Genomic DNA, 288358 nt, shown 5'->3' on the forward strand with positions numbered 1-288358 from the left:
CTGCTCATCGCACCGTACTTGGTGCTCGGCTTTTTGACAGCTTTTTTTGGTAACTTTGGAGAACGTATTCAGGTCCATGGCCGCGATGTTAGGCGATCTTAGGAGAGCGTATTGGTGCCGTCGAATGCAAGAAAGTCGACGGCTTGATAAGTAGATGTCCAAATGCTCATATGGCATAGTGTTTATTAGCAAAAATATAACATGTTATAAAAATATATAAACAATAGTACTTAAAGGGACACTGAACCCAAATTTTTTCTTTCGTGATTCAGATAGAGCATGAAATTTTAAGCAACTTTCTAATTTACTCCTATTATCAAATTTTCTTCATTCTTGGTATCTTTATTTGAAATGCAAGAATGTAAGTTTAGATGCCGGCCCATTTTTGGTGAACAACCTGGGTTGTTCTTGCTGATTGGTGGATAAATTAATCTACCAATGAAAAAGTGCTGTCCAGAGTTCTGAACCAATAAAAAAAGCTTAGATGCCTTCTTTTTCAAATAAAGATAGCAAGAGAATGAAGAAAAAATAATAAAAGGAGTAAATAAGAAAGTTGCTTTTTTGCCTGCTCTATCTGAATCACAAAAGACAAAATTTGGGTTCAGTGTCCCTTTAAAAGGGAAACTAATTAGTAAAAGTCCCCCGCAGTATAGTGTGATTTTCACTTTCATCATCCTGAGAAACGATGTTAGCAGTAATCAAACAACAGTCCAATCACATGTGATGTTCACATCAACCGGCTAAAAGTGGCCTAAATCAGTTGTTACTGCATATATCCTCTATGTAAGAACTTAAAGTGAAAGTTAACCATAGCGTTTTTGAAACGCTAGGGTTGACTGTTTCATGCAGAAAGTGCCTTTATTCGTTTCAACCGTTCGCCGTTCTTAGCTGCTACAGCAGCCCACGGCAAAAAAATATTTTGCTAAGAGGTGACGTTTTCACCTCTTAGCAAATAGCTGTGTGATAAATCCGGCTCCCATGGGCACCAAACCGGATCTACCGCACGGCTATTGGCTAAGAGGTGAAAACATCACCTCTTAGCAAGAAAATGTTTTGGCCGTGGGCTGAAATTCACTTTAATGTGCAGTAATAGTACTAGTCCATACCGAACATCTCATGCCGTGAAAGGATATCACTTTAAGTTAGTTCATTATAGCCAACGTCTCATAGCAGTAAGCACATTTAGCAGCACATCATTGTAAAATATCAATACAGCATGTGCAGGTTAGTTCATCTGTTAATAGCATGCACTTAAAGTGATGGTAAATCCTAGCGTTTCTGAAACACCCATTATAATTTGCTATTTTTGGTCGTCACTTTTACAATCATTGACCATGTTGGCAGTCTGTCTGTTTGGAAACTTAAAGTGATGATAAATCTTAGCACTTCAAAAGTGCTAGGATTTTCCATAATAAAGACAATCTTCATTCACGAGTTTACAAAAAAACGGTGTAAAAGGTACATTTATTTTGCCGCAGCTTCACTGCTACATTTTTGCACCTCCGGCTGCCCACAAGGACTTGTAACCTGAAACGTTGTTCCATTTTTCTGCTCTTAAATAAAACTTTTTCAGTGAAAAAAGGTGGTGCAACTGTATCGTCGCTTTTTACATGTTTACAAGCTTGGCACCGAGGTAGCCCTCCTTGATAGGACCTGAATGATGACTATCAAGAAAGGACTTGGAAATCATTATAAAATTAGGTTAATTTTTAAAATAAAAGGAGGAAATCATTATAATACATGTATATGGGTCAATTGGTATTCACATTTAACCCCTTAGTGACCAACGACGTATGGGGTACGTCCTGCAAAAAAATGCAGTTAATGACCAAGGACGTACCCCGTACGTCGTTGGTCTTTGAAAGCAGTGGAAGCGATCCTGATCACTTCCAACTGCTTTCATGTTATAGCAGTGATGCCTCGATATTGAGGCATCCTGCTATAACATTTTTTAGCCCACCGATGAAGAGAGAGCCACCCTGTGGCCCTCTCTGCATCGGCCATCAATGGCCATGTTCGTTGGTGGGTGGGAGCTGATCCAGGGAGGCGGGTGGGCGGCCATCGGTGGGGAAGGGGGCGAGATCGAGTGCGCGTGCACGTGCGCGAGTGCGCGCGCGCGCGTGCACGGGAGCGGGTGCGCGCGCGCGCGGGTGGGAACCCTACACTATGGAACAAAAGTTAAGTGTTACACGGTGGGAGAGAGGGTGGGAACAGAAATTAAGTAGTTATTTAACGATCTGGGAGGGTGGGAGGTTGGGGGTTGAGGGGGGGCAGCTACACTACAGAAAATATATTTTTTTAAATAATAAAATATAATAAAAAATATATTTGATTTCAAACTGGGTACTGGCAGACAGCTGCCAGTACCCAATATGGCGCATAATAAGGCAGAGAGGGGGGTTAGAGAGCTGTTTGGGGGGGATCAGGGAGGTTGGGGGCTAAGGGGGGATCCTACAGAGCAGAATTATCATTTTTATTTTTTTTTTAAATCCCCAAAAAAATCTTATTTTAGTACTGGCAGACTTACTGCCAGTACTTAAGATGGCGGGGACAATTGTGGGGTGGGGGAGGGAAGAGAGCTGTTTGGGAGGGATCAGGGGGTGTGATGTGTCATGTGGGAGGTTGATACCTACACTAAAGCTAAAATTAACCCTGCAAGCTCCCTACAAGCTCCCTAATTAACCCCTTCAATGCTGGGCATTATACACGTGTGGTGCGCAACGGCATTTAGCTGCCTTCTAATTACCAAAAAGCAAAGCCAAAGCCATATATGTCTGCTATTTCTGAACAAAGGGGATCCCAGAGAAGCATTTACAACCATTTGTGCCATAATTGCACAAGTTGTTTGTAAATAATTTCAGTGAGAAACCTAAAGTTTGTGAAACAATTTGTGAAAAAGTGAACAATTTTTTTTATTTGATCGCATTTGGTAGTGAAATGGTGGCATGAAATATACCAAAATTGGCCTAGATCAATACTTTGGGATGTCTTCTAAAAAAAAATATATGCATGTCAAGGAATATTCAGGGATTCCTGAAAGATATCAGTGTCCCAATGTAACTAGCGCTAATTTTGAAAAAAAGGGGTTTGGAAATAGCAAAGTGCTACTTGTATTTATGGCCCTATAACTTGCAAAAAAAGCAAAGCACATGTAAATATTGGGTATTTCTAAACTCAGGACAAAATTTAGAAACTATTTAGCATAGGTGTTTTTTGGTGGTTGTAGATATGTAACAGATTTTGGGGGTCAAAGTTAGAAAAAGTGTGTTTTTTTCCATTTTTTCCTCATATTTTATAATTTTTTTTTATAGTAAATTATAAGATATGATGAAAATAATGGTAGAAAGTCCATTTAGTGGCGAGAAAAACGGTATATAATATGTGTGGGTACAGTAAATGAGTAAGAGGAAAATTACAGCTAAACACAAACACTGCAGAAATGTAAAAATAGCCTTGGTCCCAAACGGACAGAAAATGGAAAAGTGCTGTGGTCCTTAAGGGGTTAATAGTTTACATTACTGCAATACAAATGTCTGGGTTTAGTGTCCCTTTATTGGCAGCTAAAATAGATCTTAATATATCATTTGGGTTTACATGTCTCTTATGGCTCTAGGGACATTATATTGCCACCTTTTTATATTTTCATTGTAGCTGCATTAATTGGTCAAGATATGGAATAAAGCATCTCCTTTCACTGTAAAAGCTTATTACTATTAGTAACCATACTCAGATCTAAAGTACAATATCTATTCTGCAAACAGGTAATTGGTTCTAAATGAAAGGGACAATAAACTGCAGGATACAGCTACTTTACATTGGTCACCATGCCTTGTTTTTGTTCTTGTACCTGTAGCTCCCTTCAAAGCTGTTCTCTTATTTTAACCCTTTGCTAGTGTTGATTAGTGAAGTTCTGCATCTCCACACTGGGTGCTGCCATCTTGGAGTATTCTTGTGGACTATGAGAGAAACAGGGCTCATTCACATATCAGATATATGGTTGTTTTTCTGACAAGCCTTATTGCACACTTCAGTTTGGCGTGCACTATAAAAATCTACCATAATGAGTCCAAACAAATCTAATTCTCTGAAGCGAGTGCTATTAACCTAATCCTGCACTGAGCAATTCACGGCTGCTTTTCTCGTGACCTCCATATCATCTGGAAACTGTGAAAGCCACAATAAAAAAGAGGGCGCCTCCTAGTTCAGGATATCATTGGACATCATGTACCAAATCACCCCAAGAAACTGAAAAGGTACTCACAATGATGGCAGCACTCAAGGGTGCTAATTTATACTCAACTGCTCCCATATCCAGGAAACTGTCTGATGCTGGGAACCTTCAGTTATTGTATAAATGACTTTAACTCATGTGTAAAGTTAATAACTTTAATAAAATCTTTAAAAAAACAAAGGTGGCTTCTGCTTCTCCACACACTGATCTGTGTAGCTGTTCCCTCTCCTAGGAAGATTTTATTACAGTTATTAACTTTACACACAAGTTGGAGTAATTTATACAAGAACTGAAGATTCCCAGCATCAGATTGTTTCCTGGATATGGAAACTGTTTTGTGAGAGCATTGGGCTGAGGCACTGGAATCACTCAGCACACCAGAACTAGCACATTTGAGTGCTGCCATCATTGTGAGTACTTTTACAGTTTCTTGGGCGCTTGGAATTTTGTGGCGCTAAACAAAGAAATGATAATAATAATAATAATGTAAATTTATATCCTGCACTAGGAGGTGCCCTCTTTTTTTTGTTGTTTTCAATGATTTTGAAGTGGCTGCATTGCTTTATATTATTCATAAGTGATTTTTATATAATTGTTATGCAATTTTAAATTGTGTAAAAGCAATGGAAATATGTAAAGATTCTGTTTTCTATTGTGCAAGCTAACCCATCTGTCAAAAAGCGAGTAACCTCACTACTCTGTGAAAGCACACTGCTTCTGTCACAAGATGCAACAATATGCGTATTACCAGACGGTGGTGCCCAGTATAAAGATCCAGAGCTTTACCAACTGGCTTCTGTAATGGGTTAGAATAAGAGAATAGCTTTAAAGAGAGCTGCAGATACAAGAGAAAAGCACTAGCACTTTAATATCCCTTTAAATACAAGCTGGTTTCTATTAACCTTTTTATTGGTTTTTACTGTTCAGCATCATCTGGATATAAACTAGATATCCAACTAGGATGACAAAGCCAGAAGCTATGCTGGCGATGACATACGATTCACTTTTAAGCTGACATTTACTTTTCTTTTATGGCTTTCACTTTTGCTATTTTCCTAAAATTAAACATTGCTAGGCATTCCCCTACACCACTGTAGCTAGTCATTTAAAGGGTTTTTGTACTCAAATTTCTCTGTTAAGTATATGACTTATATAAGAGCAGCCGTTAAATGTTTCTATATTTATATATATCATTACAAAGGAAAGACTTTTTAAATTTAAATAGGGATTGAAGTATTAAGTAAGATTAAATATTTTGATACAATGTCAGAACAGGCTGTAGAGCTACAAGATCAGGTAGAGACATTCCAGAAAGTGGGGATAATTCATGATCTACTATGGTCATGATGGGTTAACAGTATCTACTCACTTGGCGAAATATACTTGTAATAGGTATTGAATGGTAACCTAAGAGATACAGTTATGAGCTAGATTATGAGTGGCTAACAGTTGAATGCGAGCTATAAGGGGTTTATTAACGCTTTTTGAGAGTGTCGGAAGTAGCCGTTGTATAGCGAGTTTAAAGTAAACGGGTTTGCTTGAGCAGAAATTAATTTAACTTGCGTCGGGACAGCCTGACTTCAGAGCTCTGTTTAACTGTTACACGAGACAAAAAGTTGCACAAAACATATCAAAATTACATTTAAAAGTACAGTTACACTCATAACACTATCTAATACAAATTATAAAAAATTATAAGGGCTCAAAGATATGAGGTCTCAGGTGTTAGAAAAAAGGCTGCAAAGGGCTTTTGACATAGAGATATATACATCAACAAGTATGTGTGTGTATATATATATATATATATATATATATATATATATATATATATATATATATATATATATATATATATATATATATATATATATATATATATATATATGTGTGCAAACAAGTAGAATGTAACGGATCAGAAAACTGATCTGTAAACAAGCAGCACCAAAAGTTGCGCTGATTGGGGGGAGAATATTTAGCAGCTGTTAAAAAACAAGTACATTAGAGGGTGGTAGAAACTCACCAACAAATGTAAAAGTTAAAAATGGGTACAAGGGAAACAGTGCTCAAAAATGTTATATCTAAAACATATTATTATGTTTTATGTTTTAGATATAGAATTTTTGAGCGCTGTGTTCCCTTGTACCCATATACATACATAAATATATATATATATATATATTTCATGTAAGTGGCAAGAGTCCATGAGCTAGTGACGTATGGGATATACATTCCTACCAAAGGGGGGGGCAAAGTTTCCCAAACCTCAAAATACCTATAAATACTCCTCCCACCTCACTCATACCTTAGTTTTACAAACTTTGCCTCCTTATGGAGGTGGTGAAGCAAGTTGTGCTTGATTTTCTTCTGTGATAGGCGCTTCTAAGCATATTGAAGCCCAGTTCCTCTCTAAGTACAGTGTTTGTCTGAGGGATGTGAAGGGAGTATTGCCTGATGATACCATGTTTTCACCTATGGGAAATCTATTCATAAGGCTCTCTGTAAATCGGTCGCAGGGATTCATCTGCTGCCTCCCTTTATAGATTGATATTATACTCTTGTACCATTACCTCTGCTGATATGTTTCAGTACTTGTTTGGCTGTCTGCTATATGTGGATGGGTGTCTTCTGGTAAGTATATATAATTTTTTAAGACACTCTCAGCTATGTTTGGCACTTTATCTTATAAAGTTTTAAATGTATATTGTATATATTTGCCATGAGTCAAGTCTGTGTATTTCCCTTTGCAGTCTATACAGTTTCAGCTTGGGAATTATGTTTATGGGAGTTTTAGGCTTACCTGGGGTTCCAGTTAATTTTAACTTGAAGTCTTTTTTTTTTTTTTTTTTTAAATAAATTTGCGGGCTTAGGCTCGCGATGACGCAGAATGTTACTTTTTATTGCAACATTTTTGGCGCGAAGATTTTTGGCGCAAAGTCGCGTCTGCCATGATGCGAATCACGTCATTTCTTGCAACATTCTTGTCGCAAGGTTTTTTGGTGCAGAGTTTAGCTCAACAATTAATAGATCCTGAATTGTCTAGCATTGTTCTTTTACTTCAACATGCTAATGTTTTTATTTGTGATGCTATATTTGATGTCATTAAGATTGATATTAAATCTATGTCTTTAGCTATTCTTACTAGAAGAGTTTTATGGCTTACATCTTGGAATGCTGATATGGTGTCTAAATCTAGATTACTTTCTTTATCATTTCAGGGTAATAATTTATTTGGTTCTCAATTGGATTCTATTATCTCCACTATCACCGGGGGAAAGGGAATTTTTCTGCCCCAAGATAAGAAATCTAAGGGTAAATTTAAAGCTCCCAATTGTTTTCGTTCCTTTCATCAGAATAGAGAACAAAAAAGCCTTTCCTTCCCCTAAGTCCTCTGGTTCTAATTTGAGACCATCTCCGAATTGGAATAAATTCAAGCCTTTCAAAAAACCTAATCTAGCCCCTAAAACTGCATGAAGGTGCGGCCCTCAATCCAGTTCAACTGGTGGGGGGGGGGGCAGATTGAAATTATTTCAACACATTTGGACAGAATATTGTTTCTCAGGGGTATCGAATAGGTTTCAGAATAAAACCTCCCATGGGAAGATTCTTTCTTTCTCATGTTACAATAAACCCTGTGAAGGCTCAGGCTTTTCGCAAATGTGTTTCAGACCTGGAGCTTTCAGGGGTGATTGTTCCAGTTCCTCTGCAGGAACAGGGTTTGGGTTTTTATTCAAATCTATTCATTGTCCGAAAGAAAGAAGGTTAGTTCAGATCAATTCTGGATCTGAAATTTCTAAATCATTTTGTAAGAGTCCCAACTTTCAAGATGGTGACTATAAGGACTATTCTGAATTTTTGTTCAGCAAGGTCATTTCATGTCCACAATAGACTTACAGGATGCTTATCTTCCAATTCCGATTCATCCAGACCACTTTCGTTTTCTGAGATTCTCTTTTCTAGACAAGCATTACCAATTTGTCGCTCTTCCATTTGGCCTAGCGACAGCTCCGAGGATCTTTTCAAAAGTTCTCGGTGCCCTTCTATCTATAATCAAAGAGCAGGGTATTGCAGTGTTTCCTTATTTGGATGATATCTTGGTACTAGCTCAATATTTTCATTTAGCAGAATCTCACATGAAACAACTAGTGTGGTTTCTTCAAAGACATCGTTGGAGGATCAATTTACAAAAGAGTTTCTTGATTCCTCAGACAAGGGTCACCTTTTTAGGTTTCCATCGAGATAGATTCAGTGTCTATGACTCTTTCTCTGACAGTAGGAACAAAAAGAAAGACAAACTGGCACTACACTGTAATGATAGATGAGATAGGAATTATAAAATTCCGGTGCTACCCCTCAAATCTATATAAGGAACAAAGGGACAGGAAAGTAAGGGGTTACTGTAGCACTCACTCTCACTTTAATTGAAGATATAAAATAAGAACATTCATACTTTATTATTATTAAGTAAAACCAGGATAAACATCCCTAGTGGTTAAATTATGCTACCCACAACCACCTATTATACTAAAATAAAAGCAAAGTTGGCCCTCCTAACACTCCTCTGTTTCCTGGCCGATAACTGGAAGCGTCGGCATCAGGTGGCTGGAGTGATAGGGTGAGCCGGTAGAGAACGTGCTGTACAAACGCGTTTCGGCTATTAAAAAGCCTTTGTCAATGTTTCACATTCCAAGTCTAAAAATAGTAAGCCGAGGCTCCGATGTTCGGAGCTTAATATCTCCCCAGAACACCGGTCATTAGCCAATCCGGGATCTTTCCCAGGTTCCACCTTCATGTCCTCCAATCGGTTACGGGCTTAGTTCACGCCCATACAAAAGTATTCATCCGATTGGAGTAGAGCAATTCACCTTGACAGTGGTGGATTAACATGCATGATTCACGTCCGTAAGAAAGTCTCCATCTGATTGGAGCAATACCACACGCTTTGTCATTGGTGTAATATCGGACTCTGTGAAATCTGCATCCTATGGCTACTTAACCTTAGATACTTTAAACCCCAATGCATCCATGGAAAAATCCATCATCCAAGTCGATCGTAATAATGATGACTTTAAACTGTGTACAGATTTGTGGAGACATAGGAATGTTACCAATATTATCTCCCCGAAGTAGTTAGTTATGTATTTTGTGGGCTTGAAATACTCTGTGTTTAGATACGTAAAATCCATACAAAGATATGTATTCGTATCCGATAAGTACCAGCAGACCATAATATTACACTTAAACATATAATCCTATGCACATCTCTGTGTGTTTCACCTTCATATACTGGACTATACCTATATAGCATAAATTCTTTTTCAGTCTCTTATAGGCATAGGAAGGAGTAAAAACATTACCCCTTCGTATATGGGGACATTAATTGTTACAAAGTTCACTCCACAAACGACCATTCCGTGAAACAATCATCAATGTATACTAGATGGTGGAAATTGTTTAGGTCAAAATTAAATTTATTGACGAGGGAAAAACACAAATATCAGGATGTAAAGTAAAAGAAATTATAAAAATCCTAGACCCCCAACCTCGACCCTGTGGAAGCTCAAAATTAGCTCCCAAAATAGGACAGTTGATCAGGTTCATTATATCTGTTCTATTTTATAACTACATATCATCCTGGAGATATGTTCCATCCCTCCTCTACGATACTATACATAACCACTGTATATGAAATAGCCATAGATTCTAGAAGACTGTATATAACTGGCAGAATACCAAAGGTAATAGCTCTTAGTAGTTTAAAGCTTATCGTATTACTCCTTCTATCATGCCATACAAAATGTGGCTAATTTTATAGAATAGTATCACAAACATCATCAGTTATGATTTACAAAAAACTGAACCGATAGTCATGTGTAATATCACATCTCTATCCTAGAACAGAGATTATCAATCTGATGATTATAAATATTAAAGATGACCTATAGATGCTATTGGTTATTTCAGATATACACCCAGTAATTGTTGAATTCATTCATACCATTTGGTATGACCGTGTTCAGATTAAAGACCCATTTAGTTTCCATTTTAAGGAGTCTTTGTTCAGTCTCACCCCCTCTTATTCCTGGTTTTAGTTTTTCAAGACCCCAACATTTCATTACATTGGTATTCCCATTATGAGACTGTAGGAAGTGTTTAGCCACACTAGTGATTTGTTTTTTCTTTTCTACATCTCTCTGGGCTGTCCTTATATTGCTTAGATGTTCGGTCATACGTGTGCCCAAGCAGCGTGTAGTCATACCAACGTAAAATAAATTGCAACTGCATGATAAGCAGTAAATCACGTTGGTACTCTGACAATTGATGTATTCTTTAATAGGCCACGTTTTACCAAATCTATCCACTATTGATTGTTTTTTTACCATATGTTGGCACACTTTGCAGTGCCCGCACGCATAGGACCCTTTATTACTAGGATTTCTTTTGGCATTTCTATCATAGTGACTGTTCACCAACTTGTCACGAAGATTATTAGCTCTCCTATATGTTATCAAGGGCCTATTGGGTAACAATGGTTTTAATAGGGTGTCCTGAGTAAGGACATGCCAATGTGTTTGCAAAATGTTTGTGATCTCATTACTTACTGGTGAGTAGGTGGTAATAAACCTCAGGGGGTGTCATTTGTCTTAACTTTGGGAGTTAATAACTCCTTACGGTCTTTGCGTAAAGCATTATTATATGCCTTGGCCAATAATTTCCTCGAATACCCACGTTCAAGTAGTCTCTGTCTCAGGTCTCTTGCTGACTCTTTGAAATTCTCAATAGTACTACAATTGCGTCTCAAACGTATATACTCCCCCATAGGTAATCCCCTAATAGTATTCGGGTGATGGTAACTACTAGCATGTAGGATGTTGTTTGTTGATGTGGGTTTTCTATATGCGTTTGTTATAATTGCATTATCAGACTTTTGGATGTACAGATCTAAAAATTCCACTTTAGATTTTTCTACAGTTGAGGTCAGATACAATCCAAACGGATTAATATTGAGAATCCTTATGAATTCTGTCAGGAGGTCTTCCGGGCCATTCCATACAAAAAATATGTCATCTATATATCTGGACCAGTGGGATATGTAACGGGTAAGATGTTGGTGGTTCTCATGGAATACCACCGTTTCCTCCCACCAGCCCAGATATATGTTGGCGTATGTTGGGGCACAACAAGTGCCCATGGCCGTACCACAGGTTTGTAAATAGAATTTGTCGTCAAAGACGAAAAAATTGTGTGTTAAAACAAATTCCAATAATGTTAGGATAAACTCCTTGACCTCCTGACTCATTTTGGTATTTTTCTCAAGATAGTAAGAGACCGCTCTACATCCCCATTCAGTTTTAATACTCGTGTAGAGCGACTCCACATCACATGTTACCAACAATGAAGAATTCATATCTAATTTTAGATCATTTATTTTATTTAAAAGATGCATTGTGTCCCTTGTATATGATGGAAGGGATTCCACAATGTATCTGAGTCTAGCATCAATATATCTACTTGCTTTCTCTGTTAAGGAGCCTATCCCGGAGACTATTGGTCTTCCGGGTGGCTTGGAAACATCTTTGTGTATTTTCGGTAATAAATACAGTGTGGCAATTATGGGTTTTTTGGTCTCAAGGAAATTAAATTCTTTCTGATCAATTAGGCCTTCAGTTAGAGCTGAATTTATCAGTTTATTATAGCTGTTTAAGAACATGTCCATAGGATTACACAACAGAGTCTTGTAATTCATAGGATTGTTTAGTTGGCGTAATGCTTCCTCTCGGTACATAGTGTCAGGCCAAATAACAATATTGCCTCCCTTATCACTACCCTTAATCTGCACATTTTTCATTTCAGTTAATTGTTTTAGTGCCTGACTTTCTTCTCTACTTAGGTTGTAATTAGAATTTATTACGTGTTCCTGAATCTGAAGAATGTCTTGGCACACTAAATTAAGAAAAGTTAGTGCACTATGTGATGTGTTATTTGGAGGTACAAATTTTGATTTAGCCTTCAAAATAGAACGCCAACTGTTGTTCTTTTCAATTTCCACATCACTGATAGATTCCTCTAACAGTGATATTAAATCACTGATGGCTAATCGGTCAGCATCATTTAGTTGGTCATACTCAGAGTTACTAAAATATTTTTTCAACAAAACCTTTCTAGTGAAAAGGTGTAGATCTTTTATTGCCTCAAATTTATTAAATGGTGGTGTGGGTATGAAAGATAGGCCTTTTTTAAGGACTGATATTTGTTCTGGAGTCAGAGTTAAATTGGAGAGATTAATGATATTTAATTCAGTGGTGTTTGTTTCTTGTGATATGATGGTTTTTGTGTGAATTTCACTTGCCTCCTGGTTCTGGGTTTTGCTTTTACGCCCCCTTCTATTTTGAAGGCTAAATCAAAATTTGTACCTCCAAATAACACATCACATAGTGCACTAACTTTTCTTAATTTAGTGTGCCAAGACATTCTTCAGATTCAGGAACACGTAATAAATTCTAATTACAACCTAAGTAGAGAAGAAAGTCAGGCACTAAAACAATTAACTGAAATGAAAAATGTGCAGATTAAGGGTAGTGATAAGGGAGGCAATATTGTTATTTGGCCTGACACTATGTACCGAGAGGAAGCATTACGCCAACTAAACAATCCTATGAATTACAAGACTCTGTTGTGTAATCCTATGGACATGTTCTTAAACAGCTATAATAAACTGATAAATTCAGCTCTAACTGAAGGCCTAATTGATCAGAAAGAATTTAATTTCCTTGAGACCAAAAAACCCATAATTGCCACACTGTATTTATTACCGAAAATACACAAAGATGTTTCCAAGCCACCCGGAAGACCAATAGTCTCCGGGATAGGCTCCTTAACAGAGAAAGCAAGTAGATATATTGATGCTAGACTCAGATACATTGTGGAATCCCTTCCATCATATACAAGGGACACAATGCATCTTTTAAATAAAATAAATGATCTAAAATTAGATATGAATTCTTCATTGTTGGTAACATGTGATGTGGAGTCGCTCTACACGAGTATTAAAACTGAATGGGGATGTAGAGCGGTCTCTTACTATCTTGAGAAAAATACCAAAATGAGTCAGGAGGTCAAGGAGTTTATCCTAACATTATTGGAATTTGTTTTAACACACAATTTTTTCGTCTTTGACGACAAATTCTATTTACAAACCTGTGGTACGGCCATGGGCACTTGTTGTGCCCCAACATACGCCAACATATATCTGGGCTGGTGGGAGGAAACGGTGGTATTCCATGAGAACCACCAACATCTTACCCGTTACATATCCCACTGGTCCAGATATATAGATGACATATTTTTTGTATGGAATGGCCCGGAAGACCTCCTGACAGAATTCATAAGGATTCTCAATATTAATCCGTTTGGATTGTATCTGACCTCAACTGTAGAAAAATCTAAAGTGGAATTTTTAGATCTGTACATCCAAAAGTCTGATAATGCAATTATAACAAACGCATATAGAAAACCCACATCAACAAACAACATCCTACATGCTAGTAGTTACCATCACCCGAATACTATTAGGGGATTACCTATGGGGGAGTATATACGTTTGAGACGCAATTGTAGTACTATTGAGAATTTCAAAGAGTCAGCAAGAGACCTGAGACAGAGACTACTTGAACGTGGGTATTCGAGGAAATTATTGGCCAAGGCATATAATAATGCTTTACGCAAAGACCGTAAGGAGTTATTAACTCCCAAAGTTAAGACAAATGACACCCCCCTGAGGTTTATTACCACCTACTCACCAGTAAGTAATGAGATCACAAACATTTTGCAAACACATTGGCATGTCCTTACTCAGGACACCCTATTAAAACCATTGTTACTGCTCTTGGGTGGACACTAAGCGCCTAATGCTAAAGGGACCCTTGGCTCTAATAAATTGACCCCTAGCGGTCAGGGAAGTGGATAATCAAAGAGAAAATTATTAAAGCGCCAAAAGGACAAAGGCTGGGTCTAAGTGAAAATATATCATTTATTACAATAAATATAGAAAACAATTAAAATATGTCTGGAGTACATAAAAATATATAAATTATATATATATCCTGGATCCAAGATTTAACAATAAGTAAAACAATAAATAAAAGCAATAAGTAAAAACAGATGTATCAAAAACTTGATTTGATCAGTACTTCGAATGGTTTGGAAATCTGATTTGTTGTGAGCAATGGTACAAGCTGTGTATCTTAATGAGTGGCTGTCTAATTATGTCGACAGTGCTAAGGAGGGTAGATTGAATGTTGTTTGATAGAGTGTGAGTGCTCTTGTAACAAATTGGTGTGAAAAAAATAATAATAAATTGGGGTGAAAAAAGTTGAAAAGATGGTGCTAACAAAGGTTAACAAAGAATAGTGTAAACCAACGATGTAAACACAACCAGCAATCCTTAAATTGAAGTGTAAGTGCGCAATTTGGTGATTCAAGTGTTAGAACATAATGGCAAACTCCAAAAAAGCCATATAAAAATATAATTTATATAAAATACAAAAAATCCAAAAATCCAAAATGGTCCTGAGAAAAGTGAACAGTCAAACAACAATGGAGAATGTCAGATTAGAAAAATTAAAATTAAAAAATGAAAAAATGAAGAAATGTACTTGTATGTCCCAAATAGATGTGGTGGTATTCCTCCCAGTGTTTTTTTCAAGTGTGAGATGTAGAAAGGACTCCTAAGTGATGACCCAATCGGTCAGTTCAGTGTTCTGCCATATTGATCCTTTCTGTCAAAGAAACAAGAACAATAATAGTGCAGACGTTTTACAAAATAGCTCCCTATCAGAGTATCACTTACCAGTCGACGCGTTTCGGTCAGGCATTGACCTTTATCAGTCTTGATAAAGGTCAATGCCTGACCGAAAAGCGTCGACTGGTAAGTGATACTCTGATAGGGAGCTATTTTGTAAAACGTCTGCACTATTATTGTTCTTGTTTCTTTGACAGAAAGGATCAATATGGCAGAACACTGAACTGACCGATTGGGTCATCACTTAGGAGTCCTATCTACATCTCACACTTGAAAAAAACACTGGGAGGAATACCACCACATCTATTTGGGACATACAAGTACATTTCTTCATTTTTTCATTTTTTAATTTTAATTTTTCTAATCTGACATTCTCCATTGTTGTTTGACTGTTCACTTTTCTCAGGACCATTTTGGATTTTTGGATTTTTTGTATTTTATATAAATTATATTTTTATATGGCTTTTTTGGAGTTTGCCATTATGTTCTAACACTTGAATCACCAAATTGCACACTTACACTTCAATTTAAGGATTGCTGGTTGTGTTTACATCGTTGGTTTACACTATTCTTTGTTAACCTTTGTTAGCACCATCTTTTCAACTTTTTTCACCCCAATTTATTATTATTTTTTTCACACCAATTTGTTACAAGAGCACTCACACTCTATCAAACAACATTCAATCTACCCTCCTTAGCACTGTCGACATAATTAGACAGCCACTCATTAAGATACACAGCTTGTACCATTGCTCACAACAAATCAGATTTCCAAACCATTCGAAGTACTGATCAAATCAAGTTTTTGATACATCTGTTTTTACTTATTGCTTTTATTTATTGTTTTACTTATTGTTAAATCTTGGATCCAGGATATATATATAATTTATATATTTTTATGTACTCCAGACATATTTTAATTGTTTTCTATATTTATTGTAATAAATGATATATTTTCACTTAGACCCAGCCTTTGTCCTTTTGGCGCTTTAATAATTTTCTCTTTAAAACCATTGTTACCCAATAGGCCCTTGATAACATATAGGAGAGCTAATAATCTTCGTGACAAGTTGGTGAACAGTCACTATGATAGAAATGCCAAAAGAAATCCTAGTAACAAAGGGTCCTATGCGTGCGGGCACTGCAAAGTGTGCCAACATATGGTAAAAAAACAATCAATAGTGGATAGATTTGGTAAAACGTGGCCTATTAAAGAATACATCAATTGTCAGAGTACCAACGTGATTTACTGCTTATCATGCAGTTGCAATTTATTTTACGTTGGTATGACTACACGCTGCTTGGGCACACGTATGACCGAACATTTAAGCAATATAAGGACAGCCCAGAGAGATGTAGAAAAGAAAAAACAAATCACTAGTGTGGCTAAACACTTCCTACAGTCTCATAATGGGAATACCAATGTAATGAAATGTTGGGGTCTTGAAAAACTAAAACCAGGAATAAGAGGGGGTGAGACTGAACAAAGACTCCTTAAAATGGAAACTAAATGGGTCTTTAATCTGAACACGGTCATACCAAATGGTATGAATGAATTCAACAATTACTGGGTGTATATCTGAAATAACCAATAGCATCTATAGGTCATCTTTAATATTTATAATCATCAGATTGATAATCTCTGTTCTAGGATAGAGATGTGATATTACACATGACTATCGGTTCAGTTTTTTGTAAATCATAACTGATGATGTTTGTGATACTATTCTATAAAATTAGCCACATTTTGTATGGCATGATAGAAGGAGTAATACGATAAGCTTTAAACTACTAAGAGCTATTACCTTTGGTATTCTGCCAGTTATATACAGTCTTCTAGAATCTATGGCTATTTCATATACAGTGGTTATGTATAGTATCGTAGAGGAGGGATGGAACATATCTCCAGGATGATATGTAGTTATAAAATAGAACAGATATAATGAACCTGATCAACTGTCCTATTTTGGGAGCTAATTTTGAGCTTCCACAGGGTCGAGGTTGGGGGTCTAGGATTTTTATAATTTCTTTTACTTTACATCCTGATATTTGTGTTTTTCCCTCGTCAATAAATTTAATTTTGACCTAAACAATTTCCACCATCTAGTATACATTGATGATTGTTTCACGGAATGGTCGTTTGTGGAGTGAACTTTGTAACAATTAATGTCCCCATATACGAAGGGGTAATGTTTTTACTCCTTCCTATGCCTATAAGAGACTGAAAAAGAATTTATGCTATATAGGTATAGTCCAGTATATGAAGGTGAAACACACAGAGATGTGCATAGGATTATATGTTTAAGTGTAATATTATGGTCTGCTGGTACTTATAGGATACGAATACATATCTTTGTATGGATTTTACGTATCTAAACACAGAGTATTTCAAGCCCACAAAATACATAACTAACTACTTCGGGGAGATAATATTGGTAACATTCCTATGTCTCCACAAATCTGTACACAGTTTAAAGTCATCATTATTACGATCGACTTGGATGATGGATTTTTCCATGGATGCATTGGGGTTTAAAGTATCTAAGGTTAAGTAGCCATAGGATGCAGATTTCACAGAGTCCGATATTACACCAATGACAAAGCGTGTGGTATTGCTCCAATCAGATGGAGACTTTCTTACGGACGTGAATCATGCATGTTAATCCTCCACTGTCAAGGTGAATTGCTCTACTCCAATCGGATGAATACTTTTGTATGGGCGTGAACTAAGCCCGTAACCGATTGGAGGACATGAAGGTGGAACCTGGGAAAGATCCCGGATTGGCTAATGACCGGTGTTCTGGGGAGATATTAAGCTCCGAACATCGGAGCCTCGGCTTACTATTTTTAGACTTGGAATGTGAAACATTGACAAAGGCTTTTTAATAGCCGAAACGCGTTTGTACAGCACGTTCTCTACCGGCTCACCCTATCACTCCAGCCACCTGATGCCGACGCTTCCAGTTATCGGCCAGGAAACAGAGGAGTGTTAGGAGGGCCAACTTTGCTTTTATTTTAGTATAATAGGTGGTTGTGGGTAGCATAATTTAACCACTAGGGATGTTTATCCTGGTTTTACTTAATAATAATAAAGTATGAATGTTCTTATTTTATATCTTCAATTAAAGTGAGAGTGAGTGCTACAGTAACCCCTTACTTTCCTGTCCCTTTGTTCTTTCTCTGACAGACAAGAGATGAATGAAGTTAGTTTTAGCTTGTCTAAACCTTCAGTCTCTATCATTTCCTTCAGTGGTTATGTGCATGGAAGTTTTAGGTCTCATGACTGCAGCATTGGACACAATCCCCTTTGCTCCTTTTCATATGAGGCCTCATTGGTACAACAGACTTTGCATGTTGTACCAATGGTGCAGGGATTATACTCAGATATCAGATCTGATATACTTAAATCCCAGCACTCAACTCTCTCTGACTTGGTGGTTGAACCATCACCTTATTCTTCAATGAGCCTTATTTGTTCATCCTACCTGGACTGTGATCACAACAGATGCAAGTCTTACAGGTTGGGGAGCTGTCTCGGGGTCTCTGACAGCACAAGGGGTTTGGGAACCTCAAGAGTTGAGGTAACCAATCAATATTTAAGAACTCTGTGCTATTTTCTGAGCTCTTCAGGTGGGCCTTTATTAAAGAGAGAACTTTACATTAATTTTCAAACAGACAATATTACAACAGTGGCATATGTCAATCATCAAGGAGGGACACGCAGTCCTTCAGCAATGAAAGAAGTATCTTGGATACTTTCTTGGGAAGAATCCAACTCTTGTCAAATATCTGCAATTCATATCCTAGGTGTAGACATTTGGGAAGCGGATTATCTCAGCCGTCAGACTTTACATCCGGGGGAGTGGTCTCACCATCCAGATGTGTTTTTTTATCTTGTACAGATGTGGGGTCTTCCAGAAATAGATCTGATAGCCTCTCATCTAAACAAGAAGTTTCCGAGATAACTTTCCAGGTCCAGGGATCCTCAGGCGGAGATGGTGGATACCTTAGCAGTTTCTTGGTTTTACCAATCTGCTTATATTTTCCGCCTCTGGTTCTTCTTTCAAGGGTGATCTCCAAGATCATAATGGAACAATCTCATGTGTTTCTGAAAGCACCAGCATGGCCTCAAAGGTTTTGGTATGCGGATGTTGTTCAGATGTACAGTTGCCAGCCTTGGCCACTTCCTTTAAGACCAGACCTTCTGTCTCAAGGGCCGTTTTTCCATCAGGATCTCAAATCTCTAAATTTGAAGGCATGGAAATTGAAAAGCTTAGTGCTTAGTCATAGAGGTTTCTCTGACTCAGTGATTAGCACTGTGAATCAGGCTTGTAAGTCTGTTTCAAGGAAAATTTATCATCGGTTTGGAAAACCTATATTTCATGGTGTTCCACTCATAATTATTCCTGGCATTCTTTCAGAATTCCTAGGATTTTACAGTTTCTTCAGGATGGTTTAGATAAGGGTTTGTCTGAAAATACTTTGAAAGGACAATTTTATGCTCTTTCTGTCTTATTTCATAGAAAGATTGCTAAACTTCCTGACATTCAATGTTTTGTTAAGGCTTTAATTTGTGTCAAACCTGTTAAATATATTTCTTCTCCTTGAAGTATCAATTTGGTTTTAAAGATTTTGCAGGCTCCTCCTTTTGAACCTATGCATTCTTTGGATGTTAAACTACTTTCTTGGAAAGTGTTATTTCTTTTGGCTATCTCTTCTGCTAGAAGAGTTTCCGAATTGTCTGCTCTCTCTTGTATGTCTCCTTATTTGATTTTCCATCAATATAAAGCTGTTTTGCAGACTTCATTTACATTTTTACCCAAAGTTGTGAATTCTAACAAACATCAATAGGGAAATTGTTCCTTCCGTGTGTCCTAATCCTAAGAATACTCTTGGATTTTCTTTGGATGTGGTAAGAGCTTTGAAATATGTTGAATCTACTAAAGATTTCAGAAAAACTTCTAGTCTATTTGTTATTTTGTCTGGTTCAGGGAAAGGTCAGAAATCCTCTGCCATTTCTTAATCATCTTGTTTGAAACTTTTGATTTACAAAGCTTATTTGGAGGCGGGGCAGTCTAATTCTACTAAATCAGTTGCCACTTCTTGGGCTTTTAAGAATGAAGCTTCAGTTGATCAAATTTGCAAAACACCAACTTGGTCTTTTTTGCATACTTTTACTAAATTTTACAATTTTGATGTGTTTGCTTCCTCAGAAGCAGCCTTTGGTAGAAAGGTTCTTCAGGCAGTTGTCCCAGTTTTATTCTAATGCCTTTTGATTTGAGTTTTTTTTTAAGAAAACTTAATTATTTTGGATTTAATTTCTCGGCAGATTTAGCTGTTGTTATTTTATCCCTCCCTCTCTAGTGACTCATGGTTTTACACATCTTGGGTATTATATCCCATACATCCCTAGCTCATGGACTCTTGCCACTTACATGAAATAAAACTTAACTTACCTGATAAATTCATTTCTTTCATAGTGGCAAGAGTCCATGAGACCCACCCTATTTTTTTGTGGTTATGATTTTTTGTATAAAGCACTTTATTTTTTCCAGTTTTTCCTCTTTTTGTATGCTTTTTACTCCTTCTTTTACACCTCACTTCTCGGCTACACGTTAAACTAAGGTATGAGTGAGGTGGGAGGTGTATTTATAGGCATTTTGAGGTTTGGGAAACTTTGCCCCCTCCTGGTAGGAATGTATATCCCATACATCATTAGCTCATGGACTCTTGCCACTGTGAAAGAAATTAATTTATCAGGTAAGTTCTTACATAAATGTTGTTATATGTGTGTGTGTGTGTACATATGTATTTATGTATTTACAGAGTTAAATATACACATATAAACACATAAATACATTTGTATACATATATATATATATATATATATATATATATATATATATATATATATATATATATATATATATATATATATATATATATATATATATATATATATATATATAATCAATGTAATCCTCGATTCACTGACAATATACCACTCTGGCGTTGCTATATAGATCATGTAATTTTCCTATTGGATGGTTAAACTGATTGATAAATTCCTAACAACTTTTTTTTTTTCTTTTTTCTTCAAAGAACAATAGTACAATAATATACATTTAAGTATAAATCCACAGACTTCACAGACAAGGAATCACATACTTCTCTTAAGAAAACAATACTGAAATGTATGACACATTAGTACACCATACTTAATACCCTATGGTGTTGAACCGGGTAATTAGAGGTGGGGGAATTAGGGATAACTCGCAACAGGGGATTAGGAAAAAAGAGGGAAAAGGGGGGGTTATCTTCAGAGATCAGCATTAGGGAGCCAATTGGTATTAAACATAGATTTCCAATCGACCCAAATCATTTCGAAGAGATCTGATTTTTCAAGAGTAGAAAACACTTTTTTCCAAGGAATTGATGTAAGCCATGATATTGATTATTGTGGGCCAGGTGGAGGGAGTTGCTTTCTTCCATGATCTGGCAATGGACAATTCCTAACAACTTTTAATAGCAAATAACCTAAACATCAAATTGACTTACGAAGCTAGTCAGGAGTAAATAACTTTGTTCGGATCTGACAATCTATAAAAATCCAGATGGTACAGTAAACACAGATATGTATAGAAAAAGTACAGCTACCAATAAATAGCATCCTTCACAGTTCCAGGGCATATGCCCTGCATACAATTATGGCTCTCCCTATAGGAGAATTTTTAAGAATGAGACGGAACTGTTCTACTGATCAAAACTTTGCAGTTAGATCTAAAGAATTGGAGAATAGATTGAGTGAAAGAGGATACAGCAAGATCCATTAAAAAAGCACAACATAGAGCAAAAAGTGCCACACACAAGGACTTATTAAAGAAAAAAGAAAGACCTGCAAATGACCAGACTCACTGTAATGTATAGTAGATTTTAAAATTTGACCCCATCCTTGGAGAAATAATTGGTGATAGAATTCAAATGGGTTACAGAAGGGCATCAAACCTTAAAGATCTTATCAGCCCAAGTAATTTTTAAGGTCCCAAGACAAACACCAAATTCACCAAAAGGTCATTTTGTTGTGGAACATGCAGTATCTGCAATAATATGATTAACACAAAAACAGTTACAGACAGATTTGGTAAAACACATTAGATTAATGCTCATATTAATTGCAATACAGAAGAGATCATTTACACACTACAGTGTAAATCTAACCAATTCTATGTGGGCATGACTACCAGAAGGATGAGAAAGAGAATACAAGAACATCTTAGAAATATTAGAAATGCAGCAAGAGATGTTCAGAAGGGATAAATATTACCTTGGTTGCAAGTCACTTTTTGAAATATCATTTTAGACAATCTGACTTAAGATACATGGGTGTACAGACAATTCAGCTAGGCATAAGGGGTGGTAATCTGGAAAACAAATTACTCCAAGCAGAATGTAGATGGATTTATCTGTTAAATTCAGTCCAACTATTTGGACTTAATGAACATAATAACTTCAAGCCTTTTCTGTGAGACATGAGAAGTATAATAAGAGAAATTCAATAATATGCAAGCAGGATTGAACTAAAACTCTAGTTCCCACTATAAATATCATCTTAACCTAATGTAATTATCATGTTATGGAAGGCTCTATATTCAGAAAATATATTTATATCAAACTCACAAGGACACCAATCACATACAGTCCAATTAATCACTGAGTCCAATGCAAATATGATTGACACTGTCATTACCACATTTATCTCACTGATATGTTCACTACTGGTAGATCTATTATCTCTAAAATGTCATAATATTTTTCACTACATCTATTTATATTTTTGTTCAACAAAGAGACAGATGTATTCTCATTTGCACAATCAATAAAAACACTATTTTATCAATGTAAAAATTGTTTTCTTCTATTACACTCTTACTATTAAGACCAATTTACCAGTACTCTGTTTTCGATATCTGTACAAAATACAATCAGCATTTCATAAGATTATTACTTACAATGTGTATATTTTGTATTGTATTATTGTGATATCTCCTGTCAATATCAAAATTATTTAGAGCTAAGAGCTAAGTTCCCACTATAAATGTCATCTTAACCTAATGTAATTATCATGTTATGGAAGACTCTATATTCAGAAAATATATTTATATCAAACTCACAAGGACAACAATCACACACAGTCCAATTAATCACTGAGTCCAACGCAAATATGATTGACACTGTCATTACCACATATCTCACTGATATGTTTACTACTAGTAGATCTATTATCTCTAAAATGTCATAATATTTTTCACTCCATCCATTTATATTTTTGTTCAACAGAGACAGATGTATTCTCATTTGCACAATCAATAACAGCACTATTTTATTACTTTTATATAAGTAAAAAAATTGTTTTCTTCTATTACACTCTTACTATTAAGATCAATTTACCAGTACCCTGTTTTCCAAATCTGTACAAAATACAATCAGCATTTCATAAGATTATTACTTACAATATGTATATTTTGTATTGTATTATTGTGATATCTCCTGTCAATATCAAAATCATTTAGAGCTAAGAACCTAAGAATATCACCCCTTTGTCTATTTCTTTAATTCCATCTGGGATACCTGAGATGCAGAACTGATTAACTGCTGATGTGTTAGCCGCAGACTACGTGATAAAGAGACGCTGGAGCGGTGCCCCTTTTTTCTTTTTATTTATGGCACTCAGCCCTATGGTATAATTATATCATTTATTCTACCCTATGGGATAAATTACTTACCCCTTATAGGAGTTTGATAATATTACAGCCATAGGCAGTGTGTTTTACTATTTTAAAGGGACATCCCAATGTTACTGTTTAATTATAAGAAACAAACAAAACACTCATGGCTAGATTACAAGTTTTGCGGTATGAGAGAAAAAGCAGTGTTATGGCTCTTTTTTCACTACCGCTGGTATTACGAGTCTTGCAGATATATCTGTACCGCACACTTTTTTGGCCGTAACGCAACGTAACTACCACAGCTTTCCAAAAGTCCTTTTTCAATGGGACTTCCTTTGCGCCGGTACTACGAGTTTGCCTGTCCAGTCAAAAAGTGAGCGGTACAGCCTATACCATCAAGATCCATTCTGTAAACTTAAAAAAATGTTAGCGTAGTTGCGCCTATAATGTTTGCCTAAAATAGGTAAACACAAGTCTAAAAATGGATAATGCAAATAATAAATTAAACTAATATAACTAGATTAAAGTTTAAAAATCTTTATTTAATACATTCTATATGAAAATTAATAATAATTAATAATAATGAATTGATTTAAACCCTCTGTAGTACCTATATAAACTAATCAATTTAAAATGACTGGCCAGTCAGTTAAAAAAATACGATTATCTCTTTTATAAAACTAGACAATAGATTTAAAATAAAAGTACTAAACTATAGCAAAAAAATGTAATAAGGATCCCAATATTTATGTATGTTCAATTTATAAGGTGCACAAAGTGTACTTCTTTATAAAGTGCAAAAAAATGAAAAAATTGTACTTCTTTTCTCTTGTAAGGTGTATCCAGTCCACGGATCATCCATTACTTGTGGGATAGTCTCCTTCCCAACAGGAAGCTGCAAGAGGATCACCCACAGCAGAGCTGTCTATATAGCTCCTCCCCTAACTGCCACCTCCAGTCATTCTCTTGCAGCTCTCGACAAGCATGGAAGCAGTTAGAGAGATGTGGTGTAATTTAGTTGTTTTTCTTCAATTCAAAAGTTTGTTATTTTCAAATGGTACCGGAGTTGTACTATTTTGGTCTCAGGCAGAAAATAGAAGAAGAATCTGCCTGTGGTCTCTAATGATCTTAGCAGGTTGTAACTAAGATCCATTGCTGTTCTCACACATAACTGAAGAGAGAGGTAACTTCAGCTTGGGGAATGGCGTGCAGGGTATCCTGCTATGAGGTATGTGCAGTCTAAATTTTTCTAGAGAAATGTATATGCTAGAAAATGCTGTTGATACCGGATTTATTTAAGGTAAGCCTGATTACAGTGATTTAATAATGACTGGTATCATGCTTACTATTAGAGGTAACACTCTTATTATTTTTTCAAATTACTGAAATATTAAACGTTTGCTGGGAGTGCTTAAACGTTTTTTATATGCTTTTTGGTGATAAACTTTATTGGGGCCCAGTTTTTTCCACATGGCTGGCTTAAATTTGCCTAGAGATAGTTTGTTAGGCCTCTCACTGTGTAGACAGGAAGTGGGAGGGGCCTAATTTCGAGCCTAATTGCGCATTAGCTTTTGCAGACTGAGACATCCAGTTTCCTTGAAGGAGTTCCCTGAATGCTATAGGACCTCTCTGAAGGGTTTTGGTGCTTTCTAAAGTCGTTTGTATGGCAAGGTAGGGCCACAGCAGAGCTGTGGCAGTTTGTTGTGACTGTTAAAAAACGTCTATTTCGTTTTTTTGATCCGTTTTTGAAACTAAGGGGTTAATCATCCATTTGCAAGTGGGTGCAATGCTCTGTTAGCCTATTATACACACTGTAAAAATTTTGTTTGATTTACTGCTTTTTTTCACTGTTTTTTATATTCTGAACCTGATTCTGATATGGCAACATTTAAATTTAAGCTTGAACACCTCCGCGTGTTGCTCAGGGAGGTTTTAGCTACTCTGAATGACTGTGACACCATTGCAGTGCCAGAGAAATTGTGCAGATTGGATAAATACTATGCAGTGCCTGTTTACACTGATGTTTTTCCAATACCTAAAAGTGATGGGTATATATGTGTGTATATATATATATATATATATATATATATATATATATATATATATATATATATATATATATATATATATATATATATGTGTATATATATATTATGTTAGATGGGTAATTTGAATCTCACATATTAAGCATATTGAGGGTAACTTTAAATCTTGTATCAAATGTTTATAATGCAGCATTCCACAAGTTTCTTTCTGTATAAGTTGTAACATATGGTTCTAATATAAGTTCCTCTCTACAAATGGTTATGTGGGCATATTCTGTTATGTGCTATAACAACATTCTTATTTCCTTTGGGCCCCTTATGCAGATGTGAAGTTAACTACATTTTTGATATATTTCCTGTGACCTCATGTATGACGTATACATCACTATAAATTCTTTGTGTGTTCTTCAAATAAACGGGACTTTTGTAAAAACACTCAGTTGCATGTGTGTGTGATTTCAGTGGTCACCCCAGGGCCCTGAAGAAAACGTGTGCCGCACCCTTATCAGCCAAAGCAGAGCTAAGGAACAAAAGAAGTAACCCTACAAAACTGGCGTCAGAAGTGGGATGAAACAGGGAACTCTCGGAAGGTAAGCTGAACAAAGAGTCCTTTTTATTCTGACCTTTTTTCTCTTACCACGAGACCCCTTAAGTTTCATTTTACATAGGAATAGTTGGGGAATATATATATGTGAATCTTTGGTAGATTCTAAAAGAGGAATAGTAGATTTTTTTGGTAAAAATCAGGTTAAATATATATATGAATCTTTGGTAGATTCTAATCAAATCTTTGATAAAAAAAAATAAAAAATAAAAAGGGAATAAAAGATTTCTTTGGTTGAAATCAGATTATATAAGTCTGGCTGAAGGGTTAAACCACACATTTTCTTGCTGCTTGCTTTTGAAATATTGCTGTAGGCTAACATTGCTTTAAAGTTATAAGATAAATACTGCATTGTTTATATGAATTCTTATGCTGCTTGTTTTTAAATATGCTGTATGGCAAAATACTGTTTATTTGTATAAAGTGTTAAGGAAGTAAAATACTGCTTATTGTTTAAAGTATTAAGAAAGTAAACTGTTGTTAATATGTATTGCTGTTTCTGAATGTTAGTTAAAACGCTACATTTTTTTCTGGTGAAGGGTGACCTTTGACCTAGAGATAATTAATGCCAGAAACTACTGAAAGGATCAGCATAGTGATATTTTTTTTTTTCTTTCTCTTGTTGTAAACTTAAGCATTAAGCACAATAACTGGTAACGGAGTACAACCATTCTAGTTAATGTGTTTTTTGCAAAAAGATTCAATAATAATAATAATAATAATTGCTCTTAAAGGTAAAGGTATTGTATTTTTTTATTTTTATTATTTTTTATTATTTTTTTATTTTTTTATTTTTTTTGTATTGTATTATATTTTGTTGTAAACGTTTTTTTTTTTTTTTTTTTCAAAATAGTTTTATTTTGCAGATAGAAAGTTATACATCGTATATGTACTTTTGTTAGAGTTACAATTCAATATGGCTTAACAGCTGTGTGGGTTGTGCACACAAGATGCTGTGAACAAATAAACATATAATAATAAAGGTAAAAAACAATAAATCATATGGTAACACATAAAACGAAAAAACAACACATTGTGCTCCCTGTTGTCCCTCATGTTTTCCCCCTCTAATACCTCAAAGTCAATTTCCACCTCCTCTACCAATATCTAAGGTCATATGTTTTGGCGTTTTATATCCTACTGGTATCAAACTTATTCCTCAAGTATTCTTCCCATAGAATCTTAATCTGTATGTACTTGTCTAACCTTCGTTGTTTAAGGTAGTGGTATTCCTCTAGCTGTATGGTGCGATTGCACTCCTGAACCCATAGCGCAATGGTCGGAATTATAGGACTTTTCCAGTTCTTGGCTATTAGTTTCTTGATGCTGTTACTTGCTATGTTAAATAATTTAGTTTGTTCTGAGGTGAATTTTTTGGGGACGATGTGAAACAGCCACAAGAGTGGATCTACTGGTAGGGCTTTATCTAATAACCTTGACGTTTCCTTTGTGATTTCATCCCACATTGGGGTTATTTTAGGGCATAGCCACCAGATATGTGCCATATGGCCGATTTGATCATGGCACCTCCAGCAAAGGTTGGAGGCATCTCTGAATATTTTCTGGCATCTTGATGGAGTAAGATACCATCTATGGAGAAGTTTCAGGTTTAACTCAATAAGGTTACTAGATGTGGCAGATCTCTTAATGGCTATAAATATCTTAGATGCGTCAATGTGTGATATCTGAATTCCCAATTCCTCCCCCCATCTATTGATGAAGTGAGGGGTGTGACCTGGTGAATTTTGTTTCAGTAGTGCATAAATCATTGATAGAGTGTGTTTTGTAGGAGATTCTTTATGGCACAAGGACTCGAATGTCGTCAGTGGCCTCAGCATATTCCTTTTATGCGGATGTCCTGACAGGTAATTGTAACACTGCATATAAAAATACCAATCTCTGAAACAATTAAAGCCTTTTTCGGTTAGGGCCGTTCTAGAGAACAACTGAGTTTCAGTCCCTAGGTGACACATCATCAACTCCCTGTCCGGTTGTGTGTCATTTTTTATCTTTGCTACTAGGCCAGGGGCAAATTCTTTATTAGAGATGAATGAGGTAAGGGGAGAGTAAGTGGACGAGATGTTAGGATGCTCCACTAGTATCCTTTCCCATATCAACATGGTCTCCTGTACTGTGTGTGCGACATATATCTGGGGTGATCTATTAATTGATGGTGTCCAGCATCGTGTGCCTAAGTGTAATGTACCAGCTATGTCGTGTTCGAGGCGAACCCAGATTTTAAAGTTGAAGTTAGTATACCAGTCCACTATTCTCTGTAAGTGTGTGGCCTTCCAGTATGCGACGAGGTCAGGTACCCCCAGTCCCCCGTTATCTAGTGTCTGATACATGTCTTTCCTATTGATCCGTGCGTGGCATTTGTTCCATATAAATTCAAATATTTTAGTTTGCAGGGACGTAAGAAAAGTGCGTGGAAGGGCTATGGGTAGTGTCTGTATGATATATAATATTTTTGGTAGGATACTCATCTTAATGGCGCTGATCCTGCCTATCCAGGATAGGGGTTTTCTACGCCAGGAAGACAGGGTGGATACTATAGACGATTGAAGTGGTAGGAAATTTGTCTCGAATATTTGGGTAATCTTTGGGGTTAGAAATATCCCTAAATATTTCAATTTGCTTTTTTGCCACTTAAATGTACATACACGTGTGATAGGTGTTAGATCCCCTTCTGGTATGTTTATATTTAGGATTTCTGATTTACTCTGGTTAATAAGGAAGTTTGAAATCTTTCCAAATTCATCTAGCTGTTTCAATAAACCTGGTATAGATTGTCTAGGGTTCGTCAAGAAAAAGAGCACGTCATCTGCATACAGAAGCATCTTATGTTGATGTCCCCTAACCTCAACTCCTTCAATGTCTACCGTGTATCTAACCTTAAGCGCCAGCATTTCTATTACACAGGCAAACAGAAGCGGGGACAGCGGACATCCCTGCCTGGTTCCGTTAGATATCCCGAATGGGGCTGATAAAGATCCGTTTACCCGGATTCTAGCTGTCGGACAATGGTACATTGCAAATACCCTATCTACAAATGTCTCGCCAAGGCCCATTCTCATAAGGACCACCCGGAGGAACTGCCAGCTGACCCGGTCGAACGCCTTTTCAGCATCCGTGGATATTACCACTGTCGGTACACCGCACTGGTTAACATAATTAAATTAAGGGCTCGTACTGTGTTGTCTTTAGCTTCTCTTGTGGGAACAAAGCCCACTTGGTCAGCGTGGATTAAATTTGGGAGTAAGGCGTTCAACCGGGCCGCCAGCAGCTTGGCATATATCTTCACGTCGGTGTTCAGTAGTGATATCGGTCTATAGTTCTCGACTCTCGAGTGGTCCTTACCTTCCTTTGGGATAAGTGTTATGTGCGCAGCCAGGGAATTGCTAAGGAATGGTTCTTTACTGGAGATGGAGTTAAAGAGGGTCAGCATGTGTGGGGCTAGGATCTTACTGTATTTTTTATAGTAGTAGTTAGTGAAGCCGTCTGGGCCAGGGGCTTTTCCGGTCGGTAGGTCTTTTATGGCCAATTGGAGTTCTCTCATAGTGAAGGGGGAGTTAAGGGATTCTTTTTGTTCCTGGGTGATCTGTGGTATGTCTAAGTCCTTGAGGAAGGATTCTATGAGGTTAATATTAGTTGTGTCAGTAGTGGTAGCAGTTGGCAAGTTGTAGAGGGACTCATAGTATGTGCGAAATGTCTCTGATATGCTAGAGGTGGAGTAAACCATGCGTTTCCCTGGTCCACTGATAGACATAATATATGAGCGGTGAGTCCGCCGTTTCAATTTGCGAGCTAACAGTCTACTACATCTGTTATCACTGTCATAATAAGTTTGTTGTAGTTTGAGTGCAAGTAGTTTGCAATCTTTGTCTAAGAGGGTGTTAACCATTTCCCTCTGCGTCTGTAGATCCTTTTTCAGTGTTGTGTCCGTCGGTGTTTTTTTAAGTTTCTCCTCAGTCATAGTGATCTTATTCAATGCGGTCTGTAGTGTGGTGCACTGTTGTTTATGGTTATGGGACTGTATGCTGATAAGATCCCCTCTAAGTGTGCTTTTATGTGCTTCCCAGATAAGTCTAAAGTCATCTATGGATGCTACATTTAGTTGAAAATATTCCTGTAGGCGATTCTCTATCTTTTCTTGGTATAATGGGTGGTCTAATAAGTTATTGTCTAATTTCCAAATAAATGTGGAGTGTGGTGCTGAAGGCCATTCAATAGAACAGGTCACCATAGAGTGATCCGTCCAACCTGTGGGGGTTATCGCCGACCTTATTGCCATGGACAAGCAGGACACATCTAAAAGGATGTAGTCTATGCGGGAGAAACGGGAGTGTGGAAAGGAGAAGAAGGTATATTGGCGGTCTACCGGGTGATGTATCCTCCAGGTGTCATGTACTGCTAGGTCTCTGATATGTTGTTTGATTCTATAAAGAACCCGATTCGGTGTTGAGGAGAGCCCAGTTGATGTGTCTAATGCTGTGTTGAGGGAGACATTAAGATCCCCTCCTAGTATCAACAAACTCCTTTTAATCTCTAGTATGGCATCCGAAAGGCGTTTAAAAAAGATGTCTTGTTGGGTGTTAGGGGCATATACACAGGCCATTGTGACTATTGTGTTATAAAGTTTGCCAACCAAGATTAAATATCTGCCCTCTCGGTCTCGTGTTAAGCTAAATAGAGTAAAAGGTATACCCTGTTTGATTAAGATTCCCACCCCATTAGTTTTACTATGGTTCGATGCGAAATATGCCTCTCCAAATTTATAACTAAATGTTTTGGGTTCTTTCTTGTGAAGGAAGTGGGTTTCCTGCAGCATTATGATATCCCCTTTGTTATCTTTAAAATCCTTAATAGCTATACTTCTTTTGTTTGGGGAATTAAGACCCTTAGCATTAACTGTTATGATGTGCAACTGCGCGTTATTGGGAACCATCATATGTCAGTATAATCACGATCTGTCGTTTGGTAGTGGGGCTAATGTCCAACTGTTGAGAGTGAAAAGTAGTTATCAGAGTAAGAAGCAATACAGGATATGTCAGTATGCAGGCATTAGAAGGTGTATGTGTGATTATGCAAGCACAATGTGTAAAACAATAATAAACATCAAAGGTAACAACAACAAAAACAAAAGTTAACGAGTGAACATTAGAACATGTAAAAACATCACCGGAGAGACTGAGGGATAGTCCCTCCGGCAAAACAATTATCCTAATAGTATATGGGGTCAGCCGGGTACTTGGACCCAGGCAGATGTGGAATTATTTAACATCCATTGAAAGGATGGTATAAACGGGTAATAATAACATGGATTGTATATTTTTTGCACAATGGTAATAGCCTGGTTGTGACAAGTTAGAACTATGCATATTACACAACTACTTCATACAGTCACTAGGATTGTCCATGTGGGCGGTTCAGGCAAATGAATGCCTACAGTTATCATTGTAGTAAGACCACATGTTAAGGTTTTTTTCTAGGCAATGTGCTCGCCTCATGTTAGATGCAGTTGCTGGTACCTACAATTTATGTAAAATAAACAACAACAAATAATAAAAGGCATGACAATTAACTTTTACACCAATCTCACCCAACCATGGAACTTGGAAGACAATTAAGTCCTTCAATAGTACATCATGAATTCAGTCTGTCTTTCCTCTTCTTATAAGCAACTTTGTGCCATTGTGTCCCTGCCAAGGTATGTGGTGGTGAAGCTGTTTTGTCAGGAGGCTTCTCAGATAGTTGAGGCGGCTGGATTGACAGGCCCAAGCCCTTAGAGAAGGACTCCAGGTCTTGAGGCCCTCTGTAGGTGTGAGTCTGGCCTTCCTTAGATACCATCAAACTAAAGGGAAACCCCCAGCAATACTTGATATCTTTCTCTTGTAGTGCGGTGGTGATAAATCGGACGTCTCTTCTGCGTTGTAGTGTGCTTGGACATAGGTCTGGGTAAATTTGTAGGGTGTGATCCAGATACATTATTTTCCTCAGTTATCTCGATTTGGTCCAGATTTCCTCCCTGTCAGTGAATCTCAGAAATTTAAGGATAACATCCCTAGGGGGTGCACCAGTTGGTGGAGGTGGGCGCAAAGCCCGATGTACTCTTTCCAGTTCCATTTCAGGTATATCTGGGTCCCCTATTAGATGTTGAAAAAGGTTCTGCATATATTCTCTAAGTTCAGAGCTTTTTATTGACTCTGGTATACCCCGCACTCTTAAGTTAGACCGCCGACTGCGGTTTTCGAGATCCTCAATTCTTTCTTGCATTGTCTCTATTTGTGAGGATTGAACATTAGCATGCGTGTCTAGGCCCCCCACCATTTCAGAGATGGTAGTTTGCATGTCTTCTACTTCCTCTACTCTGCACCCTAAGGCGTTTATGTCTGTTCTCATGGAGGTAAGCTCTTTGGTTATTAATGCCTTTAGGGAGGCAAAGTCCTCTTTTGATGGCAGGTTGGCAATATCTTGTTTTAGTTGTGTAATGTAAGAAGTAGCTATCTGTAATTCTGCGGCACTTGTTAAATCATTGGGGATCTCAGTGGTAGTTGCAGTCTGATGTGCAGTGTTGGCTGCTGTGTCTGGCAGTTGAAAAAATGTGCTCACAGAAACTGGCACGTTGGTCTGGCTTTTCGTGAGTTTCTCCCCTTTAGGCAAGCGTTTAGTCGTCATGTTTTACTTAAGTAATAAAGTGTTCAGCTGACCTGTGTGCCCTTTCCCAGGGTTATTGTTTGAGGAGGAGATAATAATGATTCAAGCTGTTAGTGATGCCCCATTAAAAGTTTACAATCAGATGTGGTGTGCATCTATGATGATTTACTGAGAGCAGGTTGTACGCTCCACACCATGTTATGTTGATGCTATTCAGGGTCTCATTTCTCCGGATCGGTGCTTTACGCCCCCCTCTCCCATCATAGAGAGGCCCATTTAATCATGCGTGTGTTCGAGGTAGCTTTTAAGTTTGTGGCGGGTGTTTTATTTCTCTTTCTGATGGTGCTGATATATAACATTAATGGCCCTTTGTACCACTGTGCGGTCGTTATATGATGTGGTTCATATGTTTCAGCTTACCTCCATATTTGAACTGAGTCTGAGAGGAGCCCCGTTATCTGCGTCCGCATGGCTCACACACGGCCCTTTCCAATATGGCGGCGGTCGTTTTTTCTTGCGGCTAAGTAACGGTCCGTTTTTAGCTTAATCACGGCTCAAATCGCCTTCGTGCCATAGCGGTTAGTGTCCCCGCATATTTAGTCGCTTGTGTACCACTGTATAAGGCGATTCTTGCAGGTATATAGTCCTGGGTCTTTTTTCCCAGCACAGAGCTGATTCACACTGCGGCCATTTGCCTGCACGGCCGAGCTCCGCCCCCTTGTTGTAAAAGTTTTTAAAGATAAGTTAGGAGTTGAGAATGGGCAAATCCCAGTCTAAACAATTTCCATCACCTAGACCAGGTGAAAATTGTAAAGATTATGTGGGAAGGGTGTCGCCCGATGGGTTTATGTATATTATTCCTTGGGTTCAGAATATGGCAGATTGGACAGAAGCTATGAGAAGCTCTGATCCATTCCCCAGAGAGGGGGATAATGTTACATTTCATATGAATATGGTAAAAGGGTTGTGTCTAGGTGATGAAGAGGCATTTCCATGGTATAATGGTGATCCAAGATGGAATATGGATTATATGAAAAAGGGTGGGGAAAATTGGCTGACTGTTGCTCCATACTGGCGATATATTGATATAGATGGGAATAAAAAGAAGGGTAAAAGTGAGAAGCAAAAACAGAAAGCATATTCACCCCCCCCCCTGCCCCATATAATGCCCCTCACCTACTTTGCCATCATATAACAGACTATATCCTAGCCTCCCATCCCCTAGTGACATAGATCTAGAGACTATTGCTATTGCCTCTGCTCAGGTACCCCAGGAATGGACCTTGCCAGGACCTTCTGTAACTCCCCGATACCAGGTCACTAAACCCCCAATTATGCCCAAACCCCCAATTAAGGTTTAACCAGTAACACCTTCCTACCCCCCTACAATAACCCCACAATATAAAAGAGGGAATGAAGAAGTAGAGGAGGAGGAGGCAGCTGTACCAGAAGCTAGTATGCCATTTCTTACTGTGGGAGACCAATTAATTATTAAACCTTTGTCCCCGGGTGAATTAAGGGAAATTACTAAGGGAGCCCCAAACCCCCGTCAACATCCATCAGCTTGTATTATGTATTTAAAAATAATGTTACAAGGACAAAACATGACACAGACAGATATAAGAATTATTATTGATGCACTTCTAGACTTTTACCCTGAATCAGGTTGGGAGTGGGGTAATGTAAAAAGTATTAGTAAATTGAGTCGAGATCCAACAATTAACTATGCCCTAAACACACGTGAAGGACTTGATGAAATGTGGACAGAATTAAGTATAGAAATGCATAGAATATGGAAGGATAAACAAAGTATGTCAATTGCACTAGCGTGCAAACAGAATACAAAGGAAACAGTAGTAGAATTTGTTAAGCGTTTTTATAAATGCTGGAAGGAAGAGGCTGGAATGGAATCAGGAGATGCAATGGGCTCTCTGAAGGTCCAGACTTGCATTAGTAATATGCAACCTCAGCTTTCTTTGTTGGTGAAACAACTTGTCTCTGATTGGCCAGAGTTGACTCCAGCAGAATTCTTGAAAAGAATTCATGAAAAAGAAGGGGCAGGTTGTTTTGACATCAGGAAATTAGAAGGAAAAAACGCTGTTTTTTATCAAAAGCAGAGTTTACAACATTGTGATCCATTCCAGGCCAGGGAAAGGGATAATACAGGGAGTAATAGAATGTATGTGAGAGGTAGAGGGAGAGCTAGAGGAAGAGCTAGAGGGAATTATACTTCAAACAGAACACATTGTTTTAACTGTGGGGAACAGGGACATTGGAAAAATGAATGCCCAAAACCGCCTAATAATTCTGGCCCCCCTTACAATCCCCAACAGTATAACAGACAGCCTTACATAGCCCCTGCACCCATGGAGGCACCCAAACACAACATACAATGGCCATAGGAGTGCCTAGAAGGTAGCACTCCAATTTTTCCAGTGGTGTCAACAAGTTATCATGAGCAACCGTACTTAGTCCTAGAAGTAGAGGGAGAACCCCTACCATTTCTAGTAGACACAGGAGCTACGTGCTCTGCCTTATGCTCAGATATGTATGATGGCATTACTGAAAAATCTGAACCTTCTCTAGGGATTAATGTAGTGCTGACTCAGACTCGCATCACACCGCCACTCGAAGTTAGGGTACCCTGTACTGGCCAACAACTTTTGCACCCATTTCGTATTATAACTGGGTGTCCCCTTAACCTTTTGGGTCGTGATCTTATGGGTCCCCTTGGTTTGAAAGTAGCTGTCACTAGACAGGGTGGGTTAGACGTGAGTCTAGGGTCCACTAACCTGTGTTTTTTTAATGACATATTGACAGATGTCCCATCCTCTGTATGGGCATCTTCAAAACTTGACGTTGGTTTAGTTCAGTGTACCCCATATAAAGCCAGATTAAAACCTAATACTACTCCAGTGTTTATTAAACAATATCCATTGTCTAGAGAAAAGAAAGAAGGGATAAGACCCATGATAGAGGAATTCCTTAAACAAGGAATCCTCCGTCCAGTAGTTTCTACCTATAATACCCCCATAAATCCGATCCCAAAGAAAGACAATGAATATAGGTTAGTACAAGACCTAAGGGCAATTAATGAAATAGTAATTCCAATTGCCCCAATAGTCCCAGATGTTACAACCTTACTCACAGCCATTCCACATGATGCCTGTATATTTACAGTCATTGATTTAGCTAACGCATTTTTTTCAGTCCGATTGAACCCTGAGACACAGCTACTTATGGCTTTTTATTATGATGGGCGTCAGCTTACCTGGACACGCCCCCCTCAAGGCTATGTGGCCTCACCTGCGGTCTACTCGCTGGTGCTCCAACGTACCTTGCGGTCAAGGACTCCCAGCCAAGGTTCCGTCCTCCTTCAGTACGTCGATGACCTACTGTTGTGTAGTCCTAACCAGGAGGCTAATACAGTAGATACAATAAGTCTGTTAAAACACCTTGCTGCTGAAGGTCATAAAATAGCAAAACATAAGCTACAAGTAGGAGTGACAAAAGTGGATTCCCTTGGTTTTGTGCTTTCCCAAGGCCACCGGTCCATTAGTCCCAAACGAATCCAAGCGATTCAACAGATCCCAAAGCCAGTTACTACAAAGGACATGCTCACCTTTCTAGGTATGATTAATTATTGCAGACAATGGATTCCTGAGTGCTCCCATCATGATTCCATTCTAAGGCAAGCCACAAAAGGGGATAGCCCTGAACATATACAATGGACCACAGACATGACTAAATCCTACATAGCTCTGAAGACTAGCATTATTAGTGCCCCTGCTTTAGGACTACCTGATTATTGTAAACCATTTCACTTGTATGCGAGGGACAATTGTAAAACCATGGCTGCTGTCTGTGCCCAAGAGCATGGTGGAGGCAATATGCGTCCCGTAGCTTTCTTTTCCAAAGTAGTTCCAATACCGGTACAAGGGATGCCGGCGTGTCTCCGAGCATTGGCGGCTTGCGCCATGGCTGTAGAGATGGTTGAAACAATCACATTAGGCCATCCAATAGTACTACACACTAGTCACCAAGTTTTACATCTTGTAAAAAATGTCACTACCCAACACATGACTTCTCAAAGACTTTCTGGTTATGAATGTATATTACTGAATAATACAAATCTGACTATTAAATATAGTAGTGTATCCTCAGGGCCAACTCAAATACTTAGTGCCTTACTTACAGGATCACCAGACTTTCCAACAGATCATGATTGTATAGAGGTAATACACCACATTACCACACCAAGACCTGACTTGATGGATATACCTTTTGACCATGCTGATAATGTGTTTGTTGATGGTTCTTGTTCCCAACCTAGTGATGGTATTTATAAGACAGGCTATGCCGTTGTGCAACTACCAGACATTGTTCTAGATGCAGGCCCCATTCCTTATCCTTCTGCACAAGCTGCAGAATTAATAGCACTTACAAAAGCATGTAAATTTTTTGAAAATAAATCTGTTAACATTTACACTGACTCTCGCTATGCTTTTGGGGTTGTGCACGATTTTGGTATGATATGGAAACAACGTGGTTTTGTTTCAGCAGATGGCAAGACCATCTCTCATACAGACCTGATTAATGAACTTTTAGAGGCCATACAACTCCCAAAGGACATAGCGATCATACATTGCCGTGCACATACATACAAGTCTGACCCTATTTCCTTGGGTAATGCACTTGCAGATAAAATTGCTAAAGAGGCTGCTTATGTTTCTCATACACCCAGATCCACCATCCGTATGTATGCTGTTTTAGCCCCACCTTCATGTCCTACAGACCATATGCTTCTTGAACTCCAGGGACATGCCACTCCTAGTGACATATCTTTCTGGACTACTAATGGGTTAACTTTAGATGAGAATGGTTTGTTTTCTAAAGAGGGGAAGGTGGGCATACCGGAAAGCAGTGCACCACTCTTTATAGCACAAGCCCATGGTGTTGGACACCTAGGTATAAAACCAACAACTAACTTGTTGAAGCAATCTTTCTACATTAGAGGTATAGGTGATCATTGCAAGGCATATATTAATAGATGTGTATATTGCTTACAGACCAATGCAACCATTCCCAATAAAGCCCAGCATGACCACTTACCCCCACCTACAGCCCCATTCACACATCTACAAATTGATTTTACACATATTCCAAAAACTGGCACTAAACAATTATATCTGCTTGTAATAGTTGACCAATTTTCTAAGTGGCCAGAAGCTTTTGTTACCCAGAGGGAAGATGCAAAAACAGTCGCTAAAATTTTAGCCACTGAAATAATTCCCAGATTTGGTTGTCCGCTTCAGATTAATTCTGATAACGGTCCAGCGTTCATTAGTAAAATCACACATGAGTTAGTAGAATGGTTACAGATTAATTGGAACTTTCACATTCCCTACCATCCTCAAAGCTCAGGGATTGTAGAAAGAATGAATCGCAATATCAAGGAAAAACTTTTAAAGGCAACAGCAGGTACATGGGTTAAATGGCAAAACTATTTACCTGCGATTTTAGCAGAAATCAGAATGACCCCAAATAGGACAACCAGGTTGTCTCCATTTGAGGTCCTAATGGGTAGACCATTCCCGACTCCATGGGTAAAAGGCCCACTTATCATTAAAAATGGTGATTTAGATTGTATTAAGGAACAATATGTAAAACAATTGATTGATAAATTGAATGGCATCTATGGTGATGTGTCTTCCCGTTTACCTCTTCCCTCACAGGAACCAACTCATCCTTTCAAGCCTGGAGATCTGGTCTGCATTCGCCAGCTGAATAAAGCAAAGAAAGGAGGTTTCCCGTTCAGCAAGCCAGTCACTGTGATCGCTGTAACCAGGACTGCCGTACTGACTGACGACAAGGACATCTGGATACACGCTTCACGAGTGAAACTCTGTCCAAAGAGAGGAGAAGCGGGTGACAAGCTACCGGTCACCCCTCACAAAGGAGAAGTGGGTGATAAGGTATCGATCACTCCTCACAAAGACCAGGATGACGATCTCAATCATGGATCCAAGACATTCCTGCAAGATCTTCCTTTTCCTAATGGGGATATTGATATTTGTGTATATCCCAATAGTATTAATAATGGCATGTTATTACTCACCTGAAGATGCTGAACACTTTACACCTATTTGTTTACTATTATTAACATTGTTTAACTGTTACATGTCTTGTACTTTAAGAAAGAAAATATCAGGTATGATACAAGATGCAGAAAAAGTTCAACTGCAAAATTTAATTAGAGGTAGACCCAGATAGTTTATATTGTAGGAACATTACAGGTTATGTGATCACGATGTGATCAAAGAGGGGAATGATGGGTATATATGTGTGTATGTATGTGTATGTATGTATATATATATATATATATATATATATATATGTATATATATATATATATATATATATATATATGTATATATATATATATATATATATATGTGTATATATGTGTGTGTATGTGTATATATATATTATATATATTATGTTAGATGGGTAATTTGAATCTCACATATTAAGCATATTGAGGGTAACTTTAAATCTTGTATCAAATGTTTATAATGCAGCATTCCACAAGTTTCTTTCTGTATAAGTTGTAACATATGGTTCTAATATAAGTTCCTCTCTACAAATGGTTATATGGGCATATTCTGTTATGTGCTATAACAACATTCTTATTTCCTGTGGGCCCCTTATGCAGATGTGAAGTTAACTACGTTTTTTATATATTTCCTGTGACCTCATGTATGACGTATACATCACTATAAATTCTTTGTGTGTTCTTCAAATAAACGGGACTTTTGTGAAAACACTCAGTTGCATGTGTGTGTGATTTCAGTGGTCACCCCAGGGCCCTGAAGAAAACGTGTGCCGCACCCTTATCAGCCAGAGCAGAGATAAGGAACAAAAGAAGTAACCCTACAAAAAGGTTTTCAGAAATTATTACAAAGGAATGGGATAGACCAGGTGTACCATTCTCTCCCCCTCCTATTTTTAAGACATTGTTTCCAATAGATGCCGCCACACGGGACTTATGGCAAACGGTCCCTAAGGTGGAGGGAGCAGTTTCTACCTTAGCTAAGCATACTACTATCCCCGTCGAGGACAGTTGTGCTTTCTTAGATCCAATGGATAAAAAGTTAGAGGGTTACCTTAAGAAAATGTTTATTCATCAAGGTTTTATTCTACAGCCTCTTGCATGCATTGCCTCAGTCACTGCTGTGGCGGCCTTCTGGTTTAAGTCTCTGGAAGAGGCTTTACAGGTAGAGACCCCATTGGACCATTGGACCATTTGACAAGCTTAGAGCACTTAAGATAGCCAATTCATTTGTTTCTGATGCCATTGTTCATTTGACTAAACTAACGGCTAAGAATTCTGGTTTTTCTATTCAGGCGCGTAGGGCGCTATGGCTTAAATCATGGTCAGCTGACGTTACTTCAAAGTCTAAGCTTCTTAATATTCACTTCAAGGGGCAGACCCTATTCGGGCCTGGTTTGAAGGAGATCATTTCTGATATCACGGGAGGAAAAGGTCATGCCCTCCCTCAGGACAGGTCTAATAAATCAAGTGCCAAGCAGATGAATTTCCGTGCCTTTTGAAACTTTAAGACGAACGCGGCATCAACTTCCTCTAATTCAAAACAAGAGGGAACTTTTGCCCAGTCCAAGTCGGTCTGGAGAACTAACCAGGCTTGGAACAAAGGTAAGCAGGCCAAAAAGCCTGCTGCTGCCTCTAAGACAGCATGAAGGATTGGCCCCCGATCTGGTAACAGATCTAGTAGGGGGCAGACTTTCTCTCTTCGCCCAGGCTTGGGCAAGAGATGTCCAGGATCCCTGGGCGTTGGAAATTGTATCCCAGGGATATCTTCTGGACTTCAAAGCTTCCCCTCCAAAAAGGGAGATTTCATCTTTCACAATTATCTGCAAACCAGATAAAGAGAGAGGCATTCTTACATTGTGTTCAAGACCTCCAAGTTATGGGAGTGATCCACCCAGTTCCAAAGGAGGAACAGGGACAAGGCTTCTATTCAAATCTGTTTGTGGTTCCCAAGAAAGAGGGAACCTTCAGACCAATCTTAGATCTCAAGATCCTAAACAAATTTCTCAGGGTTCCATCATTCAAGATGGAGACTATTCATACCATCCTACCTATGATCCAGGAGGGTCAATACATGACTACAGTGGATTTAAAGGATGCTTATCTTCACATTCCGATACACAAAGATCATCATCGGTTTCTCAGGTTTGCCTTCCTGGACAGGCATTACCAGTTTGTGGCTCTTCCCTTTTGGTTAGCTACAGCTCCAAGAATCTTTACGAAGGTTCTGAGGTCACATCTGGCGGTCCTAAGGCCGTGGGGCATAGCAGTGGCCCCTTATTTAGACGACATTCTGATACAGGCGTCAAATTTCCAAATTGCAAAGTCTCATACGGACATAGTTCTGGCATTTCTGAGGTCGCACAGGTGGAAAGTGAACGAAGAGAAGAGTTCTCTATCCCCTCTCTCAAGAGTTTCCTTTCTGGGAACTCTGATAGATTCTGTAGAAATGAGGATTTACCTGACAGAGACCAGGTTATCAAAACTTCTAAATTCATGCCGTGTTCTTTACTCTACTCTACTTCTCGCCCTTCGGTGGCTCAGTGTATGGAAGTAATCAGCTTAATGGTAGCGGCAATGGACATAGTGCCGTTTGCCCGCCTACATCTCAGACCGCTGCAACTCTGCATGCTCAGTCAGTGGAATGGGGATTACACAGATTTGCCACTCTACTAAATCTGGATCAAGAGACCAGGGATTCTCTTCTCTGGTGGCTATCTCGGGTCCATCTGTCCAAAGATATGACCTTTCACAGGCCAGATTGGACAATAGTAACGACAGATGCCAGCCTTCTAGGCTGGGGCGCAGTCTGGAACTCCCTGAAGGCTCAGGGATCGTGGACTCAGGAGGAGACCCTCCTTCCAATAAACATTCTGGAACTAAGAGCGATATTCAATGCTCTTCAGGCTTGGCCTCAGCTAGCGACAATGAGGTTCATCAGATTTCAGTCGGACACCATCACAACTGTGGCTTACATCAACCATCAAGGGGGAACAAGGAGTTCCCTAGCGATGTTGGAAGTTTCAAAGATAATTCGTTTGGCAGAGACTCACTCTTGCCACCTATCAGCTATCCATATCCCAGGTGTAGAGAACTGGGAGGCGGATTTTCTAAGTTGACAGACTTTTCATCCGGGGGAGTGGAACTCCATCCAGAGGTGTTTGCACAATTGGTTCAACGTTGGGGCAAACCAGAACTGGATCTCATGGTGTCTCGCCAGAACACCAAACTTCCTTGTTACGGATCCAGATCCAGGGATCCCAGGGCAACGCTGATAGATGCTCTAGCTGCGCCTTGGTCCTTCAACCTGGCTTATGTGTTTCCACCGTTTCCTCTGCTCCCTCGTCTGATTGCCAAAATCAAGCAGGAGAGAGCATCATTGATTTTGATAGCACCTGCGTGGCCACGCAGGACTTGGTATGCAGATCTGGTGGACATGTCATCCCTTCCACCATGGACTCTGCCTCTGAGACAGGACCTTCTACTTCAGGGTCCTTTCAACCATCCAAATCTAATTTCTCTGAGACTGACTGCTTGGAGATTGAACACTTGATTTTATCAAAGCGTGGCTTCTCCGAGTCAGTTATTGATACCTTAATTCAGGCATGAAAGCCTGTCACCAGGAAAATCTATCATAAAATATGGCGTAAATATCTTTATTGGTGTGAATCCAAGGGTTACTCATGGAGTAAAGTCAGGATTCCCAAGATATTATCTTTTCTCCAAGAAGGATTGGAAAAGGGATTGTCAGCTAGTTCCTTAAAGGGACAGATTTCTGCTCTGTCTATTCTTTTGCACAAGCGTCTGGCGGATGTTCCAGACCTTCAGGCGTTTTGTCAGGCTTTAGTTAGAATCAAGCCTGTGTTTAAACCAGTTGCTCCGCCATGGAGTTTAAATTTGGTTCTTAAAGTTCTCCAAGGGGTTCCGTTTGAACCTCTTCATTCCATAGATATCAAGCTTTTATCTTGGAAAGTTCTGTTTTTGGTAGCTATTTCCTCGGCTCGTAGAGTTTCCGAGTTGTCTGCCTTACAGTGGGATTCCCTTTATCTGATTTTCCATGCAGATAAGGTAGTTTTGCGTACCAAACCTGGGTTTTTACCTAAGGTGGTATCTAATAAGAATATCAATCAGGAGATTGTAGTTCCATCACTGTGTCCTAATCCTTCTTCAAAGAAGGAACGTCTTTTACACAATCTTGACGTGGTTCATGCTTTAAAGTTTTATTTACAAGCTACTAAAGATTTTCGTCAAACATCTGCTTTGTTTGTTGTTTACTCTGGACAGAGGAGAGGCCAAAAGGCATCGGCAACTTCTCTTTCGTTTTGGCTAAGAAGTAAAATACGCTTAGCTTATGAGACTGCTGGCCAGCAGCCTCCTGAAAGGATTACAGCTCATTCTACTAGAGCTGTGGCTTCCACATGGGCTTTTAAAAATGAGGCTTCTGTTGAACAGATTTGCAAGGCGGCGACTTGGTCTTCGCTTCATACTTTTTAAAAATTCTATAAATTTGATACTTTTGCTTCTTCGGAGGCTATTTTTGGGAGAAAGGTTTTACAGGCAGTGGTACATTCTGTTTAAGCACCTGCCTTGTCCCTCCCTTAATCCGTGTACTTTAGCTTTGGTATTGGTATCCCACAAGTAATGGATGATCCGTGGACTGGATACACCTTACAAGAGAAAACATAATTTATGCTTACCTGATAAATTTATTTTAAGGCAGGTATATTTTATTTTTAAACTACAGTCACCACTGCACCCTATGGTTTCTCCTTTCTCTTGCTTGTCTTCGGTCGAATGACTGGAGGTGGCAGTTAGGGGAGGAGCTATATAGACAGCTCTGCTGTGGGTGATCCTCTTGCAGCTTCCTGTTGGGAAGGAGAATATCCCACAAGTAATGGATGATCCGTGGACTAGATACACCACAAGAGAAATAAATTTATCAGGTAAGCATAAATTATGTTTTTAAAGTGCAAAAAAATGTTTTGTGTGCTTTTTAAAGTGAGGCAAGGTTATTCATATCCTTAGGACAAATAGTGCACATGGGAAACGTCTTCTTAAATCCTCGATAACAAAATCCTTTGCAAATACCAGTAAATGCTAGTTTAATAATTCTTTCCTTAAATGATTAGGTTAAGGCAACATCCAAATATAATAACAGCAGAGTCTTACTTTATAATAGGAACTCCTCCGTTCCGGTCTCCTTGCAGTACCTCCGTTTATGTATTTAATTGTTCAGCATCCCTTGGAACGCTAGCGGAAAACTGCTCTGACTTCGGGAGGGTCCTTTCAGTAATTGATCCATCTGGTGTTCAGGAAACAGCTTCCCCAGTGAAGCAGCACACTTTGATTGTATGGAAAAAACAAACGCTACGCGTTTCAGCTGTCAAGAGTCAGTAGTTTTGAGTTTTACGCTACAACGCCGTAACATAAAACTCATAACTAAAGTGCTACAAAGTACACTAAGACCCATAAACTATCTATTAACCCCGAAACAGAGGCCCTCCCGCATCGCAAACACTAAAATAAAATTATTAACCCCTAATCTGCCGCTCCGGATATCGCCGCCACTATAATAAACATATTAACCCCTAAACTGCTGCGCTCCCGTAAACACTAGTTAAATATTATTAACCCCTAATCTGCTGTCCCTAACATCGCCGCAACCTACATTACTGTTATTAACCCCTAATCTGCTGTCCCTAACATCGCCGCCACTATACTAAAGTTATTAACCCCTAAACCTAACCCTAAGTCTAACCCTAACACCCCTAACTTTAATATAATTAAAATAAATCTAAATAAAAATTACTATCATTAACTAAATAATTCCTATTTAAAACTAAATACTTACCTGTAAAATAAACCCTAAGCAAGCTACAATATAACTTATAGTTACATTGTATCTATCTTAGGTTTTATTTTTATTTCACAGGTAAGTTTGTATTTATTTTAACTAGGTAGACTAGTTAGTAAATAGTTATTAACTATTTACTAGCTACCTAGCTAAAATAAATACAAACTTGCCTGTAAAATAAAACCTAAACTGTTACATTAACACCTAACATTACACTACAATTAAATAAATTACATTAATTAAATACAATTAACTAAAATTACAAAAAACAAACAAACACTAAATTACACAAAATAAAAAAGAAATTATCAAATATTTAAACTAATTACACCTAATCTAATAGCCCTATCAAAATAAAAAAGTCCCCACAAAATAAAAAAAAAACCCTAGCCTACAATAAACTACCAATGGCCCTTAAAAGGGCCTTTTGCGGGGCAGTGCCCCAAAGAAATCGACTCTTTTACCTGTAAAAAAAAATACAAACAACCCCCCAACTGTAAAACCCACCACCCACACAACCAAACCCCCAAATAAAACCCTATCTAAAAAAAACCTAAGCTCCCCATTGCCCTGAAAAGGGCATTTGTATGGGATTGCCCTTAAAACGGCATTTAGCTCTTTTTCTGCCCAAACCCTAAGCTAAAAATAAAACCCACCCAATAAACCCTTAAAAAAACCTAACACTAACCCTTGAAGATCCACTTACAGTTTTTGAAGACCCGACATCCATCCTCAACGAAGCGGCAGAAGTCCTCATCGAAGCCGGGAGAAGTCTTCATCCAAGCTGGCAGAAGTCTTCATCCAGACGGCCTCTTCTATCTTCATCTATCCGGCGCGGAGTGGCTCCATCTTCAAGACATCCAGTGCGGAGCATCCTCTTCAATCGACGTCTCTTGCAGAATGAAGGTTCCTTTAAGGGACGTCATCCAAGATGGCATCCCTTGAATTCTGATTGGCTGATAGAATTCTATCAGCCAATCGGAATTAAAGGGTAAAAAATCCTATTGGCTGATGCAATCAGCCAATAGGATTGAGCTTGCATTCTGTTGGCTGTTCCAATCAGCCAATAGAATGCAAGCTCAATCCTATTAGTTATATTGTAGCTAGCTTAGGGTTTATTTTATAGGTAAGTATTTAGTTTTAAATAGGTATTATTTAGGTATTAATTGTAATTTTTATTTAGATTTATTTTAATTATATTAAAGTTAGGAGTGTTAGGGTTAGGGTTAGACTTAGGGTTAGGTTTAGGGGTTTATAACTTTAGTATAGTGGTGGCGACATTGGGGGCGGCAGATTAGGGGTTATAAAATTTATGTAGGTGGCGGCAACATTGGGGGCAGCAGATTAGGGGTTAATAAGTATAATGTAGGTGTCGGGGGTGGCAGAATAGGGATTAATATGTATAATGTAGGCGGTGGCGATGTCGGGGGCAGCAGATTAGGGGTGTTTAGACTCAGGGTTTATGTTAGGGTGTTAGGTTTAAACATAACTTTTCTTTCCCTATAGGAATCAATGGGGCTGTGTTACGGAGCTTTACGCTCCTTTATTGCAGGTGTTAGGCTTTTTTTTTAGCTGGCTCTCCCTATTAATTTCTATGGGGAAATTGTGCACGAGCACTTAAAACCAGCTCAAAGCAGCGCTGTTATTGGAGTGCGGTATGGAGCTCAATTTTGCTCAACGCTCACTTATTGTCTGCTAACGCCTGGTTTATGAAAACCTGTAATAGCAGCGCTATAGGGAGGTGAGCAGTGGAAATAACTTGCAAGTTAGCACCGAGCCGCTCTTACCGCAAAACTCGTAATCTAGCCGTCAGTTATCTATTTAGAAACTCTCTCACACCACTACCCTTGATATCATTGATTTCCTAAAATTGGAAATCCGATTTGAAAGAACAAGCGGTCTTTAAAAAAAGAATAAAAAACAGAGGCCCCACCATGGCCTAATATCGCCAGTACAGGTAAAATGAGCAGCAATATGAGAATGTGAATACTCACAAACATAAAGCACCCCACTGGTGCTAGTAGAGCAGACTGACACTTCTCAGTGGTTCAGCACACTGTATCCAAAGCGCAGAGACAGTCAGGAATCCTCTGACACTCCAATGTATATGTGCATATGGATAAAGGAAAAAGCAACACGACATGGCCCAATATCATCAGGACAAGGGGAAAATAATACCAATTGCTTGCACTTACAAGATGGTGGGCACCTGCAGGTGCAATCTCAGCAAACTGGAGCCAAAACGTCGCCCAGTAGACTTAAAACAGCAATCCTCAACAGGAACCAGGATCAACGATATAATTTTTCACAGGAGGTGAAAAAAATACACACAATAGCAAGTGTATAAAAGTATAAAAAGTCTTTATTAACACAGCAACTAGAGTCTCAGCCTACTCAGGGCTGTTTCATCAGGCTATGACAAACATTATAAAACACTTGCTATTTAACAGAAATCTAAAAACAAATGGGCTATTGTGATTGGATAATCAATTAGCAGAAACACAATTGGCAAAAAAAAAAACACACCTAACTACAATCACCTTTGTGTGGTTGTTAAGGTAACCTTTGTAAACACATGTAGGTAAGATGATATTTACATGTTGAACCTCCTTACAAATACAATGTATAAATAGATGTATAAAAACATACAATACAAAATAACTAAAAAACTACATTAAACATAACATTTTTGTCCAAAATCTATCTCAATAGGACATATTAAAAATTAATATAAATCATAGAACCATTGCTTTTATCTATATACATAAACCCAAAGTGCATCTAAAATAACTGCCTATACATTCTCTCAATTTAAATCTCCTTAGTTTCTCAGTATGCTGCAAGTCTGATACTCGTAATATTAATGTTGCCACTTGTTGAGACTAGCTGATTGATCTCAAATGTTAGATAACACATTAGTGCTGACTTACGGTTTATTAGGGTAACGTATGATTGTCTTGAGCAGACTTTCCATAACTGTTTAATTTGATATTTGTATTGGTACTATTACTTCAAAAGTAGAGCTGTAACTCCTTAAACATAAAAATAATAGAGCCATAACTGTTTTGTGAACAGATGTCTTGAATGCAGCTTTTGCATTTCCAATCGGAATTAAGGTAGGAATATTCTGATTGGCTGATGGAATCAGCCAATCAGATTCAAGTTCAATCCGATTGGCTGATCCAATCAGCCAATCAGATTGAGCTCGCATTTTATTGGCTGTTCCGATCAGCCAATAGAATGCAAGCTCAATCTGATTGGCTGATTGGATCAGCCAATCGGATTGAATTTGAATCTGATTGGCTGATTCCATCAGCCAATCAGAATATTCCTACCTTAATTCCGATTGGCTGATAGAATCCTATCAGCCAATCGGAATTCGAGGGACGCCATCTTGGATGACGTCATTTAAAGGAACCGTCATTCGGCGAGTAGGCGTCGGTTGAAGAGGTTGGATCCGCGTCGGTTGGGAAGAAGATGGCTCCGCTCCGCTCCAGAAGAAAGAAGATTGAAGATGCTGCTTGATAGAAGACTTCATCCTGATGATGGACTTCCGACTTCAGCTGGATTTCCGACTTCAGATGGATTTCTTCAGCCGCCGCTTGGATCCAGACTTCAGCCCGAGGATGGACGTCACTCTTCAGCCACCCGCTTGGGCTTGGATCAAGACATCGGAGGCTCTTCTGGACAGATCGGGACCTGGTGAGGTGAAGACAAGGTAGGGAGATCTTCAGGGGCTTAGTGTTAGGTTTATTTAAGGGGGGTTTTGGGTTAGATTAGGGGTATGTGGGTGGTGGGTTGTAATGTTGGGGGGGGTATTGTATGTGTTTTTTTTACAGGCAAAAGAGCTGAATTCTTTGGGGGCATGCCCCGCAAAGGGCCCTTTTCAGGGCTGGTAAGGTAAAAGAGCTTTGAACTTTTTTAATTTAGAATAGGGTAGAGGCATTTTTTTATTTTGGGGGTCTTTGCTATTTTATTAGGGGGGCTTAGATTAGGTGTAATTAGTTTAAAATTGTTGTAATATTTTTCTAATGTTTGTAAATATTTTTTTATTTTTGTAACTTAGTTATTTTTTATTTTTTGTACTTTATTTAGTTTATTTCATTGTATTTATTTGTAGATATTGTATTTAATTAATTTATTGATAGTGTAGTGTTAGGTTTAATTGTAGATAATTGTAGGTATTGTATTTAATTCATTTATTGATAGTGTAGTGTTAGGTTTAATTGTAACTTAGCTTAGGATTTATTTTACAGGTAATTTTGTAATTATTTTAACTAGGTAACTATTAAATAGTTATTAACTATTTAATAGCTATTGTACCTGGTTAATATAATTACAAAGTTGCCTGTAAAATAAATATTAATCCTAAAATAGCTACAATATAATTATAATTTATATTGTAGCTATATTAGGGTTTATTTTACAGGTAAGTATTTAGCTTTAAATAGGAATAAGTTATTTAATAATAGTTAATTTATTTCGTTAGATAAAAATTATATTTAATTTAGGGGGGTGTTAGGGTTAGGGTTAGAATTAGCTTTAGGGGTTAATACATTTATTAGAATAGCGGTGAGCTCCAGTCGGCAGATTAGGGGTTAATGTTTGAATTTAGGTGTCGGCGATGTTAGGGAGGGCAGATTAGGGGTTAATACTATTTATTATAGGGTTATTGAGGCGGGAGTGAGGCGGATTAGGGGTTAATAACTTTATTATAATAGCGGCACTGTCCGGTCGGCAGATTAGGGGTTAATAAGTGTAGGCAGGTGGAGGCGACGTTGTGGGGGGCCGATTAGGGGTTAATTAATATAATATAGGGGTCGGCGGTATTAGGGGCAGCAGATTAGGGGTACATAGGGATAATGTAGGTAGCGGCGGTTTACGGAGCGGCAGATTAGGGGTTAAAAAAAATATGCAGGTGTCAGCGATAGCGGGAGCGGTAGAATAGGGGTTAATAAGTGTAAGGTTAGGGGTGTTTAGACTCGGGGTACATGTTAGAGTGTTAGGTGCAGACGTAGGAAGTGTTTCCCCATAGAAAACAATGGGGCTGCGTTAGGAGCTGAACGCTGCTTTTTTGCAGGTGTTAGGTTTTTTTTTTCAGCTCAAATGGCCCCATTGTTTTCTATGGGGGAATTGTGCACAGAGCACGTTTTTGAAGCTGGCCGCGTCCGTAAGTACAGCTGGAATTTAGAGTTGCAGTGGGCGTTAAATTATGCTCTACGCTCCCTTTTTGGAGCCTAACGCACTGAAAACCCAGCCCTTCTGTGAACTCTAAATACCAGCGGTATTTAAAAGGTGCGGGGGAAAAAAAGCCAGCGTAGCTAACGTACCCCTTTGGCCGCAGAACTCTAAATCTAGCCGTAAGTTTGTAAAAAATTAAAAATACAAAAAATAGTTCCGGTAAAAAAAATCCTTAATAGAAACTAACTTTAGCCAAAACAAATATAAATAATAACAACATCAACTCTAGCAGGGTAAACAAAACAAGTGTGAATATTCAAAAAGCAAATGTGTGATTGACACTAGTTTCAAAGTCCTACAAAAAACAGTATTATAATCCAAATTGTAGTGTTAAATCCAAACAGTCCAAAAAATGTATTGCAAACAAAAAATCAGTGGCCACTGTTAAAAACAAAACAGCGTCTAGCGTTTTGGTCTATGCTAGACCTTTTTCAAGCTTGAAAAAGGTCTAGCATAGATCGAAACGCGTCACCTGGTGAGTCTATTTTCATATATTATACTTGAGTATTACGCTCTGCACTATTGTGTGTTTATTTTTCACTTTAGGTATTATTTGGGACTGTCGGGCATCTGAGGAGACCTTGATACCCCATTATTACCCTCCGGTCCTGCTATGGCTGCAGGCACTTTTTCTCCATAGAAAATCATTAAGAGTACTATCTGCATGTTCTGTTTTGTTTTTAACAGTGGGCACTGATTTTTATTTTACTGATAGCTTAGACAGATAAAAACATAAAGTGCAGAGTGACAACACCGTTACCAAGAAGTAACTTGCCTTCAAATGTATACCGCTACACTGTTGTCACTATGCACTTTATGTTTTTATCTGTCTAAGCTATTGATAGATATTATAATTGCCAAGAAAGGAAAGACAACTACCACAAGATCTCCTTTGCTGATTACTTTATGCAACATTGCAGCTGGACGTTGCTACAACCTGCATTTGTTTCTAATCAGCTCTATCAAGTTGCATAGAACAACTGCCAAGTTTTACTTTTTGATCTCCTACTATACAGATCATACTGTTAGTCACTGCTAGTGACCGCAAAGATTACCTTTAATTCACCACTGTTCGTGACCGCAAAGACCACTCTTAAGTCAGAATCTGTGACCGCAAAGATATAACCGTAAGTTAATATATGTAAGTCACAATTTGTGACAGCAAAGACCTTGCTGTATAACATCACTGATGTCCGGTAAAGATTCTACTCCTAGTCACCACTTGTGACCGCAAAGACCCCACTGTTAGTCACCTCCGTGACCGCAAAGATCTCATCACAGTCACTATAAGTGACCGCTAAGTCCACACTGCGAGGATCGCATTATAGTCACTAAACGTGACCGCACAGTCTAACATCCAAGTCACCGAACGTGACCGCACAGTCTAACATCCAAGTCACTGAACGTGACTGCAAAGACCACACCAATAGAGACATCAGGTGTGCCAAAAGACCAGCGTAAGTTGTAATCTCCCCCAAGACTCCCTAATTATAACGGAATAGGGGAATACACCTTCTGATACACATACAGATCAAAGTTACAAAAATTGCAACATAATAAGCGCTTGACAGAATATCAAGGATCACTGGTTATATTGCAACTAAATTGAAACAGCTACGATCACAAGTGTGACGTAGGAAAAGTCACATGACATATTTTTAAAATACCAGTCTCTCACTAATGGACCGGTAACACACACCCGCCATAACAGCGGGTAGGTTATCTCACTTGGAACTTTGAGTTTTTTATTTTTTTTGGACACTATTGTTTGTCACATCATATAACAGGTACCTGATTATTAATAGCGGAAACATTAACTAAAGTTATCCAATTGTCTTTTCTGATGCAATCTATGTTATAAGGGAGACGTCCCTTTTTATCTTGTGAATGTTATTAAATTTCTGTTTAATCATACAAATGTTTTATTAGTTTTTATATATAGATAAGTAGCCCATATATAGACAAGAAGCTTATACATATCAGTTCATACATGAAACTTTATTTAAATTATATATTTTTTATTAACTCTTCTAAACTGATTGTTGATAAATAATTTAGAATTATCTGCATTAAATATATAAATACAAGATTGCAACATATATATAAAATATTCTTTTAATTTCAAAAATAAAAATATATTAAAATTATATAATTTTAACTAAATGCTCTACCCGTGCTAATTTAGCGCTGGACTACATTCACTACATATTATAAAAAGGTTCACAAATAAACAACTCGTGTATTAGCAATTAGCTGCCCCCAGATGGCGGCAAATATAAGAGACACACAGTATTTATCAGGAGAATACATCCTATAAATTAAAAGATAAGAAAGGGGAGAGGCACAACCACGACTCACAGCATCAGTTTATTTAACATACACATAGGACAAACAATATTGCACTTACAAGATAGCGATTAAATAAATGTCTTAATAATCCAAACTCTCTTGGCTGTCAGCTGTTTATATGCAGTCCCTTCCAAGCGGGTACCGCTATTCAAGTTCTTTACTCACAGTCGGCTAGATTTGGAGTTTTGTCGGTAAAGACCTGCGGTGCTAACGAGCCTTTTTTTCCAATGCACCCTTAAAGGGATATTCCAGCCAAAATTGGAAACCACATGGATGCATTTCAGTATTGAACAGAAGCAATTTTGTAATATACATGTATTAGCAAAAATGCTTCTAATAAAAGCTATAACTGTTTTAAAAGAGTATTTACATATGCAACGTGCACCAGCATTTTAAGCACAGTACTTGCTCAGAGAGCCTTAGGTGCTTGTACCATCTGGTAATGATTCAATTTGTTAATTGCTGACATGATACAAGCCCCAGTGATGATCTGAGCAGCAGCAGTATTTAAAATGTGGGTGCAGTGACAATATCTAGCTATGCGTCACATGCACGTGCAAAGAAAAATGTTAACACTAAAACAATGATAACTTTTAGTAGAAGCATGTTTGTCAATACATGTATATTGCAAATATGTTTCTATTCAAATATGTAATTAATCTATGTGCATTTAATTTTTGACTGGAATGTCCCTTTAAGCCAACGCTGGTATTACAAGTTTTCTGAATGGCTGCGTTAGCCTTAGAAAAGTGAGCGTTGAGCAAAATTTAGCTCCACTTCAACCCTCAATACCAGTGTTGCTTACGGTAGCGGTAAGCTGGAAAAACGTGCTTGTGCATAATTTCCCTATAGGATACAATGGGGTTGAGCTGGCTGAAAAAAAACCTTACACCTGCAAAAAAGCAGCGTTCAGGTCCTAACGCAGCCCATTGTTTCCTATGGGGAAAGGAATTTTATGTCTACACCTAAACACCCTAACATTAACCCCGAGTCTAAACACTCCTAACCTTACACTTATTAACCCCTAATCTGCCGCCCCCGACATCGGCGACACCTGCATTATATTATTAACCCCTAATCTGCCACTCAGGACACCGCCGCAACCTACATTATAGCTATGAACCCCTAAAATGCTGCCCCTAACATCGCCGACACCTATATTATATTTATTAACCCCTTATCGGTCCCCCCCAACATCGCTGCCACCTACCTACACTTATTAACCCCTAATCTGCCGACTGGACATCGCTGCCACTATAATAAATGTATTAACCCCTAATCTGCCGCACTCCCGCCTCGCAAACACTATAGTAAATTTTATTAACCCCTAATTTGCCCTCCCTAACATCGCCACCACCTACCTACAATTATTAACCCCTAATCTCCCGCCCCCAACGTCGCTGCTACTATAATAAGGTTATTAACCCCTAAACCTAAGTCTAACCCTAACATTTTAAATATAATTTAAAATTAAACGAACTAAAATTACTATAATTAAAAAATTTATCCTATTTAAAAATAAATACTTACCTATAAAATAAACCCTAATATAGCTACAATATAACTAATAGTTACATGATAGCTATTTTAGGATTTATATTTATTTTACAGGCAACTTTGTATTTATTTTACTAGGAACAATAGCTATTAAATAGTTATTAAATAGTTAATAACTATTTAATAGTTACAAGTTAAAATAATTACAAAATTACCTGTAAAATAAATCCTAACCTAAATTACAAATACACCTAACACTACAAAAAATAAAAAAAAATTACAAGAATTTTAATCTAATTACACCTAATCTAAGCCCCCTAATAAAATAAAAAAGCCCCCCAAAATAATAAAATTCCCTACCCTATACTAAATTACAAAGTAATCAGGCATTGCCCCAAAGTAATCAGTTCTTTTACCTGTAAAAAAAAATACAATCTCCCCCAACATTACAACCCACCACCCACACACCCCTACTGTAAAACCCACCCAATCCCCCCTTAAAAAAAACTAACACTACCCCCCTGAAGATCCCCCTACCTTGAGCCGTGTTCAGCCAGCCGGCCACCGATGGGACAGAAGAGGACATCCAGACCGGCAGAAGTCTTCATCCTATCCGGGCAGAAGAGGACATCCGGACCGGGCATTCTATTGGCTCATCCAATCAGCCAATCGGATTGAACTTCAATCCGATTGGCTGATTAAATCAACCAATCGTCTTTTTCCTACCTTAATTCCGATTGGCTGATAGAATCCTATCAGCCAATCGGAATTCGAGGGACGCTATCTTGGATGAGGTCATTTAAAGGAACCTTCATTCGTCGTTAGGACATCGGAAGAAGAGGATGGCTGCGTGTCGGCTGGATAGAAGATGGCTCCGCTCCGCTCCGGAAGGATGAAGATAGAAGATGCCACCTGGATGAAGATGTCTGCCGGTCCGGATGTCGTCTTCTGCCCGGATAGGGTGAAGACTTCTGCCGGTCCGGATGTCCTCTTCTGTCCCCATCGGTGGCCGGCTGGGCTGAAACACGGCTCAAGGTAGGGTGATCTTCAGGGGGGTAGTGTTAGTTTTTTTTTTAAAGGGGATCAGGTGGGTTTTAGAGTAGGGGGTGTGTGGGGTGGTGGGTTGTAATGTTGGGGGGATTGTATTTTTTTTACAGGTAAAAGAGACGATTACTTTGGGGCAATGCCCCACAAAAGGGCTGGTAAAAGAGCTGATTACTTTGTAATTTAGTATAGGGTAGGGAATTTTATTATTTTGGGGGGCTTTTTTATTTTATTATGGGGTTTAGATTAGGTGTAATTAGATTAAAATTATTGTAATATTTTTTTATTTTTTGTAATTTAGTGTTTGTTTTTTTGTATTATAGTTTAGTTTATTTAATTGTACTTTAGTTTAGATAATTGTAGTTAATTTATTTAATTAATTTATTGATAGTGTAGTGTTTGGTGTACTTGTAAATTAGGTTAGGATTTATTTTACAGGTAATTTTGTAATTATTTTAACTAGGTAGCTATTAAATAGTTATTAACTATTTAATAGCTATTGTACCTAGTTAAAATAAATACAAAGTTGCCTGTAAAATAAATAAAATAAATAGCTACAATGTAACTATTAGTTATATTGTAGCTATATTAGGGTTTATTTTATAGGTAAGTATTTATTTTTAAATAGGATTCATTTTTTTAATTATAGTAATTTTAGTTTGTTTTATTTAAATTATATTTAACTTAGGGGGTGTTAGGGTTAGGTTTAGACTTAGGTTTAGGGGTTAATAACTTTATTATAGTAGCTGCGACGTTGGGGGTGGTAGATTAGAGGTTAATAATTGTAGGTAGGTGACGGTGACGTTGGGGGGGCAGATTAGGGATTAATAAAATTTATTATAGTGTTTGTGAGGCGGGAGTGTGGCGGTTTAGGGGTTAATACATTTATTATAGTGGCGGCGATGTCCGGTTGACAGATTAGGGGTTGATAAGTGTAGGTAGGTGTCGTTGATGTTAGGGACAGCAGATTAGGGGTTCATAGCTATAATGTAGGTGTGGCGGTGTCCGGTCTGCAGATTAGGGGTTAAATAATTTTATTATAGGGTTTGCGATGTGGGGGGGCCTCGGTTTAGGGGTGTTAGTGTACTTTGTAGCACTGTAGTTAAGAGCTTCATGTTAACTACTGACTTTTTTAGGCGGTAGGAGTCTTGACGGTAGAGGCTGTACCGCTCACTTCTTCCAAGACTCGTAATACCAGCGTTAGGCAAATCCCATTAAAAAGATAGGATACGCAATTGACGTAAGGGGATTTGCGGTAGCCAAAAGTCGCGGAAGAAAAGTGAGCGGTACACCTGTACCTGCTATACTCGTAATACCAGCGGGCGTTAAAAAGCAGTGTTAGGACCCCTTAACGCTGCTTTTTAAAGCTAACGCAGAACTCTAAATCTAGGTGAGTGTAAGGTCGCCTTAGGTGTTTAGAAAATATGAGCGTGAGTTCCAAAAAAAATCTTTTTAGCACTCCTTGACGTGTTTAGAGAGCGATGCGAGTTGAAAACTGTGGTATTTGAGTGGAATTGTGTTCATTCGCCCTCCTAATCATCACTATTTGAAGATCTCACAAAGTTATCAAAAATTCTACAGTTACATTCGTGTCTTTTCCGACTCAGCGTAACTGGTTTTCAATCCTCCACCCTTGAGGTTGCGGATGCCATATAACTCAATGGGAGTCGGAAAACACAGAAAGCTTATGTTCGATGCTGCAAGAGAATGAAGTATTTTACATAATACAAGTAAATTAGAAACTTCATAAAAATTGCATACCCTTTCTAAATCAAACAATATTATTGCTCCACATTTGGTGCAGTAGTAGCTATAGGGATAAAAATGAAAAATACATTACTATTTATGGATTATGTTACAACTTTGTCTCTCATTACAAAGCAAGGGGACAATATTATTTCTACATATTTGGTGCATTTTGCCCCAAACTTGTCGCACTAATAGATATAGAGATAAAAATGAAATAAATAAACAACATAATATAGCTAACTTACTTTTTATTTGTTTGAAAAATCTGTGCACCATGTTTAAGCCATGTTATACAAGTCACACTCTCCACTTTGTGCCATATTTGACTCAACACTTTTCGCAGCAATTATGATGCAAACTCCTAAATAACCCACACACTAGTGAATTTTTCTACCACTTTTGATTGGAATATGCATAAACACATGATTTATGACATCAGCCAATCTGATTCAAATACACATTATAAACTATCACTAACGAATCAAATTGCTCGATACTTGTGTCATTGATCACTCATCAGAACTTGTAAGTGCCATTTGTTACATTGTGCATTATACTTTGAAAGTATGTATATGTGAAATTAGTATTAAAGATAAGCATTGATAAAAATTGCATGCTCTGGGAGCTTCCGGGGGAGGAGCGTGTGTGCAAGGTCAGGTGAAACACCTGCTCTGTGTTCCCCTGCGAGCTATTGGCAGAGGATCTTCACGCCAAAAACCTCAGACCTTGGGCAGCTTGCTTAGTCTAACTGCTATCACTCCTGGAGCTCTAGCAGTGCCCTACCATCGCAGTGTGCTGTATAACACAAAAGGATTGCCCTTTTCTTTCATTCTGTTACACCTCAGTTTACCTATTTGACTTTCTACCACACAAAATACATTTTTAAGTGCGAAGGTTACCAGCCGGCATCACCTACTTCCCCCCTCCCACGGGTGCTGCGTGAGGGGCGATCTATTTTGTCTCCCGCATCAAAGCTGCAGCTTATACCGACTGGTAGGAAATTACCCAGGACCTACCGGATAAACCTACAAGTCTACTTCCTTGACTGGGGTTCCGCAGAACAGAGGCCCCTATTTACTCCATCCAGAAGCCACAGACTGGAAGTCGGAGCAAGAGTCACAGGCAGCTATCCTACCTTTACACTTCAGAGGACATCTCGACAGGAGGATTCAGTTCTTCTGTTGGTCTGCCACTCTCTCTGTGGAAGCCGTGGGGTGGGTGTAGAGGCATCTCCCCCCTGTATGATCATCTTTTCCCCTGCTTGTCATCTGGCGACAAACGGGTTGTTTACTTGATTGCTGACTTCGGACTGCTGCCCAACTTCCTCCTGGAGGCTGCCGCTTTTGCCCAGACAGGATCATCTCCCCTTCCCACCGATGCTGCGAGAGGAGGGTTGTCTTGGTGCCTGATCTTCCTGCGTGCCGGGGTTGTAGCTGAATGTCCCCCGGAATGCTAGAATTTGCTCTCTCTCCTCCCTGTAGGAGTGGCTTGCCTTTGCTCAGATCCTAAGGCACTGTTGCTGAGGGTGAAGTGTCTCACTCTGCCTTTCCACTCCGGAGGTTCTGCTTCCACATCAGCACTATAAAGGAGGTGTGGAGGTTCTATTCCTGTGCTTTGCCTCCTAATTAACCGTCTTGTGGAGCTGTTTGCTTGGCTACCGACTCCGGATTGTTGCCTGACTTTTCCCTGGAGGCTACCACTCTTGCTCGGACCGGACCATATCCCCCCCCACCGGTGTTGCGAGAGGGGGATTACCTTGGTGTCTGGCCCACCTGTGTGCAGGGGTTGTGGCTGAACACCCCCAGAAAGCTTGAATCTGCTTTGCTTTCCTCCTGCAGGACTGGCTTCTTTCTGCTTGGATCTAAGGGTACTGCGTGGCTTACCCTGCCTCTGTACCCGAAGGCTCTGTTCCTACACTAGTGCTTTACGAGAGGTGTGGAGGTGCTCTCTCTGTGTTTAGCCTCCTAACTAATCACCTTTTGGGGTCCCCCTTGAACGGTAACTGGTCGTAAGCCTCTCTCCAATTCCCACTACTGGGATTACTGTTCTTGCTTGTCTTGACCAAGATTGCTTTCTCCCTTCTTTTACTGACATCTCATAAGCCAAGCTTCCTCTTTATGTGTAACATATCTCAGCCTAACATCACTGTCCCTTTAAGACTACCTTCCCTGCTTCTGACAAATCAAGCTGGTTTGGGCAGTATTTGCATTCAGCTTGCCTACCTGATTAATCATTCATGAACCTGATTCTCTCAGCCTCTTTTTAAGTCTTCTCAGGCCTAATGTGCTTTGCATTAACTTTGAAGTTGTGATCCTGAACAACAGAGGTCTGTGACTGATTCCTGCATGAATTCACCAACTTATTCAAGCTACAGCCTTTTCTATTACCTATGACTAAAATCTTCAAATCGCAAGTATCCAAATAATTCCATTTCTGTTTCCTGGACACTGCTACTTAACAAACTCTGAACTTTATTATAAATCAAGCATACTTTTGGTTATCATCACTCTCTAATTATAACAACAGCATCTTACTCAGAACTTTATAACTATTCTCTGCAACAAGTTGTCATAGCTGAAATATCCTTCTACAAATATGTTAACATATTCAGAACTCTGCATCTCTGTTTAATTCTGACATACAGCTCTATATAATATTATGCACTGTAAACCTGCAACAAACCTTAGTTCGCATCTAAGTGTCAATCTTTTACCAGTTTACTCTGAAGCCTGAACATTCCACATTGCTATATTTTTCTCTCATTGAATCCTGCAGCTACTCCTATTAACTAACTATAAGTCACAGTGAAGTCAGAATATATTGTATACAAATGTTGCACTCTCCATTTATTCTACAATAACTTCTAGCAACTATGAATCACAGAATATCATCTATCCACGTCCAGGATACTCTTCCCCGGGTCAGGGGTCAGTGTCTCCAAATCCCTACCACTGCCCCGAGGATCTGTGTCCTGAGCGCATGTACACCGGATCATGACATTGTGGCCCCTAGATATCAAGCCGACAACCTCAAATATGCTGGAATTCCGCAGTGTATTTGTGGTGAGGCTGATTTGCCTTAGTAATCAAGCCCTACACACCGGCAAAAGTAGAATTTAGTGACGTAAGCTTCGATCGGCCAGACTCAGTCCGACACAGATCGATTCTTAGGTCACTCCAGATGTTCCGCAAACAAGTTCGGCACAATCTGACTACTTTTGCTAGTTATCAAAAAACTAGCAGGTACGCTCATAAAATACATCTAAATAAATATTATTCTTATTAACTAAATTAATCCTATTTAAAACTAAATACTTACCTTTAAAATAAACCCTAATATAGCTAAAATATAAATAATAATTATATTGTAGCTATTTTAGGATTTATTTTTATTTTACAGGCAAATTTCAATTTATTTTAACTAGGTACAATAGCTATTAAATAGTTATTAACTATTTAATAGCTGCCTAGTTAAAATAAAGACAAATTTACCTGTAAAATAAAAACTAACCTAAGTTACAATTACACATAACACTACACTATCATTAAATTAATTATTCCTATTTAAAACGAAATACTTACCTGTAAAATAAACCCTTATATAGCTACAATGTAATTAATAATTACATTGTAGCTATTTTATGATTTATATTTATTTTACAGGTAACTTTGTATTTATTTTAGCTAGTTAGAATAGTTATTAAATAGTTATTAACTTATTTAATAACTACCTAGCTAAAAGAAATACAAAATTACCTGTAAAATAAATCCTAACCTAAGTTACAATTAAACCTAACACTACACTATCATTACATTAATTAAATAAATTACCTACAAATAACTACAATTAAATACAATTAAATAAACTAACTAATGTACAAAAAATGAAAAAAAAATAAGTTACAAAAAATAAAAAAATAAGTTACAAACATTTTAAAAATATTACAACAAATTTAAGCTACTTACACCTAATCTAAGCCCCCTAATAAAATAACAAAGCCCCCCAAAATAAAAAAATGCCCTACCCTATTCTACATTAAATAGTTAACAGCTCTGTTACCTTACCAGCCCTTAAAAGGGCCTTTTGCGGGGCATGCCCCAAAGAATTCAGCTCTTTTGCCTGTAAAAAAAAAATATAACCCCCCCAACATTAAAACCCACCACCCACATACCCCTAATCTAACCCAAACCCCCCTTAAATAAACCTAACACTACCCCCCTGAAGATCATCCTACCTTTAGCCGTCTTCAGCCAGCCGACCACCGATGGAACAGAAGAGGAGATCCGCAGCGGCCGAAGTCTTCATCCAAGGGGCGCTGAAGAAGTCTTGCATCTGACTGAAGTCATCATCCAGGCGGCGTCTTCAATCTTCATCCATCCGGAGCGGAGCGGAGCCATCTTCAGATGAGCCGACGCGGAGCCATCTTCTTCCACCAACGACTTCCCGACAAATGACGGTTCCTTTAAGTGACGTCATCCAAGATGGCGTCCCTCGAATTCCGATTGGCTGATAGGATTCTATCAGCCAATCGGAATTAAGGTAGGAAAAATCTGATTGGCTGATTGAATCAGCCAATCAGATTCAAGTTCAATCCGATTGGCTGATCCAATCAGCCAATCAGAGTGAGCTTGCATTCTATTGGCTGTTCCAATCAGCCTTCTTCAGCACCCCTTGGATGATGACTTCGGCCGCTGTGGATGTCCTCTTCTGTTCCTTCGGTGGTTGGCTGGCTGAAGACGGCTAAAGGTAGGATGATCTTCAGGGGGGTAGTGTTAGGTTTATTTAAGGGGGTTTGGGTTAGAGTAGGGGTGTGTGGGTGGTGGGTTTTAATGTGGGGGGTTGTTTTTTTTTTTTTTTAAGGCAAAAGAGCTGAATACTTTGGGGCATGCCCTGCAAAAGGCCCTTTTAAGGGCTGGTAAGGTAATAGAGCTGTTAACTTTCATAATTTAGAATAGGGTAGGGCATTTTTTTATTTGGGGGGCTTTGTTATTTTATTAGGGGGCTTAGATTAGGTGTAAGTAGCTTAAAATTGTTGTAATATTTTTTAAATGTTTGTAACTTTTTTTTAATTTTTTGTAACTTAGTTTTTTTTATTTTTTGTACTTTAGTTAGTTTATTTAATTGTGTTTAATTGTAGTTATTTGTAGCTAAATATATAAATATATAAATAAATAAACCTATTTTAAAAACTAAAATAAATGAAAAATAAAAAACCTTAGTTACAAAATTATAAAATTCTAACACTAAGAAAAAAACTACCAATAGCCCTTAAAAGGGGCTTTTGTAGGGCATTGCCCTAAGTTAAAAAGCTATTTTACTTAAAAAAAAATTAGCCAATAGAATTCAAGCAGCTCTCATCCTATTGGCTGATTTGAATTTGTCAGCCAATAGGAAAGCAACGGTACCCCAATATTGAAGCGGTACCTTGCATTCAATTTTCAGTGTATTTATGTGCTTATATGTTTATATATGCATTTATATGTTTATATGTGTATTTTTTATGTTTATATGTGTATATATGTCTGTAAATACATATATACACTTATAAATACATAAATATATATACACATATACACATGTACACACATATGTACATATATTTATACAACAGGTGGGTTGGTTAAGCACATCTAACAAAAACATATATTTTAATGCACCAAAATGACCAAAATAAGTATAAGACAAAAACACATAAGACCACATATTTTTCACATATTTTTAACATATTTCTTAATGCTGCAAAAAAATTGCCTACTTAATATTTCTTATTTTTTTTTAAATAAAATGGGATCTTAGTAACACAATATGGCCATATTCTGCTCAACCAGTGTTTTTGTCTTATACATATATTTATACATACATAACCATATTTAGACATGTATATGTATGTATCTCTATGTTAAAGCCCTTTGCATGCCTTTTTTTTTCCAAAACCTGAGACCTCATATCTTTGAGCCCTTATAACTTTTTTGTGCATTTTTTTTGTATCATTTTTATTACATGGTTTTACTATAATGTTAAAGGGGCAGTCTAGGCCAAAATAAACTTTCATGATTCAGATAGAGCATGTAATTTTAAACAATTTTCCAATTTACTTTTCTCACCAATTTTGCTTTGTTCTCTTGGTATTCTTAGTTGAAAGCTTAACCTAGGAGGTTCATATGCTAATTTCTTAAACCTTGAAGCCCACCTCTTTCAGATTGCATTTTAACAGTTTTTCACCACTAGAGGGTGTTAGTTCACATATTTCATATAGATAACACTGTGCTCGTGCACGTGAAGTAATCTGGGAGCAGGCACTGATTGGCTAGACTGCAAGTCTGTCCAAAGAACTGAAAAAAGGGGCAGTTTGCAGAGGCTTAGATACAAGATAATCACAGAGGTTAAAAGTATATTATTATAACTGTGTTGGTTATGTAAAACTGGGAAATGGGTAATAAAGGGATTATCTATCTTTTAAAACAATGAAAATTCTGGTGTAGACTGTCCCTTTAACTGTACTTTGAAATGTATATTTGATGTGTTTTGTGACACTTTTTTGTTTTGCGAATCAGTTAACCAAAGCACTGAGGATGCGCTAACCAGACGAGCGTTAATTTGAATTGCACTCCAGCAATCCTATTTACTTTCAACTTGTAATACTATCGAAAACCCAACATGTGCAAACACCTGTGATATAGCCCTTATAGCTCGCACGTAACTGTTAGTGCTCCACTCGTATTCTGGCCCTTAGTGGTGTGCAGATATTTGTTACTCTGATGGGTGAGTTAGTGTGTGACTGGATGAGTGGATATGTGAGAGAGAAAGTGAGTTATCTAGCACACAACTGGATGTGATAAAATGGTACATAGATGTTTGCAAAGCAACTCTCAAATAGCTAGGGTAGTTGAGGGAAAATGTGGTGTTTTGTGAGCAAGGGGACATCTTTGATTTGCTGTGTTGAATGTTTTTTGAAGCTTAATGGCAGTTAGAAAAGGATTGAGTAATTGAGCTGGTGTAATATAAAGGTAAGTTGGAAGTTGCAAGGTCCTGGCAATGGAAAGTACCATCCTGTGTTGGATAAAATAGCTAAGCTTGGCTTTTGTGATTTTCTGAAGACTAAAATGCCCTATTATTAAACAGTAGGTAAATGGGCTGCATTATCAAATTTAACCTATCATTGCCTTCTCAGCTTGCCTTTTAGGTTCCTTTAAAATGTCAACTCGTCCCCAGCCTGCTGAGGAAAGTTTGGAATGTTTCCAAGCCAAAAAGAAAAGAAAAAAAACAAATCTATTGTTTATGGAAGATAAATAAAATTGAAGTTCTGCAGATTGTCAGATGAGAGTGTAGAATGCCTGGGCTTTCATGGATGAAAAATACAAACACTCCCGTCTTCTTTTAATATCACTTGGTGCTGTCACCAGTAGAGTTTTGTGTTTACTTCAAGTAATTACAGCATAACAAAGACAAAGTAGCGCTATAAAAAGTACCCACAAGAATTTATAGAAGCTATTTGAGAGATCTGAGATTGCTCAAGACAGGAATATGATGATTTGTTATTGCCTGGCAATTGATTAACTGAGCATGCAAAGAAATGAATGAGTTTGTCCTAAAATATAGACTTCAGATAAATATAAAGCTTAATAAACCAAAAATGCACTGTTGTGGTTCTACTTTTATAATAACAATGATATGGAATTCAAAGTAAAATTTCATGATTCAAGTAGAGCTTGCAATTAAAAACAAAGTTTCAATTTACTTTTATTATCAAATGTACATTGTTCTCTTGGTATTTCTTACTTATCTCCTTTCATTAAGAGCATACGGATGTAGGCTCAGGAGCGTCCATGTCCTCTCATAGAAAGGAGTTACTTTCAACAAAGTATACAAAGAGAACATAAAGTAAATTTGAGAATAAACGTAAATTGTGATTTATTTATTTTTATCAGCTTTAGGTATCATAATGTATGTCAGCTCATTTGAACAATCAATACAAGCTAATTATATTGTTGAAAGAAAACCATAAAACAAAGAAGTATAAGAAACAATAATACCAGATTGGGGGATATCAACCGAACCAGAAACTTGAGCTTATTTCCATGATGTCCATACAAATAATGCTTTTAACCAAGGTTTATATGTGTATAAATGTATATATATATATATATATATATATATATATATATATATATATAATATATATATATATATAATATATATATATATATATATATATATATATGTGTGTGTGTGTATATATATATATATATATATATAAAAGTGTATATGTGAGTTTAGTCCAAAGTCTTCACTTGTATTTCCTTTCCGACCATCTTTTAAGATAGTTATCCCATACAACCCTCTTCTCTATGTATGTTGCCATTTTATCTGTTTTAATGTAATACTATTCCTCTTATTTTAGGAATTCAAAAACTCTCTTGATTCACTTTGACAAATGGCGTACCTCTCTGCTTTTCCGATTTTTAGGCAATAAGAATTTTATACTGTTTGTCGTTATATAAAACAATTTGAGGTATGTTTTTATATTTTATGTTTATAGATTTATTTAACAGCCAGATCAGTGGGTATAGGGCACATTGTATCTGACGTATACTTTCTATTTCTATAATTAATTTTCTCCAAAATTCTTGAATGGATGAGCACCACCACAACATATTGGCCCTGCCACTGCCGATATAACCACATCGCCAGCAAGCTTTTGTGGTGTTAGATATCATTGATGTAGTACCTTTAAATTGATTTCCAACATTGCTGAAGATATAGAAGATTTTAATGTAGCTTAAAAGATCATGGATTCTGTTTGCGGTAAGATAAGAGTTCCTAAGTCCCCTTACCAACTTTTCAGGCAGGGTGGAATATATACAGGGAGGGTGCTCACTAGTATCATATAAAATTAGAAGAGTGTGACTAATTTATGTGGTTCTAATACATAAATGTTCAAACTTAGTCAATGGTCTAGACATGTTTCTAGTTTGGGCATGTTTTGTAACAAAGTTATAAACTCATCTATAAATAAACCATTGTTTAAAGCAATTGTATCAGGGATCAATAAGATCTGCTTGCGACTTAATTTTTTACCTGTCTATTAATAAGTAAACTAGTAGATCAGTAATATTAGGTAACTTTGATAATATGTGTTATCCTAAGTCTAATTATTATTATTATTGGTTATTTGTAGAGCTCCAACAGATTCTGCAGCGCTATAAACATAGGCGGAATACAGGAAACATTTATAGGGATCAAACGGGTAGAGGGCCCTTCCAAGAGTCGCACTACTGTAGTCAGCTCTAAAGAAGGTGATCTACAAACAGGTGGGATCTTAGGCATACATGCTAAGGGGGTTCAAGGGGATCGCAATGGAGGAGAGGAACTGGTATAAAGAAAGGTTAGTGTAGGTTGTATGCCTCCCTGAACAGTAGAGTCTTTAGGGAGTGCTTGAAGGTTTCAAAACTAGGGGAGAGTCTTGTGGAGCGAGACAGAGAGTTCCACAAGATGGGAGCCAGTCTGGAGAAGTCCTGTAAACAGGAGTGTGAGGAGGTAGCAAGAGAGGAGGAGAGTAGGTGGTCATGAGCAGAGTGAAGGGGATGGGAGGGAGAGTATCTGGAGACACGGTCTGAGATATAGGGGGGAGCAGTGCAGTTGAGGGCTTTGTATGTCAGAGTGAGAATTTTGTGTTTAATCCTGGAGGCAACAGGAAGCCAGTGAAGGGATTGGCAGAGAGGTACAGCAGATGAAGATCGACGTGTAAGGAAGATGAGCCTGGCAGAGGCATTCATTATGGATTGTAAAGGAGCTAGGCGGCAGGTGGGGAGACCACAGAGGACAGAGTTGCAGTAATCGAGGCGAGAAAGGATGAGAGAGAGGATTAAAATCTTAGTTGTGTCTTGTGTAAGGAAACGTCTAATTTTCAAGATGTTTTTAAGGTGGAAGCAGCAGGATTTAGCCAAGGACTGAATGTGAGGAGTGAAAGAAAGATCTGAGTTGAGTGTGCCCCCAAGACATCAGGCATGCAGGGTAGGGGTAATAATGGAGTTGTCGACAGTTATAGAGAGATTGGGCGTGGAGATTTTGGAAGAAGGGGGAAAATAAGGAGCTCAGTTTTGGAGAATTTTAGCTTGAGGTAGTGAGAGGACATCCAGGAAGAGATGTGAGAAAGGCAGTTAGTAACACATGTTAGCAAGGAAGGAGATAGGTCTGGTGCTGAGAAGTAGATTTAGGTGTTGTTGGCATACAAATGATATTGGAACCCGTGGGAATTTATTAGGGAACCTAATGATGACATGTAGATTGAGAAGAGAAGGGGAAAATCTGCTGAACTCCGAGATTTTCTCCAGTGCTCCTCAGCAGTACGGGAACATCTGCATAGGTACCGTGTCAGAGGAGTATGCCAGGACTGAGTACCCATTTTCTATCAAGGAAGTAAGTGGTGAGGTTCAAGAAGAACTAAAAAAATGTTCTAGCACTTTCCCCCAAATTCAAAATATTTCCTTAAGTAATGGGTTTAGCATGATTACTTCTTTCTTTAGTTTTTTCAAGGTCTAACACAACCAAATAATATGTGGTAACTAAAGCATATCATGCTCCATAGTGACCCAAAGTTTGTGATCTTTGTGTATGCACCAGTCTACAGTACGTTGGAGGAATGTTGCATATCTATATAATTGTTAGTTGGGCATTCCGAACCCTCCCTTGTATTTCATGAACTATGGGCCAGATTACAAGTGGCGTGTTTTTAAACAATTGCACTCAAGGTAAACAATCATTCTGCCCCATGCCTAGAATCTTTCAACCCTAAAGCTAAAAATCTTTAAACATAAATTAAAATCCTACATTTCCTGTAAAGCAATAGACCACATCTGATTCAAAGCCTATGGCCTCTATTTATCAAGGTCTGGTGGACCTGATCCGACAGTGCGGATCAGGTCCGCCAGACCTCGCTGAATACAGCGAGCAATATGCTCGCCGTATTCAGCATTGCACCAGCAGCTCACAAGAGCTGCTGGTGCAACGCCGCCCCCTGCAGACTCACGGCCAATCACCAGCAGGGGGTGTCAATCAACCCGATCGTACTCGATCGGGTTGATTCCCGGCGATGTCTGTCCGCCTGCTCAGAGCAGGCGGACAGGTTATGGAGCAGCGGTCTTTGGGACCACTGCTTCATAACTGCTGTTTCTGGCGAGTCTGAAGACTCACCAGAAACACGGCCCTTCAAGCTCCGTACGGAGCTTGATACATATGGGCCTATGGGTGAGTTTACACAGTAAAAATATAGCTTCACAAAATTCCATTTTGGCGCTCGTTTTACTCACAGTTTACATAACTTTGCACTAGTACTTTTTACCAGCTTTCCAAAAACCTAGCAAGTGATGAGCACAAAATGGGCTCTTTCAACTTGTTTGTGTTTATCTATCACTATTCTATAGTCCATCAATATTGGGATAGAGAGAAATTTAAAGACTATGGGCTAGGTTACAAGTCGCATGCTATCTTTGCGTATTACAAACACGCACTGCCGAGCAGCACAATCTAAATTTGCGCTTGTCTGGTTAGCTCCACTGAAAACCTCAAGAAAAGGGTTATGGTTTTTTAAAACCTTCTTGTCCATGGTTTGTACTGTTATTTTTATTGTTTAAATAAATTTCCTTTTTTTACTACACTACTGTGCTGCTGGACATTGCTCTATTGTTCGTTAGGGTTTTTTAAAAAAATGGCACCAAATATAATATAAATACATTAAAATAAACAGTTACACTTATATATACACTATCTAATAAAATTATTCATATAAATATTAATAAAATAAAGTTATAAGGGTCTTAATGTATATGGTATATAACAAGATATTTGAATGGAAAGAACTATAATATATATATATATACATATGTGTATGTGTGTGTGTGTATACATGTGTATTTATATATGTATGTATATATATATATATATATATATATATATATATATATATATATATATATATATATATATATATATATACACATACATACAGTGGATATAAAAAGTCTATACACCCCTGTTAAAATTTCAGGTTTCTGTGATGTTCATTTCAGAACTTTTTCCACCTTTAATTTGACCTATAAACTGTACAACTCAATTGAAAATGAAACTAAAAATGTTTAAGTGGAGGGAAGTAAACAAATTTTTTTTTAAAATAATATGATGGAATGTGTGCACACCCTCTTGTAACTGGGGACGTAGCTGTGTTCAGAATCAAGCAATCACATTAAAAATCATGTTACATAGGAGTCAGTACACACCTGCCATCATTAAAAGTGCCTCTGATTAACCCCAAATAAAGTTCTGCTGTTCTAGTAGGTCTTTCCTGACATTTTCTTAGTCGCATCCTACAGCAAAAGCCATGGTCCGCAGAGAGCTTCCAAAGCATCAGAGGGATCTCATTGTTAAAAGGTATCAGGAGAAGGGTATGAAAGAATTTACAAGGCATTAGATATACCATGGAACACAGTGAAGACAGTCATCATCAAGTGGAGAAAATATGGTGCAACAGTGACATTACCAAGAACTGGACGTCTCTCCAAAATTGATGAAAAGACAGGAAGAAAACTGGTCTGGGACTGGAGGCTGACAAGAGACCTACAGCAACATTCAAGGAGCTGCAGGAATATCTGGCAAGTACTGGCTGGGTGGTACATGTGACAACAATCTCCCGTATTCTTTATATGTCTGGGCTATGGGGTAGAGTGGCAAGACGGAAGCCTTTTCTTACAAAGAAAAACATCCATGCCTGGCTAAATTTTGCAAAAACACATCTGAAGTCTCCCAAAAGCATGTGGGAAAAGGTGTTATAATCTGATAAAACCAAGGTTGAACTTTTTAGCCATAATTCCAAAAGATATGTTTGGCGCAAAAACAACACTGCACATCATCAAAAGAACACCATACACACAGTGAAGCATGGTGGTGGCAGCATCATGCTTTGGGGCTCTTTTTCTTCATCTGGATCTGGGGCCTTAGTCAAGGTAGAGGGAATTATGAACAGTTCCAAATACCAGTCAATATTGGCGCAAAACTTTCAGGTTTTTGCTAGAAAGCTGAACATGAAGAGGAACTTCATCTTTCAGTATGACAACGACCCAAAGCATACATCCAAATCAACACGGAATGGCTTCACCAGAAGAAGATTAAAGTTTTGGAATGGCTCAGCCAGAGCCCAGACCTGAATCCAATCAAAAATCTGTGGGGTGATCTGAAGAGGACTGTGCACAGGAGATACTTTTGCAATCTGACAGATCTGGAGTGTTTTTGCAAAGAAGAGTGGGTAAATCTTGCCAAGTCAAGATATGCCATGCTGATAGACTCATACCCAAAAAGACTGAGTTCTTTTTAAATAATCAAAAGGTGCATCAACAAAGTATTAGCATAGTTATGCAACCATATATATTTTTTTAAATTATTTTTACTTCCCTCCAAGATTTCAGTTTGTTTTTCAATTGAGTTGTTCAGTTTATAGGTCACATTAAAAAAAAAGTTCTGAAATGATTTATCGTTGTCTCATTTTTTTACATCACAGAAGCCTGACATTTTAACAGGGGTGTATAGACGTTTTTTTATATCCACTGTATATATATATATATATATATATATATATACATACATATATAAATATATAAACACATATATACACATATATACATATGTATATATAGTTTGGAGCCCTTTCCACTCAAATACTTTTTAACATGAAAAATCAATTTTATTCAATATTAATATTTAATAAAGTGTTTTACTGTGTATTTACTGTAAATATTTTACATTCCAGTGTTCTTCACATAAGGGAAAATTTGTTTTGTATTTTTAAATATATATTTCTATATTTTTAGCTGCAGCTATCTATACCTATATATATTTATATAGCTATATAAGTATAGATATATATTTGACAACAAAAACAAAACATTTATGTATAGAAATATATATTTAAAAATAAATATAAAATAAATAAAATATTTTTTTTTCTATGTGAAGAACATTGAAATGTAAAATGTTCATAACTACTTTTAGGTTTAGCACACTTTTTCTGGTCGGGTTAGAGCATGAGAGATGTCTTAGGTTTTTATTTAAAAAAATGTGTTCAAATTAAGTCTAGGGGACACTGAACCCAAATTTTTTCTTTCGTGATTCAGATAGAGCATGAAATTGTAAGCAACTTTCTAATTTACTCCTATTATCACATTTTCTTTATTCTCTTGGTATCTTTATTTGAAATGTAAGAATGTAAGTTTAGATGCCGGCCAATTTTTGGTGAACAACCTGGGTTGTCCTTGCTGATTGGTGGATAAATTCATCCACCAATAAAAAAGTGCTGTCCAGAGTTCTGAACCAAACAAAAGCTTAAATGCCTTATTTTTCAAATAAAGATAGCAAGAGAACAAAGAAAAATTGATAATAGGAGTAAATTAGAAAGTTGCTTAAAATTGAATGCTCTATCTGAATCACAAAAGAAAAAATTTGGGTTCAGTGTCCCTTTAACATGGTTTGGGTATCGAATTCCTGAAGTAGCATGCATTGGATTTTGCTTGCAAGTTAACTTTTTACTTTGTATTATAATACTTGTGCCAACCCGCCCGTGGTAAAAGTTTACTTTCAGCATTATTTGTGCTCCAGCACTAAATACCACTCCACATGTAATCTAGCCCTGCGATGGGTATATAGGGGTAGAATTATCATATGTCGGGCGGACATCGATAAATGTAGACAGCATACGCTGTTTGCATTTATCATTGCACAAGCATTTCTGGTGAAATGCTTGTGCAATGCCGCCCCCTGCACATTCGCACCCAATCGGATGACTTAAGGCTCGCGCGGAAACAGCAGCATAAGCTGCATGATACATTTGCCCCATAGAGTCTGCATGTATTATATATTTCACATTTAAATCAGCAATCCAAATAATTACAGTGTAATTAATGTGAAGCAAATTTGTTTAATATGTTTCAGAAATCTATTATTATGCTAAAATGATTTATTCGTATATCAAACTTTGAATATGTTGTCAAAGTTACAAGCATATTTGGTACCAGCTGTTGTACCTCCTCCTTAAAAATGATATCTATATTACATGAGTAAACATTTCAAGAAAATAACCATCTGCTTCTCTTTCTTTGTGATGGGGATTGGAAAAGTAAAGTTAAGGTATTTTGTGGCTGTGGTTTTGGAGTATGTTAGTGCTTGCAAAGAGAGAGAGAGAGGTTAGAGGCAACAGTGCCAGCTATAGCCATAGGACACTGTCACTTTTATGTTATAGCAGCTCTCATAATGATACTGACCATTGCTATTATTTAGGTGATGACTCACTGGGCTAGATTTAACAATCAACGGATGCTAAAAGAAAACTGGGTATGGGTGTACCTAGGTACACACAAGCCCAATAGGGGGCGCTTCCTAACACTAAAACTAGAAACAATAATAACTAAAATAACGAATAAAAATAGTAATAATATTAATAATAATAATAAAAATAAAAAATATATATAAAATATATATAAATCACAAATATATTAGTAGAGTGTATATATAAAAACCATACACCAACAGAACACAAACATCCAATGTAATCCACAAGGCGGCAGCACTCTGTCAAAGGACGGTCAAATCCTGGTGTATTATGTATCTGTGGAAAAAAGAACAGAGGCGCCACCATGGCCTAGTACCACCAACACAGTGGGAGAATGATGCAAGATGTCAAATTATACTCACAAAGGTGAAGAACCCTACGGTGCTAATGGGGTGGACTGGAGCTTCACAGTGGTCCAGCTCACTGTAAAAACCAGCAATGGTGTCCAGTCACAGATCCATTTGGGAAATCCTTCTTAGCACCTATGTAAAAACAAAAAGCAAACAACCATGGCCCAGTAACGTTGAGACAAGAGCAAGAGGAGATGTGTCGGTTGCACTTACAAGAAGGGAAGCACCTCCAGGTGCAGAAAAATCAGACTGGGACTTCGCAGTCACCCAGCTGACTGTGAACACCAACAAGCAGCAGGCAGCTACAGACTTATTCAAAAAGGCCCAAAACCAGTAATGTGTTGGTTTTGCACACCATACAAACCGATATAAAGTGATGATAAAGCAAGTGTATAATTAAAGATTTCTTTATTAACAAAGCGACACATTTCTAAGCCTAGAAGTGGCTGTTTCCTCAGGCTATGATACAGACATTTAAAATACACTTGCTATACATAGGGTAACAAACATTATCTGATAGGTCTAATAATTAATTGATCTCATCTGTGAGTATTCACAGGTAGTTAGTAGTCATAGATACCAAGGTAAACAGTGACCACACAGATGAGAACCAAATTAGAGAGAAACAATTTAGAAAAAAACATATGGTTTGGAGACTAGTGGGCTAAGCCACCAAAATAGACTATATCTTAGTGCATGTACATATCATCAAACTTATGCAAACAACAAAGTAAAACATATATATATATATACAATTAAAAAATATATATTAGATATAAAAACATATAATAGTAAAAACCACCTACATCTTATCATGGCCTCCCATACATGATAGAATATAGGTCTATTCATAACACATGCAAATATATATATATATATATATATATATATATATATATATATATATATATATATATATATATATATTCCCAGGGCAAACTTGTAGCTCTTAACCCCATGAAGCCATAAACTCATTATTAACACAGGGTACACCAAATCGATATGTGTATTAAAATCTCAAATGATATTGCAAATAGTTAAAAAATGACGACTTATTGCTCAGAAAATAACATATGCAAACAGCAGTTGAAATTCACTTGATATTCACATCAGATAAAGTTTGCACTTGCCTTTCTGGTACTGCTAGATTGTTCAATTCAAACCAGGATAACATTTGTTGTGAAGAAAACCACAGACCATGTTTATGTGTGGCAAACATTCATGGCGTCTGTCACGCTCCTATCCGTTCATCGCCGTGTCGCCGCAGCTCCCGGATCTCCTCTGTGCTCAATCGCGTCACATTGCTAGCTCTCCTCTGCCTTTAAATGCAGTCGACAGATCTTACTCAGGGCCCGTTTGTTGATCTTCATTCCGGTCTGGTGCTGTGAGTAACGCTTTAACCTGTCTCCTGGATTTTGACCCCTTGTTTGCCTGACTACGCTTTTGCCTGAATCCTTCTAACCTGACTCTTGGATACTGACCCCTTGTCTGCCTGACTACGCTTTTGCCTGAGTCCCTCAAACCTGTCTCTTGGATATTGAACCCTTGTTTGCCTGACTACGCTTTTGCCTGAATCTACAAACCTGTCTCTTGATATTGACCCCTTGCTTGCCTGACTATGCTTTGCCTCAATCCTAAAAACCTTTCTCCTGGATATATTGCTTGCAAGACTTGATTGTTCCTAATACCTAAACCTGCTTAAAAGGAAATTTAACATTTGTGTGTTGCCAACCTGCTTAAAGGGACATTATTCATTTGTTTGTTGCAAACCTGCTTAAAAGGACATTTATCATTTGTTTGTTGCAAACCTGCTTAAAGAGACATTAATAATTTGTTTGATGCAAACCTGCCTGAATGGGCATTTATCGTTTGTTTGTTGTAAACCTGCTTAAAGGGACATTAATCATTTGTTTGTTGCAAACCTGCTTAAAAGGACATTAATCATTTGTTTATTACAAACCTGCTTAAAGGGACATTTATCATTTGTTTGTTGCAAACCTGCTTAAAGAGACTTTTCGGAGATTCTACATCTTTTGTGCCTCAATCCTAAAAACCTTTCTCCTGGATATTGATTCCTTGCTTGCAAGACTTTATTGTTCCTAGTACCTAAACCTGCTTAAAAGGAAATTTAACATTTGTTTGTTACAAACCTGCTTAAAGGGACATTAATCATTTGTTTGTTGCAAACCTGCCTTAAAGGACATTTATCATTTGTTTGTTGCAAACCTGCTTAAAAAGACTTTTTGGAGATTCTACATCTTTTGTGGGAACATTGTATCCTTCTTCACTTTGTTTATTTTTGTTTCCTGAGTGGGTCACGTCCTGGTTTATTCTCAGTGTGCTAGCGTGTGTTTTACTTTTCAAGCTAGCAGTTGGGTTGAATCCTGGGCTGATCCTTTACGGCTGACATTACAAACGGGCCAGAAATGGACCCCACTGAATTATCCATGGCCGTGGCCCACCAGGGACAATTACTGGGATCTCATGCTACTCATTTGCAATCCTTGGACTCAAAGATAGATCAGATAACAACATTATTACAGAGCTTGGTTGATCCAATACCTCCCAATGCTACTGCTTTGGAGACATCCCCTCCTTTGATTCCTACTAACCAGTCACAAGGGCAACTCAGTCCTAGGATACCCCTTCTGGACAAATATGATGGGAATCCTGAAGACTGTAGGGGTTTTCTGAATCAATGCCACCTTCATTTCCGTAACAGCCCTGTCCTCTTTGCTACTCCCTCTTCTAGAATCACATTCCTCATATCCTTAATGAAAGGAAAAGCCTTGGCCTGGGTATCACCTTTGCTTGAAAAGAATCATCCAATACTTCTGGATGTGGATTCCTTTCTCTCTATATTTTCAAATGTCTTTGACAAGCCTGGAAAGTCCTCCGCTGCTGAAGCTTCCCTCTGAGACCTACGACAGGGAGGCCAACCTGTGACTCAATATGCCATTGAGTTCCGCACCCTTGCATCAGAAACTACTTGGAATCAGGGAGCTCTTAGAGCAGCTTTTCGTAAAGGAATTTCTGAGCGTCTCAAAGATGAATTGGTGTATCGGGAATTTCCAGAATCCCTAGAAGCCCTGATTAATCTTTGTATTAGTCTCGATTCCAGATATTGTGAATGCCAACAAGAAAGAGAGAGAAATCAAAGGTCTTCAACTCGATCTTCTTTTCGTCTGGCTCCTCGTTTCTCTAACCCAATAACTCCTGCTTCTCCTTCTTCTGATCAGGCTGAACCCATGGAAGTAGGCACCATAAGACTAACCGAGACTGAACACCTGAGAAGATGCTCTCTTGGCCTGTGTTTGTACTGTGGCCTTAAAGGACACTTATTAAGGTATTGTCCTACCAGACCAGTAAAAGCCAGGGCTTAACTTCTGACCGGGGGACTGAGTTAAGCCAAATAGGATTTCATTCCCTCAATAATAAACTTTTTGTTCCAGTGACTCTTCAACTTGGAGGAAATAAAATTCATACCCAAGCTCTCATTGATTCGGGTGCTGGAGGAGTGTTCATTGACTCCACATTTGTATCTACTCACACTATACCCTTACTTAGAAAAGAGTATTCTGTTCCTGTCTCTACTGTTAGTGGAGATCCTTTAGGTTCCGGACTTATCCAGTTTGCTACTAAACCCATACTGTTTACTGTCGGGGATCTTCATTCTGAGACAATATGTTTTGATGCCATTTCGACTCTTCAATTTACCATAATCTTGGGTCTTCCCTGGCTCCAGTTACATAACCCTATCTTCTCTTGGACACAAGGTGAACTCACCTCCTGGGGATCTTCATGTCAATCTAATTGTCTTCAAGTACCTACTACCACTTACTATTGCTCTCACTACCGACACCTCTGGGTCATTACCCACGGCTTATCAAGACTTTGTTGATGTTTTTTCCAAGAAAGAAGCAGAACGTCTTCCTCCTCACCGTCCTTTTGATTGCCCCATTGATCTTCTTCCTGGGGCTCCCTTACCTCGTGGCAAGACTTACCCGCTTTCAAGGCCTGAGAATGTAGCTTTGGAGGAATATATTCAAGATAATTTGGCTAGAGGATTTATTCGTTTTTGTTCTTTTTTGTGGGAAAAAAAGGATGGAGGTCTGCGACCTTGTATTGATTACAGGGGTTTGAATCAAATCACCATCAAGAACAGTTACCCTTTACCCCTTATTCCTGAACTGTTGACCTATCTTCAAGGTTCCACAATATTTACCAAACTGGATCTTCATGGTGCATACAATCTTATCCGTATGCGCAAGGGTGATGAATGGAAGACAGCCTTTAACACTCAATTTGGGCATTACGAGTATCTGGTCATGCCTTTTGGGCTATGCAATGCTCTACTGTTTTTCAACACTTTGTGAATTAGATTTTTCGGGATTTTTTGAACACTTTTGTCATCATATACCTTGACAATATTCTATTTTTTTCTCTAAACTATCAAGATCATGTGCACCACATCAGGAAAGTACTTCAACATTTAAGAGACAACCATTTGTTTGCCAAACTGGAGAAATGTTAATTTCATCAAAAATCCATACCTTTCCTGGGTTATGTAATATCCGAATCTGGATTCGAAATGGATCCAACTAAACTTTCTGCCATTTTGGATTGGCCTAAACCTGATTCTCTTAAAGCTCTACAACATTTTCTGGGCTTCGCCAGTTATTATAGAAAATTCATCAAAGGTTTTGCAACTATTACTACACCCCTTACTTCTCTCACTAGAAAGGGGCAAAATTGTAAAGACTGGCCCTCCAGAGGCTATTAAGGCTTTTGAGTCTCTCAAAGAAGCCTTTTCTTCTGCACCTATACTCCGCTACCCAAATCCGGATTTTCAATTCATCCTAGAAGTGGATGCTTCTTCTGTAGCTGCTAGGGCTATTCTTTCCCAACGATTACCTGACACAGGAAAGATTCATCCTGTAGGTTTCTTCTCCAAGAAATTTACCTCTTCTTAATTAAACTATGACGTAGGCAATAAGGAGTTGCTTGCCATCAAGATGGCTCTGGACGAATGGAGGCATTGGTTGGAGGGTACTTCTTTACCATTTTCTATACTCACAGATCATAAAAACCTTCTTTACCTCCAAACTGCCAAACGTTTGAATTCCAGGCAAGCTCGTTGGTCTTTATTCTTTTCACATTTTCATTACAATCTTTCTTATATACCCGGTTCTAACAATATTAAAGCTGACGCCCTTTCCAGACAATTTCAAACTACCTCTACTCCTGAGTCTAGTACTATTCTTCAACCACATAAAGTCATAACCCAGTGTGTGTTTTACTTTTCACGCTAGCAGTTGGGTTGAATCCTGGGCTGATCCTTTATGGCTGACAGCGTCACTGTTGTGCAATTTCAACTTAGGGAAACCTACATGTGAGGAGGGGTGTGTTTCTGTTCACCAATCATGGTGTAGTGGAGACACAGAGGAGGCGGTATTGAGCGGGGATAAAGGCAAAATCACTCACAATGTCACAGATGAGTACAATCTTAATGTGACAGTCTACCTATGCTTTGAATCTATATAATATATACAGTAATTATGGGGAAGACTATAGGAACGTGCAGTGCAAAACATTAAAACCTAGATAATGGCTAGTTCTTTTATGTATATTGTATGTGGATGATACTATGAGACCAATAGGTGAGTTTTGTTAAAAATCGCGGTAAGTACGTGACAACCTGAACCTATGGTTTACTGGTTGCTATGTGCAAAAATACCTATTAAGTGTAGTGAGAAACATTATCGCCTAGATTTAGAGTTTTGCGTTAGAAGGGGTGCGTTAGCTACGCGTGTTTTTTCCCCCGCACCTTTTAAACAACGCTGGTATTTAGAGTTCTCTAGTTAAGGAGATGGGACTAGCTCCTACTCTATACCCTAAGCTCAGGGGAGGGGTGTACCTAGTGACCACCAATAGGAATCAAGTAAGAAAGGGGACCCCCCAAGCGCCTACCAAGCTGGAGGCAGAAGGGGATAGCAAATAGGTTCAATAAAATTGTTAAAATATTAAAATTTATTAACAATGTCTAAAAACATACAATGTAAATCATGGATCCATGAGGAAAAATGAATAAAAACAATAAATCAGTATATACAAACAATGTGCAAAATATCAGCAACAGATAGTAAGCAACAAATAATCACAGATGTTGGACTGAGAATACACGGGTTAGGGTGAGGGTTAGGGTAATAAGGGTACTCAGAAAATTGTCAACAATATATCAAAAATATCAAAAGGTAAAAAATATACAAATGGCTAGTGTCCAGAAATGTTCAATAGTATGAAATCCAAAATTGAAAAAACCTTGTGGGAAATGACTCAATAGAAAAATGTGTCTAGGAAAAATCAATAATGTGAATTGCAATTCAGTGACGAAAAAATCAAAATGAAAAAATTAAAAATGCGCTGTATACAAAGTGAAAATAGTCACCCAGACCTAGATGGATATTCCTTGTAGTGATCCCACAGTTTAGATATATCCTTAAGGGTGTGAGGGGAGGAAGGGCTGTGTCCACAGGAGTGTGAAACAGGATTAGAGTCTGAACCAGATTGGCCCAACAAAACAATGTCCACCTAAAAATATAAAGAAAAATATGGTGCAGATAGCTTCACACAATGGTGCATAAAAGGGATTAGGCTTACCAATACTCAGTCGACGCGTTTTGGCCCCAATAAGGCCTTTATCAAGACAATGTAATTTGTAATTTAGTTTAGTTGATTTAATTGTAGATAATTGTAGGTAGTTTATTAATTAATTTATTGATAGTGTAGTGTTAGGTTTAATTGTAACTTAGGTTAGGATTTATTTTACAGGTAATTTTTTTATTATTTTAACTAGGTAGCTATTAAATAGTTATTAACTATTTAATAGCTATTGTACCTGGTTAAAATAAATACAAAGTTGCCTGTAAAATAAATATAAATCCTAAAATAGCTACAATGTAATTATTAGTTATATTGTAGCTATATTAGGGTTTATTTTACAGGTAAGTATTTAGTTTTAAATAGGATTAATTTATTTAATAAGATTTATTTTATTTTTGTTAGATAAAAATTATATTTAACTTAGGGGGGTGTTAGGGTTAGACTTAGCTTTAGGGGTTAATACATTTATTAGAGTAGTGGCGAGGTCCGGTCGGCAGATTAGGGGTTAATATTTGAAGTTAGGTGTCGGCGATGTTAGGGAGGGTAGATTAGGGGTTAATAAAATGTATTATAGGGTTTTTTAGGTGGGAGTGAGGCGGTTTAGGGGTTAATACATTTATTATAGTAGCGGCGAGGTCCGGTCAGCAGATTAGGGGTTAAAAAGTGTAGGTAGGTAGTGGTGACGTTGGGGGAGGCAGATTAGGGGGTAATAAATATTATGTAGGGGTCGGCAATGTTATTGGCAGCAGATTAGGGGTACATAGGGATAATGTAGGTTGCGGCGGTGTGCGGTCGGCAGATTAGGGGTTAAAAAAATTTAATAGAGTGGCGGCGATGTGGGGGGGCCTCGGTTTAGGGGTGCATACGTAGTTTATGGGTGTTAGTGTACTTTAGAGCACAGTAGTTAAGAGCTTTATGAACCGGCGTTAGCCCTGTAAGCTCTTAACTCCTGGCTTTTTTCTGCGGCTGGAGTCTTGTCGTTAGATTTCTAACGCTCACTTCAGCCAAGACTCTAAATACCGGCGTTAGAAAGATCCCATTGAAAAGATAGGATACGCAATTGACGTAAGGGCATCTGCGGTATGGCAAAGTCGTGGCTGGAAAGTGAGCGTTGGACCCTTACCTACAAGACTCTAAATACCAGCGGTAGGCCAAAACCAGCGTTAGGACCCCCTAACGCTGGTTTTGATGGCTAACGCAGAACTCTAAATCTAGGCGTATGTTTTTTTGAAAAGGAAATATTATGCTCAATAAAAACATACTATAATGATAAATAATAATCAGTCCAATATTGTATTGTAATGAAAATGGTAGCCACATATTAATATTGGGGGAATAAGTGATCATTCCTATATTTGTAAATTTATGTGTCTAGTGACAAATAATGGTGAGTACTGAAGTACGTGATAATTAGAAATTAAATATGAAATAATACTGACTAGCCTGAACTAACCTATACCCTGTGTCTTAAAGGAGATTATTAATGGTGTTGGTATATTATTTTTATTAGATAGAATATATGAAACTATTAGAGTGAACTAATGTCCTCCATTTAGGTGTGTGAAAGTATAATTGCAACAACAGAAAAAAACTAGTGATGAGTGTTAATAGTATGTTGACCTAGAAAGCTAGAAATCAGAGCGAAATAACCAATTACCTAGTGTACCTAAGAGACATAATGATTCATCTTCTAGTGCTATAATCAGACTCACACCCAAAGGTGATAAATCATATGGTGAATGATTGTAAGTATATAGGGCAGTGAGATACAAATGCTCAGACCCCCAACCAAATATGATGCATAATATAATAAGGGGTGTATAATACAGAGAAAAGGGGTGTCTATAACACAATTAGGGGTTAGGACCCAAGCTATATAGTACTATAATCAAATAGTATAGAGTGTGTAAAAGCCTAAAATGACTCTATTTCTCTCAAATGAATGCTAGTGAAATGGTCGATAAAAAAATTATTTAAAATTAGTAATAGAATAAAAAAGGATATATATGTAATATATAATCAAAATGGCACATATGGAGTATGTGACAGAAAAATATCTCTCTCCAACATAAAGGGGAATGATGAACACTATGAAATTCTACAAAAAAGGTGATGAAGAATGTATCTAGTGTATAATGGCATATTCACAAAACTCACCATAAGGCCTCCAATAACTGAGAGACTATTGGTGATTTGCTAAATGTCTATCATATTTGGATGAGATGAAAGCTGCCATATCTAGGTTCTCATTGAGACGGTCAGGTTGGAGTGTTTTCAATTTTGTGATCCAATAGGTCTCTCTTTTTTTAACATATTGGACCCCACATGAACAGTTTAGTAGGTATAAAACAAATGATGATTCGCAGGTCATGAATCCTTTAATATTGAATGTTTCCCCAGTGGTGTATGATGTGAAGATAGAGACTCTATGATTAATAGAGCTACACATACCACATCTTTTTCTGCAGCACTTCGATATTTTTTTTAAGGGACCTGGTTCCCAAAAAGTTAGTTGATGGAACATTTTTTGCTAGCTATTTGTCTCGAACAATTTTGCTGGGAGCCAGAGCAGTTTATTGAGTGGGGGCTCTTCTATAGACCACCTTGGGTTTGGGACCCAAAATCTTTTTAAGAGTAGGGTTGTTAGTGAGGACAGGCCAATGTTTAGTAAGGATCTGATTGATCTCACGATGGTTAGAATTGAACCTCGTGATGAAAAGTGGAGTATTTGAATCTTTGAACGATTCCTGAGTCTTAACCTTCTTTTTGAAGTAACTGGTCATATCCTCATTTCTAACTCTATTAATTTCCCTATTTATTAAATCTTGTGGATAGACTTTCTCTAGAAATCTATCACCAATGGTCTGAGCTTGTACATCATAATCTTCGACCCTAGAGCAGTTTCTTCTAATTCTTTTGAATTGTCTGTATTGGACATTCAGCTTCCAACTTTTATAATGGTTGCTCTAAAAATGTAAAAAACTATTGCAATCCATAGTTTTAAAAAAGTTTTAGAGAATACTGCTCCATCTACAGTTCTTCCCAAGATTAGATCTCAGAATTCAATCTCATCTTTCTTAATGTTGTGGGTAAAAGATATCCCAAAAGTGTTGTTGTTCGGATGGTCTATAAATCCATGAATATGCTCCATAGACCCCTTGAAGACAAAAAGAAGATCATCAATGTAATGGCCATAGAACACCAGGTTTACAGAAAATTAGGATTCGTAAATATACGATCGTTCAAAGAAACCCATAAACAAATTAGCAAAACTAGGTGTGAACCTGGTGCCCATGGCCGTCCCCTTGATTTGAAGATAATATTTACCTTGATAAAGAAAATAATTGTGCTGTAATATAAAAGTTATAAGTTGAATAATGAAATCAACTTGTGATGAGGGAATATATCTTGTTCTAAATAGGACCTTACTGCTCTTATTCCTATATCATGTTGTACATTGGAGTATAGAGCCCCTACATCGCTGGTCACCCACCAACATTCATCATCTAAAGTGCATTCTTTTAATTTCAGTATAAGATCCGTTGAATCTTTAATATAAGATGGAAGAGAGATCACAAACTTTTGTAGATATTGGTCAATGTATTCAGATAGAGTCAGTAAGGCTCCCAATCCCTGTGATAATAGGCCTACCTTGGGGCTTAAGTGGGTCCTTGTGGACCTTGGGGAGGTGTTAGTAGAATGCAGCACATGGATGCCTTGGGAGACAGTAGTCTCTTTCTGATTTGGTCAGAATACCCTTGTCCATGCCCTCCTGTAGTATATTCTGTAACTTGATATAAAATTTAGAAGTGGGGTCACCACACAAGATTTTATAATAATCTGTATAATTCAGAATTCGGATTGCTTCCAGAATATAATCTTGGATGTTTTGCAGAACAATCCCCCCTCCCTTGTCGCCTGTCTAATTACCAAATCCGATCTATTCATGAGGTTAACTATAGCTTTCCGTTCATTAATTACCTCAATATTTTCTTTTCTTGGATAACGTTTCTAGGTCTTCTAGGACTAAATTGGTGAAAATATCAATGTGACTACCCATAGTTTTGGGAGGGACAAAAGATGATTTTGGCCTGAGATTGGTATGGATATATTCATCAAAAATATCTTCCATAAGTGTGTGGGGTTCATAGGTTATACAACCCTCACTCATATAGGAATCCATCAGGTCAGTGGTGATAGGTCTCAGTTTATCATTTTTGATTTGTTTATCTGCAAAGTATTTCTGGAGGGACAGCTTCCTAACATAGCTGTTCACATCCACAAAAATCTCATAGACATTAAAATGATTGGAAGGGCTAAATGATAAGCCCCTACCTAAGACACTAACCTCATCATCCGTTAGAGAGTATGATGAGAGATTGAAAATACCTTTCTTAAGCCTCTCTAGCTTTTCTTCTTTGCTGGAGATGGATTTACCTCTAGCTCCTCATTTCCGAAGGGTCTTTTTTGTCTTGGGGGAATGAAGGTCCTTTTGGGCCTTGCCAGACCGGTGGGTCCTGATGGACATGGCTCCCCCCTAAAAAGCGGTTGAGGAGGTATAGTGTTAATATTTGATTGGTTTCATTATCTACACTTTGTAAAGATTGAAATCTATTTGGATGCACAGTATTGTGTTGTGTTCTTTGATCTGTGTCATGGGGTCTTGTAGCACTATTTTCCTGACCCCTATCCCTATATTGGGGGAATATACTGGTGTGTTATTGGACCTATCAGGATATTGGTAAGCCCCAGAGTGATTATTGGAATATGATGTAAATTCCCTATCTCTTGATTGGAACCGACTAATAGATGGATGGCCAGAGTAGTGAGTAGTGTTATGTGATATTGGAGTATGGAGTGTTGAGTTTTTATACTTGTGAGAATTATTCCTATTGGACACTGTTGGCCAACCCCCCGGGGTCGATTGGTGTTGGTGATTGGAAGAATTGTTCCCATCACCTACCACTTTCCAATCCCCATTGTGGATCGGTTTGTGGTTGCCAGCTTTATTATAAAAAGGATAAGGTTTGGGTGCTCTACTAGTGCAGTTGTATGTGTACACTTGACCTTTACAGTAATCATCATTATCTCTCTCCATTTTTTTTATTTTTATTTGCAATAATTTGTTACTGGTACTCATCTGCTCTATCATATGTACTCGCTCTCAAATTTTCATATAGTGTGGATGATTTGTGTACATGTAGTTCAACGGATGCTGCTTTCTCCGCCCGAAGTTTCAGGCTCACCGGAAACTTAAGGTAAGAAGCAGCGGTCGTCGTAAGACTGCTGCTCCTTAACTTGTCTGACACCTTTTAAGTTTAAAGAGCTTTTCAATTTATTTATATTATAGAATTTGCTTTGTTTTCTTGGTATTCTTTTCTGAAAATCATACCTATGTATACTCAGGAGCAGCAAAGCTCTACTGGGAGCTAGCTGGTGATTGGTGGCTGCACATATATGCCTCTTGTCAGTGGCTCACCCAGTGTGTTCAGATAGCTTCAATTAGTGCATTGCTCTTTTTTCAACAAAGGATGCCAAGAGAATAAAGCAAATGTGATATTAGAAGTAAATTGGAAAGTTCTTTAAAATTGCATGCTCTATCTGAGACATGAAATAAAAATCTAGGTTTCATGTCCCTGTAAATTCTTTAAAAAAATAAAAAAGCTTTTCTAAATGGTTAGAATAAATAACAAAATGGCTTCTTTTGGCCTGCAGTTGTAGCGCACAACATTATGTTACATATACTTGTAAGGAATACCCCTTCTGGTGTTACAGTTTTGGTTTCCAGGAAACTGTTACTGTTTTTTTCTATGATTTTCTTTGTTTTAAACACGATTTCCAATATCAGCAACTTGGGAATCTCTACAGGTTGTGCAGCCTCAATTACTGCAATACATCTTGTAGATATGAGTGCTGGAATGTCTGGAATGTATCTAGTTCAGTGCAGTGCACCTGGGGATGAAGCTCCAACAGTATCTGCTTCCCATTCCGCTTTGTCCTGGCACTCTGTTTGAAAGAGTCTCTAAAATGTATGCTGTGCTTCTCACAGCTGAAAGTGGGATGGATTGCAAATGACTTCTTCTGCTTATGTTTTCAAATTCCTGTGAAGCTCAGCTTGGCAGATGACCCATATTTCTTTTTCCTGTCTGAGAGTTACCACACAACAAGTGATATAAGAATTGCATTGCAGCCAGATTAATCCTGCAAAACAACATCTCTAAATAGCTCACTTTCCATTGTAGTTTATTTGAACCTTGGTTCGAGGGACAGTGCATTTTGTTTAAGAATTTTGTTGTGTTCAATTAGTTATCCCTTGTCTATCACAGCTGCAGTTTATACAACCTATCAAAATGACATAATAAATTCAGGTGTTGGTTGAATATCTAATTTCTTTGTTAATATTTGTTTTGTACACTAAAACCCTCTAAATTACTTTACTGATGTGATACTACCCTGCTGGCAAATTGTTGTATAAAAAATAATTTTGAATAGTGTCTGTTTTGTTGTCTTGTAAAAAAAGACCATTAACATATATATACATTTTACAATTTATTTTGTAAACTTTTTATCACTAGCACACATAGGGGTTTTATTTGGAAGAAATGCAATTAAAAACCATCCACCCAACAAAAAAAATACTTTGATCAAAGCAGGGTACGCTACTTAAAGGGAAATTATACTCTCAATCACTATGTAAACATGTTAAAATACATTTCAAAACACAAAACAGGAATGCATTTTTTTTTTTTGTAATTTAGGTAATTGTATTTAATTTAGGTAATTTATTTAATTGTAGTGTAAGGTTAGGTGTTAGTGTAACTCAGGTTAGGTTTTATTTTACAGGTAAATTTGTCTTTATTTTAGCTAGGTAGTTAGTAAATAGTTAACAACTATTTAATAACTATTCTGCCTAGTTAAAATAAATACAAACTTGCCTGTAAAATAAAAATAAAACATAAGATAGATACAATGTAACTATTAGTTATATTGTAGCTATCTTAGGGTTTATTTTATAGGTAAGTATTTAGTTTTAAATAGGAATAATTTAGTTAATGATAGGTATTTTATTTAGATTTATTTAAATTATATTTAAGTTAGGGGGTGTTAGGGTTAGGGTAAGACTTAGGTTTAGGGGTTAATAACTTTAATATAGTGGCGGCGACTTTGGGGGCGGCAGATTAGGGGTTAATAAGTGTAGGTAGGTTGCGGCGACATTGGGGGTGGCAGATTAGGGGTTAATAAATATACTGTAGGGTTCGGCGATGTTGGGGGCATCAGATTAGGGGTTTATAAGTATAATGTAGGTGGCCGCGGTGTCCTGAGCGGCAGATTAGAGGTTAATAATATAATGTAGGTGTTGGCGATGCCGGGGGCTGCAGATTAGTGGTTAATAAGTGTAATTTTAGGGATGTTTAGACTCAGGGTTCATGTTAGGGTGTTAGGTGTAGACATAAATGTTATTTCCCCATAGGAATCAATGGGGCTGCGTTAGGAGCTTTACGCTGCTTTTTTGCAGGTGTTAGGTTTTTTTTCAGCCGGCTCACCCCCATTGATTCCTATGGGGAAATCGTGCACAAGCACATTTTTACCAGCTCACCGCTACCGTAAACAGTGCTGGTATTGAGGTGAGATGTGGAGCTAAATTTTGCTCTACGCTCACTTTTTTGCGGCTAACGCCGGGTTTCTAAAGACCCATAATACCAGCATTACTGTAGGTGAACGGTGAGGGAAAACTGCTCGTTAGCACCGCACAGCCTTACCAACAAAACTTGTAATCTAGGCGCCTAAGATTAAAAAGTGCCTGAGCTACATTATATTTATTTTTATTTATATTTATATGATACCCCTGGTTTGAACATACCAAGCTCAACAAAAGGGAGAGAAGAGTAATTGATGGGTATAAAATAATCTCTAATCTTAATACTGAACATGTTAATGAAATTATTTATGCAATCCTATTTGTCTATATACAATGCTTGTGAATTAAAATGTGATATTTGATTCTATTATTATTATTAAAATAATAATAATACGACAATAATAATAATTAACCCTATGATGAAAAAGTGCCTGAGCTACTTTATATTTATTTTTATTTATATGATACCCCTGGTTTGAACATACCAAGCTCAACAAAAGGGAGAGAAGAGTAATGGGGAGAAGAAGAATCTATTAACATATGGAAAGGCTAGAAACTGATTGGATAATAAATATCTAAAAGAACCCAAAATACATCTCCCTATACATTTTGTATTTGATAGTTTCCATATAAAATTATCATCAAAATCAAAAAATAATACCCACAACAACAACAGAATGATCATTTGCCAGAAGATAAAAGAAAGTTCTTGTTGGATTCTATCAATTTTATCTTCAAGAAAAAATATTTCTTATTTGAACACCAATTTTTCTTTCAAATTGGGGGCACGGCGATGGGGACGCGCTTTGCCCCCAATTATGCAAATCTATATATGGGATTTTGGGAAGAAAAATTTATTTGGAAAAACAACCCCCATCTCAACAATATCATTCTATGGAAAGTTTTATAGATGATATAATTATTGTTTGGAATGGGGATGATAATTCGATAGATACCTTCTTCCAGTATGTTAATAATTACAATTTTAATCTCAAATTTATCAAAAAACATAATGAACAAAACATAGAATTTTTAGATATAGTACTATCTTTGAAACAGGAATGTATTACCACAAATTTATATAGTAAGGATACAGATTCTAACAGCTATCTACATGCCTTTAGTGGACATCATAGGAACTGGATAAATAATATTCCCTATGGACAGTTCCAGAGAGTCAGAAGGAACTGTTCAAACATGGTTGCTTTTGAGCAAGAGGCAAATAAACTAAAAGGCCAGAAATTTAGATAGATCCACACTTCTAGATTGCCAAAGAGGAAAAAAACAAGAAAATATGCAAAACAATATTTTTCTGACTAAATACAATAGAGAATCAAATAAAATTAAGAAAGCAATCAGGAAGCATTGGCATGTCTTATTACAAGACCCCCTCCTCAACAAAACACTAGAGCCTACACCAAGAGTAGTTTTTAGGAAAAACAAAAACTTGAAAGAAATCTTAGCACCAAGCAAATTAAGGGATAAAAATTAAAAAGGAAACTGGTTGAACAAATCAAACAAAGGCTTCTTCAGGTGTAATAGAAAAGGGTGTAATACGTGTCCGATAATTCATCACAATAATAAACATATCACCTCTAGTTCAAATGGGCATACACTGGAGATTAAACATACTATGAATTGTCATTTCTAAGTATGTTGTGTATATGTTAGAATGTCCATGTAAAAAACAATATATAGGAAGAACTAAAAGAACCATCAAAAGGAGAGTTATGGAGCATCTGAAAAATATTGAAAAGGGGAATGTGGTACATGGTGTCACTGACCACTTTAGGGAATTTCCCAAGAATGACAATTCTGGTTTAAGATTTGCAGCAATAGAACAAGTGGTTCTAGATGAGAGAAGAGGGAACAGGTTACTCTTATTAAGACAAAGAGAAACCTTCTGGATCCACAAGCTACAAACCCTAGAACCACTGGGAATGAATAGGGAGGTGTACATTCAAGCTTTGTGAGAGTGTGGTCTCCAATTCTGTTGTTGTTGTGGGTATTATTTTTTGATTTTGATGATAATTTTATATGGACACTATCAAATACAAAATGTATAGGGAGATGTATTTTGGGTTCTTTTGGATATTTATTATCCAATCAATTTCTAGCCATTCCATATGTTAATAGATTCTTCTTCTCCCCATTACTCTTCTCTCCCTTTTGTTGAGCTTGGTATGTTCAAACCAGGGGTATCATATAAATAAAAATAAATATAAAGTAGCTCAGGCACTTTTTCATCATAGGGTTAATTATTATTATTGTCCTATTATTATTATTTTAATAATAATAATAGAATCAAATATCACATTTTAATTCACAAGCATTGTATATAGACAAATAGGATTGCATAAATAATTTCATTAACATGTTCAGTATTAAGATTAGAGATTATTTTATACCCATCAATTAGGTCAGTCTTTTGCATTCTTGAATCAGTTTAGAATGGGTTTTTCAATGTACAATATATAGGCAAATGGGAACGCATAAGTAATTTTGTTCTATGTATATATATAATTTTTTTTTAAATGTATATTATATGTTGTTTATGGGGAGTATACAGATAGGTGAAGGGAATATGGATACAAATTTATATCTATTTATTCATTTATTTGAAAAAATGATTATGAATGTTTAACAAGTATACAATTTTGTTTGAATGGATTATGCACTCATTATTTTTATACCATTCCATTGGCAGCATGATGTGTGTGTATATATATATATATATATTTTACTCAAAATTGGAATCTTCACTAGCCTGCATAGCACAACTTTTTGTAAAAAAAGTACCGGATGAATATCACTAGGTAAAAGCAGTGACGTAGGGGTGGGCATGCTCTGACTCATGTGAATAAAAGTCAACAGTAAGGTGGGTTGTCAAAAGCCTCTGACGAAGAGGATCCTCCGTGAAAGTGTTAGGCCACGCCCACCTTACGTCATGCAAACGTTGACACATGTTGTCTGGCGGTTTATGCAAACAGCTGCTAACACGGCTTTAGGTTAATATACCGATTAGGCAAATACTGGGGACACACTATATAACTAACGAGCGTGTTGTTATCCCAGCAAGCCTTGGTATTCTACCTTTACAAGCTATTTATGATTCAGCAGAGATTGTATACTGTGCAAGCCTGAAGGGGAATGACAAGTTACTAATAACAAGCCTGACGGATTTGCATCTTTAATTTGTACATTCGTACATTCATGTTCGTACCTTACCTCATTTGATTGAGGGTTTGTTTGTGAGTACCCATCTATATGGGATTTCATTTTATTGTATATATAATACATTGTTTGTAATAAAATTTATTGCACTATGAGAAGTGTTTTTGTGCGCTTGATTTTCTAGATCATATTAACAATTGGACTTGGATTCAATACCTGAAAGGTTCTTTTTCAAGCTGCCAGCACTTCTTGTGGATAATCATTTCAACAAGAGGAAAAGACTCTGTAATATTGAACTTGTTTATTATTAGAGATAAATTATTTATCTTATAACCTGGATATATTTTTATTTTAGTTTTTTTTTAATTAATTTTAATTTATTTATTGTGTGTGTGTGTGCACAGCTATTATCAGCAGGGGATTTGGTTCTCCTACTAGTTGCATTTTTTTATATATATATATATATATATATATATATATATATATATATATATATATATATATATATATATATATATATATATATATATATATATATACTGTATATATATATATATATATATATATATATATATATATATATATTACCAAAATATCATCAGATAGAAATAGAAATATATATTCATGAATAAATAGAACATATTCTGCTGTGTGAAGAACATTAGAATGTGAAATATTCATATTTTCATATGGGTTAGTGCACTTGAGAATATGCGATTGGGTTTGCATGTGAGTAGGATTTTTTTCCACTTTTTTTGCTCCACTTCTATGGGGGAATACGTTATCACACCCAATAATCTAAGTTAGTCTTTTTTTACCCATCTCGGGTTAGCCAGCAATCGAAAACAATTTACTTCCAACTTGTAATACGAGCGCTATCCAACGCGCGCAGAAAACGTACGTCTAGCAGAGTTAGTGCTCAAACAGGAGCATTAATACCACTCCACTTGTAATCTGTTCCTATGTCTTTTATCTTCCCCAAATTTTTTTAAATCTTTTCAAACTTTCTTACTTTTGTAGTCATATTTGAACATCTTAACACCCAATTTTGAAATAACAAAATTAAATCTTCTTCAAACCCTTTCTAAAATAATTCCAAGAAAGTAGATTAAGACCTTGTAATCAGAAGTTTCAGTTTTGGAATCGTGAGCGTTACTTTCTTCAAGACTTTCAACATACAGGTGTAAATGAAATGCTTGATACAGAATCATTGTTAGGTTCATTAACTCGTCAAGTAAAGTTATAACCAGCAGTATTAAATTGTGCAAAATAATATCTTTTTACAGTAAATTACCTAAATCAGTCTGTTCATAGCTAATAAAATGGTTTCAATGAGATTGAAGTTTTGTGACGGAACAAAACTTAAAGCAATGTTTAAAATATAATACCTTAAAGGACCATGAAATATTGTAGAATTACATAAACAACAAATGGATACTAAAACATCAATTCAATAATACTTGGGGCCCGATGATCAAAAACTTACCAGCATGGATTTAAATTAATCTTAGTTTTTTTTTTTTGAGCATTATATTTCTATTGTAATGTAGTTGTTTCTCGTTAACTGTAAGAACCCTGCATAGCTAGATAAATACCCCTCAAGCTAAAATTTGTCTATCTAAAATTGTTTGAGGGACCTCTCTTTACTGACAAGACTTCTTAGATTATCTTCTTAGTTGCAAGAGCAGAGAGCTTTAGATTTTAGTCTGAATGAGCATTTTATTCTGACAAATTCAATTTTACTTCCATTTTCCCTGCCACTTGTATCATGTTACAGCCATCAGTCAATAACAAAAACAGAATTTATGCTTACCTGATAAATTACTTTCTCTTGCGGTGTATCCAGTCCACGGATTCATCCTTTACTTGTGGGATATTCTCATTCCCTACAGGAAGTGGCAAAGAGAGCACACAGCAGAGCTGTCCATATAGCTCCCCCTCCAGCTCCACCCCCCAGTCATTCGACCAAAGGTTAGGAAGAAAAAGGAGAAACCATAGGGTGCAGTGGTGACTGTAGTTTAAACAACATTTTTTTTACCTGACTTAAATGCCAGGGCGGGCCGTGGACTGGATACACCGAAAGAGAAAGTAATTTATCAGGTAAGCATAAATTCTGTTTTCTCTTGCAAGGTGTATCCAGTCCAGGGATTCATCCTTTACTTGTGGGATACCAATACCAAAGCTTTAGGACACGGATGAAGGGAGGGAACAAGGCAGGTACCTTAAATGGAAGGCACCACTGCTTGCAAAACCTTTCTCCCAAAAATAGCCTCTGAAGAAGCAAAAGTATTGAATTTGTAAAATTTAGAAAAAGTATGCAGTGAAGACCAAGTCGCTGCCTTACAAATCAGTTCAACAGAAGCCTCGCTTTTAAAAGCCCATGTGGAAGCCACTGCTCTGGTAGAATGAGCAGTAATAGTTTCAGGAGGCTGCTGGCCAGCAGTCTCATAGGCCAAACGGATGATGCTTTTCAGCCAAAGGGAAAGAGAGGTAGCAGTCGCTTTCTGACCTCTCCTCTTACCAGAAAAGATAACAAACAAGGAAGTTGTTTGTCTGAAATCCTTAGTTGCTTGCAAATAGAACTTTAGAGCACGAACTACATCAAGATTGTGCAACAGACGTTCCTTCTTCGAAGAAGGATTAGGACACAGAGAAGGAACAACTATTTCCTGGTTAATATTCTTATTAGAAACCAGTTTAGGAAGGAAACCAGGTTTGGTACGCAAAACTACCTTATCTGCGTGGAACACCAGGTAAGGTGAATCGCACTGTAAGGCAGATAATTCTGAAACTCTTCGAGCAGAAGAGATAGCTACCAAAAACAACACTTTCCAAGATAACAACTTAATATCTATGGAATGTAAAGGTTCAAACGGAACCCCTTGAAGAACTGAAAGAACTAGATTTAGACTCCATGGCGGAGTCACCGGTTTATAGACAGGCTTGATTCTGACTAAGGCCTGTGCAAACGCTTTAACGTCTGGAACCCCTGCCAGACGCTTGTGTAAAAGGATAGACAGAGCAGATATCTGTCCTTTTAAAGAACTAGCTGACAATCCTTTCTCCAAACCTTCTTGGAGAAAAGACAATATCCTGGGAATCCTAATCTTACTCCATGAGTAACCCTTGGATTCACACCAACAAAGATATTTCCGCCATATTTTATGGTAGATTTTCCTGGTGGCAGGCTTTCTCGCCTGAATCAGGGTATCTATAACTGATTCAGAGAAACCACGCTTTCATAGAATTAAGCGTTCAATTTCCAAGCAGTCAGACGTAGAGAAATTAGATTTGGATGCTTGAATGGACCCTGAATTAGAAGATCCTGCCTCATTGGCAGTGTCCATGGTGGAACAGATGACATGTCCACTAGGTCTGCATACCAAGTCCTGCGTGGCCACGCAGGCGCTATCAGAATCACTGAAGCCTTCTCCTGCTTGATTTTGGCGACCAGACAAGGGAGAAGGGGAAACGGTGGGAAAACATAAGCCAGATTGAAGGACCAAGGCGCTGCTAGAGCATCTATCAATGCCGCCTTGGGGTCCCGGGACCTGGCCCTGTAGAGAGGAAGTTTGGAGTTCTGATGGGACGCCATCAGATCCAACTCTGGAGTGCCCCAAAGCTGAGTCAGCTGGGCAAATACCTCCGGGTGGAGTTCCCACTCCCCCGGATGGAAGGTCTGACGACTCAGGAAATCCGCCTCCCAGTTGTCTACTCATGGGATGTGAATTGCTGAGAGATGGCAGGAGTGATCCTCCGCCCACCTGATTATTTTACTTCCTTCATCGCTAGGGAACTCTTTGTTCCCCCTTGATGATTGATGTAAGCTACAGTCGTGATGTTGTCCGACTGAAATCTGATGAATTTGGCCGCAGCTAGTTGAGGCCATGCCTGAAGCGCGTTGAATATCGCCCTCAGCTCCAGAATGTTTATCGGGAGAAGAGATTCTTCCCGAGACCATAAGCCTTGAGCTTTCAGGGAGCCCCAGACTGCACCCCAGCCTAACAGACTGGCGTCGGTCATTACAATGATCAACTCTGGTCTGCGGAAACATATTCCCTGAGACAGGTGATCCTGAGATAATAACTAGAGAAGAGAATCTCTGGTCTCCTGGTCCAACTGTATTTGAGGAGACAAATCTGCATAATCCCCATTCCACTGTTTGAGCATGCATAGTTGCAGTGGTCTGAGATGTATCCGAGCGAAAGGGACTATGTCCATTGCCGCTACCATTCATCCGATTGCCTCCATGCACTGAGCTACAGATGGCTGAGGAATGGAATGAAGAACTCGGCAAGTAGTTAAAAGTTTCAACTTTCTGACCTCCGTCAGAAATATTTTCATTTCTACCGAATCTATTAGTGTTCCTAGGAAGGGAACCCTTGTGAGTGGGGACAGAGAACTCTTTTTGATGTTCACCTTCCACCCGTGAGACCTCAGAAAGGCCAATACAATCTCTGTGTGAGCCTTGGCTCTGTGAAAAGACGGCGCCTGAATTAAGATGTCGTCTAAATAAGGCGCCACTGCTATGCCCCGCGGTCTAGAACTGCCAGAAGGGACCCTAGCACCTTTGTGAAAATTCTGGGAGCAGTGGCTAACCCGAATGGAAGAGCCACAAACTGGTAATGCTTGTCTAGAAAAGCAAACCTGAGGAACTGATGATGATCTTTGTGGATAGGAATATGCAGGTACGCATCCTTTAGATCCACGGTAGTCATATATTGACCTTCCTGGATCATAGGTAAGATTGTCTGAATGGTCTCCATCTTGAATGATGGGACTCTGAGGAATCTGTTTAGAATTTTTAGATCCAGGATTGGTCTGAAAGTTCCTTCTTTTTTGGGAACCACAAACAGGTTTGAGTAAAAACCCAGTCCTTGTTCTGCAATTAGAACTGGGTATATCACTCCCATTGTATGTAGATCTTCTACACAGTGTAAGAACGCCTCTTTCTTTGTCTGGTCTGTGGACAGACGAGAAATGTGGAACCTTCCCCTTGGAGGGGAGTCCTTGAATTCTAGAAGATATCCCTGGGAAACAATCTCTAATGCCCAGGGATCGTGAACATCTCTTGCCCAGGCCTGAGCGAAGAGAGAAAGTCTGCCCCCTACCAGATCCGGTCCCGGATCGGGGGCTACCCCTTCATGCTATCTTGGTAGCAGCTGCAGGCTTTTTGGCCTGTTTACCCTTGTTCCAGCCCTGGTAAGGCTTCCAGGTTGCCTTGGGCTGTGAAGCGTTACCCTCTTGCTTTGCAGCTGTAGAGGCTGAGGCGGGACCGCTCCTGAAATTACAAAAGGAACGAAAATTAGCTTTGTTTTTAGCCTTAAAGGGCTTGTCCTGAGGGAGAGCATGGCCCTTTCCCCCGGTGATTTCCGAAATGATCTCTTTCAATTCTGGCCCGAAAAGGGTCTTTCCTTTGAAAGGGATATTTAATAATTTGGATTTTGAGGACACATCGGCCGACCATGACTTGAGCCAAAGTGCTCTGCGCGCCATAATGGCGAAACCTGAATTTTTTGCCGCTAACTTAGCTAATTGCAAAGCGGCATCTGTGATAAAAGAATTAGCCAGCTTTAGAGCCTTAATTCTATCCATAATTCCGTCGTATGAGGTCTCCGTCTGGAGCGAATCCTCCAGCGCCTCAAACCAGAAAGCTTGCAGGAATAATGCAGTCAATAGGTTGGAGAAGAAAACCTTGTTGAACAAAAATTTTCTTAAGTAAACCTTCTAACTTTTTATCCATAGGATCTTTAAAAGCACAACTGTCTTCAATTGGTATGGTTGTGCATTTAGCAAGTGAAGAAACAGCTCCCTCTACCTTAGAGACCGTCTGCCACGAGTCCCGCATGGGGTCAGTTACGGGGAACATTTTCTTAAAAATAGGGGGGGGACAAAAGGGACACCTGGTCTATCCCACTCCTTAGTACAATATCCGCAACCCTCTTAGGGACCGGAAACGCATCAGTGTATACAGGGACCTCTAGGTACTTGTCCATTTTACACAATTACTCTGGGACCACCATAGGGTCACAATCATCCAGAGTAGCTAATACCTCCCTGAGCAATACGCGGAGGTGTTCCAATTTAAATTTAAATGCTAATGTATCTGAATCTGCCTGATGAGAAACCTTTCCTGAATTGGAAATTTCTCCCTCAGACATCAAGTCCCTCACTCCCACTTCAGAGCGTTGTGAGGGTACATCAGATAAGGCTACCAAAGCTTCAGATTGCTCATAATCTGTTCTTAAAACAGAGCTATCACGCTTTGCAGGAAAAACTGGCAGTTTAGATAGGAAGGCCGCAAGGGAGTTATCCATGACTGCCGCTAGTTTTTGCAATGTAATAGGGGCAGACGCACTAGAGGTACTAGGCATCGCTTGAGCGGGCGTAACTGGTTGTGACACATGGGAAGAGGTAGATGGACTATCCTCATTACCTTCAGTCTGAAAATCATCTAGGGCCACATTTTTAAGTGCAACAATATGATCTTTAAAGTGTATAGACACATTAGTGCAATTGGGACACATTCTGAGAGGGGGTTCCACCATGGCTTCTAAACACATTGAACAAGGACTTTCCTTGGTCTCAGACATGTTTAATAGACTAGTAATATGTACAAACAGGCTTAGAAATCACTTTAAACAAATAAAATACACCATTTGAAAAAACGTTACTGTGCCTTTAAGAGATAAAAAGAGCACACAATTTTACAAAACAGTGAAAAATGCAGCAATCCTTTTGAAATTTTCACAGTATGTACCTAAAGCCTTAATAAGATTGCACCACTAGTTTCAAAACGATTAACCCCTTAATGCCCAAACTGGAACAGCCTAAAGCCAATAACCGGTTAAATTACTACAGCACCTTGCCACAGCTTACTGCTGTGGCCCTACCTGCCCTTAGGGATCAGTTTTGGGGGAATGAAGCTTCTTTTAGGCCCTCAAACAGCAGCAGGACCCTCCATGTGAAGCAGCATGAACTTGTCTTTCAATTCTAACTGCGCATCTGAGGCACGAAATTAGGCCCCTCCCACTCCACTCCGGAGCTATGAGGCCTACAAAAATCACTTCTAAGTGAATAAATTTTAGCCATGGGGATAATAACCCCAGAAAGTACTCAAAAGTGCTTTAAAAGTGTCTCCCAACGAGTATTTCTTAAGTAAAATAATCGATTGCCCTAAGTTAGTGTCAACCAGCATAATTAGCCCTGTTATGTAAGCATTCAATTCTTTACTAAGTCTCAGAACATAGCTTACCCTCCCCACATGGGGATATTGTCAGTCTTCTAGCATTATCTCAGTCTTGTCTAGAATAAATGACTGAACATACCTCATTGCAGTCAAGCCTGCAAACTGTTGCCCCCAACTGAGGTTTTCTGGTACTCCTCAGTCCTGTGTGGGAACAGCAATGGATTTTAGTTACAACATGCTAAAATCATCTTCCTCTCAGCAGAATTCTTCATCTTTTTTCTGCCAGAGAGTAAATAGTACAAACCGGTACCATTTAAAAATAACAAACTTTTGATTGAAGATAATAAAACTACAATTCTAACACCACATTCACTTTACCCTCCCGTAGAGAGACCCTAGTGCTTAGAGCCGGCAAAGAGAATGACTGGGGGGTGGAGCTAGAGGGGGAGCTATATGGACAGCTCTGCTGTGTGCTCTCTTTGCCACTTCCTGTAGGGAATGAGAATATCCCACAAGTAAAGGATGAATCCGTGGACTGGATACACCTTGCAAGAGAAAGTATAGATGTATACACTGGGAACTCTTGTACATGCTCAGTAGGAGCTGGGGCTTCACAAAATAAAGAAAAAGTTTTTTAAAAAAATTTCATTATCTATCTGAATTGTGTGTTTAGTTTTGACTTTAGTGTCCCTTTAATTTATAATTTTGATAATGTAACATCTGATAAATTGATCGCTATGTCATTCAAAATTTGTTTGCATTTTCTATTTTTAATTCCATCCTTTTGGTCTAATGTGGTTGGTTTAAAAAAATCTGCTCAAGACTCTGATGCTCCTTAATAATGAAGGATTTAAAAAGAGAAGAGAAATGCTCTGTTCCCACATTTATTATTTCCTCATGGAGCATCCAATTTGAGGTACAAAAAATTGTTGTTTTCTTGGTCTATGCTGAAAGATCTGTCTCACATGTAATGTTCCCTGACTTGCTAAATTAGAGGGTTTTTCTTGTGACCAACTCTTGTCATCATCAATAGAGACAGATGCTTAATCTGATTTATTTACTGTAGACTTATGAGATAATAATTCTGTGTCCTCATTTGTTTCAGCCTGTGTTTCAAAAAATATATCATACTAGATCTATTGTTTGTATTCTTTGACTTTTAGAACCCCCCTTCTCAAGAATGTAGCTGACACATTTTCTCCAGGTTAAAACATAACCCTTGTCATAGTCTGTTTTGTCTGCAATGTATTTTTAGGTATTTGATCCTAATAAGCATCTTCTTGAAACCTTGAACTATGTCTTTAAGGGTATTATCAAAAGTTAAATAATTATTGTTAAACATCTTTTGACAGTGGAGGACCCTCTGGTGGGAGATTAAGAGATAACCTACTTGAAGTCTGGAGTGTTCTAAGTTGTGTTTGTTACAATTTTGCATGTTTGGAGGCGGGTGTTTGTGCTTACCTTTATAGGGTCCTGCAGCAGTGATCTCGGCCTCTTCCTGTTCAAGACTTCAAAGAGAAAGTTTCTGTGCAGAAGTTTTTCATTGAATTACAGCTGGTGAAGATGGATAAAGCCAGGAGAAAGTCTATGGCACTAAAGAGATATCGGGAAGCCATAGAGGTGGTGTCCAGGAAGAGAGGACCTGCAGGAGAAAGAGGAGATCAGAGCAATGACGATGTGGTACCCCCAGACCCCAAAGGAACCCCCCTAGAAATTTGTTTAATAGGGGCAGGAAGGTTGTGGGGAGGGAGTTGGGCCCTGCAGGGATGGTGGGGGATAGCTCATCAGGGCCAGGGCCTAGTGGTAGCACAAGAGAGGCAGGGCTGGGGCTAAGTTCAGGGATTGCCCATTCAGCCAGTACACCTGGCACCAACTATGGGGATGTGCAGCAATTTTCCCCACCCACTCAGGACGATATCCACCCGGAAACTGTAGCAGCTCACATGGATGCTGGGGCGATGCAGTTGGGGCCTGGAAGGGGGGTCCCGGCGCAGCTGTTACCATATTTGCCCCCAGCAGCCATGGCAGCTGTCCTAGCCCTTGCTCAGTCCTTGGTCGTGGTGATTAACCCGCAGGGGATTGGGGAGGACTGGGATGGCTCCAGGGCTGAGGCTTGGCATCACAGATCGTCGCGACCTTCTTCCCCGGCAGGCACGGCATTTCTAGACCACGCCACCTCACGTGTCTTGAGCGACTTCCCCTGATGACTCATCAAGTGGGGAGGAGCGCGGCCATCACGTGGGGAGGACCAGGACACTTAACAGGGAGAGGTTGACGAGTGGGGGTCCGGTTTCTTATGGTGGAGGGTCTCAAGATTATGGATGAAGGGAATGAGAGTGTGATATCGCATATGGTGTCCGGGGATAATGAGAGCATGACCCCAAGGGCCACGAGGGCAGTGAACTCGCTGCATGGGGCTAATACTGTGGGATTGATGAATAGTGGTATGGATGGTATGCAGGGGAGTGCGGTTGTACGTGGTGTGCAAGGGAGACATGTTGGGACTAGGCCACAGGCCTCTTCTGGGTTGTATGTGCACGCCCAGGATGGGGGGGTGAATGAGGAAATTATTAGGAGAGCTGTTCTGGGGCTAGTAGGTAAAAGGCAGCAGCAAATGTTTAGATGGATTAAGAAAATGTCAACAGCACATTCCAAAGCGAAAGCTGGCATCACAGGGCTGGTGGAGGTGCAATCAACGGTTGTGGAAGAAGGGATTTTAGGTCAAGCACAGGGTCAGGTGGTGGCTAGGAAAGTAGCGGCCCAAGGGAATACTTACCCTTGCTTAGTGCATTCCTTGTATGGGCACCTTAAGGATAAAATTATGAAAAAGATTTACGAAGGGCGCTACGTGAATATTTTTGAGCTGTCTTTAGATGCGTATAGGGGAAAGGAAAGGGCAGCAGACAACACCAGACCAAAGAAGGTACGCAGGCCAGAGACATATGAGGAGTGGCAGAAGTGCTATAGAGTTCTGTCCTCTTGCATGTGGACAAATGGCCCCAGGAAGGCCACAATCTATTTAAATATCAGGACACTATTGATGATATACATTATAAATTCAAGGAAGGGGCATGTCATGATTACGACATGGCCTTCCGCAGAAAAATGGTGAGGAACCCGTTGTTACATTTTGGAATGCAGGACATGCACCTGTGGTCCAAATTAGGGCTGGAGGGGGCTCCTTCCCACATAGCAATCGGTAGACCGGGAACTTTGTGCTCCTTAGCACGCCAAAAGAAGTGTGGCAGGGATTGCTGGAAGTACTAGGATAGGCAGTGTGACAGAGGATCAAAATGTTCCTTTCGGCACATCTGCAAGTACTGCAGCAGTCCCCACCGAGGGATTGAATGCAGCAAAAGGAAAGAGCAAGGGACAGAGAAGCCGATCTCCAGGATCGGAGCTGGTGTCAAGAGCACCATCTCCATGGCTTGCACATTACCCTTATCGGGAAGCCACAGAGTTGTTGAGATCAGGGTTGGCAGAGGGGTTTAGGATACCAGTCGTAAGTCCCGTGGTGGGGTCTACTATTCACAGGAATTTAAAAACAGCTTACGAATTCCCTTCCCACTGGTGGTTAGGGATAAATTGGCAAAAGAGTTGGAATTGGGTCGGGTTTCAGGCCCATTTCATCACCCTCCTTTCCCAGACATTGTTGTCTCTCCATTGGGAGTAGTACCAAAAAAAGAAGTTAAGGGAGTAGGGAAGTTTAGGTTGATCCATCATTTGTCGTACCCGAAAGGGGTCGTCAGTTAATGACGCAATTGATCCAGAACTTAGTTCGGTACACTACCAATCATTTGACGATGTGTTGGCGATACTGAGAGCTAAGGAAAGTGGGGCATTGTTGGCAAAGGTGGATATAGATTCAGCTTTCCGGCTCCTGCCCCTTCATCCGTCTTCCTTCAGGCTGATGGGGATGAAGTTTGAAGGGGCATACTATGTAGACAGATGTCTACCGATGGGTGCTCATTTTCATGCTTGCTGTTCGAGTGTTTCAGCTCATTTCTTCACTGAGTGGTGCAGAAGGCGTCGGGGGTGGGGCTTTGGCCCATTACCTGGACGACTTCCTGTTTGTGGGGAGAGCAGGGTCCACTGAGTGTGAAAAGTTAATGAGGGTAATGCAGGACATGATGGCTGATTTTGGAGTGCCACTTGCAGATGATAAAATGCAAGGTCCATGCACTTGTCTCACCTTTTTAGGTATAGAGATAGACACATTGCGGTCAGAGTGCAGGTTACCACGGGAAAAGGTCAAACACCTCTTATAGGTGGTACAAAATGTGGTTAGGAATTATAGGGTCCCCATTAAGGAGATTCAGTCCTTGCTAGGCCTACTGAATTTTGCGGGGAGGGCCATACCAATGGGAAGAGTATTTAACCCTCGGCTGGAGAGTGAATTGAAGGGGCCCAGGGGTCAGCAGAAGTGGGTCGTCGTCACCTTAGAGATTAGGGAAGACTTGAGAGTATGAGAAAGATTCCTGGCCCACTTCAAAGGGTTCTGTATTTGGAGGGCCGTGCCCATATAAAACCAGTCATTGCATCTATTCATAGATGCTGTTGGCGGTTTTGCTTATGGAGCTTATCTAAATGGAGAATGGAGCGCAGCTCCTTGGCCCAAGGATTAGATAGCTGCGGGATTGACTAAGAATATGACACTGCTAGAGCTATTCCCAATTTTGGTTGCTATTGAAATATGGGGCAGTACACTAGGGAACAGGTCAGTAGTATTTTGGACGGACAATATGAGTGTGGTTTACGCAATAAACAGATTGTGTCCTCTCCAGTGGTAGTGACATATTTAAGACAGTTGGTGCTTTGCTGCCTGCAGCTTAACATTTGTTTTACCACCAGACACATCCCGGGGGTGCATAACGTGATTGCTGATGCACTTTCTCGATTTAATTGGGAACAGTTTAGGAGGGTAGCACCCAGGGCAGCTGCAACAGGTTTAATATGCCCCCCTTTTCTTTGGCAGCTGGAACAGGTTGGTAAATTATTCTCCCCTTAGTTTGGGCATCATTGGCGCCTAAGATGTGGAATGCGTACATGAGCCATTGGAAAGGATGGGAGACATTCTGTCACCAAAAGGGTGTTGAGGTGCATCAAGCCTTTGAGGTACAGGTGCTTGATTGGTTGGCATACTTGAGACAGGAAGGGATTTCTAGATTGGGTGTGGGTAGTAGGTTATCTGTGGTGGCCTTCTTTAACAAAGCGTTGAGAAATCCTGATAACTCTAAATAATTTTTTGTTCATTAGGTCTTGAAGGGTTGGGGTAGGCTGGACCCTCACCCTAGTGATAGGAGAGAGACGATCATACCGCTTCACCTGAGGCAGCTGGTGTTAAAACTAAGGTCAGTTTGTTCCTTGGAGTATGAGATTTTACTTTTCCAGACAGCGTTCACCTTAGCTTTTGCAGGGGCGTTGCATTTAGGGGAATTAGTGGCTTCCACCAGAGCCAAGGGCTCAGGGGGGGATACAACTGGAGCACACAAGGACATCAGAAGAGGGGCTCCTTCTGTTAGTACCTCGGTCCAAAACTGATTAAGAAGAAAAAGTGGCATGGTTGTCACTGGTTAGGCATGAATTCCCAGACTGGTGCCCTGTATGGAGCGTTGAGAAATTTAGTAGGATTAGACCGGTGGGTTGTCTGCAATTCTTAGTACACGAGGAAGGTAGCTCATTGTCTGTATTTCAGTTCTGCAAGGTTCTTGCGAGAACAGCTGAGCGACTGGACCCATATAGAAATGATCCTCACTCATTTCATATTGGGACGGCCACTAGTGCAGCTGCACGGGGTATTCCAAAACCAAGATCAAGCACATAGGGCGCTGGCCACTGCCCAATGCATAAAAAAATAAGAAAAATAAAAATTAAATATTGGTAATTTTAATTGTGTTGGATGTTAAGGTTTTCTATCCATGTAAGGAGGAGGGGGGCAGTCGTGGACTGCCGATGTGATGCAGGCAGATGTGATAATGTTGTTTACTCATGTTTTGCCAGGTGTGTTAGGTGAGGTTTCCCCTCCAGTTCGGGTGTGCATAATAGAGCATTCATTTATCCACTGGGCGTACATCAGGGCGCTACGCTCCCCAGAAGTTCAGCAGCTTGGATTTGCAACATCCAGGGCCAACTTTTGATGGTTAGGTCATAGGGGTCTTCTACAAGAGGCACTTAGGAGGTGGGGCAGCCTCACATTATTGTGTTACATGTAGGGGGGTAATGACATAGGATCAGTACCAGCACTGGATCTCATTAGGAGGATGGTGGACGATATAAAGTGGGTACATGCTTGGCTCTGTGATGTGAGGATAGGATGGTCCAATGTGGTTGCTTGACTGCACTGGCAGTACATAGCAACCCAGAGGGTGGCTTATAACATCTGTAAAAAGGTTAACAGGGAGGTGGGAAGATCGGTCACGGCCTTTGGTGGCTTTTTTGCCAGGCACAAACTTATCACGGTCAACAAAAAAGGACCTTTATCACCCTTATGGAGTGCACCTAACTGATGTTGGGTTGGATTTATTCATAAATGACATCAGGGAAGCACTATTACTAGTAATCTAAAAAAACAAAAAAACATTTGATTATTAAGATGGTTTAATGGTTGTTGGATGACTGTTAGATAGTCACATAAAAAAAAATAAGGAAAAAATATATATAACGTTTTTAAAGTTAGTATGGTTTGATTGTAAGTTATTAGTGAGGTACCTGTTGGTTAGAGGTGGCAGCAAGAGTAAATTAAGTAATTTTCCTCTTGTGGCAGTCGGGCAAGGCCCTGGGAGTGGATATTGAGAGAGAACAGTGACAGGGAAGGGATACGCCAACTAGGTGCCGGCCTAGGGGTCCTCTCTCTTAAGAATTGAGACTGAAGATCTCTAAACATCTCAGCTCTCTCTCTATGCCATTAAGCGTGAACAGCCGGGTGTCAAGCTGAAAACACCGGAGGGGCCTTGTCTGTCTGTCTGTCAGTAGGGTTTAGGATAGTGTTAGATGTCGCCACCAGTTATGAACGAACTTGATACAAGTTTTTAGAGTGCCTAATATTGGTTAATATTAGCCATAGCTTCAATTTGTTTATTGAATAAGCGTGACCGTGACTGGTCTTTTCTCCCAACAAGTTGTGGTGTCTTATTTTATTAAAGTTATAGTATTAGAGTACGTATGACGTAATAGGGGGTTTATCTCTTACACTTTTGATATTTGTGATCTAACTGTCTGTAATCTCTTTATTTTCAGCATTATTAGCAACTACATTAATCCCATGGAAGACTCACAGTATTTATGATATCCTGATAATCCACTTCAAAGGTAGAGCAGCTGTTCAGTATCAAACCTCATTGTATTATTTAAGTGAATAATAGTGTTCAATTATCTATATATGTTTATTTCTTAAAGTATTTTAAGTGTGCTGTTACAAAATATACTAAAAATTGACTGGAGTAGGGTTAATACAGTAGTGATAACATTATAAACTACATAAGTGAACCATCGGATTTTGAATACACCAATGAAATAGCATTTATGTCTATATTTATGCTGAACAGTCTATGGTTATGGACCTGGCTTACAGTACAAACCAAAATGAGAAAGATGCTCTGAATTGATTTCAATGTTTTTGTGCCTCCATATGTTGTTTTGTTTTTTTCAAATCTTTTGAATATAGTTTTAGACTAGAGAAGTACTGGTCAAAAATATTTGTAATTTTTTTGTTTCAAAAAGGGTTAAATGAAAGCTGTTTATGTTTTATTTGAAGCTAAAAGATAAAAAATACAACTTAAAATGTTCTGTCTTAGAAGAGACAAAGTAAAAAATGACTTTAATGTCCCTTTAATCACTTCCTAGAAGGCAATCTCACACTGATAAATCTCTATAGCATTAAACAGCTGTCTATAAGTTATTTTTCCTATCCATGCATTTCATATCCATTCCATGTTTCAGACGTTGTCTGGTACTGTGTGTATATGTTCAGAAGTTCAGGTTTAAAGTAGAAAGAAGCATGAAAATGATAAACTACACTAACATTGTATAGATCAGTAATCTCACTACAACTCAAGCACTAAACCAGGCACTTGGAAATATTTTCTATTGAGTTCTCTACATATACCTTCTGTCTTCTTCCTGCTTTCTCTCATCTCCCTTATACATTTTCCTTTCCTTTCTCAATTCATTTACCAATAATAATTTAATTCCTCTTTTCTTTCCTATAAAATAACTTCATTTCACATTAAATAGCCTAGAATCAATAAAACATAATTGTGAAACTTTTATCTCACAAAAGATTTGCCACAACATTTCAACTCGAAAAAAGTGGAATTCAAACAGATTTCTACCCGCCCCATAACACATCCAGGAGACACTATCTATTATAATGAATGGAGCAGCATCAGTCTTGTAACTGTTCACGTCTTGGAGCATAATACAAGTGCCCCTGTGAAGCTATACAAAAATGCCTTCAAGATCTTACAGACAAGCACATTTAAGTGAAAACCTTGCTCTATAAAAAAGCCCATGCTAACATATACAGTTTATGCAAAAATGAAAAATTAAAGACAAAGAAATAAAAATTAAAAATAACAAGAAAACCTCATCAGCTTTGAAATAGAGAGATATTAGTGTGAGAGTCTTTTTGAATAAGTGTAGGTAAAACTACCAACAAGACATCTAGATTGCATTGGAATGCCCATGGCCAAACATTCAATTACCAAGATACCTTTCATTCTATGCAGCTAAACTACTTTTCCATAATAAAATGGACATAAAGACCTATATTTAACAAAGTCTGGCCACAACAAGAGTCATATGTGTGCAAACAGCAATCAACAGCTAGCTACCAGCTCCTAAGCCTACCTAGGTGTGCTTTTGAATAAAGGATACAAAGAGCACAAAGCAAATTAGGGGCTAGATTACGAGTGGAATGCTTACTGTTGAGTGCAAGCGACAAGGGATATTACGTGGCTCTTTGTGCTCGTTGGAAGTAGAGCGCGTTTTACTTGAGTGCAACCAAAATTAATGTACGTCAGTTTATCGTGACTACAGAGCCCTGGTTAATTGTTATGTGAGACAAAATAATTGCACTAAACACATCAAAAATACATTTAACAGTACAGTTACACTCATAATAAAATGGGCTGTTAAACTATATTTAAAAAATTGCATTAGAAAGTTATAAGGGCTCAAAGATATGAGGTCTCAGGTGTTAGAAATAAAAGGCCTGCAAAGGGCTTTAACATAGATACTTACATACACATGTCTAAAGATGGTTTTATATATGTGTGTGTACATATGTATTTAAAGGGACATTGTACACTAGATTTTTATATAGCCCATCTGGTAATGTTTTTATAAAAATGTATAGTTTTGCTTATTTTTTAAGAACATTGGGCTGATTTCCAGACTCCTAACCAAGCCCCACAGTCAGTGGCGACTCTAGGAAAAATATATAGGGGGGGGGCACATAATATACCAAAGTCAAACTGGGGGGGCACTAATTATTTTTACCACTAAATCATACCACTGAAAATAAACTAACTAAATATATATATAAATAAGATTCCAAAATACCAGAGTAACAACAAGAAAATCCATCCTTGATAATTAATATTATTTAAAAATAAATACTGTTTACTCCTAAAAAATTGCCAATTTGTGGTTTGGATTGTGTTATATTATAAAGGAAATATATGATCTTATGTTAAAGGGACATGAAACCCACATTTTTCTTTCATGATTTTAGATAGAGAATACAATTTTAAACAACTTTCCAATTTACTTTTATTATCTAATTTGTTTCATTCTTTAGATATCCCTTGTTGAAGAAATATAAATGCACATGTGTGAGCCAATCACATGAGGTTTCCATGTGCAGCCACCAATCAACAGCTACTTAAAATTTAAAGTAAATTGGAAAGTTGTTTAAAATTGCATGCTCTTTCTAAATCACTGAAGAAAAATGTTGGTTTCATGTCCCTTTAAAGTATATAGATTTACTAAAGGATACCTTAAAGATTAACTATTCTAACATTGGCATTCAGTATATGATCTGTTTTTTTTTCTATGTTTACTTTTTTCTTCTTAGGGAAAAACGTTTCCCTCCTGAACTCTATTAAAATTTTTGTAAAAAAAAAAAAAAGGTCCACTTGCACACAAAAATATTAACAAGAAGATATAAGGTGGTAACAGTAAATTTGGGGTGATTTTTAAAAAAAGTTTACTGTTTACACTATCTGAAAAACCTTAACCTCTTGACTGCTAGAGAGAGTGGTGCACAGTAATGTTTTGCTGCTCTCTCTGGAACTCAGGAAGTTAAAGTGAAGGTCAATTTTCATCAATGAGTGCCCGGTTTTTAAAAATACTTTTTAAAACAGGGGCACTTTCATTGATGAAAATTAACATTGCACTGGATTTTAAGAAATACTTACCTTTTTCTCCTGCAAAACCGGATCGCCGATCTCAGCCTCAGTTCCTCTGTAGTGACGTCAGAAATGACAAAAACCGGCTTCCTCCAATCATGGATTGCACCCCAGAGCGTCCAGCTCGTGATGCCTGGCTGTGATTGGAGGAAGCCAGTTTCGTCATTGCTGTTGTCTACAGCAGGAAGAAGAAGGAGGGAGATCGTCGATCCGGCTTTGCAGAAGTAAAAGGTAAGTATTTCTTAAAATCCAGTGCAATGTTAATTTTCATCAATGAAAGTGCCCCTGTATTTTTAAAAACCGGGCACTCATTGATGAAAATTGACCTTCACTTTAACCTGCTGTGAGATCTGCACTGACAGATTTTTATTGCAACATATTTTTTTTTGTCTGTCTTCCTTATCACCATTAACAAAAAACTGAGAGAACCGCAACAACCACTGCACACTAGATATATAACCAGCCAGGAAAAAAGTTTGATGACTGCACAGTGCACACGGTGTATATGGCAGCATGGCATCAATCATATTTTCTCTCCTTGTTCTTACCGTTATTACCCCATCTGGTTTTATGCATGGCTTTTTTAATGGATTGACACCAGACAGTCAACTTGCAGACCTCACTCTCACCCAAATTACCAAGAACATAAGTAAGTAAGTAACTAAGTAGAATAGTAAAGTTGGTATATCATCATGTTTAAACCGTATTTGGTAATGTAACACACAATTTGGGGATTATTTTTTTTAAGTTTATACACTCAACACAGACAGTGAGTCTTCTGTCTTACCCCAGAATCTTCTCTTCTTTGGAAGTAACGGAACACCCAAGACAGGTCTTTCTTCTTGTGTGCCAGGTGCCACTGACTGTCCAGTCAGTGTCCACTCCACAGAGACAGGCGCTCAGCTACAGCCTACAGACAGTGCCTGCTCCTTCCCAATCCACCGCACTTCTGCAGCACACCACACGTGACATGACGACAGCACCTGCTGGCTCCTCCTCCCTCTTCCAGTCTCCAGATTCGTCTCCGGTCATGTTCCTTCAATCCTTCATGCTGTGAAGGAACATGACCGCACTGGACTTAGCGCTGCGGAATCTGTTGGCGCTCTACAAATAACCAATAATAATAATAATAATAATATTTGGAGGAGGAGGAGCATGCAAATAATGCCAGCATCGCATGCCATGATTGTCATTGCACCATCCATCCATGGGGACAGGGTAATTGGATGGGAGTTGTGCACTGCAAGAGCCGGCATGATGAGGCACGTGTTGTGGTGTGTTGGTTCCCAATTGAACACAGCCAGGGGGGAGGCGTGCTGCTGCTGCGGTTGCGCAATTAGAGCTACTTAGCCTCAGTCAGACTCAGACGCCATTATTATTCATATCATGATCTATTCTCAATCATGATCTCTAGACTCTCTCACTAATAAAAATAAAGCCAAAATTAAGAAGATACACTACAGTGACTGATTACTATTTAAACAAAAATACTCACATTCCACCTCCCTCCAGAGTCCAGCATTATGATTCAGTGCCGGGGCTGGTGGGGGGGGGGGGGGGGGCAAGCGGGGGGGCAAGCCATATTCTAGGGGGAGCATGTGCTCCCCCTCGCCCCCTGTAGTGACGCCACTGCCCACAGTGCCAGATGTATACATGCTTTTACAGACTCCTGCAGGTTTATGTTATCTCTCTTTTCATATGCAGGGAAGGGGAGAGGTGGGGAGTGTCTGCTCTTTTTGTTTACCCAGCCCCTTTCAGTGGGTGTCCCAGACCACCTCATTATCAGTGCTAAACTGGGAGCTTTTTAAAAGGGTTTATACTGGATTTTTAGATCAGTATATGTGCATATTCTTCTTTATAGTAGTGTCTATACAGTGGTGGGACCCACCCCCAACAGCAGCCTGCTCGTGTAGATTCACTGCATGGTGTAAACTCCCCCTCCTCCTCGAGTCTCTTCCCTGAGCGCTGCACTGATAGCCTCTCCCTTAGAGAGAACACTGAACAGTCCTACACTGTCAGAGAGAGACAATAAATCATGGTAAGAAGGACAGGGGGCTGCTGACTTAATTGATGTATGCCTGCTGTTAATGGCAGATATTTCCTTGATGTGTGCGCTGCTGTGCAGCCTGAGCAAAGTCCTCTCAGCCTTCCTCCTTTAAGTAAAAAGGTAAAAAGTGAAAAGTTTGTTTAAGCGCTAAAGGAGCATTCAGGTGTAAAAGTCTTTGTACATAGTTATATAAATAATAGAAAATCTGGTAATAGGTTCTACATACTAGAACATACCTAATAAATGTGACCCCAACAATATGTACAGTATCTCACAAAAGTGAGTACACCCCTCACATTTTTGTAAATATTTTATTATATATTTTCATGTGACAACACTGAAGAAATTAAACTTTTCTACAATGTAAAGTAGTGAGTGTACAGCCTGTATAACAGTGTACATTTGCTGTCCCCTCAAAATAACTCAACACACAGCCATTAATGTCTAAACCATTGGCAACAAAAGTGAGTACACCCCTAAGTGGAAATGTCCAAATTGGGCCCAATTAACCATTTTCCCTACGCGGTGTCATGTGACTCATTAATGTGGGAGCAGGTGTGTTAAATTTCGTGTTATCGCTCTCACACTCTCATACTGGTCACTGGAAGTTTAACATGGCACCTCATGGCAAAGAACTCTCTGGGGATTTGAAAAAAGAATTGTTGCTCTACATAAAGATGGCCTAGGCTATAAGAAGATTGCCAAGACCCTGAAACTGAGCTGCAGCACGGTGGGCAAGACTATACAGCGGTTTCACAGGACAGGTTCCACTCAGAACAGGACTCACCATGGTTGACCAAAGACATTTAGTGCACGTGCTCAGCATCATATCCAGAGGTTGCCTTTGGGAAATAGATGTATGAGTGCTGCCAGCATTTCTACAGAGGTTGAAGGAGTGGGGGGTCAGCCTGTCAGTGCTCAGACCATACACCACACACTACATCAAATTGGTCTGCATGGCCTCCCAGAAGGAAGCCTCTTCTAAAGATGATGCACAAGCAAGCCCACAAAAAAATTGCTGAAGACAAGCAGACTAAGGACATGGATTACTGGAACCATGTCCTGTGGTCCGATGAGACTAAGATAAACTTATTTGGTTCAGATGGTGTCAAGCGTGTGTGGTGGAAACCAGGTGAGAAGTACAAAGACAAGTGTGTCTTGTCTACAGTCAAGCATAGTGGTGGGAGTATCATGGTCTGGGCCTGCATGAGTGCTGCCGGCACTGGGGAGCTACAGTTCATTGAGGGAACCATAAATGTCAGCATGTACTGTGACATACTGAAGCAGAGCATGATCCCCTCCCTTTAGAGACTGGGCTGCTGGCCAGTATTCCAACATGATAACAACCCCAAACACACTTCCAAGACAACCACTGCATTCCTAAAGAAGCTGAGGGTAAAGGTGATGGACTGGCCAAGCATGTCTCCAGAGCTAAACCCTATTGAGCATCTGTGGGGTATCCTCAAATGGAAGGTGGGGGAGCCCAAGGTCTCTAACATCCTCCAGCTCTGTGATGTCGTCATGGAGGAGTGGACAAGGACTCCAGTGGCAACCTGTGAAGCTCTGGTGAACTCAATGCCCAAGAGGGTTAAGGCAGTGCTGAAAAATAATGGTGGTCACACAAAATATTGACACTTTGGGCCCAATTTGGACTTTTCCACTTAGGGGTTTACTCACTTTTGTTACCAACGGTTTAGACAGTAATGGATGTGTGTTGAGTTATTTTGAGGGGAGAGCAAATTTACACTGTTATACAGGCTGTAAACTCACTACTTTATGTTGTAGCAAAGTATAATTTCTTCAGTGTTGTCACATGAAAAGATATAATAATATATTTACAAAAATGTACTCATTTTTGTGAGATACTGTATATCCTGGTTTCTCCTCTATTTCTCTATATGTCCTCCAAAGTTAAACATAAAAAGAATATTTGCCACCAGAAGGCTTTTTTGTTCATTATTTTTAACGTTTGGGACTCTTCTGGGACTCTAATATGTCAGACTTTGGAGACCATATACAGAAATAGATGAGATACGAGGATATACTGTATTATTGGGGGGGGGGGATATTATTTACTATACCCATACCTCATGTGAGTTGAGGGCTTTAAAAGTACTTTCCACTACTCTTGACACACTACAAAACCTCCATCTCTAACTTACTCCAATGGACTAAGAAGACCCACACTGACAAGGTCCAATAACCCACTACACTGGAAATCTCTCCCTCACAGAAGCGGCAACTTACCTCATATCAATTGAGGTATATGGTAGTAAGGGAAACCTGTCAACAGATTTTCTATTTACATTATTCATATAGCTACAGAGACTTGTGCACCTTAATGCGCCTTTAGCGGTTAAGCAAACTTCTTGTTATATATATATTCTATATAGAGGGCTGGCCTACAATTTTTCCAGGGCTGATTTTTATTCCCAGTCTGCCCCTGTATATATTTATGTGTAAATATACCTGTATATCTATTCCTATAGATATATACAGTAGGTATAGATATGTACTTTACAAGCACAGTATCAGATATATATATATATATATATTTAATAAAAAATTTACATTATTTTCTATGTGAGAAACATAGAAATGTAAAATATGCGTTTTGAGCATTGTGTTTCGCGATTTAGATTTTAATGTAGTCGCGTGAGCGCACTTAAAATTTAGTAATCATAAGGCGCGTGATTAACATTTTGCATTTAAAGTATTAAAAAACATAATAAAAATTAATAAAAAGTACTGTAAAATATATATATATATTCTATGGATTATTTAGAATATGTTACAGTATGTTTAATAATTTTGGGGCCTGTAAAATGTATGCATTGAGAGCTAATAAATAGCAGATAAACACAATCAACACGATTGGAATCGACTCGTGTATTTGCTCATGATATTTGCAAATTTATAACATTTTGTTTAATGTTATAATTAACATGTTTAACGAATATTTACATATTTGTATTTTATACAAGTCTTACAGCTGTTTTGTTGTGTTTATTAAACTGGTGAACTGTGAATGTGAAAGAATTCTAACATTGAAAAATAAAGTTATGCAAACAGCAATAAATGCCACTTGAAAAACAAGCAAAAATGTCTTGTGACGAACTCTGGCTACCCCGACTCGGCAGCTCTCCACCAAAAGGGTCCTTCCTGTACCTGTAACCTGTAGCTGTAGAGTGGGGAAAGTGATTTTAGCAAGAGCCCACCCTAATAACCAGATAAGACCAGTATTAACCCTTTGAGTGCTAAGCACTTTCCCACCTGGGTGCTAAGCTGATTTAAGCTTAGGAGCCGGACCATTTTTGGTTCAGAACCTGGGTAGCCTTTGCTGCTTGGTGGGTACTTGGACAAATGTAATAATAGGATTAAATTAGAAAGTTGCTTAAAATTGCATGCTCTATCTGAATCATGAAAGAAAGAAATTGGTTTTAAAAGGTTGGGTTGGGGTATTGCTATTCTATAATAAGACCCAGACTCTGCCTCCTTAATAAATACAAATTATCCCAAAATTAATTTGTAAATAACAAATACTTCAAGAAACATAAAGGATGGTGCAGTTGCTGCTGGAATGGGTAAAGGATGATTTAATTAAACAACAAAAGTGTATAAAATGTTCACAACAAATAAAAATTCAACAAGAACTTAGTACCATTACTACTTCAAATACTGTTCAGGAATACACTGTTTTTAATCACAATACATTAATATAAAAGTTACATGTTCTAAAATGATGTGTAAAGAGATCCAATAGGATAGGGTACAAATATTACTCTATAAAAGGAAAATATATAGGCTAGCTCAATTGCTACTATAATACATATGCAAATGTATCAAATATTTAAATGATGATAGTGATAGTGATAATATCAAATACATTTCAAATAGTTACTATGATAATATTCTCTGGGATTCAGATAGAGTAATAATGACAGTGAAATGACATTGTATTATAAAAATTGATTCTAGCAAAAAAGCCATATCTCCTTATAGATAAAAAGTTAGACTCTTAAACGATACATATTATAATATAACGGTGTATCCATTCATACTTGTAACCTAATATTTGGGCTACTAGATTGGGCAAATACAATATAATTAAAAAGCAAACACTACAAAATGACTGCACTTTAAAAAACTTCAAGGTGTGTGCAAATTCCAATGGGCTATGATTCCGTCTAAGCACTATCCTACTAATAAGTCCTTAGTTCTTACGAAGATAGTTATTTCTTCAAGTGTTATAATTATATAGATACAGGGACTCGAAGGGACATAGTGTAATTAAAGTCCGTTGTAAATATTATGAGAAAATGTTCTCTATTTAAACTGTTATTATGCTGTTAGTCCTTCAACCTGTGCTGGTAACGATTAGATGTGGCAATATCTGTTAAGCGGGTGTTTGTATTAATGCTTGTGTATTAACACGCTTCCCTCATACCTCCTGTGACCTTATCAAAACACTCCTGTGTAGGTCACTATGCTGTCAGGAGCTGCGCCGTCAGCAGATGTAATCCACAATCTCCGGTTCTTTCTTCGTTGTGCACCTCTCCGGGTGGTAAAATTGCCACTATGTAGTGACCACACTCACTATATTGAACCTTCTCTCTGTTTCCTGGATGGATCACGTGATCGTAGGTAGCCAATCTTTTCTTGAATACACCCTGCCTCACGTCTAGATCCGCTTCTGTTTGCTTGGGATATGCCAAAAAAGTAAAGTTATTTCTGTGAGCGCTCACCTTTCAACTTCTTTTTTAAAAATCCCACAATTCTTCTTTAGAAATTCTCCTTGAAGTGTTTGTTTAAAACAAAGAATATGGCTTTCTAAACATGTTTCGGCTAGAGTGCCTTTATCATTTTCTCATAATATATACAAAGGACTTTAATTACACTATGTCCCTTCGAGTCCCTGCATCTATATAATTATAACACTTGAAGAAATATCAATCTTCTTAAGAACTAAGGACTTATTAGTAGGATAAAGAAATTGGTTTTCATATCCCTTTAAATGTTACATTTAAAATATAAAATGTTATAAAATATATCAACATTTTATTGTCAAACTTGAAATCCGAAATAGGAAGCAGCCTTGACATTTGTTAACAAGTAAAAAATGAACCAAATATTTGTAAATTTAAGAAGTGTGTCATAACTTTTTTTGGCTTTTTTGATATGGCTACTAAATTTGAAATGTCACCCCCGGATTTGGAATGTTATTGTAAGTATGTAATGCAAACATTTCATGCCAATTTATTAGCTTGTGGTAATTCTAATTCAGCAGTAAATATATGATTTTTATATATTTTAAACTTTCACGGAGTAATATTTGTAATGTTAAAAGCATTAGAAATATTCTTTCTAACTGGGATTCCAGCAGTGCCTTTGCTATAAATATATATGTTTGTGCATTTTCAAGTTTGTGAAAAACAATTTTTGTTAGGCCACTGTGGAGCTTGTTAGCGGAACACATTCCAGCACTAGGTCCAACAGCTTTTGATGAGTTTGCATGTACTGTTAATCCCTCTATACCTGGCTCTCCACTGTTTTGATTCTTGAGCACTACAGTACAGCCATATTATGTTTGTGCTCTAATTTGTATTGTTATGTGGGTTTAATAATAAAATACACGGTGCTCATAGTTCTATTTTATTATATTCCTTCAGAGAGAACCAATAAATCCTAAAACTCACAGGAAATGTAGTATTTGAAATCTGGATTACTTTTATGATATATTGAGCTAATACTATTGGTATAATGTATTATTATTCATTACATATGCACACCTGATTTGTTTGTGCTATACAATAATCTAGTTTGTACTTTTCTATTTATATAACTAATATTTATACTGGTCTGGGTGATTTGTATTTCTTTAAACTGGTCACCGGTTGATTTATTAAATTACACTTTGGGAAACTACATGGAAAACATGGTTCAAATGTATATGCTGTTGACCACTGAAAATCCAGGATGTAAATAAACTGTTTTATTTTTAAATTTCATTTGAAAATTGATACATTTGATCATTTGCTCCTACTATCTATCCCAGTGGCGTCACTAGGTGGGGGTGCGGACCGCACCCGGGTAACACCCTCCAGGGGGTGACACCACCAGACAGAGTTTTTTTTTTTTTTTATTTTATTGAAATTCAAAGAAATACAATGTAGAGATGCATAGATTTTTTTATTAGAGGGGCCAGCCCGCGCCGCAATTTCCACAAATAGTTTTCCCGGCTGCTTTTTCTTGTTTGTACTTTGCTCTTCCCCTACCCAATTTCACTATGAATGTTGTGGGCGTACCGTGGGGCTTGCGAAGTTGTGCTGCTAGCCCAAACCTGCCTGCCTATCTGTGCTCACTGCTCAGTGACGTGTGGAGCAGTGGAGTCACTCACTGCTGTGCTGTCTCTCTAAATGGGAACCGGGAAATCGTGAGGGGGATGCCTGGCACCTGACCGCATGACTGTCTGACACTGTATCTAAAGTGAAGGAGCCACGTATGATGCCCACCAGACCGGTATGGTTACGGTACACTAAGTGCACACTGAAGAGGTAGGAAGGGAGGGTGGGCAGGGGTCTGGAGGTGAGCAGAGTGCAGAGGTGATTGGCCATAAGAAGCACTAGGCACGCGGCCCGAACTGTGCACTGACAGACTTGGAACAGAGTAAGAGAGCAGAATTTTCAAAGTTTGCGCGCCTAAACATTTTCTTTAGTGATTTATTTTTAGAGTGCACTGTTTATCTTTCATTTGATGCTCTGCTGAGCCAGGGAGCATGAGCTTTAAAATTAATGCAGTGCAGTTTACATAATTTGTATGTGTGTGTCTGAGTTTTTGTGTGTGTGTGTGTGTCTGTGTTTTTGTGTGTGTGGCTGAGTGTTTGTGTGTGTGTGTGTGTGTGTGTCAGAGTGTTTTTATGAGTGTGTCAGAGTGTTTTGTGTGTGTGTAAGTGTTTGTGTGTGTCTGTGTGTTTTTGTGTGTGTCTGAGTGTTTTTGTGTGTGTGTCTGAGTGTGTTTCCGAGTGTTTGTGTGTGCATCTGAGTGTGTTTTTATGAGTGTGTGTTTGTATGTGTGTGTTTGTATGTTTTTGTATTTGTGTGTGTCTGCTTTCTGTCTATTGGAGAAGTTTGCCTTTTCTATGAAATCCTCTTCTTGCAGTAAAAAAAAAACATTACTGGGGGTGGGCAAGGGGGGGGGGGGTGACACCATAACTTACTGCCTCGGGTGACACCAACTCTAGTGATGCCACTGATCTATCCCCTTTTTAAAATTCAGCAACCTGACAGTCCATGATCATATTCCTATAATGAATGAAGACACAAACACCATATTTTATGCACAACCTCTGTAGCACCAAACACCTTAGGAATAGTATTTAAAACACATGAAGCTAGATGCCAGACACCTTAATCCACATTATATTACAAATAACAACAACCAAGACACCTAAATGTGAAATATGTTTTTTCTTTCCAGTCTGTGTGAATTGCTGTGGTAAGTGTTAGTTTTACATGACTTTTCAATGGGTTTTAAACTTGAAGCAGTTGCAATCCATAAGAAAACTTGCAATTACCTACAGTAAAATACATTGTGGTGTTGTGTATGGAAGAATATTATCCCTTATGTTTCATAACATAACTGTATGAACACACACTCCCTTTGTTTTAATTAATTGCAACTTACTGTACATACATTTATTTAAGTTGCCTAGGATGTGGTAAATCAGCATAGAATTTATCATAATAAAAACATTTCTACAAAATAAGTATTTGAATGCAGTTTATAAATGATGCATATCTTTCTAATTGTTATTTTCATTTAAAGAGTATATAAATTAATTTAGGAAATAACATAAAATCTTTTTTAAAGTAAGAAATCTGCTTATGAAAATGGTAAAAGTATAACAAACATATTGCACATTAATGGCTAGATTAGAATAATATTTAATAACATAAGGACTGGAGAGGCTAGAAAGGAAAAAAAAATCACAGTCAGCGTAGGACTTGTATTCTCTGCATAAGCCTGTTCACTGAAAAGCATACATAAACATGTTAATGGTAAATCAGAGTCTTGTATTAAAGGGAGGTTACAGCCAAAGTAGAAGTGCACATTAGCATATTTAACTTTTAATAGAATAGGCTCAATGATATGAGGTCTCAGGTAGGTAAAAGGGCATTAACATAGAGATACATACATATACTGTAGATGTCTAAAGATGTATATGTATGTGTGTGTGTGTGTATATGCCTACATATGTATACAAATGTATTTATATGTGCATATATGTATTTACAGACATATATACACGTATAAACACATAAATACATATGTACACACATATAGACATATATATAAGAGCATTGGAGCCCTTTTGCAGTTAAGTAGATGAGAACATGTAAAAGCATATTTATGCAATATTCTTATTTAATAAAGTGTTATACTGTGAATTTACTGTAAATATTTGACATTCCAATGTTCTACACATAGCAGAATAAGTTCTAAGTATTTATAAATAGATATTCCTATACATATCTGTATATATCTATACCTATATTTGATTATGTATATATATATACTGTATATATATATATATATATATATATATATATATATATAGATAGATATATATTGTACAAAACAACACATCAAAAATATATGTAGACAATTAGACATATTTATTTATGAATAAATAAAAAAAATATTCTTATATGTGCAGAACATTGGAATGTGAAATATTTATATTTTCATGTCAGGTTAGCGCACATGAGAATATGTGATCTGGTTTGCGCAAGAATGGGTGTTTTTTTCACATATTTTTGTCTCCATTGACTCCTATGGGGGAATATGTAAACGTGCACGTGATATTCTAACTTCGGCTTTTTGTGCTCTCGAGCAGTTTATTTTCAACTCAGAATACGAGTTCAACCCGACAAGCACAAATAGCTTACTTGTAGCCCAATTTATGCTCGAAAATTAGTGCTCCACTTGTAATCTGGCCCAAAATCTTTTAGTATGAGTTCATCAATAAAATATATTTCTGTAGTTTAAATAAGCTGATGTAGCCCTTACCTATAACATACATGTACTATTATATGAACTGTATACTGTATTTATTTGCACTTTGTCTAACTGTAACCTGATGACTGCACATCCCTATAGCCCTCTCTACTCTGCAGCATGCACATGAGAGAGTTGCAGCTAGTGCAGTCTATATACAAAAGCAACATTACATTACATTATACAACTGCTTATTGTTTTCCTTAAAGGTAAAAGCTTTCTTTTAACATCATGAACTGAGTACAGAGTAACCTTTATGAAGAGATCATATGTGGAACTTCTACAGCATGCCAGACCTTTAGCAACTCAGATTAACCTGGCAACACATGGTTCTAAAACCCTACATAACTACCCACATAAAAAGTCAATCAATGTCCCCTGTAATCAATAATACAGGTTGTCATCAAACTAATTAAAGGGACAGTCTAGTCAAAATTAAACTTTCATGATTCAGATAGGGCATGCAATTTTAAACAACTTTCCAGTTTACTTTTATCATTAAATTTGCTTTGTTCTCTTGGTATTCCTTCATGAAAGTTAAATCTAGGTAGGCTCAAACTGATTTCTAAACTGCTGAAGGCTGCCTCTTATCTCAGTTCATTTTGACAGTTTTTCACAGTTAGACAGAGTTAGACAGATCTAGTTCATGTGTGCCATACAAATAACATTGTGCTCACTCCCATGGAGTTATTTATGAGTCTACACTGATTGGCTAAAATGCAAATCTGTCAAAGGAACTGAGATAAAGGGGGCAGTCTGCAGAGGCTTAGATACAAGGTAATCACAGAGGTAAAATGTGTATTTATATAACCATGCTGGTTATGCAAAACTAAGGAATGGAAAATAAAGGGATTATCTATATTTTTAAATAATAACATTTTTCAAGTAGACTGTCCCTTTAATTTGACATTGACATGACCTGATACCATAAAACCTTTTTTTTTCTAAATTGCTGTTGCATATTATATCAGCAAACACCGAAAAACAACAATCAGGCAGAAGCTAACATTACATAGCATTGATTAAATGAAGATGATGATTATATATGAAATAGAAATAAGTGCATAGCGATTTCGGAACAGATGTATTTTTGCAATAAACTTGCATTTAAAAGACTTTTTGCTATCACTATGTAAATATGCAACTGCATTGACAGAGAGCTGGTGGTGATTCTGAGGCAATGATAGCTATTACTAGAGGCATTTATGCTAATACCAATGTATCGCAAACAATGATTCTATTCAAAATGAAGTCTCTAATGATCTCCTGCTCCTCTTAATGCATTACTCAATGGTATGTTAATAAAGTGTAATGTTTATCAAACTACACAGCTAACACTTATCAGTGCATTATATTTCTTGGTAAATTAATCTTTCAGATTTTGCATGAGGACCACATAGCTTATAGATTTGATACGGTTTAGAATGCTCTTATGGTATGAACAATAGATTATGTAAAGTAGCTAAAAAGTGTGAGTCGTATTCTATTTGCTCTAAATCAATGTAGTTCTCTACCGTTATATTCCCATCTCTTCAATATTGTTTCATTTGCTTTATATTAAATTTGTTAGTTACAAATGTCTCCTGGAGTTCAATTAAATATTAGCTTTCATTAAAATATCTGGTAAGTCTGGAACTATTTCTTTAACCAAACTGTACAAACTACATGTATGACTGTTGCTAGGCACACAAATAAATACTAAAAATCTGGATATATTCAGCTATCGTGTCTATAAACATAACACACAAGTTCAAATGTGCCAAGTCAATTTCAAATATGAAGCATTCTCACCTTGCGCCATGCACAATTCAGGTAGATGGCAGAATTATAGAGCATTTTTGAAGAAAAAAACAAAAAAAGTACAAAAGTAGAAAAAAATGGGAGCAGTTCTGGTGCATTTAAAGTTTTAATAGTAGAATGAGTACAAAACATGTAGGCTTTGTCTTGTTGTCTTGTTGCATAGATACCGCTAGCTTTTTCAAGAAGAAAATACATTTGGAATAAGAAAAAAATGTATGGGACAAATGGGCTGGAGGAGTGTTATATAGAGGAAAGGAAACTATTGGAGAAGAAAGAAAGACGTTTAAAATTAATAGACAGCAATGTTGACATAATTATTCTGATTAATATTTTATTATTAATTGTAAAATATAATTAAATGAGACCGTTAAACCCCATAGTAGAAAATACACTAGGAAAATTAAATTTTTACAAATAAAGTAAAATGACTTTCTTTTGTTTTCATCATGTCAACAGATAATTAGGCAAGTGGGATATATAATAGCAGTGTATATATATATATTTGGGTATCCCACTTATCTTGATGAAAATTAATCTGCACCTAACAACTGAAATGAATGTTCTCAATAAAATTCTAAATTTCATTTTTTTTACAGAAATTGAAGGGAATTGTCTGTGGTACATTAATCCCACATTTCATTACAGAGTTCCTACAAACCAGCCCCACAACAAAAAACACTAGCTGCAGTTGACCCACTCCCCCAAACTGGAATACGCCTAAACAGTAATCACAACTAGCCTGGACCTTCTATGCAACATGAAAATCTCACTGACACATTCCAAAATTAAGCCCTAAAATTACAAATGTCACTATATTGTTAAAAAATATCCATAAGAGTGGTCTTGCCAGAGTCCCCCCCCCCCCCCAATATTTACAGAAATTGAAGGGACACTGAACACAATTTTTTTCTTTCATGATTCAGATAGAGCATGCAATTTTAAGCAACTTTCTAATTTACTCCTATTATCAATTTTGCTTGATTCTCTTGCTATCTTTATTTGAAAAACAAGAATGTAAGTTTAGAATCCCGCCCATTTTTGGTTCACAACCTAAGTTGGGCTTGCTTATTGGTGGCTAAATGCACCCACCAATAAAAAAAAGTGATGTACAGTGTTCTAAACCTAAAAAATCGCTGGCTCCTTAGCTTAGATGCCTTCTTTTTCAAATAAAGATAGCAAGAGAACAAAGAAAAATTGATAATAGGAGTAAATTAGAAAGTTGCTCAAAATGACATGCTCTATCTGAATCATGAAATAATAACTGTGGGTTTAGTCTCCCTTTAAGGTTACGACTTGTCTATAAAGGAGAATGAAGAAAAAATGATATTCTTCAGTCACAGTGTCAAAAAGAAATAACTTTTCTGTCTTTGTTTTCAGCTTTATTTGAACATTCCCCTTAGCATGCATGTGTGTATGATGTACTGGAAAAGAACACAATTCAGCATTTAAATAATGAGCATTAATTTACATATCTATAATTCGCTCTGTAAAATTATAATCTATTTTTGCTTAAATGTATTTAAGATTCTAGTTAAACGATAATCAATTCATTCTTTTCAAATCTGTCTTTCAAGCTTATAGTTATAAATGTTGCTCTTTTTAAATCATAATCAGCTGTTACAGGCTTTTAAAATCCCCATAATACAGAATATTTAAATAACACTGTGAAAGAATTATATATATATATATATATATATATATATATATATATATATATATATATATATATATAAAATGTTAATGAATTGCTCAAGGCTGAACCTTGGTTTGACACAAATGGATATGTTGTTATTGTTCCGGCAACTGTAAAAAACAATTTTACGCTGCTAACAAATTGTGTTTCATAACTGTTCACTCAAGTTAAGTAGATGATTCAGGATATTCCTACATTCCTTCAAAATCACTCTGCATTTGAACATTGCTTGCATCAGAATCAGCAATGAAGTATTATTGCACTTAAAGGGACAGTCTACAATAGAATTCTTATTGTTTTACAAGATAGATAATCCCTTTATTACCCATTCTTCAGTTCTGCATAACTAACTCTGTTATATTAATATACTTTTTACCTCTGTGATTACCTTGTATCTAAGCATCTTCTGACAGCCCCCAGATCACACGACTTAGTACTAAATGCAAGTCAATAGATACATAAATACAGTGTTGTGATAAATCTTAAATAACTTCTCGGGCGTGAACACATTGTTATCTCTATGGCCCACATGAACTAACAGTCTCCTTTTGTGAAAAGCATATATAAGAGCATGTAATAAGAGACGGTCTATAGAGCCTTTGAAACAGGCAGAAATTTAGAGGTTTAAATGTTATAAAGTATATTAATATAACAATGTTGGTTGTCCAAAGTTGGGGAATGTGTAGTAAAGGCATTATCTATCTTTTTAAACAATAACAATTTTAAGTGTAGAATGTCCCTTTAACAGTATTTAAAATTTGGTCTTCAGAATACAAGAAAACTATCAATGAATTTTGGGCAGGGCCGCCACTAGAAATTTTGGGGTCCCTGACTTAATCATTGATCAGCCACCCCCCCCCCCATTTGACATGTGCAATTTTTAACCAAGTGACTAAAACGTATATGCACTTTATTCTCAAGTGTCTATTTAAACTTGGAAATGTTGTAAAGGTAGTAACATACACACACACACAGACACACTCATACACTAAAACACACACACACACACACACACACACACACACACACACACACACACACACACACACACAAGAATTCACATATAGACACTCTAGCAGACACACAAAGAAACACACAAACACACTCAGACACAGACACCCAAACAGACACTCAGCACTTGTTTACATTGACCTGACAAGTCATGAGGTAAACTCCAGTTTTGTAAAAAAAGGAGAATTAGAAAACAAAATATGGAGTTCTGATTATCTTTTTGTAAAGGAAGATGCCAACTAAATGATAACAACAGCATGCAGTGGCTGAAAGGAAGGGCCCTGAACTGCCTAAACAATAATTTAAAGGTTAAATGGTGGATTGGTGACTTCCGGAAAGGTCTTGTTAGTCTCAAAGTCTGTAGAAAGATGTGAATAATCAGTAGTAAGGTCAAAATGTCCTAAAAATGAACAGACAATGGACACACACAGACACACAAACTCAAACTTGCACATACAACTAAGGAAACACCGACAGAGACAGCCTCAGAAAACACACAGACATACACACACAGAAACACCCACAGAAAACACACAAAGACATACACACACAGAGAGACAACCACAAAAAAACGGAAAGACATACATACACACACCCTCACTGAGACATCCACAGAAAACACACAAAGACATACACACACCCTCACAGAGACACCCACAGAAAACACACACTCCACAGAGACATCCACAGAAAACACAGACATACATACATATATACACACAGACACCCTCACAGAGACATCCACAGAAAACACAGACATACACACCCACCCTCGCAGAGGCATCCAGAGAAAATACACAAAGACAAACATACACACACCCCACAGAGACATCCACAGAAAACACAGACATACATACATATAAACACACACACACACCCTCACAGAGACATCTACAGAAAACACACACTCCACAGAGACATCCACAGAAAACACAGACATACATACATATATACACACAGACACCCTCACAGAGACATCCACAGAAAACACAGACATACACACCCACCCTAACAGAGGCATCCAGAGAAAATACACAAAGACAAACATACACACACCCTCACAGAGACACCCATAGAAAAAGCTCAAAGACATATGCACACACCCTCACAGACATCCACAGAAAATGCACAAAGACATACACACCCACCCTCACAGAGAGACCTACAGAAAAAAATACATACACACTCATAGAGACAAAAACCAAAGCACAAAGACATAAACAGAAACACTCACTTGAGGAAACATTTATGCACCTTGCATCCCCTAAATCAACAGTGTGTGACATGCATGATAACAAAAATGCAGAAATTAAGAGATCACTTTTTAAAGAATCATATTTGTAAATGTGCAAACAAAAATAATTATGTGAATTCAAAATTGTACATTAATGATCGGGGTAGATGGCTAGATGAAGAAAAGTACTTTTAAAAGGTTGATATATGTTTGTTTGTTTTTTCCCCATTTTCCCCAACCAAGAGCACCACTTCAAATATAGTGTACAAATGTTCCCATCTGTCAGCTGTTCTTATGGATTTTGAAAATGTTGTACTCTATATGGTCTTGGTGGAACCATAAGCTGTGGTATTCATACCATTAGATCTGGTTAAATACAAAAAATGCATATCTGCCAAAAAGGGCACCTACCATTTGTGTATTGAGGAGGAAACATTTCAGAATGGTTTTAAATATAGAATTTCTACAGCATTGTCAAATAATCATAAATACATTGCTGCTAAAAAAATGTGTTTTTATGGACCCCTGGCCCCACCATACAACTACTACCACACTGAAGTTACAATCCGAAATTGCACAAAGAAATAAAAAAGTTAGTCCTACCTCCTCTGCAAATGAAAGTGATCTGCCGTCTGACTCAGGCACACACTGTACAAACAAAGTGCCAAGTCTGTCTCACACTGTGCATAGTGGTTTAGTGCACACTCAGAAATCCTCTCAAATGCTAATACTTTACTCCTTGTAATAACATTTCTCATGCTCAATTAGCACTCTGCTGTAGTACCCACTGGTGGCTGCCAAAAAATAATTTTTTTTTTTTTTTTTAGTTCTTGCCTCATGGGGCCCCCCTGGCCAATTGGGCCCCTGACAGGAGTCACCCCTTTCACTCCCTGATGGCGGACCTGATTTTGGGCTAGATTACAAGAGGCACACTAGCTGTTGTGTAAGCAATATCAGCTTTTTTCAGCTTTTTTCGGCTTTTTGCACACATCAGAAATAGCACTCATATACACGTTTAAAGTAAACACAATATAAATACATTGAAAATTACAATTACAGTCATATAAACGCTATCTGATAAAAATTAGTAATAAATACTTTTAAAAATAAGTTATAAGTGTTCAAAGTATATGGTATATGACTGCAAAGAGCTATAATGTATATATACATAAATACATGTGTGTGTGTATATATGTGTTTATGGGTTACTGTATATATATTGTACATATTTTGCATTCCAATGTTCTTCGCTTACAGAAATATGTAAATAAAAACTACATTTTTTTCTATGTGAAATATACATAATGTGCTTTGGATTTAACGCAGTGGGCCAGATTACAAGTGGAGCGCTAAATATTGCTTTAATGAAAGCAATATGTGCGCTCCACTGTTTAATACCACTGCATGCTAATCTGCGCTGGTATTACAAGTTCACAGCAATGCAAACACGACCTTGTGTTCGCATCCCTGAGAAGCATTACGCTCACGAGAGTGTGGTTCCATAGGTTCCTAAGGGATTATCATTCTGAGACGGCATCAGAACTTCATGTGTTTATTTATGTGTCACATTATATTGGCTGTTCCGATCAGCCAATAGAATGCAAGCTCAATCTGATTGGCTGATTGGATCAGCCAATCGGATTGATCTTGATTCTGATTGGCTGATTCCATCAGCCAATCAGAATATTCCTAACTTAATTCCGATTGGCTGATAGAATCCTATCAGCCAATCGGAATTCGAGGGACGCCAGGGACGTCCCTTAAAGGAACCGTCATTCTTCAGTTGGACGTCGCCGGATGAAGATGGGTCCGCGGTGGAGGTCTTCAGGATGGAGCCGGTCCTCATCGGATGAAGATAGAAGATGCCGCTTGGAAGATGATGGTTGCCGGTCCGGATCTACTCTTCTTCCCGGATAGGATGAAGACTTTGGAGCCTCTTCTGGACCTCTTCAGCCGCCGGAAGATGGATCGCCAGCCCCCGCTTGGGTTGGATGAAGATTTTGGAGCCAGGACGGATCGGTGAACCTGGTATGGTGTAGACAAGGTAGGATGATCTTCAGGGGCTTAGTGTTAGGTTTATTTAAGGGGGGTTTGGGTTAGATTAGGGGTATGTGGGTGGTGGGTTGTAATGTTGGGGGGGGGGATTGTATGGGTTTTTTTACAGGCAAAAGAGCTGAACTTCTTGGGGCATGCCCCGCAAAGGGCCCTGTTCAGGGCTGGTAAGGTAAAAGAGCTTTGAACTTTAGTAATTTAGAATAGGGTAGGGCATTTTTTATTTTGGGGGGCTTTGTTATTTTATTAGGGGGCTTAGAGTAGGTGTAATTAGTTTAAAATTGTTGTAAGATTTTCCTTATGTTTGTAAATATTTTTTTATTTTTTGTAACTTAGTTCTTTTTTATTTTTTGTACTTTAGTTAGTTTATTTCATTGTAGTTATTTGTAGATATTGTATTTAATTAATGTATTGATAGTGTAGTGTTAGGTTTAATTGTAGGTAATTGTAGATATTTTATTTAATTAATTTAATGATAGTGTAGTGTTAGGTTTAATTGTAACTTAGGTTAGGATTTATTTTACAGGTAATTTTGTTATTATTTTAACTAGGTAACTATTAAATAGTTCTTAACTATTTAATAGCTATTGTACCTGGTTAAAATAATTACAAGTTACCTGTAAAATAAATATTAATCCTAAAATAGCTATAATATAATTATAATTTATAGTGTAGCCATATTAGGATTTATTTTACAGGTAAGTATTTAGCTTTAAATAGGAATAATTTATTTAATAAGAGATAATTAATTTCGTTAGATGTAAAATATATTTAACTTAGGGGGGTGTTAGTGTTAGGGTTAGACTTTAGCTTTAGGGGTTAATACATTTATTAGAATAGCGGTGAGCTCCAGTCGGCAGATTAGGGGTTAATAATTGAAGTTAGGTGTTGGCGATGTTAGGGAGGGCAGATTAGGGGTTAATACTATTTATTATAGGGTTAGTGAGGCGGTTTAGGGGTTAATAACTTTATTATAGTAGCGCTCAGGTCCGCTCGGCAGATTAGGGGTTAATAAGTGTAGGCAGGTGGAGGCGACGTTGTGGGGGGCAGATTAGGGGTTAATAAATATAATATAGGGGTCAGCGATGTTAGGGCAGCAGATTAGGGGTACATAGGGATAATAATGTAAGTAGCGGCGGTTTACGGAGCGGCAGATTAGGGGTTTATAATAATATGCAGGGGTCAGCGATAGCGGGGGCGGCAGATTAGGGGTTAATTAGTGTAAGGTTAGGGGTGTTTAGACTCGGGGTACATGTTAGAGTGTTAGGTGCAGACGTAGGAAGTGTTTCCGCATAGCAAACAATGGGGCTGCGTTAGGAGCTGAACGCGGCTTTTTGCAGGTGTTAGGTTTTTTTCAGCTCAAACAGCCCCATTGTTTCCTATGGGGGAATCGTGCACGAGCACGTTTTTGAGGCTGGCCGCGTCCGTAAGCAACTCTGGTATCAAGAGTTGAAGCTGCGTTAAATATGCTCTATGCTCCTTTTTTGGAGCCTAACGCAGCCATTATGTGGACTCTCAATACCAGAGTTATTTTTATGGTGCGGCCAGAAAAAAGCCGGCGTTAGCTACGCGGGTCCTTACCGACAAAACTCTAAATCTAGCCGTCTATTTGTAATCTTGCCCATAGTCGGGTTAGCACACATGAAGAATAGTAATCTCAAAGTGTGTTTTGGAAATACTATATATAAAATATTAAAAAATATTATTAACTACTGAGGTGAGATCTTAAGAAAGCTGTGCATAAACGAATGCCCACAAACCTCAATAAACAGCAGCAACATTGTAAAGACAAGTGGGCCAAAGTTCCTTGACAACATGTGAGAGACTGACAAAGTCATACAGAAAATGATTACTTAAAGTTATTGCTGCTAAAGGTGGTTCTACAAGCTATTAAATCATAAGGTGTACTTAGTTTTTCACACATGGCTTCTCCATTTTGGCTTTTTTTTGTTAAATAAAACATGACACAGTGTAATATGTCATGTGTTGTTGTTCATCTGAGGTTGCATTTACCTAATTTTAAGACCTGCTAAGGACCAGATGATTGATATTATGTCCTAATACAGAAAGTCATAGAATTCAAAGAGGGTAATATTTTTTTTCCACATGCATATGTGTGTATATATATTAATACATACATACATTGGAGCCCTTTCCAGTCAAATACTTAAATACTTTGCCATATATCATATTCTTTTTAACCCTTAAAAAAACATTTTTAGCAATATTTAAATTATACTTTCTTAAAAAGTTTATATATGAGTGTACTAGTTTATTTTAATATGTCTTGGATGTGTGTTGTGAAAATATTTTTTTAACCCTTACACTTTTTATTTTAGTGCTGTTCTCAGTTTTCATATGCAACCTATAACTTTCAACTTTCAGTTTTTATATGCAACCTATAACTTTCAACGTAATAAAAGAGCAAGTTAGCACGTTTGGGATCTCCATTGAAAGTATAGGGTGTGCTAGAGCGATGTCTGCCACACTAACTCATGCCATGGACTTGTAATATATAGTTGCTAGCAAACGTTAGCGCAGTCCGGCAATACTGCGTATAGTGACCTGTGCTATAATTAATGTGCCACTTCTAATCTGGCCCTTATCATGAACATAAATAATTTACACTATGGTGATTGATTTCTGATAGTTATGAAGAAGTGAGGAGAACCAGCTATGGAGATAAAAATATTAATTTATTGAATCCATCACTTAAAAATAAAAATAATAATCCATACATGGGTAAAATGCTTATTGGAAGCAAGCTTAGCTAATGGTTGACACATTTTGTCTTACGCCATACTACTCCTAGCCATTAGTTAAAAACACATATTGGGGCCGATTCATCAAGCTCCAAATGGAGCTTGATGCAGCTGTTTCAGCGAGATTTCAGGCTCTCCGGAAGCAGGAGTTAAGAAGCAGCGGTCTTAAGACAGCTGCTCCTTAACTTGCCCGCCACCTCTGAGGCGGCAGACAGAAATCCACCCAATCGCATACGATTGGGTTGATTGACACCCCCTGCTAGCATGGGATTGGCCACGAATTTGCAGGGTGTGGCATTCCACAAGAAGTTCACCAGAACTGCTTGTGCAATGATAAATGCCAACAGCGTACGCTGTCTGCATTTATCGATGTGCCACGGACTTGATCGCCACAGCGGATCATGTCTGTCTGCACTTTCATAAATTGGCTCCTTAGTCTGCTCTTTAAAGGACCCGTCTGCATTCCTATTGGGTGTTTCCTCCTTACATCATAGATTAACCCTAGACTCTTCACACAATACAGTCATTGCCCCCTATTGCTCTATCACCAATGGATACTATTCACATTTCTCCTAATCAATGTGAGACAAACTACTCTTTACTGAGGAATCCTTTAGTCAAACAATCTTATACAAGAGAGGGCGCTCAAAGCAATTAGGATGAAAAAGTTACGTCTAAAAAATAAATAAATATACATATCTTATAGAGGGAAAATTGATCACATATTCGAAAAGATAATACCAAATATGATAATTAAAAATACATAAATTATTTATTTCACCATAAAAATTGATACACAAAACACATAAAACAACAATCCTTAAAAATGGCATTCAATACAAATAAGCTCAAAATACATCTGGTTTAATATAAAAGTCCCATGTCTGGTGTGAGATAAAAGTCCCATAGGTAAACTTTGTCCTTAGGTGATATATTAAACTTGTTTGATGCCAAAGTAACAAAGTGTCAAACTCTAGTATCTTTAAATTGTTGCACTCAAATTTCTGTTTACTAGCGATACGTATGGGGCCAAATTATCAAGTTCCGAATGGAGCTTGATGCCCCTGTTTTTGCATGAGCCTTCAGGCTCGCCAGAAACCGCAGTTATGAAGCAGCAGTCTAAAGACCCCCGCTCCATAACTTGTCCGCCTGCTCTGAGGCTGCAGACATCAATCTGCCCTATCCTATACGATTGGGCTGATTGAAACCCCTTGCTAGCGGCCGATTGGCTGCAAATCTGCAGGGGGCGGCATTGCACAAGCAGTTCACAAGAACTGCTTGGGCAATGATAAATGCCGACAGCGTATGTGAGGCGGACATGTCTGTCCGCACTTTAATAAATCGGCCCCTTAGAGTATATTATCCTGTAATGTGCCCCAGAGGATATCCTCTGTTCCGTCATTGGGTTAAAAGTGTGAATTACCGGGAGGCTCTCTTACCTCAGTTTCTTGCCCGTTAGCCTCTAAACCTCCCCTGATGTCTCTTGTTGGTCGGCATGACGTCACTTACTGCCTACACTGGTTCTATACTTCCTTCAACAGCTGAACTTCTTGGGGCATGCCCCGCAAAGGGCCCTGTTCAGGGCTGGTAAGGTAAAAGAGCTTTGAACTTTAGTAATTTAGAATAGGGTAGGGCATTTTTTATTTTGGGGGGCTTTGTTATTTTATTAGGGGGCTTAGAGTAGGTGTAATTAGTTTAAAATTGTTGTAAGATTTTCCTTATGTTTGTAAATATTTTTTTATTTTTTGTAACTTAGTTCTTTTTTATTTTTTGTACTTTAGTTAGTTTATTTCATTGTAGTTATTTGTAGATATTGTATTTAATTAATGTATTGATAGTGTAGTGTTAGGTTTAATTGTAGGTAATTGTAGATATTTTATTTAATTAATTTAATGATAGTGTAGTGTTAGGTTTAATTGTAACTTAGGTTAGGATTTATTTTACAGGTAATTTTGTTATTATTTTAACTAGGTAACTATTAAATAGTTCTTAACTATTTAATAGCTATTGTACCTGGTTAAAATAATTACAAGTTACCTGTAAAATAAATATTAATCCTAAAATAGCTATAATATAATTATAATTTATAGTGTAGCTATATTAGGATTTATTTTACAGGTAAGTATTTAGCTTTAAATAGGAATAATTTATTTAATAAGAGATAATTAATTTCGTTAGATGTAAAATATATTTAACTTAGGGGGGTGTTAGTGTTAGGGTTAGACTTTAGCTTTAGGGGTTAATACATTTATTAGAATAGCGGTGAGCTCCAGTCGGCAGATTAGGGGTTAATAATTGAAGTTAGGTGTTGGCGATGTTAGGGAGGGCAGATTAGGGGTTAATACTATTTATTATAGGGTTAGTGAGGCGGTTTAGGGGTTAATAACTTTATTATAGTAGCGCTCAGGTCCGCTCGGCAGATTAGGGGTTAATAAGTGTAGGCAGGTGGAGGCGACGTTGTGGGGGGCAGATTAGGGGTTAATAAATATAATATAGGGGTCGGCGATGTTAGGGCAGCAGATTAGGGGTACATAGGGATAATAATGTAAGTAGCGGCGGTTTACGGAGCGGCAGATTAGGGGTTTATAATAATATGCAGGGGTCAGCGATAGCGGGGGCGGCAGATTAGGGGTTAATTAGTGTAAGGTTAGGGGTGTTTAGACTCGGGGTACATGTTAGAGTGTTAGGTGCAGACGTAGGAAGTGTTTCCGCATAGCAAACAATGGGGCTGCGTTAGGAGCTGAACGCGGCTTTTTGCAGGTGTTAGGTTTTTTTCAGCTCAAACAGCCCCATTGTTTCCTATGGGGGAATCGTGCACGAGCACGTTTTTGAGGCTGGCCGCGTCCGTAAGCAACTCTGGTATCAAGAGTTGAAGCTGCGTTAAATATGCTCTATGCTCCTTTTTTGGAGCCTAACGCAGCCATTATGTGGACTCTCAATACCAGAGTTATTTTTATGGTGCGGCCAGAAAAAAGCCGGCGTTTAGCTACGCGGGTCCTTACCGACAAAACTCTAAATCTAGCCGTCTATTTGTAATCTTGCCCATAGTCGGGTTAGCACACATGAAGAATAGTAATCTCAAAGTGTGTTTTGGAAATACTATATATAAAATATTAAAAAATATTATTAACTACTGAGGTGAGATCTTAAGAAAGCTGTGCATAAACGAATGCCCACAAACCTCAATAAACAGCAGCAACATTGTAAAGACAAGTGGGCCAAAGTTCCTTGACAACATGTGAGAGACTGACAAAGTCATACAGAAAATGATTACTTAAAGTTATTGCTGCTAAAGGTGGTTCTACAAGCTATTAAATCATAAGGTGTACTTAGTTTTTCACACATGGCTTCTCCATTTTGGCTTTATTTTTGTTAAATAAAACATGACACAGTGTAATATGTCATGTGTTGTTGTTCATCTGAGGTTGCATTTACCTAATTTTAAGACCTGCTAAGGACCAGATGATTGATATTATGTCCTAATACAGAAAGTCATAGAATTCAAAGAGGGTAATATTTTTTTTTCCACATGCATATGTGTGTATATATATTAATACATACATACATTGGAGCCCTTTCCAGTCAAATACTTAAATACTTTGCCATATATCATATTCTTTTTAACCCTTAAAAAAACATTTTTAGCAATATTTAAATTATACTTTCTTAAAAAGTTTATATATGAGTGTACTAGTTTATTTTAATATGTCTTGGATGTGTGTTGTGAAAATATTTTTTTAACCCTTACACTTTTTATTTTAGTGCTGTTCTCAGTTTTCATATGCAACCTATAACTTTCAACTTTCAGTTTTTATATGCAACCTATAACTTTCAACGTAATAAAAGAGCAAGTTAGCACGTTTGGGATCTCCATTGAAAGTATAGGGTGTACTAGAGCGATGTCTGCCACACTAACTCATGCCATGGACTTGTAATATATAGTTGCTAGCAAACGTTAGCGCAGTCCGGCAATACTGCGTATCGTGACCTGTGCTATAATTAATGTGCCACTTCTAATCTGGCCCTTATCATGAACATAAATAATTTACACTATGGTGATTGATTTCTGATAGTTATGAAGAAGTGAGGAGAACCAGCTATGGAGATAAAAATATTAATTTATTGAATCCATCACTTAAAAATAAAAATAATAATCCATACATGGGTAAAATGCTTATTGGAAGCAAGCTTAGCTAATGGTTGACACATTTTGTCTTACGCCATACTACTCCTAGCCATTAGTTAAAAACACATATTGGGGCCGATTCATCAAGCTCCAAATGGAGCTTGATGCAGCTGTTTCAGCGAGATTTCAGGCTCTCCGGAAGCAGGAGTTAAGAAGCAGCGGTCTTAAGACAGCTGCTCCTTAACTTGCCCGCCACCTCTGAGGCGGCAGACAGAAATCCACCCAATCGCATACGATTGGGTTGATTGACACCCCCTGCTAGCATGGGATTGGCCACGAATTTGCAGGGTGTGGCATTCCACAAGAAGTTCACCAGAACTGCTTGTGCAATGATAAATGCCAACAGCGTACGCTGTCTGCATTTATCGATGTGCCACGGACTTGATCGCCACAGCGGATCATGTCTGTCTGCACTTTCATAAATTGGCTCCTTAGTCTGCTCTTAAAGGACCCGTCTGCATTCCTATTGGGTGTTTCCTCCTTACATCATAGATTAACCCTAGACTCTTCACACAATACAGTCATTGCCCCCTATTGCTCTATCACCAATGGATACTATTCACATTTCTCCTAATCAATGTGAGACAAACTACTCTTTACTGAGGAATCCTTTAGTCAAACAATCTTATACAAGAGAGGGCGCTCAAAGCAATTAGGATGAAAAAGTTACGTCTAAAAAATAAATAAATATACATATCTTATAGAGGGAAAATTGATCACATATTCGAAAAGATAATACCAAATATGATAATTAAAAATACATAAATTATTTATTTCACCATAAAAATTGATACACAAAACACATAAAACAACAATTCTTAAAAATGGCATTCAATACAAATAAGCTCAAAATACATCTGGTTTAATATAAAAGTCCCATGTCTGGTGTGAGATAAAAGTCCCATAGGTAAACTTTGTCCTTAGGTGATATATTAAACTTGTTTGATGCCAAAGTAACAAAGTGTCAAACTCTAGTATCTTTAAATTGTTGCACTCAAATTTCTGTTTACTAGCGATACGTATGGGGCCAAATTATCAAGTTCCGAATGGAGCTTGATGCCCCTGTTTTTGCATGAGCCTTCAGGCTCGCCAGAAACCGCAGTTATGAAGCAGCAGTCTAAAGACCCCCGCTCCATAACTTGTCCGCCTGCTCTGAGGCTGCAGACATCAATCTGCCCGATCCTATACGATTGGGCTGATTGACACCCCTTGCTAGCGGCCGATTGGCTGCAAATCTGCAGGGGGCGGCATTGCACAAGCAGTTCACAAGAACTGCTTGGGCAATGATAAATGCCGACAGCGTATGTGAGGCGGACATGTCTGTCCGCACTTTAATAAATCGGCCCCTTAGAGTATATTATCCTGTAATGTGCCCCAGAGGATATCCTCTGTTCCGTCATTGGGTTAAAAGTGTGAATTACCGGGAGGCTCTCTTACCTCAGTTTCTTGCCCGTTAGCCTCTAAACCTCCCCTGATGTCTCTTGTTGGTCGGCATGACGTCACTTACTGCCTACACTGGTTCTATACTTCCTTCAACAGGCTGGCTTACAACCTGTATTCAGCTCCTTGGATCAGGCCCCGTTTTCACTCTGCTTTTAAGTACTTTGTATACAGAACGCAGACCTCTCTTCCTTGTTATTGGCTGTATTCAGGATTTATGGAACACTTCCAATCTTCTCCCCACAGTTTGCTCGTATCGCCACTACCACAGTTCTACGCGTTTCACCCTATTCCATGGCTTTGTCAAGATACTGTGTGTCAGCTTGGCTCAGTTTGAATCTCTCAACTTCCATTTTCAGTGATAATAATACACCTTTTCAATGTTGCATAATTCACAGGGCTTGTTTGTTCTCCAAACTTCTCACTTTTGGCACATTAATGTTCAGTGTTTGATTTACTTCAGATGTGTTAGGCACCGCATGATCTCTCACTTAAACCAGATCCTCTACATTATGTTCTGGTTATTTCTTAAAAAATCAATGCCATTATTCTTATTCAATCAATAAATCAATTAAGTAAAAACAGAAATACAGTTCCCTCAGAAATACAATTCCCTCTTAACACAAACTTATGTCATTCTATTTAGGTCTTTTATTTAGAAGTTTGTTCTCAAAGTTTCCCTCTCTCCAATCGTGTTGCACCCTACACAAACCCTAATATTTCATGTTGTTTATGTTATTATTGTGTTTCTCTTTGAAATGTAAATTGAGGCGGGTCTCTAAATTACCCTTTTCTATATTACACAGGTGCTCTCTAATTCTATCCCTAAGCATCCTAGTCATTTCACCTATGTAAATCAAATTACATGTACATTGTAACATATACACAACTCCCCTATTACTACATCTAATAGTATCCCTAATTTCATAATCTTTATCTGTCCCCTGGGATAGCAATTTTCTTCTTTTTGCTAATATACCTACATGCTTGGCATGCTACACAGGGAAACAGCACTTTTATTACATCCCTGTCTCCATAATTATTGTTACATTTCTTTCTTTTAATCTCACTAGGGGCTAATATGGTTTTAAAATTCCTTGTCCTTTTAAAAACCATTCTGGGATATGGTGGTAGTTTATCTCCCAATATTGGATCCTTTTTCAACAGATGCCAGTGTTTCCTAATTTTTTTTCTTATAGCTCATTTGCCTTTATTTTGTCATTTAAAAGAGCTGCTTTATACACATATTAACACATAAATATATATGTATATAGTTATATACATATATATTTATATTTTCAGCCCATCGCTGCACAACTTACCCCCTTCGCTGCGCTAGTTCTCATGCCTTGTCTTATAGCAGGAGAACGAGGCTCCCATTGGTCGTGTTCGCATTGAACCTCACTTGTAATACCAGAGTGTGCTGGTATTACTAAGTTGAGCACAAATATCGCTTTCGCAGAAGCAATATTTTGCGCTCAAATTGTAATTTAGCCCTTAATGTATACTGAAACAGAGGCTCCCATACCTTAAAGACAATATATACCAGGCAAATCTGTAAAGAAACGTGTAGGGCTGTGTTTTATTTTATTTTTTTTCTATACTCTTTTGTTAGTGTGCATGTTTTATAAATACCATTAGTGCTGTATCATCACTTCAGGCTATTTACAGGAGGAAAATCATTCAGACAGTAGGTATACGAGACATAATAATAGAAAGAAATAGACATTTGTGTTTAATTAAATGTAGCGAGCAATTGATTTAATTAAGAAAACATCTTAATCATTTTAAATGTATTATCCGGCTCATCTGGAGACACAGTGCAGCTTTTATTCCTCCCTATCTTTCCAGCTTACTATGAACAGCTTCCTTGTGTCCTAGAAAATTAGTATTTAGTAAAGAACTTTTCTTTTTTTATGTTGAAATTATTTGTATTAAGTTTTACAAGTAAAATATACATTTGTCAAACATTCCTATCTATATTCTCTAGGTGTTTGATGATACAATTCTCAAAATGCTGACCTTCACATAAAGAAACAATAATCCAGAAAAAACTTAAAGCGAGTACATTCAGTGCAAGTGGGTACTGATTTAAAAAAATAGTAAAAGAAAAGGACTCTGCGCCTCTTCACAAGACTCCTTAATTATCAAAAACTCTATGAATGCATTTGTTGCAGCAATTATCGATATCTTCATTATCGTGATTATCGTGGTTATCGTGGATATCGTGGGTCTCGGCTCATATTTTTATGCAGGTTATTCCTAAAACCACTATCATTCTTTCTGTCTTCTGTTTGATTCATAATACATAATATACGGTTCCCAACTTGTGATGAACCTTTCTGTTTCATTAAGGGTTTCAGCAGCAGCGCATGCCATGCTATAATGATACTCTATTTTTTTTTTGTATAAAAGAGAAATCAGGCGGCGTAGACTTCCAGAATTGGGCCACACATATTCTAACTGTGGTACAAATAAGCATGACCAATTTACAATGAATCTTGGGGATGCCTGGGATTGGAAAGTGAAGTAGGGCTTGTTCTATGGCCAATACTATTTGCTTCTGAAAGATTGAACTTAATAAAGTTGATGCATAATTCCAAGTCTGTCTAATTCGTTCACACTCCCACCACATATGTACATATGTACCTCTATTGCCACATCCCCTGTAACAAAGGTGAGATAACGATACCTCTATCTCTTGTGATCTAGTGGGATGAAGATACCATCTGAAAGCTACTTTTATAAAGTTTTCCTTAAGCATTGCATTTTGTGTAAAAGACAATCCATTTGAAAGAACGGTGGTCCATGTTTTAATTGACCAGGTTTTATCTAAGTCCTGTTTCCATTTACTCATTGTCTGTGTTTTAACTTCACTGTGAGGGGTGTTAAAAATGGAGAATAGTATAGATATCACTCCTCTTACTTGGATGGGTAGTAAGGCATAATGTTTCCAAAGTTGTATTTGGAAGAAGTTTTGTGTTGCCTATTATTTCATAGGCCCTAGATCTAAGCTGAAGATAATGGTACCATATGTTTTTATCGTCTGAGTCTAGATTCAGGTACTGTTCAAAAGATAATATTTTATCTGCTATGACAACGTCCGCTATTCTGTAAAGTCCTTTATTGGACCATTTCTGTTGCACTTTCATATCAATTGAGGAATTGCGAGTTACCAATGGGGTTAATCTAGATCTTTCCCTTAATAAGGAGTATTTAGAGTTCAGTAACTTCCATAAATAAATTGTATGATTAATTGAAACATAACTTCCATTCTGTGAGGATTTTGGTAGATTTGGAGTCCACAACGGACGAGCTAAGAAGTCGGTTTCCATACTATTAGACTCCAAATGGGTCCACTGCCTTTCATGACGCCTTCTAAACCAGTATAGGTTTTTTTAACAGCAAAAACAAATAAAAGCTCATATAAACAGTAGTTTTGTTATACATGTAAAGAAAAAAAGAGAGAGCGCACAAAAGACTCAAGTGTAGATTTTATTCACAGAGTTTGCACATATAATAAATTGCACTTACTAGAAATAAAGTTAAAAAGGCATTCAGAGTTCAACTCTCTTTCCTCTGCTTAAGTAGCCACTCCACACTGCTGCCTAGGAAGTCAGTGTCTCCAGGTGTTTATATGCAAAACCGGCTTCTGTAACAGGGCTTTCCGGATGCCCTTGCTAACTGCCTGTCTGCCAGAAGGAGGGAGCGGATCAAGTCGAAGTCAGAGCGTCGGACCTGTCAGCCGGTACCTAACGCGTTTCCCCCAGTCAGCGGCTGGGCTTTCTCAAAGGATAAAAACTCGGATATAGTTCACCATGCCGCCCTCTTCCTTTTTAAAGGGCAAATGGCCAATCGAATTCGTGGGTGTGTTTGCTTGGCCAATCATAACATCCAAAATGTCCTATGTGTTCTTGAGGACCGATGGCCAATCCAGTATCAAGGGGCGTGAGCTTTTGAACCAATGGCCAGCATCCATGGGTGTATTTGTTAGCCGAACAGCGTGATTGCTGTAGTTTCTCAAAAGCGCATAATATAAACAAACAAACATATTTTAAAAACAATGCATGACTTACATATATATCACACTACAAAAACAAACATGTTATTGTACCTAAAATATCAATCGTGATGTTATTGCTAGATTGCTATTAGCAACTCTAAATCATATTATATTATAACTACGTTATACTTCCTAATGACTCTCTAAGCACAAAATCTTTTACAAAATAGAGGTAACTATATTTACCCTATATATTAAAACATAGGTTTAGTGTTGTTAATATTTGCAGCTTGTATCGTTTTAAAAGCTGGCTATCTATTATATATTTATACACACACGGACGTTCTTAATTGATGTCCCTTACTCAATGTATGTTATATCTACCCAATGTATACCATATTGTGTTTTCCTATATTTAAATTGACACAATCCTATAAAGTAATTGAAATTAATTATAAATTTTAAAATTGATTTTAAAAGTTATACTAAACTGATGCTGATAAAAACTCATACATAGGGGGGCGGAGCTAGCCACCAAAGAGGTCAGACGTGTTTCCCTGAGGCTCCCTCTTATAATTGTAAAATAGTCGCCTAATATTGAGATTTTTCAGCTCAAAAGAGGATCTTATTCTTGTACAACCTTATGGACAAGTGTTCTCTATCGCACCCTCAGGGAAGGTACACTTAGGTGCTTCTTTGGAGCCGTTTGAGGGTTCTAACGCTCCAGCATGAAGAGGCCTGTCAGCGGGAAATGGCGCCCATATCTCTGAGCCTCTACCTAACGGTCCGTGTGAGAGGAGACAATAAAGAGAGAGCTTCCTTCTCTCCCTTTGTTTAACGGAGCAAGGAGTGCCACTGAACTGAGTACCGTCATGATGAACAGAGCCTCTGAACCCCTCTTCTCCCTAACGCCTGACAATTGAGCCATATTCGCAGGTACACAGCTCTGGAGCGGATAGGCAGCGCAACCAAAGTCTGAATAGTTGCAGAGTACATCGCACATGAGTCCGCTATGGGGGAACTACATATCATAATGAGATCCTTACTGAGGGATCTTGAGGCCAAAATAGACTACCAATTTGCGGATCTTACCTCGCTCTGTAGAGTACACAGCTGCGGCACCTCCCCTATTGATCCGGCAACCACGCTCCTTGCGGTCGACATGTCCTGCACCTCCTCAACAGATGACAATACGCCACTCTGGACTGGGACCCGCAATGAGCAGAACCAAGGATCCCTTAGCGCACTACTCGATGCAGCTGAGCACGACCAGCAACCTTGCCAACCTGCAACATCATATCTCACCCCAACTAAGCCCTTGTCTGCTATCGGAAGTGGTGCGGCCGGTCTCTCTGGCTTGTGCGGAATACCGATGTCTCAGGTCAGCTCTACTACACAGTGCTCTGGAGTGATCCCCCCTACTGATGCAGTCGGAGGTCAGTCTACAAAAGAGTACGAGACCTATAGACAGGAGACACGTCAGATACATTTACGGCTGTACAGAGAACACTGGCTACTTGCCCAGTGGCGACTACTGCATCCTTGGGCACTAATAATTAGGTCAACATCTCTCCCTCACAGCCCATCCACTGCACCCCACAATGTCGGTAGGCATTTAGGAATATATTTCCTCTCTCAGGACTTTCAACCGCAAGCTCACTCCTGCAACACCAGGGAAGGTATCAGTTAACTGGTCGGTCTCTGTCTCAGACGTCTAACCTTAACAGTCGACAATCAGAACTGATCCCATAAGACTTGAGGTTATGTCCACTATCTACAGTTTGATGTTGTTTTGATCGTTGAGCACCAGTTTATTTTATGCTATTTTAAATGTTTAAGGCTGTATTTATTACCACTGCATCTTATGTCTGCGTAGTAAAACTTGCTCCACTACACATATTATACGTTAACTGTAACTTGGAGCATTGTTTGCTACTCTCTTGCTGTGCCTTCTCTTAGTGTATTGTATTTTAAACTCTGCTACCTACTGTCTAGGGTTAATGGGTGATCTATTGAGAGTTATGTGGATGTGGGCTTATATACCCACTTTATTTACAGATACAACTGCTCATTGACCCAAAATTCATGTTTAAATTTACTCTATTATGCTCATCCCCCTCAGGAAACAGAACTATATTGCTGGTTTCTTTTTTATCAGTCATAGTTACAACGAGATTATATTTATATAACTTTATATAGATGTCTCTCAACTCATTTAAGTTGGCTGAGGGGAGTAGTTGATATATTTATTATCCAACATTCCACGCCTCAAATGCTTACTCCGCTTTTTCCTTAGGCCACAAAATATTGTGTTAAGGTTTTTGCAGTATGTTTGGCCACAGCATATACAAGAGGTCCCAACATCTCTATATTTAGCGAAATACACTTCACATGAAAGCTTCTAGTCTGGCTGTAATGTGCAGCATTCCTCTAATGTTTACTGAGGGGTAGTGTTTGACTTAGTTTTCAGCGAAATTTACACTAGTGGCCCTCCTTCTGATATTAGATGTTGCTCTCAATGAATATATTAGCTCCGATACTTTATACACATCATACTGTTAACGTGGCTCCAAGGTATTCACCTCTATATCTCCCCTCCCCAGGCCACTCCTGTGCTCCTCTATTAGTGGGTTGATGTCATATAATACTTGTGGCCCGTGCCAGGTCACAGAAATTAAGCTGTTTTTTAGGAGACCCTCCTCCTTATATCTGCATGGCTATATAACTTAGAAATCGTGCACTTTGGGAGACATGGAACTATAGGTTTGGAGTGTAGCAGATAATCCTAGTCACGCATATTCACTTAACACTACCAAGTAGGACATAGTTACTGAGGCTGAACCTCTAATAAGGAACCCAGTACCTAATGTGTTCTTATAGCCACTTTATCCCTTCCTTACCACAAAATTTATCTCAACCCTCTTGCTTAGTCGCAAATGCTTAGCAATGATAACTTGATTCACTCCACACCCAAGTGTTGGTAGCCATTTAGCAATTCTGTTGTTCAAGGGTCTCTAATTATTACTTGCTAGTTCATTAAGTTTATGATTATTTGATTTATGTTTTTGAATCTTGTATTTACGCACCGTCTCATGTATATATGCCTTAGGCTATTACTTGTTCTCTAGAGGGGTATATGAAATATTTTATGCCAGAGCATGTATAGGTATTATACCTATTCCTCCTGCATGAGACACAACCATCCTATACTATCTGGGATTGTTTGGTTAACTCCATAAACAAGTCGGATAGAGCTCCCATCTCATATGGATATAAACATCTGTCTATAATAATGTAAAGTATTCCCCCATTAAGAGTTGTCCCTGGCCCCATAAGCGAATTCTCCTAGCATCTCTTCCTTAACACTGATGTGCTCACCTCAGATCTCCCGCCCCCCCTCCCTCCCCCCTTCCCTTCCCCTCTCTCTCCCTTTTCTAACAAGAGCGGCTCTTGCCCGCTGCACTCTTTTTCCCCTCTCTATACGTTAGCCTGAGAATAATTAATTAATATGCTCCCACCCTGTATGTTACCCTTACAAGATTATTTAGGCCCAAGAGTGACCCCTCTGTCATTAGGGGGAGCATTTTCACTTGTTTTCATTGGTTTATACTTATTCTCCGACTTAACATAAAAAGGAAGTCTAGCTTTTTTTTCCGTCCAGTCCAGTTTGCCAAACAGTAGAGGAACCTTTATGAGAGCTCTATTTTCTTTCTCTGTCTTTCCCATATACCTATTGGTGGTCTCAGACACCGATTGGGTACCAACTGTAATCCTGCAGGTTGACAATGAGGTTATTAATGTATACTATATTTGTGTATATCTTTGGTATATGGATGGACCCTGTTTTGTTTGTAATTTTGACTTATGACTTCAATAAAAAATGTTTTAAAAAAAAAAAAAACTCATACATAATTAATTGTAAAATGTTCAAATCTAAACCTGATTTTCTATATTAAAAACGTATTATTATTATATTTATTAAACAATTTGATTTAATTTAATTTGATATGTGGTCTATATAAAATAAAAAAATTAAGAATTTTTTTTTGTATTGAATATTTATACTTATACAAATGCGACTACATCTATATATATTTAGGCTGTGTGGTTGTAATGTTTTTAATTTATAAATCCATTTTGTTTCCAACTTTCTCAATTCTAAAAGGCGATTGGGTTTAGTTGTAGGAACTCTATCTATAACTTGTACCTTAAGAGAACTAGGATTATGTCTATGGCATTCCAAAAAATGTTTTGGAACGCTATGGTTTGTCATCTTTTTTTCAATGTTATAAATGTGTTCATTAACACGCCGTCTTATTTGGCGTTTCGTACGTCCCACATAAAGTAGGCCGCACCCACACTGTAATAAATAGACCACATATATTGATTCACAATTACTTCTAAATGAAATATTAAAAGTTTCAGTTACTGAACTATTGGAAAATGTTGGAGCTCTATTGACATGTTTACACATATTACATCGGGATTTCCCACATTTCATAGTTCCCTTCCACTCATTTAACCATGTTGTTCCGATTTTTTCAGTCCCTGTTTCACTAGCCTTATTTTTTATAGTGGGTTTTATTTTACTTGGAGCAAGGATATTCTTAAGGCTTTTGCCTTTCCTATAATTGATGGTCAGTTTGTCCCCTATTGATGGCCCTAAAACGGGATCTAATTGAAGTAGTGGCCAGTGCTTTTTAATTATTTTTTCTAAACTTTTTGAACCTTCATTAAAAGTTGTTATAAGTCTTGGTAGATCTGGTTTGGATGGTTCTGTTAGTTTATCATGTATACGGGACCCTATCGCATTCGGTTTGTCTGTTTTATTGTTTGTATTTCTCTCTTTTAAAATGGCCCTGTTTTTTGCAGCTTGTATTAGTTTTTGATCATAACCCTTTTCAAGAAATGTTTCTTCTATTTCAAAGTCAGTTTCATGTGTGCAATTTCTTTTTATCCTTAGAAATTGACTATATGGGACATTATCTAACCATGATTTTCTATGTGCACTTTTGGCTTGAATATAACTATTTCGATCAGTGCTTTTGCGATAGTTTTTAACTGCTATTTTTCCTGTATTATCTGTAAAAAGTACCAAATCTAAAAATTCTATTTTATCTTTTGAAAATGAATTGGTAAAAGTTAGATTAAAATTGTTACTGTTAATTTGTTTCATAAAATTATCTATTTCCGTCATATCCCCTTTCCATAGGATAATGACGTCATCTATATATCTACCATATGATACTATATTGCTTGAAAATGGGTTATTTTGCCAAATGTATTAATTTTCAAACGCGTTCACGTAGAGATTTGCATAGGATGGGGCAAATGTTGTCCCCATCGCTGTGCCTTGGGTCGGCAGATAATATTTGTCCTCAAACATAAAATAATTGTGCTGTAGAATAAAATTTATACTGTCAATTAAAAAAGATATATGTTTCATTGGGATTGACCATTTTAAAAGTTCTTCTTTTACCTTATTTGTACCGTTGATGTGGGGTATACAGGTGTATAAGGAGGCAACATCGCAGGTTAGCCAATACATATCTTCTTTCCATTGTTTACCCTCAAACCTTTTGATCACCTCTGTTGTATCTTTGAGGTATGCTTTCATGTTCTTCACTATTGGTTGAAGATAGAAGTCGACATATTTAGATAAATTGTCACTAATTGATCCTATCCCGGACACTATTGGCCTACCAGGTGGATTTTTACTATCCTTATGGATTTTTGGAAGATGATAAATAATTGCTATGTTTGGCTGGGTGGTAAATATAAATTTAAACTCTTTTTCCTTTATAACACCCTCTAGTTTTGCTTTGTTTAGAATCTTATAGAGTTCTTTATTATATATTTCAGTGGGATCCTTATCTAAAATTCGGTAAGTGTCCTGATCCCCTAGCAACTTAAAAGCTTCCTGCATATATTGTTCCCTTTTTTGGATTACAATACCCCCGCCCTTGTCGGCGGGATGTATTATTATCTCGTTATTATTCATAAGTTTTTTAAGGGATTTCCTTTCCATAATGGTCAAATTATCATTGTATTTGTTTAAAAATTGATTACTATTTTCCTTTTTAAATAATTCTTCTATTTCATTTAAAACTAGTTTAGAAAAAGTTTTCAAATGTTCTCCCTGTGCCCCTACTGGGTTAAAAGTTGATTTTCCTTTAAAGTGCGAGTGCTGAATTTCCGGTTCTGTTTCATGTATAGATATGTCTAATGTATCAATGAGCTCATTAATATGTTTTTCTGTAAGGTCAGTTGATTAATCGTTTGAATTGTGTGCTCCCAACATTGCACTGGATGTTGCATTCTCAGTTTCCAAACCCTTCAGTGTGTTTAGGGTACCTAGATCTGTGGCTTCCATATATATGTTATTAGCAATATTTTTGTTTAGGGGATTCTTAAGGTAATACCTCTTCAGAGTTAACTTTCTCACATATAATTTCAATGACTTTATAGGATTGTGTCAATTTAAATATAGGAAAACACAATATGGTATACATTGGGTAGATATAACATACATTGAGTAAGGGACATCAATTAAGAACGTCCGTGTGTGTATAAATATATAATAGATAGCCAGCTTTTAAAACGATACAAGCTGCAAATATTAACAACACTAAACCTATGTTTTAATATATAGGGTAAATATAGTTACCTCTATTTTGTAAAAGATTTTGTGCTTAGAGAGTCATTAGGAAGTATAACGTAGTTATAATGTAATATGATTTAGAGTTGCTAATAGCAATCTAGCAATAACATCACGATTGATATTTTAGGTACAATAACATGTTTGTTTTTGTAGTGTGATACATATGTAAGTCATGCATTGTTTTTTAAATATGTTTGTTTGTTTATATTATGCGCTTTTGAGAAACGACAGCAATCACGCTGTTCGGCTAACAAATACACCCATGGATGCTGGCCATTGGTTCAAAAGCTCACGCCCCTTGATACTGGATTGGCCATCGGTCCTCAAGAACACATAGGACATTTTGGATGTTATGATTGGCCAAGCAAACACACCCACGAATTTGATTGGCCATTTGCCCTTTAAAAAGGAAGAGGGCGGCATGGTGAACTATATCCGAGTTTTTATCCTTTGAGAAAGCCCAGCCGCTGACTGGGGGAAACGCGTTAGGTACTGGCTGACAGGTCCGACGCTCTGACTTCGACTTGATCCGCTCCCTCCTTCTGGCAGACAGGCAGTTAGCAAGGGCATCCGGAAAGCCCTGTTACAGAAGCCGGTTTTGCATATAAACACCTGGAGACACTGACTTCCTAGGCAGCAGTGTGGAGCGGCTACTTAAGCAGAGGAAAGAGAGTTGAACTCTGAATGCCTTTTTAACTTTATTTCTAGTAAGTGCAATTTATTATATGTGCAAACTCTGTGAATAAAATCTACACTTGAGTCTTTTGTGCGCTCTCTCTTTTTTTCTTTACATGTATCACTATCCCCATGACTGAGGTTTGGATTTACCTTGTCTGATTGGAGCTGCACAAGACAGGACTCGTGTTTGGAAACCAAAGTGTTACTCAATCTAAAAGGACATATTACCCTATATTTTGAAAAACTCTTCATATGGGAAATATATGAGAACTTACATGAGAACTTATAAGAGGTACTGTTTAATGTAAATACAAACAGTGTGCAATACTTTGTCTTACTGTTGGTTTGATAACACAAATAGTGTGCAACACTTTGGCATTTTCTTTATATACCTTTTGCGTACAGTCCAATTGGATTTTTTATATAACTGCTTTTTCTTTTTAATTAATTGTATCTTGCACGCTTATTTATTGTTACTATGGAGCTGCTAAATTGAGGTGCTATTGTGAATTTTTTACGCAATTTTTTACGCTGTTTTAGGAATTTTTAGGATTTTATAACATCATTTTTAGCGGATTGACCTGTGCTTATATTTATATTTCGTTTTTTAAATTTTTTTATATTTATTTGGGAACATAAAATATTAATCTATTACTTTTCATGTACACATATATCATTGTATTTATTGTTACATTGAGTACTGTATCAGTACATATAGCGCAATTTACTTTTCTTTTGTAGTAGTTTTGTTATGCTTGTGTTGCATGTCACTAACCTTGGGAATTGCCTTTATCACTATCAGCCTCTAAGAAATGTGTTACACAGGATGCTTTAAACAAACATGCACTTCCTGTTAGCTCAGAAGCAGCAATGCACTACCAAGAGCTAGCTTGTTATTGGTTGCTACAAACATTTGTTTTTGTCATTGGCTCACCAAATGTGTGTAATTAGATCCCAGTGTTGCATTGTAGCTCTGGATAAATATTAGACACATTAGAGCATTTTATTTTTGCCCTTTATGTCCCTTTAACCATATAAATCATCACACAATGGCCTAGGTTAGAAATAGACCACAAAAATATTTGCACTATGGAATGCTGGCACCGCTCAAGTTAAATCAATAACGCTCCTACTCTTGCACTCATATTACAAGTTGCAACTCCCCATAGACTTCTACAGGGCTCTCTACAAAACCCTGCTATGGCTTTCACTTTAGCAAACCCAAAGGTGCGCTAAGCCAAATTAAGTTAAACTGAAGGTGCATTAAGAAATAGTTTAAATAGCATTGTTCTTTACTCATAATATATATATTAAGTAAATATATGAGCATAGATGCCAACAGTCCCTGATTTCCAGAGACAGTCCCTGGAAATGTACCCTCCAGGAGATTTGGAGGGCTACAGCTGAGCTGAGGCATGTGTGATACAAGTTAATAGGGAGGAGCTGCCAGTGAGGCTGTGCGTGCAGAAAGTACTCTGATCACTCAGAGCAGGCCTAAGCAGGAACTCCTTGCTGCATCTTCTCTAAATGATCAATATTTAAACTGCACAAATCAAAAGAAAAAAACACAAACAGCTGCTCCACACTAGGTAAGGAGATGTGCTAATTTGTTGTAAAAGAGTGAGGTTTATCATTTATTGTTGGCATCTTTGCATTATTTTTTCTGACAGTAATCTTAATGTTTTACAAATTTTAGCATGAGTTTTAAACACACCACTTCCTACACACAGTGCAAAAATATAAAGATAGCTGTCAAATTAAACAATGCAAACATGAATTTGCCCTAATAGCTCACCCTGTCCAGTACTGTGCATAATCACACAGTAAGATCAGCTGCACTGAATGTTTGTTGTGTCTCTTCTCCTGTTTATAGAAATTTGACACACTGCAGCCTAGCTCCTCCCCTGCACCTCTGCCTTCAGAGTGTCATTAGGAGTCCAGGATAACTTAGGAAGCATTGCTGCTGGCTATCAGGACAATGGATCTAAGGTAGTTTGTGTCACTTCAGTTCTTTGTGTCTTAAATCACTCTGCTGAGCACTGCAATAGTGTAATATATAAGAAAGTCATAATATATGATCTGGCCAGTTACAAATAATTGATTAGGAGGTGGTTTATGTTTCATTATAACTTTACTGCAATAGAGCAAGAATGCTTCTATTTTATGGTCTTTTGGAAGAATTAATAACTGTTAATAATAAAAGTTTTGTAAATATATGGGCACATGTATTTGATTAAATTAGACAATTTAATAAATTTTAACTAGTGATGCAGAATTTTCTGTTTACTGGTACAAATTCTAAAGTAAAGGAATTCTTTTTATTCTTTAACATTTTAAAAGTCTGTTTTTGCATATTGTTTTACTTGATGTGACATCTCTTCTTATGACGTCTACTGTGATATCACTAAATATGAAAATTACGGCAAATTATGAAATTCAAAGTTTGGCAGGATTGTACTTTCTATGGTTGGGAGATGTCTGTAGAATTAAAATTTTGCCAGCTACTTCAACAACAAAATCGACTCCATCAGAAATGAAATCGTCTCTCAACATACTGCCGGTCTCCCACCCCCTCAAAAGCTCACAATCATCCAAGACCCACATAGCCATAAATTTAGCTATTTTGCCCCTGTTACAGAGGAAGAGGTTTCTACCTATCCCCTCGCACCCATCCCCTCACAGCTACTACCCTACCTCTCTTCTACTCTTACCCATGTACTCACACACATCTTCAACCTCTCCCTTAGCACTGGTATATTTCCCTCATCTCTTAAACATGCACTGGTCACACCTATCCTCAAAAAACCTTCTCTCAATCCTACCTCTCCATCCAACTACTGTCCTATTTACCTACTCTCTCTTGCCTCAAAGCTTCTTGAAAAGCTAGTATATGCGAGAGAGAAAGAGAGAGAGAGAGAGAGAGAGGAGAGAGAGAGACTCCTTGCACAGTGTGCTTAGAGGAATGTGGCTGCACCTCACTGACGAGACCCATAGGAGGCTGAAACGATCGTCTGGGGTTGTAATGTTCCTTGTTCATAGGAAAATTGCCTGGTATTTTCGTGGATAGACTGACCTTACTTGGCGAGATCAGACTGATATGCTTCAGGGAAGTTTTCTTCTGTGAAAAGCACACTGGTCTAAAAGAGGCTGCTCCTGGGTGGTAAATCGCCATAGAACTAGCTGATGAGCTGTTGTTCATTCCTAGTAGAGCGCTTCTCTCTTCGTATGCAAATTAATATGACCCTAGGGAAGTCTCCCTAAAGGTAATGGGGGAAACCAGATGTGGACTCCTTGCCCAGTGTGCTTGGAGGAATGTGGCTGCACCTCACTGACGAGGCCCATAGGAGGCCGAAACGATCATCTGGGGTTGTCATGTTCCTTGTTTAGAGGAGAATTGCCTGGTATTTTGGGGCTGGACTGACATTACTTGGCGGGATCAGACTGATATGCTTCAGGAGAGTTTTCCACTGTGAAAAGCACACTGGTCTAATAAAAGGCTGCTCCTGGGTGGTAAATTGCCATAGAACTAGCTGATGAGCTGTTCGTGCATGGTAGAGCACTTCTCTCTTCATATGTTCACATATTATTTGTCTGCCTAATTTTGATGCTGTGTTGTAACAATAGCCATATGCCCAGCGTGTGTTCCAGAGACTGTTATTTTCAATGTTATGGGGTAGGTGTAAGAGCCTGGTGCTGTAATCTGTTGAACAGTTGAACAGTAGGTTGTCAATACTCTGGTAACTGCTTGGCAACTATGGTAACTTGCTGTGCTGCAAGTTACCATAGTGCAAGTGGAAATGTTTTGGAAATGTTGGCAACTATGTATGATTATAATACTTTATTTTAATATGCTTTATATATGTTTTATTATACTTTTATTCTAGCCATACACTTTACTTCAGGTCTTAAGTCGTGCTCAAGCACAACACATAGCTCTCAACTTGTAATATGAGCGATGATTAGCAAAGCCATTTTATCCATTGAAAGTAAAGGGTATACTAAAGAAATGTCGGCCACACTAAACATTCTCTGGTAATTTTACCAAACATCAGATTGTGCGTTATTCATGGCACAGGCCGCATTATTGAGAGTGCATCCTGTGCTGTCAGTAGTGCTACACTTGCATTCTGGGCCATTGTGTTTTAAGCATGCAATCACTTTAGAAAATAACTTTTGTTTGCAGAAAGTAGTTTCAATACATAGCAATAATATATGTAAACTGTCTAATAAAATTAGTAGTTTCAATCTCTCAGTTGTGTGTGATAAATCTGTAGTCACTTGTGTATATGAATATACACTAGCACTTTCTCTACAGCCAAACTTTCTTCTATATACCATATCAAGAGGTGCCTGTAAAAAGATTATCAGATAGATTTTAAAAAATCAGCTGCATGAATGAATAAGCATTTTGCTATAACACACATCTATACAGGTCAAGTCTTATGCAAATATTTTTGTTTTAAAAAAAAAATCCAACAAAACTCAGTGAACCGTCACTTATGCATATGGGCTTGTACAGAATATGAAACACTATCGGCTAGATTTAGAGTTCGGCGGTAGATGGGCTGTTAACGCCACGCGTGTTTTATGTCTAACGCACGTCATTGTTTGACTCCGGTATTTAGAGTTAATATAAGACCATCTAACGATGCTCCTAACGCGTGTATGTCACACGCGTAATCCTGCCCGCGTTAGACAGTCTCCCATAGAGATCAATGGGAAAGGCAAAAAATAGCTTTTTTCACCTAACACTCGATCTCGCGAGAATACGCACAGCTCGGTCATATGACGCATACCACATCATGCACAACAATAACACGCCGCAAATGTCACAACATCAATCAATCAACAAAGCACACAAGCATTACACATTCACAAGCGGGGGAAGTTTTAATACTATTTATACGGGGAATACGCATATACTTTAAGATGCGGAAAATCGCACAATAACAACAAGGATTAAAAAATATATACATACACTAAAAAAAAAATCGCATTCAATATCATTATATATTATGAAAAACATACATATACAACACTTCACGAAGAACACACCATCGCAAATTCACATTTAAAAAGAATACTATTGGACAATGTTAGAGAAAACGACCACTATGACATCATCGCATTCTACACATTCCACAAATACCAACTCAAAATGAGCATGCGCAAATTAACACACCTAATACACATTGCAATAATATTAATTGCTAATAAAGCACACCTGAACACTAATTACAATGGAAATTGGGACATCATTAAACATTTACACAGGGTATATAAGCACCACACAAGCAGGGCTTCTTTGACTGTGTTGCTGGTGGGTCTTTGGAGATTTAAGAATAGAGATTTTGCGAATTTTTGAGAGTGAGTTAGTGTTAGTGTGAGAGAGTCAGTTGGTAGTGTTAGCGTGAGAGAGTCAGTTGGTAGTGTTAGCGTGAGATAGTCAGTTGGTAGTGTTAGCGTGAGATAGTCAGTTGGTAGTGTTAGCGTGAGAGAGTGAGTGAGTTAGTGGGAGTTAGCGGGAGTGGGAGAGAGTCTGTTAGTGGGAGCGTGAGTGAGTTAGTGGGAGTTATTAGTGATAGTTGTTAGTGTGAGCGTCAGTTAGTGGTAGTTAGTGAGCGTTAGTGGGAGTGTTTGTTATTGAGAATTAGAAGTAGTGTTAGTTAGCGAGCGAGTGATTTATCTGTACACTTAACACATTTACACGCAAACACATTCAATACATACATACACTTATCAATAACACTACATACACTCCATACCCCCTACCCCCTCATACTACACTCCATACCCCATTCCTTGTAGTCCCATTCCCTTTCATCCCATTTACTCTTATCCCATACCCCATACCCATCCCATACCCATCCCCTAGTTACATTTAGTTTACATATCCTCCTTTTAGTCTTATTCTTTTCGTTTATTTAAATACTCCTTACCCTCTTTTTTTTTTTACATCCCTCACACTTTAAGCACCTTTTTTGTCTTTTTAGTTCTTTATTTTGACCCCCTTTCATTTCATCACACTCACTTTTTTTTTATTATTTGGGGTTTAGTTTAGGGAGGAGATGGAGGCCAGGCAGGGGACAGGTAGAGGGGGGAGTAGAGGGAGGGGGAGAGGAACAGGGCAGGAAGGGGGGCAGGAAGGGGGGCAGGAAGCGGGGGTGGAAGCGGTGGGTGGACCCAGCCACTTGGTTCAAGATGACCAAGTGGCTGGGCCCAGTGGCGGTCAGAGTAGGGCTTCACAGTCCGGGAAACAGAGGGCATCGTCACAGGGGAAGGCCAAGGCGACTAGGGAGGCGAGGTTTACGATGGAGGAGAAGGAGGCCCTCGTAGAGGCCTATATGGCCAGGCATAGGATGCTGCAGCACCAGAAGACTACCCCGACTGACAGGAGGAGGCTCTGGAACGAGATTCGGAATGCAGTCAATGCAGTGGGTGGCCGGAACCGGGATATGGATTCCATCAAACATCGGTACCGGGACTGTAAACTTGAACTTAAAAAAAAGTTAAGCCTGGAGGCCCGACATGCCGCAGGGACCGGTGGCGGCCCTGCCCTTGAAATGGAGTACTGCAGATGGGAGGAAATGTTGCGGCCCAGCATCTCCGAGGTGGAAGTAGTCGGTATCGGAGGAATCGATACCGGGAACCTGCCACTCTCATCTGACGGTAAGCTCATTGAACAATAATTTCACATACGAATGTATTTCAATGGACACTATACGCAAACATTTACTTTCATGATTGAGGTAGCGAATACAATTTGACAAAACATTCAAATGTACTTATATTACATAATTTGATTCATTCTTGAGATATATTTTAATGAAGAAATAGCCATGCACACGGTGAAACAATCACAGGAGGCAGCTATATTCAGCTAACAATCAGAATCTTATAAACATATTTAGATATGCTTTTCAGCAAAGAATATCCAGAGAATGAAGCTAATTAGATAACAAAAGTACATTCGAAAGTTGATACTAAATGTATGCTTATAAATCATGAAAGATAAAACATTGGGTTTCATGTGTTAAGGATCAGATTAATGCTATTACGCTGTTTACACGCATTCTATTACTTAGCGGTTACATCAGTATCTAGGCTATAGGTTAGGTGTGCATTTAAACAGACTGAAAACAAACGCAAAAACATTCACATTGACCAGATATCACAAACACTGTTTAGAAAAAGCGGAAATAGAATTGATTGTTTGTTAGATTTCAAAGTGGATTAATGATTCTGCATTTGTAATTGTATCGTAAGCTAAGTCATTTAAACCTTGATTTGCAAATATGCTAATATATATATATTTTTTGTTTTCTTTATTTATATACAGAGTCTGGGGACGAGGCAGCACAGCCTCCTGCATCTCCCCGGGATGAGAGTGGTGGTGAGGAATTCCCACTTCGGAGGGAAGAGGCCCCCCGTGACGAACAGCGCACGGGAGATGATCAAGAGGCCCCGGAAGCACAGGAGGATCCCGCTGAACCCGCGGAACCCGAGGTCCCTCAAAGACCCGCACTCCGCCGTGCACGGGCACCCCGCAGTGCACGGGTTCAACAGGCACAACAAGAAGAAATAGCGGAGGTGCGGGTTCTACTGGAGTACATAGACCAGATGCGTACCTCCCGGATAGAAAACATAGAAGGACGACGCAGAATACTTGATGGGCAGAATCAAATAATTCAAGGCCAAAATGAAATAATCAGTATACTGAATAGAATACAAGAAGGACAAACAAGAATGTTCAATCTTCATCAGGAAATGTTCACATTTTTCCGGGAGGCGCATGCTGGTCTACCTCCTGTTGCTGGGCCTCTTGTTGCTGGGCCTCTTGCTGCTGGGCCATCTCCTCCTGCCGGCCCATCTCATCCTCCTCCTCAGCCATCTACTCCTCCTCCTCCTCAGCCATCTACTCCTCCTCCTCCTCAGCCATCTTCTCCTCCTCATCCATCTTCTCCTCCTCCTCAGCCATCTACTCCTCACCTTGGTCGTCCCAGTACTCTTCCTTCCACTCCTCCCACAACAGCTCCAAGGAGGACTCTTCGGAGTCGGCAGTTGCCTCTCCCAGAGCCTCAGCCCCGTGGGAAGAGGGGAAGGAAGAGGAAGTAAGTATTTTTTTCCATCTTAAATTTTTTTTTTGGGTAATGGATAGGTATGTGATGATGTGGTTTTCATACACTTGTGGACCACACTCTGTATATAATCGACTTCTATGGGACCGGGTCCATGGAGGAAGATTCTTTGCAGAGTGTGGGTTATAAGTGTGTGAAAACCACATCATCACATACCTATCCTTGTTCATGATATTGATTGGTTTCTGTGATGTGATGTCCAAACTGTTTCCCGAATCGCTAACTAAATTACCATAACAATTATCCATGATGGCATATTACTGTTTGAATGCCAATAACACAGCTTAAAGGGACAGTCAGAAAATTATTGATTACAAAGAAAACACTGTATTACGCATTATAAAGTTTGAAACAACAAAACATGGAGAAATACATGTGTGACTTATGTGCTTACCCTTGTATCTATGACTATGAAAAATGACCACTTATTTGTTGTTCTGACATAACAACATTTTAGATATCAATGATCAATACATGGTCAATAATATGCTGTATGAGCACAAGGTTTTACATATACAAATGCTATCCAAATGCCCTCTAGTGCTCAAATTGTATAATGATTACAAGCACTCTTCAAGATTTAAGAAATGAGCACACCAACCTCATAGGTTTAGATAGCAAATTTAAATAAACCCAGACAAATGTTCAATTGTTGAGAAACATTTGATATCCTTGTTATTACAGAATTGACTTTTCGAATAATGTTAAAAAATTTTTTTTCGAAACTGTCCCTTTAACAACATTACATATGCTAACACATATTTTAAGCTTGTTGCTATATCTACATGTACTTTGTCAAAAAAAAAATGTGAAAATGACATTTATATTGACGTGTTAAATAAAGTCTATTTTCTTTAAGAGACATTATTGTGTTAATATTTTATTGTAACTATTTTTATTTTAACAATGAATATGGTTTAAAGTCCTTTTAGGAGTGGGGGGGGTGAAATATGCTAACAAAAATATATTTGAAGATTAAACTATGTGGATCTCATACATGATACAAAAAAACAACATTTGCATTCAAGGGACAGTATCCTATATTTTTTACATAACTGTATGTAATAGACACTACTACAAACAACAAGATTAACATATACTGATAGCAATATTAAAAAGCTTCAAACACTTGCAAATAAAATAGGGTTAGCTATATTTTAAATATAGATGAACCACCATTACAACCGTAAAACACAATACCCCATCATTAACATATGAAAAGAACCTTTACACAAACTGGACAAAGCTGGAGATGGTACTCACATGAAACTCATTGGCTTTGCGAGGAGTAAGAAAATTACTTACATTTTCTTACAACACAAGACAAAATAAACCTATTGGTTAAACAATGGACTATCTAACTAGAGACAAAATCAAATATTTTTATTTATAATGTGAGTGTCTAATGAACCTTTCATAAAATATACAACGAAATTACATTTAGAAGAAGTCGGCATCATATATTTAGCATATGATAAATGCATATTGATTACTTTATTCAAACACAATAGCGCATATTTATTAATTAGATATGTTCAACATTAAACACAACATTAATTTTTAAGAAAAAGGAACATTGTTGACAAACATATTAAACATGGACTGTAGAGATTTGCACTTGCCTAGAAATATCCTATGCATGAAAACATTTTGCTTTCGTTCGTTGATTCAACCAGACATCCAGCAAAAGAGAATGTGTTGGTCTTTATCAGCTACGGGTCAACAATGTAACATGATGCAAATAATACATATTCGCAAGCTTTTTAAAATTGCATGCAGTCACAAACGTTTTTAACGTGCACAAATATTGCGGGACTACGCAATCCAATCACACGTTTTTTTTAACTTTACATGTGCCGTCTTAACATGGCGCTTCCTTGATCACGTAAGAACGCCATCCAATGAAAGGCACATTATTGATCACGTAAGAACGCCCAAAAAAAAAAGGCGCATCCTTGATCGCGTCAAAACGCAATCCAATAAAAGGCATATTCCTGATCACGTAAGAACGTCAGTCAATACAAGGAATCATTGGACAGCCTGGCAGGTGACGTCTTAAGCAACATGGCGCATCCGAGATCGCTGAAAAACCGCAGACAATACAAGGACTCAGTGACATCTTGGCATATCATTAAGAAACGTATTTATATTTTAGGAACTAGTATGTGTGTAGATTGCTATCTAGGAATGTCACCAAATCATGAATCATCTTTTCGGACTTGACTGTCCCTTGAACTATAGCTATGGTGTATATCTTTAACATTTAAAAGATACACATGAGAAATACATATGCCATTGATGTTTTAAGATATGTTTGGATTGTTGTTGAATAACAATAGTTATACATGTATTGATTAAACGTGTCATTTATTCAAGTTTAATTATGGTCAGCCTACCTATAGCCATATATGGGAGGAGATGTATTTTGTTAACATATTAGTTAACTAATATTCATCATCTACATTATTTGTATTACACACAGAGATTGATTTGGTTACACTTTGACAATAATATAGATTTGAAAATGAAATACAGGTGCTGTCAACATTACAATAAGATTGTTTATTAATAAAATTATATGTCCTTGTTCTTGTAAAAAGGACAAAAACGCTTTACAAATGGAAATACATTCATTTACAATAGTGATCAACATCACTTAAAGGGACATTATTTTGTTTTTAAAAAGAGCATACACATAGTCAATACTATTTAAATAAAATGAACACTTTACAGGGATTATATCATTGTATCAATACTCAGATCATTTGGTAAAGGTGCATCAATTCATGCAGAGTTTATAAATACACACATGGATATGAACATTTAAATATACATATATACACAAATACAAAAATATATATACATATATAAAGAAATTACTCTGCTAATCATAATCAGGCAATGATAGAGGTAAGAGAAAATAATATAAACACAAATAATAAGATTACATTGGAGATGTTAATCTTAAAGTCATTTACTATTGTCTTACATATATGATTTCATTATAACAAATAGATTTGTTAGGTCCCTTTAAGGATAAACAACATAAACTAGAGCTTGCAAAAAATAACAGGAAGAATGAGGACAAAGATTTGTGAAATAAAATGTATTTTATTAGTATGTAAGAAAACATACACAACGTTTATAAATAATCTTGTAAAAATAAGGAATATATGAGCCATATGACAAGGTAACACAGTGCATCACAGTCCATGAAGAGAGTTGCCAAGGGCCAGCATAGCCTCATTGGAGACACATGACAAGGTAACACAGTGCATCACAGTCCATGAAGAGAGTTGCCAAGGGCCAGCATAGCCCCATTGGAGACACATGGCAAGGTAACACAGTGCATCACAGTCCATGAAGAGAGTTGCCAAGGGCCAGCATAGCCCCATTGGAGACACATGACAAGGTAACACAGTGCATCACAGTCCATGAAGAGAGTTGCCAAGGGCCAGCATAGCCTCATTGGAGACACATGACAAGGTAACACAGTGCATCACAGTCCATGAAGAGAGTTGCCAAGGGCCAGCATAGCCTCATTGGAGACACATGACAAGGTAACACAGTGCATCACAGTCCATGAAGAGAGTTGCCAAGGGCCAGCATAGCCCCATTGGAGACACATGGCAAGGTAACACAGTGCATCACAGTCCATGAAGAGAGTTGCCAAGGGCCAGCATAGCCCCATTGGAGACACATGACAAGGTAACACAGTGCATCACAGTCCATGAAGAGAGTTGCCAAGGGCCAGCATAGCCTCATTGGAGACACATGACAAGGTAACACAGTGCATCACAGTCCATGAAGAGAGTTGCCAAGGGCCAGCATAGCCTCATTGGAGACACATGGCAAGGTAACACAGTGCATCACAGTCCATGAAGAGAGTTGCCAAGGGCCAGCATAGCCTCATTGGAGACACATGACAAGGTAAAAGAGTGCAACAGGCACAACAAAAAACTGATAAAAAGGCCAAATGGCAACAATATAAATACAAATTCAACATGTGGACGGAGGATTATTATCTGCCACCATGGAGCATATCCAGATCCTCCACTTACTGGTCATCCTCTTCATTGTCCTGTGCATGTCCAGCTCCAGATTCAGGCCTTGAACGTAATTGCATAATTTCACGCAGAGTCAAGTCCTGAACCCGGAGCTGGGCCTGCATGGTGTCGTTCATCCCTCTCAGGACAGCTGCGTTCCTCAACACGGCCTGCTCTACTCTTGCTATCCCTTCTAGCATGAGCCATGCTGAGTCACAGCCTAAAATAAAATAAAAATTAATATTAAGGATAATTACACAACAGAATAAAAGATTTTAATACATACATTGTCATCATAAAGACAAATAATTATTTACATCAATTATTTTTCATATATTCTTTACACATGAATTAGGTTATTCAGACAGACAGAAATCATTAAAGGCTCATGTTACTCAAACATGTTGAACCCTTTAATTGGTTTTAGATGATCCACTTATACAGCTTGAGTGTATCAAATCTTGTTAAAGGATTTACATTGTACTTACATCAGCAATTTAAAAATTCAATTTAGACTGTGGTAGGCACACCTATCCTTAAACATTTTGGCATTGAGGACAAGCTGTGTAAACATAGCAACCAGAAGAAATTACATTCCCACTGGGTTAGACAAGAGATAATGTATCCACATTTGGACATAAAATTTTGGATCCAAGTAGTGGTGTTTGGTATATGTAGTGATATCCAATTAAAGGGACACTGAACCTAAATATTTAATGGACTGATTCAGATAGAGCATGACATGACAAATCTTTAGAAATTACACATATTCATTATATGTTTTAATTGTCAAGCTATATTTTGAATGCAAGAATGTTGGTTTTTATGGAAGCCAATATTTGTTGATGAACCTTGTTTGTGCATGCTGGTTGATGGATACATTCATCCAACAATAAAGAAATGATGGCCACATTTATTTTATTGTTTAAACTAATTATAGGAATAAGTTGTTTTCAATAAATATATCAAGAGAATGACGAATAATTCATAAGAGTATTCTATTATACATTGGCTTAACATTGCATGCTGGATTTGAATCACAATTTAACCAATTTAACTTCACTGTACCTTTAAGTATCTTATAAAGTGTATTTAGAATGATACTTACAGCTGTGCCTGGGAAGGACAATCTGACACCCAGGACAATGAAGGTTTAAACAGGGGGGAGGGATGGGATTGGCTTGGGGAGGGATGGGATTGGCTCGGGGAGGGATGGGAATGGCTTGGGGAGTGGTGAGCTGCTGCTCCAGGGTAGGCCGTACAGCTGGGGAGTGGGGAGTTTGGGTCTGGGCAGCTGTACGGGCCAGAATACGGGGAGAGCGGCGAAGGGGGGTGTATGTGCGTTTTTTAGGAGGGACAGGATATGAAATATGGGAAGGGCTGGCAGTGGTCGGGGCATGGTCATGGGTTTGGTGATGGGAAGGGCTCTGGGTGTGTGCAGAGGTGTGGCCATGGTCAGGGGTGTGTGCACGGGGAGGGGTCTGTGACTGGGCAGGGGCGGAATCCAGATGACCAGAAGTGGTGGATCCATCTGAAAATGTAAAAGAAATATATTAACATCTCATACATCCTGACATCAAATCAACGCATTTAAAATTGATTATGTTTTCAATATACCTCGAAGTGTGTTTGAATCTGTAAACTATTCTGAAATGAGGATATGGTATCTATATAGGCACTCAGATGAATCTCAATGACTGTCTGTACAATGTGAAACTTATTATTGTGTTTTGGCATGGAATATGCATGTGACATAATGATGGCATGAATTATATATTCTTAAAAAAATATATACAAGCAGATTTTCATGCTGCCTGATATAGAAAGGGGGGCAGTAGTGTATTTGAACAGACAAATAATATTCCTTTTTAAAGGGAAAAAGCTGTAGACTTTGAATGTCTTCAATAAAATGATTTCAAAAAAAGAAACATGTTGGAAACATGATAGATATATTTCACATACCATCAGACTCCAAGGCAGCCTCTTCCTCCTCCATCCCACATGTGACATCAATCTCTGTAAAACATAACATGTTGTGTACACCTTAAGATCAGATATTATAACATATGTTACTGTTGCTCAAATACGCACATCAATGTTGCATTAAAGATATACACACACAAAGTTATGATTTACATCATTTTGATGGAGCATACAAATGACAATAGATTTGTTATTGTCAATAAATCAGAATATTAATGTATTGTTTGTCTTAATGTTAAATTCATAAAAGCATAGTACATAGAACATTTAAGATTTCTCATGTGTGTATCACTTGATGACTGTTGTTAAAAAAAAAAAAAAATGAAAAAAACATATGTTAGACATCTTATGAATAACAAATGTGTAGAATAATAAAGTAGAAATTATTAATCGCTCAATATAAAAAATAAATATATAATCAGAAGATAAATTCTATGATTTTTTATAATGTTATGCTTCATCGGAATCATGATCATAATATTGATTAGCAATACACCTTCAATTACATATAAATGAGTCAATGGACTTACCAGGAGTCCGCAAAGGCGGCTCTATGTCACTGCTGGATTCCTGTGGGCTTCCCACACCAACTCTCTCTATGAATGATATAGATATATATTATTAAACACATTTTGGATATCACTAAATCACATCTGTCTAGAATTTTAACATTAATCAACTTTAAAATGTGAAGAATAGAGCAGTCATTACACCAGAAAATGCTTGATTGAATCAAGGGGATTCTGTAAACATATCTGTATTCAACATATGTTTAATGTCAGACTACATTAGACATCAAATTCATCTCAGATGCTGCTATTGCATATCTAAATATACCCAATGATCAATGTTCTTAACCCTTTAAGGACACAGCTTTCACTTAGCTCAATTGTTTTATGATGGAATAATTCCGTCATATGTCCTTAAGAAGTTACAAGAATACACACAAACCACATATTGAGGAGCATCTGTTGACAAATCTAAACAAACATGTGTCACATCGACCCATTTTTTCAATGTACAGTAATCTTGTTTAGGACACAACACATATTTATCACAATACATAACAAACTTTATTATTACAAATATGTAATCATGGTGCTGTTAGAGTATGCAGATATATATAAAGTAACTCCAACAGATAATTAGATTTATATATCAATAGTTTTTAATAAAAATAATGTAATGATGAATGAATCTATTTTGTCTTAAAGGGACACTGACATGATTAATTTAAATAATTGATTTCTATGTTCAAACTGTAAAAAATGATTTAACATTGACTCCTATTATAATTCGAATGTTGTTCGATATTAATCTTAAAGGCAGATAAGGAATATTGGATTCAATAAATATTGTTTGTTGAAGGTATCCACCAATCATCAATGTAAACCCAGGTTGGTCAACAAATATTTAGATGCACATAAACGTACTTTCTTTATTTTAAAATACATTTAGCAATAGAATATGTCACATATGATGATAGTATTATATTTTATGTTTATTAATATTGCATACTGTATGTGAAAGACAATATTAATAATTGTAGTTCAGTATCCCTTTAATCTAAAATTAAATAGATTCCACAATGTTGTTGTTTGTTAATGAATTATCTACTCCATATGTTGATGTAATGAATGGTATTGAGCATGCAATTAAAATCAAATATGTTATTTAAGTATATCCGAATAATTATATAATTTTCATCTATTAAATAGACATTACATATAAATATTGAACAATGTGTATTTAGTATGTAATGTTCATTCCATGTTTCTAAGACAAATGTCAATTAAAATGAGACATACCATACTGTGACAAGCCCTGGCTTGAGGATCCAGCAGCCACATCCATATCTGTAATATATTAAATGAGGATTGCATATCATTAATACTAATCATGCCATGTTTAAAATATTTACATTAATAACAAATCAATAGAAAAATATTAATCCTTTGGTAGTCCCATGAGTTAATAGTTTCCGCAATTAAATGAATGATAAATATATCCTGGACTCTTATTTTCAATCAGTTGTGTTGTTTACTGTATCTTTAAGAATATATGCTTGTTATTACATAATCATCAATTGATGGCCATATGTTATAATTTATTAGTATTATTCGTTTTTTATTAGATATAATATTTAAAATAAGAATACTGTATTCTTCACTAATCTAAGATTTTCCATTTAATTTTTAACAACATGTATAAAGCAATGCCACTTTCCGCAAACCCATGTTAACGTGGATGAGAAATGCCATTTTCGCGATCATTGCGCAATGATTCCAAGCGGAATTACGCATCCGTCATTTGAACAACATGTATAAAGCAATGCCACTTTCCGCAAACCCATGTTAACGTGGATGCGAAATTACATTTCCGCTCTGTGACGCATATTCTGTAGAGCGCAAGAAACATCATTCCAATTTCATGTATCACTAATGTAAAATCAGATATCTAAACATCATATGTAGTGTATGTTGTGAGATCTGTATAGGTTTAGTATCTGACTAAATACACATTTTGGATTTTTAACATTATAAATATTATATGAAGTTGGATAATTACCTGGTTCAGATTCTCTATCGGGTCCTCCCAGGCCACCGGACGGAGAAGCATCTGCCCTGTCCCCCGCGTCAGGACTTTCAGATCCCGCAGCTGGGAGGGAAGAAGAGGAGGCCGAGGATGGCGAGGATCTAAATCTTTTGGGGACCCGGAGATTGAGGAGCTCGCATAAAGTCACCTCATAAGGGAGTAGGTACAGTTTCCGCGGGGCCTTTCTTTGGCCCCCTCTTTTACGGGCTTGTACCCAGTCCCTTATGAGGTTGACTTTTTTCGATAAACGCAACCTCATATCTCCGAATCTCCTCATGATCTGATCCTGGGTCCTCTGGACGTCACACACCAATCTAACCGCATTGGTGATAGACTCCCAGAGGGCCTTCTTAACAGGCGCATCTGTCGAGCTCCTCTTGTTCCCAAACAGCTGGGGATAAAAGTCCTTGACGGCGTGGACCAGTGCAGCGCTCTCCTCCTTGGTGAACCTGGGAACTGACATGCCTGCTGGGTTGTACAATAAATATATTATAATAATATAAACTGCCTGCAGGCATTAGAGAACTGACAAAGATGGCAACGTGTAATGGACTTTTATATGGTGAAGTAAACATGAGATGCACCATGGGACAATTTATCTGTACATCTGATTGGATAAAAGTTTGAAATATTGTTATAATGTCTGTGAGACCATCCTGACTCAAGTTGTGTTTGTGTGATGAACTCTGATTGGCCGTTCCTTAATGTTTCATATCTTAGTAACTTCCTTACACATACCTCATGGTGGTGCTGTAACTTCATTTTTCATGTAGACTTATTTGTAACTCATGGGCCTGTCATGCGGATATGTGTGACGCATATTTAATATCCGTGATCCGTGAAATATTAATGATTAAATACTCTTTAAAATCTAATCCTGTCACATTATTAATGTTGTAGACATTTCTCGGTTTAATAACGGTCTGTTTCTTTAATACAAATACACATTTAATATTGTATGTCTTTATTGTTCTTTAAATAAATTTATTGTGAAGTATTGACATTGCTCTATTAAATGTATTTATAATGCACATTGATTGTGTGCTATTGCGTGACATTACACTAATGTTTAAATATGCTAATCTGGTGTTTGAAGATGCGTTTCCCACGCAATATTTATTAATGTTAAAATTCCGGGAAGAATGTCAGTAACTTTGATAATCTGTTTATAAATGTTAAACTACAGCTTTGTTATTCGCAAATAAACCTCGAGCTTGTATTTCTCTGAAGTGCTCATATATGTTATTGTGCAATGGCGTCTTTAGTTTTAAAGAGACATTACAAACAAACAATTGTATCAAATGATCTGTAGAGATAGAAGATTGTTTAGACTTTAAAATGTAAATCATTTTATCTTAGTATTTATATATCCTCAACATAAGAAATTTAAATGCACATGGTTGAGCCAATCACATAAGGCATCTCTGTGCATCCACCAATCTTCATCTACTGAGCCTATCTCGATATGCTTTTCAAGCAAAGTATGTCAAGATAGGAAGAGAAGTAAATACACTATTTCAAGCTCTTAAAGGGACACTATCCAAACAAATTTACCATTGGTGATTGAGCATGAAATGTTAATCAACTTTATTATTTAATACGATTATCAAATGTTAAGTTATCTTGTTATGTTTCTTTGAAAATCAATAATGATATTTTATATTACGGACAATTGTTTAATAAAAACCTGGGTTGTCCTTGACGATTGTTGCATCAATTATTCCAAACAATCAAGTTCTGTCCAGAGTACTGAAGCAAATAAATTAGCTATTTACTGCCTTATTTCTAAAGTAATGATAGCAACATCACAATGAGCATTCATAATATGAGACAAGTTTTAAAGTTGATTAAAATAGAATACTCATTCAGAATGTATAAATCATTGTTTTTTTAAATGGCTACCTTTAAGTATATTTTGAGTTCATGTCCCTTTAAATAAACATTTCACAATAATGCTTAATATATCATAAACCTAGGCACCTTCCTTTTGCTAAATGAGTCTAACATATGAGTAAAGCTAATTTAGATTAACTTCTAGATTGTTTTACACACTGACTGAAATATATTTATTAAATGAGGTCTTTTTTAGCCTTCAGCGTAGAGGGACATTAAGCTATATGTTATGTATGCATTTTGTATCATAATCTTATATTTGACCAACTTAATATGTTTTGTTATTCAATCATTATATTGTAATTATATATATTCGTGGATTAAATACATCTCTACATAGGCTATTTTGATGCTGATTGTTGTTTGCATATAGATGCCTTATATCATTGACTAAGATATGTGCATTTATTTTTATTTTAACAAGTATATTTAAAGACTGAATGTAATTCTATAGTACATTCTAAATATGTTTAAATTCTTGTATGATATTTGTAACAATGTATACAAAATATACATTTTGAATGACCCCTTTAAGGACCCAAACATATTGTATTTTGATTTAACATTGACAAAATAAACTAAAGGGGAAATTACATTCTATATAGATATTTGATGTCTAACCCAAGAGGTAAGATTGTAATAAATACATAATATTACTAAGTATAGTTAAATGACTCCACTAGAAAATTACATAGATTAACCTGGCATCCAATAACTAATTATTAAAAATTATAAAGTTAAATGACCTACCATTTATAAATGTAATAATTGTAAAATATTTTCTAATAATGTTTTGAGATACCTAAGGAAGATACATGATCTTATACAATTCTTTTTACATTCAACAACACTGTCACTTTCATGTAATTGAACCACTTCACCTTATTAAATGTTAAAACAATCATAATATTAATACATATCCTAAATATTTTTAATATATACTTTTTCAATATAAAAGCATTGAAGAATATGACTCCCCAATTAATGTTAAAAGATATCTTTTAATATTCTCTGAAGAATTTTATTTTCTACTATTAATGCATTATTTTCTCTTATGCATGTGCTTGTCAAATAGCCAACTACCAGTCATGGGAGTCCAAGTTTTATTTATTTACAGATTATATTGATATATATTAGAATCTGCTAAAAAAAAACATATATTTAATAGAAAATAATTAAATATTCCATGAAGTCATCAGATGCCAATCTGAAATGACAAATAATAAAAATGGAACAAAGTTAATACACACGTTGTAAAATATTCATAAAATACATTTAAAATCATATGGTGTCTATGCTCTAACTTTGATCAACATTTTTTAAAGATAATCATTACATTCATTTTAAATTAATGAAATACATACACCATTATATTGTTGATTAAAAATAATATTTAAATTTCAAAAATTAAATTTATACATAATAATGTATATCACATGTAAACAATATATGTATGCTGAACATAAATGTAATATTTCATGTCCATTCAAATACCTCTATATCAACTATAATATGTATTCCTTTTTCTGATTGTGATCCCTAAATATCTAATTAAGAACTAAATATGACTAATGTATGTAAGCTACTAATATTCTACAGTCTTCACTAGCATGCATTGGTACACCAACCTGGACAATGCATGGTCTTTGAAAGTCAATTCAGGGGTAAACAGTTGATCTTCAATAGGTGTCTTATTCATCAGTTCATTAAATAGAGGACTGGGAAATACCATCTAAAAAAGTAAAATCATCTAAGTGTCTGATTGTGATCCCTAAATATCTAATTAAGAACTAAATATGACTAATGTATGTAAGCTACTAATATTCTACAGTCTTCACTAGCATGCATTGGTACACCAACCTGGACAATGCATGGTCTTTGAAAGTCAATTCAGGGGTAAACAGTTGATCTTCAATAGGTGTCTTATTCATCAGTTCATTAAATAGAGGACTGGGAAATACCATCTAAAAAGTAAAATCATCTAAGTGTCTGATTGTGATCCCTAAATATCTAATTAAGAACTAAATATGACTAATGTATGTAAGCTACTAATATTCTACAGTCTTCACTAGCATGCATTGGTACACCAACCTGGACAATGCATGGTCTTTGAAAGTCAATTCAGGGGTAAACAGTTGATCTTCAATAGGTGTCTTATTCATCAGTTCATTAAATAGAGGACTGGGAAATACCATCTAAAAAAGTAAAATCATCTAAGTGTCTGATTGTGATCCCTAAATATCTAATTAAGAACTAAATATGACTAATGTATGTAAGCTACTAATATTCTACAGTCTTCACTAGCATGCATTGGTACACCAACCTGGACAATGCATGGTCTTTGAAAGTCAATTCAGGGGTAAACAGTTGATCTTCAATAGGTGTCTTATTCATCAGTTCATTAAATAGAGGACTTGGAAATACCATCTACAAAATAGAAAATCATCTAAGTGTCTCCAATAGGATGTCTCCACAGCCTTATTCTATCAAATAGTTTGCACTACCATGTGAACATGTCTTTGTATGGTTTTCAAGGTCAGCAGAATTTAAATATGCCAGACATGATCCCATTGGTATACTTCAATTTCAATCTTGGCTTTTTCCCCACTGTCAGTCTTGGAAATCTTCACTGTCAGGCTTCAAATTGTTCCCTTTCAGTCTTTATATTAAGTCATCTCCCTAATGTAAGAAATTATATATAAAGATTTCATACAAGTGTGTGAATCAGTTCTGTACCCCTCTCCCACCCCCCATTTCATAATAAATATCTATCACTAGCTTACTAAGCCTGTGTATGAACCTGTGTTATTTTCTATCAAGTGTGAAGATGAGTCATATTGAGCAGAACAAACCTCTGTGTGACATTGAACCATAGTCATTCTAGAGTATCCCTTTCTGATTATGTACATAAGTAATGTGTAAACAAAGTTATATTTTTAAAAATGTATGCCATATGATGTATTTGTGTACAAATCATGCCAGCAACAGTCCATACATTTCTACTTACCATCTGATGTCCTCTATAAAAACCAGGTGGCAAAGACTCGCTATAGGACCCAATGCCCAGAGCATCACCTATATTATGAGAAATAAATATTATTATAACATTTGATCAATACTAACATGTTTGCACAATTCTCTACTTGTCATTTCCCTAGAGTTCACATCTATTGAAAATACTCCAGTGTAACTTCTATTATTTACCGTCTAAAGTGGCGGTTGATGACGTCTGCTCTGACATCAAGTCCCTCGTCCTGGAATTCCCCCTCTAGAACAGGATCATCCTCCTCATCTCTGAGGAGGTCTCTGTCCACCGGGACGGCCTGCAGCATCCCAGCCCGCTGTGCAATATTATGCAGGACGCTACAGGCTACAACGATCTTAGCCACCTTCTTTGGGTTGTACTGGAGTGCTCCTCCAGAACGGTCCAGGCACCTGAATCTCATCTTCAGGAGCCCGAACATCCTTTCAACCACCGCCCTGGTTCTCTTATGAGCCCTATTGTAGCGCTCCTCAGACACATCAGTTGGGCTACGCAAGGGGGTAATGAGCCAAGGCCGGCTCATGTACCCAGAATCACCTATAAATTTAGAACAGAACATAATTCAAACAGAATACTTAAACTAGTATATTGTTGTATAAATATATTTTTTAAAAACCATAATCCATATTAAAAGTTGTCAGAAACATAAAAAAAATAAATAAATTTATATATAAATCTGTATCTAGCCATTTCATCTAAGACATGCTACATATGCGTATTTCTCCTAAACCAAACCTTGTGTAAAATGCTAACTACATGTTTACATTGCATTCTCTATATGAACACTTAAGGTAAGACATGCTACATATCTGCATTTCAATAAAACTAGACATTAGCAGAAATAGACAATGACAGGGTTAAATTGCATGAGATAATATCTTGCCATTTCATCTAAGACATGCTACATATGCGTATTTCTCCTAAACCAAACCTTGTGTAAAATGCTAAATACATGTTTACATTGCATTCTCTATCTGAACACTTAAGGTAAGACATGCTACATATCTGCATTTCAATAAAACTAGACATTAGCAGAAAAAGACAATGACAGGGTTAAATTGCATGAGATAATATCTTGCCATTTCATCTAAGACATGCTACATATGCGTATTTCTCCTAAACCAAACCTTGTGTAAAATGCTAACTACATGTTTACATTGCATTCTCTATCTGAACACTTAAGGTAAGACATGCTACATATCTGCATTTCAATAAAACTAGACATTAGCAGAAAAAGACAATGACAGGGTTAAATTGCATGAGATAATATCTTGCCATTTCATCTAAGACATGCTACATATGCGTATTTCTCCTAAACCAAACCTTGTGTAAAATGCTAACTACATGTTTACATTGCATTCTCTATCTGAACACTTAAGGTAAGACATGCTACATATCTGCATTTCAATAAAACTAGACATTAGCAGAAAAAGACAATGACAGGGTTAAATTGCATGAGATAATATCTTGCCATTTCATCTAAGACATGCTACATATGCGTATTTCTCCTAAACCAAACCTTGTGTAAAATGCTAACTACATGTTTACATTGCATTCTCTATCTGAACACTTAAGGTAAGACATGCTACATATCTGCATTTCAATAAAACTAGACATTAGCAGAAAAAGACAATGACAGGGTTAAATTGCATGAGATAATATCTTGCCATTTCATCTAAGACATGCTACATATGCGTATTTCTCCTAAACCAAACCTTGTGTAAAATGCTAACTACATGTTTACATTGCATTCTCTATATGAACACTTAAGGTAAGACATGCTACATATCTGCATTTCAATAAAACTAGACATTAGCGTCGGTAAATAACAAATGGTTAAATTTAATCCTATAGCTGAACATGACGCTAACAGTTAAAAAATACAGGGGCAATTGTCAAAATAATTAACCATGTTGTGCACAAATACTCACCAACGAGATAACCAGGGGGCATTTGTCTTTCCTCAAACTGTCTCCACAGGGACGACAGAGAGAGGATGCGGGCATCATGACAAGCACCTCCAAAATTCGCATACACATGCATAATCCTCATCCGTGCGTCACAAACATACTGCACGTTGAGGCTATGAAAATGTTTGCGATTTCTGAAGGGCAAGTCATCAATTGGAGCACGCAGCGCAATGTGGGTACAATCAATGGCTCCCAAGACATTGGGCAATTGAGCAATATCAAAGAATTCCCGCTTCAGGCGCCTCCAATCACCATCATTCTGTGGGAATCCTATGTATTGCTTACTGATACGTACCATGGCGTCCAGAAAGTTATCAAACACCACAGAGAATGTACCTTGAGCCAGGCCATGCATGTACAGTTCTCCTGATTGAAAACTCCCGGAGGCCAGGACGTATAGACAGCTTAGCATCTTACTCATGGGGGGAACAGCAGTCCTTATTTGTATACGTGGCTCCAAATGAGGTTTAAGAAGATCGTAAAGGCCAATGAGCTGTTCGCGATCGAGCCGATACTTATCAAAAACCTCAAAGTCACTCATGTTTTCCAAGGTGGGTCTCACCCTGTAGACACGAGGACCTCGAACCAGACGACCCCTTCGTCTCGGTCTGAGCCGCCGAGGCTGCCTGATTCGACCAACAGCTAGTTCGCCAATAGCAGCACCAGCAGCGTCTACCATGTCATCGTCATCCATCTTTCAAAACAGCGTAACAAGGTATGCACTTGATCTGATGTGGATCACAAGTGATGCATTGGCCATGTTGTTTGGGGGATTTATAGTACAATTAGTCCAATGGTAGTGAGTTTGTAATGATTGCTAATTGTATTCACTTGTTTGTATGTGAGCGGCGCGAATGCTTTCACAGTGGGCGTTTATTTGTTGTTTGCTGAAATGTTAGTTTCAAACAATGATTCTCAATGTGAAAGTGTCAAATATCACACATACAGTGCATGTTTGTAATGTTTGATCATATGCGTAATCAATATTTCCTAAACGCGATCTTATAGTAACAAGCACACGTCCAGGCTAACATGAATGAAAGTGCATAGTTGTGTATAATGTGCATCGAATGTGATCGATCAATGTTGCTGCAATATTGTTTGTAAACGATAAAGTAACAGCTGCCATCTGTAGTATTGTATATATAAGTGATTGCCGAGCTGTCAATATTGTACGCGTCCCTTTAAAATCGCAATAATAATTCCGAACTTCCCGTCTGCCATCTGTAGTATTGTATATATAAGTGATTGCCGAGCAGTCAATATTGTATGCGTCCCTTTAAAATCGCAATAATAATTCCGAACTTCCCGTCTGCCATCTGTAGTATTGTATATATAAGTGATTGCCGAGCTGTCAATATTGTACGCGTCCCTTTCAAATCGCAATAATAATTCCGAACTTCCCGTCTGCCATCTGTAGTATTGTATATATAAGTGATTTCCGAGCTGTCAATATTGTATGCGTCCCTTTCAAATCGCACTAATACTGAATAACTTCCCGTCTGCCATCTGTAGTATTGTATATATAAGTGATTGCCGAGATGTCAATATTGTATGCGTCCCTGTAAAATCGCAATAATACTGAAGAACTTCCGGCTGTCATCTGTAGTATTGTATATATAAGTGATTGCCGAGATGTCAATATTGTATGCGTCCCTTTCAAATCGCACTAATACTGAATAACTTCCGGCTGTCATCTGTAGTATTGTATATATAAGTGATTTTCGATCTGACGATATTGTATGCGTCCCATAAAAATTGCACGAATACTGAATAACTTCCGGCTGTCATCTGTAGTATTATATATATAATTGATGTGCGATCTGACAATATTTCTTAATTGTCCCATTGAAATCTCCATAATAATGCTGTTCAAAAGTGTGTTTTACGTATATGTTGTATTGTAGTATTGAGTGTTAAAGTTCCTAAAGGGGCGGTACAGTGGTGAATCTGTGATGTGTATGGTTGAATCTTCTAATGACGTCATGATATTATTAACCTGCCTATGTAGTTGTGAAATCCTCATTGTGTTGTTGTATTGTGCTACATTGTTATTGTGTGCTGAATAAAATCTAAATGTGTGCTTTGTGGTTGCGTGATGGGTGATGCGTGTTATGTACATGTACGTATATATTGTGATTGTGTCCCACATATGCTGACTTCTATATAGCGGTCTGGCATTGTTGTTCCTTCCCATAAAGTGACATCTGTAATCTGGTGTAATGATGTTCTTGTTGTACGTAATTCCTAATGGTTTCTGGTGATGGAATCATGATGTTAAAAGTACAGTAAAATCCATATGTTGTGTTTTGTGATTCCTCGAGAGAATGTAATGTGTTTTTCCCCCATCATTTGAATGCACATGTATGAGTGAATGTTAAAAGTAATGTATGTGCATCCATGAGTGATCATGTGTTAAGCCTATGTAGATATGCAGTTGCTGCAAGCATATGAGTTGAATAACAGAAATGCAATAATAAAGGTAAATGAGAGATGTTTCCCATTGTGTAGTGTTTGTGAATCCAGAAATGTGTATTGAATTTTATTTTAATTGTAAATGTAATTTTATTGAAATAATAATGTGTTACTAGTGATGGGGATTTGTAGTTGATGTAATCTAAAAGTGTTAAAAATATTTATGGTGTGGTGAATATTTAATATTAAAAAACATAAGTCCACCATAGGGAAATAGTCATTTCTTGATCTATTTATCATAGCTGGGTCTAACGCATGAAATCATGTATTTTCTAGCGCTGGTATTTGGAGTTTTTCAGTCTACGCTATTTGCGTGCGTTAGGGAAATGAGGGTTTCGCGTGCACGAGCACGTCTTCCCAATAGAAGTCAATGGAGGCTCCAAAGATTTCTATTTTTTTTTTTCTAAGACTGGTTTTCCTCGTAAAGTGAGTGACGTCATGAGCTTGTGTGAAAAAGTAACTAAATCGTGTTCTTTTTGTAATAAATAAATATTTTGTGTATGTAATGTGGTGTATATTGTTTGTATGCATCGATGAGTGTATGTTTGTGATAATGTTATTCGTTAGATGTAGGTATATGAGGGTCTTTTCCCGTATGTCCATGTAAGTCAATGGGAAAATGGATTTGTGTGGATTTTTTTCAAACACCCGAGATCTCGCAACTTTAATCCTTTGTATTTTAAAGAAAAAATAAAAAATACGAAAAATAAAGATAGTGTTGTGTTTGTATGAGTGTAAGTGTACTTTGTGTAATATTTGTTTTGTGATTCGTGGATGTTTTTTTGTGCGGTATATGTTTACTACTGGGTCTGAGGTGGCGGTAGAAAGTTGAGCGTTAGGTGTATTTTGAGTCGCGGTAAATAAACTCTAAATACCGGAGTGCGTAAAAAACCCGCGTTAGGAGCCTCTAACGCTGGTTTTGACGGCTACCGCCGAACTCTAAATCTAGGCCTAAGTGTTTTATATTCTCTGGTTGGAAGTGACCCTAACTTTGCTTATGGCGCCAAGCCTGAAGATGTTAAAAGGTCACCCCTGAGTCCCATTCAGTGCTTGGTTATTTCATACAAAGACTAAAGCAATCCTGTTCCTGACCTGCCTTCCTGGTTCCAACCCTGGCAAAGTTTCTGGCTCACACAACCTGTATGATCCCTGTACTGGAACTGTTTTCTTGCTAAAGTCTCTGTCTCGTGCTTCTGCTCTGATGTTTGGTTCTGGACTATTTACCTGGTGCTGACTCCTTGCTTATTTATGGACAATTCTACAGCCTTGCTGTTGATAAGGGCCTGCAGACCATCCTTGGCCTATTTGGTTTCAGACACCCAATCAGGTAATTTTCTAATTACCTTATAACACGCCTTTTCATGAAACTAGATAATGTTTCCTCTACAATGTGCTCTCCCTATTTGCTAAAGGAAAGGCTTTATGTGCTTCAAAGTAAAATTGCTTAGTTGGCATGTGGAGTCTGAAGTGTGGGTTACAAAGTCACATCACTTGACCAGCAAGACATTTCTTGCATTAGAATATTGGCTTCCTTAACTGAATTCTGGTCCTGGTAAAAACACTAACTTGAGTAGGTTTAACAGAGAGCCCAGTAGGTAAATGCGCGAGGAAGGACATTTTCAAATAACAGACTGAATCAATGGAATACACAGGTCTCCTCTTAGTAAGCTTAACATTAGAATAGAAAACAAAAAATATTGCCCATGATAATGTCATCATCACTCTGTATTTAATAATCCAAGCAACAATTTTGAACATTTCTTTCATACACTATGTACAGTTTTGAACGTTTCTTTTCATACATTATGTACAGTTTTGAACGTTTCTTTTCATACACTATGTACAGTTTTGAACGTTTCTTTTCATACATTATGTACAGTTTTGAACGTTTCTTTTCATACATTATGTACAGTTTTGAACGTTTCTTTTCATACATTATGTACAGTTTTGAGCGTTTCTTTTCTTACATTATGTACAGTTTTGAATGTTTCTTTTCATACATTATGTACACTTTAATTGGTCTGGTAGGAGGTTGGTCTGACTAGCTAACACAGCAGACAAGCTGCTTGCAGGGGATACTGTTCCCACTGGCTGTACCTCCCACCGCTGACAAAAAGTGATAAGTTGTGGGTTTGAGAGCACTGGGGACTCATTTTGAATGGTAAACTATTATTTAAGAGCACATGTCAATGCAAGTTTGACTTATATTGTTAATATACTATTTTCTGTCCCTTTAATGAAACCTACATGACATGGTAAAGTGAGAAGAGGAAAATACATTTATGGAGGAATGGAGAATTTTTAAGAACTGCGTGGGATGAGTGAGTCTACTAATTATATGAATAAATTGTCATCTAAATTTCATTCCAAAGCTGAGAATAGAGTTATGAGAGCATATTAAATATATGTGTGAAATCAGAATGGCAGCTGTGTATCTATCCTTTGTGCTTCTCTGATAGCTCCTTTGTTTCTCCTATGTGTGTAATGTTAAAAAAAAACTTCTATATTGGTCATTGCTGTTGATGTTAATGCTGCTGTGTTTAAGCAGAATATAACTATTCTGCGAGGTAAAAAATGGAATAGCAAAAGTAACAGCAGAATGATCTTGTAATTGTCAGGTACAAAATATGTATGTTTGCCTGCCATCTACTGGCCTTTTTATGAACAGCAGCGAAAAGTCTTCATTAAAGGGCCATAATACCCAAATGTTTAAACACTTGAAAGTGATGCAGTATAGCTGTAAAAAGCTGACTAAAAAAATGTCACCTGCACATCTCTATGTAAAAAAGAAAGATATTTTACCTCAAAAGTTCCTCAGTAGCCACATCCCATTGTAAAGGATTTCTAAGCAGCATATCAGTTTGTCTGTCCCGGGACAGCCGAAGGGATGAGCCTCGTGCACTCTCATGTTGTTTCCCTATTCAGTGTAAGGAAGTTTACAATGAAATCTCATGAGAGTTAAGTCAAATCTCATGAGATCACAGTAAAAGAGTTCATGACCTCAGCACTGCTGATGCTGATTGGCTGCTGTTCATTTCTTCATTCTTTTTTTTTTTTTTTTTTAGCTGCAGCTGGGAGCAGCTGAGTATAACTTTTTTCACAGAACTTACTCTGCTGAGCTGAGGAAATTGTGAGGTAAAATATCTTCCTTTTTTACATAGAGATGCTCAGGTGATATTTTCCTGTCAGCTTTTTACAGTATTACAGTTACAGTTATTCTGCATCATTTTCAAGTGATTTAGCATATGAGTATTATGTCCCTTTAATTAAAGGGCAAAAGCTTGGCACGCATACAGTACATGAATAAAGGGTAACCCTGAAAGACATTACAGACAACACCTAGAACTTAATAACTGAATAACAAAAAAGACAACATTTTTTGGGGTAACATTTTAGAATCACACGCTGTGCCACAGCACCACTGTATTAATAGAGATACAAATAAAATCCACAACCACAATTTTTCTCCCCACCTGGAGTACAAACTGCAAAAAAAAAAAAGACAACTGAACCTCAATTTTTTTTTCTTTTTAATCTCCCTAAATGTTGATCTGTTTTAGAGGAAGAAGCACAGTATTCTGGGAGTTACATAGCATTCTGGAATTAGCAGTCCACTATCCCCCTCTCAGTATTGTGCCACTGCAGTTCTGGACTCTAATTCCCAGCATGCACTGTACAGTGGTGAGGAGTGAGCTTCCTGGAAGGCAGAAAGTTTTGCATGAGTTCACGCCTCCTCTTCCATGCTGTGTGTGTGTGTGTGTGTGCTATGAGTCATGTAGGGGTTTCACTGTGTGTATAAGGCTATGAGCCATTTGTAAACACTGGGAAAGGCAGCTGGGAGTATTGTCTGCCCCTTTACACAGGTAGGGGAGTCAGAGGTGTAACTAGAAACTACAGGGCCCAGGTGCAAGAATCTAAGAAGCCCCCCCCCAACCCCCCTCCAAAAAAGATGAATTTGATACATATATATATATATATACATTTAACACAGAAAAAAAATGTGAAAGGAGGTACCCTGTGCCGACAGTCTGTGAGATGGTCTGACCCCCTATTACTGTATATAGTGACACTGTTTAACCCACCAGTACTGTATATAGCGAGTTAGTGACACAGTCTGTAATCTGCCGGTGAGATGGCTGCCCTGACCCTACCCGCCCCAGTACTTTATAAAGTGACCACAGTAGTCTGTGACATGGTCCAGCCCCCCGTACTGTATATAGTGGTACTGTATAGTGACACTGTTTACCCCACGCCCCCCCATGCTGTAGTAACAACAAGGTCTGTAATTTGCTGGTTCCCTAAACATACACACACACGCATACATACATGCATAAATACAGACACCGTCACATACATACATACACACATACACACACAAACACCAATGGGTGAAACACTAACCCCTGTAGTCAGAGACAGAGACACTAGTGAAGCATAACATCTCACTTACATGATATCAGTGCAGGCAGTGGCAAGTCAACGTTTTTTATTGAAAAACATTTTTTAAGCTGGGCCCCCACCCTCGGGGCCCAGTCGCAGTTGCGTACTCTGCACCCCTTGTATTTCCACCCTGAGGGGAGTGCAATATCACCTCCTTATTATGGGGCCTATCTATAAAGACCACTGCTCCATAACCTGCCCGTCTGCTCTGAGGAGGCGGAAAGACATTGCCGCAATTCAACCCGATCGAATACAATCGGGTTGACTGACACCCCCCTGCTAGATTTGCCGCAAATCTGCAGGGGGTGGCATTGCACCAGCAGTTCACAAGAGCTGCTGGTGCAATGCTGAATGCAGAGAGCGTATTGCTCTCTGCATTTAGCAATGTCTGTCGGACATGATCCGCTGACGTTACTGGATTGCCTATGCAATAAAAGGATATCAGCTGCTTTTCATGCTGTAGAGCTGCAGCTTAATTGAAGCGGTTGATTTGGTTCTATTCAGCAGAGGACTCGCTTCTTAAGGAAACAGGAACAACACCGCTAGATGTGGTGAGGCTTTTCCAATATAGCTGGCTTATTTTCTCTACATGAGAAGGGTACAATTGTAGCAAACTTTTATTGCCTTTTCTATACGGAGCATGTGTAATACACTAAGTACTCCTAAATGGACATTTTTTCTATATGTCATGTATAGTGTATTAATCTTGCTACGTTTATTTACAACCTTGCTTGCATCAAAGAATCATTTTTGTTTGTGAGCGTGTGTTAACACTTATGTGCTCTCTTAACTTTATGCAATTTGGTTATATCTACCAGGCCTGGTAATTCTGGTTATATGCATGTTATATATGTTTAACACTTTATCTCATTGGTGATTATGGTGTTGTGGACACTAGCGGAGGAAGTTGAATAAAACCACTATTTTTTTCAGGGATATGAGTGCTGCCTTGTCATTCTATCAATAACCACATATTTACTGGTTGTTCTCTCTTTTAAATATTTTTATATGTTACTTCATGACTGCAAGCACCTAATATTATCCCATTAATAAGTACAGTGCACACACCTATTTCTGTATTTTTAAAAAGTTGTACCCTTTGCCAGCGGCTAGATTAGAGTTTTGGGAAAAAGTCCCCAAAGTTGATGGGGCTATTTCTACTCTGGCCAAACATACTACTATTCCTATGGAAGACAGTACTTCTTTTAAAGATCATTTAGATAGGAAACTTGAATATTATCTAAGGAAAGCTTATTTATTTTCTGGCTATCTTCTCAGGCCTGCCATTGCTATGGCTGATGTTGTGGCTGCATCAACCTTTTGGTTGGATAGCTTAGCGCAACAGGAAACAGATCCGGATTTGTCTAGCATTGTTCGTTTGCTTCAACATGCTAATTATTTTCTCTGTGATGCTATTTTTGATATCATCAAAATTGATGTTAAATCTATGTCTTTAGCTATTTTAGCTAGAAGAGCTTTATGGCTCAAATCTTGGAATGTTGACATGGTATTTAAGTCTAGATTACTATCTCTTTCTTTCCAAGGTAACAATTTATTTGGTTCTCAGTTGGATTCAATTATTTCAACTATCACTGGAGGGAAGGGAGGTTTTTTTGCCTCAGGATAAAAGATCTAAGGGTAAATCTAAAGCTTCTAATCGTTTGCGTTCTTTTCGACAGAACAAGGAACAGAAAACCAATCCTTCCCCTAACGACTCTGGTTCCAATTGGAAACCTTCTTCAAGTTGGAATAAATCCAAGCCTTTTAAGAAACCAAAGCCAGCCCCAAGTCTGCATGAAGGTGCGGCCTTCGATCCAGTTCAGCTGGTGGGGGGCAGATTGAAATTATTCCAAGACATTTGGGCAGATTCTGTTCAAAATCTGTGGATTCAGAGTATTGTCTCTCAAGGGTATCGAATAGGGTTAAGAGTAAGACCTCCTGTAAGAAGATTATTTCTCTCTCACGTTCCAGCAAATCCGGTGAAGGCTCAGGCTTTTCTGAAGTGTGTTTCAGATCTAGAGCTTTCAGGGGTATTAATACCATTTCCGTTTCAGGAACAGGGTCTGGGGTTTTATTCATATCTATTCATTGTCCCAAAGAAAGACAATTCATTCAGGTCAGTACTGGATCTGAAGTTTTTAAATTGTTTTGTAAGAGTCCCAACTTTCAAGAGGACTATTTTGCCTTTTGTTCAGCAAGGTCATTAAATGTCCATGATAGACTTACAGGATGCATATCTTCACATTCCGATTCATCCAGACCACTATTGGTTTCTGAGATTCTCTTATCTAGACAAGCATTACCAAGTTGTTGCTCTTCCATTTGGCCTAGCAACAGCTACAAGGATCTTTTTTAAGGTTCTCGGTGCCCTTCTATCTGTAATCAGAGGACATGGTATTGCGGTGTTTCCTTATTTGGACGATATCTTGGTTCTAGCTCAGTCTTTACATTTAGCCGAATCTCACACAAATCAACTAGTGTTGTTTCTTCAAAGACATGGTTGGAGGATCAATTTACCAAAGCGTTTCTTGATTCCTCAGACAAGGGTCACCTTTTTAGGTTTCCAGATAGATTCAGTGTCCATGACTCTGTCCTTAACAGACAAGAGACAAATGAAATTGGTTTCAGCTTGTCGAAACCTTCAGTCTCAATCATTCCCTTCAGTGGCTATGTGCATGGAAGTTTTAGGTCTCATGACTGCAGCATCGTACGCGATCCCCTTTGCTCGTTTTCACATGAGACCTCTACAGCTTAGTATACTGAATCAATGGTGCAGGGATAATACTCGGATATCACAGTTGATATACTTAAATTCCAACATTCAACTCTCTCTGACTTGGTGGTTATACCATCATCATTTAATTCAGGGGCCTCTTTTGTTCATCCTACCTTGACTGTGATCACAACAGATGCAAGTCTTCCAGGTTGGGGAGCTGTCTGGGGATCTCTGACAGCACAAGGGGTTTGGAAACCTCAAGAGGCGAGGTTACCAATCAATATTTTAGAACTCCGTGCTATTTTCAGGGCTCTTCAGGTTTGGCCTCTGTTAAAGAGAGAACCATTAATTTGTTTTCAGACAGACAATATCACAACTGTGGCATATGTCAATCATCAGGGTGGGACTCACAGCTATGAAAGAAGTATCTTGGATACTTTCTTGGGCAGAATCCAGTTCTTGTCTTTGCAGGCTCCTCCTTTTGAATCTATGCCTGCTTTGGATATTAAACTACTTTCTTGGAAATTGTTGTTTCTTTTGGCTATCTCTTCAGCTAGAAGAGTTTCTAAATTGTCTGCTCTCTCTTGTGAGTCTCCTTTTCTGATTTTCCATCAGGATAAGGCTGTTTTGCGTACTTCGTTTACATTTCTTCCTAAGGTTGTGAATTCTAACAACATTAGTAGGGAAAATGTTGTTCTTTTCTTGTGTCCTAATCCCAAGAATGCTCTTCTGAAGCAATCTTTGGTAGAAAAGTTCTTCAGGCAGCTGTTTCATTTTGATTCTTCTGCTAATCTTTTAAGTTTTTTTCTTTCTGTTTATGAGAAAAACTTATTTTTTGTGGATTTAATTTTTTCAGCGGAAAATGGCTGTTTTTATTTTATCCCTCCCTTTCTAGTGACTCTTCTGTTGACTTCCACATCTTGGGTATTTCTATCCCATACGTCACTAGCTCATGGACTCTTGCCAATTACATGAAAGAAAACATAATTTATGTAAGAACTTACCTGATAAATTCATTTCTTTCATATTGGCAAGAGTCCATGAGACACACCCTGTTTCTGGTGATTATGATTTTTTGTATAAAAGCACAATTATATTTCCAGTTCCTCTTTTTTGTATGCTTTTTTACTCCTTATTTTATCACCCCACTACTTGGCTATTCGTTAAACTGAATTGTGGGTGTAGTGAGGGGTGTATTTATAGGCATTTTGAGGTTTGGGGTGTATTTATAGGCATTTTGAGGTTTGGGAAACTTTGCCCCCTCCTGGTAGGAATGTATATCCCATACGTCACTAGCTCATGGACTCAGGTAAGTTCTTACATAAATTATGTTTTTTTTTAATGATTAATAAAACAAAAAATCAATCCATTAGCTTGGATGAACACTCACTTATAGTATTCTCCCATTCTCTCATTACTTCTTCATTATTTTTAAAAGGACACTTTTTTAATAAACGTAATCCCCTAGGGATTATTTTTTCTCAACATATCGTTTTAGAACATCTATGTCTCACCAATGTTTATGCTCCTTTTTAATAGTTATTTCTAACTTATTGAACAATTGGTACATAGAGCAACCTTTATCAATATTTATATTGTTATCATCACCTTTGTTAAAGGGACATTATACACTAGATTTTTCTTTGCATAAATGTTTTGTAGATTATACATTTATATAACCTATACAGCTTTTTTTTTTTTTTTTTTTTTTTTAAACGTATAGTTTGCTTTCTTTTAAATAACATTGCACTGATTTCCAGACTCCTAGTCAAGCCCCAAAGTTTTAGAAGAATTCTGATGTATACCTACTCCAGCTTGCTCCTGTTTGTGTAAAGGTTCTTTTCATATGCAGAGGAAGTGGGGGGGGGGGGGTGTCTGCTATAGAACCACTTTCAGTTGGTGTTCCAGCTAACCTTATAAAAATAGCTAAACTGAAAGCATCTAAGTATGTTTTTAAATGATTTTATACTGGGTTTTTAGATCTGTGCATATTCTTTATAGTAGTGTCTATTACATGTATTTAAATGAAAATTGGTGTATACTGTCCCTTTAATGTTTAAAATGGCTCTTTTATCTAGCCTTTCTTGTAATGACTGCATAGTGGAACACTAACAGATATAAAAAATTGTGCATGACTGAAACAAGAAGATAATAAATATGAACATATATATATATACAATTTTAAACAACATTCCAATTTACTTCTATTCTCTAATTTGCTTAATTCTTTATATATCCTTTGTTGAAGAAATAGCAATGCACAGATATGCTCAGTAGCTGCTGATTGGTGGCAGCACATAGGTGCCTTTTGTGATTGGCTCCCCATGTGCATTGCTATTTGTTCAACAAATGATATATAAAGAATAAAGCAAATTAGAGAATAGAAGTACATTGGAATGTTGTTTAAAATTGTATTCTCTATCTGAATCACACAATAATTTTTTTGGGGTTTTATGTCAACAGTTAATACAAATCAATTGTGCCACTATCAAACGTGCTCTTTCTAAATCATGAAAGAAAAATGTGGGACTCATGTTCCTTTAATACAGAAATTCAATATGAAATACAACCCCATTACCAAGATGGTGGTCAGTAAGCTTGTTGGTTGTCTAAAGATGGCTAACAGAATTGATCAATGGTCAACTTTCAATATTCATGTCAGTAAATTCCACTCCAATAAAATAAGAATTTTCCAATAGCAAAATTATCAATCCATTTTCCTGTGAAACTTCCTAACCCTTCTGTGCTGCAAAAAAATCCAAAAGGGTTTTCTAATAATAGTGACCCAAATTTAATTAACATAGCAGATGTGCAAATATAATAAAAAATGTGGCATAAGTATATTTTACCATAAACTTCAGTTAGTTGTAAATGCTTTCATTCTATTACAGGAAAAAAATATAATTTGAAACTTCTAAAACAACTTTTTAGTTGCACAATTTGTCACTGTGGGTAAGAAAAATGGTAGCCTGTGACCTGCAATGAAATTAAGGGCCTGGCCCTTAGGTGGAAATGAAAAACCTAGTATGGTTTTATGTGTTGCCAGATTTAAGCCCAGGTAGTCAGGGTTCAGCCTATTTCACCTTTGGATCCTCTTCTGTGGCATAAGTATATTTTACCATAAACCTCAGTTAGTGGTAAATGCTTGCATTCTATTACAGTAAAAATATTCATTTTACATTTTTACAACAAAACTGATTTTTAACCAACTAAATCATGATTTTCATCTCTCAGGTAAATGAACATGCTCAATTCTTGACTTATGTATCGTGAATCTGGCCCCATTACTGACAAAATAGAAACCCACAAATTTCCTCAAAATAAAACACAACCACATCGAAAACTAGGTACAGAAAAGTCTATAACTTTATTAACAACATTATAACATAGCATGTAAGTGGCGCCTCCACACCTTATAGTTATTTGCATTTTGAGATCACAACCAGCTGTTGGTATTCCCTACAGATTGGAAACAACAACTTGAAGAGTACCTATTTGCCCCAGAATATCAGACTAAGCCACATAAATCCTATCTGGGCAAGTACCCCTACAACAAGCTCATCTCCTCAAAGGCCATCTCCACCCAACCAATGCCTTGTGCATTTTTCTTTAATGTTAAAACTAAATAAACTCAGACTCACCTTGCTGCCCTGGGGTACCCCATGGGTCTGCTGACTGAAGATGCCGAAGGGCATCTGTGGTTTATGCCATGAGGGGGCCTCATTAGGCTCCCCCAATATCATTGTGTCCTACCGGGCCTTGACTTCTAGTAATATGGGGTTAATTTAGTAGGGCCTCAGATGCCACTACCATAATTTCTAATCACTTTGTGAAAGCCTTAGTTTCAATTTGTTAATAAATGCAACCATGGCATGGTCTTATACTCTGTTCTGATTGTATTTCTCTTTATTGGGGTTTGGGAAGTTATGTTTATGTTAAGATTTGTAGTGACACAAATTGGTGAATCAGTCCTTAAGGCTTCTACATAGCAGATACAAGTGCAAATACTCTGTCATGCTAGCATTACGGCAATGTATAAGTCATGTGAAAACAAGAAAAACAGCAAACCTCACCATATATTTTTAAAAGCTCTAACAAAAAGAAAAAAATCCTCTCTAATTGGGAACACCCAAAGAACACTGATATGAAAATCATCTTAAATAAAATAACCTTGAAATCCACACGTCAAAAGTAGTTAAAGTGCTAGTAAACATTTAAGAAATTGGTGGCATGTAAATTATTTTTAAAATGTCAAAATCATATTGCAATATACATATTAGTTTTAAAAAGAAAAGAAATGCTTTTTTTCAAAATATATTTTTGTCTGACCATACCTGTCAATCATATTCTCTAGACAGCCACCCCTTGCTTCGGGCCTTTAGTGTTCTACAACGCTGTCATGTAGCACTGCCTGTGGGAGTGTTGTGCCACACCCTTTTTCCTCTAAAACGCATTCAAGCTGTCTGATCCAAGCAGATTAGCTGCGCATGCGCTAAAAATCCTCCTCTGTGACACCTGTCTAACCTGTAAATCGTGGTGTGCTCGGCATTGCGATTCACTGTTCAGCGGGTGTTAGAGGTGCAAGTGTATTAGTGACAGCGAGTCTCATAAAACCCCTTGAATGTAAACGAGCAATATTTCAGGTATATACAGTACAATTTTAAATCTTGCAATTATTTAAAAAAATATAATTATTATAATGAGTTTAAAAAAAATTATAATCCAAAAATCCTCTCTAGCTGAACAGATGAGCTTACGCAATAAAGGGATCCATCTGTGTGAGGACACAGCAACGTTCATCAATATTAACTCTATGGCGCGACCGATTACAAGGAGAAAGAGGTTGCGGTAGGGGCTGGAAGAAGCAGTTTCATCAAAGGGGCAGTCAGAAGAAAAGGCAGAATTGTAAATTCAACTGTAAATGTATGCAAACTCAATACAATAAAGAGTTTTTGAAGGTTTACAACATGGAGTATTTAAATAGAAGAGACTTTGTTTTTTATGTTTACTGTTCCTTTAAGGATGGTACACATTTGATGCACATGTTAAAAGATAACGGCCTCCTGTTATCACAAAACAGTTTGTTTTGTCTCAAACCCTATAAACGTAGATCAGTTATTTCCTTCTTAGCTGATGAGAGTCCATAGATTCATAACATGTGGAATATATTCCAGCCTGTCAGCAGGAGGTCAAGAACCCTGCCACTTCCTCTCCCTGCCTCAACCTGAGGGATTACAGGTATATCCGCAGTATTCTCTATAATATATTTACTTGCACTGGATGGGCTCTCTAGTGGATCAGCAACCTGTGAGGGAGAAAGACCTCAGCATGTTTGTAAGACATAGTGGAGGGATGCTTTAGTCCAGGTAAGTTACATTATAGTATTCTCCTTACAGGTACTACATAGCTGGGGGTCACATCCTTACACCTGAGGAGCTTAACCTATGTTTTTAACATAGGGATTTGGGGGAATGAGGCACAGGATAGTTCTTATATAAATAACATCCTTAGGACTCGCTAGCAGCTCAATTACCACTTTTTACCTCAAAACCCTTTTTTATCTTTTCATTTTTCTAAAAATGTGGTACTGTCTCTTTAATTGAGCCAGTAACTGTCTTGTGCAGTAATCAGTTATATCTCAAAAATCACAATGCAGTTGGGCTGGAGGACACATAGGCCTTATGACAGGTGTTACAATTTTACATTTCGAAAGTTATTTCAAATTGCACAGGCTTTTGGACATAAATATTAAAATAGCAATAAGCTCCACCCCCTCATTGACAACCTTTTTCCCTCTAGGCTTCAGCTGTTGGGAATTTAATATGGTGGATTCTAAGGCATTTTGGTGTTTTATTTTGGCAAGTGTAACCCCTTCTATGCCCTGGAGGCGAGTAAGTAACTTTTACAAGGGCTGCTAAGGGGATTGGGTGTTTAAAATGTTTTCTATGCTACTTAATTTGTATTCTCTTAGCTCTTTTATGTTTTGTTGTGTGCTGTGGGCTCTTACTGGTGTAAATAATTTTATTATCAGTTACTGTACAACAATTTGCTTCTAATTGTGTTTCTCCCATTTGTTCAAACTTTTGTATGTTGAGCAGCAAATTTAAACCCTATTTAACTCACTAAGGGGCACTTTGACTAAAGTTGGTGTCTCATGCAGGTCTGCCAATCCTGTATTATCAAATCTTGGTTTATTTTCATGCAGCAAGCTGATCAAACTGCCTACTTTGTATAATGAGTTTATATATTCTAAAAGCCTTATCTGCTGTAAATTAACCATTTGCATATTCATTCCTCATGTATCAGCTGTTTAAATTTACTTATTTCCTTGCTGCTAGAGTATGATCGATTATGAGAGAGAGCTTCTCTTACATTATCTTTGAAGAGACTGATTTAATAATCTGAGTCTCCATTGCAGAATGTACAAAACCTTTCTGCAGTAGCTCAACTTTGAATATTTATTCCCTCAAGCATGAATATTTACTTTGTTATGGTTGCATGACTTTTCACTGGGTGATGTACAAATCTCTGTTACATGCATGTTTATAACCATATGAATGGCAAGGTTGTTTTACCAGGTTCCTATTTCCCTTATGACTATCTCAAACGTATTTTGTTTCCTTGCTCTATAACATTTATCCATCATTTTTGCTTTCCTTTCTTTTTTTTCAGTGCTCACATCAGCACTCATCTGGGCGAGGCACAATCTGGAGGTCTTGAGGGATGCAAGGAGTTTGGTTCCCTATAGAGGCAAGGTTACCACTCAACATTCTGAAACTCCAAGTATTCCTTAGAGATCTTCAGACCATGGTCCCTTCTCAGCTAAAACCCATGTCCATGCTCAAATCAACTGTCAAGAGGGCACTCACATCTCCTTCATCATGCAAGAAGTGTCTCTCATCCTGTTATGAATAGAGAAGGAAAGATGTTTTCTATCAACTTAATATTCAAGCATTGAACAATTGGGAAGCAGACTACTTTACTCTGTTCAGTCAGGAAAATTAGCAAATTAGCATTATTTAACAAAAGAAAAATGTGAACTATCCTTTGTTGAACAACATTGCACTTTATTCTGTGTTTTTATGATATTTAAAATGATCAATTGTGACCCAAAGTTTACTAAATTAGAATACTGCAAACTAATAATTAGATCTAAATATCTCTTACAATATTTAACAAAAGAAAAATGTGAACTATCCTTTGTTGAACAACATTGCACTTTATTCTGTGTTTTTATGGTATTTAAAATGAGCAATTGTTACCCTCTTGAATGATACCATCTGAATAACCACTTAAATTGTATAGCGGTTGATTATAAGGAATTATAGGAGGTTAAAGAGGAAAATAAAAGAATGGCAAATAGTTATGGCAACCAGAAAATATCCCAGCGCTATGGCTTTAGGACCCAGTGGAATCCAATAAAAGTTTGCACAACACTATTTAAAGGAGGATATTGAGCTCACACTTCATCTTGAAAAAGCTAGAACACCTGGCGAATGGGAGTGTGACTTTCTATTACACCAGAAGGAGACTGGAGAATTACCTGCGTACGTTCAGTACTAAAGTGCAGGAAAGACTTCAAGTAAGAACCTTCTAAGGAATAACTTACACAAGTATATAAAAAAAAGATTACAGCTTGAGGTGTTTGCCCTTACGTTTACGGGCACAGAGGATCCAGACGGGGACTCAGGTCATAGGGCAATTGACCTCCCAGAACTTCCCCACCTGAGAGGCTGCCAGAAATACGGAGTAAGTAAATGCGGCAAGCGCTGGGGAATAAGGCAGAACGCTGCAAATAAGGCTAGCTGGATTCATCTTCAAATAAGGGTAAGAACATTTATACTAATAACCCTTACCTAAATGGAATATTCAGTGAACTGACTTAAAATTACAAACATTCCTGTTCATTTACAAACATGAATACCGCTGTCATCTGATATTTGCCATTATTACTCCACTACACAGCTAATATTGCTGCATATGGGATTATAATCTGAAAATAACTGCATGATATATATCCCTAACGGCATCATTGCAAGGACTGACTTTTATCTGATACATTATGTCACCGTTTATATAACTTTTGTAACAGCTTTTGTGGTTTAACCCTTGGTATACTTTAGAAAAGTCTGCACTCAGAACACCTACTGTTTTTAGTGCTAATCAAAATAACTTGAATTTATAAATTCAGTGTTGCAACACTTAGGTATTTTATAATTTGTTATTGTATATTTTACATGCACATTTTATAGCACTAAGATTTGTGCTTCTGTATTAATAGGGTTATATTTGTAATAAATTGTTGTTTATTTATGTTTTACATCTTGTCACTAGTTCTTTAGTGATTTCAACATTTACCAGACCTTTATATGTTTTACACCTGTCGCTAATTGTCTAATCAGATGTGATTTCAACATCTACAAGCCTTTAACTCTCTAAATACACACTAATATAATAGTAATTTATCACTTTATCCATAGTACTTTTAACCCCTAGTGCTATTTCTAGCGCCTGATTTCCACCTCCCCATCTCCTTCAAATTATTCACTATCTAGAAAGAGGATAGTAGGAATTAGAGGCTTAGGGGCTATTAACTCTAGCGCTTTTTTATTTACCCCCCTTTTTTTCTTATTTTTATTAAACATTTTATTTAAAAATAAAAACAAAAGCCAGCTTTTTTCCTTTCCTGATCGTTTTTGTGTGAAATCACCTGCTGTCTCTCATCCTGTTATGATTAGAGAAGGAAAGCTGTTTTCTAACAACTTAATAGTCAAGCAATGAACAATTGGGAAGCAGACTATTTTACTCTGTTCAGTCAGGAAAATTAGTTCTTCATCGAGATATATTTGACCAGCTTATTCTAAACTGGCTTCTACCATGTATAGATCTAATGTTGTACAATCTGAATCACAACTTTAAGCATATTGTGCTAGAGTCTACAGTGCTCTATGATAGATGCCTTACTTTGTCCCTGAATTTTTAATTTAGCGTTCCTGTTTTCCAATTTGTTCTTCTTTCAAGAGTGATTGCAAGAACCAAACAGGATTCAGCTTCAGTAATTCTCATACCTCTGGCATGGACCTTATTGATGTCTTCTCTTCCTACATGGACCCTACCCATAAGGAAGGATCTTCTGTCTCAAGGACCTCTGTTTCAACCAGTTCTCAATTTGCTGAATTTGACGGTGTGAAAGTTAAAAGCTTAGACCTCAAGTTCAAGGGTTTCTCTGACTCAAATATCTATACTTTGCTTTAAGCTGGTTAAGCAAATAATTAAATCTGGAAAGCTTTTTTGACATTCTTGAGGTTTTTTTCTTGGGAATCCTTACATTTCCCAGTATACTTCAGGATGTACTAGATTATGGCTTATAGGCTAGATCTCTAAATGGTCAGATATCTGCTTAACTTATTTGTTGTACAAAAAGTTGGCTAAGTTACCAGATGTTCAAACTTTTCTTCAAGCTGTTGTTAGACCAATTTCTCTTCCTTGGAACTTGAATTTAATTATCTCTGTTCTGCTTATGGTAAGCTTATGCTTATGTTTTTCTGCCTATGTTTTTTAGACCTTAAATGGTTGTCTTGGAAGGTTATTTTTCTTCTAGCCACTTCAGTTAGAAGAGTTTCTGAAATATCAGCTTTATCTTGTGATCCTCCATTTCTGACTTTTTACCAAGATAAGGCGGTCCTGTGGACCAAATATGATTTTCTTTCGAAGGTGGTATCTTCAGAAAATATTAGTCAGGAGATAGTTGTTCCTTCTTTGTGTCCAAAGCCTTCTAATCTAAAAGAAAGGTTACTTCACAACCTAGATCTTGTCAGAGCTTTAAAGTTCTATATTCAGGCTACTAAAGACTTTAGACAAACTTCCAGTTTATTTTTCCACTACTCTGGTCCTGTGGAGGGTCAGAAAGCTATGGCAGTGGTCCTGGTATCCTGGCTCAAGCACATTGTTTATAAGACTTACTTGTTTGCGAAAAAAAAACACCACCAAAAAGAGTAACTGTTCATAATACAAGATCAGTATTTGCTACCTGAGCTTTCAAGGATAATGCCTCCTTGGAACATATTTGCAATAGGGCAACTTTGTCTGCCCTGCACACTTTTTCCAAATGTTATCACTCTGACATTTTATGCTTCTTCTGATGCTGCTTTTGGCAGAAAAGTCCTTCAGGCCACAGTGTCCGGCAAATAGGAACTTCTTCTTTTTGTCCCACGCGTCCATAATATGGACTCTCAGCTTGGGTATTGCATCCCACATGTTATGAAGCTATAGAGTCTTATCATCTAATAAGGAAAACAGAATTTATACTTACCTATACATTTATTTCCTTTGGGCTGATGAGAGTCTATATGCCCCACCCTATTTTTATATATGGGTGACAGTTCTCATTTGCACCCCGTAACCCTGCTTTCTGTCTTTCCTACCTTTTTTCTGTCTCTCTCCTGTGCTCAGCTATACATAAATTGGAGTGGCAGGGCTAAAGCTCTGTCTGGATTTTTGACCTACTCCTGAAAGGCTGGAAAATATCCCACATGTTATAAAGTTATAGACTTATGGTCATCAGCACAAATGAAATAAAGGTATCAGTATGTATAAATTCTGTGTGTTACTCTCTAATTTAAATAAAATATAAAGGTTGATAAATGATAATAAATGATAATGATAAAATTATATCCCAACACATAAGATAAATTGTCTTCACTCCCATAACCATTCTTCCCATATTATGCAGTCATATGTTCTTGTCTTTATAACCACTAAGGGCCAGATTACATATCATATATAGGTATATATAAATATATATATATATATATATATATATATATATATATATATATATATATATATATATATAAATAAATACGTAGCACATATTACTCTATGTGCAGAACATTGGCATGTGAAACATTTACAGTAAATACACAGTGTAACACTTTATTAAATATGAAAATTGCATAAACATGGTTTTCCACATTTTCCTCTACTTAGCTGCAAAGGGCTCCAATGCATATATATATATGTGTGTGTGTGTGTGTACATATGTATTTATGCCTTTATATGTGTATATAGCTCTATAAATACATATACATGCATATAAATACATATGTACACAACCATACATATATATATATATATATATATATATATATATATATATATACATACAAATACATATTTAGACATATCTATGTATGTAGTGTATTTAGACATGTCTATGTATGCACTGTATCTCTATATTAGATAGTGTTATTATGTGTAACTGTACTTTGTAATGTATTTTTTGATGTGTTTTGTGGCACTTTTTTGATTGGTAAAACAGTTAACCAGAGCTCTGAGGACACACTATTCCGACGAGCAATGATTTAAATTTTGCTCAAGCAATCACGTTTATTTTCAACTTGTAATACTAGCAGTAAACCGTACGTGCACAAACACTCACGATAAACCCCTTTTTCGCTCTTGCGTTACTGTTAGCACTCCACTCGTAATCTGGCCCTAAATATTTTACACATTGACCCCCAAATCCCAAAGGTGTGCCCCTTATCTTAGAAGCTGGTGCCAATTTCCAAAAATGATTCAACTTGAATCGAGAAAGATCATTAGACACAATATTACTATATACTGGCACAAATTGAATGTAACAAAATATATTATATTCTAAGCAAAGTGAAACAAGCACAATCAATTAAATAACATACTGTAACTGAAAACATGATTAAGTGTTAATAATTATATACTCTATCCCTACAGTTTGAGGAGAAATGTGCCAAATGATTCCTTAGGATACCGTCCCAAAGAAATAGAGATACCACAGTGGGAGAGTGCTAAAGACAAAGAATTCTGATCTATTTGCTTTTGTAAAATTTAGGCCCATTGAGATCAATATCCATTGCTTGAGCTTTGTACATCTACCTGTATATCCCAGCAAAAATTTTCGCTGATCCAACTCAGGTGCTGACACTACCTCCTGCAGAAAATGCTGACTTGCTGTTGACTTCTCTAGCTGAACTGTTCCTCCTATTTGGGATTATTGTTATATATTCTCTGCCACAGCTCCTGGTGACCTGGGATCTTATGTAACCCAGTCACAAGACAATACAATGCTATGCCACTCTCCATATGCTCTGCAATCCTCTTCATGTCTGACAATGAGGATTCCAACACCAGACAGATGTGGGATAGCATTGCTTTGTCCTGAAGACCTGGATCCTCTGATAGTGCAGACTGCAGCTTCTCCACCAACAAGTACATGGCGAGCTCTAAATAAATATGTGTGTTTAGCATGAAGCAGACATCTGGCCAAATGCTAGAAGGAAACAAGCTCTCCTTTTGCTAGTTTAGCCTGACTTAACTCCTTCCCTTCCAGCTGTTACACTACACTATCTAGTCCCACCCTCTAGCATCCTCTCTCACCTACATAAAGTTGTGGACAAGCAACCCAAAACCCTGTATTTATTTACTGTTAAAAAACAAGTGAAGCAGTTGAAAAATAGAATTTTAAATAGGATTTTGAGCAATACTTTCAAAAATATGATGTTGTAGAACTAGAATGTGTAGAGATAAAGATAACAAAATAAATAGTGCAGATTTAAGGGTAAAAATAAAGAAAGTAAAAAACAATAATAAAAGCTGTGGGCTATTTAAATATTCAATACCATAGTAGTTGTCAGGTATTTTTGATGGTGTAGTCAAAATTAAATTCATACAATTGTATTGACCTTTTGTGCAATACTGAGCTTCGTGTCAGTATCCTGGCCATGGCTTCATCTTTATTCCCTTGTGTCTTCACCATTTTGTACCTATATTCTATCTGTACAAGTCTGAGGACTTTTCATCAATACAAATTTCCCCCCCTCACAGCCAACCCATTGCTCCATGCATGGTTTTGCCTCGTTCGTGATGACATTCTGGGGCTGAATTATCATTGTGCGGGCGCACATAGATAAATGCTGACAGCATAAGCTGTCGGCATTTATCATTGCACAAACATTTGTCATGAAATTTTAATGGTTGATTACATCATTATCTTGAGGTGTGATAAGGTGATCAATTTAAAATTTAACATTTATTTAAAATCTTAAAATAACACAACACAAACAACATATATATTTAAAAACACAGTTAGATTATTGATTTATTGTAATACAGATTATTACTGTTACCGAAGTCCCAGTATGGGTCGTCTGAGGAGTATACTGTTTGTCTTACAATACAGTTGATAGTGATTTAACACTGGGTCAATATGAGATATCTTAGTATTACAGTTTTTAACTATATGTATATATGTCTGTTACACACAATTTATTTTCAGGTATTGTTATTTTCCATTCATTTATATGATACAGGTTTTGTTTTACCTATTAGGTTTTAGCCTTAATAAATACCTCTATAAGGACTAAAGATTTTTTAAGGACATTGATATAGAGGTGTTAGATTATTTAGCTATTGTATCAGTGTGAATTGCAACATATACATTAGTTTGTAAGTACCAGCATTTATAATCTTATGCTGGGTAATGTTAGGTATATTGGAAATGATTTTCAGATTTCGTAACCGTTGTTATTGGAACATATATATCCTCATCGGTGTATGCTTTGTTAACATTTATATTGCATTGTTCATTTTCATGTAAACTGTCAGATTCAGGTTCTGATGATATTTACAACCTGCTGTGTGAATCTAATAAATATTGGTCATACTTGTTGTATACTGCCGAGTTAATCATATGTTAAGATTGACCCTATATTGGTCTAAAGCAGTTAAATCTAATAGGATGTATTGATGTTAGTAGACATTAGTATACAAATGCTGGTATTTATTATTACGGTTGTTCATAGCATGCTGATCATGCTTGCTGCATATTGTACGATTAGCCTGTAGCTGATTTTAAATATAGTTTTAAAGCAATATGCTGGTGTCAACAGACATTTATTTGTAACTGATCAAAACCTTGTAAACCACTATATTAAAGTTATATTGATTCTTAAATTCTCTATATACGTCTATTTAGTGCTGCTCAGGCTTACTATGGACAGCTGTGTTTAGCCAGCGATTTGATTTATCTACTTTTTAACTGCCAGGTTAATCACATATTAAGATTTACCCTGTATCAGTCTGTGGTAGTTAAATAAGGTTTCACGCATTAACGTAGGTAAACACTAATATATGTGTGCTGGCATTTATTGTTAGATTGTTCATAGCATGCTGATCGAGCCTGTTATATGCTGTGCAGTTAACTAATGGCTGATTTTGTACTGTTGCTCTGAAACGATATACTGATATTCCAGTGATCGGTTTATGTCTACAATTATTTATTTTCCATTGTTCAGGACCATGTAAACCACCAAATTTGGATTATATTAATAGTTAAATAAGATGCAGAGTCTATTCAGTGCTGCTTGTACTTGCTATGAACAGGTCGATTAGCCAGTGGTTAGATTTGCCCAAAATGTATCGTAGATAATTACCTGGAACTTCCTATATCTATATTAGGTAATACATTTTAAGTTAATAACTTGTAAAAGTCAAAATCAGACTGCAATGTTTAAAAATAGTTTGAGGTTGAAAGAGGTTCAACACCCTCCCTTGACATGTTTCGCTGTCTAAATGGCGGCTTTTTCAAAAGGTCAGCTATTTGGATGCATCTTTTGGTCAAATTCTCTTTTTTGACAAACCCTCACAAGTTTGCTTAAGAATCAGCACACCAGCCAACTAAAGGTTAACAATTATAACCATATATAGGCATCTCCCCTATATTAAGTGTAGTGCTGTTGCACTTTTGCTCTTTGTCTAAATTTCTCATGAAATGCTTGTGCAATACCGCCCCCTGCTGATTTACAGCCAATCGGCAGCTAGAAGGGGGTGTCAATCAACCCGATTGTATCTGATTGGGTTGATTGCTGTCCGCCACCTCAGAGGTCTTAAGACCACTGCTTCTTAACTTATGTTTCCGGCGAGCCTGAAGGCTCACGTAGAAACAGCAGCATATGGCTGCATTCGGGGATTAATAAATCGGCACCTTAGTCTGCTGCCTTGTTGGTTTTCTTATTGTCATTTCTTTGATACTTTCCAACTTCCTTCTGGCTGTACTATTGTAAGGACTTATAATCTTACCACTTATTCCATCCACCAACTAATCTTTATACTTGGCACAAAATCTCAGATTCTTGAGAAAGATTGGAATAGCACCAAATAATTATACAAATGTTCAAATCAATACAAAAAAAGTCTTCAGTGCTACAAATGACCACAGTAAGCCCATTTCTAATATTCTAAGCATTTACACTGTTAATATTTGTATGGAATACTACTTGATTATACATTCATTTTAGGGTGAATGGTAATTTCTTAGGATCCTCCATTTCTAGACAATCCAAAATATGCTAGAAAAAGAACATTCATTTTATAATACCTAAGTTATGAGTCAGTTAAATTTGAAACGTATAAAGAGAGTGACAGCACAAAAAAGTGCAGTAATTTGTGTAATTTTTTTGTATACAGCAAATGCCACAGTATCATTTTAATGTGAAACAAACACTGGTATATTCAGTTATACAATGCAAACCACAGTAAATGCCTTGACAATATATTTCTTATTTGCAGTATTTATGCTCTTTTTAATAAAAGCAATATTTATTTCCTTTGTCAAATGTTCTAATTCATGTAAAGCACTGGAAAGCAAATTGCCTGTAATGCAGTGGGGTTCTCTGGTTAGTGCTATATAGATTGCTAGGTCAGGATGGTGCCACGAGAGCTGAAAATATCCCTGAGGTAGGTTTTGAGGGTGTAATCCACTTCATAATAGTGAGCGCTGTTTTTTTTCTTCTGTATTAATAGCTATAATATTTGTTGGACCATAAGGATTTTCGGTATCTATTTCTAGTAAAATAATTATTACAGGACATATTAAGAAAATATTTTGTGAAGCTTTAAGTGATATACAGGAAAAACAAACACATTTCAGTATCATATTGCACCACACATTACGTCCCCCCACTACCGTAATCCCCTCATCATCAACACCATTTCTGTTTTATCAGTGTTTTATGCGTCTTGTGGGCATTCTAGAAGGAAGCTTTCTTTCCGTTAATAATTCTGATAAGTCTTCTGGGTGTATGTATGTAATGAAGGGACTTTGGTTGCACTGTGGAGTTTTAAAAAAGCAGAACTACTTTTTGCTTAGCTTTATTATTTTGTAAGAACTGTGCATTCATTGAACAACTTAATGAAGACATGGCAGTACAATCCTATAATCTATAAACTAAAAATAAAAGCAAGCTACAAAAAATTACTAACTTTTTATTAAAAGAACATGAAAAAAATAAACTGTTCAATCAAGTAAAATAAAACAACTTTGCAAACTGATTTTTATTTATTTATGTACTGTATTTAATTATTAGTTTTGCTGACAAATATCTAAAACAAATTGTGCTAGCCCCACTCCATAATGAGTTAGTTTGGGGTTTCTCTATCATGCTTGAAAACTTTCATGATTCAGATAGAGCATGTCATTTAAAACAACTTTCCAATTTACTTTTATCACTAATTTTGCTTTGTTCTCTTGGTATTCTTATTTGAAAGCTAAACCTAGGAGGCTCATATGCTAATTTCTTAGACCTTGAAGTCTGCCTCTTATCTGAATGTATTTTGACAGTTTTTTCACCACTAGAGGGCATTAGTTCATGTGTGTCATATAGATAACATTGTGCTCACTTACGTGGAGTTACTTAGGAATCAGCATTGCTAAAATGCAAGTCTGTCAAAAGAACTGAAATAAGGGGGCAGTTTGCAGAGGCTTAGATACAAGATAATCACAGAGGTAAAACGTGTATTAATATAACTGTGTTAGTTATGCAAAACTGAGGAATGGGTAATAAAGGGATTATCTATCTTTGAAACAATAACAATTCTGGTGTAGACTGTCCTTTTAAAGGAACACAATATTTATGTCTTTGTTGCATATAAAAGATCTTACGTGTAAGGTGAATCCTTGGCCACCCATAAAGCAATGGGAGTTCAGCTTATTAGCCAATGAGCAACAGTCAACAGTGATACAAACATGCACTTCCTGGTAAGTCCAAAATCATAATGAGATTTAACATCATAGGCACAAATGGGGTATAATAATGTATATATACTAGCTGACTAAGTATAAGGAGACTGGAGAGACATTTGGGGGCATAACTCAAAACATATCAACAACGGAGAAAACACTTTGATCAGTAATAGAGAGGTATAACACTTTGAGAGCACAAGCTGCAGTCGCCATTGTGAAAAACACCTCACACAGTAAACGCTCACTCTTGCTTAACGGATCATATTCCGGTACACTTGCAGCGACATAGCTCCTAACGGAAGCCTCCCAAGCATCGCAAGACTACAGCAACCGCCGGATGGGCAAATACGTGCCGACAGCCACAGTATAGAGGAACTTAGTGGAGTTGTGCTACTGTGGCGGGAAACCATATTATACTTTGAAGCGTAAGGCTACATAAGGGTGAGCATTCTTTATAAGCAAAGCTAGCAGGTCCTTAGCAACATTAGTAAAGCCTAATTTCTGGAGGATTTAAAGGGAGCAAAAATAAGAGGAAAGGTCACTTCAGTAACGGCTGCTTTTTCGGTCTGAGAAACACACAGCCTACATGCAGCACTGTGAGTTCAAATAGGCCTATAGGAAGGACTCACTCTCCTCTAGCCATAGTGGGGATATGTTTATTCAGCCTATTTGAGGGGGGAAAAGAAATACGGTAGCCCACATAAAACAGGGATATAGAAATACCCGGCCCCTGAAATAAAAAGGAATAAATTACCTAAATGCTAAGAATTTAGACGTACCAAGATAGTGGGAATAAAACCAACACAGAGAAGTTAACACTACGCAGGTGCTGTTACAAAGTTAAACTGTCATTCTTCACAGAGGCATTGATTCACTAATCATTGCTAAGAAAGCCTAACATCTTTATTATCAGATATTGACTCCTAGGAGCTGAGATTGTGACTCGCATTTGTAAAGATAAAGTTAACATATAAAATTGGAGGACTTTCTAATTGATATTGGCACAAAGGAAACTTCTAGACGCAGCTCCTTATTTTCTAGTAAACTGTTTATAAGCACATATTCCTCTAGAAAGCAGAACCCAGGGCTGCACTCTATTGTTAATGCACCCTAAAGATGGCGCCAAGAAGAGCTCTAAAAGGGGACAAAAATGCTAAAAATACCCCCAATACAAGCACTAAAGTAAACATGTTTTTTAAAACGTTGAACTCTAATTTACAAGAAAACGAAACATCCTCACAACCTCAGGAGGAAGATGCCAACATACAAGATCTGGACCAAGATATTCCAATCACATGAGCTGACTTAAAAGAGCTCCCCACAAAAGGGGATTTTGCCTCATTTATCCAGCAGGTCGGCCGCATAATTAAAGATGTGCTAGCTGAGGTGAAGAAAGAAGTTAATGAGTTGAGAAACAGAATTTAATTTCTGGAGGAATAAATTGATCAACAAACTGCAGACATGGACCTTCTTACTAGAAAATTACACGCTCAAGAATCTCAAATTATGTTCTTGCAGGAAAAAATAGAGGACCTGGATAATAGAGAAAGGAGGCAAAATTGACGTATAAGAGGCATCCCAGAAAGGATTGCCCAGGATTCCTTAAATTCCTTCCTCCAAGACTTGTTTAGGTCCCTATCGAGCGATCCACAACACCTTGATATCCCTCTGGATAGTGCTCATAGAGCTCTGCGTCCACAACCTAAAGACACAGAACCGCCACATGATGTGATTCTGAAATTCCACAAATTTGTAGATAAAGAAAGAATCACGAAAGCTGCCAGGCATCAACAGCCCGTTTCATTTAATGGTATACAACTACAGTTATATACCAATCTCAGCCCTATCACGTTACAAAACAGAAAAGAGTCAAGATTTCTCACTCAATATTTACAATAAATGGGTATTCCCTATAGGTGGGGATTCCCTTTTAGTATAAAGGTCTTGAAAAATAATAAGATACACATATATCACACACCTAAAGATTTGGAGGACTTTTGCACTCAACTGGAAATACCTTTGCCATCATTACCTTCCATTCATGAAGCGCAAAACATGGAGACATAAAAACCAAAGCAACAGAGGCTGCAATGGACCAAAGTACAAAGAAAGAGATCAAGAGACATTACACCAACTGTTCCAAAACTCTCCCAAGAAACAGACAACAGATGAGCAGATGACTTCTTTCCACGATCCGTTTTCTCTAAAAGAATCGAGAGATGGAGGGGCTTGCGTTTAATCAGCTTTTAAGAGCCCACATTTCTTGAAAGTTAACTTGACTACACTTGCAAAAAATGCGTAGAACCCAGTAGTATTATTCTACAATTGAATATAACTCCCATTTGTTAAATGAGTCTTCTCACCATATGTCTTAAGAATGGAACACCTCTCCATATAAATAACCTCCATTTGTTAAGTTCCGCCTAGATTTAGAGTTTTGCGGCCAAAGGGGTGCGTTAGCTACGCATGCTTTTTTCTGGCCGCACCTTTTAAATACCGCTGGTATTTAGAGTTCACAGAATGGCTGCGTTAGGCTCCAAAAAAGGAGCATATAGCATATTTACCGCAACTTCAACTCTCGATACCAGCGGTGCTTACAGACGAGGCCAGCTTAAAAAATGTGCTCGTGCACGATTCCCCCATAGGAAACAATGGGGCTGTTTGAGCTGAAAAAAAAACCTAACACCTGCAAAAAAGCAGCGTTCAGCTCCTAACGCAGCCCCATTGTTTGCTATGCGGAAACACCTCCTAAGTCTGCACCTAACACCCTAAAATGAACCCCGAGTCTAAACACCCCTAACCTTACACTTATTAACCCCTAATCTGCCGCCCCCCCCGCTATCGGTGACCCCTGCATATTATTATTAACCCCTAATCTGCCGCTCCGTACACCGCTGCCACCTACATTATAGCTATGTACCCCTAATCTGCTGCGCCTAACACCGCCGACCCCTATATTATACTTATTAACCCCTAATCTGCCCCCCTCACCGTCGCCTCCACCTGCCTACACTTATTAACCCATAATCTGCCGAGCGGACCGCACCGCTACTATAATAAAGTTATTAACCCCTAATCCGCCTCACTCCCGCCTCAATAACCCTATAATAAATAGTATTAACCCCTAATCTGCCCTCCCTAACATCGCCGACACCTAACTTCAATTATTAACCCCTAATCTGCTGACCGAATCTCGCCGCTACTGTAATAAATGGATTAACCCCTAAAGCTAAGTCTAACCCTAACACTAACACGCCTCTAAGTTAAATATAATTTAAATCTAACAAAATAAATTAACTCTTATTAAATAAATTATTCCTATTTAAAGCTAAATACTTACCTGTAAAATAAACCCTAATATAGCTACAATATAAATTATAATTATATTATAGCTATTTTAGGATTTATATTTATTTTACAGGTAACTTTGTATTTATTTTAACCAGGTACAATAGCTATTAAATAGTTAAGAACTATTTAATAGCTAAAATAGTTAAAATAATTACAAAATTACCTGTAAAATAAATCCTAACCTAAGTTACAATTAAACCTAACACTACACTATCAATAAATTAATTAAATAAAATACCTACAATTATCTACAATTAAACCTAACACTACACTATCAATAAATTAATTAAATACAATATCTACAAATAAATACAATGAAATAAACTAACTAAAGTACAAAAAATAAAAAATAACTAAGTTACAAAAAATAAAAAAATATTTACAAACATTAGAAAAATATTACAACAATTTTAAACTAATTAAACCTACTCTAAGCCCCCTAATAAAATAACAAAGCCCCCTAAAATAAAAAAATTCCCTACCCTATTCTAAATTAAAAAAGTTCAAAGCTCTTTTACCTTACCAGCCCTGAAAAGGGCCATTTGCTGGGCATGCCCCAAATAATTCAGCTCTTTTGCCTGTAAAAAAAACATACAATACCCCCCCCAACATTACAACCCACCACCCACATACCCCTAATCTAACCCAAACCCCCCTTAAATAAACCTAACACTAAGCCCCTGAAGATCTTCCTACCTTATCTTCACCATGCCAGGTTCACCGATCCGTCCTCGGAAGTCTTGATCCAAGCCTCGGAAGTGTTGATCCAAGCCCAAGCGGGGGGCTGAAGAGTGACGTCCATCCTCGGGCTGAAGTCTGGATCCAAGCGGCGGCTGAAGAAATCCATCATCGGGTTGAAGTCGGAACTCCATCATCGGGATGAAGTCTTCTATCAAGCAGCATCTTCAATCTTCTTTCTTCCGGAGCGCAGCAGAGCCATCTTCTTCCCAGCCGACGCAGATCCATCCTCTTCTAATGACGCCTACTAGCCGAATGACGGTTCCTTTAAATGATGTCATCCAAGATGGCGTCCGTCGAATTCCGATTGGCTGATAGGATTCTATCAGCCAATCGGAATTAAGGTAGGAAAATTCTGATTGGCTGATGGAATCAGCCAATCATATTGAGCTTGCATTCTATTGGCTGATCGGAACAGCCAATAGAATGCAAGCTCAATCTGATTGGCTGATCGGATCAGCCAATCGGATTGAACTTGAATCTGATTGGCTGATTCCATCAGCCAATCAGAATTTTCCTACCTTAATTCCGATTGGCTGATAGAATCCTATCAGCCAATCAGAATTCGACGGACGCCATCTTGGATGACGTCATTTAAAGGAACCGTCATTCGGCTAGCAGGCATCGTTAGAAGAGGATGGATCCGCGTCGGCTGGGAAGAAGATGGCTCCGCTTCGGAAGAAAGAAGATTGAAGATGCTGCTTGATAGAAGACTTCATCCCGATGATGGACTTCCGACTTCAGCCCGATGATGGATTTCTTCAGCCGCCGCTTGGATCCAGACTTCAGCCCAAGGATGGACGTCACTCTTCAGCCCCCCGCTTGGGCTTGGATCAACACTTCCGAGGCTTGGATCAAGACTTCCGAGGACGGATCGGTGAACCTGGTATGGTGAAGATAAGGTAGGAAGATCTTCAGGGGCTTAGTGTTAGGTTTATTTAAGGGGGGTTTGGGTTAGATTAGGGGTATGTGGGTGGTGGGTTGTAATGTTGGGGGGGGTATTGTATGTGTTTTTTTTACAGGCAAAAGAGCTTAATTCTTTGGGGCATGCCCCGCAAAGGGCCCTGTTCAGGGCTGGTAAGGTAAAAGAGCTTTGAACTTTTTTAATTTAGAATAGGGTAGGGCATTTTTTTATTTTGGGGGTCTTTGTTATTTTATTAGGGGGCTTAGAGTAGGTGTAATTAGTTTAAAATTGTTGTAATATTTTTCTAATGTTTGTAAATATTTTTTTATTTTTTGTAACTTAGTTCTTTTTTATTTTTTGTACTTTAGTCAGTTTATTTCATTGTATTTATTTGTAGATATTGTATTTAATTAATTTTTTGATAGTGTAGTATTAGGTTTAATTGTAGGTAATTGTAGGTAGTTTATTTAATTTATTTATTGATAGTGTAGTGTTAGGTTTAATTGTAACTTAGGTTAGGATTTATTTTACAGGTAATTTTGTAATTATTTTAACTATTTTAGCTATTAAATAGTTATTAACTATTTAATAGCTATTGTACCTGATTAAAATAAATACAAAGTTGCCTGTAAAATAAATATTAATCCTAAAATAGCTACAATATAATTATAATTTATATTGTAGCTATATTAGGGTTTATTTTAATTTTATAATTTATATAATAAGAGTTAAAGGGACAGTCTAGTCCAAAATAAACTTTCATGATTCAGATAGGGCATGTAATTTTAAACAATTTTCCAATTTACTTTTATCACCAATTTTGCTTTGTTCTCTTGGTATTCTTAGTTGAAAGCTTAACCTAGGAGGTTCATATGCTAATTTCTTAGACCTTGAAGGCCGCCTCTTAAGTAGGGATGGGCGAATGTTTCGCAACATTCGAAAAACGGCACGAATTTTAACACATTCGTTCGTTCGAATCGAATTTCGAATGTTTACATAACATTCTAACATTCGATTTTCGAATGTTCGGTTTCGAATTTTACGATTACATTCGAAAATATTCGAATTCGAAAAATTCGAATTTAGATTGTAATAGTATTTCTAATGCTTTTTCTTTAAATGTAATATTCGAATTATGCAATACGTGTATTCGAATTCGAAAAATTTGAATTTAGATTGTTATAGTATTTCTAATGCTTTTCTTTAAATGTAATATTCGAATTATGCAATACGTGTATTCGAATTCGAAAAATTCGAATTTAGATTGTAATAGTATTTCTAATGCTTTTTCTTTAAATGTAATATTCGAATTATGCAATACGTGTATTCGAATTCGAAAAATTCGAATTTAGATTGTAATAGTATTTCTAATGCTTTTTCTTTAAATGTAATATTCGAATTATGCAATATTCGAATTCGAAAAATTCGAATTTAGATTGTAATAGTATTTCTAATGCTTTTTCTTTAAATGTAATATTCGAATTATGCAATACGTGTATTCGAATTCGAAAAATTCGAATTTAGATTGTAATAGTATTTCTAATGCTTTTTCTTTAAATGTAATATTCGAATTATGCAATACGTGTATTCGAATTCGAAAAATTCGAATTTAGATTGTAATAGTATTTCTAATGCTTTTAAATGTAATATTCGAATTATGCAATATTCGAATTTGAAAAATTCGAATTTATATTCGAATTAAAAAAATTCGAATTTATATTCGAATTCGAAAAATTCGAATTTCGAATGTAGACATTCGATATAATTATAAACATTCGAATTCGAAAGTGACATTCGAAAACTGTAAATAACATTCGATTTTCGAATTTTTTAGAATATTCGTTCTTAACGACATTCGAATTCAAATTTCGGTAATAACATTCGTTCTACATTCGAAATTCGAAAATTTGCACATTCGCCCATCCCTACTCTTAAGAATGCATTTTAACAGGTTTTTCACCACTAGAGGGTGTTAGTTCATGAATTTCATATAGATAACACTGTGCTCATGCACAGGAAGTTACCTGGGAGCTATCACTGATTGGCTAAACTGCAAGTTTGTCAAAAGAACTGAAAAAAGGGGCAGTTTGCAGAGGCTCAGATACAAGATAATCACAGAGGTAAAAAATATATAAATATAACTGTGTTGGTTATGCAAAACTGGGGAATGGGTAAATCTATCTTTTAAAACAATAACAATTCTGGTGTAGACTGTCCCTTTAATTTATTTCGTTAGATTTAAATTATATTTAATTTAGGGGGGTGTTAGTGTTAGGGTTAGACTTAGCTTTAGGGGTTAAAAAATTTATTAGAATAGCGGTGAGCTCCGGTCGGCAGATTAGAGGTTAATGTTTGAAGTTAGGTGTCGGCGATGTTAGGGAGGGCAGATTAGGGGTTAATACTATTTATTATAGGGTATTGAGGCGGGAGTGAGGCGGATTAGGGGTTAATAACTTTATTATAGTAGCGGTGCGGTCCGCTCGGCAGATTAGGGGTTAATAAGTGTAGGTAGGTGGCGGCGATGTTGGGGGGGGGCAGATTAGGGGTTAATAAATATAATATAGGGGTCGGCGGTGTTAGGGGCAGCAGATTAGGGGTACATAGGGATAATTTAGCTGGCGGCGCTTTGCGGTCGGCAGATTAGGGGTTAATTATTGTAGGTAGCTGGCGGCAACGTTGTGGGGGGCAGGTTAGGGGTTAATAAATATAATATAGGGGTCGGCGGTGTTAGGGGCAGGAGATTAGGGGTACATAAGTATAACGTAGGTGGCGGTCGGTAGATTAGGGGTTAAAAAATGTAATCGAGTGGCGGCGATGTGGGGGGACCTCGGTTTAGGGGTACATAGGTAGTTTATGGGTGTTAGTGTACTTTAGAGCACAGTAGTTAAGAGCTTTATGAACCGGCGTTAGCCAGAAAGCTCTTATATTGCTCGCCGTATTCAGCGAGGTCTGGTGGACCTGATCCACAGTGTTGAATCAGGTCCGCCAGACCTTGATAAATATGCCCCAAAGAGTTATCATGACATCTATCCCTAAATTAAAATGAGTCTCACAAAACTGCAAGGGATTAAATTCCCCAACTAAAAGATCGATCGCAATGAACTGGTTCAAAAAGATACAAGTTCATATAGTGCTTTTACAAGAAACACATTTTCTAAAGGATAAAAAGCCTAAAATATATTCTAGGGACTATACACATCAATACTTTAATTCGAACAGCAAAAAGAAAAACTGAGTAGGGATATTGATTAACAAAGATGTGCCGTTTCAACTTATAGAGCAGCACTCAGATGGAGAAGGTAGATTTTTGATTCTAGTAGGACTCCTATATAACCGCCCTCTCACTTTAATGAATATTTATGCACTAATGAGGGTCAAAATATCTTTCTAACGAAGGCTTTAAAAAAATTGTTGGAAGTACAGAGAGGTACGGTAATATTAGGGGTTGATATCAATTTCTATTAAATCCAAATTTAGAGTGCTCCTCTGGGAAAAAAGCCATGTATCCAATAAAAGTAGAACCCGCATTATACAAAAATTAGAAACATTACTGATGCTGGATGTCTGGAGAATAAAACAGTTATACGTTTTACTCAAATCCAGGGTGCTCATATTCTAGGATAGATTACAGGTTCATGGACCATAATAACATAGCATTAGCAAATGACACTGAGATATTACCAATTTCTAGGTCTGATCATTCCTCTATTACATTAGAACTCACGTGGCCTTCAACACCGCAACACCCGTTTATGTGGCGCTTGGACACTATATTATTAAATGACTCGACTATTAAATCCCATATAGAAGAATCCATAAAATAATTTTTTCAACTTAAAGGGACACCGTAGTCAGAATTCAAATGCCACTCACACAGGAGTATACATATAAATCTTTTTTTTTTTTCTAATATGCTTTCTGTATTAAATAAGTAGCTTTTGTAAAATATCAATGTTTTAAATATTAAATGTTTCCAAACCCACTTCTTTGTCAGCCGTTACAGATTCCCAATCCGTGCTGACAACTGCAGTTGTAAGATGGCACCTTTAGGACAAACTGCGCATGCACGAGTTGGCGCAACGTCACAGGATACGTCACCATCCTATGTTAAATTAGACAAGGACAATCGATATGCGCATGCGATAGCAAGTATATAGTATTGCGCATGTGTTTAATGTGGATCAATTATTTTAATTACATGCAAAAAACAGGGATATGATTGGCGATTTGCAAAGCCATTAGACGGCCCACATTTGCGGGCTGGATGACGTGATGTCATCGTAATAAAATAAAATATTATTTTATTGAAAAAGGGGGCTTCGTTTTAAACTTTGAGCAGGTGAATTACATTGCTATTATAATTTATAATCAAAACGTTTGTTGAATTTAACATTAGAAATGAAAAAGTTAGTAATCCTTTAATAACTCAGCAGATACTAATGACATTATTAATTGGCTAGCGCACAAAGTGACAATTCGAGGGGAACTAATAAAACAACGGGCATGTGTCCGCAAAAAATATATATAAATATACAGAACACAAAACGCTCCTATTAGAGCTGATAAAAGCTGAAGCAAAACATAAACTAAACCTGCAAAGAAGTGACCTTTTGCAGAACTTGAATATAGCTAGAGAAGCTTTCAATAAACTTCTGCAAAGGGAAACATTTAAAAAAAAAAATTCATAATAGTAATAAAGCGGGAGCAATGCTTGCACAAGCCCTCAATAAGAAGGTGTTTCACAATCACATTTTTAAAATAGATAATCTTTTGGGAGTCTCCATAACAAAGCCCAAAGCCATAGCTAATGCTTTTAGGGAATATTACTCACAACTATATAATTTACCATCCCCATTAGGAACATTGCATACAGACTCACTGAATCAATATCTACAAACGGTAGATGTCCCATCTATCTCCACACAAGAAGCTGACACCCTAGACTCCTCAATCACTTTAAAGGAATTCTTAGATGCAATCAAAGCCTTACCAAACAATAAAAGCCCAGGCCCAGATGGGTTTTCCAATAATTACTATAAAACCTATAAGCATACTCTGGCCCCATACATTTTAGCCACATTCCACCACCTAGATAACACAGGTAAATTCCCATCTGAGAGTTTAGAAGCATAAATATCGATAATTCCTAAACTGAATAAATCCACCAACACCCGAAGTAATTATAGACCAATCTCTCTACTTAATATAGACCTGAAGCTGTATGCAAAAATCCTAGCGGTACGTATAAGCAAATTGCTACCTCACATTGTGCACTTAGATCAGGTTGAGTTTATACCTGGTAGAGAAGTGAGAGACAACACTATCAGAATGCTTCAACTGATTGACTATGCTAAATTACACAGAATTGGAATAGTTGTTGTCTCTGCGGACGCTGAGAAAGTGTTTGATCGCCATGAATTGGTAATTTCTGCACGCCACTCTTAAGAAAATTGTCTTTGGAGAGGTTATTCTTAAATATATCTTCCGCCTATACTAAAACCCAGCAGCCAAAGTAAAACGAATAACATGTTATCAGATCCTTTTACCATTCATAATGGTACCCGTCAGGGCTGCCCATTTTCCCCTTTATTGTTTGTTATAAGCATGGAAATCCTAGTGCAGAAAATTAGACAAAACAAATTAATAACCGGTATTGGAATAGGACCCCTGGATTATAAATTGTCCCTTTACGCCGATTATGTTTTACTCACCCTCTCCAACCCCTTTACATCAATACCAGAGATGTTAAGAGAAATTAAGGAATTTGGCTCCTTTTTCTGGTAAATTATCAAAAATCCGGGATTTTAAACATATCACTTCCAAATTTAGATTACCAAACACTATTGAAAACTTGTCCATTCAAGAAAAAAACTATTAAGTATCTGGGAATATATTTATCTCCAAGGCCTAAAATTCTTTTTGAGATGAATTATGGGAAACTATGAAACGAGTTTATGGCCCCAATTTATCAAAGGGCTTGCGGACCTGATCCGACACTGCGGATCAGGTCCGCAAGACCTCGCTAAATGCGGAGAGCAATACGCTCTCTGCATTTAACATTGCACCAACAGCTCACAAGAGCTGCTGGTGCAACGCCGCCCCCTGCTGACTCATGGCCAATCGGCCACCAGCAGGAAGGTGTCAGTCAACCTGATCGTATTCGAACGGGTTGATTTCCGGCGATTCTGGAGCAGCAGTCTTTAGACTGAAGACTCGCCAGAAACACGGCCCTTCAAGCTCCGTACGGAGCTTGATAAATGGGCTTGAAAGACTGATATGCTGAAATGGAGTGATAGACCTATTTCATGATGAGGGCATATTCAATCCGTGAAGATGAATGCCTTGCCCAGAATTCTTTACGTTCTCCAGATGGTGCCAATACCACTCTCTATTTCCTTCCACACTTCTCTTCAGAAGTTGATAAGCTCATTTATCTGGGGGAAAATCAAACCCAGAATTGCTAAAGATACAATGTTCCGCTCATTACAACATGGGGGACTGGGGCTCCCAAACATTCGGCGAGATTACGAGTTTTGCGGTAACAGGGGTGCGTTGCTAACGAGCCTTTTTTTAACGCTCCCTTAAAACAACGCTGGTATTACAGGTTTTTTTTAAACCCGGCGTTAGACGCAAAAAGGTGAATGTAGAGCAAAATTTAGCTCCACATCTCACCTCAATACCAGCGTTGCTTACGGTAGCGGTAAGCTGGCAAAACGTGCTCGTGCATGATTTCCTCATAGGAAACAATGGGGCTGAGCTGGCTAAAAAAAAACCCTAACACCTGCAAAAAAGCAGCGTTCAGCTCCTAAAGCAGCCCCATTGCTTCCTATGGGGAAAGGAATTTTATGTCTGCACCTAACACCCTAACATGAACCCAGAGTCTAAACACCCCTAAGCTTACACTTATTAACCCCTAATCTGCCGCCTCAGCTATCGCTGACACCTACAAAATATATTATTACAGGAGAGGGTCTACCGCTCACTTTTTCAGGTGTTCGTAATACCGCAAGGCAAATCCCATTAAAAATATAGGATACGCAATTGATGTAAGGGGATTTGCGGTAAGCTAAAATCGCGGAAAAAAAGTGAGCGGTAGACCCTTTCCTGCCTGACTCGTAATACCAGTGGGCGTTAAAAAGCAGCGTTGGGACCCCTTAACGCTGCTTTTTAAGGCTAACACAAAACTCGTAATCTAGCCGATTGAGTTATATTATAAAGCAATCTGTCTGCAAAGAGTACTTGATTGGCACTGTATTGGGAATTCTAAAGCATGGATACCCCTAGACTCCCATATCTTATAATCACCTTCTCCAGGAGTACTTTGCTGGGTGGAGAAAAAAAATCTGTCCCCCATGGATAAAAGCATATCAGATGTACCAGCACATATTTGATATTTGGGACGGCTTAATACACCACTCCTCTAAAATTTTAACTTTGAGATCCCCTCTTTCCCCAGTATCCCCATATGCAGAATTTCACGGGCGATTAGAACATAAACTCAATAAATTGTGTGATTGGGAAATAGGATACACAGTCCCCATTGTTAAATTATTATCCAAGGGTAAACTCAGGGAGAGAGGTGATGTGGAGGATGTCTTGGAGGAGCCTTCACAAAATGGCTACCAGCTACATCATTTCCTTTCTACTTCACCAGGTAAGTGTTCATTAACCAGGCAACCTACACCCTTTGAACAATTGTGTTTAGTTGGGATACCATTGCGTCATACTCTTGCATGGACAAGGCGATCATTAACAGACATTATGTATGCATGTTCCCCAAATTATGCACACAGATGGCAGTCGGATTTGGGTATAGAACTTAGTGACAGGGATTGGAGGCAGATTGTAAGGAACACTAAAAAATCTTTGCAATCAGCTAAATCCTTAGAAACTAATTTCAAGGTTCTAACAAGATTGTATCTTACCCCTGAATGGATTAAACACATATAACCCTTCTGGACCTCTATAGAAAAATATATAAATTCCATTCTTGAACAGGATAAGGTGTTCCAGCTTCTACCAACCACAGCAATGCTAAATTTACTACCAAAATGTTGATGTAAATTACGGTTTTGGTTAATCCAGTTAGCACTAAATTCGGCAAAATCTCTTATCGCCACCCTTTGGAAATCTCAAAGCATTCCTACCTATCAGTTAGAAGAATATGGCTATTTTCAAAAAGGTGATATGGAAACATATTACAATATAAAATTCTATTGGGAAATGCGCTTGCAACACCATTAAATATGCTAAACATATACGCTCACATCCCGAGATTGAACCCCACTCCTCTCTTCTTTACTTCACTGACACCACCGTTCCTTTATATTCTACAGACCTCTAACTCTTTCTTTATCTCTTTGCTTGGATAAAAGCAGCATGCAATTTTGCTCGCCTAGCTGAAGGGGTAAGCTGATATAGTATTTATAAGTGGCTCTGAACAACCAATGTTGGATTGCTACAGGATTTTAAGCAGCTAAGCAGATATGAATTGCATTAATGTTGACCAGAATTTGTTGTTGCTGTTTTTCTTTTCTTCATGTTTACAGAAAAATCAAGCTCTATAGTGGATAAAGGAGCACACTCTAGATCAAGGTCTAATGATCATATGGTTTAATATGCAAAATTGTAATCCTATTGCATTATTCTGTATTGTTTTATTATATCCAATATAGCTCTTTTGAAATAAAAAATAAAATAAAAAAATATTTGTAACATTTTTAAATACTGGTGCTTTGTATGCATGATAGAAATCTTTAGAGGCCACCGTCCCTTTACATTTTAAAACATTTGCTTTGTATATAGATCTTTTTGCAATGGAGAACTTCATTGCAGAAATAGAATATTTATATTTATAACTAGTCCTAAAGCCCATTCACATTTTTTGCAGTACAGCGGTCCCACCCCTTGCGCTGTCTCCCTCCCCCTCTCTTTTGCTCTCTCTCCCCCCTTTCTTTTGCTCTCTCTCTCCCCCTCTCTTTTGAGCTCTCTCTCTCTCCCCCCTCTCTTTTGAGCTCTCTCTCTCCCCCTCTCTTTTGAGCTCTCTCTCCCACCTCTCTATTGCGCTCTCTCTCCCTCCCCCCTCTCTTTTGCGCTCTCTCTCCCCCACTCTTTTGTGCTCTCTCTCTCTCCCCCCTCTCTTTTGCGCTCTCTCCCCCATCTCTTTTGCGCTCTCTCTCCCTCATCTCTTTTGCACTCTCTCCCCCTCTCTCTCTCCCCTCTCTTTTGCACTCTCTCTCCCTCCTCTTTTGCGCTCTCTCTTGCGCTCTCTCTCCCCCTCTCTTTTGCGCTCTCTCTCCCCCTCTCTTTTGCGCACTCTCTCCCCCCTCTCTTTTGCGCTCTCTCTCTCCCCCATCTTTTGCTCTCTCTCTCTCCCCCCTCTCTTTTGCGCTCTCTCTCTCCCCCATCTTTTGCTCTCTCTCTCTCCCCCCTCTCTTTTGCTCTCTCTCTCTCCCCCCTCTCTTTTGCTCTCTCTCTCCCCCCTCTCTTTTGCGTGCTCTCTCCCCCCCTCTTTTGCGCGCTCTCTCTCCCCCTCTCTTTTGCGCTCTCCCTCTCCCCCTCTCTTTTGCGCTCTCTCCCCCTCTCTTTTGCGCTCTCTCTCCCCCTCTCTTTTGCTTTCTCTCTCTCCCCATCTCTTTTGCGCTCTCTCTCCCCCTCTCTTTTGAGCTCTCTCTCTCCCCCATCTCTTTTGTGCTCTCTCTCCCCCTCCCTTTTGAGCTCTCTCTCCCCCCTCTCTATCTCACCCCCTCTCTATCTCCCCCCTCTCCTCTCTCTCTCTCCCCTCCTCTCTCTCCCTCCTCTCTCTCTCTCTCCCCCCTCTCTCTCTCCCCTCTCTCCCCCCCTCTCTTTTGTGCTCTCTCTTTCTCCCCCCCCCTCTCTTTTGCACTCTCTCTCTCCCCCTCTCTTTTGCTCTCCCTCTCCCACCTCTCTTTTTTAAGCCCTAATCTGCCGCTCCTGACATCGCCGCCATTTAACAAATGTACTAACCCCTATTCCGCCGCACCCCGACATAGTCGCCACTATAATAAACCTATTAACCCCTAAACACCATCCTCCCGCATCGGAAACACTATTTAAACATTATTAACCCCTAATCTGCCGTCCACCTACACCACCGCTATAATAAACCTATTAACCACTAAACCGCAAGCCCCCACAACGAAATATACTAAATGAAACTATTAACCCCTAAACCTCTGGCCTCCCACATCACTACATAAATATATTAACCCCTAAACCTAACCCTAACGTAACCCTAACCCTAACACCCCCTAACTTAAATATAATTAAAATAAATCTAAATAGACCTTACAATTATTACCTAAATAATTCCTATTTAAAACTAAATACAAACTTAACTGTGCAATAAAACCTAAGCTAGCTACAATATAACTAATAGTATTATTTTTATTTCACAGCTAAGTTTGTATTTATTTTAACTAGGTAGACTAGTTAGTAAATAGTTATTAACTATTTACTAGCTACCTACTAGCTACCTAGTTAAAATAAAAACAAAGTTACCTGTAAAATAAAACCTAACCTGCCTTACACTAAAAACTAACATTACAATAAAATAAAATAAATTAAATTAAATTAATCAAACACAATTATCTAAATTACAAAAAATAAACACTTAATTACACAAAATAAAAAACAAAATTATCAAAAATAAAAATGAACTACTAATCTAATAGCCCTCTCAAAATAAAAAAGCCCCCCCCCCAAAATAAAAAACCCTAGCCTACAATAAACTGCCAATTGCCCCAAAGAAATTAGCTCTTTTACCTGTAAAAAAAACAAACAACCGCCAATAGTAAAACACACCACCCACACAACCAAACCCCCCAAATAAAAACCTATATAAATAAACCTAAGCTAACCATTGCCCTGAAAAGGGCGTTTGGATGGGCATTGCCATTAAAAGGGCATTTAGCTCTTTTACATTGCCCAAACCCTAAGCTAAAAATAAAACCCAACCAATAAACCCTTAAAAAACCTAACACTAACCCTTGACGATCCACTTACAGTTTTCGAAGACCAGACATCCATTCTCATCCAGGCGGCAGAAGTCCTTATCAAAGCCGGCAGAAGTCTTCATACAAGTGGGCAGAAGTCCTCATCGAAGCCGGTAGAAGTCTTCATCCAAGCGGGCAGAAGTCTTCATCCAGACGGCATCTTCTATCTTCATCCATCCGGCACAGAGCGGGTCCATCTTCAAGACATCCGGCACGGAGCATCCTCTTCTTCCGATGGTCGCTGTAGAATGAAGTTTCCCTTTAAGTGACGTCATCCAAAGTGGCGTCCCTTACATTCCGATTGGCTGATAGAATTCTTTCTATTGGCTAATTCTACACCTCAGTGAAGCTTTAGAGGTTGAACTGACTGGTAAACAAATAATCATTTGTGTCCCTTTTTGTTAGGTAGAGCAATCTAGTTTTTACTAGATCTTCTATGTACAGCCAGTCAACCATATTTGCAGCATTCCTATATGTGCCGCTATATAAAATCCCAAAAGATATAAGCACCTACTTTCCAGTGTCAATGTAAAGCAGTCCTCCAATGTTGAGAAGAAAACACTGGCATAGAAACCATAAAGCAGTTCCCCACCTCACCTGGCCGCATTAGTTCATTAAAGCAGTTCACTATCCTGCCACACCGCCAGTCTGGTTATCTGGTCCTTGGAGAAACCCGTTGCAATCTTATTAGAAGAACGTCAGATGCCAGTGCCAATGCTCCGGCTTACCACCATCTGCTCCGGGCTAATGCTGTTCTCCTCTTCGGCTTACTCATATGTGGCGGATGACGTCAAGTTCTGACCTCTTCGTGGTGGTGAGGGCAGTATATTCTGCAAAGACTATCCTAGGTGATGTGCTCACTCGTTCTCCTGCTAGTAATGTATTTCCATACAAATAGAGGAGCACAACAACGAATAGTGGGGTAAAGAAAAAGCCTTTATTCCATAGGTAAAATAATTTCCAATGACAAAAACGGATCCAGACAGTGTCATTGTGAATGGAGAGAGGAGCCTTACTCCTCCACTTGCTGCTGCTGACGTGTTTTCGGCTATCAAAGCCGTAATTGTAGCTGCAGACTAAGGCCAACATTGGCCTTATATGCCCATATACAAAATATGATTGGTTAAAAACAATAGCCAGGAGTCGGTTACAAGTCTCCACACCTCACTGTGAGATTTTTAGTAAAATTAATACAATTATATATATCCCAGTAAAAAAACCTATTACAATACATATGTGAAGTTACATAACATCTAAAAACAGCAGAACAACATTTTAAATACTCAAATATTGACCATTTTCCCTTTTAAACTTATTTACCATATATGTTCCTAAATCTAAACCTCATGTTCTGTTATAAACCCCCTTGTCTTTGCATAAAGTCTGAAATATGTGAATAGTTCATTAATGCTATTTCTTCCTATGGGTAAATATATACAGTATATTACTCTGACCATCTCATTACTTGTAGTTTATCAATATTATAAGTTTTATGTGGGAAATTACCACAGGAATATACATAAGAGATATCTAGATATGCTTGATAGGCATAGTCGGAAGTATATTTTTACTTTTTAACTCTCTCTCTCCTCCCACCACTCAAATGCCTGGAGCTAAAGTACATTAAATTAAAAAATTTTGCCCTAAACCCCCTTATCTGGCATCCTTTTTAATTTTGGGAGTGTAAATGCAGTGATGTCAAAGGAATGTGCACAACAATATCCCAATGATATCCAAAAATCTATGTACACACAAACACAAGCTTACTCCCAAATATACCTGAAAAAACTATGAATGAGAAGTTATTAGGAACATACACAGGCCCTGGCTTATTCATTCCCAGACGTTAATGACGTCATAATCACTATTTTGTCACCAGAGGTAGAGCAATCCCCTGAATTACCATCCTCCTAACAAGACCCGGCCTCACTCTCATTGAATCTTACTTTCTTAGACTTATTAGAGTAAGATCGACCACTTCTATTTCCTCTGCCAGACTTATTACCCTTTGGAAACCTCTTTTGAACATTTTCTCTCCTACAGCTAGATCTTTGCGTCTTATTCCAAATATACATCTTGTTTATATCATATTCAGACAAATCTCTGAGGTATTTGTCATGTTTTATCTCCATGATCATATTTTTGGCTTCAGCCACTGAGCCCTGAAGGATTTTATCAAATTTACAAAATTGTACCTCTTTACTACGTGAATTTAATTCTGTCTGCAAGACATCAATTTCTTTTGATACCATTACTAGCTGCTTTGACTTAAACTCTATCAACATTCCCATAAGTCTAAAGGAGCAGTCTGATAATGTTCCATGCTTTTATAAACTCAGCATCTTCCACTTGGAAAGTGTTGTGAAGGTGCTCCTCTATTTGTATGGACACTCGTATATGTGCCGCTAGTTTACATGACTAATGTTAGTCATATGTTCCCAGTGTCACCACATGCAGGTGCATATTTGCAAGTCTGCCTTTAAACAACAATAAATAAGAAATAAATATCTAGACAGAAGCATTACTATATTAGCAGGTGCATTGGTTTAAAATGGTATAGACATGCTGATAATTGCTTGGATGTATGTAGTCTCACAAACTAGTTGCTCTGACAGCAAACATGTAATAACACCTCAATTTTAGCAGCTGGACTATACTTAAATTACTACTACTTAGTGAGAGCATTCTACAGTATATGTCTCCTTACAACCAGTCAAAAAGAAGCATCTGACCAGCTGCTATAATTCTGGTACCATATAGGTACTAGTGGAACTAGGGAAATCATGTACATTGCACCTAACAAAGATCAACTCCCAGCTTAATAAAGTTTTACTGTGACCTGGCTCTAATGAAAATCCTTAGCTGCAACTCCCCAAAGCAATACATTCTAAGGCATGACCCTGCACTTCATCCATAATTAACTCTAACCAGTAGCTATTATACCATATGGTTGACCCCCAGGTGCCTTTTATTTCTTTCTTTTTTAAGCTATTCTGATTGGTTATCAGACTAAGCAATCATGTTGCTTGGCTTATTTAGAAATATTCATCATTAACTAATTAGCAAGCTTTATAAACAAATATATATAGAAAATGTTCACAGTTTGTTAACTTGTGCTGTGTAGCAGTACTTCGCAGGTCTTGCTCAAAAGGGACTAAAGCTGAGGAGCCAGGATGTAAACCAACATTTGAAGGATAGGTATGAGGAGTCATAGCTTTAATCAAGAATGAAGCACCAACAGATCCTTGCTGAAACCAAGGTTAAGGTAGGAACTTACATTTGTAGAGGTGACTTGTATGGTATGGCAGCCTCTTAGGAGGGAGGAGGCACATGGGTTGGGGGGTCAGTTATTGGTGGGGGTAGTTACAGATGATGGGTACTGGTTGGATGCCTTGGGTGTGCTACCCAAGGGTACCGTGTGAGGTGATGGTTGCAGTTTGGTGCCTAGGGGGCTCTTAATTGCAATAGGGGGTGGTTAAGAATGCAGTGTGCCTGATAAGGATTTAATGTGATGATGTATATCTGTACAGTGGCTATTTATAAAGAAATAGGTGTTAATGCCACTGTCCATAAGACACTGCATTTTAGCTTTAACCCACCAATGCTTTATACTAGCTGAAACAGTTAAAATGTTTTGCATACTTTAGGAGGATCCACAAAGCAACCCCTGCCCCCATATACAGGAGCCTCACTAAGATATGAGCCCCTTAGCGAGCTACAGAGCTCTCAGTAGAACCGTTTTTGTTTATTAATTTTGCAAGGGGCCTTAGAGATGTAACAGATTTTGCAGTATCAGCTTGGTTGCAGAATGAATGAGATTTAATTTATCTTGCACAGTATATTTTGTATTTCCTATTATGCATATGCAGTTGATCAAACATTTTTTTTATTATTATTGTATAATACACATGCATTCTGTAATATATTTTGCACTATCATAAAATGATGTGTCACTCACAAAGATGTCACCTGGGAGAACTTCTGTCCATAGGTCACAGATTTGTGAAATAAAGACAGCGCTTTATTAATGTACACCGCTTTAAGTGTATCCATCAATCATTTTGATAAACTGAATTTTGTTCAGAATCAGCTGCCTAGGGAAATTCTCTGGTGGCTTCCAAAACTGAGCTATAGCACTTTCTGTGTTTACCCTACTGATCAATTCATTCTGATGTCTTTTGGGAGTTTCCATACTTCTGTAAAGGAACACATTTCATGCATTTAAGGTATAATATGTTAGCAGGATCTCAGAAGTACTAATTACAGCAAGGGTGCCACACTTTGGTTATTATAGGGAAGGTCATCATGTATGTATCAGTGGGGCCACATTGTTTCCACCATAAACTAACAGGAATCTGGCAATAGAATAAAAGAAAAACAAGTTTTATTTTTATGCATGTAGAGGTTTGTCCCTGTCTGCCAATACAGGAGATTTGTAAAACAGTGACAAAATAAGTTATAGTGAGTAAACAGAAATGAAAGAAAACCGCTCCCATTGTGAGTATAGCAACACATTGTAGATTATATAGCACATTTTCCACAGAAAAAACACAACAGTCAGTGTTTCCACAAGAGCAGTGAATTATGGTTAAGCATATACAAATGGTCTTTATTATGACTCATCTTGTTGCTTCCTCTATATGCTTAAAAACTACATAGAGTAGCACTGTCATGAGGGAATCCATGTTTAAAATGGATACTGGAAGCAACGACATGAGACATTGTAAAGTTAACTTGCATATCGTTACCCACGATACAGTAATACATAGGAAACACTGTTTGCTGAGGCTTTCTGTAGAGTACATGAAAGAGCTCTATTTAAAGATGTTGCAAATAAATATAGATAGATAGACATATATAGATAGATAGATAGATAGATAGATAGATAGACAGACAGACAGACAGACAGACAGACAGACTGACTGACTGATGTATATATAGCACATGAAAGAGCTCTATTTAAAGATGTTGCAAATAAAGATAGATAGATGTTTGCACAAACTTCTATTAGGGCTCAATGATCTAAAGCTATCTGGACTGGCCACATTATCTAAGTACTGCATACAGGGGTGTATTATGGTCTAGGCCAACAAGGCCGGTGCCTAGCGCAGCAGATTTGGGAGGGCAGCACATCTGCCCTGTCCTCCCTCTAAAAGTCAGTAAACAGTATAGTGAGCGATAAAGTGCAGGCTTTTACAGAGAAGACAAGGCACGTACGCTGATTAAGGTCGCTCTTCACAGGCAGTGCTCCTTTAAAGGGCCATAATACCCAAATGTTTAAACACTTGAAAGTGATGCAGTATAGCTGTAAAAAGCTGACTAGAAAATATCACCTGAACATCTCTATGTAAAAAAGAAAGACATTTTACCTCAAAAGTTTCTCAGTAGCCACATCCCACTGTAAAGGACTTCTAAGCAACAAATCAGTATGTCTGTCCCGGGACAGCGGAAGGAGCGAGCTTTCGTGCACACTCATTTTATTTCCCTATTCAGTGTAAGGAAGTTTACAATGAAATCTCATGAGAGTTAAGTCAAATCTCATGAGATCACAGTAAAAGAGTTCATGACCTCAGCACTGTTGATGTTGATTGGCTGCTGTTCATTCCTTCATTATTATTTTTTTTTACCTGCAGCTGGGCAGTAACTGAGTATAACTTTTTATACAGAACTAACTCTACTGAACTGAGGAAATTGTGAGGTAAAATATCTTACTTTTTTACATAGAGATGCTCAGGTGATATTTTCCTGTCAGCTTTTTACAGTTATACTGCATCAGTTTCAAGTGACTTAGCATATGAGTATTATGTCCCTTTAAACTGTTGCTTCATTTAGAGCTGCTGGCATTTTTGCAGTGGAAGCGTTCTTGGTGAGAAACTTATCCGGAGATATGCTTACAAGGTGAGGCTGGAGGAGAAGACCTTGTGCCGATATGCTGCCTCCCCTTGTCTGCTTTGGTGGGTCTGCGAGCGCAGTGCTTATTGCAGGTCTTAGTAACTAACAGACTGGATGCCTCTGTGCACTGTTTAGATCAGCTTGTGATGTCTAATCATAAACTCTAATAGCTAACTTTCTCTGCATTCATGAACCCACAGAGAAAATAATAAACTGATACTTAAAAAGTTTAATTACTTTAATGATGGCAATTACTGTTTGTTGTTGCAGTAGGTAGCTGACGATATTCTCATAAAACTTTGGGGCTTGGTTTTGAGTCTGAAAATCAGAGCAATGTTATTTAAGAATAAGCAAAAAAAAAAAAAAAACTTTATGGGCTATATAAATAGATCATCTACAAAACTATTATGCAAAGAAAAAAATGTGTGTATAATATCCCTTTAAGAGCTATTTATGTCGCAATGCAGGTCCTGAATGTGAAGGAGAAACACATTCATTACAACATAATGTGTGTTTTTGATCATCAATGCTTTTGGATAGAAAGTTACTAAATAATAACCTCCCATAGCTCTATTGGTAGGCAGTGACATACACCACAAAAATAACAACAAATCATCTTTATGTTCCACCATATTAAAATACCACCTTTTATATTTAAGAAAGAAAAAATATTACTTTGATTTTCCTTTTAATGGAACTAGGTAATCTGTGTACTTACGAAAACAGGGAGGGATGTGTTTTCCCAGGCAGGAGATATATGCTATAATCAGTCCTATTAGAGGCAGCATTGACCATCCTAATAATAAATGGCTTTAGCAAGTAAGAATTACTAGACTAACAGGGATATTAAGCAACACTTCCAATTGTGCAAAAATTGTCCTTTATTTCCCCACACTCCATAGAAAGACTAAAACGCAAAATCTATATCCTAGGTTTTCAAATGCTGCAAATTGCATAAAACAATTATTTGATTTGCAGTATCACAGTTTATTTGGTTTTGGGTCTCTCGAGAAAGTATGGGACAAGCACAAGAGGTATTTAATACCCTTTTAATTGAATTAACTTTACATTTTCTAACTATAATTGAGAATACAGATCCATAAAAACAAGTGAGCATTGTTTAACTCCTTGAGTGCTAACGACGGCTCTGAGCCGTCGCAGAGTTTCCCACGCTGGTGCTCAGGACGGCTCAGAGCCGTCGCTAGCACTCTCCTACCTTGAGGGAGATCTGGGGACTCCCACCTGCTCCTACCCCGGCGATCGTGCCTGTAGAGTGACAGGCATCACCGGGGCTTCCCGTTTTGCGTGGTGACATCACACTCAATAACGTGATGATGTCCCAGTGCAACTTTATTTATACTTAACAATGTTAAGTATAGGAGCAGGGGGCATGCTGCTTAGAAGCATGTATCTCAGGCATCTAAACAGCTACAGACTTCCACCATTGGAAAGGTAATCGCCTAACCTTTCCAACAGTGTAAGTCTTGGGGGTCTGAAAAAAATAAAATAAAAGTTTAAAAAAAATGGTTCAAAACATAAAAGAAAAAAAAAAAAAAAACATTAAAAAATCTTAGCACCAAGGTGGGAAAGTGCTTAGGTTAAATCTTGTTGTATTTTTATATTCAATACAAAACTACATCGTTTTTAAAAATGATTTCTGAATTTTTCATACGGATGTATATGAATTTTAAAATAATCATCTTAAACCTGTAGTTACAAGATATATGCACAAGGTGGCAATAGAGCTCTTGCACTATTTTTTATTTACTTACATTTTACCTAGGCTTCAATTACCCAACTTGACTCTGTCTCTGTTTAAATGATGCAGAATGTAAACACTGAGATAAGATACATAAAAGACACAACTTCAGCAAAAAGATGCAACTGCAATAAAAGGGCAGGACGGCAGTTTTTTTTTTGTTGTTTTTTTTTTTATTATAGTAGAAAAATCTAATAGTAGTAAAATAGTAATAGTGATAAAAATCCAGCTTTTCTAAACCCATTTCCAACCGTAATAAAGCCCAGCAATGCTGTATAATTTGAAATTAAAAGTAAGATATTTATAACATTTAAAACAACATGGCAGCACTCATGACTAGAGGGTGACGCGGAATAACTTCAATACTATGCTTATAAAATGTATGTAGTATTTATGTCTTATTAAGTACAATATCAGGCAATGAAGTCCATTAACTGACTCACTACATGCAATCTACTTTTACAGGACACCTGTGACTTTCCTTTCTGCCCGTTGTGTCCCTATTTCATTCTAAGCACTAAGGTTAGTGTGTGAAAAATCGACTATTTCAAATTTGAATTAACTCTGACCAACACTTACAAATTGTGCACCACTTGGCCTCAGCCTTCACTGTGCACAGCAGCCAAGTTCCACCTTACTTTCAGGTCGGCCTAAGGATTGTTAGCTGCCTTCAGCTCTGGTATATATATATATGCAATATACTTCCATTAGCAAAAATGCTTCTAATAAAATGTATTACTGTTTTTCTGTGGCATACGCACATATCCTGTGTGTGTAGACTCTTGTACCAGCACTTTAACCCCACACCTTCTCAGAGGGTCAATAGTAGTTTGTATGACACAAATTATGTCTTCAGAAGCAATACATACATCAGCAACTTCTCTGAGCAAACATGGCTCTCACAGGGTATGTGTGTAAGAAAAACAGTCATATTTGTTACTAGAAGCATTTTTGCTATTGGATGTATATTACAAAAATGCTTCTATTTTAAATTGAAATACAGCCAGGCACATACCAATTTTGACCTTTCCACCCCTTTAAGCCTAAATGGGTAGTATCATGAGCCTGCACTTCAGTCTGCCCATTATTGCAGGACATATTGCTGCAGTAATTGTTGCCCTCACTTACACAGCCACTTGTATAACTTGTCATGAGCTTGTGGTGTGTCAAGCAGTTGAGTCCCTCAGAAAATTTATGAATTAGTATCTTTAAAGGGACAGTAAATACAAAATTAAAGGGATGGTTAAGTCCAAATTAAACTTTCATGATTCAGATAGGGCATGCAATTTTAAACAACTTTCTAATTTACTTTTATCATCAAATCTACTTTGTTCTCTTGTTATTCTTAGTTGAAAGCTAAACCTAGGTAGGCTCATATGCTAATTTCTAAGCCCATGAAGGCCGCCTCTCAGCTGAATGCATTTGACAGTTTTTCACAGCTAGAGGGTGTTAGTTCATGTGTTTCATATAGATAACAATTGTGCTCACGCACATGAATTTATTTAAGAGACAGCACTTAAAATGCAACCCAGCTTGTCTCTGTTTAAATGCTGCAGCCTGAAATGCAAGTCTGTCAAAAGAACTAAAATAAGGGGGCAGTCAGCAGAAGCTTAGATACAAGCTAATTACAAAGATAAAAAGTATATTTCTATAAGTGTTGGTTATGCAAAACTGGGGAATGGTAAATAAAGGGATTCTCTATCTTTTTAAACAGTAACATTTTTTTGCTGTAACTCAGCATCAGTCCCGCACTCGTAAAAATTATGTTTTTTCATGGGACTTCCATAGCGCTGCCAATACAAGTTTTGCGATGAGGCTAAAAAACTTGCGTTACAGCCTATAACGACAAGATCCGTACCGCCATCTGAGAGCAGTAGTTATGAATTTTACTCAACAAAACTGTTACACAAAACTCATAACTAAACTGTTACAAAGTACACTAACACCCATAAACTACCTATTAACACCTAACACTACTATAAAAATGACAAAGTATCTCATTACAAAAAATAAAAAATACTAAATTACAAAAAATAACAAACAAAATTATCAAAAATAAAGAAGAATTACACCTAATCTAATAGTCCTATAAAAATAAAAAAGCCCACCCAAAATATAAAAAACCCTAGCCTACAATAAACTACCAATAGCCCTTACAAAGGCCCTTTGTGGGGCATTGCCCCAAAGAAATCAGTTTTTTACCTGTAAAAACCCACCACCCAACCAACCCCCCAAAATAATAAACCTAACTCTAACAAAAACCTAAGCTACCCATTGCCCTGAAAAGTGCATTTGTATGGGCATTGCCCTTAAAAGGGCATTTAGCTCTTTTGCTTGCCCTTAAAAGGGCATTTAGCTCTTTTACGAAAAGACCAAACCTTAAACTAAAAAAAACCCACCCAAAAAAGTTAAAATAAATCCTAACACTAATCCCCGAAGATCCACTTACAGTTCCTGAAGTCCTGACATCCAGGTGGCGAGGTCTTCATCCATCCAGGCAACATCTTCTATCTTCATCCAGGCGGCATCTTCTATCTTCATCCCGGTGGCACGGAGCGGGTCCATCCTGAAGACATCTGGCGTGGGGCATCCTCTTCATAAGATCGCTGCTGTATACTGAATCTTCAATGCAAGGGAGCCTTTTCAAAATGGCATCCCTTGCATTCCTATTGGCTGATTTGATTTTTGAAAATCAAATCATCCAATAGGATGAGATCTACTGAGATCCTATTGGCTGATCAAATCATCCAATAGGATGAGAGCTACTAAAATGCTAGCCAATATAATTTCAGAATCTCTCATCCTATTGGCTGATTTAAATTTCAAAAATCAAATCAGTCAATAGAAATGAAAGGGACGCCATTTTGAAAAGGCTCCCTTGCATTGGAAATTCAGTATACAGTGGCGACCGTATGAAGAGGATGCTCCATGCCGGATGTCTTCAAGATGGACCCCCTCCACGCCGCCGGTATGAAGATAAAAGACGCCGCCGGGATGAAGATAGAAGATGCCGCCTGGATGAAGACCTCTCACCGCCTGGATGTCCATATGAAGAGGATGCTCCACGCTCGATGTCTTCAGGATGGACCCGCTCGACGCCGCCGGGATGAAGATGGAAGATGTTCCCTGGATGAAGGACGACCTCGCCATCTGGATGAAGACCTCTCGCTGCCTGGATGTCCTGACTTCGGGAACTGTAAGTGGATCTTCGGGGGTTAGTGTTAGGATTTTTTTTACTTTTTTGGGTGGTTTTTTTTTTTTTAGTTTAGGGTTTGGGCTTTTCTTAATAGATCTTAATGTCCTTTTAAGGGCAAGCTGTTTTTTTTTACAGATAAAAGAGCTGATTTCTTTGGGGCAATGCCCCACAAAAGGTCCTTTTAAGGGCTATTGGTAGTTTATTGTAGGCTAGGTTTTTTTTTTTTTTCGGTGGGCTTTTTTATTTTTATAGGGCTATTAGATTAGGTATAATTCTTTTTTATCTTTCATAATTTCGTTTGTTATTTTTTGTAATATAGTATTTTTTATTTTTGTAATTAGATACTTTGTAATTTTTATAGTAGTGTTAGGATTTTTTAAATGTGTATTTTAGTTTTCTTTATATGGTAGCTAGTTTAATTTTAGTTTAATAGTTATATTAGTTTAATTGTTAGTTTAAACTTAGTTTTTTTTAATTTGACAGGTAAGTTTTAATTTAAGATAGGGAAATTTCAATTTTAATATAAAGTTATGGGGGCGTTAGGTTTAGGGGTTACTATTTTAAATTAGTTTATTGTGATTCGGTTTAGGGGTTAAAAGTTTAATTTAGTATATTTTGTTGTGGGGGGCTTACTGTTTAGGGGTTAATAGTTTTATTATAGTTGTGGCGGTGTCAGGGAGCGGCGGAATAGGGGTTAATGAATTTTCATAGTGGCGGTGATGTCGGGAGTGGCAGATTAGGGGTTAATAGATTTATTTAGGTGGCGGTGATGTTTGGGAGCAGCAGATTAGGGTTTAATAACATTATGTAGGTGTCAGCGATATCGGGGCGGCAGATTAGGAGTTAATAACATTATGTCGGCGATGTCGGGGTGGCAGACTAGGGGTTAATAACATTATGTAGATGTCGACATCTCCCCATTGATGTCTATGGGAAAAGCGTGCACAAGCACGTCAAAACAGCGCTTGTATTTTGTGCAGTATGGAGCTCAACGCAACCATATCGCACGCACAAGCTGGCTGTTTGAAAACTTGTAACGGCAGCACTATGGAGGGTGAAACTTTTGTTGCATTCGTTAAATACCCTCTATCGTGCATAACTTGTAATCTACCTGATAATTTGTTACGTTAAAGGGACAGTACACTGTAAAATTGTTTTTCCATAAATGTATTTTAAATGACTTGTTATACCAACTGCAGAGTATAAAATATATGAGAAATTGCATTTTCGGGTTTATTTGTGTATCTGAAGTAGCTGGTTTTGTGCTTTGAAACCACAGCCTATTACAATGGGTTGAGCTTCAGGTAATATCAGATCTCATTATGTTATCACTTTCATGTACACAGACTTGCTTCCTTATCTTATATTTGTCTGGAACACCAAAGCTCAATACATAGAGAGAACAATGGAAAATTATCATTTTATTACTTAACTATCCTGTAACCCACAGAGTGTAATCTCTTCTGCTGGCTGTGTTTACTTAGGCTTGTCAATAGCGTATACGCCAGTATCAAAACTTTCAGTATAGGTTGGGAAACCACAAGCTAAATCAGCTATTTCAAATGATGAAATATGAGTAAAGGAGCTACTTGCAACCAATTTAATACACTCTAGCAGGTAAAAAGGATCATTGGGAATAATTTAAAGGGGAGAAAGTTTTTGGGTGAACTGTCCCTTTAACTTTGTGTTGAGAGGACATCAAACTCTTTGTTGTGGCCTCAAGTCACCTATTAAATACCCTTCCCCATAGGAATGACTCTACATGGGAAGTTCAGTAAACCAAAGATGGATTGTAACTATCTCAGTGTCAAGAATTTCTTCGGATCCAACTCCTGTAGTACTATTTGCAGTTTCCTAATTTTTCTAATAAAACCTTCAAATCTGACCATCTTTGTTAGTTTCTAAGCCCAGGAATGATAGTCTAGTTGTACCCATCTCCTTTACTCCCTGACAACCACAAACCTCTTCCACTTATAGGCAAAACTTTTTCTGCATAGTAGGATACCTTCTGGTCTCATGCTGCCTTGGTTATGGATTCATGTTAAAACAAGCTAAACTCTTCAACGTAAGAACAAGACATGGCACAACCCATAGGAAGATATTTATAAATATACATTTTACCCTGGAACTTAAAGCCCATTCATTTAAATCTACATTGGTGGCAGCCTGAAGCCAGATTATATGTACAATTTTCCGTTTCTGGTCTGTAAAACTGTTGCTGATGTTCTCTAGTTACCCAATGTTGTACTACCTATTGGTTCTAATGGGACCTTTTGGCAGGGAGAGAGCACACATGGGGCACTGGAAGCTGAGTGTGGAAAATGTAGATACTTTTACTGACTTAACACTTTGTCCTTGGATGGAAGACACTGTGTTCTGATCGCTACTGATTCTACATGGTCTTGGGGGCCCAGAACTTCTATATCAGTTATTATCTCACGCATTCAGAATTCCTTACACTTAGGTATTTATCAGCACACAGCAGCCAATCTGGGGACCAGTGTAGGTTCATGAGGTCTTTTGTAAACTTCAGGGCTAACTGGACTGAGAAGAGAAGTTTAAATCTGCTTTACTAAAACGTACTAACATTCTGTGTTATTGTGTCTGTTTTCCTTTTCCAAAAATATGCTATAAACCTTCTCCTCTTTGATACAGAGGTGTAAAATATGTTATCACATATGGTCATGTTTAATTAAAAAGGATGTGTATCACTTATATAGTTATAGAATAAATACACTTATTTAAATTGATTTATTAATGGTAATAATATTTGTTTATCTTGCTTGTGGTGTTTCATTTTCTTCACCTAGCCCATTTTATTTGTTGCTACTTAAAGGGACATGAAACCCACATTTTTTCTTTCATGATTTAGAAAAAGCATACCATTTTAAACAACTTTCGAATTTCATTCCATTATCTAATTTGTTTTATTCTCTTGATATTCTTTGCTGAAAAGCATATCTAGATAGGCTCAGTAGCTGCTGATTGGTTCCTGCACATAGAAGCCTCATGTGATTGGCTCACCCATCTGCAATGCTTTTTCTTCAACTAAGGATATCTAAAAATGAAGCAAAATAAATAATAGAAGTAATTTGTAATGTTGTTTAAATTTGTATTCTCTATCTGTATCCTGAAAGAAAAAATTTGGGTTTAGTGTCCCTTTAAGCATGTGCAGGAAGTCAATAAGCAACATTGGCTTCTTGGTAAGCTCCCAGACTGGCACTGGGACACATAAAAATACACACTTCATAATGTATTGAGGAATTGGTTAAAACTTAGTCCCATTTCTATTTTTTTTTTAAATAAATAATTAATTATTAATGATTGAGTGGCTTCAATGACAAGATATTATATTTAAAGGAGAGGGTAACTTTCTGTACTTAACATGCTTTTATCTCTGTAGATGCAATAATAGCCAGCTGTGGTGGGGGCTAAGGCACCTCTGCTTGTGCCCCTCATCTCCAGACTGTCATTCCAGATGGGCATTTGTCACTGTTACTTGAGCCTTGTGTCTCTAGGTTCCTGACAGATGGATGTGACATTGATAGATCAGCCCAGCCTCACTGTTCACCATCTCTCTTGGCTGATGTTTGACATCTTTCATGGGAAATTGTTATAGATTTTCCCTTCCATCACTTTGTAATGTTTTTGGGGTCATGATGTATTTTGTGTCAGAGACCAGATCCTAATAAAATTTACACTGTCCATCTGACCTATTGGCCTCTTCCTCCTGGGCTTTAGGGATGACTTGTCAAGATATAGAGCGAGGTTTTATTACATCTGATTAATGCTGCGGGTCTATATCTCCCACTAGATTAATGTTTAGCCTTTGCTATTTTTGTGTGATTACATTACCTGTTATTTTGAACTAAAATCTGTAAACTCGTTTACATATAAATCACTGTGCTAGCCTCTCTGGGTACTTAATTCCACAACTTGGCATTACTTCCCTTGCAGGGTCTTTCTTATTGTTCATGGTAAAATACCTTTTTTAATGAGTTGATAATCTTGTGTTATATAATGTATGTATTAAACTTTTTCGATTTAGATAAACTTGGCAACTGCCAATTCAAAAGGAAATCACAGCAAATATGTTTTTTTAATTATAGAACTACAGTATGCAGCAACCACTACATTTGGTCCAATTGCAGATAAGAACTGATTGTTTTTGTCTTACGGTTTTAAGATACTGGTAATTTAATGATAGTGCTTAAAGGGACATTAAACCCAATTTTTTTCTTTTATGATTTAGAAAGAGCATACCATTTTAAACAACTTTCTTATTTTCTTCTATTATCTAATTTGCTTTATTCTCTTGATATACTTTGCTGAAAAGCATATCTAGATAGGCTCAGTAGCTGCTGATTGGTTGCTCTACATAGATGCCTCATGTGATTGGCTCACCCATGTGCATTGCTATTTCTTCAACAAAGGATATCTAAAGAATGAGTTAAATTAGATAATAGAAGTACATTGGAATGTTGTTTAACATTGTATTCTCTACTTGAATCATGAAAGAAAATTTTGGGGTTTAGTGTCCCTTTAAATAGCATAGCCTTGTGTCTGCAAACACGCTCAAAGGGACATTATTAAAATATTATTCTTTGTTCAATGAAAAGTGTATTACATTAAAAAATAAGTTTCTGTGCTAAAAAAATGATTTTGTAATAGTTTGTTTTGTTTGGCAGCACTTTACAAACAAATAAATAATAATAATAATGTATATAATGTGTCCACTAACAAAACTGTGGGGCTTGTCTTTGAAATTCTCATGAAAAAATATTCTGAATGAGTACACTTTCATATTTATGATTTTGTTTTGTTTACCGTCCCTTTAACTGATTTTCTTACATTTGTTTTAGCTCCCTGGGCATGAAGAATGGCTTTTCTATTATTTTCTGCTATTTTTACTTTTATAATTTGTGAAATATATTTTCCCCTTTTCTTTGTTAAACCCCATTGTTATTGAAGATTGCTATCACTTTCCTCTGGTTAAACACATCGATATAGCATTTCTGTGTTGTTGCAAGTAGATAATGATGCTTCTTTTGAGTTTAATTTCCCATTAAGTAATTGTATACAGGGTGTTTACATTAGTGCTCTCTGTGTTGCGTGGCTGAGTGCTTCCCATGTAGAGTGCTGCTTTGTATTCAGAATCCTCATATGTATGGCCCGAGCCCCTGGCATGTTAGTGGCCTGTAGTTTCCTGGACATCACCATTCATGCCTGGGTGTATTTCTCACAGCTCCCCGCTTCACTGGCACATTGTGTCCTTTCAGGAAAGTGTAAAGATGAAAAGCTGAAACCATTTACAATAGATGATTGATGAGAACAATCATCCCCCACCAGTTAACAAAGCTCACATAGTTACATAATGCCGCTCCTCACACCTTCTATTGACTGCTTCAAGGTGCCTCAATGGGACATGCTCAATAAGATTTGTGTGCGGGGTTGGGGAGATACAAAAGGGCCACTGCTTGTGCAAACCAGGGCTGGATCAGGTGTGTGAGTGAGAGTAAATAACAAGGGTCAGGACTGGATTGCCAAGGCCAGCACCAGCAGTGTGTGTGAGAGGAGGGGGAGAAAGGGACCATTAACTTTAGATGTCAATACTGTTTCCATAAGTCTGTTTAGGGATAGGCTCTATACAAGGAAGCCTATCATATACAAACTGAAAGATTAGCCCAAGTAACATTAAATGTTTCATTTGCTGAGAATTTCTTTTTGCACAAATAAATAAAGTAAAACTTGACTTTGTGTAATTATATTAGTATTATTATTATTATTATTATTACAGATATAAGCCCCCAAATCCAGAATTAAACAAATCTGAATTATTCAGAATCCAGACTTTTTCTCAATTCACATAAAAAAATAAAATAAAGGGCCAGATTATGAGTGGGACGCAAACGTTTGCTTGAAAGCAATATTGGGTTTTTGTGATCTTTTGCATGCAGCTTAAATTGCACTTGTATTACAAGTTGAACGTAAACGCTATCGCTTGAGCGCAATTCAAGTTAACGCTAGTCAGGTTAGGGTGTACTCAGAGAGATTTGGTAACTGTTTTGCAAAACAAAAAAGTCTCATAAAACACATCAAAACTACATTACAAAGTACAGTTACACTAATAACAACATCTAATAAAATTATTTTAAAAAAAAGTTATAAGTGCTGAAAGATATGAGGTCTCAGGTGTTAGAAAAAAAGGGCTTTAACATTGAGATACATAGATATACATCTGTAAAGATGTATATGTATGTGACTGTGTATATTTATATATATATACTGTATTAAAAAGTACTGTATTAAAAATGATATAAAACTATATTTAAATATTGCATAAATGACATCAGATATTGTTGTTCACTTAGCCCATTCCCTCTCCAAGCCTTTCATTTTACAGATGCAAATATGCAACTATTCTGAAATCCAAACTATTCCGAAATCTAAACTTTTCCAGTCCCAAGCAGTCTGGATAAAGGGTTTTTCTAGTATAGTGCACAGGTAACTGTTTTTTTTTCTCTTGTAACTGAATTTTGTCCTTGCAGCAGCCCATTGAGACTAAGGTTGGTGTACAGCATTTACATTTCTCTTTATGCTTTGTTATACATAGCCAGTGTTACTTAGCAGCCTTCAATTTGTATGTCACTAAAGGCTAGATTACGAGTGATGCGCTAACTGTAGCGCGCAAGCTATATGGGATATTTCTCGGCTATATGCGTGCAATAGCGCGCATATTACAAGTTGAAAGTAAATTTGTTTGCTTGAGCACAATTGAATTTAACCTGCATCAGATTAGTGTGACTTTAGAGCTCTGGTTAACTGTTACACAAGACAAAAAAGTTGCATAAAACACATCAAAAATACATTTAACTGTAAAGTTACACTTATATTAACTGTCTGATAAAATTATTTGAAAAAAATAATTGCATTAAAATGTTATAAGGGCTCAAAGATATAAGAATTGAAACAGGTGGCTGCACTCCCGTGGTTTAAAGGGTCATGATGAAACTCAAACATTTTATTTCATGATTCAGATACATAATACAATTTGAAACAACTTTTTAATTTACTTCTATTTTCTCATTTGTTTCATTCTTTTGGTAACATTTGTTGAAGGAGCAGCAATGCACTACTGGTTTCTAACTGAACACATGGGGGAGCCAATGACAATCAGTATATATATGCAGCCACCAATCAGCAGCTAGAACCTAGGTTCTTTGCTGCTCCTAAGCTTACATAGATAAACCTTTCAGCAACGGATAACAAGAAAAAGTAGCAAATTAAATACTAGAAGTAAATTGGAAAGTTGTTTAAAATTGTTTTCTCTATCTGAATCATGAAAGAAAAATTCTGTGTTTCATGTCCCTTTAAGTATAAAATATACAAATGTATTGGTAAATCCTTTAAAAAGCAGCAAATGTCAGGAGGAAAGGATTCCCAATTGCTCAAAGATATGAGGTCTCAGGTGTTAGCAAAAAGGTCAAGATTTTTAGCATAGTGATACATACATACACATCTAAATATGTATGTTTATGTATATATATATATATATATATAAATATATATCTGTGTGTGTTTATATGTGTGTACATACAGTATGTTTTTATTTATCTGTATATATGTTTTTTACAGACATATATACACCTATAAATGGTCTGTACAGTGACGTGTGAAGTTTGGAAATCTTGGTCTGTACAGTAAGAGTGAGGTTTAGAAATCTCAGTCTGAACAGTGAGTGTGAGGTTTAGAAACTCCGGTCTGTACAGTAAGTGTGAGGTTTGGAAACTCTGGTCTGTACAGTGAGTGTGAGGTTTGGAAATCTCAGTCTGTACAGTGTGTAAGGTTTAGAAACTCCGGTCTGTACAGTAAGTGTGAGGTTTGGAAACTCTGGTCTGTACAGTGAGTGTGAGGTTTGGAAATCTCAGTCTGTACAGTGTGTAAGGTTTAGAAACTCCGGTCTGTACAGTAAGTGTGAGGATTGGAAATTTCGGTCTGTATAGTGAGTGTGAAGTTTGGAAACTCTGGTCTGTACAGTTAGTGTGAGGTTTGGAAAATCACAGTCTGTACAGTGAGAGTGAGGTTTAGAAATCTCGGTCTGTACAGTTAGTGTGAGGTTTGGAAAATCACGGTCTGTACAGTGAGAGTGAGGTTTAGAAATCTCGGTATGTACAGTTAGTGTGAGGTTTGGAAACTCCGGTCTGTACAGTGAGTGTGAGGTTTGTAAATCTCGGTCTGTACAGTGATGTGTGAAGTTTGGAAATTTCAGTCTGTATAGTGAGTGTGATGTTTGGAAACTCCAGTCTGTACAGTGAGTGTGAGGTTTGTAAATCTCGGTCTGTACAGTGACGTGGGAAGTTTGGAAATTTCAGTCTGTACAGTTAGTGTGAGGTTTGGAAATTTCAGTCTGTACAGTTAGTGTGAGGTTTGTAAATCTCGGTCTGTACAGTGACGTGTGAAGTTTGGAAATTATGGTCTGTACAGTGAGGTTTGGAAACTCTGGTCTGTACAGTAGGTTTTTAAAAACACAGTCTGGATAGTAAGTTCTACAGCTTTGGACTACAAGTCGAAACTGCACTAGAATAGTTAGTGAGACTTGAGACTTAGGGGGCGATTTATTAATCCCCGAATGTAGCCATATGCATCAGTTTCCGCCGGAAACAGGAGTTAAGAAGCAGCGGTCTTAAGACCACTGCTCCTTAACTCGTCCGCCACCTCTGAGGCGGCGGACAGCTATCAGCCCGATCGGATATGATCTGGTTAATTGACACCCCCTGCTAGTGGCCGATTGGCCGCAAATCTTCAGAGGGCAGCATTGCACAAGCATTTCACAAGGAATGCTTCTGCAATGATAAATGCAGACAGTGTATGCTGTCAGCATTTATTGATGTGTGGTGGACATGATCGGCACCCTGAAGTAAAGTGTAAGGGGCCTATCTATCAAGCTTCAGTTATGAAGCAGCAGTCACAAAGACCGCTGCTCCATAACCTGTCCGCCTGCTCTGAGCAGGCGGACAGACATCGCCGGAATTCAACCCGATCGAGTACGATCAGGTTGATTGACACCCCCCTGCTGGCGGCCCATTGGTCGTGAGTCTGCAGGGGGCGACGTTGCATCAGCAGCTCTTGTGAGCTGCTGGTACAATGCTGAATACGGAGAGCGTATTGCTCTCCGTATTCAGCGAGGTCTGGCGGACCTGATCCGCCAGACTTTGTTAAATAGAGGCCTAAGGGTTAAATTTTTTTTTTTTTTTGCAAAACACAACAAAAACATATTAAAATAAAGTATTACACTCATATATGCACATTTATTAACAACTATAATTAAATTATCAATAAAAAGTGTTTAAAGATTTAAAGGGTTAAAAAAGGCCCCAATGTATATATATATATATATATATATAGGGTTTGTTTGATTGATAGCTTGCATTGTTTGGCTGTTTAAGGACCTAGGTTTTGGGAGAGACCTTGACGTGGTACCTGGGCTTGTCTCATTTGGCCGGATGCGATTTTATCTCCCTTGAGACTACAGCATGCAAAGGTGCAATTAACACATTGAAATCAGACACTATTCGCTCACACCAAATAGCGGGGTTACTAACCACCAGCAAGCCTCAAAGCTACAGATAAACCTGTGGCATTAACAAAGGGAACTATGGTCTGGAGGAGAGTGACAGACAGATACCATCTTAATTACAAATGCTGTGTATACTATACCTCATACTGGATGAGGTTAAATCAAGTGAGTGTGCAATTGTCTCTTTTATGCAAGTCATAGGGGCCTATCTATCAAGCTCCGGATAGAGCTTGAGGCCCCGTGTTTCTGGCGAGCCTGCAGGCTCGCCAGAAACACCAGTTATGAAGCAGCAGTCTAAAGACCGCTGCTCCATAACCTGTCCGTCTGCTCTGAGCAGGCGGACAGACATCGCCGCAATTTAACCCAATCAAGTATGACCGGGTTGATTGACACCCTCCTGCTAGTGGCCGATTGGCTGCGATTCTGCAGGGGCGGCGTTGCACCAGCAGCTCTTGTGAGCTGCTGGTGCAATGCTGAATACGGAGAGCGTATTGCTCTCCGTATTCAGCGAGGTCTGGCAGACCTGATCCGCACTGTCGGATCAGGTCCTCCAGACCTTGATAAATAGAGGCTATTGAGTTAAAACGAATTACACTAAGAGTGCCTTTTTGTGCGCTTGTCCACCTTTGTATTATTATTTTATTTTTTTTTTTATTATTTTTTTATTGAGGTTGTATAGGATGTAACATACAGAATCACCAAGAAACAATAACAACATTATAATGGGACATACATTTTTAGCAAGTGAGCATAGCGAAATAGTACTGCCATAATGACTCTAGGCATACAACCTGTGAAAATTTTTTGAAACAGTAAGCAAACTGTGCTTGTAAAGTTTATGGCTAAGTGTATAATTCCACTTATCTATAAAAAGAAAAATCAATCCAAAAACAGGCGCTAGTAAGTGGGAATAACAATCTAAAATAAATTGAACTCGTATGTCCATAAAAATTTGGTATATTGTGTAATAAAACCTCAGTTTTATATTATAGAAAGAATAAGGATGATCCCCACATTACAGTGTAAAACATAAAATAGTTAATCTATTTGAAGTGGATTGAGGTAAAGGGGGGTTGGCGGTATGGTTTTTGGGGGAGGGGAATGCAGCGGGCGAGAGCCGCTCTAAATTGAAGTGGGAGGGGGGGCGGTCTTTCTAACAAAAGGCATATGTTTTACAAAGGTGACGATTGAGAGTTAACAATTAAGAATTGAGAGATTGGTATTAGGCTCACGAGGAGATGACGATTATTGCATACAAATTGTGCATAATAATAGTAGGCAAGGTGTCAGAAAAGGCTTATTGTAGGGTAAGATTAGTAAGGATTAAATAGGTCACACTTGGGTATTTCCCCCCCCCCTTTTTTATACCTGGTGTAGTAATGGCCTTAATGATTCACTTAATGTAAAGAGGGAATAGGACTGTAAAATGCCTAGGCGGTTAGAAGGCTAGATAAGTGCTGTTCAAGAGCTTAGGGTTGACTTAGATAAGGTCTAGATTAGTGAGGAGGGTATTATGCCACCATATGACTTGATAAGGAGGAATAAATTGAGCAGGCGCCCAATGTAGCTAATATATCTCTGCAAATTCGGCTAAAAAGGTCCAATATTGTAGTAGGGTATAAACTTATGAGAGTAGCGTGTGGCGTTAGGGTAAGATACTAAATGTCTGTATGGACTGCTATAAACAGAGAGCACAATGGCTGTTAACAGCAATACGTAAAGATGTACAGCTAAAGATATGACAGGAGGTTAAGTGTATAATATACGCAGGAAAAGGTAGGGTGTAAAGGGTTAACAAATATATTGGGACTATTAGAAACGTGTCAAAAGGTAGTGCTAGATCTATAAGCAGGACATAAGGTGGTGTAATGTAAAAATACCCAGATGAGCCTGAATGTTAACCCGCTGTACCTGCTGGCTCACACAGAAAAACAAATAGATAATTCAAGCATAGAGTTTTAACCCTCAGTAAAATTTGCATGAACGTGTAACACAATAAACAGTTAACATAATTATTTGCAGTCTTAGAATAGTCCTAGAGGGAAAAAAAAGAGTAACATTTTCAACATTATAGCAAGACTATGCAGTTAATAGTGAGCTAAAACGTCATATATGAAATTAATAACAGGCTTAGCAGATTGGGCATATTTATCTATGTGATCAGCTCAGATTAAAATGTCCTGAGAAAAAGTACCCACAGCTTGGTTCAGGCAGGAGTTCCAAGATTTATCTACAATGAGTCAGCTTGGTTCAGGCAGGAGTTCCGAGGTTTGTCTACTAGGAGTCCTGTCTTAGGAGAAAAGATAAGGGTTGTTAACCGATGCCGGCATCTACAAAAGTCCCGGCAGTGTCTCTGTATATTGCGACTTCCAGCAGAGCATCAAGTTGCCATCTAACAGATCTCATTACTATTTTCTGAAGACTTGTTAGTCGCCTTTGGGTAGTTTGCTTGCCTGGTATACAGGGTAAGGCAGGTATCTGGTGCGCCCCCCCCCCCCGCTATAGATTTCCAGCTTCTTTGTGCAATAGCATTTAATCCTAGGAGCACAGAGGATCAATCTGAGATGCTGCGCTCTTCTGTCAAGTGAGCTGATTGGGGGTTCTGAGACTCTGCATGAGCCAGGGAGGCTGGCCGCATCACTCCCGGCTTTAGCAGAGGGCCTAGTCGAGCTGCGCTTGACTGCTGCAAGACATTGAAGTTGCATCTCATGCGCAGTTGCTCCACATGGGGGGGCACCAAAGCACTCTTGCTGCCCCTCAATCTAGTTCTCATTCCGAATCAGTATCCTGTCGTGGGAAGAGGAGGAGGTATGCATACCATCAGTGGAAGGTAAGGTTCCATATAGAAGGGAAGCTTCGTATCTGCGTACCCTGCAGAGGGAAGTTAGATCTGCAAACTGGTAGTCCATTTTGATCTCAAATTCCCGTAGGAGGGATCGTACCATTATGCTCAGGTCCTCCATGGTAGAGTAACGTCCCAAGTGTGAATTGCTCTGTAGATGGTTTTACTTTATTTATGGGCCTTATCCGCTTGATCTCTACGTGAGCTCAGTTACATCTCAATTATCAGGAGCTTGAGTAAAAGGGGGGTTCAGAGGCCCAAGACAGTAAAGCGACCCTCAGTCCAATAATTTTTCTAGGTCTAGTAGGGAGTGAGAGGGGTTAGAACTTCTTGTTTAGCTTCTCGGCTCAAAAGGAATGCTAGATAGAATCTCAAAGGTGTGGGCGCCATTCCCCGCCATTAGGCCTCTTCATGCTGGAGTACTATACCACTGTTACTGCTCTGGAAAAGTGTCCAAACGTGCCTTCTTTGTGACTGTGAATGCAAGCTCTTGTTTACAAAGCTATAGAGGAATATTATCACTCTTTTTTAGTAAAGAAATCTCACTATTATTAAATAGATTAAGATTGTAAATGGGAGCTTCAGGAAGACATGTCCGATCTCTTTGGTGGTTACACCTTTTATATATATATATGTATTAATAATAAATACTAGCTAGCTATGGAATATATATGGACTGATCTGGGGCCCGCCTACTCTGAATACTAAGATGAGACCCCAGGTGCAAGGAGGTTTAGACTATAAGATAAAATACTAAAAGATATAAAGTAAACCTTATCCAGCACTTTCACATAAAGTCACAAATTTATAATAGTGTAGGGACTGTGGGCAGACACTGGAATATTTTCACTACAGACACAGACATTCATAACATTGTTGGTGACTATTCTTTAGTGACGGCTACACAAGCCCCCTCAATTCAAGTTAAACTGGTCCATAGCCATTACAAAGGCAATAATGACTGGTTAGGTAGGCATCAAAAGAAAGATGGGTGCTATAAATGTGGTAAATGTAAAATGTGTAAACACATTTCTAATGGCCAGGTTATGATCGATACTAGGGGTCAGGCACATAAAATCAAGGGCCATATCACATGCCGCAGTGAGGGGGATGTCTATGTAGCTATCTACTCCTGTCCAAGATTCTATGTAGGCAAAACCTACCGTGAGTTCAGGGAACACATGAAGGAACACAGGAGGGATATCCTTAACGAAAAAATTAAATTAAAGACAGTGGTGTTGCGAGACATTTTTTTGAGGTACATCAGAACAGTGTACAATGGGTCTCAATGAAGAATTGAACTTTGCCCCTTTCTTGAGTACTTAAATTTGGCATTTTCTTTATTTATGGGTATACAGGTTAGGATCTATAGCCCCCATTTTGTTATGCCACTCTGATTTTCTGTGGTCACTTATAGGTTTTGGCCGCTATCACTAAGTATGGATGCCACTATATTAATAGCGTATATTTTAATTGCATCTTCTGCTATATTTATATATGTGAATGAGTAAAACATAGATATATTTAGGTATGCATTATTATTTTTAGTTTGGTTATTTGTACCATTATTAGCCTATCACGGATGTCAGATGAAGTAACATATAGCATATTTTGTGTTATATACTTTGTTGTTGCCAAGATCGGCATAAAACTTTTTTGTTTATTTTGTGCAATAATTGTTACTGTCTTATTTCACCTGTGGGGTCTGTGTTTAAATAGAGCTGAATCCTTAGACCCGAAATCTATTAATTCAGCTTGAGGAAGCCCTCTGTGACGTAGGGTGAAACACGTGTAGCAGCAGTTAGCATTCGGCTTGATTGCCGACTCCCACGCTTTGACCGGATCTTCGAATCGCTGTGGGTCACACAGTGGATACCTATGGATAAGTGGTGAGCGGTGGCAATCTTGCGTGGACGAGACACAGGGGTGAAGAACTCTTAAGACTCTGGACTCAGGTAATATCGGTAACGTGAATCGTTACACCTGACATGGAGTAAGACACTGGTTATCCCTGCTGAGTGACATTCTCAGCCCCTTTGGCATTTGTTCAGCTCTCTCTGGCATAGAGTGAGTGGTTGGGACTTTATACAGGGACTCTGACAAACAGTCTGCCCCGGTAGTGTCATTCAATACTTTGCAAGCACGCTCTGTACCACTTAGAACTATTTGCTTATAGGATCCAGTCAGTACATATATCAGGAGGAGTCCCGTTTATGTTTTGCTTTGAATTTTATATCAATACAGCTTTTAGTGTATTTGTCAGTGGACACACTGAATAACTGGACATTTGAGCTCTCCTGTGTGTGTGTGGGTTAACAAATGAATTGCATATGCTTGTTATGATTTTCTTGATGATTAACTGTATCATCTTAATTTTGTTTCTTTTTGCACATTATTTTCTAACATTTGAGCATTAAAATGACTTTGTTGCATCAGCTTTGACATCCGTGAGTGTGTTAATTTTGAGATGCTCACAGTCCCTACACTATTATAAATTTTTGACTTTATGTGAATGTGCTGGATAAGGTTTACTTTATATCTTTTAGTATTATATATATGGCGTATATATATATATATATATATATATATGTATATATATATATATATATATATATATATATATATATGCCAGTGTCATATACAGACAGCCAGTGTCATACACAGACACACACATTTTATTTATTTATGCTTTTTTTTTTTGCAGACACAAAAAGCAGTCATTTTAGCCAGATACTACACCTACAACAATACACTGCATTGGAGCTAATACATTTTAGAAAAACATATAATTTACTGCTAATTTCATTGATATCTTTTTATAAACTTATATGTGGATAAGGAAAAAAAACAAAGGAATAATAGTGTCCCTATAAATATTCAGAGCACTGACAGTCCAATAAAATGTAAAGGGAATTATGTCAAGTAAATTTTACCAATAATAGAGAAATACATATTAGCTCAAATATTCTTCTGACTGTTGACAGAGCCACAAGTTTGTCCTGGCGGCCGCTGCTTGCGTGGGAGCAGCTTGCTGATGAGGTTCAGGCTTAGGATGACTCAGAGCCGAGGAAGCTGGAACAAGAACAGGCAGTGCACTTCTAGCCTAGCTGGGTTTCTGTCAGATTTTCCTACTTGTCGGATTTTTCTATCGAGACAACTGCACATGAGCAAACTTACGTCACTGCATTCCATAGATGGTGGTAAAGCATCTATGGGATGCACTGACCTCGGTATGATCATGTGCACTTACTTAGGTAGGAAAATCTGACAGGGTTTGAAATAATTACTCCCACTTTCCTCAGTAATGTGGTAACATAATGGGGCATATGTATCAAGCTCCGCGAGTCTGCAGGGAGCGGCGTTGCCCCAGCAGCTCTTGTGAGCTGCTGGTGCAATGCTGAATACTGCGAGCGTATTGGTCGCCGTATTCAGCAATGTCTGTCGGACCTGATCCGCACTGTCAGATCAGGTCCGACAGACATTGATAAATAGGGGCCAATGAGTAAGGCGGTAGAAAAATCTAAAGGAGCTGTGGAAACTTTCTCAGCGATTTGCTCCAAACAGTTTGCACACCAACAGCACATGCGTGGGGCCTCATTTAAATAAATAATTACAATCATAAGGTTTAACTATTTACAAGGGATTTGTTCAGATAATATTTAAACCATATGATTTTAATTATCTATTGCATGCCCTATCAGTATTTGCAAACAGTTTGGAGCAAAGCACTGAAAACGTTTTCACAGCTCTGTCAGATTTTCCTACTGCATTATTACGCATGCGCTCATTATGTCACAGCGTTACTGAGGAAAGCGGCAGTAATTATTTCTAACCTTGTCAGATTTTCCTACCTAAGTAAGTGCACACGATCATACCGAGGTCAGCACAACGCTGGTTTGCTCATGCACAGTCGCTTCAGCATCATATGTGGTGTGTGGTGATGTAGGTTTGAGCATGCGCAGTCAGACGCTGTAGGAAAATCTGACAGGTAAGAACGTCTTGCTAAGGGGCGTATATTGCATTTTCGTATGGGATGGAGATGCATACTTTACAAAGTGCATAATAAAATTTGTAATTTTAAAATCTTACAAAACAAATAATTGAACCACTCACAGAAAAATACGCAGGAAAAAACTGTACTGTTAAGATGCATCAAAATTCGTAACAAAACTGTTCACCAAAAATTATATTTTATCAAAAATGTAAAATTTGTATGTAAATTACACAGAAAAAAATTGTATCAGCTATGCACAGCGTAAATCATAATTGATAATCAAAAAAAGCAAGAAATTCGTACTTAAAGGTACAAAATACAAAGCATAATTCTTTTTTCATAAAATAGGCTGAATATGGGCATTCCATGGGCGTATATGAAATCTTCTCTTAAATCCCAGAGTAATTCTATAAACATTTTCACACTACAGTTCTCACTATTTTTTCTTGCAAGTTAAAAAGTGTTGAGTTTTTACCAAAATTCTGAAAACACAAATTATTTTGAATGGAAAACCTGTGCATAAGAAAATTACAGTGAATTTACAGTGAAAGTGAAGGTCAATGTTGATGAATTAGTGCCCGGTTTTTAATAATCCTATTAAAAACAAGGGCACTTTAATTCATCAAAATTGACATTTCACTCTTTTTCTTCAAAAACTTACCTTTTCATTCTGGCAGCCGCTCCAGCGATTCCCACGGCAGTCGGAAGCCTCTGCAGACGTCAGAAATGACAAATCCGGCTTCCTCCAATCACAGCTTCCCCCCGGGGTAATCTTGATCTGATACAACGCCATGATTTGAGGAAGCCAGGTTCATCATTTTGGACCCGTAAAGTCGGCTTGTGATGGGCGGAGGAAGTGCTAGAGCGGCTGCCAGGATTAAAAGGTACGTTTTTGAAGAAAACAAGTGAAATGTCAATTTTGATGAATTAAAGTGCCCTTGTTTTTAATAGGATTATTAAAAACCGGGCACTAATTCATCAAAATGGACCATCACTTTAAGGTACAGTGCACTGAAAAGAGCGTAATTGGTGATTTGTATTAAGTGTAATATTCATGTTTTAAAACACGCTTGTCTCCCCCTCTGTACTTCACTCTCCATTGCAAACTTTTACCTAGCAGAGAGCTCTCATTATTTGTATAGGCGACATCTCACCACTCGTGGAGACAGCCCCTTTTTTAATAGAACTCCATCAGGACTGCCTCTGCGAGTGTTGGCGTGGAACACCACGTCTTGACTGGCAAATGTTTTAAGATCCGGAGCCCTAGTGTGACAACGCTTATAAAGGGAATTTAAAAGGCACATATGTATTATCTACACTACAGTTTTACTTCAGCATATTTATTTTGATCTGATCCTTAGGTTTTTGATAAAATACAATATTTAGTTAACAGTTTTCTCACTTTTTTTCTTTTTATGATTCATGTAGAGCATGTGATTTTAAACTATTTTCCAATTTACTTCTATTATCTATTTTGTTTTGTTCTAATTGGTAACCTTTGCTCAAAAGGATACCTAGGTAGGCTCAGAAGCTGCTGTTTGGTGGCTGCACATGATATATACCTCACCCAATGCATTTACTAGCTCCCAGTAATGCATTGCTGCTTCCTCAACAAACAATACCAAGAGAGCAAAGCAAATTTGACAATAGACGTAAATTAGAAGGTTGTTTAAAATTGCACGCTCTGTCTGAATCATGAAAACTTTTAGGTTTCATGTCCATTTAAATATTTGCCAAAAAGGAAAAGTATTTTATTTGGCTTAGTGCTTAATTTACCAGGTTTTTAATATTTTTCTTTTCTTTTCTTTGAAGAGCTCTTGTGCTTGTTTCCATTTCAACATTTATCATAGAAATGCTGACTCTGTGTTTGTTCTTTACAACTCACAGCTCCTAACAAAAGCGGCAGCTTAGCTGTTTTTTGCTTCACCTGAAGGCATCATCTGTCAGTCGTTACCTCCTCACCTCAATATTCCAAGCCTAAAACTGGACCATTTGCTTCTAAGTAGTTTCTGCACCTTTATGTCAATTCCACCACATTGTAAGTTCTCATATGAGCATCATTTTGTCGTTATTGTCATAAATCTTATTATTCATTGTCACACTTTGTGCTTCACTATAGAAGACTACAGGGCAAGTTTACAATGCAAACATTACAACAGAGTCAAAAATGTTATTAAATTCCTGTGGTATAATGTGTAATCAGTTTCCATTTTATTACATTTTGCAAGAATGTTGTTACATGCTAAGCATAATCATAAGCCCAATTTATATATTTATTTAAAGGGACATGACAGTCAAAATCAATTTAATTTAATTCTTAATTTAATAATTCTTTAATACTTTAGAATGATTTCTTTTTGCACTGGAATGTACCATTAATGTTTTACAGCTCAGTAGTTATTTTTTTATGAGAAAATTGGTATCTCAGAATATGTTTCTCAGCAAGTCTAACCTAATAGTATAAAATATTTGTGCAAACAACCTTTCCCTGGATTCCACTCAGCTACAGCAGACATACAAACATATTTAACATATTAAATAAACTAACTCTAATTCAGATATATATCAGACTCCAACATGATTTTCCTTGTGATATATATAAACATTATTCAGAATATAATCATATGGGAACTATTATGAATTTATGAATATGTGTGTTTTTAAAACTTCTATAATACTAGTTGTAAAAGACCTTCTTTGCCTTTACACTTAGTTGAGGTAAACAAATGTTTCTAATGGCTTGAATGGATCCGTTTGGATTTACTGGGAGCTAGAAAAGAGACCCTCACTTATACTGCTGCTAGCACAAAAGGGAAATCTGAGAACTATTGTACAGCATGCAGCAACAATGTATAATCTTTTTCAGCAGCCATTTTAACAGCTTATGGCTGGGCAAAACTATTATTACTAGTGTTGTAATATAGCCACGGTGTCTGTACAGAACAAGGTACCCACAATCACCCTCTTGTTTTACATTTACAGAAGCATTAGCCAATCCTGTTGTATCACAAAGTCTTCTGCAAACACATTAGGCTTTACAAATTGATATAAGCAGACAGGTATTACTCTTATTATAGAAATGTAATTTCCCCCATGTTTTTAACATATAGAATTTTCACCATAGCATTTAAAGTAATATGAAACTTCTACAGCAGGTGATATAAATATTACATGTTCTCTGGGATGTGAGTGTAATTAAAGTTTAACAATGTGCCAAAGATCTCCATTTTTTTGTTTTAAACACTTCATGGCAGATAAAATAATACAGATGATAATGAACAAAAAGGACCTAGATATCACAAGCATTTTACTTGTCCCTTTCAGCACTGGTGAATTGGACTATATTTTAGAACATTTTACATAGAAATTGGTAGAAAAAAAAGGAGGGGGTGGGTCTGAGGCATTCCACCCTCCATATATGAAATATAATAGACTAGTATATATTACAGGGCAAATACTTCTCTTATGACTGAAAATGTGCAGATGTGAAGATATGTAAAGCGCCATTATTCAAGGTCACCCCTGGATCCCAGACCTTCTTAAATGTCGATAAAGTATTATGTAGACGAGTTGTCAACGCATCCATTCTCTTTGTGAAATGAATCTTAGTGACTATCTGTACTTTAGCATAAGTAGTTTCCAATGCTCTGCACATTAAATTCTTGATGTGTGTATGTTTGTTCTGTTGCATTTGTAGCAGCTGAAGGGTCTATGGAGCAAGTATGTGTGACATTTTTTTAGCTGATACAATGCTATTAATGAGAGAATCTGGGATTGACTTCACTGGGGAGATGCTAGACTCTCTATTATATAACTGGTACTTTAAATCAGAAAAAAAAATGCATTGTAGAGAACTTGGGTTCCATATATTTTAAGCAAAAAGACAACTTGCCAGTATGGAATCTAAATGGATATTATAGTGAATATCATTTTTCACTCATCCCCTGGTGATTATGGAGCATACATAATAGAGATAGAGAATACAATTTTCCGAATGTATTTCTATTATCTAATTTGCTTCTTAATCTTGGTATCCTTTGTTGAAAATCATACCTAGGCTTGGGAGCTTAGAGCAAGCTGTTGACTGGTGGCTGAATTTGTATACCCATTTTAACTGGCTTACAAATGTGTTTAGCTAGTGCATTGCTGCTTCTTCAATAAAAGATACCAAGAAAATAAAGCAAAAGTGACAACAGACCTAAATTGGAAAGTTGTTTATAAATGTATAATCTATCTGAATCATGAAAGAAAAAATTTGGGTTTCATGTCCCTTTAAGCACCATGCATTTGCTTGAGTGACAGGAAAGTGTGTGTGCTGTGCTGACGTACCAGTAAGTAAATTCCTATGAGCTGAGAAAGCAGTAAGTAAAAGGCGCCAAAAACACAATTGAAAAATGCAAAAGGGGACTTTTTTTTATCAAGTGTATATAATATTATATATAACATAATACCCCTTAATGTTACCTTCAGAAGTATGTGAGCTTATATACTGGAGAAAATATGTAAAATTCACATTAGAGAATATGCTATCTTAGTACCTTCTCTTTAAGATAAGGGCAACTCAGGTTGCAGTCTCTCCAGCTCATAGGTGTAGTTCAGGCGAACGATTGTGCTTTTGGATGGATCACAATGCAGATGCGTACTTCTCTGTGTAAGATGCAAGGGGCCTAAAATTATCACTGAGGTGGGCACCAAACCCCTTTAATTGTCCTTTTTTTAATCTTAATCATGCAAATGATGCTGAGAGTACCTTAAAGACAAAAGGCCACAACATAAATCACCAAAATAGAGAGACTTAAAGGGATAGAAAGGTCAAAATTGAAATGTACATGAATTAACTTCAATTTCAAATAGAATATTTTTAAAATATACTTCTATAAAAAAAAATCTTCTAGTACATATTATTACTGTATCAGCGGCATACACACATATGCTACATGTGACAACAGGATCAGGATGCAAACACCATTTTTACTAGAAGTACTTTCACTAATTGAAGTATTTTGCAAAAATGCTTCTATTTAAAATAAAAATGCACCCATGCACCTTTCAATTTTGACTTTTCTATCCCTTTAACGTAACATTCTAGTCAAAATTGATATGTAATATGTAAATGGATGGTTCAAAGACTAGAAATGATGGTACTGCCAAAACCTGACCACAAAGCTAAATATGAAGGGTACAAGGTATACTGGTGGGTACCTTATAATCTGTCCCCTTTTGCTAGAATCATTTTTTCTTTCGATTACACATCCTTTATGTCTCTTCTGGCTCTGCACAGAGAGTTTGCATTTGATCCCAAATCTGGCTGTGACATGTATTATAAAGAATTCTAAATGAGAAGAGCCTAGCAGTTTACATCTTATTAGCCACACATTGTATTCAAGTGATAAGATATATATATATATATATATATATATATATATATATATATATATATATAAAAGAAAAGGTCACACAGGCTGTCCACTGTGCCAGTTGTAGTCACACTATTTCATGTATCAGTAAAATAGAACTTTTCAAAGTCCTTGTTTCAGCTTTTTTTATTATTCTTAATAATAATAATAATAATATTATTAATATTATTGTTGTAAAATTATGATAGTTATATAGACTATTGTGGAGTTGTGAAAGTTTTACCTTTAAGACAAATATCCCCTCCACAGTTTAAAATGTTTATAGATTGTTCCCTCGATTAATTAGTTTAATATAGAGTTGAACATTTCTATAACTTTTGACACTTCTGAGACTTGGAGGAGATCTTAGATAATGAGGGGATTCCGATATTTGAATGCCCTGGATACAAGGGGGTAGCCCCTGGACCGTGAATATGTCTTGGGAGAGATTAATGAGGTTCTTCTAGATACAAGAACAGACGCTGTGTCACTGTCCTGGGAGCTTGTCATATGTCCCCCCTTGCATGGCCTAGAAGTGCTATGACACCTGAGACAATGCGGCCTGCAGAGCGTGGAGAAGCCAATTCCTCTAGGCCTCTCATCTTACTATGAGGTGAACACACAAAACTCTCCCCTGTTACGCCAGGAAAAGCAAAGCAAAGTGAGTGCCAGTCCCTGGAGAACATCCTTAGGAAATTGCCTCATTACTTTAACCCTTTGGGCCTCTCTAGCCTGCTGTACTATAAAGGCTAATTAACACTTCATATTCAGATCTTTTAACCCCTCTAACAATACAGACATAAAAAAGCATTATCTATGGCACTCTTTTTTACTGCACTACAGAACATGTTGGTGCTTTATGTATAGTAATAATGGGTTGCACACTGTTAAGATTAGATGAGCAAAATCCTTAAATAGCAACCTTGCTGTTGGTTTGAGCTGAATCAGTATGTGCAACCTGGGACAATAATGTATCAAGCTGTTGTGCTCCATTGTGTAAGTAAGTGGTTTGTTTAGTGGTTTTATGGCACAATAGAAGGATTTATAGAGAATGTAAGTTTCCCAGGGGGCTGTATCAAGTATACGGAAGAGAATAAACACACTAATGGACAGAAAGAGATCTTTCCAGCTGCCTAAACACGCGATGAAATCATATTCCCAATGTATAATTCTTATCCTTACACACTGCAAACTCTAGAGCGAGCATTACTTCATCAATTGACTGCATTACATATCTTGTAATGGAGCAGGGATCCAGGATGAATCGAGTGTTGTATAAGAGGGTGAAATATATCTGAAATGACATGCTGTATTGCTGATAGTTTTCTAGAATCGTGTTAGATCATGCATAGTAGTATAGCCCCCTCCATATAGAAATAATAACGGAATATTAAAAGGTTGTGGGAGGTAGGCAAGATTCTGCTCAGGTTCATGAAATTGTTCTTATCAGATTGGTTACGGATGCAGAAAGACAATATAGGAAGCATACTGTGGGACACAATGGAGTGTGAAATCTAATCATAAAATAAAAAGAAAATATTAGCGACCTGAAATAACATATGGCTTCATAGAAATGAAAATAAATGACCCCATTTATAGGCCCACCAATTGATTAGTGCCATTTAAAGGACCACAATAGTTGTAAAATCACTTGCTCTAATTTGTTAGTTTGTAATTTGACTATCGACCCTAGACTGCTGTGTGTTTAACATCTGCAAAGGGGTTCACACGCACAGTAAAAATGCTGCTTGGGACCCATAGAGCACTTGCTGGTCTTGGGCAGAAAACACAACTGATTGTGGCCCTTTAATAACAAACTTTAACAAAAAACAGTTCTCCTTACCTGAGCCAGTAAATCATTACTGATTAGCACTAACTATAAAGTCTGAAATAGTTTACATTTCTGTAAATGGTCTGTTTTGTGCTACCTGCACTTCAGCATCACTTAAAGGGACATGAAGGATATAATAAAAACTCTTTAATGCGCTAGATGTCTAACACTATTGCTTGAACAGAGTTTTGTGTTAAACCCCCACAACCGAACTGACAATACACGGACAATGCTAAACTCACTCAGGATAAGCATTGCACCGCCACTCTGAAGTTTACTGTAACTATGTGTTTAACCACTTTGTGGGTGTTTGCATTTGGTCAAAGCAACAGTGTAATAAGAAAATGGTTTGGTGCAAAAAGCACAATTTTTTTTTTATTTATACTAAGGGCTAGATTACAAGTGGAGCACTAAATTATTGCACTCCCACAAACGGACAAACTAACTTGCGGTACCAATTAACGATCCAAAAATTACCCAAAGATAATATCTCTGATTAATTTTCTAAAAGTGCCCCAAATGCCCTCAAAATAGAGGGCATTGTAGGTTTTTTTTTCTAAATCTTTCTTTTTTTTAAATAAAAAAAAAAAATGCACAAGACAGTTTTGGGGCTTTAAAGTTGGTGGGAGTCGGGAGTAATAAGAGCCTTTACATTGCGGTCTATGGGAACTGTGTGTTCCCATAGACCGCAATTTAAATATATATGTATATGATTATATACATATATATTTATGTGTTAATATGTGTATATACACATTTTAACACATAAATATATATGTATATATTCATATACATATATATATAAAAATGCGGCCCATCGCTGCACTACTTACCCTCTTCACTGTGCCAGGTTCTGATGCTCGCGTTCGCATTGCGATTAACTTGTAATACCAGCGCACATTATGATTTAAAGTTTTTACATAAAAAATATAAAAACTTAAAATCATTGAGCACTGGATCTTGAAGCTGCTCCTTAATACAATCGATTGGATACGATCAATTGGATACGATCGGGATGATTGACACCCCCTGATAGTGTTGATTGGCCGCGAATTTTGCGGCTATTCACTAGAAATGCTTGTGCAATGTTAAATGCCAACAGCGATGTTGGGCGGACATGATCCGCTACAGCGGCAGTTGTTAAATCTACCCCATGGTGTTTGAATCCTGTTCCTCTGGTTAAAAGTTGCATATGTGTGTATGCCACTGAAATAATAATAACTTGTACTTAAAGCATTTTTGCTAATAGAAGTATATTGCAATAATACTTCAATTTAAAAAGAAACGCATTCAAGCACATTTTAATTTTAACATTTCTATTCCTTTAAAGACACCACCCAAGGCTATATTTGTTGGCAGACACATGCATCCATAAACACTGTAATACATTTGGAAATATGTTCTTTTAGATTAAATAAAAAGCAATAAGAATAATATTTATTTAATCTGACATTAAACACCTCTCAAACCAGCTATTTGATGTGCAGCATTTCTAGATTACTAACTCTACTTTTTAGTCTCTCAAGGGGGCATGGAACAAGCACAATTTTTTTACACCAAAGCAAGAGGTGTTTAATGTTCATTTAACTTAAAGGGACAGTCTAGTCCAAAATAAACTTTTGTGATTCAGATAGGGCATGAAATTTTAAACAATTTTCCAATTTACTTTTATCACCAATTTTGCTTTGTTCTCTTGGTATTCTTAGTTGAAAGCTTAATCTAGGAGGTTCATATGCAAATTTCTTAGACCTTGAAGGCCACCTCTTTTCAGAATGCATTTTAACAGTTTTTCACCACTAGAGGGTGTTAGTTCACGTATTTCATATAGATAACACTGTGCTCGTGCACGTGAAGTTATCTGGGAGCAGGCACTGATTGGCTAAACTGCAAGTCTGTCAAAAGAACTGAAATAAAGGTGCAGTTTGCAGAGGCTTAGATAGAAGAGGTTAAAAGTGTATTAATATAACCGTGTTGGTTATGCAAAACTGGGGAATGGGTAATAAAGGGATTATCTATCTTTTAAAGCAATAACAATTCTGGTTTAGACTGTCCCTTTAACATACCCATAGTAATAAAATCAACATGTAAAATATTGCTGGTGTGCACTATAATATTTTAGCCACTAGATGTCAGCATACAATAGCACATGCATCCCATAAATTGGGTGGAGTGAAATTCCTTACTTACAAGAGTAAAAGATTTTTGCTTTCTTAGTTTCACCAAAGAATAAATAAATTAAAATAATAATAATAAAAAATAAACTAATATTTAAATATACATAAAGTACAATGGAAAACAGAATAAATAATTGTTTAGTCACTGGCTTGTCTTCTAGAAAGGTTCATGTAATTTAACAAAAGTACATTCCTTGCTTCCAACCTGCACATTGTATTGTATCTGTAGGCTCGCCAGAAACACCGGTTATGAAGCAGCGGTCTAAAGACCGCTGATCCATAACCCTGTCCGCCTGCTCTGATGAGCCGGACAGGAATAGCCGCAATCCAACCCGTTCGAGTACAATCGGGTTGATTGACACCCCCTGCTGGCAGCCGCGAGTCTGCAGGGGGCGACGTTTCACCAGCAGCTCTTGTGAGCTGCTGGTGCAATGCTGAATACGGAGAGCGTATTGCTCTCCGTATTCAGCGATGTCTGTCGGACCTGATCCGCACTGTCGGATCAGGTCCGACAGACATTTGTTAAATAGGCCTCTATATCCACTACTCTCTCCAATTGCAATTCTTAAACTCCTGCTATAAACATGTTTTACAGGTAGAAACCCCTTTATCCAAACTGAATAGGATTTTGGAATATTTGTATTTTTAAAATGGGACATTTTGGAGAGGGGATGGAACCAAGTGTATACAATAATATCTTGTGTCATTTAGGCAATATTAACATGTAATAATACAGTTGACACATGCATCCTAAAGCCTGGTTTCTCAACAGCCGGGCCGTGGCCCAGTACCGGGCCGTGATAGCCCTGCTGGTGGGCCCCGACCTGTCATGCACCCACTGCACACTCTTACCCCACTGCACACCAGGGGCAGACTGAGACCAATCAAAGCCCCAGGAACACTGTCTCACACTGACCAAAATGTATTAAATTTTATGCAAATAAACATGGTAGCCTCCCTGACCTGCCCCCAACAGGCCCCTCAACCTCCAGAGCCAGGTCCCCCAACATTAAGGTCCAGAGAAAGGGCACCCAACCTTCAGGGCCAGACCCCACACTCTATGGCCCTCACAGCGACAGACCCCCGCCAGGGCCCCCACTAAACCCACACTTATTTGCTTAGTTACTGATAGGGCAACTGAAAACTCCAGCTTAAGGAATGCACCAGGATCCGTGGAGATGCCATTTGTGGGCCCCCCTACTTGCTGGTAGGTCAGCCCAGGTCCTATTTGCCTGGCTGATCAGCCCGCCTCTGCTGCTCACATATATATATATATATATATATATATATATATATATATATATATATATATATATCTAACTACCGGGCCCTGGACATGTCTAGCTAAAATTTACCGGGCCTTGAACTCAATTTGGTTGAGAACCACTGTCCTAAAGGACGTTGTATATGATTTATAATACTTTTGTACACATAGCACTATCAGAAACTGTAATTTTTGATACTTTTATTTTTATAAAAATAATAATTAAAAAGTTTGGATTGCAGAATATGTCTGGATTTTGGAATTCTGGATTTGGTAATATTTACCTCCTTTTCCGTATATGGACTGATACAAAATCTATTCTGTAACTTTTATGCTAGCCGCAAACTGTGTCAATTCCTGCAATTCAGATAATCACTGAAATAGAAACATTTTTGGAGGACTTTAAAATCCCCGCTAGTTTTAACTATCTAAAAATATTTTTCTTAGCACATTTTTAAATATTTATAAGAATCAGAGATTGCAGGTGCCTGTCAATGAGAAATCAAATCCGGTTATTTTCTATTGCAGTATGTAAATAACACAAATGAATTGATTGACAAGAGTTCATAATGATTAAACTGAGAACATTCTGCAACTGATACTCTATAAGAAGATACTGCTCTGCCTAATGCCCCAATCCCTAGATGATCTCATCACAGATTCTTAGCCTTAGAACACCCATATTAAATAGTGACAAGACATCTGTCCTTCGCTACAATGCTTTCAGTTCTCGCTGTTTTGTTCAGATCACTACTGTTTCCTCCTATCCCATGGTCAGTGGCTCCAGACAACCAACATAAAAACCTGATACTGCTTTAACAATATATAGATGGCGGAAATGTTCTGTTAATATGACTGGTCAGCCATCTGACATTAATATAGTTAAATTAGCTATGTCTGTTTCAGGTTATTTAGTGGTGACACTTTGAGTGGCATTGGCCACTTTTATATGGAATTCACACACTTAAAACACTCTTTCTTTGGGTGAACCAGATTGCAGCAGTATGTTAAAGACTGCATAGGGGGCCCTGAGATGTTGCTTATAGCCACTGGTTGTGTGGAGTGCACAGTGCTGTTGCCTTGTGAAACAAACAGATATACAGGTGTAGGAGGATGTTCGTATTCAATCCATTAGCCTGGGCCTCTGATTGGCTGTAGAGAAAAAGGGTTTGGCATAGAATATGTTGTATGTACAAGGCAAATATTACACCTGCACAGATGAAACATGATTCTTTAACATGATGGTTCTCTTTATAACAGATATGCAGTGCATTTATTTCCAATATTAGGAATACAATGTCCCTTTAAGCCTAAACTTACTGTTTTTGTAGCCACATATTCTGCAGTGTTATGTCACAACATTGTTAAATGCACTACTGTGCTACTGGTACCAAACACAATAAACATAATGTACAGCATGATAGATGAAAAGTTTCTTCATTCAGAATAGTGTAATACAGGGTGATTTACCACACAGCCTGCTCTTATGCATAAAACATAGGCGTACTCACTGAGAAATAAAGTCCCATGTGCTCCAGCTGAGGAGAGCTTATAGTCTAAATGAATTGGCAGAGACAAAAGAATAACTTTCGTTAAATAATCATGAAACACCGGAGAACAGGAACACTAAACTCTCTCAGACATACACATTTACATCTAGGTGCTATGCTTTGCTTCCTGTTGGACCTGAGAAATTGTAGTAGAAGGGGATTATCAACTACTAGTCCTAAAGCCCGTTCACACGGGCCATTTTTTGCAGGGTACAGCAGTCCCACCCCTTGCGCTCTCTCCCGCCCCCTCTCTTTTGCTCTCTCTCTCTCCCCCCTCTCTTTTGCGCTTTCTCTCCCCCTCTCTTTTGAGCTCTCTCCCCCCCTCTTTTGCGCTCTCTGTCCCCCCTCTTTTGCACTCTCTTTCCCCCCTCTTTTGCGCTCTCTCTCTCCCCTTCTCTTTTGCTCTCTCTCTCTCCCTCTCTTTTGCGCTTTCTTTCCCCCTCTCTTTTGAGCTCTCTCTTTCCACCTCTCTTTTGAGCTCTCTCTCTCCCCCTCTCTTTTGAGCGCTCTCTCTCCCCCCTCTCTTTTGCGCTCTCTCTCCCCCCTCTCTTTTGCGCTCTCTCTCTCCCCCTCTTTTGCGCCCTCTCTCTCCCCCCTCTCTTTTGCACTCTCTCTCTCCCCCTCTCTTTTGTGCTCTCTCTCTCACCCCTCTCTTTTGTGCTCTCTCTCCCCCTCTCTTTGCGCTCTCTCTCCCTCTCTTTTGTGCTCTCTATCTCACCCCTCTCTTTTGTGCTCTCTCTCACCCCTCTCTTTTGCGCTCTCTCTTCCCCCTCTCTTTTGCGCTCTCTCTCTCCCCTGTCTCTCCCCCCTCTCTCTCTCCCCTCTCTCTCCCCTCTCTCTCTCTCTCTCTCTCTCTCTTTCTCTCCCCTCTCTCTCTCCCTCTCTCCCCCCTCTCTCTCCCCCCCTCTCTCTCTCTTCCCCTCCCCTTTCTCTCTCTCTCCCCCTCCCCTCTCTCTCTCTCTCTCTCTCTCTCTCTCTCTCTCTCTCCCTCCCCTCTCTCTCTCCCTCCCCTCTCTCTCTCCCTCCCCTCTCTCTCCCTCCCCCTCCCCTCTCTCTCTCCCCTCTCTCTCTCTCCCCCCTCTCTCTCCTCTCTCTCTCCCTCCCCTCTCCCTCTCCCCTCTCTCTCCTCTCTCTCTCCCTCCCCTCTCTCTCTCCCTCCCCTCTCCCTCTCCCCTCTCTCTCCTCTCTCTCTCCCTCCCCTCTCTCTCTCCCTCCCCTCTCTCTCTCCCTCCACCTCTCCCTCCCCTCTCTCTCCTCTCTCTCTCTCTCTCCTCTCTCTATATCTCTCTCCTCTCTCTCTCTCTCTCTCTCTCTCTCTCTCTCTCCCTCCCCCCTCTCTCTCTCTCTCTCTCTCTCCCTCCCCTCTCTCTCTCCCTCCCCTCTCTCTCTCTCCCTCCCCTCTCTCTCTCTCCCTCCCCCTCCCCTCTCCCTCCCCTCTCTCCCTCCCTCCCCCTCCCCTCTCTCTCTCCCCCCTCTCTTTGTCCCCCTCCCCCATCTCTCTCTCTCCCCCTCCCCCTCTCTCTCTCTTCCCCCCTCTCTTTTGATCTCTCTCTCCCCTTTCTTTTGCTCTCCCTCCCCCTCTCTTTTGCTGTCTCTCTCCCTCTCTTTTGCTCCCTCTCTTGTGCTCTCGTTATCTCCCCTCTTGATCTCTCTCTCACCTTTCTTATCTTTTCCCTAACCCTTCTCTCCCCTATTTTGAGCTGTTTTGAGCTCTCAGACTGCATAGCCTTTCACGGCCCACCTGGCCCCGCCCCTTTCACGCTTGGCCACGCCCCTTCACGGCCCTCACACTCGGTCACGCCCCCATCACGCTCGACCACGCCCCTTCACGGACCTCACGCTCGGCCACGCCCCCATCACGCTCGGTCACGCCCACTTCTGCTCGCACTGCAGAGACTTAGGGGCTGTAAGGCCAGGTGTGTTTGTTCTCGTGCTGTCTCTACTGCGCATGACAGCTTCGGACAAACACACTTGGCCTTTTATAGTATAGGATATTGAAGGCATTGAGGTGCAGAAGCGCTATAAATGGTTTTTAGTATCTTCACTTCAGCAAAGATTTATGGGTAATTTGTTTAATATATATATATATATATATATATATATATATATATATATATATTTGTAGCAAATAAATGCTTAAAGGGACACTAAACCCAAAATTTTTATTTTGTGATTCAGATAGAGAATTCAATATTAAACAACTTTCCAATTTACTTCTATTATCTAATATGCTTTATTTTTTAGATATCCTTTGTTAAAGAAATAGCAATGCACATGGGAGAGCCAATCACATGAGGCATCTATGTGCAGGCACCAATCAGCAGCTACTGAGCCTATCTAGATATGCTATTCAGCAAAGAATATCAAGAGAATGAAGTAAATTAGATAATAGAAGTAAATGAGAAAGTTGTTTAAAATTGCATGCTCTATAAATCATGAAAGAAAAAATGTGGGTTTAATGTCCCTTTAATTATTCTTTATTAAATATGACATTAAATGTTAAATATCAAATGTAACATTTAAATATCCAAAAAATAACATACAAATGTTATTTCTCATAAACTTTGATATAAGTCTTAAACAACTATTACCTTTCTGATTACACTACTGTACTATCGTTCTGATGGTACTATGTAAGTATTAAAAATGTATATAAAACTACCTTTAGGTTATATGTATTAGCTGTATTATTTAATGCAGATATTGCCTAAATTACATAAGATATTGCTGTTTACCCTCTCTAAACTGTCTCACTTTTCTGATGCAAATATACAAATATTCAAAAATCCAAATCTTTTCCAGTCCCAAGCAGTTTGCATAAAGGATTTCGTACCTGTATTACAATTATATCTTTATTGAATTCAACGCCTCATTTTTAGCTAGATTATGAGTGAAGAGCTATTTATCGCTCCCACAAACGCGTCAACTTCGCTAAAAGTAAGCTTTTTGCGCATGTCAGGTACCATGTGTATTACAAGTTGAACCCGATGTGCGCAAAACGCCGAACTTCAACTACTGTTAACGTATTCCCCCACAGACTTCAATGAAGCACGAAAAAAGGGGAAAATCCTAACACCCAACAAGTCGCGCACACCTGATTGCATTTTCTAAAGTGCACTAAATATTTAAATGTTAAATTCAGTATTTAAATATAGACAATTATAAAAAAATATATTCTAATCCCAGAAAGACAATCAAGTAGAACATTTGTTATACCATTCTTAATACAGAGATCCACTTCTTCCTACTCAAATCCATATTAGAACTGCCGCTTTTTAAATTACTGCAATTTCTTTTGCGTGAAATCGTGGTAGTTTCTGCTCCCCATATTTTCTATGGTTGGCGTTGAGCGGTAATGTCTGCATATATTACAAGTTGAAAGTAAATGCGATCACTCAAACGCAATTGCATTTACGGCTCAAATATTTTACACAACCTAAAAAGTTTGGCCGGAGGAAACAGTTGCACTAAACTAGCCTATTAACCCCTAAACCGCCACATCCCTCATCGCAAAGCAACTACACTATTAACCCTTAAACCACCACAACCCCCAATTGCAAAGTAACCAACTATACTATTAACCTCTAAACCACCACAACCCCCATCACAATGTAACCCACTAACATCTAAACCCCCTAACCTCACACCCCCTAGGCTACCTCAGAACAGACTAACATTACTTTTTAAAAAACCCAACTAACTACCTTTTAAAAAAAATAAACTTAACATTATTTAAAAAAAAAAAAATGTGTTTATATTCGAATTCGAATGTTAGAACGAATGTTATTGTAGAAATTCGATTTACATAATAGAATGTTGATAAGAACAAATATTATAAAAAATTCGATTTTCGAATGTTATTTACAGTTTTCGAAGTCACATTCGAATTCGAATGTGACTTTCGAATTCGAATGTCACTTTCGAATTCGAATATTACATTTATAAAACACAATTGTAGACTAGAAACACTATTTCAAATTTGAATGTCAAATTTGAATCGAATATCACATTCAAATCGAATATCACATTCGAATTTGAATATTACATTTATAAAACACAGTATTAGACTAGAAATACTATTTTGAATTCAAATGTCACATTTGAATCGAATATCACATTCTAATCGAATATCACATTTATTAAACACAGTTATAAACTAGAAATACTATTTCGAATTTGAATGTCACATTCGAATTCGAATGTCACATTCAAATTTGAATATTACATTTAAAAAAACACAGTATTAGACTAGAAATACTATTTTGAATTCGAATGTGACATTCGAATTCGAATGTCACATTCAAATTTGAATATTACATTTAAAACACAGTATTAGACTAGAAATACTATTTCAAATTCGAATATTACATATATTAAATACAGTTGTAGACTAGAATAACTATTATAAATTTGAATGTCACATTCAAATTCGAATATTACATTTAGAAATTGAATGAATACATAGCTAAACATTCTATTATTCGAACGAATATTTTCAGATTTTATTGAAAACGAAAATTCGAAAATAGAATGTTAGAATGTTATATAAACATTTGAAAATTCGATTCAAACAAACGAATGTATCAAAATTCGTTTTAAATTTAGAATTTTTAGAAACATTCGCCCATCCCTAGTACTCACCAAAGATGGATCCAGGCAGCTGTGCTCCATCTTCAGTCTAGCGGTACTCCATCTTCATGCCAGTGTTGTTGTTTTTTTTAAGTAATGTTAGGTTGTTTTTTTTAACTAATGTAAGTTTTTTTTAACTAATGTTAGGTTATTTTTTTTAAAGGTAGTTTTTTTTTGTTTTTTTTTTAAAGGTAGGTTTAGTGTGTTCATGGGTAAATTAGGGGTTGTACGGGGGTTTATATGTTAGTGGGTTACTTTGTGATGGGGTTGCGGTGGTTTAGTGGTTAGTAATATAGTGGGGACTTTGCGATTAGCTATGTGGTGGTTTAGGGGTTATTAGAGTAGGAGGGCTTATGGCAATTCGGGTTAGGGTGCGAGTATGGGTGTTAGTTTTTTTTCACTTTTTTCTCTCTAATGAAGCCAATGTAAACCATTTTCCTCTTTTGGAATTGGTTGGCCAAGATCTCAGGTCTAAGCCCTAGAACAGCTCACTGCAGCCACAAAATGGCAAAAGTTCTAAGTTTCTATGTCTTAAATGTTTGCCTATCTTCTCTATGTACCAGTGAGCCCCCAGTTTCCCCTTGTAGCCTTTGATTCCTAGCTTACAGTTCCCCTAACACGAGTATGGCCCTATTGGACCCATGTCCTGAGAGTTTCTCACTGAAATGCACCTGGCTCTTCTCTTCAATTCCAGTTCTAAATGTAACAACAAAATATTATAGACTTCATCGAATAACTATAATGTTATAAAGCCCTTGGTATATAACACATCTATCACTATTATATCCATTCGCTAAGTCAATTACCAGCAATGTCGCAAAATATTATGAATATGAAGTATTTGCAAAGTGTCCATATTACTAAGCTTGCAAGCAGTATGTATGGTTGCTGGTGATTTTATCATTATGACTTATGAGGATTATCATTATGAATAATAAAGATTATAAGAATCATAATAATAAAATAATCAACAAAAATAAGCCTTATATAGTAGTTATAGTGTTCATGTTAAAACATTATGGTTGCAATGTAATAATTATATGCACAGTGAGTTTTTCACTATAAGCCTTTAGTGCGACTAATGTAATCATCTACACTGACAGCTGTTTCTTCCCTTTATGATTTATCAGTGTTCAACCAGTAACCACAATTTTCTAAATCAGAACGATTATCCTTAAAACACCCTTGCTTCATCACTGAGTCTGAATTATTCCTATCCTGCCTACATGCCATTTATTCTTTGCAGACACGCAGGTCTTTTGTACAGCGCAGATACAAATTTAGTGGCAATCTCATAATGACACTGAGTCAGATCATCTGCATTGTTGTTAAAGGGAAAACAGGAAGCGATCCTCAATTACAAAAGTGTATTACAACTTTATATTCTTGGCTTATTATGTTTTGTATTATTCTACATATATTAATACCCAAACACCCTTGTCTGTCTTCTAAAAAAGAATGTGCCTGATTTGTCATTATTCTTGTGAGCTCCTAAATTTTAAATACAATTGTCAACCTCTAAATAATATACTCATATAGGGCTAGATTACAAGTGGAGAACAAATTAGCGCTCCTGCTTGAGCAATAACATTGCTAGACAGAGGCTCTTTGCATGCGTCGTGTTGCGCTCGTATTATGAGTTGAAAGTAAAAAGTTAGTGTGCAAGCAAAAACCTGATGCGCACAAAAAGTGGAACCTAGAATACTATGAACGCGTTAACGCATTCTCCTATAGACTTCAATGGAAACTGAAAAAAAACGCCCATGCTCGCGTACTAACCCGATCATGTTAATTCAAATGCACTCAACCTGACATGAATTATGAATATTTCACATTCCAATGTTCTTCACATAGAAGAGTATGTTCTATTTATTAAATAAACATTTATATATATATATATCAGATTATTTTTTGCTAAATTTATATATATATATATATATATATATATATATATATATATATATATGTGTGTGTTTTCTATTATGTGAAGAACATTGGAATGTTAAATATTTGCACTACATACACAGTTAAACACATTTTTAAATATTAATAGTGAATAAAAATGGTTAATCATGTTTTCAGGTATTTGACTACAAAGGGCTCCAATGTACATCTATCATCTATCTATCTATCTATCTATCTATCTATCTATCTGTGTGTATATATATATATATATATATATATATATATATATATATATATATATACATTTGTTTTACTGTGTATTTACTCTACATATGTAACTTTCCAATTTTTTTTCACTTACAGTAATGTCCTTTTTATTCTAAATACATATTTCTATATATCTCTGTATATATCTTTATATGTATTCTTATATATATATATATATATAGGTATAGATATGTATATTAAATGAACATTATCAGATATATATAGGAATGTAAAATATGTATTTTCTCCATCTAGATTTAACGAGGTCGGGTTAGTGACAGCGCACATGAATACTTAGTAATCTTAAGGCGCGTTACTGAAATATTGCATATAAAATATTTTAAAAAATTAATAAAAATTAATAAAATACTGTAAAAAATAAATATATTCTACAAAATTATTTAGAATATTTTACATTATGTTCAATAATTTTTAATAATTTTTATTATTTTTTTTATATGTAATATTTCGATAACGCACCTTATGATTACTAAGTTTTCATGTGCATTAACTCGACTGTGTTAAATCTAAATTGCGAAACTCGTAGCACCAAACGCAAATTTTACATTCCTATGTTCTTCACATAGGAAATAATGTACTTTTTATTATTAAATGTATCTTTCTATATATATTTGGTAATGTTGTAAAATATATATCTATAGCTATATCCATAGGAATACAGATAAATATAAAGTATATATAAAATATGTATTTACAATAAAAAAACATTTTGCTGTAAGCAAACAACATTGAAATGGTAAATATGTACAGTAAATATACAGTAAAACACATAAATATTTAAATACATATATAGATACATAACATATATGGTACATTGATATATACATACATATTTAGACGTGTATATGTATGCACATATGTGTTAAAGTCCTTTGCCACTCTATTTTTTTCTAACACCTGAGACCTCATATCTTTGAGCCCTCATAACTTTACAATGCATTTTTATTTATGAACTTTTATCAAACAGTGTTATTATGAGTGTAATTTTACTTTTAAATTAATTTTTAATGTTTTTGTGAATTTTTTTGTCTCGTGTAACAGTTAATCAGAGTTAAACGCGCTAACCCAACGCAAGTTAAATTTGATTGTGCTCAAGTGAACGCATTTACTTTCAGCTCATAATACGTGCAATATTTCCATTGCGTGCAAAGAGCCGCAAACTACAGTTAGCGTGCCACTTGCAATCTAGCCCATAGTGAGTATAGTAAATTGATTTAGAAACCTGCTTCACTCTCTCTTTAAGTATTCCTTATGGTGCTATTTATCTCTTTTTAGCTTATAAAGTTTTAATGCAGTGTCAGAGGTCAAACTGCAATTATACTTTATCCCTCAGGGCAACAATGAGTTAAAAGCTAAGTAATGCATTATGTGGTAAGGCTTTTTTGCCAGAATGTAAACTGACTCTGTAAGGGTAATTGAAAGGGTGGCCAAATCCTTACAAACTATTCTTGTAGACAAATTCTTAAAAAATCAGTCTTCTAACATGTTACTTATGTTTATTAAATATATATATATATATATATATATATATATATATATATATATATATATATATATATATATATATACAAATATATATCAATGGAGTTATAACATTTTATTTTAAAACGTATTTAGATTTTTTTACTGCTGGAGCACCTCTGTGTTCCAGAGTCCATACAGGGAGGAAGGTTGGTTCATGGAGCATACTAAGATATGCCTGCTCCTAATACTAGGTGTATCATTATTTAAAGCAATATAGGAACACACCAGGTGTGGACCTATCCAAGGGTTAAACAAATATTAAAAATAATTTATAAAACAATAAAATAATCTAATGAACATCAATGTAAATATATTGTTATTGAGAAACAGAATAATTGAAATGAGTGTATCAAAACCTGTGGCAATATGTGTGCCTGTCTTTGTGGGTTAGTATGTCTATATATGAAATATAAATATGGGTATACATACATATATATATATATTTTTATATATATATATATATATATATATATATTTGTCTTTGTATTAGTCCATGTCAGTAACTCTGTTTTCATTTTTCAGTACAAGTGTATTAGTGTTTGTGAATGAATATGTATGTGACAATGTTTCTATACCAGTGTGCCTACTCCTTTATTTCAGCCTACAAAACACCAACCATACCACAAAAGCCTTGCTATCCTGCACACGTGTTATGTGGCTTTGCTGTGATTAATTATTATCAGGCGGCTTGTAAAACTGGCTACTGTTACTAAATCCCATCAGACACTTTAAATCACACTCACCCGTCTTTATTAAATGAATAGCCCTAGTTACAGAAACAGACTCACTACTGCAATGATAGCTGGTCAAATGAACCCTGTATCTCGTTACTGCTTCCCATCCCAATTAATGGAATATAATTAAGATTAGATGCTTTAGCAGCAGTTACTGGCACCATTTAAACAAGGCCTCAATATTACTGGGCACGCTTATAACAAACATTAGCAGTTAGTGCTGATGCAATTTTTAAACTAATGCACTTCATTACAGCTAACAGCTCTTGGCTACCGATAAAGGGTCAATTACACATATAAATATATAATCAATCAATAAGGTATTAGAAAATAATTATTAAATCCTTAAATTATACCCTGTTAGAGAAATATAAAACAGTCTATTTCATTGTTGTAATAACAAAGCACTAAGCAGTGGGTTATACTTAACAGAAATAATTGCAATATGTTTTAATTATCATTTTGAAAGGATTTTACAATTTTTTTTATTTTTTTTTTACTTTGTTCAATGCCCATTACTTCCTATCACAGCTCCACAATGGGGGTTGTGGTCTTTACCGGAAGGCAAAGAATGAGCTTTAGCATTGTTGTGGTTGCTAGGAGACATCTGCACTAGCTCCAGTCAGTTTCTTGCCCATGCTCAATAAAGGACCTTTGCTGCAAAAATCATGTAACTGTAGAATTTAAAGGGGCAGTCTAGACCCAAAACGTATTCTTTTTTACTTATTGTTACATACCAGACAAGCATCTTGCAATGGGTTCCACATCTATAAGCTTATAAGAAGTACATGAAACTGTTAAATAATCATTGTTTGTTAGCAGCCAAAAATGGCTGCCAAGCTCTACCCACAGCTTTCTTCTTGTCCAGTTGGCTGTTTTCTTGTATGATAGTTTAGCAGTGCACGTTTAATATTTTTCAGTTAGCTATTTTAAATTGCACATGCACAAATCAGTGTGTGCAAGTAGAAAAACGTATTCACAAGTCGACTGTGATTGGAGAAACTTAATACCAAAACATACACGCAGTAGTTTGGTGGAGCTTGGTGGCCATTTTCAGCTCCTAACAAACGATGATAAGTAATCAAAAGTACAGTATATATTGGGTCTAGACTGTCCCTTTAAGTTGCATAATGGTAGCTTCCCCTTTCTCAATAAAGTCAGCAGCTACGCTAAGAATTTCTAAGTGCTCATTTTGGAAGAAAACATGTAAGTTGATTGCTTGTAAACACAATCTGTATTTTTATGTTTACTTTAATAATATATATATATATATATATATATACTGTATATATATATATATATATATATATATATATATATATATATATATATACATATATATTTATTATTATTTTTTTCTTTTTAAAGGAGCTGTGTCCCATATCCCTTTAAGGAGACATACTAGTTCAACTGACATTTCAGTATGCAAATGTCATGAATGGAGAGACTTAGATATAAAGGTAAGTATCCTTTGCAAGCTGATGTTATGTTTCATGCTATAGCAATTCCCTGATGTTGGATAAAGTTTTTTTTGTGGATTAATCTTGGTAGTTCTGGTCCCCTAATTATATAATGAGAGATGCTAGTCCGCTACCATTTACTCATAATGCATATTAAATAACTATAATTAGAGATCTCAAAAGAATACTCACTAGGCACATATTATGATCTTAGATATCTGAACAAAAGTCTAAATTAAGGTAACTTGGAGTTTGATCACATTTTAAAAAAAAAAAAAGACATGTACAGGTAAAATTACATAATCTTACTCATTAGTGTATGGACATTATGCGTTACTGATCCTAGATTATCTAAAAAGACATCAGAACTGGAAGGTTTAGCTTGAGAGATGTTTATCTCAGTAAACAGGGTCCTGAATGTGAAGGAAAGACACGTTGCCATATAATGTTAAACATGTAATGTCCTTACAAAGCAACATTAACTCTTTATATGAATGATGCACTTGCAACTTCTAAATGTAAACTGGTACTTTATGTACTGGATTACATAACAAGGTGGCTCCTGTAGATTTGCACACAGTAATATGGATAGATACACATATATAGTCATTTAAAAAGGTTGGCTGCTGCACTCCTTTTATTAGCAGTCCTGTACACTGTGTATGCAGCACTATAGTAATCTCAGTATCAGGTAGTATGCAAGATAACAAGGGAACTACCTGACCAGCTGTATATAGTCTGTTCTGTAGACAGTAATCCAGGGTAATTTATAACTGTACAACTGTTAACTGTATAACTGCAATATACTTATAACTGTAATGTGTATGTGATATACCTTTAAGGTATATCCCGCCTACCTTTCCTCCACCCTATATCAGGCACACCTGAACCATCATTCCTTGCCTGAAAATTGTTTTCTCTTTGTAGCTTATCTGATCACATCCCTCATGTTGTGATTCTATTTTTGATATTACCTAACTTGCTTCAATTTTACTTTCTCTCTGAACAACAGTAGTAAGCGAGGATCTTTTGTTGTACACTTTACTTTCAAAATTATTTCATTATTTTCTCACATTCTATCGGAATCCTATTATTTCATCAAACCGGATCAAGGAGCCACCGGATCTACTTGCAGCGTCCCGGAAGCCGCACTCACACCAACGCAGTATACCGGTCACAGAGGTAAAACCGTTCCCTTCAAACCTAAGGTAATATTTAATCCATTTACAAAGGATCTGTTCTTACCTTGTCACTCTCTGGAAAACATCCGCATTACCTTGCTGAATCTACCGGTTACTACTATAGTCTGACTGTGCTGTATATATTTTATGTATGAGTGTGTGAGTGCGTGAAGTCATTCCTGAGAATTGCTACAACAAGAATCAACTACTGATGTTTTACTAAATGTATCAAAATACATAATATCTCTATCATTTCTCTGAACTGTTTGCTTTATGTTCCTTACCTATATTGCAACAATTGTTTCTACTCAAATATTCCTTGCTTCTGCTTGGCATCTACGAAGTTTTCTTTCAGTAAAAGTCTCACCAGTGATCTAACAGGTTAGTTCAAATCATACTGCCTGTTTTATTCATTAAAAGAGCAACAAACCCTTAATTTAAAAACACTACATAAGTTCCTGCATAAAACAGGACATCACATAATTTTCAGGCCACAGTGTTCTAAGGGTTTGTTACTGGTAAACAAAACTTTGTTATTATGGATGCAAATGAAATTAAAACTGAGTTCTCTAACATACAAAGAAAATTAGATTATCTTGCACAAGGCTTAACAGAAGTACAAGCAGATAATACCGCATTAAAAGCTATTGTTAAAGAATATATGTCTCACAAAAGTACTGATGTACCTGAACCCCATATTCAATACCCTCAACCTTTCACTGGTAAAAGACATGAATTCAGAGATTTCAAGACTGCTTGTAAACTTCTTTTTACCATGAGACCCCGCACATATTATTCCGACCGCATCAGGGTTTGCACCACTATTTCATTTCTACAGGGAGAGCCCAGAACCTGGGCTAACAGGTTTTATGAAAATAATGACCCAATTTTGGATTCACTACAGGATTTTTTCCAAACTATGTCTAATTTATATGAAGACACAGATACGCAAATAACTGCAGAATCTAAACTACGCGCACTCAAACAGGGTAAGCGCATGGTGGAGGAGTACACAACTGAATTTCAAATGTGGGCAACAGACTCACTATGGAACCAAGTTAGCCTTAAGAATCAGTTTAGGCTGGGCCTATCTGAAAACCTTAAGGATGAACTGTCTCGCCAGGAAATGCCTGATACTCTTCCAGCACTTATTACATTAAGCACATCCATAGATAGAAGACTCAGGGAACGGCGAGCAGAGAGATTCACTTCAGACACAATACCCAGACGTCAGGTCACTCATCCTACAACATCTGAGAAATATCAAGGTAGTGTAACCCCTATGGAGATAGGCACTATCAAGGGGCCACTAAGTAATGAGGAAAAAATGAGAAGAAGATTAGAAAACTTGTGTTTATACTGTGGACAAAAGGAGCACACCGTCTCAAGCTGTCCTTCATTACAAAGACAAAAGAAGGGTAAGAAAACCGGTTATAAAAACATATATCATATCTCAGATACAATGCAATTGACTTTACCTCTCTCTTTGCAGTGGGATCAGGAAAATATACACTCCAAGGCATTGATTGACTCAGGTGCATCTGGGAACTACATTGATTCTGTATATATTGTAAATAATAAAATTCCTCTGGTGTGCAAGCAGAACCCTGTGTTTGTTAAATCAATTGATGGTACTTTAATAAATAAGGGACCCATTACACACCAGACAATACCTTTGCTTATAATGATAAACAATGGGCACACAGAATATATTACATTTGATGTGATCCCCATATCACTGCATACTATTATTTTAGGATATAGTTGGCTGCAAAAACATAATCCCAGAATAGATTGGGAACATTCAAAACTTACACTAGACTCAACATATTGCCTAAACACCTGTTACCCTCATAGTATTTTAACATCATTTGAGACAGGGATACCAGGGATATATCAGGATTTGGCAGAGGTCTTCAATTTGAAAGAAGCAGAGAATTTACCACCCCACAGAAGCTTTGATTGCCCTATATATATAATTCCAGGGTCACCAATACCACATGGGAAGATCTATCCTTTATCACAAGATGAGTTAGTGTATTTAAGGTCCTATTTGGATGACAACCTGAGAAAGGGATTCATATCTCACTCTACATCCCCTGCTGCAGCAGGCATGTTTTTGGTAAAAAACAAAGATGGCACTCTAAGGCCTATAATTGATTACAGGGCTTTAAACTCCATAACCATAAAGAACAGGTATCCATTACCACTAATACCAGAGATAATAGAACGGTTAAAAGTAGCACAAATATTTACTAAATTAGATTTAAAAGGGGCATATAACCTTATCAGAATGAAGAAAGGTGACGAATGGAAGACCGCTTTTCGGACTCGATATGGGTTATATCAATACAACGTCATGCCTTTTGGATTGAGCAATGCCCCAGCTACTTTCCAACACTATTAATGAAATCTTCCGAGATCTAATGGATATTTGTGTTATAGTGTATCTAGATGACATTCTAATTTATTCCAAGACAGAACAGGAACACGAAAGACATGTACGTTGGGTCTTAATGCGATTGAAGGAACACAAGTTATATGCCAAACATGAAAAGTGTTTATTTCATGTGAACAAAATCAAATTCCTGGGATACATAATAACTCCTAACAGGATCCAAATGGATCCAGATAAAGTTTCATCTGTACTAGAATGGCCTACACCAAAATCGGTTCGTGCCCTACAACGTTTTATTGGCTTTGCCAATTACTATCGAAAGTTTATAAAAAACTTTTCTGATATAGTAAAGCCCTTAACTCAGTTGACTAGTAAGAAACAAAGATATAAATGGACCGAACAGGCCCAATTAGCTTTTGACTACTTAAAGGGGCAATTCTCCAAAGCCCCCATTTTACACATGCCAGATCCTGAGCTACAATATGTGTTAGAGGTAGACGCCTCAAGTTCAGGTATAGGAGCAGTTCTATCTCAACAAGTAGACAACAAATCAGAATTATTTCCTGTAGCTTATTATTCAAGAAGATTCACACCTGCAGAAAATAATTATAGTATAGGAGATAAAGAACTCCTTGCTATCAAAGTATCCCTTGAACAATGGAGGCACTTACTGGAAGGTACACAAAAACCATTTAAAATCTTCACAGATCATAAGAATCTGGAATATTTGAAGAAAAGTAAAACTCTAACTTCCAGACAAGTAAGGTGGTCATTATTCTTAGATAGGTTCAATTTCTTGATCACTTACCGACCAGGAAGCCTGAATACCAAGGCTGATGCATTATCCAGAGTACAGGAAATGACACCTCAAGAGACCCTGACTCCAATAGTACCAATCGAAAAATTTATTGGAGTCCTAACACCTCTAGAGGAAGAGATTAAAAGGGCACAAGAAAAAGAAACCAATGCACCTAAATCCTGTCACAAAAACCTAAATACTGGTTTAATAAACCATAAAGATCAATTGTATATACCCTGTTCATTAAGAAAACAAATATTGAAACACACTCATGACGAACCTTTATCCGGTCATACTGGAATACAAAAAACCATTGAAAAAACAAGAAGAAACTTTTGGTGGCCCCAAATGAATCAAACCATCCAAGATTATGTCAATTCCTGTGACACTTGTGCTAGAAATAAAATAGATCATAAAGGGCCCATCGGATTGTTGACCCCATTGCCAGTTCCGGATAAACCCTGGTCCATGATCTCGATGGACTTTATTGTAGAGCTACCAAAATCAAGGAACTTTAACACTATATTAGTTGTCATAGATCATCTAACAAAATTGGGACATTTTATACCCCTAAAAAGGTTACCTTCAGCTTTTACTACAGCAAATGTTTTTCTTAACCACATAGTGAAACTCCACGGACTACCCACTGATATTATAACAGATAGAGGTACACAATTCACCTCATCTTTTTGGAGATCATTATGCAAATTGTTAAAAATCACACCAAGATACTCAACGGCCTTCCATCCCCAAACCAATGGGATGACTGAGAAACTAAACCAAACATTAGAACAATATCTTCGTTGTTACATTTCCCATTTGCAAGATGATTGGATAGATTATTTATCAATGGCGGAATTCTCTTACAACAATTCGGTATCATCCTCAACAAAAATGACACCGTTCTATGTAACCTATGGCTATCATCCGACAACTTTGACACTATCTAAAACTGACGTAAACTCACCAGCTGCTAAAGACTATTCTTTACAACTTGAAGCAAGACTATCCCTAGTCAAAAAACATTTATCTGATGCAAAGAATTACCAGAAAGCTTATTATGATAAACGTCACAGACCCAGTCCAGTCTATAAAGTGGGTGACAAAGTGTTACTATCTGTAAAGAATCTAAAACTACATGTACCCTCTAAGAAATTGGCGAACCAATACATTGGACCTATTGTAATCAATAAAATTTTGAACCCTATGACGGTATGTTTAACTCTTCCTGCAGCTTATAGGATTCATCCCACTATACATGTGTCTCTGATTAAACCTTATACTTCTACTGTACAAACCAGTCTTCAGACTCCAACTGCGTTACAAATAGATGACCACGACGAATTTGAGGTGGACCGTATTCTAGATTCTAGGATCAAGAATCGTCACTTAGAGTACTTGTTAAAATGGAAAGGTTTTGGTCCTGAGGACAATTCTTGGCATCGTAGCACTGACATTTCTGCTCCCCGTCTAATTAGATCCTTTCATCGCAGGTATCCTTTGAAGCCATCCCTCTCGTCAATTGGGGGACCCCTTAGCGGGGGGAGTGTGTGATATACCTTTAAGGTATATCCCGCCTACCTTTCCTCCACCCTATATCAGGCACACCTGAACCATCATTCCTTGCCTGAAAATTGTTTTCTCTTTGTAGCTTATCTGATCGCATCCCTCATGTTGTGATTCTATTTTTGATATTACCTAACTTGCTTCAATTTTACTTTCTCTCTGAACAACAGTAGTAAGCGAGGATCTTTTGTTGTACACTTTACTTTCAAAATTATTTCATTATTTTCTCACATTCTATCGGAATCCTATTATTTCATCAAACCGGATCAAGGAGCCACCGGATCTACTTGCAGCGTCCCGGAAGCCGCACTCACACCAACGCAGTATACCGGTCACAGAGGTAAAACCGTTCCCTTCAAACCTAAGGTAATATTTAATCCATTTACAAAGGATCTGTTCTTACCTTGTCACTCTCTGGAAAACATCCACATTACCTTGCTGAATCTACCGGTTACTACTATAGTCTGACTGTGCTGTATATATTTTATGTATGAGTGTGTGAGTGCGTGAAGTCATTCCTGAGAATTGCTACAACAAGAATCAACTACTGATGTTTTACTAAGTGTATCAAAATACATAATATCTCTATCATTTCTCTGAACTGTTTGCTTTATGTTCCTTACCTATATTGCAACAATTGTTTCTACTCAAATATTCCTTGCTTCTGCTTGGCATCTACGAAGTTTTCTTTCAGTAAAAGTCTCACCAGTGATCTAACAGGTAGTTCAAATCATACTGCCTGTTTTATTCATTAAAAGAGCAACAAACCCTTAATTTAAAAACACTGCATAAGTTCCTGCATAAAACAGGACATCACAGTGTAACATAGTTCTTACTCTTCCTGACTAGCTAATGCTGTATCCTGCTGCAGTGATCTGTAGCTGACATTACACTTATTATTAGCAGCACTTGTCAGATCCTGAGATTCAGTCCTTGTTACTTGTACTTTAAAACTGCATCACAAACTGTCACAAGATGGCTTCTCTGAACTGTTCTGATTCTAAGCACAGCCCACCTCATGACATCATCTTTGTATGGAAACCTCAATGTGCCATCTAGCCAAACCAGGAAGTAAGCACAATACTACATCTCCTTTCCTACTTATTTTTTATTTTTAAACTTAACTGCACAACAACAACAACCGTAAGATAAATCAGTCTTCTCCAGCATACTCTTGTATTGTGGACATGAAAGCTGCTTCTTGTTTCTTCCGTTGACGAAAGTTTCTCTGATATGTTGCATGTTGTCTACGGTAAGTGTCTCTGAGATTCACTTCAGGAGACCAACGAACAACAGGTGTTCGTTGCCTGGTAGATTCCTGAAAAGAGAGGAAGAAGAGAGGCGCCACATAGAGTAGTATTGTTTAGAAAAACCTTATATGCAAGGTAAGTGTGGAAGGAATCCCCTTCAGATGGCTACTCACAAGATAAAGCTGCACAACCGGGGGGGGGCGGAGCCGGCAGCTGCAGAGATGGCAGCATAACTCCGGAGCTCCGCTGTAAAGGCCCTTATATCATTATGAATCCTCACCATCCTTGCCCCTAAACTCTCCTACAACATTCCCCAACACCTCTAAAACCTGTGGCAACAACTCTGAGGGATAATCCTTTCATCTCCCCCTGGACCAGAGACACCCAGCACTCCGGGCCGAATTCAGGCCACATCTGACATCAGGCAACAAATGTACCCCTTTGCTGGTCATCAGGGGCCACAACCAAGCTCCTAGGAAGGCCCACAATCTAAAACGAAGGGCCCCAAGACTGAAAAACAGCACCCGATTTTCGAGTCGGACCGGAAAATAAATTTAGCCCGGGGATTGGGCCTACTCCGGAACTCCGTTTTCTCCAGGGTAAGAACTTTTTATAAACCCTACTAAATCAGCCTACCCACACTGAGACAAGCGCATTCCCTAACTGTAATCTGGACACAATATATAATTAACAACTGCATGACCTCTGCAGGCCTCTGCAACACACTGAGCCTGGGGATTAGGCCTACTACAGGACCAGCTACAGACACAGACTAGCTGCGCACTCTAACCTAACTTCCATGCCTAATTACTGAAACAGGATCTGCAACTTAAATACTCCAAATACCCCTTTGTGCAAAAGAGGAAATAAATAACAGTTTTGCTGCTTTTAACCACTGACTCTGTTGACTCTGCAGCTCTTTTGAAACATAAATCCTCAGCAACATTCAATACCTGGCTTTCAAACTTAGCCTGGAGATAAAACCACTCTTTCTATGATTTGTTGCCGTGATTCTGGTACATTCTAGTACAGACTTTAACCCTTCCAGCTGCAATACACCACCGCTGTGCATCTTTTATTTATTGGCAGTGATTACAAGATCCTTTTGCCTGTTTTGAGGACTTGTTCTAACACCTCCATATACCTCATAAGTGTTTCTTGACATAAGACAATCTTGGCGCAGGAGAACCACGAGCCACGCCACGTGTATCTCTGGCCCAACATGACGGCTAAACGCAATGTCAAACATGACAAAATGTCAAAATCTCTTACAGGGAAATCAAGCCTTATGTCCTCTTTTTTGCATAGTTCAGACACAATGAATACCTCTCCTGCTTCCCAAAAAACTGGTGACAAAACCCCTCAAACCCTGTCACAGGAATCTCAACCAAACAGAACTTTACCAGCTGAATGCCAACTCTCTCCTTCATTTTTGCAAAATTTACCATCGAAAAAGGACATTGCGGACATAGTCCGTTCCTGTATTAGAGAAGAGCTGGCCGAATTAAAGCAGGACATTCACACCTTAGGTTTCCAAGTTGAATCTCTTGAAAGTAACCAAGAAACCATTAAAGAGGATGTACAGCAACTAACTGACCAAGTAACCTCTCAACAGGAGACCATAATTTCTCTTCAAGATAAGCTCGACGACCTCGAGAATCGAAGCAGGCGTAAAAATATGCATATCAGAGGAGTGCCAGAGTCAGTCTTGCCCAGGGATTTCCCAGTTTATTTGCAAGATCTATTTCGACATCTGAAAGAATCTTCCTATACTGAGGATATCCTATGGGTCAGAGCTCATAGAACTTTGAGACCAAAACCTCCTGACTCAGCTCCGCCACGAGATATCGTGATCCGTTTAAAGAACTTTCAAGAAAAAGAAATGCTCTTACGACAATCCCGCAAAACTCAGCCTGTAAGATTTAGAGGCAATGTCTTACAATTCTTCCAGGACTTATCAACCCGCACCTTACAACGCAGGAAAGAATTTTCACCTCTTACTACCATGTTAAGAAATAAGAGAATCCCCTACAGATGGGGCTTTCCAACACATCTTTGGACCATCAGCAATAACTCCCGTGTCATCTGCAAAACTCCAGAGGACACTCAAACTTTTTGTACAGCACTTGGCCTTGAACCACCTATGGAATCACTACCCGAACCACAGAACTCACAAATCTCCAAGGGACGAATCAATCCAAATGAGTCTTGGCATACAGCCCTTCCTAAGAAAGCCAAAGCAAAAGAAGCCACCACAAGAAGGCAACCCACTACCGGCTTGACCTCCTCTGAAGACTCACCTTTGTGAACTCTTTTTCACCTATCTCAGTAATACTAAACAAATAGATGGACATTTTGGCGAATATTGCCCCTTCGGGAAAGGCAAGTACAGGTCATCATCATTTAGTCTAGTCTTTTTGCAACTCAGCAATTTAGAACCTTCTGCTATTATCAGAATGAGAGCAAAGATAGATTTTGACAACTCCTTTCCCATCATGCCTACCTCATCCTCTCCCCCCTTCCCACCTATCCTTTCTCCTTCCTACCCACCCCTCCGACTTATCTACCTCACCTTCCCCACTCTAGGATTCCTATTCAATATAATTTAAAAAAAAATGTCAACTTCTCAGGGCACTTTATGGTACTGCCCCCAACTTACTCTCAGTTATGACCTATGATAGGCAGAGAGATTTTTTGTTTTTGGTTAATATGTCAATGTTTTTTATGGTTAATAATGTTATTATGTTTGTTATGAGAAACTGTTTAAGTTATCACCTGTCAAATGAATGTTTTTCTCCTGCAGAGATGTGCCCACACATTTGTAAGATACATATACGTAAAGTGCTCTATGTGACCTCATCCACACAATTAAACAACATACCCCAACAAACACACTATGTTGCCCAAAAATAAGAACGATGAAACTCGTAAACTAACCCTTCTCACAAAAAATGCTAAGGGACTCAACTCACCCCACAAACGATCTAAAGCCCTTTCAGACCTTTCAAAAAGACAGGTAGACATCTTATTCCTACAAGAGACTCATTTTAAAAAAAACAAAGAGCCCAAATATTTTGGGAAAACATTCACCACTCACTATCATAGCTCCAACACCTCAAAAAGAGGTGGAGTCAGTATTCTACTGCATAAGTCTCTCCCCTTCACCCATATCCAAACCTCTAGAGACACTAAGGGCCGTTTTCTCGGCCTAGTAGGTCTACTTTATGGTAGACCTATTACCCTGGTAAATATTTACGCCCCAAATGTAAAACAAACCCCTTTCTTTAAACAAATATTTAACCGCATTATAGACATCGCAAAAGGACCCATCTTTGTTGCAGGGGATTTTAATGTTCCCATTCACCCTACTAAGGATAGCTCCAATCCTACAATAGCGATATCAAAAAAAGTCACTAATGTATTATGGACAGGTTTGAGAAACCTTAACCTCCACGACACTTGGCGTTTTATCCACCAGGACACCCGAGACTATACCTTTTTCTCCCATCCTAACAGAACATATAGTCACATAGATTACATTTTCACCAATCAACCTGCCCTAGCCTTAGTCAACAGATGCGTTATTTCCCCCACATCATGGTCAGACCATTCAGCGGTAAAACTAACCATATCATGGACAAACACCCCACTAACATCATATACGTGGAAACTAGACAACTCCCTTCTTAACAATCCAGACACAATTAAGAAACTTACTAGTACCATTGAAGAATATTTTAGATTGAATATCCCCTCAACGGCCAACAAATATACAATATGGGAAGCACATAAGTGCGTGCTCAGGGGCGAATTAATTAAATTAAAGGCTCATTCCCAAAAATTACATCGACAGCAATATAATGAGCTATCAAACAACTTTGCCCGACTGGATCTGGCCCATAAACAATCCCCTACAAACCCTGATATACTGACTGACTTACAAAACGCTAAACAAGCATTAGACGGTTTCCTACAAATAGAATACCAGACACTTCGCGCGAAAACTAACAGCATGTTTTATTATGAAAGCAATAGGTCAGGCAAGTTATTAGCAAGAGCCTTGAAAAAAAAGAGATTGAAATCTTATATTAACGAATTACAAACACCTAATTGTCCCCACACCCTAAAAACTACTAAAGAAATTCTACAATCCTTTCATGACTATTATTCCACCTTATATAGTATTCAAAGAAATGCACCCTATCAAGGCCCTACCCCAGCTCTGATCTCTAATATTTCCAGCGCACATCTACCCACTATAACAACTGATCAACTTAACACCCTTAACAAACCCATTACCCAAATTGAACTCACCACGGCCATAAAATCACTTAACAATGGGAAAAGCCCAGGGCCAGACGGTTTCACTGGAAAGTACTATCACACCTTCTCTTCTCAACTATCCCCTTATCTCACTCAATTATTCAACGAGGTAACGGACACTAACCCGTTCCCCCAATCCATGCTAGAAGCGCAAGTAGTAGTGATCCCAAAACCAGGTAAACCCCCTACAACGCCCGCTAACTTTCGCCCAATCTCCCTCCTTAACATAGATATCAAACTTTACGCTAAAATATTAGCCACCCGCATCAACCTAATACTCCCAACAATTGTACATATTAATCAGGCAGGTTTCACTCCTCTTAGAGAAGCTAAAGATAATACGACCAAAATTCTATTACTAATGGAACATGCAGTTCACAACCATATCCCCTCCGCGTTCATTTCTATGGACGCGGAGAAAGCCTTTGATAGGCTAAACTGGCAATTTCTGAAGGAGACACTTACCCAATTTGGCTTCGACTCGACCTTCACTGGAAAAATATTCTCCCTTTATAACAGTCCCCAAGCCAAAATAAAGTTGAACAATACCTTGTCCCAACCATTTTCAATCACAAACGGAACGAGACAGGGATGCCCCCTCTCCCCTATATTATTTATCCTTGCAATGGAGGTCCTAGCATCACATATTAGACACAACACGGACATACAGGGGTTCAAAATTGCTCACCAGGAATATAAAGCTACCTTATATGCTGATGACTTCTTTCTCACACTAACACGACCACAAAACTCACTTCCCCCCCTCATTCAAACAATACACCAATACGGCAATTTTTCAAACTTCAAAATAAATATTACCAAATCAGAATTGCTCCCACTTGGACTACAGACGGAGGAAATCACTGCCATACAAGCACTCGCTCACTTTCGCATACAACCGCACGCTATAAAATACCTCGGTGTATATATCTCCCACCACACACAAGTCACACTGGACACCAATTATAAAGCCATAGCTGATTCAATCCAAAATATACTGCGCTCCTGGAACAATAAACCACTCTCATGGTTAGGCAGAATTAATTCAGTCAAAATGATTCTTCTCCCCAAATTACTATACCTCTTCCAAACACTACCGATCCCAATCCCATTATGTATCTGTGATACACAATCTTCAAAAATCCTTCATCTCCTATATATGGCAACACAAAAGACCTCGGATAGCTACTGCCACCCTTTACCGCTCCAAAGAACTGGGCGGCCTTGGGATCCCAAACCTTACCCAATATAGACTGGCTAGCTTCTACACCAGAATAATACATTGGTGCAGACATTCAGTTCACAAAGAATGGGTTCTTCTAGAGCACTCGTTATCGAATACTTCACATCTTGGCAGCCAGTGCTGGCTACTTCCCTCCAAAAGAAACTTACCTCCATATCTACCAATAATCACTAGAGAAACTTTAAAACTATGGGATACATCCATAAAACAACATAACCATATCTCAACTGTACCCTCCCCACTAACACCCCTTTGCGAAAATCCAGATTCTCCAATACCATTCCCCACACAAACATCTCAAACACCTCACATTATAAACTCCTCTCCCTGCCTTACAGTCATTCAAAACGGGAAAATCAAACCCTTAACCGAACTGGCCCCCATCCTGGACAAAATACATATAGAATGGTTTAAATACCAGCAACTAACAGACTTCCTTGTCAAACATCCACATAAGCTATTACTTTTTCGCCCCCATACAGGTTACGAAAGCAGCTGCATCTATGACACCCTACACAGGGGCTTTCTATCTTTTACATACCAATTACTTACGCAACCGAGCAGCACATCTCTCCCCTCATACACGCAAAAGTGGGAAACAGAGATAGGCATTACACAAACCCCTAAGGAATGGCAAAAAATCTTCTCTTGCATGACAAAATCCTCCTCATCCATTTATGTAATGGAAATGAATGTTAAGTTACTATATAGATGGTACTATACACCTCACCGACTTCACACCATTTTCCCCACACACTCACCGGAGTGTTGGAGAGGTTGCCACAACATTGGCACTCCCACACATATCTGGTGGACGTGCCCAACAGCCCAAACATATTGGGAAGCTATCGGAGTCGAATTCGAAAAAGTTCTATCTCTAAGTCTCAGGCTCGACATCTGGTTTTTCATCTTTAATAAATTTACCAAAATAACTTGCAAACTCCGACTAGCCCTACTGACCATCATGACAAACTCAGCAAAACGACTAATTCCCAAAAACTGGAAATGCAATACACTTCCATCTATCCAGGTCTGGAGAGAAACAACCACCCAATCTCTTCAACTAGAAAAATATCGCTTTACTCGTAACAAACAAGTAGCCGACTATGACTCGATATATTTTTTGTGGGAGGAATATCTTAATCAGACAACCCCCACACCCAAAACCACCACCCGAACATCCACTTCTTAAATGCATATTCACTGACTACCCTTAGCTGACAAGCCAGATGCCTTCTCCTATTACTTTGACTTGAACAGAAGGTCATTTCAAGAGCCCGATAATCACTGACACAACAATTTACGTTTCTGCAGGAATCATGTACATATGAATATACATTTATACATCCATTTGAATTGTTCATTGTATTTTCTCATTCACTTAATTGAATTGTTTCCTTTTTTCTTTTTTCTTACCTAGTTTAAATAACTTACCTATGCAATCTAAATTTGCCTATTGAACGATAAATATATCTACAACTCATATATGTCGAAACACTGTGTTAAGTATAAGGAATCATTGTAACCACATTGTTGCATATGTAACTGTATTAATTCTGCGATTGTACGCAGTAATTTTATGTTCAATAAAGCTTTTGGAAAAAAAAAAAAAAAAAAAAAAAGCTGCACAACCGGAGTGCCTAGCAGAGCATGACGGGGCCAATGGAGACTCATACAAAAAAAATTTTATGTGCCGAGTGGCACTATTTAGATCCTTAACTAAAGCCATCAGGGAACCAACGTTGCCTAACCAAATGCCACCAACAGGCGCCATACCACTGAAATCCATAATTGGTGAAGATGAATCTCTCTTCAAAGATATTCATAAATATATTTGCATAATTGGGGGCGACGTTGGAACCCATGGCTGTCCCTTGGATTTGAAAATAATAATCGTCTTCGAACAGAAAATAATTACAATACAGGATAAGTCCCAACAACTGTAGCAGAACATCAATATGTGCTTTAGTAAAGTCCTTATTAGTACTCAATACAGATTTAACAGCTCCCTCTCCACTTTCATGGGTAATGGAGGTATAAAGGCTCTCTATATCCAGACTATATAAATTAAATTTATCTGTGTCTAGTTCTAATGTATCTATCTTTCTGAGAAAGTCACCAGTATCTTTTAAAAATGTATTGGAAATCTCTACATAGGGTCTAAGGATACGATCTAGAAAAATAGATACATTAGTAAGTGCTGAGTCCGTGCTAGCATCAATTGGACGGCCGGGGGGTTCTGTGTAGTCTTTGTGAACTTTGGGCAAAAGTATATATGACAGGGGCTCAGGGATGTTCATTAATCAAATATTTAAATACGTCCTAATCTATAAGATTATTATTTAGTGCTGTTTGACAGACACTCTTCAATTCTTTTTGAATAGAAAGTACTGGGCTATAGGACAATCTTTTATGTACATGCTTAGCACTAAGTTGTTGCTTAATTTCATTGATGTAATATGATTTATTCAAAGCAACGATAGCGCCCCCCTTGTCCGCTCTTTTCAGAATAATGTCATTCCTAGATTTTAAAGACTTAATTGCTGAGACATCTTTACCAGAAAAATTACCCAAAACCTTATTTCTCTGCTTATATTTATTATGATAACCAATGCCCTTTCTATGACTTTTTTAATAAAACATTTTACCCTGTCATTTTTCAACATCATGCTTAACCAAACTAATAAAGACTTCCACACTGTGATTACTTTGTGGTGGAAAAAAAGCACTTTTTTTCTTGAGCCCCAGTGGTGGTTAATTAAATTTCGGTTTCTCTTTTATCATGTTATCAACATAATTTGGATTAAACAGAAAACTCTTTAATCCTAGGTTCCTAAAGAACTGATAAAGATCTTTATGTAGCTGGAAAAAGTCGCAGTTCTTTTTTGGACAGAAAGAAAGTCCCTTATTTAAAGTTGACAATTCGTCCTGGGAGATGACAGTCCTTGAAATATTAATCACAGTGTCTTTGGTATTAGTATGAGATGCAGCATTATCACGTAGTAAATTACAACTCACAGTTACTTCTTGTTTGCTCCTTTGTGATTCCGGTCCCGGTGCCCTTCACGCCATGATCGATGTTGGAGTCCCCCGCAGATGCATCTGATGACCCAGAGCTGCTTCCACTCTTTGCAGGGTAAAGTTACGGTGTCTCGGCAAACCGGAAGTTGACCTATGTGATGCTCCTTCCGGATCATATCTCAAATGGTAGATCCGATTTTGTGAATAATCGCTTTCATCCCTGGCAAATTTAGAGCGTTTATGCTCTTCTATCACTTTCTTCAAGTCGTTAATGTTAGAATTGTTTTGTGAGAGGACTTTAGTGGATTCCTCTGCTGGCAAGGTATTTTTTAATTCTGCTTCCATCTCAGATAGCTTAACATCTTGATCAGCAACCTTTTTATTAAGGTAGTCCACTGTTAGGACCATTATGTCCATTGAACACTTATTAAGGATTTGTTCAAACTTCTCACAATATTCTGTGTTATCTCTCATCAATGTCGGAACGGGCACTCATTCGTAGGCCTCTAGGGATTTTCTTGACTCTATGATATTCTGCTAATGTGGTGGCATGCAAATCATATGCCAATCTTTTCTTGTGCAGTTTTTCAAAATCCTTTGTAGTAGAATCAGTAGGAGCCATTTCTATGATGAGTCACCAGCTAGGAGCAGCCTCTTTTAGCCCAGTTCTGCTTTTCACAAAGGAAAACTTTCCTGAAACATATCAGTCTGATCCCGCCAAGTAAGCTCAGTCCAGCCCCAAAATACCAGGCAATTCTCCTTTGAACAAGAAACATGACAACTCCAGACGATTGTTTTGCATGGTTTTGCAATATTTATAGCGCACCCTGTGCTCCACTTGTAATTTGGGCCAGAACAAGGAGGCCTCTGTGTATAGAGAGAAGAGAAAATACCCACATTTTTAAATCACGACAATATTTAAAATACATATTATAACATTATACAATAAAATACATACAAATAAACATATAAATAAACACTGAATAAACATGTATAATATACCCACAATCCCCTAGCTCCTATTTATTTTTGCACCACCTTAAGTCTGCCATGTGTATTATGTGTGTGTATATATATATTTTATATATATATATATATATATATATATATATATATATATATATATATATATATATATATCACACAGAGAAAACCCAGCACTCACTTACACGCTCTCAGCTAAGATTTAAAAGCAAAAATGGAAAGGTTAGTTACCGCATCTGGCCAAATGGGACAAGCCCAGGTACCTCGTCAAGGTCCTTTCCAATACTTGGGACCCTAAAACAGCCACACAATGCAAGCTTTCAAATCCAAACAAACTGGGAACAAGGGAAGGGTGCACAGGCATATGTAATAATCAGCATAGACATATACAAAACACGGAAGGGAACTGCACTCTCATACCGGACCGGGTACACATCCAATGACCCTGCAACATGCTCAGCCCTGGGTGCCACTGGCACTCACAGGAAGCTGTGCTGTCCCCAGAGTCACAGGCAGTTAACCCCAGACAGGTCTGGGTGCAAGAACCATAGGGAAAATTACAAAACAAATTAATACAACACACAGAGAAAACCCAGCACTCACTTACAAGCTCTCAGCTAGGATTTAAAAGCAAAAATGGAAAGATTAGTTACCACATCTGGCCAAATGGGACAAGCCCAGGTACCTCGTCAAGGTCCTTTCCAATACCTGGGACCCTAAAACAGCCACACAATGCAACCTTTCAAATCCAAACAAACTGTGAACAAGGGAAGGGTGCACAGGCATATGTAATCACCCTAGACATATACAAAACACAGAAGGGAACTGCACTCTCATACCGGACCGGGTACACATCCCATGACCCTGCAACATGCTCAGCCCTGGGTGCCACTGGCACTCACAGGAAGCTGTGCTGTCCCGAGAGACACAGGCAGTTAACCCCAGACAGGTCTGGGTGCAAGAACCATAGGGAAAATTACAAAACAAATTAATACAACACACAGAGAAAACCCAGCACTCACTTACAAGCTCTCAGCTAAAATTTAAAAGCAAAAATGGAAAGGTTAGTTACCGCATCTGGCCAAATGGGACAAACCCAGGTACCTCGTCAAGGTCCTTTCCAATTCCTGGGACCCTAAAACAGCCACACAATGCAAGCTTTCAAATCCAAACAAATTGGGAACAAGGGAAGGGTGCACAGGCATATGTAGTCACCCTAGACATATACAAAACATGGAAGGGAACTGCACTCTCATACCAGACCAGGTACACATCCAATGACCCTGCAACATGTTCAGCCCTGGGTGCCACTGGCACTCACAGGAAGCTGTGCTGTCCCCAGAGTCACAGGCAGTTAACCCCAGACAGGTCTGGGTGCAAGAACCATAGGCAAAATTACAAAACAAATTAATACAACACACAGAGAAAACCCAGCACTCACTTACAAGCTCTCAGCTAAGATTTAAAAGCAAAAATGGAAAGGTTAGTTACTGCATCTGGCCAAATGGGACAAACCCAGGTACCTAGTCAAGGTCCTTTCCAATAACTAGATTTGAAAGCTTGCATTGTGTGGCTGTTTTAGGGTCCCAGGTATTGGAAAGGACCTTGACGAGGTACCTGGGCTTGTCCCATTTGGCCAGATGCGATAACTAACCTTTCCATTTTTGCTTTTAAATCTTAGCTGAGAGCTTGTAAGTGAGTGCTGGGTTTTCTCTGTGTGTTGTATTAATTTGTTTTGTAATTTTCCCCCTGGTTCTTGCACCCAGACCTGTCTGGGGTTAACTGCCTGTGACTCTGGGGACAGCACAGCTTCCTGTGAGTGCCAGTGGCACCCAGGGCTTAGCATGTTGCAGGGTCATGGGATGTGTACCCGGTCCGGTATGAGAGTGCAGTTCCCTTCCGTGTTTTGTATATATATATATATATATATATATATATATATATATATATATATATACACATATATATATGTGTATATATAAGTAATAAAATGCATCAGTTTGTTTGTTTCCTATAGGACTTTAGTGTTTTGTTCTGTTAAGTCACTGACATCTGTTAAATGGACATCATACTCAACAATTTTCTCTATTTAACCTGAAGGAGAATGTTTCAAAGCATATTAAAATGAATGTTCCTTTGCTTAATAAAATCAGCTTTTGCTTTGGGAATTGTCCCTATCAGCTCTTGAGTAGTAAAGTCCCATGATTCAGTTGTACACAATTATGCACTTCCTGTTCATGCTAAAATTAAACAGCTTAACATACCCTTTTTCAAGCAATAAAATACATATTTATAATATGTGTAACTGCTGCTCTTTCAAATACATGAGTGCCATGACTTTAATACTCAATTAACATATTTGTCAAGATAACTATTTTAAGAAACTAATTTGCAATAAACACCATATGTTATTGTTTGTAAAATATTAAAAAGGTAACAATAAAAATACATGTGGTTATTAGGCCACTAATATGGAAACAAGCAGGCATACACTGCCAAAGTTTAATTCAGAGATTTGATATGTAGATTCTGAGTTTATATTTCCCAGGAGCTTTAAAGCTTTCCCACATTTGTTCAAATCTCTGTTATCCATAAAATAATATAAGTGCTATAAGCAATTGCTATGACTTGCTTGAAGAGTTGAATCACGTTGTAAGCTATATACAGAGTAGTCAGTGTATGTATTAGCCTACAAAATTGCGGGCAGGCGTCTTGTACAGACCCAGCTATGTCCCCTCGCTTCTAGGTCCTCAGAGAGAGCCAGTTGCAAAGTAGCATTTCTTTGCAGCAGATGTAACATGGTGACACTTTGAGCTCAGGCGGATCACAACACTGCCCCGGGGGGCACAGATGGAGACAAATGAAATATTTATGTTGGAAACTAATGTGTAGGACGGTAAAATTGTATATGTGAGATTTTTCTTTCTACTGAGATTTAGCTGAAATAAATGTAGAATGTAGAAATACATTCTTTAAAGTGTAATCATTTTCTTTGTCAATGGATAAAGTAAGTAATATGAGTTCAATATAGAAATTCAGCTGTTCCATATGCCCCTAAGGTTTATATTTCCCCTTGTATTATGTGGTTCTCTTTTTTGTACATTTAACCCCCTTCAAAGCCTACAATTAATAAGCTCTTTGTTTTACAGTATTCCAAATTCTTTTCATTTGCAGATACTTTTTCTCTAATTCTGAGTTCCTAATACAAGTATCTCAAAGTTTTTAGGGTTATAAGCAAAACTAGGACACAGATATTAATATTTTAAAGATATTTGACATTTAGGAGCCCATTTATTAAGGCTTGTTAGCTCCTAATGAAGTTGTTTCCATGCAAGCCTTCAGGCTCGCCGGAAACAGGAGTTAAGAAGCAGCGGTCTTAAGATCACTGCTCCTTAACTCGTCCGCCAGCTCTGAGGCGACGGACAGCAATCCATGCGATCGAGTTGATTTGCACCCCCTGCTAGTGACCGATTGGCTGCGAATCTACAGGGGCAGCATTGCACAAGCAGTTCACCAGAACTGCTTGTGCAATGTTAAATGCTGACAGCGTATGCTGTCGGGATTTAGCAATGCAGGGTGGACATGATTCGCTATAGCGAGTCATGTCCGCCTGGGGTATGATAAATCTACCCCTTATTGTCTATTTATAAGGCAAAGTCCATTAGTGGCTGCAGGAAAAACATCTAAAAATAAATATCCAAGGATAGAAAGTGATTATTAAAGGACAATTGTGGTTCCTGGAGACCATGATACAGACAGTCTTAACCCAAGAGTTAAACCTTGTCCAGGTATATGAGTTAAACCTTGATGTAGGTATAAACTCAATTAAGTAGCATTAGAAATATAGATACTGAGACCAGGAGTTTCAGAACCTCTGTGTAATCTCATCAACTATAGGATAATTTGCTGGACACTTAAGTTGATTCATGAAACGTCAGCCTTTGTCTGACTTCATGAGAGTCAGCTGTGATTTTAATTTATTTCTCACAGTTCTGAGATAATTCTTTGCTACTTCCTGCTCCTTTTCTGGCTTCCTTTGAGAGATGATCTGACTCAAGCCGTGTTGAGTGTCTGCATGCAGCTCATTTCTTCTGCTTTAAAGGGATTTGTAAATATATACTGTATATATATATATATATATATATATATATATATATATATATATATATATATATATATAAAAAACATATATATTTCACTCCTCTGTTCCAATCCTTTTGGGCGTCTCTTTCTGTGAGAGTTGAGAACCCCATAAGGAAACACAGAATGAGAGGCGGCCGCATGTGATATTTTCCAGATAGCTCCTGGATGAGGTGAATTATACTGGGAGTTGGCATCTCTGCATCTGTATTCCAGCATCCTGTTCCTTTCCAGTCATATACAGTGTGACCTCACCTTTCTATTTTTTTTACCCTGGTTGAGTCACAGTGCAGTTAAAGTTTATGAGCACCTAAAGTGCTATACTATGAAACAGGCATGTTAAATGTGTTAATAAAATAAAGCCTGTAAACTTGGCTTTTTTGCAAGTGCTCAGCTAGGAACCAAATCCACCCCTTAAGCTCAGTATACGTACTGATGAGAGCAACACGTGTTATACAAGAACAACCATATCTCTCAAAGCATCCCATGCGCCTCATCTCAAATGGCCCTAGAAGTAGTAAATTGAGAATGTAATCATTTTAAAGAAACACTGTAGCCCATAATGCACGATGAGCAATTTTAAAGAATTCTTAAAATCAGTTATACTTTCACTAGTAGTTTCTTTCTTATTTGGATAATTTGTGAGAAATGCATGATCTTTCTGTTGGGCACCATACATTAATCTGTAGTACTGTTTGCAAAATTTAAGGATTCTATTCAGTGCACCATAGCAAAAAAAATACTGTTTATGTAAGAGAATCATTATACTAACGATAAAAAATATTAAAGGGGCATTAAACTGCGGGGTACAACTAAATAGTATGTTTGTGACTCACCATGGTATTGTTTTCCTTCTCCATTACAAGTGTTTTTTGGTGGAGCTCCGCATATTTAAACTGGGTGCGGCCATCTTGGAACGTACATATTCTTTCATCCTGTTACAGAAGAGGTGCTACATTGCCAGATCGATGACATTGCCGACTTTTTGACAGATGTACCGTGGACTTTGGTTAATCTCAAACAACAAGAGAAGAAGCTTTATATTATTGCTCAGTTTAAAAGTTACATAACAAAAATAAAAAATACAACTCAAGTTTATAATAATAATAATTTCATTTAGATAGAGCAGTCAATTTTATGTTATCCTTTGTTGAAAAACAGGAAGGTAAGTTTGGGAGCATGAACTTGTCTGCAGCACTATATTGCAGCTGTTTTACAACAATGTTAAACATTAACAAGAGCATTAGATGGCAGCACTATTTTTTTGTCATGTAGATATTTCACCAACAAAGAATAAAATGAGAATGATGCAAATTTGATAATAGAAGTAAATTGGATTTTATTTTTAATTTTTTTTTTTCATTTATATTTTTTATTGAGGTTTTGAGGAAATTATTACAGACAAATGTATTTAAAATATTATACAGGCATACTAGAAACTCAATTCAATACAGTAACCACAATCTATCTATCTATCTATCTATCTATCTATCTATCTATCTATCTATCTATCTATCTATCTATCTATCTATCTATTGGGTACTTATAGAGCGCAAACTAATCACCCTTGAGGGTCTCAAGGTGCTAAGGGAAGGTAGATAGGAGGAAAGGGGGGAGGGGGGGAGGGGATGGGCGTTCAGTCGAAGAGCCAGGTTTTGAGGTCCTTTCTGAACTTTATAAGGGAGATGGATTGTCTGAGGTGCAGCGGGAGGGTGTTCCATGTCTTTGCTGCTATGTGGAAGAAGGATCTTCCGCCCGCTGTGGCTTTGCTGATGTGGGGGATGACTGCGAGTGCTTGGTCGGTCGATCGTAGTTGTCTGGCGGGGGTGTAGAAGTTTACGCGGTGGTTTATGTATTCGGGTCCGATGTTGTGTAGGGCCTTGAACGCGTGGGTAAGGAGCTTAAAGGTGATTCTCTTGTTGATGGGGAGCCAGTGAAGGTTCCTTAGGTGTTCGGTGATGTGGCATTGGAGGGGGATGTTGAGGATGAGTCTGGCTGAGGCGTTCTGGATACGATGGAGTCTATTTTGGAGTTTGATGGCGGAGCCGGCGTAGAGTACATTGCCATAGTCCAACCGGCTGCTGACAAGGGTGTGGGTGACTGTTTTCCTGGTTTCGGTAGGGATCCACTTGAAGATTTTTCGTAGCAGGTGGAGGATGTGGAAACATGTTGAGGTGATGGCATTGATTTGTCGGTTCATGGAGAGTGATGAGTCCAGGATGAAGCCTAGATTTCCTGCGTGGTCGGTTGGGGTTGGAGGGTGACCGAGGGCTGTGGGCCACCAGGAGTCATCCCATGCGGAATACCAGGGTTCAAGACAGAATCTGTAAGGAGTATGGATCAACCTGAATTAGACCTCAGTTTTACATTTTAATATTTTAATATACCCCTATTGAGCAGGAGGCCACTCTTGGGTCTATGTATTATCATGTGGCAATGAGAGGGGGGTTAATAATGCTTAGGGCCACTCTTGGGTAATGATGATAATGGTACAATCTAAATTTTATAATGAACTAGAAAATAGTAATAGTGTAAAAACTTGCGCTGTTGTAATGTATAAGAAAAAAAACACATTGGCGAAGTTTAGAGTCTGGGGGAGTGAACAATCTTGTGCAGTATTAGCCTCACATGCAGTATAATACAAAGATAAACTCCTTAAAATACTACGGAGTAGTATTAGCTGCATCGCATTTCAGGGAAAAGGAGGACATAATGCACAGGGTCATTACACAGTATGTGCTGAAGGCACCATATCTTATTGTATAGAGACAATGACATGCATTAGTAGGTTATACAGCAATTGAGTAGTCATAGGAGGTAGTGTTTCAATATGTTAAAAATTGTTAAGGTGTAGGTAGTGTTACTAGAATATAATCCTGTTATTACTTGCAACACATATCTTTGTACTTGAGCTAGTATCTCTAAATTACAAGCCTGGGGGGAGGGGAGGTTGCGTGTTGTTGAAAAGTTCCCAAACATGCTCCGATAACTATAAATGGAAAATTTTACCGGTCCCTAGGAGGTTTTGAGCAGAAATCCCAGATGGGGCCGGAGTTGCTGGAGTGCCAACCTTTGATGGCGGGTATGATGGTTTCCCATACTGGCTCTCCTCAAGTGTGGTCAGTATGTCCTTTCCTGTAGGTCTCGACACTGCCCAATGGGAGCTGTGATCTGGATCGCTCCATTGCCTGAAAGGATGAGTAGGAGTAGGGTCCAGTCCATGTGGGTGTTGTTAAATAAAAAATAAAAAAATTAAAAAGTAGAGGAGCGCGCAAAAGGCTAAAGACATTCATTTTTATTCTTAAAATTGACACAAACAATGATAATAAGAGTGCGCACTCTGTACTCAATCACACTTATTTTAAAATTATAACATTGAATCAATATATTTACTTATCCTAATTCACAGTCCTGTTGCAAAGTTTCAAGTCGACCACTTTTTATAGAACAAAACAACTTAGTTTCTTTTCTCAAACACGTGTTTTCTATTGGCCAATAATATGCCTTAAACTTCATCACTCTTAAATTCAAACTGTAAAGTTTTTTTTTCAGCAATTTTATATCCAAACGATTAAAGAATCTTTTTAGTGTTACAGATAAAACTTTCCCAGATTTTCTTCTGTTATTCAGTCAAAATTTTTTACACTTACCTGTTTCTTCTTACAATAGTTTCTTGGTAAATTTAACCATCAGTATTTTTCGGATCTCCAAACGTGCACTCCGATGACACAGGTCTCTCACCTATTATGTGTCTCCAGGCAAACAACGATCCTCCTCGGTGCTGCAGGATCCACACAGAGCCGGTGTTATTTCACTGCACCCACTTTCTCTCCCAGCTTGTTCTCCAAATCTTTTTCAACACATGAAATATTGCCGGAAAAAACACTAGCAGCGTTTGTTGTCTTACTGCCTGCTTCCGGACGATCCTGGTTGGTTTATCCTTCCGTATGGCTACTTTTATTAGTTTTTAGTTTCTCAGAGTGTAGTAGACATGTGCGATTCGGTTCGATTCAGAAATTCGGAAAATTCGGCAAATTCGGATCGAACCGAATCTCCAAATTAAAATAGTGCCGAATCTACCGAATAAATCCGAATTACTTCAGATTTATTCGGATTTATTCGGTAGATTCGGATGGCCATGGATTACACTAGTATTGTACAGTATATTAGGTTATATCACTCTGCTATGGGTTACACCTAATGTACAGTACATAATACTAGTCTAATCCCACCTAACACTTACCGAAATTCCGAATTTCCGAACCGAACCGAATCCAGCCACATTTATTCGAATCCGAAACAAATCCGAACCAAATTTATTCGAATCCGAATGAATCTGAAACAAATCCGAACCGAATTGATAAAAATTTTTCCAAATTCGAATCGCTCCAAACCGAAATTCGAAAAAATCAGAATCGATCCGAAACAAACATGTCTAGAGTGCAGAATCTTCTCATAGTATAGTATCAACGTGTTTCCGCTCGTTATGAGCCTTTTTCAAGTATACCATGAGTTAGTCAGTCCTTTTTATAGCCTTTTCATTAGTCCTTAATTGCCCTTCATTTCTTAAAGGAATATTCCTTGATTCTTAAAGGAACATTTCTTAAAGGGGTCTTTATAAAAACATATACTTATATAGCTATATTTCTCTTGTTAAGTGTATCCAGTCCACGGATCATCCATTACTTATGGGATATTAACTCCTCCCCAACAGGAAGTGCAAGAGGATTCACCCAGCAGAGCTGCT

The sequence above is a fragment of the Bombina bombina genome, chromosome 1 (assembly GCF_027579735.1).
Source record: "Bombina bombina isolate aBomBom1 chromosome 1, aBomBom1.pri, whole genome shotgun sequence".
Lineage (NCBI taxonomy): Eukaryota > Metazoa > Chordata > Amphibia > Anura > Bombinatoridae > Bombina > Bombina bombina.